This window comes from Lepidochelys olivacea, assembly GCF_965140295.1.
Source record: "Lepidochelys olivacea isolate rLepOli2 genome assembly, chromosome: 12".
Lineage (NCBI taxonomy): Eukaryota > Metazoa > Chordata > Testudines > Cheloniidae > Lepidochelys > Lepidochelys olivacea.
The window spans coordinates 2,918,065-3,127,607 of record NC_140422.1 but is presented as its reverse complement, the minus strand read 5'-3'; the positions used below and the strand labels follow the sequence as shown (position 1 = coordinate 3,127,607).

The window sequence follows — 209,543 nt, the reverse complement described above, 5'->3', positions numbered from 1 at the left end:
CCCACCATGGCACCATCCCTGCCTCCTGCCTGTGTCAGGGCTGCTCTGATCAGTGCCGACTGCGCCTGGAACAGCAGGACTCCGCCTCCGCCTCCGATGACCGGGACTCCAAGCACGGAGACCATGGTGCCGCCGAGCGGGACGGTGCCACGGAGAAGGCGAGCAGTGCCTCATCATCGCAGGCTTGCCTCTGGACGGATGCCGGAAGTCTATCCAGGCTGGCAATCAAGTCCCTGGTCACCTTGAATGTGTCCAGGGTAGAAGGGAGCTCCAACTCCTCCACCTGGCACTCTCGAGCAGGAGAATCCAATGACGCCGGACTTGTGAGATGGTGCCGGCTCCCGTGAGACCGGGTGCCCCTGTGTGGGATGCACACTGCTGGCACTGTTAGACCCGGCTGCTCTCACTGTGGGCAAGTGCCCCCCGTCATCTTGTGCTGCTTATGCGGCACCAGTGAGTGCGAGCGGTGCTGTTGCCTCCACAGGCTTCAGCACTGGGGAGCGACGGGGCCGAGGGTCTCTATGCCCAGAGTCCTTCCTTGGTGCCGTTTCTCTCACGGAGGCCGGAGTGCTCTGCATGGGGATGCTCAGTGCTGAGTCCTGGCCTGGGGCTGGCTGGGGACGGAGGGCTTCCTCCATATGGAGTTGTTTGAGCCTGAAGTCCCTTTCTTTTGCAGATCTTTCAGCACTGGTCTGATGTGCCTCCCCATGACACTTAAGGCAGGAGTCATGGGAGTCACCTGTTGGCATGGGCTTGTGGTAGGTCCCGCATGGCTTAAACCCTGGGGATTGAGGCATGAAGCCCAAGAGGGGAGGGAATTCGGGTTGAGGGGGGAAGCCTCCCGCTTCTATCTAACTAACTACTAAGACTAACACTAACTAATGAACCATTTACAGGATAATCAAAGTCGGATCCCTATGGGAAATGCTTGCTGAGGCAAGAGGGACATGCAGCTCCAATGACCATCACTGGTGACGAGAAGGAACTGAAGAGCCGGGGGGTCAGCAGGGACCTGATATACATCGCCATGAAGGCGTGACTCCAGCAGGCTCCACAGCTGACCCGACAGGTACCGCTAGGGGAAAAACCTTCCAGCGACTGCACGCGGCATGTGCACACCTACTTGGAATCAACATGAGCAAGCACTCGAAGAAGAAATGTGAAGTAATCCACACTGGAAAACATAATCCCCAACTATACACACAAAGTGATGGGGTCTAAAAGAGATCTTGGAGTCATTGTGGAGAGTTCTCTGAAAACGTCCACTCAATGGGCAGCGGCAGTCAAAAAAGCAAACAGAATGTTGGAATCATTAGGAAAGGGATAGATAACCAGAAAATATCTGAATGCTACTATATAAATCCATGGTATGCCCACATCTCAAATACTGCATCCAGTTCTAGTCACATCATCTCATACAAGATATATTCAAATTGGAAAAGGTACCAAGAAAAGCAACAAAAATGATTAGGGACATGGCACAGCATCTGTACAACGAGAGATTAAAAATCCTGGAAGTGCTCAGCTGAGAAAAGAGATGACTGAAGGGGATACAACAGAGTTCTGATAAAATCATGACAGGTGAAGAAAGTGAATAGGGAAGTGTTATTTACCCCTTCACGTAACACAAGAACCAGAGGTCACTCAATGCAATTAATAGGCAGCAGGTTTAAAAGAAACATTAGGAAGTATTTCTTTACACAACGCACAGTCAACTAGTGGAACTCGTTGCCAGGGGATGTTGGGAAGGCCAAAAGTATAAGTGGGTTCAAAAAAGAACTAGGTAAATTCATGGAGGACCAGTCCATCAATGGCTATTAGCCAGGATGGGCAGGGATGCAACCCCATGCTCTGGGTGTCCTTAAGCCTGCTTGCCAGAAGCTGGGAATGGGCGACACAGGATGGATCACTTGATGATTACCTGTTCTGTTCATTCCCTCAGGGGCACCTGGCATTGGCCACTGTAGGAAGACAGGACACTGGGCTAGATGAACCTTTGGTCTGACCCAGTATGGCCATTCTTATGTTCAGATATGGTAATTTCCTGCACTATCCTGGACAAGCCTTATTGAATGACATTTGCAGATCATTGTCGGTCAGGGATTGTATGTAATTCCATGGGGCAAGGGGACAGCAATCCTCCAGGAGATAAGGACAGTGGGGGTGGAGGTGATTGGGCAAATTCACTCAGGGTGTAACACCTCCAGAGATGCTGCATACACTGGTTCAGAGTGGATTCTCCAGAGACCAACAGACAAAGAAAGGCCTTTGGGATAAATAGCCTGAGTTTGAACGGACTCAGAGGTTGCTTTCAGATCTAGCAAATGGACAGGACTGTCTGTCCAAGGGGGAGCCCAATCCTAGAAGGACTGACACCAGCCAGAGTCCGAGGTGACCTCTGGGAAACGTCTCAGCATGACTGTAGGTTCTTTTATTGGTTTTCTGCACAGCTTTTACCCTAAGAAAAAGTGGTTACTCACCTTCTTGTAGCTGTTGTTCTTAGAGTTGTGTTGCTCATGTCCATTCCATGTCAGGTGTGTGCCTGACAGTCGCTGGAAAGCTTCTCCCCCAGCAGCACCCATCAGGTCGGCCGTGGAGCCTCCATGGCACTCAATATATGCCCCGGCTGACCCCGGTGACTCATCAGTTCCTTCTTGCCGGTTACTCCGACAGAGGGGAAGGCAGGTGGTTTTGGAATGGACGTGAAAACATATCTTGAAGAACAACAGTTATGAGAAGGTGAGTAACCGTTTTTTCTTTGAGTGCTTGCTCATATAAATTCCAATTAGGTGACTCCCAAGCCCTACCTAGGTGGTGGGGTCGGTGTTATGGAATCAGTGACTGGAGCACCACTCTGCTGAAGGCATCATCATCTCTGGCATGCTGGATGATGGCGTAATGAGAGGTGAATGTATGCACGGAGGACCAAGTCACTGCCCTGCAGATTTCTTGGACCAGGACCTGGGCCAGGAATGCCGCCGATGAGGCCTGTGCCCTTGTGGAGTGTGCTGTAAGTGCCAGGGCTGGTGTCTCGGCCAGTTCGTAGCATGTGCGGATGCAGGACATGATCCAGGAAGATACTCTTTGCGATGAGACCGGTAGGCCTTTCATCCGGTCCGCTACCGCAACTAATAGCTGGTTCAATTTCCTGAACGGCTTGGTGCATTCCATATAGAAGGCCAACATTTGCCGAACATCCAAGGCGTGCAGCCTCTGCTCATGGCTACTGGTATGCGGCTTTGGATAAAAAATCCGGCAGGAATGTGTCTTGGTGGTATGGAAATGAGAGACCACCTTAGGCAGAAAAGCCGGGTGAGGTCTCAGCGGCACCTTATCTTTGTGGAAAACTGTATAAGGTGGACCCGAGGTAAGGGCCTTTAACTCAGACACCCTCCTTGTTGATGTAATGGCGACCAGGAAGGCTACCTTCCATGACAGGTAGAGGAGGGAGCAAGACACCAGTGGCCCAAATGGGGGCCCCATTAATTTGGAGAGGACCAAATTAAGGTCCCATGCAGGGACAGACTGTCTAATCTGGGGATGTAGCTGGTCCAAGCCCTTGAGAAACTGGCCAACCATGGGTTTGGCGAAAATGGAGCGTCCCAAGACTCCGGGGTGGAAAGCCAAGATAACCACTACATGTACCTTTATGGACAATGCTGCCAGGCCTTGCTGTTTCAGGTGCAGAATATACTCCAGAATAAGAGGTAACGTAGCCTGAAGTGGGCTAGAAGTGGTCACACCAGCAAGTGAACGTCTTCCACTTTGCCAGATATGAAAGGCTTTCAGCTGCAGAGTAAGACCTCCCTCACCTGCTCTGAGCACAGCAGTTCCATAGAGTTCAGGCCTTGAGGTGGAGGAACTGTAGGTCTGGGTGATGAAAACGACTGTGGTCCTAAGTGATCGGGGAGGAGTGGCAACATGATTGTCGTGTCGACCGACAGATCCAGAAATGTGGTGTACCAGTGTTGTCGAGGCCACGCTAGTGCCACCAGAATTATCTCCACCTCATCCCTGCGGACCTTGAGTAGGACCCTATGCATGAGAGGGACCGGGGGAAAAAGCATAGAGCAGACAGCCTCCCCAGGGGTAGCAGGAATATGTCCGCAATTGAGCCTGGGCTGCTTTTCTGGAAGAAGCAAAACACTGGGCACTTCCTGTTGCTCCGAGTGGTGAACAGGTCGACCTGGGGAAACCCCCACCTCTGGAAGATGGAGTGAATGATGTCCAGCCGGATGGACAACTTGTGGCTGTGGAAGGACCAGCTGAGGTGGTCCGCCAGTACATTCTGGACTCCTGGCAGATGTGATTCTTCCAGGTGAATGGAGTGGGCTATACAGAATTCCCAGAGCCTGAGAACCTCCTGACAAGAGGGACGAGGACTGGGTTCCACCCTGCTTGTTGATGTAAAACATTGCAGTGGTGTTGTCTGTCATGACTGCCACGTGCTGGCCTTGCAGACGAGACTGAAAGGCCTGGCATGCGAGTCGCACCGCTCTCAGCTCCTTGATATTGATCTGGAGACAGAGCTCGTCCTGTGCCCAGAGGCCCGTCGTTTGGAGATCTCCCAGACATGCGCCCCAACCTAGAGCTGACGCATCCGTAGCTAGAGACAGGGAAAGTTGAGGGCTATTTGAGCATGGAGCCACCACTGGAATGATTCTAGCACCTGCTCTGGCACTGTGACCACTAAGTTCAGGCTGTCGTGCCCAGGGCGGTATGTCAAAGTGAGCCACGTCTGCAGAGGCCCGAGCCTCAGCCTGGCATGCCTGACCATGTATGTGCAGGCTGCCATGTGACCGAGGAGACTCGGACAACTCCTCACTGTAGTGGTCGGGTACTTCCTCAGGCCTCGAATGATGCTTGTTATGGCTTGGAATCGGGACTCCAGCAGACTTGCTCTCGCCTAGACCGAGTCCAACACTGCTCCGATAAATTCAATCCTCTGGGTCGGAGACAAGGTTGACTTGTTCACGTTGAGGAGAAGATCCAGGTCTCTCGAATGTGGACATGGCCAGACAGACCTGCGACTCCATCTGCTCTCTGGAGCACCCCCTGAGCAACCAGTCATCGAGGTAGGGGTATACCTGCACCTGCCTCCTTCAGAGGAAGGCTGCTACCACTGACATGCACTTGGTGAACACTTGTGGGGCTGCTGACAGGCTGAAGGGAAGGACTGTGAACGGATAATGTTTTTGATTGATCACGTACCTTAAAAAGCATCTGTGTACAGGGTGAATGGCTACGTGAAAATACGTGTCTTTCATGTCAAGGGTGGCGAACCAGGCTCCAGGGAAGGGATAATTGTATTGAGGGAGACCATGTGGAACTTCAACTTCACCATGAACTTGTTTAGTCCTCTCAGATCTAGAATTGGTCTGAGACCCCTCTTGGTTTTGGGGATTAGGAAATAGCAGGAATAGAATCCCCTGCCCCTGAGGAACCTCCTCCTCCACCACTCCCATGGCAAGGAGCGCCTGTACCTCCTGGATAAGGAGTTGCTCGTGAGAGGGGTCCCTGAAGAGGGATGGGGAAGGGGGGTGGGAGGGAGGGGAGGAGCAGAATTGGAGAGAATATCCCACTTCCACCTTATGGAGAACCCAGCAGTCTGATGTTATTTGGGACCAAGCACGGCAGAAGTGGGATAGATGTTTCAAAAAACACAGGGAAGGATCCGGCGTTGAGACAGGTGCTCCATAGAATCATAGAATATCAGGGTTGGAAGGGACCCCAGAAGGTCATCTAGTCCAACCCCCTGCTCGAAGCAGGACCAATTCCCAGTTAAATCATCCCAGCCAGGGCTTTGTCAAGCCTGACCTTATAAACCTCTAAGGAAGGAGATTCTACCACCTCCCCAGGTAACGCATTCCAGTGTTTCACCACCCTCTTAGTGAAAAAGTTTTTCCTAATATCCAACCTAAACCTCCCCCACTGCAACTTGAGACCATTACTCCTCGTTCTGTCATCTGCTACCATTGAGAACAGTCTAGAGCCATCCTCTTTGGAACCCCCTTTCAGGTAGTTGAAAGCAGCTATCAAATCCCCCCTCATTCTTCTCTTCTGCAGGCTAAACAATCCCAGCTCCCTCAGCCTCTCCTCATAACTCATGTGTTCCAGACTCTTAATCATTTTTGTTGCCCTTCGCTGGACTCTCTCCAATTTATCCACATCCTTCTTGAAGTGTGGGGCCCAAAACTGGACACAGTACTCCAGATGAGGCCTCACCAATGTCTAATAGAGGGGAACGATCACGTCCCTCGATCTGCTCGCTATGCCCCTACTTATACATCCCAAAATGCCATTGGCCTTCTTGGCAACAAGGGCACACTGCTGACTCATATCCAGCTTCTCGTCCACTGTCACCCCTAGGTCCTTTTCCGCAGAACTGCTGCCTAGCCATTCGGTCCCTAGTCTGTAGCTGTGCATTGGGTTCTTCCGTCCTAAGTGCAGGACCCTGCACTTATCCTTATTGAACCTCATCAGATTTCTTTTGGCCCAATCCTCCAATTTGTCTAGGTCCTTCTGTATCCTATCCCTCCCCTCCAGCGTATCTACCACTCCTCCCAGTTTAGTATCATCCGCAAATTTGCTGAGAGTGCAATCCACACCATCCTCCAGATCATTTATGAAGATATTGAACAAAACTGGCCCCAGGACTGACCCTTGGGGCACTCCACTTGATACCGGCTGCCAACTAGACATGGAGTCATTGATCACTACCCGTTGAGCCCGACAATCTAGCCAGCTTTCTACCCACCTTATAGTGCATTCATCCAGCCCATACTTCCTTAACTTGCTGACAAGAATACTGTGGGAGACCGTGTCAAAAGCTTTGCTAAAGTCAAGAAACAATACATCCACTGCTTTCCCTTCATCCACAGAACCAGTAACCTCATCATAAAAGGCGATTAGATTAGTCAGGCATGACCTTCCCTTGGTGAATCCATGCTGGCTGTTCCTGATCACTTTCCTCTCATGCAAGTGCTTCAGGATTGATTCTTTGAGGACCTGCTCCATGATTTTTCCAGGGTGAGGCTGACTGGCCTGTAGTTCCCAGGATCCTCCTTCTTCCCTTTTTTAAAGATTGGCACTACATTAGCCTTTTTCCAGTCATCCGGGACTTCCCGGTTCGCCACGAGTTTTCAAAGATAATGGCCAATGGCTCTGCAATCACAGCCGCCAATTCCTTCAGCACTCTCGGATGCAACTCGTCCGGCCCCATGGACTTGTGCACGTCCAGCTTTTCTAAATAGTCCCTAACCACCTCTATCTCCACAGAGGGCTGGCCATCTCTTCCCCATGTTGTGATGCCCAGCACAACAGTCTGGGAGCTGGCCTTGTTAGTGAAAACAGAGGCAAAAAAAGCACTGAGTACATTAGCTTTTTCCACCTCCTCTGTCACTAGGTTGCCTCCCTCATTCAGTAAGGGGCCCACACTTTCCTTGGCTTTCTTCTTGTTGCCAACATACCTGAAGAAACCCTTCTTGTTACTCTTGACATCTCTGGCTAGCTGCAGCTCCAGGTGCGATTTGGCCCTCCTGATATCATTCCTACATGCCCGAGCAATATTTTTATACTCTTCCCTGGTCATATGTCCAACCTTCCACTTCTTGTAAGCTTCTTTTTTATGTTTAAGATCCGCTAGGATTTCACCATTAAGCCAAGCTGGTCGCCTGCCATATTTACTATTCTTTCGACTCATTGGGATGGTTTGTCCCTGTAACCTCAACAGGGATTCCTTGAAATACAGCCAGCTCTCCTGGACTCCTTTCCCCTTCAAGTTAGTCCCCCAGGGGATCCTGGCCATCTGTTCCCTGAGGGAGTCGAAGTCTGCTTTCCTGAAGTCCAGGATCCGTATCCTGCTGCTTACCTTTCTTCCCTGCGTCAGGATCCTGAACTCAACCAACTCATGGTCACTGCCTCCCAGATTCCCATCCACTTTTGCTTCCCCCACTAATTCTACCTGGTTTGTGAGCAGCAGGTCAAGAAAAGCGCCCCCCCTAGTTGGCTCCTCTAGCACATCCATCCTCGGGTGCACCTTCAAAATGTCTGTTTTGAGCCTGACAAAGGTTTAGTTGGGCCCTGGCCCTGTCCGGACAGGGGATGGGAAGGCTTATGGCTGCGATTCTTACCCCTACGCCTGTAGAATTCCTGCCTTGGCCGAGGAGGATACGGGCACTGTTGCAGTGGTTGGGGCTTAAATGGCTTTTGTTGGGTTGCTGGGATATGTGCATAGCCAAAGATTTTATTGTCGCCCTGGAATCTTTCAGGCTATGCAGCATGGAGTCAGTGTGTTCAGCAAACAGGCCCATCCCGTCAAAGGGTAGGTCTTGTATAGTTTGCTGAACCTCGGGCGGGAGCCCCGAGGCCTGCAGCCATAAGCTACACCGCATAGCTATCCCTGAGGACAAGGTGCGCGCTACCGAGTCCACAGCATCCAGTGAGGCCTGTAAAGAGGTCCGTGCCACCGCCTTGCCCTCTCTTGACAATAGCCCTAAACACCTCCCTGGACTCTGCTGGTACCAGCTCCCTAAACTTCAGCACTGAGTTCCAGGAGTTAAAGATACTTGCTCAGGATTGACTGCTGGTTGGCAATCCTGAGTTGCAAGCTCCCCATGGTGTAAACTTTGCGTCCGAATAAATCCAGGTGCTTGGCGACCTTCGACTTAGGCACTGGGGCTTGCTGTCCCTGCCTTTCCTTTTCATTCACTGCAGCCACTATTAACAAACAAGGCTGCAGGTGTGTGAACAGGTACTCAAACCCTTTGGAGGGTACGAAGTACTTCCTCTCCACACCTTTAGCGGTGGGAGGGATGGAGGCCTGAGTCTGCCAAATGGTCCTTGCATTGGCTTGTATAGTTTTGATGAGGGGTAGAGCGACCCTGGATGGTCCTTCTGGTGCCGGGATGTCCACCATAGGGTCCTTCGACTCTACCACCTCCTCATCTGCAGGTTCATATTCCGTGCCCTCCTGCGCAGGAGTTCCTGGTGGGCATGGCTCTCTATAGGGGGTGGCCCCATGGCGGAGGTGCCCTCCAGCGCCTCGTCCGGGGAGGATGAGGAAGAGACTAGCGGGGGACCTGGGTTCTCCTGACCCTCTTGGTCCTCAGGGACCTCCTGCCCTGCCTCTAGTTCACTGCAAGCCGCTCCAGGGTCTGGCTCAGGAACAGGGGTGTGTTCCAGAGGAGGTGGTGCGACTGCCGACTCCTCTGCACCCCTAGGGGTGGTGTGACTGGCTGCTGCCTCCAGTCATCTAGGTTCGGATGCCACCAAGTGTGAGGCCTGGGACTGGGTGCCCTGGACTCCGTGGTCTGCCCACGGGGTCCAAAATAGCCACTGCGCTGGCCAGTGCCACTGCATAGGCCATGGCCCTGCACCCACGTCCTGCACCTTGTGCCAGGGCTGCTGTGAATGTCTGGACCCCGTCCCCGAGCCTGAAGATGTGGATCAAGACCGCGATGGCCAAAGCGGTGCCGAGTGCAGCTGTGCCGGGGAGCGGTGCCATGAGGCTGGGGAGCGGTGCCGTGACCTGCATTGGTACCACGAGCGGAGTCTGTGAGCTGGATCTGTGCCGATACGAACGGTCCAGGGATCGGGACCTACTGCGCGAAGGCGATCTGCGCCATGAGCAGGAGCTCCGGCAGGACCTGGAGCGGTGCTGCGAATGGGACCGGCGCCGAGACTCCGAGCGGTGCCTCGCTTCTGCGGTCTGAGTCGAGGGGCAGAACATCGCTGGCTCCCCTTGAGACGGTGCTGCCCGTTACGGTATCGGAGGCTTAGCATGGGGGGTCGGGGACCTCAGTGCCATCACGGCAATGAGTTCTCTCGCAGCCTCGAAGGTGTCTGGGGTGGAAGGCAGTTCTCCGTCCTCCACCACCTGACACGGGGAGTCCAACTGTACTGGACTCGACGGTCCCCGTCATGGGGCCGAAGTCGACGTTGCAGGCTCCAAAATTTTGGCACAAGGGGCTCCACTGGCCAGCTCCAAGGGGGTTGGTCCCGAAATGGGGGAACCACTCCTCCCCTGCTTCCGTTGTTGCTTCTGCACTGGTGAATGGGATCTGTGCCGGGTCGTTCCCACCAGCTTCGGTTCTGGGGGGCAGCAGTGCCGTGGGTCTTGAGCAGAGTCCTTCCGTCGTGCCATCTCCACCACAGCTGCTGGGGCACTGCACACCGAGGAACGCCGTGCCGGGTCCTGCTGCGCCGATGCGGGTTGCGGTCGAAGTGCTGGCTCCATAAGGAGCTGCTTCATTCTAAAGTCCCGCTCCTTCTTGGTTCGCGGGTGAAAGACCTTACAAATCCTCCACTTTTCTGATTGATGAGCTTCCCCCAGACACTTTAAACAAGCGTCATGAGGGATGCCCGTTGGTATGGGCTTGTTGCAGGATGTGAACCCCTGGGACTTAGGCATGTAAATCCCACAGGGAGGTAAAACCCCCAGCCCAACAGTTAACTAACTAGAACTTCAATAACTAAGAACTAGCTATGAATTAATCAACTAGGGAATACAAACAGTCCGAAAGAGAAAAAACGGTTACTCACCTTTGTAACTGTTGTTCTTCGAGATGTGTTGCTCATGTCCATTCCAATTAGGTGTGCGCGCATTGCGTGCATGGCCATTGGAAAGTTTTACCCTAGCAACACCCGGCGGGTCAGCGGTGGAGCCCCTTAGAGTGGCGCCTTCATGGAGCTCGATATATACCCCAGCCGACCTGGTGCCTCCTCAGTTCCTTCTTGCCGGCTACTCCGACAGAGGGGAAGGGGGGAGGGTTTGGAACGGATACGAGCAACACATCTCGAACAACAGTTACAAAGGTGAGTGAGTAAACTTTTTTCTTCTTTGAGTGCTTGCTCATATCGATTCCAATTAGGTGACTCCCAAGCCTTACCTAGGCGGTGGGGTCGGAGTGAAGTACCCTGTACTGCAGTATCACTCTACCAAATGCCGCGTGCTCTCTGGCGTGCCGGACGATGGTCCGATAGTGCGAGGTGAAAGCATGCACTGAGGACCAAGTCGCTGCTCTGCAGATCTCCTGGATTGGAACCTGGGCCAAAAAAGCCGCAGACGAGGCCTGGGCCCTCGTGGAGTGAGCGGTGAGGGCTGGGGTCAGTACACCGGCCAGCTCATAGCAAGCGTGGATGCAAGACGTGATCCATGAAGAGATCTGTTGAGAGGAGACCGGAGTCCTTTCATCTGGTCTGCCACCGCAACGAAAAGCTGGGCCAACTTCCTGAACTGCTTTGTGCACTCGATGTAGAAGGGCAAGGGCCCTATGGATGTTGAGGGAGTGCAGCCACCGTTCCTGGGGACCAGTGTGCGGTTTTGGATAAAAAACTGGCAGGAAAATGTCCTGGTTGGTATGAAAGGCCGACATCACCTTGGGAAGAAAAGCCTGGTGAGGTCCAAGTTGCACCTTGCCCTTATGGAAGATCATGTAAGCCAGTTCCGAGGTAAGGCCCCTCAGCTCAGAGACATGCTGCACTGACGTGATAGCGACAAGGAAAGCTGTCTTCCAAGAGTGATAAAAGGGAGCATGTGGCCAGCAGCTCAAACAGGGGTCCCATGAGTCTTGAAAGGACCAGGTTAAGGTCCCACATGGGGACTGGCTGCTGGACTTGATGGTAGAGGTGGTCTAAGCCCTTGAGAAACTGACTAACCATCGGATTGACGAAGACAGAGCGGCCAGACACGCCCGGGTGAAAGGCCGAGATGGCCATGAGGTGAACCCTCATGGAGGACGCCACCAGGCCCTGCTGCTTCAGGTCTAGCAGGTACTCCAAAATGAGAGGCACTGGTGCTTGGAGAGGGGATGTGCGTTGCTGGTCGCACCAACACAAAAACCACTTCCACTTTGCCAGATGCGTGGCTCGAGTGGAGGGTTGCCTGCTGCCCATCAGTACTTGTACGGATTCTGAACACAAAAGCTCTGAAGGGTTCAGCCACACAGCATCCATGCTGTGAGGTGGAGAAACTGCAGCGTGGGATGGCAGAGGCGACCGTGATCCTGAGTGAGCAGGTCGGGATGGCAGAGGCAATAGGACTGGAGCATCCACGGACAGATCCAACAGCACAGTGTACCAATGCTGTCTGGGCCACGCCGGAGCCACCAGAATCACCTGCACCGTGTCCCTGAGAACCTTGAGCAGGACCTTGTGCACAAGGGAAAACGGAGGGAAAGCGTAAAACAGGTGACCAGTCCACAGAAGCAGGAACCCGTCTGTGAGGGAGCCAGGGCAGTGACCCTGGAGGGAGAAGAAAGCTGGGCATTTCCGATTGCTGCAGGAGGCAAACAGGTCGACCTGGGGAAACCCCCACCTTCGGAAGTTGGGGTGGATGACATCCAGTCAGAGCGACGACTCGTGGGAGCGGATGGACCTGCTCAAGCGGTCCGCCAACATGTTCTGGACCCTGGGGAGAAAGGACACCACCGGGTGAATGGAGCGGGCTATACAGAATTATCAGTCGAACGGCCTCCTGACAGAGGGGAGAGGGGCGGGGGCGGGCCGCCCCGCTTGTTGATGTAGAACAAGGCTGTGCTGTTGTCCGTGTGGACCACCACACAACAACCCTGTAGCTGTTCCTGGAAGGCCTGACAGGCAAGGTGCACTGCCATGAGCTCCCGGATGTTGATATGAAGGGAGAGCATGGATGGAGGCCACAGGCCGTGTGTCTGAAGGTCTCCGAGGTGGGCGCCCCATCCCAGGGCTGACACATCCGTGACCAGGGACAAGGAGGGCTGTGGACTGTGAAAAGGGACTCCTTTGCATACCACCTGGGGATCTAGCCACCAAGGACCCGCTCCGGGACGGTGACCACCAAGTTCAGGCTGTCTTGACCTGGGCGAAAGACTGAAGCGAGCCAGGCTTGCAACGGGCGGAGTCGGAGCGTGGCGTGCCTGGTCACATATGTGCAGGAAGCCATGTGGCCGAGAAGACTCGGCCACTTTTTGCCGACGAGGTTGGGAAGCTCTGAAGGCTCTGAACGAGACCCACAATAGCTTGAAAATGAACATCCAACAGCAGGGCTCATGCCTGAACGGAGCCCAGAACTGCCCCGGTGAATTCTGTTCTCTGGGTCGGTTCTAGGGTCGATTTTGCTATGTTGAGGAAGAGGCCCAGCCGAAGAAACGTGTCCCTGACCAGGTGGAGGTGGGACTGCACCCGTTCTCTGGTGCGACCCCGGATTAGCCAGTCGAGGTTAGGGTGTACTTGCATCCATCATCGATGGAGGAAGGCCGCCACGACCAACATACATTTGGTGAACACCTGGGGCGCTGTGGAAAGTCTGAAGGGAAGGGCAGTGAACTGGTAGTGTTTGCGGTTGACCACAAAGCGGAGGAAGCGTCTGTGCGCCAGATGAATCGCTATGTGGAAATACGTGTCCTTCATGGTCTCTGGAAAGGTGAGCTACCCTTTTCCGGCTTCTGGTGCTGCTTCTGCCCAGAATGGGAGAGGTGCTGGGACGATGTCACTGGTTGCGGTGCCGGGAATGTTGGTGCCAGGGGTCTTGGTCGGAGTCCAACTGAGGAGCAGCCCCCGCCGCTGGGGCGCTGTGCACCAAGGCACTTGGTGCTGGGTCTTGGCGCACTGCAGGAGGCTGAGGGCTAAGGGCCGTCTCCATGAGGAGCTGCTTTAAACGAAAGTCCTGCTCCTTTTTAGCCCGAGGACGAAATCCTTCACAGATCCTGCACTTCTCGGATTGATGAGCCTCCCCCAGACACTTCAAACAAAAGTCATGGGGGTTGCCTGTTGGCATGGGCTTAGAGCAGGAACTGTAGGGCTTGAATCCCGGAGCTTTGGGCATGAGCCCAAGAAGAAGAATCGGAGAGGAGGGGAAAGCCCCCCAACCCAACTAACACTAAGTAAAAACCAAATTAAACTATTAACTATAATGCTAAGGAGCATGGAGAGCAAGCGAAGCAGGACTCCACAGTTCCAACGACCATCATGGGCGGTAAGCAGGAACTGAGGCAGCGCTGGGTCGGCTGGGGTACATATCAAGTGCCATGAAGGCACCACTCTGGAATACTCCACAGCCGACCCGGCGAGTGTTGCTAGGGTAAACATTTCCGACGGCCGTGCACGCAGCGTGCGCACATCAAACTGGAATCAATATGAGCAAGCACTCGAAGAAGAATGCGCTTGCTTAGAGAGAGCTGCATGGTACCGTATACGCACAGGCAATTATGCCGTTTACAGCCTCTGAGTCTTTAGTCTGCAGAAGAGAAGAATGAGGGGGGATTTGATAGCTGCTTTCAACTACCTGAAAGGGGGTTCCAAAGAGGATGGCTCTAGACTGTTCTCAATGGTAGCAGATGACAGAACGAGGAGTAATGGTCTCAAGTTGCAGTGGGGGAGATTTTGGTTGGATATTAGGAAAAACTTTTTCACTAAGAGGGTGGTGAAACACTGGAATGCGTGACCTAGGGAGGTGGTAGAATCTGCTTCCTTAGAGGTTTTTAAGGTCAGGCTTGACAAAGCCCTGGCTGGGATGATTTAACTGGGAATTGGTCCTGCTTCGAGCAGGGGGTTGGACTAGATGACCTTCTGGGATCCCTTCCAACCCTGATATTCCATGATTCTATGAGTAGAAAGCAATGAGCAACCCTTAGCCTGCTCAGGCAGCGCGGCCTGCTGGGGATAACAGTGTAGACGGAGCTGTGCGACCTGCAAACACCCCGGTCAGAGGGGAAAGAACAGGTCTCTGCCCACAAGAGTTGAGGGCCGGGAGCCTAGAGCTGCCCTGAACTGTGACACAAGGGGCCAGCTGCTGCTCTAGCCAAAGGCTTGTGGGAAGTCACTTGAAATGCAGATCTCAAGAGGTCTAAAGCCCAGGACAGGTGGCCACAGCAATGGCCCCAAACACTCCATCTCAGAATACGCAGGACCCTGGCTCCATGCCCTGGGACAGGCTCTCGCTCCATAATCCCCAGCCTTCCTCACTGCGCCACTGAGACAGGTGGAGGGGCTCCGGCAGGCCGAACGGCCAGCCCATAGTGTATCCGGTGCCCAGTAGCGCTCGCCCATTCCTCCTGCTCAGACACACTCCCTGGGTTACAGACCTATTGGAAATGGGGCTGGGGGGATGGCAGACAGCCAACCTAGGTCCCTGTCCCCTCTCCCCCAGCCAGGCCTGTCACACAATCACGCTCATTAAAACTGCAGATGGCAAACCACACCTGACATGTGCCTGTCCCCACCACAAAGGGACACGGCTGTGCCATTGACCCTGGGAAGCTCTGCCCAGTGGCCAGCCCTTCATTACACTCATCAGCACAGCCTATGGTGGGGGCCTGGCCCTGTTGCATCCCTGTGACACGCAATGTGAAGGCCCTTGCCCGCTGCCTGCCCAGTTCCACCACTCTCGCCTCAGCCCTGCTTTTGGATAGGGCTTTATGCAGTGGTCGGCTCAAGTGGCCATGGTCAGAGCTGGAGTGGGACACACCTGGAGCTTGGGGGGGGGGGGGGGGCTGTGCAAAGCTCTGGGTTGTTCCCATGTTGGGTTTGACCCCTTCCAGGGAGGGGCAGCTCGGTTCTGGGTCTGAGCTTGGCTGATGCCCATCTGGATTTTGCAGGCAGGTTGAGAGCCTGTCCCATTCGGGGTTGGGGGCTCACTGAGCTTTCTCCAGGGTACAGGAACAGGTGGTTCTAAGGGCTGGTGTGCAAAATTGATCCCCACTCTCCAACTGGTGGACAGATCCTGACCCTCTACCCCTAGGAGAGCCATGTGTGCGAACGGAGCCCGCTCCGACACACAGGCTCTAGGCATCTGCAAAGCCCTTTGAAGCTTACGGTCTTATCTAAAGGCCACAGGATCGTTCCCACTCACTTCAACGGGCTCTGGAGTGGGTGGTTGGCCTGACTCTGCATGGTGCTGAGTTGGGCTCCCACTGGTTGCAGTGCGGGTTAAAGGAGCCCTTCCCGTCAGCAGATACTCGGCTCCTGGAGGTTTGACTCTTGACACTAGCCCACCAGGACAGGTTTTTGAAGATCTTTCCTCAGGACTGAGAGGAAAGAATTTATTTTATGCAAGCCAATCCTCAGCAAAGGGCTATTAAGATGAGCCAGCCCCACTCTAAAGAAAGCAGCAGCCATAAAAGCAGAGGGAGATGGTATTCCTCAGCCTCCCACCTACCCCAGGACAACTCCAAGTCATCCAGAGGAGGGTCATTTCTAGAGGAGCTGCCCCCTTAACGGAGTCCCCCTAACCACACCTGGCCTTGTTCCATCTCCGTGCATCAGCTCTCAGCACTGCTCTGGGAAGGGCCATCTGTAGTTAACTCCTGCTGCAGAGCAAGCACCAAAGCCCTCCCGCTTGCTTTGAGCTACAAGGTCATACCGTGCTGGGAGGCATTGATACAGGCCCTACCAAAAATAGATCCTTGGAACCCGGAACACTGTCTGCATCCTGTTCGGTCTTCTGATTTGGGCTGCCCAGAATCCTCTCCAATTCTGGAGGGCGTAGCAAGGGGGGACCCAAGACATAACCCCCAGTGGCCCTGCTGCTTCTTGCTAGCTTGTGTCACACAAGGAGGAGGGTGAGAATTCGGGAGATTAGACCACAAGCTGGATCCTGCAGAGCCCTGGATATTGCTGGGAAGGGGTGAGGAAATGCCACTCATCCAGCAACTGGCAGGAATTTAAGCCCAGCAGAGCAGCAGGCTGCCCAGGGGAAAGACGCATTTCTGCTCCACTTGTGACCAACCCAACCAAGAGGGGAGCGAGTGGGTGGGTGCAGGGTGGGGTGGGGAAGGAAGTGGGCAGCATGAGGATTAAATGTTTCTATGGGTAATGAGACCATCTGATTATACGTTCTCCTGCTTCACACCCAGGTCAAGCACTGGCAGAGAGGAACTGGAAAGAGACTTCCCTGTAACGGAATAGCCGGCCCCCAGGGGCTCCTTCCCCTTCCTCAGACACTGGCCACTATTGGAGCAGACAGACCCCTGGGCTCTTGGCTTGCCTGAGGAATAAACACACTCAGCCCTGCAGCAGTTTGCTCACACTTCACAGCTTCCTCCGAGCAACTCCGCCAGGGCTTCTCAGTGGCCGTTTGCAGCAGCTCATCACTCAGGGTACGTCGGTCCTGCAATCTCAGGATGTGACTGCAGCTCCTTCGGCCTGCTCGACACTGAACATTTAGGCTGACACAGCTACAGAGTGTGAGAAGTCCAATCCCTGGGCCCCGTAACTTTGTCAACCTCACCCGCCCTGTAGAAGCGGCTTCCAGTGACCCAGCTACTGTTGCTTGGGGAGGCGGAGTTCCTAGAGTGATGGAAAACCCACTTCTGGCCCTGCAGCCTGCATCTACATGCCAGGTGCGATAGCAGCATAGCTCAGGTGCCGAGCAGTGCCAACAGTGAAGACATGGCCTTACTCTGGCTAGCTCTGGCCCCAGAGCAGAGAAGCTGCGGCAGTGTGGGTCACGAACCCATGCCTGCCCTGCTCTGGGACCCGAGCAGGTCTACTGGACCTGCAGTTACCTCCTAGGATTTCAGCATCGCTGATGTGGATCATCCCTCCCAGACCCTGCCATGCAGAAGGGGCACTTCTTTTGCCTGGGAAACAAATGGCAGACATGGGCCAAATCTCAAACCCATGTAGGAAATTTGGGGGATGCGGAACCAGCCAGGGGAGAGGGCCCCAAAGGGCTCAGTGGGTGTGGAGGGCAGCCTCAGTCCAGGTGATGACCATCCTGGGGGCCTTCCCCCAAGGAGCAGCAGATACCAGGCAGGGACTTTGCCATAATTCTTTTATTTCAATGTGGGAAGTTTTTACATTGGTACAAATCTATTTTCAGGCTAGAACTCTGACTTGGACTGAACCCCTCCTCTATATACACACACGTGATGTTTTCAGGGGGCTATGAATTAAGGCTGCACTGCCATACGTACTAGAGGGAGGTGGGTCCAAGGGGGGTGACAAGAGGCGGCTGAGTGACGCGCACACACAGGAATGCATGTCCACAGGACCAAGAGCACTGGAGGATTAGATAGTGCTGTTGCCACAGGGAACTAAGGGCAGTGGACGGCTGAGATCCAAGAAGCCAGCTACCAGAGGCCGGCTTTCCTTTCGGGACTGCAGCACATGCCTGCCTGCCTGCCTGCCTGGTGGTGGAGGGGGGGGAGGAGAGAAACAGGGAGGTGAGGCCAGTCCAGTCACATGCCCACAGACACTAATGCTTGTTTGAGGCTGGAGGTAGCAGAAAATGCTTTTTATGTGTCTTCCCTCTGGCCTTACTGGCCCGGCTGTGCCATCAGCTGACTGTTGCCAGGGAGGGCTTAGTAAGGCAGAATGTGGGGTGGGGGGAGCGTGTAACTTCATTTGTCCCTTTAGTCCCCTCCTACAACTTCCCCACATGCTTGCTTGTGATGCTCTGGAAGTTTGTGCAGCTGGGGTGCTGGGCTCCGGCTTGGTCTCTGGAGATCCTCCCCAGTTGAGCGCTGTGGCCACCTCCACCGCCTCTCCCCTGGAACAAGCACCCCCGCTGGATCAGACACCCTGGAACCCATGGCAGCCACCAGGTCTCTCTGGCTCCCCTCCCCAGGTCACTGTCTCCATGCACGCCAGCGGTGGCTGGTGCTCAGAGGATGACCCTTCGGTCTGGGGGCTCTCCCCGGCCAACCCGCTGGTGTCTCACTTCCAGGTGCTTGTTCTGGACTCGCTCAAAGTGCTGCAGCAGCTCCAGGTAGTCGATGTTGGTGGTGGTCGCCTTCTTGAAGCCCAGGGTTGTCTTAGTGCTGTCCCTGGGGAGAGGAAGCAGAGAGAGAGAGAGATGAGAGGGCATGGTGTGTGCCAAGCACCCAGTCTGTTACCACCCCCACACAGACACCACATACTGAAGCTCCCTGCCCCAAGGGCCAGACGTTTGTGCTTTCCACTACAAAACACGTCCCCCTCAGCCTGGGTGGCAGGGAGACGCCTGGGCGTCAGGGAGACGCCTGGGCAACGACTGCGGAAGAGCCTACAGCTAGGAGCAGGCCAAGGGCTGCTAAGCAGCTGAGAAGGGGTCAGGGAGGAGGAAACTGGGTATCACGGTAGTGATGCTGCTGTCCATCCCCTACGTTTCTAGTGAACCGGCCAAGTGCACGGGGCAAGTGAAGACCCTGGTGAACCGATCTATCACCATGGATCAGAGCGCCCAGAGTGATGCTGGGCCAAGCTAACTGGCCCAAGCAGCAAGAGGCTTGGAGTAGAGGGGTGATGCGAATCTCTCCTGAAAGCTGGAGAGCACTGCCCCCACTACTGACAGCACCCCGTCCTATGAGCCACTCCCGCTCTCAGCAGAGCTAGGCTCCAGGGGGCTGGCTGGCGTTCTGGACTCCAGAAACTGCACTGCTCACCATCCAGAGACTGGGAGGAGCTGGAGCGCCCTGCGGAGTAATGCTCAGTACCTGCACCTGCTGGCGTTGCCATCCTCGGGGGGTAGAGGTGCCAGGCGCTTCCCGGGGACAGTGTGCTCCAGGCTTGTCCTCTGCTCTATGCCTGCCAGGAGGAGCCACCCCAATGACAAGCCTGGTGGGGAGTTCAGTGCCCTGGCACCTCACTGCCTGAGAGCTGGCTTCACCTGGCAACAGGAGCCTCCATGGGATACAAACCGCGGGGCCTGGCTGGGTCTGTATCAGAGGGATCCCAAACTGGAACCAGGGATGCCCCCCAGGCCAGGCAGGAGGAGTTTGGCAGAGCCCAGCTGCAGCACAGGAGGCAGCTGCAGAGGCCTGGTCTGGCCCTAGCACTGGTCTCAGATTGAAGGTGGGGCTGACACCAGCAGTGTTAGACAGAGCTGCTGCCCTGCGTGTCCGGTTACTCAGGAGCCATTCGCGGCATGTGACGTGCCCTCCCAGGGCAGGGGGCCTAGCAAGCTGTGGGCACCAGGCTGGTTTTCAATCCCAGGGTTATGCGGAGACAGTGCAAAGCCCCAGCTTCGCCACACACGGCGAGGCATTTCCCAGCGGAGCAGACAGTGCGGCAGGCAGCTGCTCAGCAGGTCAGCGCCCTGGGACAACAGCGCAGGCCAGCCCGCCTGAGTGGGAAGGTCACACCAGGTTAAGGTGCTGCAGCCAGACACTGAGGAAGCACGCAGGCTTCATTGCTGCGCAGCACCAGGGAAGTTCCTGCCCCAGTGGGACCAAGAACCAGAGCACCCAGCCGGGCTGTGGCCTCATGTCCTTTCAAAGCTAGCCCCACACCCCCACCAAGGCCACTGCCCTACAACCCTGCTGGCTGCCCCCCAAGCCCATCTGGCTCTTCACTCCTGTCCGACTGCACCCCCCCTTCCTCTCCAGCAGAGCCGGCCAAACCCTGACTTGGACGGTGAATGCACCAGCCCCCCTCTGCCACATGTGCCCATCCCCCTGGCCCCACAGAGCATGCTGCCCTCATCCGTGTGACCCACCCTGCTGATCAGCACAATGAGCCAGGCTCTCGCCCCACCCCAGCTCCCATCATTTCCCAGAAGGGGGGGAAGGGAGGGGTAGGGACGGCCCAGTCCGATGTTCTCCCACGCCCAGTGCCTGGCCCAGCTGCAGCCGACATCACAACAAAGGGGGCCAATAGTGTCAGGGTTCCTGGGGGAAGCTCAGCCCCAGCCCCTCCCTACTCCCAGCGGGGCTGGGGTAGGTCAGGGTACAAGAAGAGGAGACAAACGTACATGCAGGAACATGTGGCTTGGAGCCAGACACGCTGCCTGGGAAGGGGGATCCGGGCAGCCTGGGACTTGGGCCCTATGGCTCAGATGGACCCCAGCTGCAGCCCATGACGCAGAGCAGGAGAGGTGGGACTGTCCTGTGGGAAGAGCACGCGAGCAGCGAGAGTGTCTGGGACAGAGCCAGGAGGGTGGGACAGTCTGCCCAGGGCTGGGAGTGCTGATGGACCCGGGACCTGTCCCTGAGCAGGAGAGAACGAGTTGCTGGAGGGGAAAGTGGTCTGAGGCTCCAAGCAGCTCTGCCTGGTTGGAGCCATGGGCTGAACTCAGCGGCCACCACCCTCCCCTGCTGGGGGAGAGATCCTGGCCTAGTGCTTGGTGGGAGCACGTGAACTCTCCCCTGGGGTTCTCGCGGGCGCTGATCTAAGGGCGCACAGATCCAGGCTAGTGTGGGATGGCTCAAGGGGACTCTGGACAAAGAAGGTCAAAGCACTTTATCTCCTGCCGCCAGCGCCCACAAAAGCCACGTGTGCTCTGCTAAAACCAGTGGCAGGCTGGGTGGTTCAGCGGCAGCACTGGAAATAGAGCCTGGAGCCTTGACCGTCAGCCAGCACCTCTAACCACAGGCCAAGCTCCCTTGCTGTGAGGGCAGCCAAGCAGTGACTGCAGCAGTACATGGCGACACTCACCAGATGATCCCGGGTGGGAGACTCCAGTTCTCAGGTACGAATCCCAGGACATGCCAGGAGGAGACCAAGCCCTGTGCATTTTAACTGCCAATAAGCCGCGTGGATCACGAAGGAGCCAACTTAGCAGCATCTGCTTTGCAATTCTGAGGCCCTGGCTACACCCAAATTGCCTTGGGTTAGTGGAGCCAGTGCAAAAGGCGCTGGGCACATGCTGGTTCTGATTTAATGCGGTTTAATTTCAACCCAGTTCTAAGCAATTTATGCCAAACAGAAATAAGAGCCTCCCCCCACCCATGGGCCTGGACTGGTCTGACCGAGGGCAGGTGTCCACTGACGATGCTGCAGTGGTGCGGCTACCCCCGTCGCGCTCCAGGGAAGAAGCCACCACACCAGCAGGAGAACTCCTCCCACCTCCCTTGCAAGTGGCAGTAGCTATGTCAGTGGGGAAGCTCTCCTGCCAATACAGCGCTGTCTACACTGGGGCGCAGACTGGGTACCTGGTGGCTTTTTCACACCCCGAGCGACACTTATACTGACGTACGTTTATAGTGTCGACCAGCCCTAAAGCTTGTTTAGATTCACACCTGAAGTTAAACCAGGGCGACGCTGCAGGGAGACCAGCCCCGAGCGCTGGCTCCACGGCTGTATGTACTGCTGGACGAAGGAGGGCCAGGGATTGCCCGTTGGCAATATGGCACTGTGCGTCAAGGCTGGCAGAGTGAGCTCCCTCAGGCTTAAGCTGATTTACGGGGGTGGCGAGTGTGGTGCTTGGGAAAGGGAGGGACCCAAAAGCACAAACAGGCGCTGAGTGACCCGCCTCAGTGCAAGACACGAGAAGTGAATCTTCCCCTCTACTCTGCACTGATGAGGCCTCAGCTGGAGTATCGTGTCCAGTTCTGGGCGCCACCTTTCAGGAAAGATGGGGACAAACTGGAGAAAGTCCAGAGAAGAGCAACAAAAATGATTAAAGGTCTAGAAACCAGCTATGAGGGAAGACTGAAAAAATTAAGTTTGTTTAGTCTGGAGAAGAGAAGACTGAGAGGGGACCTGGTAACAGTTTTCAAGTACATGAAAGATTGTTACAAGAAGGAGGGAAAAGAATTGTTCTTCTTAACCTCTGAGGACAGGACAAGAAGCAATGGGCTTAAATTGTAGCAAGGGCAGACATTAGGAAAGCTTCCTAACGGTCAGGGTGGTTAAGCACTGGAATAAATTGCCTAGGGAGGTTGTGGAATCTCCATCATTCGGGATTTTTAAGAGCAGGTTAGACAAACACCTGTCAGTGATGGTCTTCTAGGAAATACTCAGTCCTGCCAGGAGTGCAGGGGACGGGACTAGATGACCTCTAGAGGTCCTTTCCAGTCCCATGATTCTACTGATGCCCCTCAATCCAGACCTGCAGCCCCCTGAGTAATTCCAACCTGAGAGCACCCCACCTACAGCTCCGCCAATACCCTAAACCCAGACCTGACCCCCGCTATGCCACTTAGTCCCCCCCGAGCTCTTCTGATGCCCCTCCATCCAGACAGGCACCCCCTGCTATTCCACTCCTAGTCCCCCATTCCCCAAGCTCTGCCAAGGTCCCTCCACACTTGTGCTACGGTAAGGCCCCACTGTGCTGGGTACGGTACAGACAGACAGTCCTGCTCTGAAGAACTTGCAATCCAAGTGTAAGAGCACAGATGAGAGGAGGATAATGCACGCGCACATGGCTTTCCAGCCCGCGTCTCCTCCCACACAGCTCCGCCAAGGCTCCTCATGCTGTGCACCAGCCCTGCTCTTCCAGGAGGGGAAAAGCACAAGGCACAAGCAAGCGTTTAATCCTTTCCCACAGCAGGACGGGAACCCCGCCTCCCGGCTCCTGCTGGCTGAGTTCTGCTTCTGGCTGCACTGCTTAGGAAGCTGTACTTGGCCAGATAATAAAGAGCGTTTGTCTCCTTGAGATTAATTGGAATTAGGAGCAAACCTGAGACACGGTCTGCGGGCCGGGTGCATGTGTGTCTGAGGTAGGGCTTCCCCCCACTCCGCCGTGCTAAGACACTGCCAGGAGGAGGGGTTTCCCCTGGCCTGGATATTTTGGGGAGGAAGGACAATCTGCAGAGCTTGACATTTGGGAAATCAACAACCCCCACCTACACACACAAGGTGATTCATGGAGGAGGGGCAGAAAGAGACAGGGCCCGTTTCTTTAGCTTTGAGGAGCTCAGAAGGGGAAGAAAAAAACCCCATGCTGAAGGATTAACCCTTCAGTCACCCACTACATGCCGCAGAGAATATCTCCGAAATGCTTAGACAGACTGAGCTGAATGGCCCAGTTTCTCCTGCTGAATCAGATGCTGCTTGAGTTCCTGTTTCCAGCTGATGGCTGGGGCATCTCCACTCAGCTTTCGGGACCTGCTCCATGGCTGGGAAGACAGAACCACTGGGCGAGGAGGTGGCAAGCAGCAAGGGGCCAGTTTGCTGGGAGGTCAGCACTGATTGGGGTCCCCCGGAAGGGGGCAGGAACAGACACTGCTATTCTGCTTAGCAAGCGGCTAATGCTCCCTTCAGAGCCAGGCATGCTGAGCCAAGTGACTGACCTAGGCTATGTTCTGCCTGCCAGTGCCATGCAGTTCTTGGGGAAGCTCCTGCCATGGCTTTCGTCTCACAGGGTCCCTAGGGCCCCGTCTGATTCTCCCTCCTGGCCTCCTTGTTCCAAGGAAGCCATGCTGGCCAGCTGAAGGTGAGCATGTCTGTCCAAGGTCCCGTCTACACTGGGCTGGGACAGTGGTGGGAAACATGTGGCCAAGCTGATCCGGCTCCTGGTGCTTGGGCCGTCAGAGCAGGCAGGGCTCATGGGCCGAAGCCATGTGATTACCTGGGTGCCTATCACATCCACAGCATACTGTTTATTTTCTCTAAAGCCATAGATCTACTTGGTTTGGCTGGCTCTGCTCCCACTCCAGTGTGGATGCGATGTAACAGAGCAGGCTGCCAAGACCACGCGCTGAGAAGTAACACTTCCTGATCCCCCAACCCCACACTGCTCCACTGAACTCAGGGGATGAGGTTCTGCTAAGCCCTTTGCTCCACTGAGATCACTAGCAAAGTGTGGGGCAACAGGCCCCTGCTACTCCCTTGGTAGGTACAGTATCCCCACAAGCCCAGTCCCACTGGCCAAGTATGGTGTCCACCTTGGGTTAGTGCCGTGGGGCAGGACCGTAAAACAAATGCTTTGAGGTTGGGGGAGTTCCTTGTCCCTGGCTTTCCACCTGCACTGCTCAGAGGCTGCGGGGAAGAGCGTGAGGCAAAGAGAGAAGTGTTCCTCCCTGGAGGACAGAGGAGCGCTGCTGGGTCACAGGCAAAGAGCCCAGCAGAGTACAGCCCCACAATGCCAGCTGACAGCCGGTCACCTCCAGCACACTGCACTGGGCTGCCATTGGCATTTACTTGGGGGCAAGCGTCCGTGAAGCTGAAGCGCAAAGAGCACTAGCCTGAGACAAGTGTCATCTGGGCAGGCACCAAGTACTGCCGGCAGGTGCCAACGGGAACGCCGCATCCCTGCAGCGCCATCACAGCTGCTCCAGTCCTGTGAAGAGATGGCCCAGGGGACTGGAGAACTCAGGGCACCTGCAATGAGCCTTTTGCCACGGGGTTTGGCCTCTGATCCTAGTGACCAAAGTGCATTACCAGCTCCTTGGAGGCTCATGTAAGAAGAATTGATGGCCTCAGTTTTGTTCATAGGGGATAGGTGGCCACTTCCATCACTGCTGGCCCCTCAGCAGACAGGCCGAGACGAGGAATGGGGCACAGAATCCCCCCAGCAGCAAGACCCTCCATGGGAGGAAGGACATGCTGGAGGCCGGGATACATTTGTTCGGGATGGCCAGTTGTGATGCAGTTTGGAGATGTAAAGCCTACAGGGAGTGACAACACCCAGCTCCCTTTCACATGGACTATGGCACTTGTGAACCTGGCCCCCCAGAGCAGGATGGCCAGCATGCTAAGCCACCAGGCTGTGGCTGTTTTAAATGCTGCAAAAAGTCTGTTTCAGGCACGGTTCTGGCTTGCTCTCTCTGGATTTGGGTGTTTCTTTGACGAAGACTGCCACATGGTAGTTGAAACCTCAGGAACCAAGAGAGTCAGCATGACCTAACAGGTAGGACACTGGATTGGCAATCCTGGGTTCTAATTTGAGATGTGCCATTGGCCTGCTGGGTGAGCTAGTGAGAGGCACACCTCGGTGCCTGAGTTTCCCCCCACCCTCACACACACTTTGTCTTGTCTATTCAGACTGTAAAGCTGTGGGGGCAGGAATGGTCTCTCACTTTGTGTCTAGTGCAATGGATGCATAACTGTAACAGACTAGAAGAACGGACGCGCAGCTCTCCTGTGTCGACCCCCACTCTTGGATTAAGAGATTAACCCAAGGCTCAGTGACGGTCAGACTGGGGAACCCAGGGAAATTCACATCCAGGGATCAATGCAACAGTCTTCTCTGCAGAGGAATGTTTAAGAAGAGATCTGATCCGTACAAGGAGTGCAGACAAAGGAGATGGGCCACCTTGATGGGGATGGAAAACCCACTAGGCATCTCTGCCCAGCCAGTGGGTCGACAACTTTCCCGCACGGCTTGCTTCTGCCCCAGCTGGCTTCCCCCAAGAAGGGGCAGCTTGGTCTGTTATGAAAGCGGGCTTCAATGTTTAATGGAATGTAGGTCACAGTTAATCAGATGCTCAGTCTGTCTGGCAGCTCTGATTGCTCCAAAAGCCCGGGTAGTCAGGGGCAAAGGGAGGAAACCCCTCCCCCTGAACATACACACAAATATAACTGCTCACACTCGAAAAAACAGAGGCTGAGAACAGAGGCCAATGCTCCTGAGTGCACAGGCTGGGGAGCGTGATGCAGCCTGCCTAGGGACTAGTTAAAAAGCAAGGATCTGCTTTCTGCACATCTTGGAACTTTGTCCCCATGGCTTTGCAGAGGAGGGATAAGCCTTTCATGTCTCCAGAAGGGATGTACTGCCACTGAGAAGCACCCCTCCCACCTCATTAGCCCGGACTTTGAAAGAGCTACTTCCCCACCAAGTGGGGCTGCCCAGCTGAACGGAGATGGGGCGGGCTGACCTGGGCCAGGGTGAAGATGTCCCTAGGAACCTTGCCCTCCACAGCCAAGAGATGCCTCATCACTGCCAAGAGAAGAGGAGAGCCACATACACTGGGAAATTTTATGCCTGGTACCGGTTTATGGTAGCAAAGGATTAACAGCACTGGCTGGAGACCCTGGCATGCCACATCTTCCCTCTCCTAGGACTTGCCACCCTCAGCCCTAGCTGCATTCTGCTCCAGAGATTTCATACCAAGATGGACAGATGTCCAGCAAGGATCAGAACCTGGCCATCCTGAGCCAGCCTGAAGAGCGAAGCAGTAAGGCAAGCCCTGATCTCTGGCTCCAAGCTGGAGGGCACCAGCCACTAGGTCACTGGGTCATCCCCCCCTTGCTGAGCCTTGTGCCCAGCTGGAGAGATACACACTCCGGTTGGAGAGCTCGCTGCCTGCAGCAGGATGCAGAGCTGGCTCGGTATACATTAGATGGGCATCCCGGGCTCGGCACTGCTAAGGTTCCTGGCCCAGTCTGCACAGCTGATGTCTAGGTCCCTGCCCCCTAAGCAGCATCCCAGCCAGTCCGTAGAGTTAAAGCCAGAAGGGGCCATTATAATCATGTAGCCCGAGCTCCTACGTAACCAGAATCAGGTGCACTGAGGGGCTGTGGTGTTGCCCAGCAGCGTAGGGGACAAGAGCAGCAGATACATCCCTGGCAGGTGACTGCTTGCGAGACAGCAAAGAAGGGGCAGAGCAGGCAAAGGTGATCAATGGCTCTCAAAGGCCAGAGTAGCCCAGGCCTAGCAGCCCATCAGACTCGCAGGGCTGCTAGCGAGGTGTGTGCACTGCAGTGGCCGGCTAGTTCAGCTGCAGGCAGGAAAAGGACTGAAGCAGCTCTCAGCATAGGAGGCTGAATGCGAGACGCGCTGGCTCCCCACGACGCCCGGTGCTGGTGCACACCAGGCAAGCCTGGGGCAGGCAGCCCCAGGGTAGGCTCCTAGGGGCTGTTCCTAACAAGCTGGGGCAGCTGATGGGAGATCCGCCAGTCTCCATTCAGTGTAAATCTTCTCCAGGGCTCTGCTTGTTTCCATGGAGACCCTGCAAGTGAAATTTTCCATCCCGGATGCCAAATGCCTGTGGATGAGGCACAGCCCTCCAAGGGTTACCAAATATAGACAAAAGCTGAGCGAGTGCTCCACAGCGCAAGGCAAGGAGCGCGCGCAGGAGGAAGCCTCAGGCCTGACACCCAGCTCCACGGGCAGGTGCCTCAGAGCAAGGCCCTGCTGCTGCTCGCACAGAGAAGGGGTCCGGCCTGGCCTGCCAAACGGCTCATAGGCCTTAATGCTCCAGAGCCCCGCACGTATATGCTCTGCAGCCCTCGACTGCTGCAGAAGGCAGAGGTGCCCTGGCACCTCAGTGATGTTACCGGAGGGTGAGAGTCGCAGCCACTGCTCTGCTATGAACCCCTGCCCCTGCCTCTCCCCAACTACCACTGCAGAGGTGGCAGCTCGAGCCCATGAGGTCCCAGCATGCATTGCTCCATCTTGATGCAAGCAGCCAAGTCTCAGGCCCTTCAATCCCACCAGGTCATGGCTTTGTATTAAATATAAGGGCAGCCACGCTAAATACAATTAGCTGTGTCCCGTGCATAGGTCACCACTCCACAACGGAGCACAGAACCCCCCCCCCCCCGATGTCACTATTCTTCCTCATCAGGATTGCCCTTCGACCTCCCCGCACCTTACACCAGGCTGCGAGGGCCCAAGCCCATGCTGCATCACTGAAGGAGTGGAGGCGGCTCAGCACCTGCAGGAATGGGCCTTCATAAGGGATGTTGCCAAGCCAGGCGCATATCGTATTGGGAGCTCTAGGGTTAGGACCAACATGGGCTGTGCCCGTTCCCTGAGGATACCGCATACATGGCTGGCAGGAACGCAAGAGGACAGCATGCGCTCCCAATGCCTCTAGTGCTACAGGAACCCTAGGTCAGGGCAGTCTCTGCAGGGGGCTGGAGTCCCAGCCTCCCTGTGCGGTTTCAAGGAGTTACTCCCCCAGCTGGTGTCACTCACGTGGTCTGCAGGAGCTCGGGGTTGGGCACGCACTGCAGACGGTGGGAGAGGAGCTGGAAGGCACTGCTCTGAGGCAGAAGCATCAGCAGCCCGTAGAGAGCCTTGATCAGGTAGGGGTTATTCTTCACATCCAGCAGCTGCAAGCGCAGATCTGTGGCCAGAATAGACAGGCAATCAATGGAGGTGAAAACAATCCGTCCATCTGGCAGCCAGATCCCCCCACCAAACCCTCTGCATAGGTTCAGAGATAGATCCGGGTCGTTCTTTACAAACCACCCCAAACTTCTCCCAGCTGGCCCAGAAAAGCACCTCCTGGGTGCCATGCACTCATCTGCTTTCAGAGGGCCTGGCAAGCACAACCCCGCAAGGTCCCATTATTCTCTACCCCAAAGATTGCTTTCATGTACCATTGCTTCCAACACCCAGGGGTGATGGGCGGGAGTCCCCGCCCAACACCTCTAATGCCACGGCAACTTCGGTCAGAGGCTTTGTGCGCTCCCCACCCTCCCCCACTGCTAAGCATGTGCTTCCAGAAGCAGTACACCTGATCTGAGTCAGGAAGACATGCTCCTTTCTAGGTCACTGGGCTGGCACAATGGCACCCCTCTAATCCACTGCTTTTGTCCCTGACCTGCAGGCCTGCCACCTTCCCCAGCTCCTGCTGCAGTGTCTCTGCATGGATGTGATGGCATTTCTCAGGCACAGCCTGAATTTGGATTCCTGCACCAACTGCAGAACGAGTCCTGCCACAGCCCTGCCAATGAACCCAGGCCAAGGATGGGGGTCTGCAGCTCACAGACCCCTCTTTCTTTTTGCTTTGGGAAGCAAAATCTACCAGAGTCAGTTGATTGGATGGTTTCCCTTTGCCATTTCCTTTCTAGGCCACCCCTTGCTGCACATCCCTTCACCACCTTGTGAACAGGTTGCTCACAAAATATCCAGTTTAAGATGTAGTTCTACATTGCAAAGCAGCTCTTTTCTATTCCACAGATTCTGTATTCAGTCAGAATCATAGAATATCAGGGTTGGAAGGGACCTCAGGAGGTCATCTAGTCCAACCCCCTCCTCAAAGCAGCACCAACCCCAACTAAATCATCCCAGCCAGGCCTTTGTCAAGCCGGGCCTTAAAAACCTCTAAGGATGGAGATTCCACCACCTCCCTAGGTAACGCATTCCTGTGCTTCACCACCCTCCTAGTGAAAAATGTTTCCTAATATCCAACCTAGACCTCCCCCACTGCAACTTGAGACCATTGCTTCTTGTTCTGTCATCTGCCACCACTGAGAACAGCCTACCTCCTTCCTCTTTGGAACCCCCCTTCAGGTAGTTGAAGGCTGCTATCAAATCCTCCCTCACTCTTCTCTTCTGCAGACTAAATAACCCCAGTTCCCTCAGCCTCTCCTCATAAGTCATGTGCTCCAGCCCCCCTAATCATTTTCATTGCTCTCTGCTGGACTCTCTAATTTGTTCACATCACTTCTGTAGTGAAGGGACCAAAACTGAATGCAATACTCCAGGTGTGGCCTCACCTGAAAGGAAGCATGCTGAGGAGAAAACTGGAGGCAGCAAAAGAGGCAGAAAAAACCCAAGAGGCTGCCCACAGGAGAGCTATGGAGGCAAGGGAAAAAGAACTGGAGGAAAAGGAAAAAGAGAGGAAGCATGCACTGGAGACGGAGAAGGCAGAATATACCAACAAACCCTAGAAATCCTTCTCCAGGTACTGCTTCACATCCCAGGAAGTTCCCCACCTACAAGGCAGGCGATGATACCGAGGCCTTCTTAGAAAACTTCGAAAGGGCCTGCCTTGGGTACAGCATCTCTACAGACCAATACATGGCAGAGCTGAGGCTGCAGCTCAGTGGACCCTTAGCTGAAGTGGCAGCTGAAATGCCTAAGGAATACATGAACCAGTATGAACTGTTTAAAACCCAGGCGAGAGTCAGAATGGGGCTAACACCCGAGCATTCCCGTCGGTGGTTCAGAGCCCTAAGGTGGAAACCAGACATGTCATTTACCCGACATGCCTACCGTATTGTGAAACATTGGGATGCCTGGATATCAGGAGCAAGAGTTAAATCTCCAGAAGAGTTGCCCTTCCTAATGCAAATGGAGCAGCTCTTAGAGGGTGTTCCTGAGGAAATAGAAAGATACATCCTAGATGGGAAGCCTACAACTGTAATCGAGGTGGGGGAGATTGGAGCCATATGGGTGGAGGTGGCAGAAAAGAAAAAACTAGTAGCAGTTGGGGCGAATATCAGAAGGGGCAAAACGGAACAAAACGGGTGGAGGGAGGAGAGAGGAACAATCCTGGTCGCAGTTGGAGCGGATACCAGAAGGGACAACCTCAGACCACACCCTACTACCGGGGGCAGCCCAAGACCCCAACTACAGCCCCAAGGAACAGTCCAGACACCTTATCGTCCAGCCACACCGTTCTCCAGCAACCCACCTCGCCCCAGTGACCCGTCAGCTGGACAATGTTTTAAATGTAATGAGCCAGGGCATGAAAAGGCCAACTGCCCCAAGAACCCCAACAGATTACAGTTCATTGCACTGGAATCACACCAGAGGTCCTCAGGCCCAAATGCCTCCCAGATACCCTCGGAGCGGAGGGAAACTGTGAGTGTGGGCAGGAAGAAGGTAACCGTGTGGCGGGACACCGGAGCACAACTGAGGGCTATCCATGCTTCCTTAGTGGACCCCAATTTAATCGACCCAGAGATCCAAGTGATGATTCAACCCTTCAAGTCAAACTCTTTTGACTTGCCTACAGCCAAGTTGCTGGTCTAGTACAAGGGCTGGTCAGGAACGTGGACTTTTGCAGTCTATGATGATTATCCCATCCCCATGCTGTTGGGGGAAGACTTGGCCAATCATGTGGGAATCGTCACCTGGAGCCAGGCTAAGCAAGCTGTCACACCTAGCTCTATTCTGGAAACTTCTACTAGGACCCGGTCAGAGGTAATGGAACCGGACCCCATGCCAACGTCAGCAACAGCAGTAGTGGATCCAGTCCCAGAGACCCAGACAGAGTCAGTCCCAGAACCAGAACCGGCGGAACAACCAGCACCAGACCCATTGCCAGCACTGAATCCAGTGCTTGCAACCCCAACACCAGAGGGCCCCACCGAACCTGCACCAGTAGATAACCCTACACAAGAGGCTCAGCAGGAGCCTGAACCCCAACATAGTGCACCAGCAGAGAGCAGTTCACAGTCAACAGAAACAGCCCTATCACCTGCATCGCTTCCAGAGGGACCAAGCATAGGTCCACAATCCAATGAGGATTGTGGAACTGATGTCTCCAGCATCAAGGGAATGGTTCCAGACCGAACAGGAAGCAGATGAAAGCCTCCAGAGAGCTTGGATAGCGGCACGGAGCAACCCACCACCTCTCAGCTCTTCTAATCGATCCAGGTTTGTTGTAGAAAGAGGACTTTTATACAAGGAAACTCTTTCTGATGGACACCAGGAAGACTGGCATCCTCGGAGACAGTTGGTAGTTCCAACTAAGTACCGGGTAAAGCTCTTGAGCTTAGCCCACGATCATCCTAGTGGCCACGCTGGGGTGAACAGGACCAAAGACCATTTGGGGAGGTCATTCCACTGGGAAGGAATGGGCAAGGATGTTTCTACCTATGTCCAACCTTGTGAGGTATGCCAAAGAGTGGGAAAACCCCAAGACCAGGTCAAAGCCCCTCTCCAGCCACTCCCCACCATTGAGGTTCCATTTTAGCGAGTAGCTGTGGATATTCTGGGTCCTTTTCCGAAAAAGACACCCACAGAAAAGCAGTACATATGAACTTTCATGGATTTTGCCATCCGATGGCCGGAAGCAGGAGCTCTAAGCAACACCAGGGCTAAAAGTGCGTGCCAGGCACTAACAGACATTTTTGCCAGGGTAGGTTGGCCCTCCAACATCCTCACAGATGCAGGAACTAATTTCCTGGCAGGAACTATGGAAAGCCTTTGGGAAGCTCATGGGGTAAATCACTTGGTTGCCACCTCTCACCACCATCAAACAAATGGCATGGTGGAGAAATTTAATGGAACTTTGGGGGCATGATACGTAAATTCGTAAATGAGCACTCCAATGATTGGGACCTAGTGTTGCAGCAGTTGCTCTTTGTCTACAGAGCTGTACCACATCCCAGTTTAGGGTTTTAACCATTTGACTTTGTATACGGCCGTGAGGTTAAGGGGCCATTACAGTTGGTGAAGCAGCAATGGGAGGGATTTACATCTTCTCCAGGAACTAACATTCTGGACTTTGTAACCAACCTACAAATCTCCCTCAGAACCTCTTTAGCCCTTGCTAAAGAAAACCTAGAGAATGCTCAAAAAGAGCAAAAAGCCTGGTATGATAAACATACCAGAGAGTGTTCCTTCAAAGTAGGGGATCAGGTCATGGTCTTAAAGGCGCTCCAGGCACATAAAATGGAAGCGTTGTGGGAAGGGCCATTCACAGTCCAAGAGCACCTGGGAGCTGTTAATTCCCCACCTCCAACCAAAAGCCTAAGGAGTACCATATTAATTCTCTAAAGCCCTTTTATTCCAGAGAATTAAAGGTTTGTCAGTTTACAGCCCAGGGAGGAGATGACACTGAGTGGCCTGAAGAGGTGTCTACTACGAAGGGAAAAGTGCTGGTGGCGTGGAAGAGGTGAACCTCTCCATGACCCTTAGGCATATGCAGTGACAGCAGATCCAGGAGCTCTGCACTAGCTACACGCAGACGTTCTTAGCCACCCCAGGACTGACTGAACGGGCATAACACTCCATTGACACAGGTAATGTAGTTAACAATTCCAACCACAGGATCAAATCCCACCTCCAGGTGCACAGGTGACAGGAAGGTAAGTTTGCAGCCATGTATGAGGCACCAGACTAAGGGCTTGTCTATCCTTCAGATATGCTGTGAATTTAAAGGTGCAATAGCTGTTCCAGAATAACTGCATGTGTAGAGAAGCTCTAAGCACTTAGCTTGACTCTCAGATTCCAGCCAAGATTGCAGCTCCAGCAATTAGGAAAAGCCATCTTTCTTATACACTGAGCATGTCTGATTTGATCCGGAGGCAGTGAGACACCACAGACATGGTACTGCATGATGCCATTTGCAGAAGTGCTTTTCTGAATAGCATGGCACCATGAATTTCCCAGAAGAGGAACAGCACACACATGTGTCGAAATCAAGCAACCCCTGCAGGGATTACAACTGCCACCACCTGCATTAGAAAAAATTGAGTGCAGAAATCCTGCAGAGGGCTAGGTGGCTTGTGCCATCAACACAGATTCTTTTGGAATGGAAGAAACGCCTCCAGGCCTACCCCAAAGCCTCGCCAGCTGTGAACATGGCACAGCCCTTCCTAGTTACTGCATAGCACAAGCTACAAGACACAGACAGAGCAGCAGCGGAGTGAAGAAGAAACCAGCACTTCGATTCTTCAACAACAAGAAGAATGTGAGCAGCATTTCTGAGTGCCACGCTGTGCCGCAGCGACTCAAGAGCCAGAGTACCAACCTCTGGGCAGAGTCCTGGGCTGTAGCCCCACCCCCGTTGGCGGGGAGCTCTAGCTTTCGATTTCACCAACCACTTGTCACGTTCATACTCCTCGGACACTATAACCGTCTCAACAGGGAGACGCAGACAGCCCCTTGGGCACTCCGATCTGTCCTGCCACCTAGGCAAGCCTGCCTTTGCCATAGATGGCCCCTTACACCAGGATCACAGCAATATTCAGATTACTCCCAAGTCCAAAGGACCAGCCACTGACCCCAGCTCAATTGCACCTTACATCTCACACAAAGACAACACTGTAGCCAGTCCTATAACAAACTCTCTAAAGATGTACTAACTAAGAAACAGAAAGAAGAGTTATTGACAAGGTTAAAGCAGGCTACCATACACACCAATGAGTTCCAATCTTAAGTTTCAAAATGAAACAGATGCTTCTATACGAAGGAAATGCTACTTGTCCTTTAGGGATGACCCAGACTAAGCACAGGGGATCTTCTGCTTATGCCTGGTAATCCTTGCGCCCCCGGAGTCCAAGCAGCATAAAGACACCTTTCCTCCTCGACAGGGGTTTTTATTCCCTTCCCCCTTTCTGCTCAGAGCTGCAAACTCAACTGATGAGTCATGCAAGCGAATTCCTCCCATCTTCACGGGGCTGGGGAAAGTAAACAGAGTCTTTTGCCCTCTTTAAGGTTCTGCACTAGTCCCCCTGGTGTCGCTGGGCAGGAGCTAACATCTTCTGCTGGAGACCAGCATGCCACACTCGTTCGTGGCTCTCCCCCGTCTGGTGAGCTAAAGTCACAGACGCTTACAATGCACACGCACACACATTACCTTGCAGTGTGGGATACGGATGCTAGAAGTGAGATTAACGCAGGCAGCAATTTGCAATCATTCCATAAACACTAAAACATACTTAGAATTCCAGCACCTATTTCAACAACACTAACACACAAGCGAGCCAGACCGGTCACAGCTCTGTATTTGTCATTGTTCAGTTGAGACATGGGGACCTGGGCATGAGCCAGCACCTGCCCTGCCAGCATCACAATGAGCACCACCCATGGCCAATTCTGATTGGTTTTCCTGTCACTAACTTTTTTTTGACCTACAGATCTAGCTACCGGCAGGAAGAGAGTTGGATCTGAAGAGCAATCCTTACTCATGAGTGTGAATGCGAGTTGGAGACCTGCTGCCCACTGTATTTCTTGCACGTCACTCCCTGCAGTATATCTATGCTAGTCGTAGTCCTGGCTCCCCTGCTGAACTGGCCATATCACTGCCCTTCCAGGCCCCTGCTTCCCCATTGGTAAAATGATGAGGACACAGACCCACCTTTGTAAAGTGCTTTGAGATCTCTGCATGGGAAGCCCTTCCAATCCTCTCTCCCCACCCACCTACTCTGTTAATGAGCCTCCCTCCCGAAAGGGGTCAGAGCTATGGCACTAACATTTCTGTGTCTGCCTCATGGAAATGGACTCTCCCTGTCCAGCCCTGCCAGTTCCCCGCAGTGCTCATGTGCAGGCTCTCAGAGCTCTTGGAAAACTGCTCTTGGAGAGAGACCCACGGGAGGGAGGGCTGGAGAGTCCCTCCCCTCCCAGCCCAGGGCCAGGCATTTCCCACCTGATGTTAGCTGGTTCCCCAGCAGTACATCTGAGCTGACATCTCAGGGGCAGGCAGCCACCTGGTGACCCCAGAGCTCAGGCAACATCAGCAAGGCTCACTGTAGGGGGAGGGCGTACAGAAGTGCATGTACTTTCCACCTTTAATTTAACCCATTCCCATCTCAATTACTCTGCCCAGTTACCAGAGAACCAACCAAGACCACCTCTTCCCCCTCCTCACTCTACGCCAGCCCTGCAGTCCTGGGCTTGTAGCATTACAGGAATTTCCATGGTAACAGGCTGGGATGCAGCAAGACTTCAGAACAAAGACCGTGAGAGACAGGGATAAAGGAGGAGATGGACCCAGAGGCTCCGGCAGGAGATCATCTTGAAGGCCACCCAACACTGGGACAGGTATATTGGCAATAAGAAGAAAGCCAAGGAAAGTGTCGGCCCTTTTCTGAATGAGGGAGGCAACCTAGTGACAGAGGATGTGGAAAAAGCTAACGTACTCAATGCTTTCTTGGCCTCTGTCTTCACGAACAAGGTCAGCTCCCAGACAACTGCACTGGGCAGCACAGCATGGGGAGGAGGTGGCCAGCCCTCTGTGAAGGAAGAAGTGGTTCGGGACTATTTAGAAAAGCTGGACAGGCACAAGTCCATGGGGCCGGATGCGTTGCATCCGAGAGTGCTAAAGGAATTGGCAGATGTGATTGCAGAGCCATTGGCCATTATCTTTGAAAACTCATGGCGATCGGGGGAAGTCCCGGAAGACTGGAAAAAGGCTAATGTAGTGCCAATCTTTAAAAAAGGGAAGGAGGAGGATCCTGGGAACTACAGGCCGGTCAGCCTCACCTCAGTCCCCGGAAAAATCATGGAGCATGTCCTCAAGGAATCAATTCTGAAGCACTTAGACGAGAGGAAAGGGATCAGGAACAGTCAGCATGGATTCACCAAGGGAAAGTCATGCCTGACTAATCTAATTGCCTTCTATGATGAGATAACTGGCTCTGTGGATGAAGGGAAAGCAGTGGACGTGTTATTCCTTGACTTTAGCAAAGCTTTTGACACTGTCTCGCACAGTATTCTTGTCAGCAAGTTAAAGAAATATGGGCTGGATGGATGCACTACAGGGTGGGTAGAAAGTTGGCTAGATTGTCGGGCTCAACGGGTAGTGATCAGTGGCTCCATGTCTAGTTGGCAGCCGGTATCTAGCGGAGTGCCCCAAGGGTCGGTCCTGGGGCCGGTTTTGTTCAATATCTTCATTAATGATCTGGAGGATAGTGTGGATTGCACTCTCAGCAAGTTTGCGGATGACACTAAACTGGGAGGAGTGGTAGATACGCTGGAGGGTAGGGATAGGATACAGAGGGACCTAGACAAATTGGAGGACTGAGCCAAAAGAAATCTGATGAGGTTCAACAAGGACAAGTGCAGAGTCCTGCACTTAGGACGGAAGAATCCAATGCACCGCTACAGACTAGGGACCAAATGGCTAGGCAGCAGTTCTGCAGAGAAGGACCTAGGGGTGACAGTGGACGAGAAGCTGGATATGAGTCAACAGTGTGCCCTTGTTGCCAAGAAGGCCAATGGCATTTTGCGATGTATAAGTAGGGGCATTGCCAGCAGATCGAGGGACGTGATTGTTCCCCCTTTATTCGACACTGGTGAGGCCTCATCTGGAGTACTGTGTCCAGTTTTGGGCCCCACACTACAAGAAGGATGTGGATAAATTGGAGAGAGTCCAGCGAAGGGCAACAAAAATGATTAGGGGTCTGGAACACATGATTTATGAGGAGAGGCTGAGCGAACTGGGATTGTTTAATCTACGGAAGAGAAGAATGAGGGGGGATTTGATAGCTGCTTTTAACTACCTGAAAGGTGGATCCAAAGAGGATGGATCTAGACTATTCTCAGTGATAGCAGATGACAGGACAAGGAGTAATGGTCTCAAGTTGCAGTGGGGGAGATTTAGGTTGGATATTAGGAAAAACTTCCACTCGGAGGGTGGTGAAACACTGGAATGCGTTCCCTAGGGAAGTGGTGGAATCCCCTTCCTTAGAAGTTTTTAAGGTCAGGCTTGACAAAGCCCTGCCTGGGATGATTTAGTTGGGATTGGTCCTGCTCTGGGCAGGGGGTTGGACTAGATGGTCTCCAGAGGTCCCTTCCAACTCTGTTTTTCTATGATTCTATGATAGGTATTCCCAGATTAGGGAGTGCTAGATAGTTTAGGGTTTTAGCGTGGATGGGGGAGGTGAAGCTGCACAGAAATCTGTATTTCACTTCCTGGGCCTGTGGCTGGGTGCAGCAATGGTGTGCGTGTGGCCTGCTGAACTCCCAGGGGCCTGAAGGGAGGTGTATTCAGCTGTGACGCCTGACCCTGGCTGTTCAATGGAGCTGGTAAAGAGCATCCATGTCCCAAGAACACCAAACTCTGCTGTGGAGAGCCAGCAACTTCGCCTCATTTGCACCCTCTCATGTAGCACCACGAGCCAGTAGTTGCACTAGGGACGAGAAATGGAGCTTAAAGTTTGACTCCATTCGCTGCTCAAGGAGAGAAGTGGACAGGAGAACAAGCTCAAAGCAATCACTACCCACAGAACAGGGCACCCAACCTGGTGCCAGCTGTGATGAGGTGGTTGGGGGGACCTCAGCCCAGCTCATTTTAAGGCACTCTCCTGGTGCACGACAGCTCCGTGCAATGAATCTGCACGCACTGCTTGAGAGAGAAGCAGATGCACTGTGCTACCAACCCTTGTAAGGTGTAGCCCGAGATGCTAGGGACTGGGTCAAGCTAGGCCCTTTGGGACATGTTTCCTTCTCTCCCATCTCACACCACAAGCATAGCTACATCAGGCAGTCCTGCCTCTCGGCTCTGAGCACCTAAGGAAAGTGCCTGTCACAAATCACATGTTCCTCACTCTGCAGATCCTGCTGGCCTGTCCCACTGATCTAGGCGGAACTGGACCAATGGCACAGGCAGCTGAAATCAGAGGGCCACTCATGCTGCTGCACGACTTGAGCGATGGAGCAGAGCAGCGGGGTACGAGTCGGCCGGGGTAAGCATTCCAAGCGAGTGCTCCAAAAGCAGGGAAGGCCTATGGCTGGGGGCTCCCACTCACCCCGGATGGATGAGCATGCCCTGGTCAAGTTTCCATCTGCAGTTACTGTGTGAAGTGTCACAAGATTTAACATGGTCAAGAGCCTGTCTCCTACATGGCACTGGGATTGTGTGATAGCACCACCCAGAATCGGGACAGGGATCCTCCAAACCGACAGCCACTGCTGCTTGAGACACATGAACACCAGGACATGGAGAGGGCACCGACAGCTCAACTCCTGTGCCCCACAGGGCGTCGGTAACTGCAGCTTGGCACAGGCCCCTTGCCCATCACCCAATTCACTGTCCTCTCCCCCCAAACTTACCACCACTGAAGTTTGCCACACAGGCTCTCTGGTCCCTTTACGCTGCCCGCCACCCTTCCTGAGCAGCTGCTGCTGGGTGTGTCAGGAGCGTGGTCACAGCTCCAGCATTGCAGTGTTGCCAATTCAGGTGGCATCCAAGGTTCCACTCGGAGTCCCATCTCCTGGAGTCATGATTATGCAAGACTCAGTTTTCAATTAAAAGAAAAGTTTCTAGCCTCATGGTTGCAGAGAAAAGCTTGACCATGAGTCTCATGTGCACCTGACCAGCTCGGACCACAAAAGGAAGGACCACGCCCAAATTACCTGCTTTTACATGTCATGATTTTAAGCCAATCTCATGATCTTTGGGGGCCTGACTCCTGATCTGTGTATGTTGGGGGTTGGCGATACCATATGTGCTCATGCTCTGGGACATGGTCATCATATCTGGAGCAGGGCTGGACTAAAGCCCATCATGCCACCGCTACAGCCCCACCCCTCACTCAGCAGCAGCTGCATGGGGTCTCCTTACCGACTACTGGAGCAGCAGAAGCTGCTGGGCATCCTTCCCATTAGGAGCAGTACCGAGCACCCCCCCACTCTCACCTGAGCAGCCAAGTGTATCTGATGAGGGGGGACAAGGGCAGGTCTGCTGCACTCTTCTCCTGCCACATATGGAGTCCTCTTCTGGGGTGGGGTTAGTGGGACTGCTCTCAGAGCAGTAGGCCTTGGAGTTGGCACCCCACTGAGAAGTATGGAACAGTTCATCCTTCTCTGAGCAGTTCTTTCAGGCTCTCTGCAGACGCACGCAGACGTTGCTGCATTGGTTACACTCAGGCCACATTTTCAAGCTTTTCTTCCCACTCATGAGGGCTAGAAACTGTCTTGTTTTTAAATGAAAGCGGAGATTCCAGTGTACCCACATGACTCCAGCAGCTGAGGTCCCAAGCAGGAATGTGTAATACTGTGCCTTGGTCCTGCTTGAATTTCAGATAGGTACTCTGCGAAGCTGAGCCCTCGCTCTGCATCCACTGTGACAGCTGTTTTCTGCAGTGAGTAACTTTGTCCATCACTTCAGGGGCATCCCATCCTAGTGAGGCTGTTACATGTTGTGCCTTGCAGCCACATCCCCTTGTGCTGAGATCACAACACAACTTGGAAGTTAAGCAGTGTCAGGTTGGTCCAAGGGCTGCAGAAAGCAGTTGGGGTAACTCAGCAGCCTTCTGCTCTCTGGGTCTCTTAGACAGGAGGGGCAAAAGAAATCTGCTGGCTAAACCAGTCCATCTGACTGGAAAAGACAGTTACCTGTTTCCGTAACTGGTGTTCTTTGGGATGTGTTGCTCATGTCCATTCCATGACCTCCTTCCCCAATGTCTGAGTTTCTGGCAAGAATGAACGGGGGGAGGGAGGGAAGAGAGCTGGCAGTGCCCCTTATTCCATGGCATTCGTGTGCCGCTCCAGAGGGCACCAGAGCTGGTCCCCTACGGATACCACTGAGGGAAAAACTTCTGCACCGGTGCACGTGGTGAGCACACACACCTACAATGGAATGGACATGAGCAGCACCTCTCGAAGAACGCCAGCTATTTGCTTTCCTCTGATCACACTCGGCCCCATTGATCAGGATGACTACACAATTCCTAGAGTCGTATCTTTCCTTTATTCTATTAGTGCTCGTTTCCTTGACAACACTTGTCAATCAGAGTCTGCGTGTGGATTTTAGAGCCCTTTAAAATATTGCTCAAACCAGAAATTTTGGTCTCTGAGCAAAACTTCTCCTAGGAGCAGGCGGACAGCAAGAGACACGCATAACTTACATTCTGTGGAAGCTGCTAAAGGTAGGGCTCGAACCCACAGTACACGGGCACAGATGAGGTTCAAGGACCACAGCATGTCTTCTTGAGCCACACAGTTCTCATGACAATATACTACCTGGAAATCCTTTGGCTCTGAACCGAGCCCTAGGCTTGCTGTACATGAACATTTCATTGTCTTTGGCTCAAGCTACTAACATGCCAACCTGGAGTCCATTAACATAACCCTGAATACCTTCACTATAAATCTGCCACCCTCCCCCAAGGAGCAGTGGGGACCATGCACTAGCCAAACTCAATCCTGCGTGGCTGAGATCAGTTTGGAGATAATCAGAGTCATAGCCTGAGCCCCAGGTGTGCACAAAACACAAAAACAAGGTGATTTCAGTAACATGATTTTTTTTGGGAGGGGAGTGGGGGGGGTGGATCCCAGGAACCCCTTGCTTAGATGACTCCAAATTTGGACCATTAACCGTACCCCACGTTCCCACAAGGCACAGCAAAGTTTGAGACTGCCTGCGTCAGCAAGTGGATTTGGAGCACTTAGAGACAAGCACAACAGCAGAGCTGCCATTGCACTATAATGTTCTCAATCCCTCCATCCATGTACCTTCGCGCAGAGACAGGTAGCAGCTTTCCCATGCCACTGCCCTGAGCAGCATCACCTATACACAGTCTACGTGCAGAAGCCACGCACGTGAATCTAAGAGGCCCCTTTGAAATGGGTCCCCTCTGTTCTTTCCATCCCTTTGTTCAGTGCCAATGCGCTTAGTACTGTTAGCCTGCATTCGGAGCGCCCTCCCTCTGCGCTGCAGCGATCCAGCGTGTCCCTGATGGACTGTTCTACTGGAGGTCTCACACCGCTCACAGCAAAAAGTCTCATAACTTCTGCTCTATTTATTTGTGTAGAGCTGCCACTTGTGATGAAGGAGCAGGGAGGGGACATGCCCAGGGAGCCTGAGCAAGCAAACACTACATGCACCAGGCGCTCCTTCCCCCACACATGTACACATGCTCTGCCACTAGGAAGCAAATTATGGAAGGGCTCCATATGATCCTTACATGTGAAAATTGGACACTCGATGAGCTGCACCAGCTTGTCTACCTCAGTTAGGAAATCCACTGTGACCTCCAGGTCCCCGCTGGACATGTCTGTTAAGGAAATTCCACTGAAAAAGAGGAGCATCCTTGGTCACCGCTGACCACAGTTTAAGTAGCCAGCAGATGAGATGCAGTGCAGATTACCCCCTGCTTCTCTCCTCCATGCGACCAATTACTGCATATCATAGAATCATAGAATATCAGGGTTGGAAGGGACCCCAGAAGGTCATCTAGTCCAACCCCCTGCTCAAAGCAGGACCAATTCCCAGTTAAATCATCCCAGCCAGGGCTTTGTCAAGCCTGACCTTAAAAACCTCTAAGGAAGGAGATTCTACCACCTCCCTAGGTAACGCATTCCAGTGTTTCACCACCCTCTTAGTGAAAAAGTTTTTCCTAATATCCAACCTAAACCTCCCCCACTGCAACTTGAGACCATTACTCCTCGTTCTGTCATCCGCTACCACTGAGAACAGTCTAGAGCCATCCTCTTTGGAACCCCCTTTCAGGTAGTTGAAAGCAGCTATCAAATCCCCCCTCATTCTTCTCTTTTGCAGGCTAAACAATCCCAGCTCCCTCAGCCTCTCCTCATAAGTCATGTGTTCTAGACCCCTAATCATTTTTGTTGCCCTTCGCTGGACTCTCTCCAATTTATCCACATCCTTCTTGTAGTGTGGGGCCCAAAACTGGACACAGTACTCCAGATGAGGCTTCACCATCTCACATATCTGCTGGGGTGGCACTGCACATCAGAGTCAGGTTTCCAAAACGACGTGCAGCTGTGCCCATCACACATGCATCTGCAGAGGCAGATGGGAAATCACTACCCAGCAACCAGTATGTGCATAGAATTACCAGGCTGGGTGCATGTCAGTGCTGATCTGGAAATCTGACCGAGTCTTTTCCACATATGGGCAGTAAAATATTACTACGTTGTGTGTGTGTGTGTGTGTGTGTCACACACACTCTCTGTGGCTTATTTGGGTTTCTGCTCTAACAAACCTTCCCTGAGCTCCTACTTCAATGTAACTGCTCCATTCACCACCTATCCACCCATACCAGCAAGCGGCAAACAGTTGGTTCCTTCAGGAAGCTGCACAACAAATGAGAAATGTATCCTGGGGGAGGGGAAGGTGCATGATTAGGCAGTGGCTCAAAGTAGGAGGTTGAAGGAAGCTGTAAGGAGGTGGCCTAGAGTTTAAGAGTCTCAGCTCTTTAAACCAAGAGTCTTTCCAAGACCTGAGAGAGTCAGGCTGCCCTTCAAGCCAGCAGTGGGTTTATCAAATGTGGGCCACAGAGGTAGCTGCGAGGCGCTCTCCATAAGGAGAGCGAACGTTACCATTAGCACTGTGACACAGCCTCCCCTTGCAGTCGGCGCAGGGCTCTCGCGGCACCAATCCAAAGCATTCCCATCTCCTAAGATGAATTCTAGTGCACAGCAGAGGGGATCACGTAGATCACTATCAAGCCAGTGCTTAGGGAAATGTACTTTGGGAGTTTCATGTTTTGCTGGCACATGGAAATAATCATTATGCTCAACATAAACAATGATGTCAATGGAACTACTGGAGAACCACAGAAAACTGGTCTGGGTCCCGCCAGCAGAGCCCTCAGCTGCTGTCTCTGCCCTGGGCTTGCTAAACAAGGAAGCATTTCTGAGGCTCTGGACGAGCCGGCCAAATAAACCAAGGAATCAAGCGCAGAAACACTCAGCTTAACTAACAGAGGCCAAGGCGAGCAGAGAATCTCAGAGGAAGGGTGACAGCTGGATCACACTTGTGCTGAAAACTGAAATAAAGCAGCAGACAGAGCATGAGCCCATAGGCCCCACCTCTACTGCAGGAATGGCCGTGATTAACCCTGGTTCAGATCCAACCAGGACAATGCTTGTTTTCTGCCCGCATGGAGGGAGACGACCCCTCCCCCATGTTGTAACACAACTGGGCCAACCCCCAAGCTGCCACAGGGTGTTTCTGTGGCACAGCCAACGCTTTAAGGACAGATAGGCTGCCCTGGGGATGTGTTGGGGTCTCCACTGCTTAGCGTAAAAACTCGTTAGGGCAGTGACTCTTTATACAACACCTAGCAATAGGTGCTACTGTAATATTAATAGCACATTAGTAGCATTGCAAGCATCAGCACTAGAAACGCAGCGCGCGAGCCACAAGCCATCTGTCATAGCAGCAGCTGGGGGGTGGGGTGGGGTGGGGTGGGGGCACATGGCTCCCAGGGTGCATGTGGGATCAGGAGCAGGGGAGAGGAGGGTCAGTGACATCAGCCAGCTGGCACAATGCCATCAGCTGCTCACTGTGTGGGGCTCCTCCAAGCGAAGGGCCTGGGACCGGAGACTCCTGCCTTTGCCCTCGCCCTCCCTAGGTGGTCCCCAGGACTGAGCTTCATACCCCGGTATAGAAAAAGAAACAGTGGGGAATTGCATGGTGGAGCTTTAAGGTCACAAGGGTGACCCCTCTGAGAGCTGCATGAGGCAGCAGCCTCAGCTGCAGAAACGGACCCAACAGAGTGGGTGCATGGAAGTGTAAATGATACAGGAGTAGGGACCCTTCTCTTCCCCAGCCACTGCGCTCCTTGCTGGGGAGATAAAGGTCGGTACTCAGCCCTGAGGCACTTTCCTCTCTGCACCCACAAAAACAGACCAAAGGGAGAAACTATCCAGCCCCAGTCAAGGAAACGCTTCCAAGGCCTTTACTCTCACTCCCTCAGCAAGGGATGCCTCCTGTGTAATGAGGGTCGAGCTGGTGGGGGGCCGACCGGCGCAGCGAGGCTAAGGCGGGCTCCCTGCCCTGGCTCTGCACAAGCTCCCCGGAAGCGGCCGCAGGGGCCATCAGGGAAGCTGTGCATGCTGCCCCCTCCCACAGCGCCGGCTTTGCAGCTCCCGCAGGCTGGGAACTGCGGCCAATGGGAAATGCGGGGGCGGCACCTGCGGGTGCAGACAGTGCACCTCTGCCTAGGGGCTGGACATGCAGGCCACTGCCAGGAGCGGCGCTGAGCCAGGGCAGGGAGCCTGCCTTAGCCCCACTGCGCCGCTGACGGGGAGCTGCCTGAGGTAAGAGATCTCCCTGCCCCAGGTCGGAACCCCCTCACACACCGTAATTCCCTCCCAGACCCTGAACCCCTAACCATACTCCAACCCTGAGCCCCCTCCCGTACCCCACACCCCAACCCCCTGCCCCAGGTCGGAACCCTCTCCTGCACCCTAACTCCCTCCCAGAGCCCGCACCCCACACCCCTGCTCCAGCCCTGAGACCCCTCCCGGAGCCCACACCCCAATCCCAGCAGAGCTCCCTCCCACACTCCAAACCCCTTGGTCCCAGACCAGAGTCCCCTCCTGCACCCCAAACGCCTCATCCCTGGCTCCGCCCTAGAGCCCACACCCCCAGCTGGAGCCCTCACCCCTCCTGCACCCCAACTCCCTGCCCCAGCCCAAAGCCCCCTCTTGCACCCTGAACCCCTCATTTCTGGCCCCACCCCAGAGCCCACACCCCCAGCTGGAGCCTCCACCCCCTCCCGCACCTGAACCCCCTGCCCAGTGAAAATGAGTGAGGGCACGGGAGAGCGAGCCCAGAGGGAGGGGGCTGGAGTGAGTGGGTGGCGGGGGCTCAGAGAAAAGGTGGGGCAAGGGTGTTCGGTTTTGTGCAATTAGAAAGTTAGCAACCCTACGTTCCCACCCTGTGCAGGGTTTGAGCGCTCACCATTGTGCTCCCAGCTCCTGCTGGCTAGAGGAGCTTGGGCTTGTGCTTCCTGCTGCATTCAGAGCAAGAAGTGAAGTACTGTGTGCTGCCATACCCTCAGAGCGGGTGCTCACCCCTCGGGATGATCCCTGACCCACAGCTCCACTCACTGTCCCATGTAAGCCAGAAAGACTAGGGTCACTGGGAACTGTGGAAGACTGGCTTCCTGTTCACGGTGAGGTTACGGGGGCATCATAGCCACTGTCCCAGAAGCAACATCTTTGCTGCAGTCTGTCACCAATCAGGTCATTCACTGTGGAGCAGGAAGAAAAATGCAGTTCATAGCCACATCATACAACTCCCCGCTCAAAACCATTATGGAACAGGGCAAGAATGCTGTTTGCTAGAGCTCCCAGCTCATCTGAAGGGAGGGGAAAATAATGGCAGCCAGAAAAGGTGAAACGGTGGATGACTTCAAAGGAGATGCCAAGTGTATGCACGTGTGAACAACTCTCGTGAGCCATGTCCTTCACAGCAACCTGTCCTGGCAAACAGAGGCCCCTGGCTGGAAGCGTCTAGTCAAATAGCTGACGTTCTCTGCACCCGGCTTACATGGAAATGGTGCTGCTGAACCAACCCTGACTGCCACCTTCTTAGAGGCTGCTCTTAAAGCACATCCTGTTTCCTGGGGAGAGCCATGCAAAGACGTCTGATGGATGAAGGAGAGAGTGGCTGTCGTGATGTGTGCACATCATGCCCACGAAACTACTTGTCACGACACTGGCCATCTCCAACAGATTCTGAAAGATGCTGGTCCAGCTCAGAACTCCAAAGTCCCATGCTAGTCCCCTAGCCACAGGCCCATCCTTCCTCTCCAAAGGGGAGGGCCTGGGGTGTTGGTTCACTGCTTTCTCTGTGCTCTGTTGAACAGAGAATTGGTTTCACAAGCAGGCAACAGCAGGAAGACTAAGGAGAAAATTATCTGCTGTCCTAGTCATGAGCACAGAGCAATTTTGAACCAATTCATTGCACTGGCCGCTCTCTCAACTTGCAGATGCCCCTTTATTTGTCTGAAAAGCCCCAGTGGCAGGTACCACACCAGAGGGGAGAGTTTCAGACTTTTTCAGAATTATTTGGGCTTCTTGCAAGAGTGGGTGCAGGCAATGAACTCAGGCCCTTGAGGCAGTTCCCTTACACAATGAAGCATACAATATACCGAGGTTTCCTCCTGGCCCAGGGGATAGCAAATGGCCTGGTTAGGGACCATCCTTAATCAGCTGTTTAACTCTACCACTGTTTGTTATGAAAACAGAGGCAAGGCTGGCTCCTCAGCTCTGACCTTGTGAGCCAGGGAGAGTCAGCTTGGCAGGTCTGCTGCCCTGTTTAGACTACATAACGTTACCACTGCTGCCCTCCTGCTCTTCCCCTGCCCACTCCCTCAGAGACCCCCGGCAGCACTGAAAAGGATACAACTTCTGGATGAGGTCGTAAGCATGTTTGTAGTTCTGGGTGAGGAAGCAGAGGGACACGGTCGTCACAGGGTTGTGGCACCAGGAGCGGTAGAGACAGCAGAATAGATTACGACTCTCCTGGGGGAAGAGAAAGCAATCAGGAGTCAGACCCATGGGTGGAGGGGTGGCATAGTGTGCAGGGCCTCAGGTTCCAAACACAGAGTACCTGCAGTCAGAAGGTCACTGCTCAGCAAGGCCAACTCAACCCTGCATCCATCCAAATCTGGATTCTGTGGCTCCACTGGAACAATAGTAAGGGCTAGATTTCCAGACTTCTGAACATACCAATGAACTCCTAAGTTGTGCAATAGTGCATGAAGCTGTGGTATTTATAAATGCAAATGACAATCTCCAGCTCCCTGGCTATTTGCATGTGCAATTACCATAACTGTGCACAGCTGTGGTCAATGCCAGTGAAACTCATGCACAACTGTTCATACATTTTCATGCAAGCATTTGTGGAGCACACTGGAAATCAGGCCTCATACAGCTGTTATAAGAACACAGGGCCTGCTCTGGATGGCTGGCAGACTGTTGTGCATTGTGGCACTAGGTTGCTGCCCTCCACACCAGCACTGGCTGTATTTCAGTTGTTATATGAAAACTCTTTGGGGTAAGGGGAGCTCTATGACTGTAAAAATATCTGTGCAAAAGTTACCTAGTATTATCCAAAATTGTGGTGGAGTGGAAGAAATCTCCCCTGGGCTGGGATCTTCTCTGCCAGGTTTCAAGCCAGAGAGAATTTGTACAGCTGACTAATAAGAGGTTGTGAAGGAAACTGACAGACCCTTAACTCTGGTATCATCATGTGGATGCTATTGTGTGCGGAACCGGAGAGCTCTGTGAGGTGGGGACCACAGGCACAGCAAGGGGTAGAAAGGAGGGGCAGACATCTGTTTGGGTGTTTCCCCCTGCAGAAATAGCCAATAGTCCTCCTTAGCAGTTAGTGGTTTGGGAAGGCTGCCTATTGCAGCAGACAAGTTGAGGCATGTCGGCTCCTTCTCTGCCCTGGCCCACAGAGGAGTCGTCTGAACCCCTTGGAGCAGCAGAGCGCATGGCAGAAGCCTGCACCATCTTGACACAGACTGAAAGACATGAAAGGCAGGAGCACAGTGGCTGCTGACAGAGCCTCCTGTGCTCCTGCGTGTGGGTGGCGAGCTGCAAGACGCACCCAAGGACTGGATCTGAAGGCTGTCTACCAACACAGGCCTGATTACAAAGGAGAACTCTGAACTGAGTGCCAGGGAGACAAGACACAGACCCCACCCCAGACTGGCAGCGACACGGAAAGAGGGATGCCAGCGCTGTATGCAGGATGCCCTCGGAATGGGAAGGGGCAACATCGAGGTCCCCAGAACTGATGCCCCCTGCAGGAGGTGCTGGTTATTTATCTAGCTCTCGGAGGTGCATTCACCTGACCAATGGCAAACAAGAAGGTGGGGGGAGGGCTCTGAATGGAGAGCTGCCAGCCCCTTCAGACACCAAGAAAACAGGAGTGCTGAAGAAATCAGGGCAGTCTTGGGAAAACAGATGATGTCTAGAAAAGAATTCAACTGATGTCAGCTTCCCAGGCAGCCCACCCCCAGGGAGCCACAGGGCAACTGTCTCCTTTCAGAGCAACATTACGGCTGTGTTAGAGCATTAACGCTTCCTCCACAAAGGGCAGAGGCTCAGCGCGCTCACAGGCAGGCCTTGCTATTGCTCAGACCCCACCACACAGCAGCGCCCACTCCCACCGCCTCTGGAGCCAAGTCTGAGGCTAGGGGCGCTGTCCTGGACACAGGGACAGTGCAGGGTCGAGTCTCCAGCTGGCACCGGGGGAGGCTCTCCACCTTTCAGTCCCCAGAACTGCTTCCGGAGAGATCATCTCTGCACCCTGCCTCACAGGGCCTTCGTTTCCCCAGGCAGCAGCAGCTGCTTTGGGACCCAGGGAGCACTGCAAACTTCTCAGGGATGAACAGCTGAAGCAGAGGGCTTTGAGGGGAATGTGATGAGGTGATGCTACCACCATCACCTGTCCCCTTCCTAGCGTGCCTGGTTTGGGAGCTGGGGGGCAGACGTCAGCTGCTAAGGAGTGCCAATGGCTGTGGGGGACCCATGAGAGAGAGGCTCGTGTGCCATGGGATCAGCTTACACAACAAAGGCTGCTCTCTGCTCAGCAGAGTGCACCAGAAACCCCCTCAGAAGAGGGGGCTGCAAACCTTGGAACTGCCTCCAGGCCCCCCCAGGCACACTACTGGCGTTTGCCTCCAGCGATTAAAAACATTCACACTCCAGCTTGGCAGAGAGGGCCCTGGCACCAGTTTCCATTGGGGAAACTTTAATACCCAGCCTAGGGAGGGAGGGGGTCCCACAGCCAGGCACCGGTCTGGAGCTTGGGAGATCTAGATTCGATTGAGCTCTGCAATTCTTTCTATGGGACCTCAGCTGGTCTCAGTGCACCTCCATTTCTCCCCACCATTGTCATCTATTTAGATCCTAAGCTCTTTGGGACAGGTACTGTACGTGTCTGCACAGCACAGCACAACGGGGCCCTGATCTCGTTTCAGGCCTCTAGGCAGTACCCGAATACAGAACAAGTTGTGTGCAAGGGGAAACGGATCGAATTCCAAAAGAAAAACCACTCCTCTGCGGAGAGACTGAATACAGAGATTCCAGTCACAGGAGACTGGGGCAGGTCCAAAACTGGACTTCAGTGAACTTGCAATGTTCAATTTGGATTCACTGCTTCCTTGACATAGTAACCTGCTTTTCTCTTCCGGCGTCACTGATGCAGTGTACAAAGACAGGTACACACTACCCCTAACTGCTCAGTCCCAAACGAAGTGACCATTTTTTCCCTGAGATATCAGCATCTTTCTTGGCAACAGTTTGTCACATTACTGAGGATTATGGCTTCCAATGAGAAAGGAAATGTGTATACGGACCCTACATTAATCAGGTCTAGTCACACGCAATTCTTGGACCCATCTTTCTTTCAAGCAATAACAAAGAACAATGGTTACATTTTGCACATAGATAGCTTTTCTGTCCTTGGTTGGAAGGGGTTAACAGCCTGTTAGGAACCATTAAGAAAGGGATAGATAAGACGACAGAAAATATCATAATGCCACTATATAAATCTGTAGTACACCCACACCTTGAACACTGAGTGCAGTTTTGGTCCCCATCTCAGAAAAAGATACATTACAACTGGAAATGGTACAGAGCGGGGCAACAAAAATCATTAGGGTATGGAACAGCTTCCACGTGAAGAGAGATTAAGAAGACTGGGACCGTTCACCTTAGAAAACAGACGACTAAGGGGGGATACGATAGAGGTCTATAAAATCATGACTGGTGTGGAGAAAGTAAATAAGAGTTATGTAAAGGGGTAAACAACACAAGAACCAGAGGTCACCCAATGAAATCAATAGGCAGAAGGTTTAATACAAACATAAGAAAGCACTTCTTCACACAACACACAGTCAACCTGCGGAACTCATTACCAAGAGAGGTTGTGAAGGACCAAAGCATGAATGAGTTCAAAAAAGAACTAGACAAGTTCATGGAGGTTAGGTCCATCAGTGGCTATTAGCTAAGATGGTCATAGATGCAACCCCATGCTCTGGGCGTCCCCAAGCCTCTGACTGCCAGAAGTTGGGAGTGGACAACAGGGGCTAGATCGCTTGATGATTGCCTGTTCTGTTCATTGCCTCTGGGGCATCTGGCATTGGCCACTGTTGGAAGACAGGAAACTGGGCTAAATGGACCATTGGTCTGACCCATTATCGCTGTTCTTATGACCTCAAAGCACCATACAACTGTTAAGCCTCAATTTCTACCACGGAAATCTCAAGCCAAGAGTAAATCAACTGAGTCAGGAGCAGATTAGAGCAGCGCTATTCCAAGTGGTGGTCCACGGACTGGTGCCGGTCTGCGAGCCATCGGCTGCTGGTCTGCACGCACATTGGGGAAAAAAATTGCCGGTCCCCCCCCCATCAGATAGCTTGAGAAGCACTGGGCTAGAGGACTCCCAAGGCCACACTGTCAATGGTAAAAAGAAGAATCGGACCCAAATCCTAACCCTTGTATGACGCTCTCTTCCTCCTTGAATACTAGCCCTGCGACTGTACCTTGTGGGGAACATGAGTGTAAGGTAGACACCAGACAAAATACTGAGCAGCTCCTTACCAGCAAGTCTTAAGATGGGGCTTCTGTTTAGGGCACCAAGAAGCAAGCAAGCGAGACACACGGGAGAAGCGAAGGGGCTCGGAGGTTACGTACTGGCCAGAGAAAAAGGCTCAGTATATCCTTCCCCTCAGCCAAAGTTAGTCTTGCCCCTTAATTCATTCCACGAGAAACCTGTCCGAAGCCAGCCTACATCCTGAGGGGACAACTCTGCCCAAAGGTCGCTAGGGGCCCTGGGTACATGACAGCCTCAGTCACGTGCACACAAACAGAGGGTAATAGGTGGGGAGAGCCTGTTTAATGAGGAAGTGTTCCTGTTCAACATACCGGGGTCTTCAGGTCCTTCAGCTGGTTTCTCAGCTGGAAGAGCTCGGAGGAAGTCAGCAATATTGTGTTGAGAGTGTGGACCATAGTTGAGGCAAACTTGAGGTCCTCTTCCCGCAGCAGGATGTCTGCCATGGAGTGGAAGATGTTTTCTGCATTGAGAAGCAGACAAAGCTGCCTGTATGTCAAAGAGAGAAACAAAGGGAGAAAGAAGGTTATTTACTCCAGTCTGTGACCACAATAGCAGACCCATACACCACACCCCTCTCGGAAGGTGCCCGTGTGGTGTAGAGACATAGGAGATGGAAAAGACCTATTTGGTCACATCCAAGTGCTCCCCAAGGGGCCATTACAGCACTTCCCCCTCCAGTACTGTGTTCAGAACCAGCCCAGTGTTCCAACCAATGGAGTTTCCACCACTCCCTTGGGAGAACAGTCCCAAGTCCTGCAGACAGACCTCACCATGCGGAAAGGTGCTGGGACCCTCAGATACTTGCAGAGACAGTGATGCCCACAATCCTTAGGGGCCGTTTGCCCAAGTTACTCGTATCAAGCACTTCACCCTTCCCCAGACAGTAAGTCACCCTCTCTAGCGCACTCATTTTTGTTGCCTTTTCCTGACTCTCCTCTGTTTTGCCATACTCCTGTGGAGCAAAGATGCTCAGAATGGAACACAGTATTCTAGATGTGCGGAACAGCGTTCTCTGCCCTCCCCCTCAAGCAACTCAAATATCACATGGGTTTTCCACTGCTCCCTCTAGATCGCTTTTGGCTTTGTGTGACCTGGAGGAAGCATTTCTTGACAGCTGTTCAAGGTGCGGGCGTGCAGACCTAGGTTAGTGCTCCAACTGAGGACTAGTTCCGCTACCTTGATTCCCATGGAGCAGTGCCTCCCACCCAGCTCCCAGAACACTTCACAGAGGCAGGTAAGAACTGTCTCCATGTTACAGACAGGGAAACTGAGGCACAAACAGGTTGTGAGAGTTCTGCAAGGACACCCAACAAATATGTGGCAGAGTCAAGAGTCAAACCCAGGTCTCCTGACTCCCAGTCCACTTGAACACAGTGATCTGGGGGTTATGATGGACATGCTCCTACAAATACACTTTCTGCCACTATTTCTTTTATAACAGCCCAGCTCTGCACAATTCTGCTGATACAGGGTGCTTCATAAGCTGTATCACGGGGGCTCAGCTGGTCACAGCCGGAATGTTCTGCTTAGCAAACTGCAGCATTCTCCAGGTTTTTAACATTTTTCACTAAAAACCAAACCCCAGATTTTCCTCAGTGTTTGTTTGGATTTTAGGATTTTCTGTTTGGTCTGCGAAGCCTCCATGTGTCTCTAGCTCGCTACGGTTCTGGACAGTTTGTTCAAGGACACCTGAAATGCTGCCCAACGCTGGCTTTGCTATTCTGTACTAGCAGAAGCCCTGATCCAACAGCCTTCAGTACCTGGAGAAGGACTTGATCCATTCCCTTTTTGTCACTGGGCAAAACACAGGCTTAAAAACTTCAAATCTCATTTTATTTTCAATGTAGAATAATCCATACAATGCACTTTCTCCTGGAGCCCACTCCGTGCCATGCAGAGACTTTCGGGTTGTGTGTGTGTGGGGGGGGGGGGGGAAGGGGCCGGGACTTCCCCCAACGTGCATGACATTAAGAATTTCTTGCCCAAGTTCATTAAAATTAAAGGGAGACATTTCAGTGCAGAAATGTCCCCAATGTCTGAGGACCACACTAGCAGAGGTCAGCTAGTTGAGCCAGCAAAGTGATGCTTTCCCCTCGTCTACACTAGCGTTTTTCACCAACATTTCTCACTGGATCATGGGCTCAACTTGACCAGTACAGAAAATACCCTACTGTAGACACAGCCACTAGCAACCTGCTGGCTGGGTTGATTCTTAACAGACCCAATCCTGCCTGGTGCTGGGTTCTCTACCTTGACTTACTTCACTAGATCCGGCTCTCACCAGAATCCTATTCAGGGAAGAGCTCTGGGTGCTAAGTGGGCTTGGGTACCAAGGATACTACTTATCGCCTGTTTATATAGCATGCTCCAAGGTAGCACTGAGTGCTGGAAATGTGTCTCCTTTCTTATCCTTAGGTTGACAGGACCCAAGGACATGGGGAGGGAGGGGAAGGACACAGTCTGAGAGGGCTTCCAAGGCTACCTATAAACAACATCCCCTAGTGCACCACTGGGATTCTTCCAAGCACTCATGCCATAACCGGGCACTTGGCACTTAACAGTGGGGTGCTCTGCGATACAGGGGTGGTCTCGGTTGCATTCATAAAACCCCTTTCTTTCCCATTAAAGTAGGGGGCAAATTCCTCATGAAGATTTAATTGGATGGAGAAAGATTGACACGTTGTCCAGCTGATTGTAGGACAGTGTTCAGCACACTGGCCATCTCCGTGTTTGCACCCCAGTACCCAGGAAGTGACACTCACCATCAGGTAAACCAAACCAGCAACCGGAAAGATCCCCTGGAGGCATCCGATGGACATTTATGAAGGCAAAAGCAGCAGCATGAGCCTTCCTGAAGGGGCTGGGGGCGTTAGCAAGCTGTTTGGCGAAGCTTTGCTGTGACTGGCTGGGGGGTCGGTATGCTGATGGAACACTCCCAGCATGCACCGATTAAACATGCCAGACAGGCGCTGCTGCAGGAGCTCGGAGGAAGATCACAAGGCTCGTTCTCCTTCTTGCCAGTGCTGTGCCTGTGCTCTCCGAGGCAGCAGTGGCAGCATATGGTGACTTCTGATAGCACATGCTGGATGCGTGGCTGAAGGCTCTGCCTTAGAGAACAATAAGCATCCTCCGTTGCACATGGCTTCAAGCTGTGATCTCGTTACATCCCATAAACGAAACACAGTCAAACTAGAGCAGTGATTTCATTGGAAAACTCCTGGGCAGTAGGAAGTGGTGCTGGTGACTAAATAGGTGGCAATTCTTCTCTCTAGTGTCCCTGGAGAACCAGTGCCCCCGCTTGGTTGTGGTGGGGGGCTGTGCTGCTGGAGCGCTCATCTTTTGAATGAGATTTTAAACCATCTTATGGCACTTTTTGCACGAGCTAAGGATGACAGTCCTAGTGTCTTGGCCAAATATGCTCTGCCTAGATTCCCTTCCTGTAGTTTCGGTTGAACGCCATCCTTCACTTCTTGTCCTAATGTTGTGCAGTCATTCATCCCCTTCTGGAGAGCGGTCCCATTCCACTCCAGGGAGGCTGCACTTCTGTACTGGGCAAAGGGATTTCAGTTCGTGATGCCAGGCAAAAAGTGCTTCAGGATCTCTCCTGGCTGAAAGGCAACCCAGAGATGCAGGATTGCTACCACTGCTCGGTTGGGCTGTCTGCTCCTTCACTAAACCTCCAGCACACCTATGTTGACACAAGTTACTTGATCTAGGGCATGGTTATGTGTTGCTACACTAACGTGACTGTTTCAACTACAATCCTGGCTGTGGTTAGAAGTTCCCTGGATAAAAAACAGCTTATGGTACTGCTGTACTCCTAGCTACAGGATATAACTATGACTTGCTTTGGTCCTTCCTTGTGATACTGCTTATTTTAGACAATCCATATTAGATTTGATCAGGCCCTTCTGGCCTGAAAAATCCATGAAGATAGTTCATTGTAGAAAGGTCCTACTGAAGTTACACCTCTTGGCAGGTGAAAAGCAGATTTGTTAATACAGTTTTAAAACAAATTCTTTAAGCAGAAGGCTGAGTTGCTACTGCCATAGGACCAAGAAAACTGTTGACAAGTCAGACTGAGGACATAGTAAGGCAAGACTTGGGATGAGTACACAATGAAGTCAAAGCAGTACCGCTTTTAGGAGGGTAAACCCTGCCTTTCTAATCTGCTCTGGAGTCTCTGAAAGAGTCAGTAAAGCTTTGGATGAAGGAGACCCTGTTGAACATAATTTGCTTGGATTTTTAAAATGCTTTTGACAAGATCTCTCACAAGAGGCTATTAAAGACAATAAATAGCCAAGGGGCGATGCGGAAGTGCCCCAAGGTGGATCAAAACACACAAGAAACACTGTTAATGAACAGCTGCTACTGAGAGTCCAGGGAGGCTAATAACAGGGTACTGCAGGGAGCAGCATTTAATAGATTACTGATCTAGAGGAGTAAGTGGGCAGTAGGTGAGAACATCTCTGATGACAGAGGTATTTACAGCAGGGTTGTGAGAGCTCAGGGCTGGAGGAACCCCGGAAGGGTGGAAGATGGGATAGTGAAGTGTAATTCTTCAAGTTTTGTTTAGCAATTAGGCAGCTGAACCCCCAGACAATTTTACTTTTGTCCCTCTACTGCATACCAGCATCTTACTTAAAAAAACAAAACAAAACTTTCATTTCTGCTATGAATGATTTAGATTATTTGGATGATTTAGTTGGGGTTGGTCCTGCTTTGAGCAGGGGGTTGGACTAGATGACCTCCTGAGGTCCCTTCCAACCCCGATAGTCTATGATTCTATGAATTCAGAGGGAGGAAGAGAAGGCTCAGTCCAGTTTGTGAAGGATGGGCTCCCACATCACTGAAGTATCCTCACAAGTGCCCACCTTGCTGGCAGGATTCAAAGGGCTGAAAGCTCTCTGCAGGGAGGAGTGGAGAAACACCAGTGGGGGTGAAGTGGAGACGTCAGCCCCGCCACTCTCCATCTGCAGGGCAGTCAGCCCAGCAGCTTTCACCAGCACACAATTCCCTGCACTATTTTTGAAAACCAGTGCCACAGCATCCTCCGCACCCTCCTAAACAGGAGAGGGACAGCGGTACCTTCATGGCAACTTTCTACCCTGGGTCCTGCTAAGCTCAGCATGCACAGCAGAATCCCTCTACCCACGTGGATTTTCCATGCTAGGAGCAGGGTGGCTGGGACTCAAAGGCAGCAGGAGCAGCTCAAGGCGCCGCTGGTGCGATTAGCGACACAGTACTGGCCGACAATTGGATTCCCTGTGCAGAGCTTTACGTAACCTAATCTAACATTCTTTATGGACTGTGTTCAAATGGAACGGGCAGCAATAAATAAGCCCATTTATATCAATTATTCTTACATAACTGGCTGCAGACATGTGCTTTTGGAATTAAACACTTCCCCCCTCAGTGGAGCGGAGGCAAAGATCAGCACCACAACAAACAGGCCAGGAAGCAGGGGACATAAGATACAGGAGGCCGCTTGGGTCAGGATGCTGCCCCTGATGGCACATCATGGCAAGTGGCAGCCTCAAACAGGAGCTAGCGGAGGTTGCGGAGAAGGAAGGGAGACAACCATGGGAATGAGTCACTTGCTTATTTCAAGTCAAACCTGATGCAGTGCAGCAGAAAACAAACCTTAGTGCCACAGAGAACGACCAGGGAGGAAACACGGCACTGCAGGGAGCCAGAATCACCCCAACCACCTTTGGGAGAGGGCTGGGACCTCTCCTTAGAGTTATAAAGGTAGCACAGAGCTTTTCCTACAAAACACATTTATTCTCAAGGTGAAAGCATTACAGAGAAAACATATTAACTGATCTGAGAACCCACATGCCCGCTAATAAGCTTCCCAGAGATCACTCCAGCTAGGACTCCGGTAGGAGTCAGTCCTTCAAACCCTACACAGGTTTTTCTGTGGGCACATGTTCATAAAATCTTTGGCTCAGAACAAGCACCACCCTAGATCTGAGAGTCACCCCTTTATTCAGTTTGGGTCTTTGATCTTGGGACCCTGGAAGCAGGTGATCAGCAGGCCATGGGTTTCTTCTCAAGGCAGTTTCAAAAGGAAGGGTCAGGCGATGGTCATCTGTATTGCCCACCTCTGAAGCATTTTCCAGGAAATTCACTCAACTTCAAGTTCCTTCTTGTCCTGCACACCTGCTGGTTCCTTGAAGCTCATGACTCTTCCCAGAGTTTACAATGTCCTAGAGCCGTTATAGACGATCCCACAGTAATACAAATATTGGCATTTTTAATACGATGCGCTAAGATACTTAAACTTAATTCACTCAGGTTTGTCCAGAACGTTGCAGGAAATGGCCATGGCTGACACAGGTACCAGTTCACAACCAGGCGCCTAGGATATCCAGGGACAAAGTATGCAAGGAGGCTCTTCCTCTGGCAGAGAAACATCAGTGCCAAGAACATTCCTTCCTGGGTCTGGGCCCACCCTCTAGGCACCTTGAAAATACACAAACTTCAGCTAGATCAGCATCCACTGAGCATCTGTCCCCACACCCCATTCCAGGCCATAAGGGACCACACTGGGGATCCAGTCTGACCTGCATGAGCGCTCACACCCACTCTCCCCCTCTGGGAAAGCCAGGAGCACAGATGGGCTCTGACCATGTCTCAAAGGCAGAGAGACCAGGTTCTCCTGTACCTATTACTTCTGCAAGTGCAGGGGAGCATGTTTTCCAGGCTATACAAGCCCTCCCTGGCTACAATTCCTCAAGGAGAAACGCTGAATGGGGCAGGGGAGAACAGCCTCCAAAAGGGCCCTACAGTGTCAACCAGGAGAGAAAGGACACCCCATCCTTCAGCCTTCCTGATGGTCCATCCCACCCCTGCCATGAACTCCCAGCCGGCACGCCGAAGGGATCCCCCCGGCTCCCCACCCCCCAAACTCCCAGCCGGCACGCCGAAGGGATCCCCCCGGCTCCCCACCCCCCAAACTCCCAGCCGGCACGCCGAAGGGATCCCCCCGGCTCCCCACCCCCCAAACTCCCAGCCGGCACGCCGAAGGGATCCCCCCGGCTCCCCACCCCCCAAACTCCCAGCCCATGGTGACCCCATGCCCATCACCGCTCACAATGGAGTTGCCTCTGGGCACAGATCCCCACCTGAACCACGCGAGAGAGAGAGATATCAGCCTTGGGGATGGGGGCGGAGGGGAGGCTGCCTCCCTGGCTTGAGTGCCTCTGGGGGCAATTACAGCCAGTCAGGGCCCAAATGCCATGATCCTGTCAGTCCTGGGGGAAGAAGAGACGAGCCCTTCATTACCCTCTAACCAGAAGGTCTGTTTTGTGCTGTGCCGCTCAGCACTGCCTTGGCCCTTAGACAAAAGCCTCCCTCCCCGCCCCAAAAGAACCCGGCAAGGTTGGGTCAGTTGAGCAAAGCTCTCGGGGCAGCGAGGAGCCAGTTTCCCTGGCTGCAGGCTAGGATACACATCAAGTAGCCAGTGCTGCAGAAGCAAGAACTGCCCTGGAAAGCTTCCTGGGAAACCCTGTGTAGGGAGCCAGAAAGGCAGCTGTGACGAGCCTGGTGACCTCTGACACGCCCCTCACAAGCCTACGCGCTGGAGCAGGCATTTTAAGGCCAGTATAATTCTGGTTCTCGCTCCCTCCCCTGACCCTCGATCAAAACCAAGAGCTCATTTTCCATAAATAGAAGCTCTGACATTTTGCTGGCCAACGCCTTGTTCCCTCGAGCAGGAGTCTGAAGCAAACTGCTGGCCAATTGCAAGCCTGGTTTTGATTAGCAAGGATGGGATTTTGTTGTTGTTTTTGTGTGTGCTAGCACTGGGAAATCTGGAAACATTTTGCATTAAAGGAACAACACACACATCACCCCTCTGTGTGAGGCAAACGGGTACTCCATTGCTTTCCACCTCAATTGGTGGAGGGATTGCTTTGCATTCCAGTCCATTTATAGGTTTGAGAGTAACAGCCGTGTTAGTCTGTATTCGCAAAAAGAAAAGGAGGACTTGTGGCACCTTAGAGACTAACCAATTTATTTGAGCATGAGCTTTCCTGAGCTACAGCTCACTTCATTGGATGCATACCGTGGAAACTACAGCAGACTTTATATACACACAGAGAATATGAAACAATATCTCCTCCCACCCCACTGTCCTGCTGGTAATAGCTTATCTAAAGTGATCATCAGGTTGGGCCATTTCCAGCACAAATCCAGGTTTTCTCACCCTCCACCCCCCCACACAAATTCACTCTCCTGCTGGTGATAGCCCATCCAAAGTGACAACTCTTTACACAATGTGCATGATAATCAAGTTGGGCCATTTCCTGCACAAATCCAGGTTCTCTCACCCCCTCACCCCCCTCCCAAAAACCACACACACAAACTCACTCTCCTGCTGGTAATAGCTCATCCAAACTGACCACTCTCCAAGTTTAAATCCAAGTTAAACCTGAACATCTGGGGGGGGGGGGGGGGAGGAAAAAACAAGGCACTAATATACTGTTTACAGACAAAGCCTGGGTCCTCTTCACCTTAAATACCCATGTCTAATCTCTGCATGGGGAGGCCGGGGGGAGACACGACAGGGACACACTGCCTGCTGCAGAACTCAGGGGAGAGCTTCAGGGAGCACAAGCCGCAGAGAAGCAGCAGCAGTGTTCCGCCCTCCCTTTTCACCAGGATCGCAGCCCGTGCTTCAGGCACAGCAGTTTCGGCCCTGCTCCAGTTCTTGAAAGCTTCTGAAGACAATACTGTGGGAGGGGCAGGGAAGAGGAGAGAACAACCGGCCAAAGCACATCAACCAACCACGTGCAGCTGCTAGCCTCCATAACAACAGCCAACAGCTGAAGCCATCAGCACAATGACTCGCAGATCACATGCCAGGGACATGGGAAACCCAGAGCAGATCTCCGCTGTTGAAGGGTTTCCACTGAGTGAAGGACAGCATAGAACAGGAGTCTGTCACATGGTAGATGGGGAAGTGGGAGGGGAAGGAGCCTGGGAAAACAGGTGGCTTTAACTAACCAAGCAATACTGGAGATTCCAGAGAGCTTCTGGGAGCGGGTCTAGAGAAACCCTTGGCAGGAGGGCAGGAAAAAGGAGAGCATGACCATCCTTCCATGCACGTTCTCTTTCCGGTACGTCACCGGCTCTGCCATTCCCTCTCCTCACCTTGGCACCGCAGGCCAGTGCACAGCATTTTGGATTTGCTGCTACTACAGCTTACAATGAAGCAGGCTTGATGCAATCAGCCATGGAGCATCTGCATAGCTAGGGGTGAGGTGGCACAGCAGGCCTTGCATTTCTGCAGACTGGGTGAAGCTCCTGCACGTTGGTCTTCAAGTGGAAATGAGATGGAGACTGTAATCTGGTCTATTTATCCCTATCACAGCCTCCTAAATGGCCTGGCACAGCAGTGCAGTGAGCTGCCTTGTGAGCACAGAAGCCTTGTAGAAGTCTTGTGAGCATAGAAGCCCAAGTCAAGTAGGATGGTTACAGAGAAGGCTTTAGGTCCAGGCAGCAGAGCTTGGGGGTGGGAGGAGATTGCACTGGTTCCATCTGCACTACATCTGGTTCTAGGGTGACCAGACATCCCAATAAAATCGGGACTCTCCCGATGTTTCAGTTTGGGACTGGCTGGGGACATGGAGTGAAGTGCAGACGTGGTTGTCTGGCTCACTGCCCCCCAGAATGCACCCGGCTGAGGGGTCCTGTTCTCTGTACCTAGCTGTGTGTTAGACCATGTTCCTGTCGTCTAATAAACCTCTGTTTTACTGGCTGGCTGAGAGTCCCATCTGACTGCGAAGTTGGGGTGCAGGACCCTCTGGCTTCCCCAGGACCCCATCTGGGCAGACTCGCTGTGGGAAGTGCACAGAGGGGCAGAGGATACTGAATGCTCCGAGGACAGACCCAGGAAGGTAGAAGCTGTGTGTCCTGCAGACAGTCTGCTTACAGAGAGGAGACCTCACCAGAGTCCTGACTGGCTTCGTAGGGAGAAGTTCCAGAGCATTGCCCGGGGACTCTGTGACAGGGTTGGGAATTTTCCTCCAGGGCAGATTGGCAGAGGCCCTGGGGTTTTTTCGCCTTCCTCTGCAGTGTGGGGCATGGGTCACTTGCTGGAGGATTCTCTGCACCTCAAAGTCTTTAAACCACGATTTGAGGACTTCAATAGCTCCCTCATAAGTTAGGGGTTCGTTACGGGAGTTGGTGGGTGGGATTCTGTGGCCTGCGTTGTGCAGGAGGTCAGACTAGACGATCATAATGGTCCCTTCCGACCTTAAAGTCTATGATTCTAGGATTTAGTAGTTTGTCCCGCGTCCCGACCGTACACTTGTCCCGATATTTTGCTTTGAAGGCACTTCACCTTTTATTTATTTATTTATTTTTGCTTGGGGTGGCAAAAAACCTAGAGCCCGCCGGGGGGGGGGGGGGTGTTGAGCCTGTGGCTGCCCCCCATGTGTCCTGATATTTTGTTCTTGTCATCTGGTCACCCTGTCTGGTTCCAGCTGATACTCTCTGCTTCTTGTTTTCCATCAACATTGGAATCCATTCAGGGCCTTGTCTGAGAATTTGAGAGTTCAATGGCGCAGTCACACACCCGAAGTGAGAGGGGTGGGGGTCTTCCAGCCACCTCACCTTGCCCCCAAACTGCCTTGGTGCGGGAGCAGTGCCACAGAAAGAGGAGCCAGGTACATCTCCCGGGGGGGGGGGTAGGGCATGTCATGCAGGAAGATGGATGGAAATCTCAATGGCTTCCAGGTCCCCAAGTGCTGAGGGACGGAGAGCAGAAGCAGAAGGGCACTGTAAGATCGTGCAATATAGGATCCATAGCAGAAGCAGCTGCACTTGTTGGCACTGGGAAGGTCTAGGAGTAGATTCCAGCAGACGCCCTAATCCCTCCCTTCCCTGCAGTCAGGGCCCGGATTCTGCTAACATTGATTTCCAGGTGTCAATCCCACCACCACAACTAGATGCAGTGACTACAACTGGACTGACAAGGCATGGTAGTAAGTGCCCCATTTGGTAGTTTTTGCAAGATCCTTCGGGTGCACCTACACGGCAGCTGGGGCTGTGAAGGGCAGCTCGTGTGGCTTTGGAGCAGGCTGCACAAGCAAGTACATACACAAGGGGGACAGGTGGGCTTGTACTGCATCCTCACTTCTAATCTTAGCAAGCTAGCTAGACTACAGCTAGTGCAGGCATGTTTCCAGGAGCTGCCGTTCACAACCCTGGCTGCAATGGACATGCACCCTTACGGCTGCAGCTCTTCAGGTTACGGACTGAGTCTTGCTGATTGTCTCCTTCGGGACTGGCACACTTTAGAACTGTACTAGGCACTAAATAACCAATGATAAGCCAGGAACTTGCTGGCTTCTGCCTCAAGCTTTAGAAGGTCTTTTTGGGTTGAAGCTGTTCGTGCAGAGGAAGCCGGTCTTTTTCAAAAGGAGCATCAACTTATAAAAAAGCCCAGATGTGATTTCAAATTTACTGTTGTGACAAGGAGCACCAAGATCCAACAGTTTGGTTCTCTCTCCTTTGTTATAAGCTGTTTAGTTGCTTGTGGGTTCTACAGCACTCTGCATTGACCCAGTGTCAGTCACTCTGTTGGTTTGTCTGGGTCTTTCATCCAGCAATGGCGGAGAGAAAAGCCATTAGAAAAATAGAGGACAATGTGTTGGTAAAGACATAAGAAGTGGCAGGGCCACTGAGGGGCAGATGTAGCAGTGAACTGTTTTGGGAGTGTGGAAATGACTAGATTTCAAGTCTGTGAGCCCTTACGACAAGTTTTCAGAAAGTAAATCTATTTAGCAGGTTTGGCTGTAGAGCTGCAGCTGCTCGTCATCTTGTAGCTTTGTCGGGCAGAGGCTGTTCCTGGAGGAGGGAACTTTTTGCCTCCAAAGCTAGTTCAGCAAACCTGTTCCTGTTCGGAGGAAGGGGCAGAGAAGGGCTCGACAGAAGCAGCACAAGGTGAGATGATGTGAAATTGCTGACTGGGGCATGCCGTGACAGCCAGAGGCTGGCCGGGGACAGGATGCAGCAGAGTGCATTGAGGCAGAGCTTTGTAGCTAGCAAGAGGCAGGACCGCTCAATACAAGCATTAAAAGAAATTGTAAGGTGAACCAAAGTAAGTGAGGGGCATCCCTGTGCACAGGGCCCCATTGCCAGCGTCACTGGTAGAGCCAGCACTGTGTCTCCTCGTCCTTGGGCTGCCACCTTGACACGGTGGAGAAGCTTGCGCATACTTAAGACCTTAAGAGCGATGCCGTCTGGAACCTGTACTCCTGGTAGGGTCACCTGACTGGTAAGGTTGAAGGTGAGGTACCAGACAAAGTGCAGCCCAGCACAACACAACCCAGTACAAGACCTCAACAGCAGAACAGGTGGATGAAGCAGGATCAGCTCTCAACAGCTGCAAAGGAGGAGAAACCCCCGGTCGTCTTGGACCTCCTTGCCACCAGACACAGGTGCCTCGTCCGCCAAGATTTGCATGGCTGCCAGTGCGCATCAGCTCCCTCTACATTAAACTGCTCATGAGCAGGCTTCTTTCACAGGAAGAACTTTTCCCCCCATCCCTACCCATAAAAGTCCTGCGGTGATGGGCGAGTGGCGATGGGGATAAGTGAAGTGATCGCCAGGAGTCTTTAATCACAGACCCATACGCAGGCATTGTCTGCAAGATGGTCGTCACATGTCCCTGGACTGGGATAGGGGGGCATTTTCGGCAGCAGAGGTCATGACGGAGCAAGCCTTTTTAGGAACCTCTCTGCTCACCCCATATGAGGAAGGGGCTAGAAAAGGTGCCCCAAACTTAGGCTGTCCCACCATACCTGACTGGAGAACCGTGCCCAGAGGGATCACTCCCAATGCAGTTGAAAAACAAAAATGTTTGTTGCAACTTGGAACGTCCGTACTCTACTAGATGAATTAAAAAGTGAAAGACCCAAACGCAGACCAGCAATTGTTGACCGAGAACTCTCGAGGTACAACTTCAACATCACTGCTCTCTGTGAAACAAGACGTGTAGATGAAGGCCACTTGAGGGAAGAGGGCGGTGGTTACACTTCCTTCTGGAAAGGAAAACCAGCAAGCGACAGGCGAATACACTGTGTTGGTTTTGCAATCAAAACCTTCTAGTTAACCACTTGACAGCTTCCCGTCGGCATCAACAAGTGCCTTATGATCCTCCGCATCCAATTGGTCAATAAGTCATTTGCCACTATCATCAGTGCATATGCACCAACTCTTGACTCTGAAGAACAGAAAGAATCCTTCTACACTGACCTTGATAAAATGTTGTCATCCACTCCAAAAACTGATAAGATAATCCTCTTAGGAAACTTCAACGCAACAGTTGGACAAGATTCTAACATATGGAGTAGCACCACTGGGAAGAAAGGAGTGGGCAAGACCAATTCCAATGGCTCTTCCAATTCCTTCTACTCAGCAAATGTGCAGAGCACGACCTTGTAATCACAAATACAATCTACAGACAAAGCAACAAGTACAAAACAACTTGGCAACATCCCCGCTCAAAATAGTGGCACCTCCTAGACTATGTCATTGTAAGAACACAGGATCTAAGAGATGTCCAAATCACTCGTGTCATGAGAGGAGCTGACCATTGCTGGACTGACCTCTGCCTGGTGAGGTCAGTCATGTCCATCAGGATTGCACCGAAACATAGAAAGCAATCCAAATCACACAGACAGCAATACAACATCCACAGACTTCAATCCTCAGTGCACCAAGAGAACTTCCAAACACTCCTCAGTGAAAAACTGGTCATATGAACACCAGGAAATGACAACACAAGTGTCGAAGAAGAGTGGGAAGCCCTAAAACAGACCATCTACGAGGCTTGCAAGCAATCCATTGGCCTTGCTACCTGCCGCCATCAGGACTGGTTTGACAACAACATTATTGAGATTACAGCCCTTTTGGACCAGAAGAGGAAAGCTTTCTATGACTGGCAAAATCAACCACTACCCAGGCAGAAGCAGAGCTCTTTCCATCAAGTTCAAATCTGAAGTTTAAAGGAGGACCCAAGAAATCAAAAACAAATGGTGAGAGGACAAAGCAAAAGAAATCCAAACATTCGCTGACAGACATGATATGCAGAGCTTTTTTGGTGAGTCAAAGATCTTGTACGGACCAAGCTCACGTAGCCTCACACCTCTGAGCTCCAAAGATGGTAGTGCCCTTCTTAAAGATAATGAATCCATCAAAGAACACTGGAAGGAACACCACCAAAAGCTTCTAAATCAAGCAATCAACTGTGACGGACGACACCATCAACTCCATCCCTCAGCACCCAACCTGGGAAACTCTCACCAGCCCACCAACCCCTGGGGAGGTCTGCAAAGCAATTAAACAAAAGACGAACAATAAAGCACCAGGACCTGATGGCATACCAGCTGAAGTACGGAAAGTGGAGGGAGAAAAACTGACTAACAAGGTTCACTTGCTGCTCCTCAAAATCTGGGGCACCGGAGAAATCCCTGCTGACTTACGTAACGCTAATACCATCACCATTTTCAAAAAGGGAGACAGGGCCGACTGTGGCAACTATCGGGGCACTGCCCTCTTCTCCATCGCGGGGAAGATTCTTGCTAGAATCTCACTGAATCGCCTGCTCCCTCTTGCAGAGGAAGTACTTCCAGAGTCCCAGTGTGGCTTCAGACCATCAAAAGGCACAATGGACGTGATTTCCACAGCCAGGCAGATCCAGGAAAAATGTGAAGAACACCAGGAACTGTATATGGCCTTTATTGATCTGACCAAAGCCTCTGACTGTCAGCTGTGTGGCTCTGTGGAAAATCATGCCAAAGTTTGGCTGCCCAGGCAAATTTATCACCATTGTAAGACTCCTCCACGACCAGATGACTGTCTCCATCCTGTGCAGTGGCTCTGCCTCTGAACCCTTTGTCATCCGAATTGGTGTAAAACAAGGCTGTGTACCAGCACCCACCCTTTTCTCCATTTTCTTAGCAGCTACGAAAACACTAACCCAAGACTGTCTACCACAGGGCATTGGCATCCAACATCAGACTGACGGCAACCTCTTCAACCTCTCTCGTCTCCGTGCCAGAACTAAAGTAATATCAGCAACAGTAACCGAACTCCAGTACGAAGATGATTGAGCTGTAGTTGCACACTCAAAGGAGGATCTACAAACAGCCCTTAATTGTGTCTCTGAAGCTTACAAAAGCCTAGGGCTGACTGAACATCGGCACAACAAAAGTTCTCCATTAGCCAGTCCCCGGTCAATCATCAGACCCAGCAAGAAAGATCTAGTTCTTCTTTGTCAATGTATTTGTAGAAAATGTAGAATTCTTTACCTATCTTGGCAGCCATCTCTCAAAGAGGGCAGACACAGGTGTCAAGATTCAGCACAGAATTCGCTGTGCCGGCCTTGCTCAGCAATCACGGGTTCAACATCAGAACGCATACTCAACTTTTAGTTCATAAAGCGGTGGTAATCCCAACTCTCCTCTATGGCTGAGAGACTTGGGTGACTTATAGAAAACACCTGAAAAACCTGGAATGCCAACCCCAGCACTTTCTTTGGAAGATCAACAACAAAGTGGGAGGATCATCACACTAAAGTCAGTGCCCTCAGAGACCAACATCTTCAGCATTGAGGCCCCTATTATCCAGCACCAGCTGAGTGGGAGCGGGCACTGTGTGCGCATGCCTGATGTGCACTTACCAGCACAACTGCTGTATGCCCAACTCACCAAAGGAAACGGGGAGGCCAAAAGAAACGCTTTAAAGACACCCTCAAGCTAAACATCAAGAGATGTGGCATTGACACCATGCACTGGGAGACAGCAGCCCAGGAGAGGGGTAACCGGCGAAGACTTGTCAGAGAGGGAACGTCCACTTTGGAGGAAAACTGCCTTGCCCTGGTTGCAGAAAAACACCAGAAAAGTAAGGAAAGACAACTGTCATGCAGCAATTGTGGCCCAACCCCGTCTTCCCACACCACCTGCAATGTCTGCCAGCGAGCCTGTGGACTCAAGGATCAGACTCCTCAGTCACCAAAGGACCCGTGAAAAATAAAACCTGTGAAAGATCAACCTTGAGGGATTGTCGATGACCCTGTGCCACTGGCAGAGCTAGCATTGTGTCATGAGAAGAAGAGGGGGTAGCTAGGGAAATAGCCCTGGGTGGGGAATGGCCACTGCCATGCTCCCTGCTTGGCCGTCTCCCATCTCACCAAGAGACCAAGCCCTCCCATTTACACAGCCTACCTCAAAGTGCTATTGCAATTCATCTTTGGCCCCAGGCAGCCAGCCAATTTTAAGCCAGGTGAAACAGAGGAAATCTATCTGGCCCAATGGATAGGGCTTGCATGGAGTTGGCCTGTAATATACTGGCTGCATGTATGAGCAAGTGATATCTCCCTGTAGTGGCTGGCTGCCCCCAAAAAGGATTAGGCACCACCAGCTAGCACAGGTCTCCTTTAGCTGAAGTAGTTGAGGCTCGGACTCAATGGTCCAAGGTTCTAGTCCCGGTTCCCCAGGGATATGTGATTTATACAACTGTGCCCACTGTCTACAGAACCCAAATTAGCAACATCAGCTGAGTGTCTCCTCTCTCTGGCCAAGCTGGTAGATGCTACCAGGCCTGCTGGCGGGGGGGCGGCGGCAAAGGGGTGCAACTGCCCCGGGGCCTGGGCCCTTTTAAATTGCCCTGGAGGCCTGCAGGGCTCCTAGGTATGCGAGACCGCTCTGGGACCCACACTTTGGGGGGCCCCACAGGCCGGCGTGATTGGCCAGCACGGGCAGTCCCAGAAGTAACAGATTCATCACTTCTGCCTCAGGTCCCGCCCACCCCAGGGATGGCCCTGGCCCCCGGAATTTCGGTCGGTGGGCCTGGATGCTGCGCTAAGCTTTACTCAGCCAAAAGTCAACGCTACAGCGCTTACCGTACACCAGCTCAACAAGCAATCCAGCAGGGCCGGTCTCAGAGATTCCTAGCTATGCATATGTACTAGTCTCTATCATGCCAATTCCCCGGGAAGGTTCAGTTTGCATGTGCATTCTACCAACGTTACAAGAAAAGCCGCAAGTGCTGGCAGGAGCAAAATGGGCCTGCACAGGTTTTATTTCAACCCTTTATTAAAATTCTCTGGCTGCTGATCAACCCTCTTTGTTCAGCACTGATTGCTTCACCGGTATTGGAATGAGAAACTGCAGGCCCTTTGATGAGAAGATTGAAGGTCTGTTGCGTTTCCCTGCAGCCTCTTCACCCCTTTCCTGGAGTGCTACTTTAACTTCTGACAACGCTTTTGGTGAATCACAACAGATAGCTCCCCCGATGTATTCTTGCCCTCCGGGACACCGCAAGCCTCACCCTACTTCTCCGGCACTGGGAGATCACTACTATCAAAGCCATGCTGAGATCCAGCCAGAACCCTTCTGTCATAAATATAAAGGGAAGGGTAAACCCATTTAAAATCCCTCCTGGCCAGAGGAAAAATCCTCTCATCTGTAAAGGGTTAAGAAACTAAAGGTAACCTCGCTGGCACCTGACCAAAATGACCAATGAGGAGACAAGATACTTTCAAAAGCTGGGAGGAGGGAGAAAAACAAAGGATCTGTGTCTGTCTGTGTGATGCTTTTGCCAGAGACAGAACAGGAATGGAGTCTTAGAACTTTAGTAAGTAATCTAGCTAGGTATGTGTTAGATTATGATTTCTTTAAATGGCTGAGAAAATAGCTGTGCTGAACAGAATGAATATTCCTGTCTGTGTGTCTTTTTTGTAACTTAAGGTTTTGCCGAGAGGGATTATCTATGTTTTGAATCTAATTACCCTGTAAGGTATTCACCATCCTGATTTTACAGAGGTGATTCTTTTTTTTTTTTTTTTTACTTCTATTCAAAGTCTTCTTGTAAGGAAACTGAATGCTTTTTCATTGTTCTAAGATCCAAGGGTTTGGGTCTGTGGTCACCTATGCAAATTGGTGAGGATTTTACCAAACCTTCCCCAGGAAGTGGGGTGCAAGGGTTGGGAGGATTTTGGGGGAAAGACGTGTCCAAACTCCGTTTTTTCAGGAACCCAGATAAAGTTTGGTGGTGGCAGTGGAAATCCAAGGGCAAAGGGTAAAATAATTTGTACCTTGGGGAAGTTTTAACCTAAGCTGGTAAAAGTAAGCTGAGGAGGTTTTCATGCAGGTCCCCACATCTGTACCCTAGAGTTCAGAGTGGGGAAGGAACCTTGACACCTTCCCACATCAATACCAGCAGGCCTCTGTACTTCAACTGCAGAGCTACAATCTACTGCTGTCAAACAGTGCATTTGGGCCCAGGAAACTGGAAATTCCAGACATGCACCATGCCTTACGACTCAGCTCTCTGAACGCAGTTACACAATGCTCACCACCCCATCATGCCAATACCTGGCTGAGAGGATGTGTCAGAGACACTGCAGCTCCTGCCGAGTTGTAGTGGGGTTGGTCCTGGGAACGCTGGGAAAGGGAGTGCTCACTCTGAACTGTTATACCTATTTTATGACGGTAGCGAGGAGAAAGCCAGACAAGCAGCAGGTAGATCTCAAGGAAACAACATGCAGCCTGCACGGAGGGGAAAGGGATACTGCAGCCTACAGGAGACACTTGGAGCTCAAGAACTCCCCCTGAAGAGCGAGATGGGGAAGGTCTCTCCACACGGAGAAGGGCCAGCCAGTCTCACACCAGGTTCTTGGAAGAGAGGGGAAGAGGAAAGTTGCTCCATTTCCAGTGTGCAGCCAGCACATAAAAGGCTCCTCATGCTGCATCCCCCCGTTACGAAGAAGCCGCGTGTGCTAGCCGCCAGCAGCTATGCAGAGCTCACAGGCACACAGCAGCAGCAGCAAAAGACAGGCCTTAGGTCATTAAGAATTACCTCTCTCAATTCAGAGGGTTAGTCCTCCTTTTACACAGAGCAGGGAAGAGGGAGTGGCAGCAGCACTTCTGGCTGAGTAATGGTGAAAGCACCTGCCTGCTGGGAGCTCAGCACCTTTTGCCTGTGTGTGTCGGAGGAGGGCGGGGGCAAATGCTGAGGTGCATCTCACACAGCAGGCCAGGGCTGAACAGGGCAGCCAGCCCTCCATGGGAAGGCCAGCCTGCAGTAGGACACCTATCTCTTGCCTCCCACAAAGGGACCCTGAAACCCAGATGGGAGCTCCCTCCAGCACAGAGGATTCTGCGGCCGCCTGCAGAGCCCAGGGCAAGGGTGGGCTGTCCTCCCAGCCAGCTGTTGGCTGATTACCATGAATCAATTCCCAGTGGGGCAGGAGGGGCTGTAAGTCACTCACAGGAGGGTTGTTTCCTTCGCTTTGCAAGCGGAATCCACCTGGAAATGCCACCCCAACCTTCCCAATAATTAGGCGGTAGGGGATTGTCTGTGTTGGAGGTGGCAGGTGGAATTCAATAGGATGCAGACCCCCTGCAGGAAACCCCTTCAGCAAGGGGGCAGGTGTGGGGCGGGACTGGTTGAAAGAACAGCACGCAGGGTTGACTCTAGGCTTTGCAGCCTGGCCAGGAAGCAAGCGTAGGGATGAGCACATCTCCATGCTAGCCTGAAGCACCATCTGCCTTCCTACTGCATGCAGTGGCCCAGCAGCCCCGAGTCCAGGGGAGCAGCAGGAGAGCCAGGCGCAGCGCTGGCAAGAGTTAGGTGCCCCAGCAGAGCACAGGGCAGTGGCCAGGAAGTTGGAGCCCAACAGGTGAGTTGTTTCTGCTGACTGGCATCGTCTAGCTCCCCACTGCTGTTCTGGACGCAGTGCTCAAGAGAGGGCAAATGGTTTCTTCTTCCCTCCCCTGGCCCAGCCCTGCGAGGATGCTGGAACCGCTCCGCAGCTGCAGTGGTTACGTTTTTACAGGGCAAACGTGCTGGCAGCCAGCCAAGGCGGATAACAACTCAGCAGCTGGCTATCACGCAGAACCAATCAGAAGGGCCAGCACTGCGGCAGCTGTGTGCAATGCACCCTCCTTCCCTCACTGCAAGGCTCCTGTCTTGCATTCTCTGACATGCACCTCCCAAGTTCATGCCACCCCCTCTCCCGTCACAGCGTGACCCCCGCTAGCAGTGAGGTGCATGCACACACCACCAACCGAGACAGGGCAAAGGTTCAACGGACGCGGCCAGCACAGAAGCCATTTCCTCCAGCGGGAGCTGGCCTGAAAGTGAGCTGTGCAGGGTAGTCAGGGCAGACAGAGGGAGTGGAGCAGGGAGAGGTTAGGGGATAAGTCTATTTGGGGCTAATTAAACTATCTGGCTGCAACAGCAGCTCTACTGGGGTGATGCACTGCCCCTACAGGACCAGCAGCTCAGAACACTCTTCTCTTGGCTGCTCTCACCTGACCCTCCTCTGACGGATGCACCTAGGAGTCAAATCTGAAACTCATATTCAGCGTCCTTCCTCAGGACTCCCTGCTACAGCGGCAAGCCACGGCCATCAGACTGGGAGTTCCTGGCCTGTCCTCTCGGCGTGGGGGAGGAGCGCACCACCGAAGCTTGGGGTTTGTGCACATACCGTCCTGCAGACCTCGGGGAGATGCACTGCACTGAGGTACAGCAAGTTCTGGGGATCAATCAGCAGAGTGGTGCATCTATGGGCCTGTCTCCATTGCACAGTTATCCCAGGCTCCTCACTGGGCTTTAGCCTAACCCCCCTAGGTTTACACAGAAAAGCATGACACCGTTTTGGAGTCTCTTCAAAGCCTAGGCTAGCTGACCTGGCTGGGGTGTGGTTAAACCCAGGCTCCACTTCAACTTGGGCTGGAACCCATTCACTTTGCAGTGAGGACGCAGGCTAAATCACTCGAAAGCTGACAGCCTCCAAGACGGTACCTTCCCACAATCCCCCTGAGGACTGATGAGTTCTCCCTGCATGGACTGGGAAAGAACCATGAGAGCCTCAGCCCAAAGAGCCGTGGGATATGGTCCACGACAGGGCACTAGGGGGCCCGGCTCAAGTTGGTCTCAAGTTGGCCAAAGACAGGTGTAGGGGGAAGAGGTCCTGGCCAGACTCATTTCCCGTGGGAGGGGTGGGGGAAAAGAGGCTCCGGTCTCTCTGGTGGGAGAGGTGGGGAAATAGATCCAAGCTGGTCCCAGTTTCTACAGTGGGAGGGAGAGAGGTCACAGCAGTGTGAGAGGCGGAGGGGGATTAGGGTTGCCAGCCATCCAGGATTGCCCTGGAGTCTCCAGGAATTAAAGATGAAAACTCCAGGACTAAGTCCAACCAAAATTGCCAACCCTAGGGGACCCCATGCACATGCATGCCTCTTGGGCTCCCTCCTTACATAACTTCTGCTTGTGCTGGGCACAGTAACAGCGCAGCTGTTTGCACACGAGCTAGGCTAACCCAGGTTAACAGTGCAGCACAGACAACTTCTCTCACAAGTTTACGGCAGTGCAGCCTGACTAATGTCTCTGCTCCAGTGTAATACCCAGATATACTATGACCACAGGACGGTGATTCAGAACCAGGAACAGCTTCATTCCCCTTACTCTAAGGCTCCTCCATCCAGAGTCAGGCCAGAATTTCACAGCACCCCATCTTTCACTGCTCTCTGTGGCAGCGGGGGGGAGCTGCACTTTTGAAGTCTTGCCCTAGTATGGATAAAAATCCCAAACATTTTGGCCAAGACAGCTAACGACACAGCTCTGAGTTCCCCCCCAACTTCCTGCCAGTGAAGCCCAGTAAAACATTCTCCACCACTGTCCAGGTGAGCTGGGATTTATATGGCACAGTAGGGTCTCGTGAAGTCTGAGGCATGGGTGGGTGGAGGGAGGCAGAGACAGAACAGAGATTAGAATGGAAGAATTAGAGGCAGAGAAAGCCAGGGAAGAGCCAGAGAATTCAGCGCAGGGACAGGAGAACAGTATGGTGTAGGTGGCGGGACAGAACTCGGGCTGACGACAGTTCAGGAAAAGCTCTATAGGAAAGGAAAAGGGATAGAAGACAAGAGGCTCAGAGCCAGGAAGCTGCACTCAGAGATGGAGTAGAGAGATAATTTGACACTGTGTTGCCATTAAATACAGCAGCCAGGGGCTGAGTTCCTTTACACAGGAGGGACTGAGCTCATACACCCACTTCCAGCCCTAGCTAGCAGGCTTAGCCCTGGGGCAATGTGTCAAGGCCTAGCCATTAAGCCTCAGGGCCATGGGAGACTGTGTGTAAGGGGAAGACTCCCTGCACCTTTATGCATTGTGCTTCATTCCACTGCTGAGCAGCTGCACAACCAAGAATCCCCCTCCCCCACACCACAAGCCAGGCCGACACACAGCTATAGTTCCTTCAGGCTGGCCTGGCCCCTTGGAAGGGCGGTGGGTTTTCTGCAGGGATTCCCTGGGAGTAGCTTGTTTGGATCTTTCCCAGCTCTCCACCAAGACAGACAGACAGACACCAAGTAAGGCCAGAACCGGTCTTTCCTCCCAGCTGCCTTGGCTGCTGCAGCTCTGTGAAGGTCTCTCTTGGAAATGGGGCTAATCTAAATATTGCTACTGCGATTGGTCAGAGCTCCCTTTGCCTCCCGCTTTCACTGCTCCGTCCCTAGGCCTCCCCAATGGCTGGTCGAAGGACCATGGCCGAGGGGATGTGTTTAACAGTGCAAAACTGCCCCAGCCCTCCAGCTTCTGAAAGCAGAAGGCACAGTGGCATATTGGTATGACTGGCAAAGCCTTGGGAAAAATGGAGGGTCTTGGTGGCAGCTCTCAAGTCCAAAGCAAGACACAGGACCAGTTGCCACAGAAGGAGACGGCTTAGAAAACCTTTGTACATTTGCAAGATAGGAAGAGAACAGGTGGCCAGTGGCAAATGGGATCCAAAACAATCCCCAAAACTACTGCCTCCCCACTACCCTTCTCTTCCTGTACGGGAAGTCTGCGCTGGATTTCGTCTCAGTAAATCTGGAGCAACTCCAGCAGGGTTAATCTAAATTCACACCATTTTAACATTAAAATCTGTCCCTTTCCCTGATCCAGAGGGAATTTCTGCCTCTCTCACTCAAAAATCAGCTCTCCCTGGCAGATCCAGCATGTGCACGGTGGCGAGATTTCCGAGACACATGGGCAAGCCCTGTTATCAGTGCACAGCTGTTGGATGGGAACTAGGATTTAGACACACACCAAATCCATTTCAGCTGCAGGCAGAAATGCCTCTTGGTGATGGAGTGGAATCTGCTGACCTCTCCAAGTACTGTGAATAGGAATGGCTGCCCCCACAACCATCACTCTTAATAACATTCCTTTGCATTATTTAATAAAGGCGATTTTCACTTTTAAGTAAGAGTCGCTCCTGCATTTTATTGATAATGCACCATGACTAATATACAGCAACAATAAATCATCATCATACTGGCAGCAAATTCCACTTAAGCATCTTCCCCTGCCATAGCCACCTGTTAAATAAATCAATCAACTCTTTACTAGGTACCAGTTAGCTCTCCAAGAATTTAGTCGATTGGTGCTGGATACACACTTAGGCAATGGTGCAGACAGCATTATTTCTGCTCCCTCTTTAAACAACTGAAACAGAACTGTAGGACCAGGATGTAATAATTGCCCCAAGACTCACTAATGAAACACACTTTGTGGGTGATGCTCACCCTCCCGGACATGCTCTAGATGGGCTAACTAAGGCACAAAGGGGAAGAGACAGTTATCTTTCCGTAGCTGGCGTTCTTCGAGAGGTGCTGCTCATGTCCATTCCATTGTAGGTGTGTGTGCTCACCACGTGCACCGGTGCAGAAGTTTTTCCCTCAGTGGTATCTGTAGGGGACCGGCTCTAGCACCCTCTGGAGTGGTGCGCACATGCCATGGAATAAGGGGCCGTGCCGGCTCCCCCCACCCTCAGTTCTTTCTTGCCAGAAACTCTGACAAAGTGGGGAAGGACGGGATGTGGAATGGACATAAGCAACACATCCCGAAGGAAAAGGTAACTTTTCTTTGAGTGCTTGCTCATGTCCATTCCATTGCAAGTGACTCCCAAGCAGTACCACCGGAGGCTGGTAGGGGTTCACGGGCGTGTCGATTGCAACACAGCTCTGCCAAATCCAGCATCATCTCTGGCTTGCTGGGTGATGGCGTAGTGCGCCGTGAATGTGTGTACTGAAGACCACGTTGCAGCCCTGCAGATGTCCTGGATAGGGATGGGCACTAGGAAGGCAGCTGAAGACGCCTGAGCCCTGGCCGAGTGAGCTTTCACTATCGGTGGAGACACAACCTGCTCCAACTCTTAACAAGTACGGATGCAGGTGATGATCAGATTCAAAATCCTCCGCGAGGACACCGGAAGGCCTTTCATCTTGTCAGCTGTCACGATAAAGAGCAGGGTCGATCTGTGGAAGGGCTTGGTGCACTCCAGGCAGAATGCCAGAGCGCGCCGGACATCCAGAGTGTGCAGCCACCTCTCCTCATCGGTCGAGTGAGGCGTGGGCAGAGCACCAGGAGGAAGAGGTCCTGGTTGACATAGAAGTGCGACACCACTGTAAGCAGGAAAGCTAGATGGGGCTGCAGCGGGACCTTGTCTTTGTAGAATGCCGTGTAAGAAGGCTCGAAAGTGACGGCTGAGTCTTGCCTGGCGGACAACATACGTACATGCTGCCATGTGACCCAATAATCCGAAACAGACCTGGGCCATGGCGAGTGGTAAAGCTGGCAATGAGATCTGACTTTGCCCTGAACCTGGCCTCTGGCAGAAATGCTCTGGCTCAGGTAGAGTTGAGTACCTCTCCGATAATCCCGGTCCAACGGACAGAGTTTAACGTTGATTTTTGTTCGTTTATCAGCAGACCAAGAGCTTGACAAGTGGCTTGTAGCATCTCGATGCTGCGCTGGACCTGGACCCTGGAGCGGCCCTTGATGAGCCAGTCGTCAAGGTACGGTAAATCTGGATACCCCGACACCTGAGGTAAGCCGCCACCACTGACACGCATTATAAACACTCTTGGAGCTATTGCTAGGCCAAAGCGGAGCAAATTGGTAGTGAGTGGTCCCAACTATGAAACATAGGAACTGTCTGTGAATATCAATATGTGAAAGTAAGTGTCTTTCAGATTGAGGGCAGCATACCAGTCTCCGGGATCCAGGGAAGGCATGACGGAGACCAGGGAGACCATGCGGAACTTCGACTTCTTGAGGTACTTTTTGAGGTTCCGCAGGTCAAGGATGGGGCATAGGCCCTCCTTGGCATTTGGGATTAAAAACAGTTGGAGTAAAGCCCTCTCCTCCTTAAATGCAGTGGAACCTCCTTCACAGCTTCCACCTGCAGAAGGTCTTGTACCTCCTGAGAGGGCAGATGCTCATGAGAGAAGGGTCCCTGAAGAGGGGCAGAGGTAGGAGTGGGGGGGGATAGAAGTAAACTAGAGGATACATCCTCCTGCTACTGTACTGAGGACCCACCAGTCTGATGTTATAGTGGCCCAGGCAGGGAGGAAGGGGGATAGGCGGTTGGAAAACAACAGGGAAGCAGAATCCAGGACAGAGGCTGGAAGGTCGTCCTCGAGCACACCCTCAAAATGCCTGCTTACTACCCAATTGGTTACGGGTGGAGCTCGAGTGAGCAGAGAATGCCGGCTGATGGCCTTGCTGGCGCTTAGAGCCCACACCCCAACCCTCTGCCCGAGCCCTGAACCCCCTTCCGCACCCCAAACCCCATCCCAGAGCCTTCACCCCTTGCCAGAGCCCTTACCCCCTGCACCGAACCTTCTCTCCCAGCCCTGAGCCCCCTCCTGCACCCCAAACCCCGGCCCCACCCCAGAATCTGCACCTCCAGCCACAGCCCTCACCCCCGTGCATCCCAACCCTCTGCCCTAGCCCTGCACCCCCTCCCGCACCCCAAACCCCATATCCCCGGCCCCAGCCCAGAGCCCACATCCCCAGCCAGTGCCCTCATCCCCCCACACCCCAACCCTCTGCCCTAGCCCTGAGCCCCCTCCCTAGGCTAAGTCCTGTTTGGGACTAAAACCATCACTAACTCTTACACTAAGGGAACTAGCAAAGTTTTTAACAACTATATACAAAAAGTTCACAACTAGACACAGTTGAGAGGAGCAAGCTTGCCGAAGCAAGGAGACATTCCGGCACCGACACGGACGGTAAGAAGGAACTGAGGGTGGGTGGCAGCACCCCTTATACTGAGGCATATGCGCACCACTCCAGAAGGCGCTAGACCCAGTCCTCTACGGATACCACTGAGGGAAAAACTTCCGGCACCGGTGCATCTTGCAAGCACAGACACCTACAACGGAATGGACATGAGCAAGCACTCGAAGCAGCACCACCTTGTCCAAGGTTACAAGTAGCCGAGCCAAACCCGGGACACAGAACGGGGTTTGATCTGCTGAACTGCACGGCTCCCCGTTTACACACAGCACTTTGTCCCATGCACCCCAGCACAGTAAGAACCCAGTGTTTGTTGCTGCCGTTCTTGCCACCATCCAACCTCCACTTTTCTCTTCTCAATAACCACCTTCTGCAACAGCTGGAAGCTGTGACCTGAGCACAATCGGCCTGTTCTCAGAGCAGACGCCCCCCGCTCTCTTATCCCACAGCATATCTGCAGGAGTCTCCATAGCTGGGTTCTTCATGCCACACTTCAAGGAGGGCTGCTCCCCTCCCTGCTTCCTCCCCACCCTGTGCTTCCTGCACTAATTCCATTTGGCTGGACCTTGCTTGGCAAATTCCTTCCTGTGGCCTTCACACCTTGCCTCCAGCAGCCTTTCACCATCCTTCCCACCAGCTCTGCACAGCATTAGAGAAAGGGGGAGCCCTGCACCATTTCCTCCTTTTAACTGGTCTGTGCGAGGTGGGTGTTCTAATGCTACGAAGCCCACACTGCATTAGCGATTGCTAAGGGGGATACCTGTTGCTGCGCACTTTGTGACAAATGGATGAGCGACCCTGTCTCTGCAGCCCGCCCGCCAGGACACGCTGCATCCATACCTTAGAATCGTAGAATATCAGGGTTGGAAGGGACCTCAGGAGGTCATCTAGTCCAACCCCCTGCTCAAAGCAGGACCAATCCCCAATTTTTGCCCCAGATCCCTAAATGGCCCCCTCAAGGATTGAACTCACAACCCTGGGTTTAGCAGGCCAATGCTCAAACCACAGCTGTGGTCCTTTAGGAATTTGAAGAGGAAGCAGCTCTGTGAGCAAGGATAAAACTAGGACACTGAGGGGAGGAGACAGAGAGAAGTCAGAAGTCAAGAGAGCTCTGAAGCTGGAGAGAGGATTTCTCCCACCCCACTAAAGTAGGAAAATTGTAATTCTCCATTTTATTTTATTTATTTCCATCAATCCTCAGAAGTGCACCCCTTGGGGCAAAGGAAACCATGGCAACCCTGCCAGCTCCCACTTTAAAAATTCATCGTGCTCAATACAGTAGATTTCCAGGTGCACTTTTAAAGTTCCAGGAAAAGAGAACGGGATATCGTTTTAGTGCTTTTACCACAAACTGGGTTGGGGGAAGCTTTCTATTTCCCACCCTCATCTTGGGGAACATGCAGTGATCTGCATTTTAAAGAGAGTCTCCCATTAGATACTTCCCCATATGAGCACAGATGCCGAGTTCAAGCTGGGTGCCACGTGCTGAGCAGACCATGCTCAGGTTCCTAGTGGCCAGATCCTCCGACGTTGTTGCACTGTTACCCCCTTACAGACAGGTAGATAAACAGAAGAATTAGACAGTGAGCAGGAATGGACAGGAGGTGAATGGGCAGCAGGAAGAGAGGCAAGGACAGGACCCCAGCGAGTGGGCAGGACAAGAACCACCAGCTCCCACAGCACAGTATCCAGAAGAGAGGTGCTACACGCATTGGGGCATGGGAAGATTAACAGTGTGAGCCACCCAAGAGGAGCAATGTGCTCTGGATGAATGGGCCCTTGCTAAGGAGGCACTGGGGGGGCCCAGGAGCATGAAGTAATTGTGGACTTCCCAGAATGGACAGAAATCAAACTAGATGCCAGGCAGTGACCAAATCCAGGACCATGGCAGTGCTTCTGTTCTTTAATGCAGCTCTTGGACAGCATTTTGATGCCTTGATATTTAAGCCCTTGGGCTTCTTACACCTTACGCCTCACTCTTTGCAGTGTCAGGTTAACTAAGAATAAAAGCGTTCGATCAAAGGCAGATGCTCAGTGGAAACAGTGAGTAGCTCCTTTGGAGACCTAGTTCAGAGGTGGGTAGTTGAACTCAGGAAGGAAAGATTAACTTTCCTCTCCACAATATTTCCAAGCTTTAACACGCGCTCACTGTCCATAACCCACTCGCCATCAGAGAACTGGGGCCTGTAGCGAAACTCCTTCCCTTCCAGCATACACAGCACCTCCTTTCCTTGAGGCCCTGGAACCTTGACACACCCCAGCACGTGGCCAATGTCCTTACAGAAATGGCCATTTATCACATGGCTGCTGAAGTTTATGCACCTTGGATGAGCCTCACCAATACCCTGCTCAGGATCACGTCCAACAGGAGTGCTGCCGGTGGGCCAGGTCCGAGCCACCCATGACAGCTGCCACCGACAGCAGAAAGACACATGCAGAAGTGCACTTCCTCCTGCCTTCCCCTGCCTGAAAGAGAATGAACCGCGCTGGTCAGAGATGCACCCAGGGCAATATTCATGGCTGGAGCAGTGATAAGTCGATGGTTTAGAGGAAGCTGGTTTTCCAATACAGAGCAGAAAGGAAAAGAAACCAGCTGAGTCTCTCCAGACTCCACCCCCTCCCCAGCCCTCAGGACAGTCTCCTTGTCTCTCCCTGATTTGGGGGAAGGGGCTGGCAGGGAGCAGAGAGGCTCCCCAGTGGCTCTACATGGCAGCTGAGCAGGCCAGTGAGACTCCATGCTGGGCTAGCCACTCCTAGCTCAGGGTCTCACATGGCCACAAAAGTTTTGCCCCAGCCTAGCTGTGGGCATCTGTCCTGGCTCCTGACCAGGCTGGAGGAGGGCAAGAAGCAAGCTGTGGCTTGTCCTCCCTGTCTGTTGGGCGGGGATCTTAGGGCTGGTGCTTTGCGAAGCAGCTGCCCATCTTCTTCAGCAGCAACTATTGCCTGCCTGCTGCTGAGGTGGTCTAGATCCTTAGCAGAGAGGGGACTTGTCCAGCCAGCTGCCCCTTAATGGCAGGCCCATACATCAGCCCTCGCTTGCATGTAAAGAGCTTTGCCTCTCCATGGGCCCCGTTCAGTTCTGTAATATTTATGCCATCAGTGTCAAATGGAAGGGGGAGGGATGGGCCTGGAAGCAATCCACAGCTAAATCTGTGGGAGTCTTTCCACTGTGGGCTCAGGCCAGGAGCTGCCAGGCTGATGTGGAGAGGAGTGGGACTCCCTGATGGGGGGCAGAGACCCTGTAAGCACTGAAGAGCCCTACTTGCACCCACGAGAGACAGAGCCCCAACGGCTTGGGGAAGAGATGTTCTCCTAGGTGGCTCAACTCATTCCACACGGGGTGGGGGCGGGTTTGCTACACATGAAAGAACCCTCCTACACCATGTCTGCTTGTGAGGAAGAATTAACTTAAGAACTGCTGAACAAGTCGCCCTACCCGGGATCCCCAGGACCAAAAGAGAACAATGAGGAGGAGAGAATCACCACCGAGGAGGGCTGCTGCTCTCCCCTCAAAGCACTTTCACAGAGACTCTAGTGACTCGGGGAGCTGAGTTTATATAGGGACAGTGCCTGGGTGCTCCCTCTTCAGGAACATCTCCTCTTCCTGGCCAGAATAACACTTTGGCAATTGCTTCAAGGTAAATGACTCTAGGAAAAGGTTAATGATTTCATGACATAGTGCACTAAGTGGTTACATCACCTCCTTTTGCTGCGTCTCCTCTTTGTTCCCCTGCAGCTCCCAGTCCTTGCATTCAGACCTCCTCCTTTCCACTGCACATGCTGCTCCTTCTCCCCTAGACATTCCTCTTCTGCTGGCAACTTCGGTCTCCTGCTCCCATGGATGCTCCAGATGGCAGCGCCAGTCCCCGAAAGAACCTTCTGTTTCTTTAGAGCACCAGCCTCTAGTCAGTGGATGGAGGCAGCTAATTTGGTTCCTCCTTATTTCTAGCTGCTTTTACAGGCATCCAAGCTCCTCTTTGCTATCAACCAAATGTTCTGCAGAGCCCAATTGAGAACCTCTGGTATGCAGAGCTGACTACCTCATATCATTTATGAGAGATACTCAATGTCAAGTTTGCTTGCAGTGATTAAAGTTTAAGACCAGAGGGGGATAGATTAGAGATCCTAGTACTATGTAACATTTGAAATACCCAGATCAGAGAACTACAAGTTCAAATCCTGACAGATCCAGTTAGCTCTTAATTCTTCCATGTCGGAAACTGAATTTCATATATGGTCTTTTGGGCATCTTCTTTAAAAACCAAGGTCCTGTCTGCTAGATGCAGATACTAGATGGCACTTGACAGGAGTATGTTTATCCCAGAGTTTTTAATCCAACAACCTTCGCACACTGCTAAGCAACATGTTCTGAAGCAGCTTGTTAGCCCGGCCAGCTGGGTTGGGGCTGCAAGTCAGTGGTGCTGCACATTGCTTGTAAAACACTTTGGGAGCTACAGAAATGCAACACACACACTTTAAAGGATTCATGACAATACCTGCTTGTGTTTGATAGCTTGTAAAGGAGGCAGTGTGGGCCTAGTGGACAGAGCACTGGCCTGGACTCAAGAAACATGGATTCTATTCCCGACTCCACCACTAGCCTGCTGAGTGACCTTGGACAACCCTTCTCTGCTCCCCATGCCTCAGTTTCCCCAACTGTAAAATGGGGATAATGATACTGACCTTTTTTTTAAGTGCTTTGAGATCTACTGATAAAAAGTGCTACACCAGAGTTAGGGATTCAGAGAGAACACCTATCTGCAGCAGACAGACGGACAGGCTTGGCAGAACTCAATGTTTATTTTTCTCAAATTTTGATGGATAATATCCATGTTTATTTTTAAGCTTTTTTAGATCAATTTAAATTTTCCACAATTGCGTGAAATTACGAGGGGGGAGGGTCAGACCATTATTTAATGACAGCCAACGTTGAGATTCAAAAAATTAAAGCTTTATAACTATTAAAACAAATTGTCCACATCACATGTCAAAATACACAAAGTAAATATTCCTAAACTGCAATAAGAAAAATGTATCTTAAGAACTTACTTTGCCTCTGTAAATTTGATCATTGTCCATGGAAATATTTTTTCACAGGTTTGCTTGTGTACAGTGAAACCAACATTTTCGGATGTTTGCCAATAAAAATCTGACCCTTCCAAGCCTATACACAGCCACGGAGTTGAGCTAAGGTGGAAGGCAGAGGTATGCACTACGTACTGGGGAGGGGAACAGCGGGAGTAGGACTACAATTGCAAAATACCTTTGTTTGGATGTTTGTTATTTTGCAATTTATCCTTGCTGAGTCTGCTTAAAAGTGCACTGCTCCCAAGCTCACCACTTGCTGTGTCAATGCAAAAAGCAAAGCACTGAAGAGAGCTGGAGTTCAGGGACCCTACACATTGAGTGCTAGGAGATGGGAGCGTTGCAGAGGCAGGGAGTTCGATGCTCCAGGACATACTTGCTGGCTGCAGAATGAAGGATAGCTTCATTGGGGGAGGGATAGCTCAGTGGTTTGAGCATTGGCCTGCTAAACTCAGGGTTGAGAGTTCAATCCTTGAGGGGACCATTTAGGGATCTAGGTCAAAAACTGGGGATTGGTGGGGTTGGACAAGATTATCTCCTGAGGTCCCTTCCAACCCCGATATTCTACGATACCACAAAGCATGGCAGATTCCCAAGTGCTACTGGACTGGGGGAGGGAAGGCCAGAACACAGCCCTGGCCGGACCAGCCCCGGCAGCTGGGGGAGGGGCGCCTATCCTGTGGCCCCAGCCCCGGAGCTGCACGGCGGGAGAGGTGCTTCTCCCCACCAGTCCAGGTGCTGCTGTGGGGAGAGAGCTGAGGTGAGTCCTCTCTCCCCGCTGTAGCCCCAGAGCATCCTCTGAACTTTTCAGCCCCACCCCCACCACATGAATTTTATGTGCACCAATGTGAAAGTGACGTGTCACACACCACCTCCATTTTGGTGCACATAACAAAATTGATTCCACACACGGGTGGGGAAAATGAGAGGGAACCTGCTGCACACACTTCGTAACACGGCACCTCCTACACAGCATAGTTTTTACCGCATCCCAGTGCTCAGTTCGATTGCTGCCTGCATCAGCATGTGGTTCCTAGTTATGGGGCACTCTTCACTCTTACCATCTTCACCCAGGGAGCCAGCCGATGGGCCCATTTTAATGTTTTGGGGCTGGAGGGCATTGTAGCTGTTTCCGACCTGTCTGGCAACCCCATGACTGTGCATCTAGATTTTTAACCTGCAGGATGATCTCTTGGAAAACTGCTTTGAGACTTTGTAAAATGCCAGATAAATTAAAACTGTGACCACCTGACAGCAATCACCTATGGAACGGATGTGATTCTGCGTGCATCAGAATGAACTACGTGGCATAGCTGGGGCTCAAAGCACAGCTTTTCCGCCTTTGCAAATTGATTGCCCAGGACCAGGCTCCAATGAGAGTCAAAGCTCAAAGGAGGCAGCAGCTTGTTTTAGTAAGTATTTGAGAAAGAAGAATTAGGCATTCCTTCATGGAAGATCTTGCTGAACATGTGCTTTACAGTGTCAGTCCAACACCTCAGGGATAATTCCTAGCAGCGTATGCACACCAGCTAAGTGGAGTTCAGGCAAGTCGCTGTGTTCCTCTTGGCAAAAAGAGCCAGGGATCAGAGAAGATGCTGTATCAGGCTGCTAACAAGTGTTGGCTTGAAAGTTCTCTGGAAGCTGGCTAGCCTGCTGAGCCATCCCAAGTCCTTGTGGAAGACCTTCCTGTGTTTGAGTGTTTGCCATTCCTTACGGACACCCAAGTAGGCACTTTGTTAGTCTCTAACACACAGCAGTGCTCTCCCAAGAAGTTACCACGAAACAAGGTTTTGGATATTCAACACCTCTAGATAATTACAAGACCAGCAAAACAACCACAGCTAAGTACTCCCCAGAAAAGGGAGCGAGCACGTTGTATTAAGGAGAGGGAAAGGGAGAGGGAAATGAGAAGAAAGTCTGCCACTGATGCACTCAGGGATTAGTGGAGGGAAGCCAAGAAAAGCTAAAATACAATGAGGGGCCATCAGGCCCAATGCCCTGATGAGCTGCTACAGCAGCCTTGCACAGTCTCAGTGCCTTGAGATTTAAGTACATTGAAAATGTGTTCAAAATCTGCCTCCTGCCGCCCAGGAGTGCTGTGCCCCAGATCTCCCCCACCATCCAAAAATAAGGATAAACTAGAAATGGTACATGACCAAAGTTACCCAAGGCAGAAGTGCATCATGACCAACAATTAGGGATCATGCAAGCAGCAGTAGGAATGGCTACGTTTCTACAGGAAAAAGAACGAGGAGGACTTGTGGCACCTTAGAGACTAACAAAGTTATTTGAGCATGAGCTTTCGTGGGCTAAAACCCACTGTTTTAGCCCACGAAAGCTTATGCTCAAATAAATTTGTTAGCCTCTAAGGTGCCACAAATACTCCTCGTTCTTTTTGCTGGTACAGACTAACATGGCTACCACTCTGAAACCTGTTTCTACAGGAGACTCATCTGAAAGAGAACAACAACTAAACAATTGTTACCTCCAAGCCCTGTTGGGAGCTTGTGTCAACCACCCTGCTTTTTAACCAGATGTCTTCACGCAGCAAGCCAGAGGTCTTAACTCAGCAATATCTGTCCCTGACCCAGGGGACAGGATTTCAGACTTTATGTTACTGAGAACCCCTCTGTGTTCTTACAAGGTCACGGTGAAGGGTTAAAAGGTGAAAGGTCTGCAGGTGTCATGGCACAACACACAGCTAGGGAAAGCCAGTCCATGCCAATCTTATCACTGAAAAAGGAGAGGCACTTTTCAGCTTGCGCTGTAATTCAGAGGGGCTGCAGGTTCCACAGAGCAGGACATGCCACCCTGTGCTTTTCAGCAGTCTAGCCTCGAGAGGGAAGAACAGACGCACAACGTTACAGCACGTGCCTTTGAGGGTGAATGCTAGGCACAGAACATGCCCAGAGGCCCCTGACTCACGTGCAATTCAGCTCCCTGAGTGCTCATAACATCCCGAACGGCTTGGGCCATCCCTGCTAACAGGGATGGCTTCAATGAAGCATCACCCTCCATATACCTTTTAACTCAAGTTAGTGCTGCAATCACTGTGCAAGCTCTTCCCTCGCTCCACATTCCTTTTTCCGCTCCAAGGCGCGAGGTTGTTACCGATACTTCAGAGGGTTAGGCAGCAGCAGCTCTTGGTAGATTTCTCCTTTGAGATGGATGCTCTCCTTTCAGGCTGATAGCTATGGCCTAATTTTCAAGTAAACTGACAAGCTCCTTATTTCCACTCATACAATTTCTTTCATTACAAATAAAATCAGTTAGGAACTGGCTGCAAGCCAGTGTAACAACAGCTCATACTCAGATGTTTATCCAGTTTTAGGGGTGTGTCTGAAAGGGGGTTGCTGGATGCAGCATGAGAAGGGCCAATGACTTAAGAATTTCACAAAAGGAAGGGGCCACAGTCTAGCTATTAAAGGCTTTAAGTGAGCTGTCATCACCAAACAGCTCCAATGTACTCAGCAAAATCTTGGAGCTGTCCTGGTTTTTAAGAGAACGCCCCACTGCCGTTGCTGAGCGAGGAGCAGATTGCTGTCCTAGGGCAGCGTGGGCCAAGAAACAGTGTATTCACACAGCTGTGAAAGAGTTCCAGTTTCTCATCTTGAGCCCAGCAGGGAAATAGTGGGGGCTCCCCCACATCTGCAAAGGGGCTAACATGAAGACCATCTCCTTCATTTTCAGTAACACTCCCTAAGGCCTGCTCCTGTAGTAACCTTGTGTCTGGGCTGGCTTTTAAGCCAGTTAACTCCAGTTCAAGGGGAATTGCACATGTTCTCCTTAGCCCAGCAGTATTAAAGTTCAAGCGGCCAGAGGCACTGATCAGCGTGAAGGAACTGAAATGCCCTTGACGTTAAAGTTCAGGAGAGGTGCATGGTGGCGCCATGCTGGCTACTCGCTGGAGAAGGGCCGTAGGGACAGCATGGGAGCCCAGCGCTGGAAGAGGTCAGACTGGAAGCAGATCATGCTGGGGAGGGGAGATGTGTTGGAAGGTGAAGCCAGGGGAGAGTGTTTTAAGGAGGGATTTGAGGAGAGAGGCCACCTGGTACCCTAAGGGGGTGGCTACCCTGCCCCGGCAGTGAGCCTTGTGCCCAGGCCTTGCGCTCCAACATTGGTTGTGCAGATGCTGTGGCTAGGCCTGGAGCTCCGGCTCTGAAGCCTAGGGATGAGGGTGGGCATCAGAGCCTTGACCGCCATTGAAAAGTGCGGTCTGCACAGCTATTTTTAGCGACCCGGGCCCAGAGGCTGGCTGCCGCAGGCCGTGCAGATGTACTCTAGAGTGACGACCTCAGAAGGCAAAGAGAAAGGCATGAATGACACAAAGAAGAGGGCAGGAGATAGACAAAGGAACCACTATGACAGGGTTGGACAGAGCTAAGGACTTGACGCACAGGAGAGGAATGAAAGCAGATTTGGAAGCAGGGGTGGGACAGAGCAGCCTCAGGCCTGAGATGTACAGCTTCCCCTAAGTTTGGGGGATGTGGGGTTCTGGCTCAAGTCCATCTCTTACGCCAGCTTGAAGGGAGGAGGCGAATTTAATGTTGATGAGGAAAGAGGAAGCCAGCGAAGGAAATTATGGGAGGGGAGAGAGAGATTCAGAGTGGCAGGAAGAAATCTGACACAAAGCATTCAGGGAATTGGAAAATGAAGAAAACTGTCAAGAGAATCAGTTATCAGTTCTAACCGAGGCTGTGGACTTTGGCAATAGGAACAGTGCAATGCATTCAATGGCTAGTGCTGGTGTTAGCCAGGAAGACGACGAAGTGAATCATCCTCGTGGGTTGCAGAGATCTTACAGCAGGATCGAGGGGGAACTAATAAACCCTCAAATATCAGTGGCTGTGAGGGTCACTGCCAGTGCCATTCTGATTGCGAGAGCAGGGCCCACCATCCGCGTGAGCTGCAGGGGAGCATGTCAGATACAGCAGAGAATAGCATGACAGAGGACAGCAACCAAGGGAAGGGAGTGCAGAGAGCTGATGAATGAGAGGCAGTTTCCAGGAAATCCACGGAAGATGAGCTGGTAAACAAGGGGAGCCCAGCAAAGGATGGTGAAGTACTTTGATGGGAGAAGAGAATACTGTTTAGTGGTGCACTCAGCTATACACTAAGTCTGCCCAACTCCCTTGTGGTGGCTAGCAGCAGCAATTGGCCTTCCAAGGACTGGACAGATAGAATATCAGGGTTGGAAGGGACCTCAGGAGGGGAGAGTTAGTCAGGAGATTGGACATCAGCCACTGTGTAGACCTGGATAGGGGATGAGGCTGTACTTGAAAGAAAAAGGAGGTGTAAAGTTGGTACATTTTAGTCCCTTACCAAGCAATGGCAGAAGTGAGCAGGACCCAAGTGGGATATGTGAGGAAACAGTTGGCACTGGCCAAAAATTGGGGGATTTTTATTGAGCAACCAGGATTTGTGGAGTAGAGCGAGGCTATGTCTGCATTTATGGCATCTAGAGCACATACACTGCATGCCCCCAGCACAGGTATAAAGAGCAGTGTAGCCAGTGAGGCACGGCTCAGACGTGGCAGAACATTCAGGTAGATGGGGCTCTACATGCCCAACCAGCGTCTCTCACATCTACACGACTATCTTTAGCAGTGGTGCGTGCCGCTGCCTCTCTCCAGCGCAGGGAAAGGTTCCAGCACAGCTCCTGCTGCTTAAGTCTTTTCCCACAGCCTCCCCCACCAGAGCCTTTCACAGCTGTGCATAGCTACACATCGCAGCGTGGTCACAGCCTACGGGGTACCCCACTAGTGTAGACAAGGCCTTAGTGTCATAGAATGATAGAGTATCAGGGTTGGAAGGGACCTCAGGAGGTCATCTAGTTCAACCCCCTGCTCAAAGCAGGACCAATCCCCAATTTTTGCCCCAGATCCCTAAATGGCCCCCTCAAGGATTGAACTCACAACCCTGGGTTTAGCAGGCCAATGCTCAAAGCACTGAGCTATCCCTCCCTCCGGTCGCAAGAGAGATTCTCCAACTCTCCCACTGGGGAGCCAAAGGCTAGCTATCATAAGCTCGTTTGGGCCTTATTACCATAATATGTGAGCACATCACAATCTTTCAATATTTATCTCTGTAGCACCCCTGTGAAATACATAAGAACAGCCATACTGGATCAGACCAAAGGACCATCTAGCCCAGTATCCTGGCAAATGCCAGGTGCCCCAGAAGGAATGAACAGAACAGGTATCATCAAGTGATCCATCCTCGGTTGCCCATTCCCAGCTTCTGGCAAACAGAGGCTAGGGACACCATCCCTGCCCATCCTGGCTAATAGCCATTGATGGACCTATCCTCCATGAACTTAGCTAGTTCTTTTTTGAACCCTGTTAGTATCGTGGCCTTCACGATACTCTGGCAAAGAGTTCCACAGGTTGACTGCACTGTGTGACGAAATACTGCCTTTTGTTGGTTTTAAACCAGCTACCTATCAATTTCCTTTGGTGACCCTTAGTTCTTGTGTTCACTCCTTCTCATAACAACACTTCCTTATTTGCTTTCTCCATAGGGAAATATCCCCATTATACAGGTGGGGATCTGAGGCCCAGTAAGACTAAGTGACTTGCCCAGGGTGACCCAGGAAATCTGAGAGCGCGCAGGGAATTGAATCCAGGTCTCTCAAGACCCAGACTTCCCCTTCTCTCAGAGCTCGGCTGATAACGTGGACAGTTAGCCTGGTCAGATTTTCAAGTCTGAGGAGCGAACAGCAGTTTAGAAGGAAGCAAGCCTAGTTTTTAAGGTAATGGCTGCACTGAAGCAGAGAACGAGGGGATCAGGAAACTGAAGAGCCAAGGAAACTCTTCCATGCAAATGCCAGTGACGTACAGAAGGCAGCTGGTGGAGATGGGGGAGAAGGGCATTACATGCTTTCAAGGGCTAAGAGACACATTACTGGACAACGCATAGATGGACCAGGAAAATGGCATGGGATACAAAACCAGAGGGGATAGATTCCTAAAGGGATAGACTAAGCTGAGTCAGAACCAGCTGACTGGAGACTGGACTGAGCTGACAAAGCTGCGTCTTGGATACCAGCCAGGGGAGAAGGCTCAGAAACCCCCAGCTTGCAGCTTGCTGCAGCCCAATGTCTTCAAGAAGAGCTAGCACTGGGGGCAGACTGCTTTCTGGCTTCCCAGCCCTAGAGCCCAGCCAAGAAGAGGCCAGCTGGGCTTTAAGTTTCCCCAAGTCCAAAGTGCAGTGATGAGCACGCTGGCTGACCGGCTCTGAAAGGGGATGCACTTGACTACAGCATATCCCATTCCAAAGCCAGCTGGCCCGCTGATCAGGCTGGCTCCCTGCAGAACCCAAGCAGTCAGCTGGTGCAACAGGTGTTTACAGGGGAGGTGGAACAGGATCAGGGAAGGAAGTGGAGTTTACTCAGCTCCCATCCTGCCGCTCAAAAGCCTTAAGGTTTCAATGCGTTAAAACCCTTCTGATTCAATGCTGGCGCCTCAAATCCCTGTGCTTAGCCACAGCAGCCTCCGCTGCCCTTTCCCCAGCTCAGACTGAAGAGGGGTAAAATCTTGCACCCAGCTTACTGAGGTCACTCTCATTGGTGTGCCAGGCACGTCCCGAGCCTCACAGCCCTCGCGCAGCGGTCTGGGGAACGTAGCTTCCCTTCAGAAATCCGCCTTCCGAGCATCAAAGCAAGATGGGGTGTGGCTTCCTCTTGCCTTTAGTCTTCCAATTATTCAAACACACGGGCCTGCTCGTGAGATTCAACAGGCTTCTGTTATTTGGCTTGTGCTCAGCCACTAGGCCCACCGCTACTGCTGACCTGACTAGAAAACAACCCTGCCCTGCGGCTAGAAATAAGCGCCTGTTTCTGCGGAATCCTCTCCAGCCGCAACAGCCATTACCAGGCTTCTGGCCTCGCTAACCTGCCAATGAAGTAGGGAAGCTGGAGTACAGTCAAGCCATAAGGGACAGGGCTGGAGTGGTTAACTAGGGTTTCACTGCACTTGGGGCTTTACTTGTGGGGTGACCATATGTCCTGGAAGGCAGCACATTGAATCTCCTGGGCCCTGGCCTTGGGGACAAACATCAGTGTTGCGTGGTGACTTTTACAAAGCCCTGTCAACTGGGCACCTAAGCCAGCAAGATGGAGAGCAGGCTGGCTGTGCCCTGTGCATCTCAGTCTCACTCCTCCTCCCTGTCCGTTCCTCAGCTCAGACAGAGTGAACACGGGAGGGACACTGCTTGGGTGACGAAAGGACCAGCCTCAGCCTTCCCACCCCTGCCAACGCAGCTTGTAAGTACTCCTCTGCCCTGAGCCTCTCACACTGCCTGCGAGCAGGGCAGTGCTGCTCTCCCTATTGTGCAGACGGGAAGTTGAGGCCCAGAGACCCCAAGTGATGTGCCCAAGGTGTTCCTGGGGCGTTCCACCAGTCTATGCTGCAGCACCCCGATGGCTTTCCCCTTCGGTTCCACGAGCAGAGCCGAATCTGTCACCTAGCGTGGCACCTGCAGAACCAGGCAGCTTTGCGCCTTAGCCGCTGGGACCGCTTTGGGCACTGAAGGCCCCATCGCTGGCTGGGAACCCCTGCTGCTGCCTGCGGCTGGGGGCAGGTCCCTGGCTGGGCTGGGGGGCGGTCTGACCTCCGTGGTACCCCCTTGAAGCCCTGTAGTAGGAGCATAGCCTGACACAGGTCCTTTGCCTGAGGTCCCTCTGTCCTTCAGTGCTGAGGGGCTTCTTTTCTTTTGCTGCCTCTTTGGCGTAGGCGAGACGGAATGATGCCGGGCCAAGTCCGGCTCCGGCGGTGTGCTGCACGCCAAGGCCAAAGTGCTGGGCATGGGTGCCGCGGTGGAGGGTTCCAATGCCGGACGAAGAGCGGCCTCAAGCGGATATCCCACTCCTTCCGAGTCCACCGGCGAAAGTTTCTACAGATGTGGCACCAGTTTTTCCTATGGCTTTCTCCCAGACACTTAAGACAGCTGTCGTGCGGATCGCTGATCGGCATTAGCCTGCTGCATGACACACATGGCTTGAAGCTAGGGGAGTGGGGCATGCCCTGCTCGGGGCAAAGTCCCAACTGGGACGCCCCTGACTATCAGCTAACTACCTATGAAACTATGAACAACAACAACTAAACAAGTCAATGGATAAACCGCTGCTGCTCTTGCGAGGCAAGACAAGGTGCTCCCCAGCAACCGTCACAGGTGGTGAGAAGGAACAGAGGGCGCAGTGGGCAGAATCGACATGAGCAAGCACTTTAAGAAGAACCGAGGCTTGTTCCTCATGACACTAGGGAGTTTGGGTTCTTGTCTCCCCAGCTTGAGGACCCACATGTCGCTTAGAATGACAGGGTGGGCAGGTTTGAGTTTCCCTGAATGACAGATCCTTGTTACCACGCCTTGCAAATATGAATTTCTCATGTTCTATAATATTAGTTGAATTATCAAAATTGCTCCCACGCTCATGGAAAGGAGTGTGTCATTTTTTAAAAAGAAAAGGAGGACTTGTGGCACCTTAGAGACTAACAAATTTATTGGTCTCTAAGGTGCCACAAGTCCTCCTTTTCTTTTTGCGGATACAGACTAACACGGCTGCTACTCTGAAACCTGTCATTTTTTAAAGAACTTTATTTACCCAGGCTAACAACTCCAGTGCAGCCATTATGCTCTTTGCTGGAAAGAGGTACTTGGCCCGCGCACATTTTACCCGTAGACCACACCAGCTGCTTTGTGAGTGGTTATGAGCTGCCCTGTAAATCTACAGCAAGGGGTTTTTCAACCCAACAGCCTGGTTAAGATCTAATCATGTCAACGACTATTCAGAGACCCCTTAATAGCAGATTATTATTTTTGAGAGACTGCTATGCATGCACACATACCTTTTATGTTATAAATCTGTACACACTTTTGCAGGGCTGGGGTGGGAAGAAGAAAACTGAGCCAAGGATTAGAACAGCTTCTCTAAAAGATCAGAAAACAAGACTTAAGAGATTTTTCTAGGAGACCCCAGACCACATTTCAGACTCCAGCCACAGGTTCAGCTGAAGAAAAGTATTGAGGTTTAGAAGCAACAAACATTATTGCAAGCACAATACTGCTGAGCTCATCTGTAGCTTATCACACAGTGCAGCTTTATGCATGAAGCCTGATGATTACATTATACAGTTGAAGTGTGTGAAATCCACCTAGGACCAGCCTGCAGCCCAGCCATCCTTCCTCAGCCAACCCAGCCCTCTCCCAGCACCACTGTTCTCATTGAGCTGAGCCCTTCTGCCCTCAATATCACCCTCCCTGCGAGCCTGTTCAGGGCAACATGGACCCCTCAGACAGTGCAGTCGATGCACCCGCCCTGCCCAAGCATGGCTGCTCTACCCACAAACCCTGCTTCAATGGCCTGAAGGCTCCGTTTGATTTGCCCCAGGCTGTCTCATACAACCACACGAACACATCAGAATTCAACAGGAAACTGCACTGGGGCAGAGATGCTGTTCCAGCTGGGAGACAGTCAGTGCGGCACAGCCATGCAGGCTACACGAGACAGGAGCAGCAGAGGGACAGCTCTTGTACCAACAAGCCAACCTACTGAGAAGAGGGACAGAAAGGAGGTCCCTGCTGGACGAGTGGGAGGAGCAGGAGGGGAGCAAAACAAGATCAGGGAGTCGGGGCAGAACGATCTGCACCAAGGTTTGAAGTCTGCGGTCGCAGTGAGACTTTCCCGCGCTGTGTTCTGGCCCAAAGCAAAGCTCCAGAGTCTAGCCCTAACCCGCAGAAAATACGACTAATGGGGATGCTGCTGCACTCTCACTACAGCAGCCTCTTTCCTGTGCGCTGCTGGCTCGCTCCACGCAATGCCAAGAGCGAGCGTGCACTTGGCAGCCTCCCGAGCTGAAGAGGCACAGAGTGAAAAACCAGATGCCCCCAAGGCGTCAGCGTATCAAGTCGTCAGCGAGGATTCCAGAGGTACCAAGATGCACAGCCTCGCCCTAGAGGCCTGGAACAGAGCGTGGTCAGTGAGTCAGGAGCCCCATGCAAGGGCAAGGCAAGACAAACTCATTCCCAAACTGATTTCCCCTCCCCTCCCCTCCCCAATACACTCTGCTGCCCCATAACTAGACGTTCCACTGACGGCAGTAGACAGCCAGGAGATTTGCAGCAACTCAGAGGATGACATGACTGGCATAGTCAGGACTGACGCAGGTTATACTAGTCTCTGGTACTTTAATAGTTAATGCCTCACTTCTACGGCCCCACCTATCCTGACTTTTCAGCACTGCTGCAATCCTCAACTGCCATGCACATTTTCCAAGCTAACCAAAGCCAAATAGGTCCCCCACACTTAACACAAGGGAGGATCAAAGAAGCCTTTTCTTGTTCAATCATTTTACTTGCCCTGGGTGAGCAGAATTTTGCAAGGTAGCTTTAAATCATACTTGGGAGCTATGAGTAGACACTGCAGCCAGCAATCCTACTGTTTTACAATAGACCCAGTTCTCTCCCTGCACTGGTATAAACTGCAGTGACTCCACTGAACTCAACGGAGTTACACTGGTGTGAACAAGAGGTGAATCAAACACAGTTTATCCAGACAGGATGCATGGGGCCAAAGAACCATGTTAGAACAGTTGTTCAGAAACTGTGTTCTAGCCACAGTCCCTAGGGACAAGTCAAATTCGCTCTCTCCCCCCTCAATTCCCCAGGCTAAGAATCCCAATTCCCCAACCTGCTCCTGCAGTCCATGCAGCGTTCCCTGGGGGCTAGGAAAACTAGTGGGAAGAACTGCTCCTCCACCCCCGCACCAAAACCATGCAAATAGGAATGCTGCCCTGCACAGAACTTCTTGCATAGTTTGAAAGGTTTTGTTGTTTTTCCCCCTAGCCAGCACTTCCTCTTCCTCTCCTCCACACACTCACCAAATTGAATTAATCCCAGCCCATTCCAATGATGTTGATCACATGTGTTTTCCATTTTTCTCAAGGAAAAGATATCCAGTTCTTACAGGCAGCTTGGAGTAATCTGGGTCACAGAGCAACTTGAGCATATAGGACAGTTAGCTTATTCCAACAGCACTCTGGAGGTATTTTTAAAAGGACATAGTCACAATTCCCTGGGCACTGTTGAGAGAGGGGGAGTTGGAGGAATCCTCAGACAGCTCGGCTTTCGTTCCCTACTTACACTCCTCTCGGAGTCTGCCAGTGGTGGCACCTGTCCCAAAGCTCCAGAGGTTGGGCATGGAGGTCTCCAAGTTTCATGCATTGCCATGGGCTGGGGGAGCCCTACAACTAAGGGTCTGCTCTGCAGTGATGCTGGGCTCCTGGGGCAGGAAGGTTCGAGAGTCACTGCTTGTTTCCAGCTTCCTAAATACAGGCCCCTGGTGCAAGCTCTAACCCCTGCAGAAATCTCTCTTCTCACCCGCGGCTTGCAGGTCTGGTTCATTTACACAGTAAATTTCTTATGCTATGGTCAAGCCCTGCTGAGCTGCCCCCCTATGCTCATGAGGCTTTTGCTGTGTATAAGCAACCATACTCAGCTGCAGTCAGGTCCTGAGTAACAATGCACTCTGAGTTCCATGTGGCCACGTAGGATATTGCAGAGATGAGAACACAATGGCACTTTGGGGTTCCCAGTGACCCGACAGAAGCCAAAGCCTTCTCAGGGTTCTCCAGAAATAATCTGGCAACATCCATGCCACATATTAACCCCCCCCCCCCATAGTAAGCACCACTGCCCCTACATGCAAAGGATTTGATACATAAAACTGCCAAGACACCAGGTCACCTGTGCCTTCAGCTGCTGAGCCCATTGCATCATAGGAAGCGGGATCATTCTTATAGAAATTAATTCCGGCCACAAATTAACATAACCCATCAGTCTGAGAGGCTCCATCAAAGACACCTCCTTGCAGCACGTGCACCGGCAGGAATAGCCCAATCCTTACAGCGCCACTTAATAAACATTGCTCTTTATCTTCGGTTACCGGTGTTAGAATTCAGTGGATGCAAAGGTAAGAGCTAGAGATGGGGAGCTGGGCTGGGGGCCACTGGAGGAGAGAAGTATGGCAGGATAATTTGTGGAGATGGGGGGCAAGGGGGATGGAAAGATATCAGCCAACTGACTCCTGACCAGCTACCATAATAAATTGGACATGACGATTAACAGGAACATCCATTCATCACTAGAACTGACTAGTTTAGCAAAGCTGTAGTCCCCCAATTATTGCATGAAAAGGCAGGTTTTTTTCATGTCATCTTGCAGAGCAATTAAAAATGAATCCAACTTTCAACTACATCAGTGCAACGCACGGATTACCACCAATTCCCCCGCCAAGTCAACAGAAACTGAGCAGGCCACCGAGTGCACTAATGACTATTACATAAACTGCACTCATGAAAATTAGTGTCATGCTGACCATCAAAGGAGGAGAAGAATGTGGAGGAAAGGCAACTGACTTGGCAGTTGAATTTACCACCATGCAGGTCTAAACTAGAGGTGGGCCTGGACCAAGACTCTGCATCCAAACCCCCCAGGACCTATGGGAACATTCAGGTCTGAACTTGGTGGCTTGGCCCTTTAAGTTGACTCTATTGCCTCTGCCCCAATGCACTCACAATTTTCAACTGCTCTGAATTCAGATCACACATTCCTAGCTCAGACTTTGTCCATCGCGCTGCCCCCTGTCCTGTCCTGTCGGGAAGTCAGAGCTCCAAGTACATTTCTGGCTGCACATTGCACCATTCGGAGCCCCACAGTTCACTGAACTAAATTACACTGAAGTTGGTGATTTTTTTTTAAAAGGAAAAAAGATATAAGTAAAATGCTCCAGTTACTCCTTTCTGCAAGGCAACGGGGGCGGTGGGGGAGAATGCACAGTTCATTAAAGCAAAAAGGGCAGTCGGCCAGAGAGCCATCTTGGCAGGCAGCGCAGGGCATTTTCACAGACTTTCCTGCTTCCCAGCACAGAAGCATCCCTTGTAAAGATCACAGCTGTTTGGATTATGCCTGAGTTCATAACACAGTTTATCAAAGAGGCCAGGGTTTTTTTCCCCTCTCGCTTTGCCCAGTACAAGTGGAACAGTTCACATGAAAACAAACCAGGGTTTTGTTCTGCATGCATTACCATGGAGGGTGGGAAATAGGAGGAAGAAACACACACCAGCCTCATTGGAGGGGATTTTCAGTGAAAGGGTTCCTGGGGTCTCTGGAAAGTGAGTTGCTATGCACAGGGCTGGAAGGGGTGGGTTGACATAGCCTAACTCAGAAGACTAGGTTACAGCAGGTCTCATCTCTGGAAATCTATAGCATGTCATGAGTTTGATGTTCTCAACCTAAAATCCCAGTGGGATTTGGAGTGCATCCCAAAATGGCCAAACAAATCAACAAGTGGCAGAGCATTCAGAAGGGGCCCAGAGTTGCAAAGGCAGGGAGCACTGGTGGGACAGAGCAGATATGCCTGGGGAGAGCTGCGCAGGCCCATGGCTGCTGCAAGCGTGAGGTGAGCTGGGAAAGCTGCATGAGGGCGCGAGGACCGGAACAGCAGGTGGGGCTGCAGGTCTGAAGGGCACTGGCAGAGCTGGGGATGAGGACCTAGGACTGGAACAGCAGAGGATGTTTCAGGTCAGGAGGCAGTATACCTGCAGAGCTGGGTAGGTGCCAGAGCTGGAAAAGCAGATGGCGTGACAGGGTAAGTGTAGATGCACCGGGCAAAGCAACAGGGGAAATCTGCACAGCTCCTTCCAGAATTGCCCTGGGCTCTCGCCATTCCCTTGTCACTCGTTCTGCATGAATTCAGTGCTAGAGAGAGGCTGCCTAGCCCACCCACGAGGAAGCACTGGCGGTAATATTCATCCCTAGACCCCCATTCATTCCAGTGCATGAGGATTCTGCATTCTTTCCAGTATCATAGAAGGGCCCCAACCTCAACTGTCCAATGCAGATCTGTTTCCTCAGAAGGCTGAGGAGCTTGGATCTGGGCCCCGGTTCTACGCGTGGGGCATGCTAAGATTCTGAGCTTGCTACATACCGAGTTATACTGTGACACCATTGCCTGCCCTTCCCTGAGCTGTGGGGGTAATGACAGCTCGAGTTCCTTAAAAACAAGGGGATGCAGTCTGTTACAACTGGCACAAGAAAATCCCGGGGGAATTCTCCCTTTATCCAGCCTGAAGAGTCAGCAAGAGCCTCTTAACTCAAACAAAAGCTCCTTCCTTTGCCAGCAGGTTTTCAGGGGCTCGTGTCCTGGCCATGCTCACCAGAGCGCAGCCGTGGGGAAGCTCTGCAGACAGAGTGAAACCAATGTAACATGCGACTTAGAGGGAAAAGCGCCTCTGCTCCATCCTGCCTCCGCCCAGCAAGCACCAGATGGTTTTCTACCGTGGAAGCCAGTTGCTTTTGAACACGCCTGCCCCCCCGCCACCCCACTTTCTAAACACAGCATCTTGGTTAACAGGTTTGGTCAACTTGTCAGTCTAAAGCCTGGTCTACACGGAAGCTGGGTGTCCCACATCGCAGGCAAGTGCCCACCACACCTCTTCCTCTGGCTTGTGTGGGGCTCAACCCAAGGGACAGCTTCTGAGCACACCTACTGGCTCATGCCCCTGGGTGCACCAGGCAAGGCAACACCTAGTTTGAGGACCCTGCTGGTGTTCAGGTGTGAGCTAAGTGCCCAGGTGTCCACACCCAGCAGCACATTTTGGTACTAAGAGGGTTCTACCAGCAGAAACCTAAGGACATTAGGTGTCTACAGCCAACATTTTGATCCCCCAAACCCCAGCACACGTGCGGCTTAAACCCCTTTGTGCATCTAGCCTTAAGTGACTTGCCCAAGGTTACACAGCAAGTGTGACAGAGCAAGAAATTGAACCCAGGTCTCCCAGGCTAGCCCAGAGCCACTGGACTCTCCTTATCTGCTGTAGGGTCCATCTTCTAGCTCAGACAAAGCTGAAGGTCCTAACCACTGGGGATACCAAGGTGCTTGTGACAGACCTGGCAATTTCCTGCAATATGCTGGACAAACCTGAATTCAATAAGGTTTAACTTAATGAATACATTTAAGTATCGTAGGAGTTCATTGTATTAAAAAGGCAAATATTTATGTACTATTGGGGGTTGTCTCTAGGACAGAGACATGACTAATGTGGATTCTGGGAAGCGTTATGAGCTTCAAAGGACTGAGACAATGGGTAGGGTTGGCAGTTTTGGTAGGATGTATTGCTGGAGATTTCATCACATGACAACCTTTAATTAAATATAAATCTTTAAGTCCTGGAGACTCCAGGCCAATCCTGGAGGCTTGGCAACCCTGACAACAGGCCAGACAAGAATGAACTTTTAAAGTGAGGTAGTTTTCCCAGGAAGTCTCTGGGGGAACTGCATACAAATGTGACCCCTCCGCCCCTCACTATGCAAGAACGCAGTCTTCTGATGCTTTGCCCTTAGGAGGGGACCTTTGTCTGCTGATTGTGTGTTTCCAGAGGCCCAAACTGGATAGAAGAATGACTTACAGCTGTTAGGAACAAACTTGCGGCCACAGAAAAAACCTCAGTGAGGACTGAAGGACTGATCACCTGCCAGAGCCCTTACTGGAGTTGGGGTGATCTCTGGCAAGCTTATTAGCATGCATGTAGGTTATTTTATTGTTGTAATTTGTTTTCTCTGTACTGCTTTCACATTAAGAATAAGTGTGCTTGCTTAGGAAAAGCTGTGTGCTACCTTATATCTATAGGCAATTACACCGTTTATAGCCTCGGAGGGAGGGGTCTAAGCAGTCTGACTTGCTGGGGAACTTGCAGTATAGACAGGGAGCTTTGCAGCCTAGAAAAACCTCCATCAGGATGGAGAGAGATGTATGTCTCTACCCAAGAGGTGTTGGCTGGGATTTGAGGCCTGGTCTACATGGGGGGGGGGGGGTTGCCGCCGCGAAAACCGATCTAAGTTACACAACTTCAGCTAGGTGAATAAAGTAGCTGAAGTCGACGTACTTAGACCTACTCACCGCGGTGTCTTCACTGAGGTTAGTCAACTGCTGCCACTCCCCCGTCGACACTGCCTGCGCTTCTCGCAGCGGTGGAGTACTTGAGTCGATGGGAGAGCACTCGGGGCTCAATTTATCACGCTTCGACTAGACGCAATAAATTGACCCCTGCTGGATTGACCGCTGCCCCCCGATCCAGCGGGTAGTACAGACATACCCTGAATTACTGTTGGTATCTTCACGTCCTGTCCTCAGCTGCTGCCTGGCACTGCTGTCACAGCTGCTGCAGCCCAGGCTGGAGGAAGGCAGTCATCCCCCAGGAGAGTGCATCGAGCTGAAGCTTGGAAAGTGCTTTGGGCTCCTTTGGGAGCAGAGGTGCGTTGCAGAGGGGAATTTTACCGAACCTGCAAAACTGGCATCTGTGAAGAGCTCCAACAATGTGGGTAAATGGGCCCTTTCCCCACAGGCAGGCAAAATGCTAAATCAGGAGCCATCTCTTGGCCTAGGGGGTTACTGTGGATAAAGTACATAGGACCTACTAGAGTGTCTAGATTTAACACACTAACAAACCTGGTTAACATCAAGCATGCCAAACAGAACAGGACGAGCACATGGATTCTTACGCTTACTCCAAAACCCCCTGAAGTGTAGAAAAAGTGTAGTGTTCACTTCTCCACACAGCCCCCAGATGGGCTCAGAAAAAGAACCACTGTGTATGTGGGGTAAGACATGCCCCTGAGGTTTTTACTGGAGCAGATGACTGAAGCCCTGAGAACACGGTGCCCTAAGGGCTGCCCATTAGAGCAACCTCCTACTTATGATGCTTTAGTGAAAGCACAGATGAACTTCCAGGGGCCATTTGCTGCCCAGAAGCCCACCTGACTCCTGGTCTGATGAGCTTTAGTGGCAAGGGATTTCATCTGGTTTTCAATGCTTCAAGGACAGCTGGATGGATCCAGGGGGAAATGCGATGCTTTGGAAGCTGCTTTGCATATTTGTGCTGCTACAAACCATTTCAGCAAGCCAGTAGTTGAATATTAATATTTTGTTCTTGCTTAATGGTACAGCCCACAGCTAGTGAGTACAGGACTCTTTCCTTGCCACATGTCAGGCTAGGGCAGAGGGAGGCAGGGTCTATCTTTCCTGGTTAGCGTGAAGGTTGGTATTTCTCACGGCCACTGACACAGTGGAAAGCAATGAGCAATAGTGAGCAAAAGGCTGCTGTGATTCCTACCCCTCTGTCTGGGCCAACAAAAGCAGCCCCTTTGAATGCAAGAACATCTGGGAGAAGAGCGTCTGTGGGTTCAAAGGGAGAGAGGCAGTGTCTTGAGCACTAGACTGCGTTTCTGAGGTGCAGTCACCTCACAGGGTTTGGGCTTAGGGTGTTCAAGTGCCAGCAGAAAACATCTGGATGAGGGACGAGATCCCACAAGGAAGTCATCCACCTGCTGAGACAGACGCTTGTCCAGGTGAAAAGGTGCCCCACCAAAGACTCGAAGTTTGGTGTGCGCCCTTTTGCTTCTTTAGGGTTATAAAGGCTGCCTGAAAGGGCTCGTCTTCCCCAAAGATGGGGCTGTATAAAGAAATATCAGGAATTTCAGTTCAGGTATTCCCTGGAGGAAGATGAGTGGTTACTGGGAGCAGCCAGTCCTTCAGGGAAGCAGTGGGGGTGCTGAGTCTTTAATAAAGATGGCTGCTCTCCTACGTGTTCTTTTGACCTTGGAGACGAGTATGTGCTAACACTGATTACAGCCCCCTTGCCTCTCCCAAATGCTTGGCTTTCATTCCCTTCTCTGGTTTCAGAGTAACAGCCATGTTAGTCTGTATTCGCAAAAAGAAAAAGGAGTACTTGTGGCACCTTAGAGACTAACCAATTTATTTGAGCATGAGCTTTCGTGAGCTACAGCTCACTTCATCGGATGCATACCGTGGAAACTGCAGCAGACGACTTCTTCTCTGCTAGCGTCAATTTCACTAACTCTACAGTCAGCGCAGGCAGGGCCTACACTAGACTTCTTCCCACTAGCGAGTTCCCTCCTTTGCTGTGACTGGCCCAGCCCCAGAACTGGTAATGACCGGTATGGCTAGTGTCGACAGGGCACCGCGTAACGACCTACATTTTAATCACACATCTACTAAGGGGACTATGTGCTTGGGATTTCCTCCCTGGTGGAGCCAGCCGTGAGTTCTCATTCACGAACATTTGGATGAAAACTGGCCTTCCCCCTGCCTCTTTTCCCTTTGGTCACTGGAGGGAGGGAGAGGAAGGCAAGGGGGAAATATTTGGGTTTTAGTTAAAAAAAAAAAAAAAAAAAAAAGTACAGACAATTTTGGAACAAACTGTTCTGAAGTGTCCTGTGGGCCAGTTCTCATTTTCAGCCAGCTCCGCCTCCAGGTTGTCTCTGGCCCCTCAGGATAGGCACATCTCTCATGGTGGCTAGCACAAGCCTGGGCGAGACCCGCCTGGCAGCGTTTAACTGGGGTGTTAGCCTCTGGGGTTGGGCTGAGCAGCAGTGGGAGGCTTGGGATTCCTTGAAGGCCTTGTGGCAGCTGGCCTGCCTTGGACTTGAGGCGGCACAGGGCAAAGCAGGGTGTACTCAGGTGGCAGAAGAGGGGATGTCTGAACCCACCAGCACTCGGCGTAGTGGGAAGTGTCCAACAGGGAAGGTATTTCTGTGGCTCCTGCCAGAAGTGAGCAGGGAACCTCCTGTTGTAAGGCAAGAGGCTTTACTAAACTGCAGCCTGCTGATCTGACCTCATGCCTTTCAGGCACACAGGGGCCCCGGAAGACAAGGAGCAGGAGCTGAAGTTCCTCTTACTGAACTTTATTTTCCCAGGCACCTTCTGAAGAAAGCAGGCCCCTAAGGAGAGCTGTGCATCAACAGCTGCACTGAGGGGAGTGGAAACTGGACTCTATATATCCCCGCAGCAATGCCCCCTTCGGTCAGGAGGTGGATTTAGCTATGGGCCTGTAAGTTACCCATAGAGGGAAAGCCATTAGCAGAAGGATGGGGGAGTGGAGCTACGCACTGCGGAAATGAAAAGGTCAGCAATGTTACTATTCTGTGTCCGTGGTGACTGTTCAATTCTCCAGGGCTGATTTCCTCAGTCTCCCAAGGTTACGGGAAGCCAGGGCATAATGTGACTGAGCACTACCCATTCTGTTTTGGTGCTAGGACTATGACCCAGGCATCATACCTGTCCTCTGGCCAGAAAAAAGGAAAGACCCTCCGTCAGGAGTAGATGCCAACATCACTCCAGAGACTGTCCTACAGAAGATGCTTTGCACATGTGACTTGCCAGAAATTCATTTGCCTCTAGGATCACTGAAGAACTACCCACCTGAGTCATATTCCCTGAACTTCATACACAGAACATACCTTCAGCCTCCAGGGTCAAATGAAGACTTAGTAGAAAAGAGGTGAAAGTCTTTCATAATCACCAACTACAAGGGGCCATTGCTGAGCACCAGAGGGGGTTAGGAAATAAACCATGATTATTTCAGACATTGCCTGGCAGCCTCCATCTGACCCTCTGGACCTCCCTCTTTGCCAAGATCAGACAACACTGGCAACACTAGAGAAAGAGTCACTACTTTGTTTTTTGGAGCTTTCTATCGCACAATTCCTTTTCATCTCATGTTATTCCTTCACCCCAAAATAGTCTTCTAAATTTAACCATTTTGTTCTCATTCTCTGCTCCCAAGTCAGGTTCCAAGGGTGTACAACAAGTGACTGAAATGCAGCTTGTTCCCAGTTTTCCTTAGTTTTAGCTGTCCTTGGGGCTGCAGGCAATCAAAACAGACAGAATCTGTGCCACATGTGGGGGATAAGGAATTAAAAGAAAGGAGAAAGGCTGTAGCCTTTCAATTAATTTGGGGTGCAACATGCACTTGTCACTAATAATGTGTTTGTGCTTTGGTGGCTACTTGGAGATTAATTAAGAAGAGGATTGGTGAGACACACTACATTTTATTAATACTACAATCAATATAAACAAAATCTTAGAACTAGAAGATAGCAGCAGAATCTGCATGATGTATACTCTCCAATCCATGGGCTGAGGGCTCCCCTGAAAGGGGGAGTAAGCATTAAGGTTGCCACCATCCTATCCCGAGGTCTCGCCACGGGTTGGGATTGAGTCCCCATTTATGCACTTATTCCCTTACAGCGACCTGTTTCTGAGACCACACTCTTAAGTCTTGGCCTCTTGTTCATACTTGCCGTTCCTGCTACCCATGGTTGGGTTCTGACAATTGCTGTAAGCATTTGTGCAGACAGAAGGTTCTCTATACAATGCAGTTCGGGAACTCAGGCAAAATAAAGGCTTTACAGTCTTGCAGTGTATCACAAGATAGATATTGCTAAATCTTCTGACCCCAGGTTACTTGCTAATGCTAAACTTTCATTAAGCCTAATGTGGCCTTCTGCTAACCATTGCTACCACTGGGCCTCAAGCTGAATACTACGCTTCAAGCTCACAGCTAAGCTCACTTTAAAATAATCTAAGTTTCTTTGCTTATTCCTACCTGCATCAGAGCATTAGTTACATTTTCACTGGTTTAGAAAGCATCTTAACTTCAAGATATGATTATTTTGCCAATCACCTGAATTCATGCCATGGGTTAGAGGTCAACAAGCTACTAATGGGGAAACCTGTGTTCTTCTATTAAGGATTCACTTGTGGGAACTACTTTGTTTATCCTTATAACTCAGTGCCCACTAGCAAGGAAGAGAAACTGTTAGGACATTAGTGATTGTCCAACACCTGCACATCACGTGCTCTGGTACCAACTTACCACCCTGCCTTCACCCCAGAATCAGCCTGGCATCTGCAGGACATCAGCACGTTATGCAGTAGCAGGCAGACTCACTCAGGGAGAGTGCACAACTGGACTGTGGTACTAGCCAACACATATGTATTGCACAGCACATTAACACGTATGGCCCACACCAGCTTACCATGCATTGTGCATCCGATATTAATCTTGGTATACATTCCATGCAAGTGCTGGGACGTTATGCTGACGGAATTGTATTATGCTCTTCCCACAATTCTGTTCGCCCATGCTAAGCATCCCACAACACTTTGCAAAACCGAACTCAGCTTTGGCACTAGTAAATATGAAACCAGTCAGGACAAGATCCACTAATTCTATGTCCCAGGACAGGCTGGGATGTTCCTCTACAGCACAACTAGTACTTGGAACGTGGAATCCAAAACAGGGAGATAAGGAAGGAATAGGTGGATAAAGGAAAACAAGACAAAGAGCTGATTGGTGGATTTCAGTCTTAGGTGACAAACAGAGAGCTCTCCACTACAGATATTGCTAGTTTGAACGCTTAGTTCGGAGCACACCTTCTGTACAGGATGAACTGAACACGGCAAGAGAACAGCTTCCTATAAGGATTGGAAAAGTATTAACTTGTTGCTTTATGTATTGTAAAGATTGGTCGCTGGACAATAAAATTGGCTAAGGCAGTGATTTTCGACCTGTGGTCCACGGACCCCTGCAAGTCCGCAGACTACATTGAAGATTTCCAAAGGGTCCTCACCTCCATTTGAAATTTTGTAGGGGTCTGCAAATGAAAAAAAGATTGAAAACCACTGGGCAAAGGCTTGGTTATTTGGGTTCTTGAACATTTTTAATATAAAACCACAATTATAGTCAAGCAACTGGCTCTACTTAGGAAAAAAGTAAGAACAAATACACTGAAGACAATCTGAAAAGACTGCACTGAAGATAGCGCAAGTGGCTCCCATGATCAGTGGGTCTTGGTGACAACAGATCAAATTCAAATACTGACAGTACAGCAAACTCTCTCCCCTCCGCCTTTCTCACTTGCTTTAAATCAGTGAAAGTTAAAACTGGCATTGAAACTGCATATATTAAGCTCAAGAATTAACACCTCCGGAGATCAATGGGGCAGTTCATACCTCTCCAAGATATCGCATCATGCTGTGTGCAGACTCAGGGAGTCGTCATTGTATCAGTTACAAGAGTCTCTTCACAGCCATAAGGGCTGGAGCCTTAATTTCTCTGTTAATTGGAAGGTTGGATTCTGGAGCACAAGTCACCAAGAAAAGCACTGGCATATTAAGCTGCCACGACCTGGCCCAATTTCATTTCTGCCACGCATTGGGAAATGGCACAGCAAGCCCAGATGCAGGAACCTTTGGTCCCCGTGCCATTTTCCCCACGTAAAAGAGTCCAGCAGACTATAGTTCAGAGGAATGTCTGACAGGAAACTGTACAGTCTCCAAACCAGAATGAGACCCTGGTATAGTTCTCAATGTGCAGTGCGGGCCTTGGCCCTCTAATCAGAAACAGGACCATTCTACCACTCCCTCTCAAGCACAGTGCATGCAGACCATGGCCATGTGTTCCCTTTTGCAGAAGGCAGGGAAGAGAGAAAGCACTTGCTGTTATAAAAATCCCACATAGCATAAACTTTGACAGGAGAAGGCCATTAGCACATGCCAATCTAGGCTTTGGGAAATTAGTTTCTCCCGTGATTCTTGAGATCCGACATCTAGTGGAACTGAGGTGTAATATAAGCATGGAGTGGGGGATATCCTGGGAGAGGTGAAAAAAAACACCTTGCAGACCTTCCCCCTGCTGGGGAAAGAGCGGTGGCACTCATGCCCCATACACAATCTTAGTGTACACAGATGTTTCACTGCTAATTGTTTTAGCACGAATAATTAACACCGAGATCTAATGGCAGCTTCAAACCTTAACTTCCCCTTGAAATGAATGGGGCAACTCTCTCTGCAGACGACCTGAAACAACAGAGGAGAGGACTCAGGCAGACATCACTGCCGTTAGACACACCTTGAAGGTTTTCTCTGCAAACATAAGGGTTAGGCATGCATGAGCAGCATGCTAACCAGGACTGCAACCTCTGATCACTACACTCCTTGTAAGCGATACGGTTAATACTTAACCGTGTACCTTTCGCAATTATTCCATCCATCCAGTCTGCCTCTGACCGCCTCCTGCCCTGGAAGAGGGAGTTCCATGGAATTCAAATCTCCATGCTCATTTGGTTCTGAGTTCGAGCATACTTCAATGATGCCTTCTGATATAGGCAAGGAAGGAAAGAGACACAATTGGGCTCTGCTCCCACTCAATACTCCCTTTGCCTCGCCTGTGACCTTCAAGTTGATTTCTGAGAAAGCACAGCAGAATTTGCTGCCCTTGCCCCAGATCTGGTGTGTTAAGGATTACACACTGCCAGCTGTCTGTCGCAATGCACGTTTTCCCAGTATCCACCACCTAATTACAGGTCCCTGGAAACAGAAATCAAACCACACAAGAGACCACGACACTGATTCCACAGTTCCGTTCGCCTTCCCATTTAAAAGCGCTCTCTTAAAGTGATGAGTTTTACCAGGCAGTGCCAACTGTTGGGTGTATACATCTCACAATGACAATGCTCTGAAGAGATTGTCAATGCACACAAGTACTACACCACACTGTACCTTGCACCAGCTAAAGAAAGAGCGTCCACACACCCACAGAATAGCCTGTTTCACACTCCCACTGTTTTGTTAGTGTCTCAGCAAGATAGGATCTGAAAACAGTGTTTAATTAGGAAATATTTAACCTCAGGGGATAGAAGTGAAAAATATGGTGTCTTAACATGTGAAAAATTAATTCATTTGCTCTAAAAATATCAACTGCAATGACTGGCAAACAAAGATGGCTTGCAGAGAGGTCTTTGGCCACAAAGAACCAGGCAAGCATTAGGCTAAAATGCCACACACCACCTAGAAGGAAGATGTTCTTATCACAAGTTGTGGTATAAGAAAGAGATGGAGAAAGATGGTGTTCTGACCTGATGATGAATGCTCCTCTGGTCTCCAGCAGCTTCCGCTCACTGCTGAATCTCTTGAGTAGGTTAATCATGAATTTGTAGAAGTAGGAGTTCATGGTGGGGGTTGAGGGGGAGCACTCCATGCCTTTCATACCTGGACGGGGAAGGAGAGCAAGTTACAGAACACAGTCACAAGTGCAGCTGTCTTGGAATTGGAATTCTCTCCATGTGACATGCGTTTACTCTTATGGCATGAACCTGTCAGGGTGGGGGAAGGCAGTGAGAGTCAGGTAGAGGATTTAAAGCATGATCCAATGGCCTTTCCTTTGAGGTAGTTATTTCCATAAATATGTCTGGCACCTTTATACCAAGATAACCACATTCACATGGGAGGTTACACAGATTTATTCGTGTCAGTTTCTAAATAGAGATAGTTAATTCAATGCAAAAACTATTCACAGACCAGCTCTCCATGTAGTCTAAGCTCTATTTTTACTGTGATTCTACACACACCCCTCTGCCACCCGCCCACACGACTGCCACTTTGAATAGATAGTTCATTCAAGTAGCTGAGCCAGAGCTTAGTGCATGAACTGAATTAATGAAGGTATTCCTTGTGTTGCTGATTTCATTTCTTTATGTTCCCCTTCAGGAAGTTTCACGCAGCTACTGAACAGCCTGGTGTCTGGCAGTAGCAAACACAACTCAAATTGCAGCATTTGGTGATCACAAAGTGCAATCCTAAGAACTACTAACTGGACAGCCCAAATTGAACACTGACTTACAAGTGCCTTTCCCTCTTTACAGGGAATTTGTTGGGAGACAAGGTAGGTGTGTGGGGAAACATGCATCAGAAAGATACTTTCATTTGGTGATCAAAAACAGAGGTCAGTAGTGAGCACAGAGGCAGTGCGGCCTAGTGGATAGGGCACCTCACGTCAGGCTCTGTCTCTAACCTGCTGAGACACTTTAGGCAAGTCATTTAATCTCTGTTTTCCTCTCCCACCCTTTGAGACTGCAGGCTCTCCAGGGCAAGTAGCGTCTTTTACTGTGTGTTTGTACAGCACTTAACACATTGGGTCCCGATCTCTATTTGGGGCTTTAGGTGTTACTAGTATAATTTATTAGTATTATAGTTATTACCATGGGCACTATCACTTTACAACCCTATGGATCTGAGAGTTATTTTACACACTTAAGAGAATTAGAAGTCTTAATTCACATAGCCAATTCACTGAGAGACAAGTGATAACTTGATAAGATACTATTTGCATGTTAATTGAACTGTGTAAGGGTGTTGGCAGGCCAGTTAGCTGGAGAGGCATGAAAAATGCACTTCTTAGTTCAGGATACCCAGACAATTTCACCCCAAAAACTTCAACCTTTGAAGTTCAGAGAAGTTGTCCAATAATGATTGCTTTCAAGTGATGGAACTATGGTATTTACTTAATTTATTCAGTTACTGGAACACGCCATCAAAGCCAATGGTTTAAATGGACATTTTAAAATAAGTTAATGAAGGAGCTGCTTAAAAAACAGAACACCCCTAATGCTCCAGCAAGAGGACTGCTCTGTGTGTGTGTGTGTACGTGCCCGAGTGTGTGCGAGTGCAACGGCCATAATGATACAGCTAGGGCACTACCAAAGAGCCCAGCCAGAGAGGAGCAAAGTCTTTGGTACTTCTCAACAGATCAAATGATAACTTAGAATATGATTTTTTTAATCCATTTGTATTGAGCTGGGTACACAATTAAAAGCACAATTAAAAGCATAGTGAAAAGTAAGACTGCAAATTTACGGAATGGTTTCTTGTAGGGCCAGCATGGTCTCCATGTCAGTGATCCAGATTTTGGCACAAGTTGGGTAATGCTCAGTCTCCCAGCCGGCAAGAGCTAAACACGTACAAATCCCAGGGGGAAATGAAATGAGACACCAACATGGCTGGGATGTGCAGAGGAAACTAGGGGAATCAGGCATCTGTTCCCATTGAATTTCACCCATTCCCTTAGGGGCCTTTGAGATCCCAGTCTATGCTCTTGAATAACCTTTAATGGCCAGCTCCCAGAAAGCAAGTGTTAACAACAGTAGTGTATTCCCTCTCAGCTGCAGGCAAGATGACCCAGATTTTAAAAATAAATAAATAAAAAATACTAGACTGCCAAAACAAAATATTCCAATACAAAGGTGCACGTGCTCAAGTGAATACATTAACCAGAGCTGAAATATATCCATACCCTCCATATAGCCAGCACAGTTGTTCCTCATTGTTCACAGGAGATTCAAAATAGAAACACTGCAGATGACACCATATGCACCAGCCCATCTTTAAACACAGCGTGTCACCCTAGTGCTCTGCAGACCGCACTGAGTAGCTGTTCATTACCGGATCCAAATTAGAGTCCTAGCAGAAGTCGCCAAAGCTGTGACAGGCATGGCAATTCCCTGCACTATCCTGGACAAGCCTTACTGAATGATGTTTGCATATCGTTATGGGCTAGGGATTGTATGTAATTTCATGGGGCAGGGGGACTGCAATCCTCCAGGAGCTAAGGACAGTGGGGTTGAGGTGGCTGGGCAAATTCACTCAGGATGCAACACCTCTGGAGAGACTACATATACTGGTTAAGAGTGGATTCTCAGAGACCAGCAAAGAAAGGACTTTTGGATAAATAGCATGAGTTTTAACTGATTCAGGGCCAGCTTTAAGATCCAGCAAACAGACCAGACCTTCTGTCCAAAGGGGGCCCCAATCTTTCCTGGGAGGGGATGGAAGGACTTGACCTATTCATCGGGGTGCTTGTTCTGAATTAAGAGCGGTCATGAACTTGCGGCCACAGAAAACGCCTTGGTGGGGTTTGAAGGACTGATCACCTGCGAGAGCCCTTGCTGGACTTGGGGTGATTTCTGGTAAGCTAATTAACATGTATGTAAATTCTTTTATTGTTGTAATATCTTTTGTCTAACGCTTTCACCTTAAAATAAATGTGCTTGCTTAAGAAATGTGTGGTACCTTATACCTATGGGAAATTATGCTGTTTATAGCCTCCAAAGAGAAGGCAAAGCAGGCCTACTGAGACAGGTTCACCTGCTGGAAAACCACAGAGGCGCAGGGAGCTGTGCAGTCTGGAAAAGCCCCAGTTAGGATGGAGACAGACACATGTTTCAGCACCAGAGAGGTTGACAGCTGGGGATCCGGAAGCTTGAAAGTGGATGCCCTTGGTGGACACTGAGGGGGATATGATGTCACCCAGAGCTGATGCACCACATCAGCTGATTTTTAATTTATCTGCTGGAATAATGTACTGCTCACAGTCTACACAATACAACAAAAACAAACCAGCAACATAACCCTAGGAGAAACCCCAGCTGAACGCCATCGCCAGCTCCACCCCTCAAGGCAGGACTTTCCCCAACCACAGTCGATCCCCATCAGGCACTCATCTCTTCAATCGCACAGGCAGAAATTTGGACCTAAAAGTCAGACCCTTCTTAAAGGAGGCCGCTCTCTCTCCTCATGACCATGTCTGCTGCGTTCCTCCCGCACTCTGGAACTGACAGCGTCAAGGACACAACGAGCCTGTGCTGGGAATTGGTCTAGCTATAGGACTCCCTTCCACAAGAAAGGAACAAATTACGATCTGATCTTTGACCCTCAATGCAAGGCCCACCTATATATGAGTGTTGTGTGTCACCAGGCTGATCTATTTAACGCAGCCTTCTTGAGATTATCCCGTTTTATGCACCAACAGGTGTGCTGTTCTTCATGCTGTCCTTGTAGTGCTTTCTGGGGCGGCCTGATTCCGATGTCCAATTCTTCACAGAAAATTTTTCTGGGGAGTCCATGTTCAGGCATCCAAATGATGTGTCCAACCCAGCGTAGTTGGGCTTTTATCAGCATGGTCTTGATGCTTGTGGTATTTGAATTTTGGAGAACCTCCAGGTTGGTAACTTTGTCTTGCCAGAGGCTCCCCATAATGGCGCAGAGACGGCATATGGAAGGGCTCTAGCGGTTTCATATGCCATTTGTATGGTGTCCAGATCTCACAGCTGTGAGCACAGAAGCATTGTAATGTTTTATTTTGTTGAGAGGGTTCTGTTGTGGGATTTCAGGACTTGGTTTCATAGCTTTCCTAGTGACCGAGAAACTCCCTCTCCATGTCTCAGCAAAATTTGAGGTCAAGGAGGAATGGTTCTCTCATGGCATACTGACAATCAGCTCAGCCTTATGCATGCAATCACCACCGTCAAGCATTTGCCCTCAATCTGTGTTCTGCAGAGCCACGGCGATCCAAATATTGGTCCAGTTTTTCCCCTTGAAATCCAAGTGACGTCGGGTCTACCAGTGCCTCCAGGGGAAGAGCATCTGAAATGCTGATCAGGAGGGAGAAGGGAAGAAGCACCTATGTGCAGTTAGGCTAAACATATCACTTTAAAGAGCAATCTGTTGCTGTAGGAAGTCCACGACAACATGGAGAAAAAGCGGAAGTCATCTCCCATTTTGGGGGTGGGAAAGCAGAGGTACCTTGGTACCTTGCCAGCTATCAAGGTCTTTCAGTGTTTAATTATGTGTTTATCCAAAACTGCACTGGATTTTTCTCAGCAACAAATCTATGCAAAAAAATTTCAATAGATCTAGAATATATCAACCAAAATTTTGAACAAAAAGAGCTGTCCCAGCTTCACCTTCTTTCTTGAAGAGGGAGAAAGATGAAGATGCCAGGTTGGGAACAAAGGCAAACTTTGAAAAATGTAGTATTACGGCTGTACATGATCAAACAGCTGAGAAGACCTCACATTCGTTTCGTGGAGCTTTTCAATGAAAAAGGTCCATATTTCAATAAATAGCAAGAGTCCACTTGTGTCTAGGAGTACTGTGCCTAAAACAGAAAGGGAAGAGCACTCTCACTTTACACACTGGTGGAACAGATGGGTTCTGAACAACAGCACATTCCCATCAGAGTATATCCTAAGCTTACTGGGGTAGAGCACTGTTGGATCAATGCCTTCCCCCCATGCTCCCTTTAATTCTTGGTAGCCCTCTCTGGAGGGCTTCGTTTGGAAAGTTCCCAATGGTTAGGTTTCTCTTTCTTTGTCGACGCCTGGCCAAGGTAGCTGAATGTTACAGTCATGGAGGCATTGCAGGGCTTTTGACAGGCATTGTCTAAGCTCTGTACATGAAGGTCATTTTCACAATTAAATTTCAGAGACGTACAGATTCAGCTGGCTCTTCCACCTCCTTTGCGGTGGAGCTTCATTGCATCCTAAGCATTCCCAGCCAAAAATCAGCCACACGCCTCTCTGGGATGTCTTCAAATACTACCATAAAGTTAACTATTTGAGCTCATCTTGCCAGCTACTTATTTCATTAGCTGCCCTGCCTCCGTAATTTTTAGTCCCCTCCCCAGGTCACCTTACTGAGCTCTACATCAAACCCCAAACATGGAGCAGCCTATATATATTATTTGAATTTCCAGAGCACCCTAGTCACGGATCAGGCCCCACTGTGCTAGGCGCTGCACAAAAATAAGAGGACAGTCCCTGCCCCAAGGGCCTTACAATCTAAGTGGACTACAAGATGGCCAAAGCTCCACAGCCAGAGAAGACATCCCATAGAACTGAAAACAACCTACTTGAGATTTCATTTACTTTCAGGTACATTCCTTCATCCTGCAGATCGAAGATCGAACACTTTCCAGCCTGGAATTACACATCAGTTTAGAAGCGCTGCAATTAAAGCAGATTGTATAGTGTTTTCACAGAGGTACGTCTGGAGGAAGATGACACTTCTCTTGAATGGTTCCCAAACCCTCTGAACATCTGTTTTGCATGACACCCCACCATGACAGAGTTCACATATTTTGTATATGGAGAGCTTCATGGATCTATAAGCTAAATGGAAAGAAGATGTGAGCTAACAAGGTTAGAGAAGGCAAAGCCATATCTCCACTCAGAACTACCCACCCACCGCCCAAGATCTCATTCATATTATGATTTCAATGCTATTCTAACTCCATGGCCTTCCCACTCTCCTTCTGTCACTGCAAGGTGCTTGCACATTCTAGAGCAATAAAATTTTAGGATCAGCACTCCAGTATTTATATGAAGATGTGTAAGACACAGGTGGGAAGAGGCGTTAAGAAAACTGTGGATTAATTAAAAAGAAGTGTAAACTTCAATTAAGCTTAGACTTTGCAGATTTGTAACCTGCCAGATCGGCTGCTAACTTACTAAGCATGATGCTGAAAACAAAGAACACGAGCGCTTCGCTGCTCTTTGGTTGGAGTGTGGGTAGCTGTGCGAAGAACCATCTCCGCTCATACGTGCTACAAACACCAATCCTAGAGCTTGGCTTCAGTGGCATTAATTAGAGCAAACGGGAACATCCAATGTTCTTGTGGACCAAAATGAACAGTGTAGGCATTTAACCTGGGTGCAGACCCTGTACTCTTCACCTCCTCTCTCCCAAAGCTTGGCAGAGAAGTCTCCCTGGGACACAGTACAATCTTAAGTCTTCTTTCAACAGCTCCTGAATGGGATCCAAGAAAAATGCCAGACCTTTCACCAGAGAGCTGAAGCATCTGCACACTCAACACAGGATGGAGTAGTGTAAGCTGGAAAAGGAAGTTGCAGCTCTGAAGAGTTCATGACCAGATGTGGTCCTTATAACCACTGTTCAGATAAGTGCTGATGGTTAGACCACGTCGCTGTCCTGCAGATGTCTTGAATGGGGACTTGTGCCAGTAATGCAGCCATGATAAATGAGAGGGGGGACAGCTCCCTTTTGTGGGCACCCAGCCAGTCAGCTACGGAATCCCTTTTGGTGGTTGCTCTCTACTTGCTTTACCTGTAAAGGGTTAACAAGCCCACAGGTAAAAGGAAGGGAGTGGGCACCTGACCAAAAGAGCCAATGGGAGGGCTAGAACTTTTTAAAATTGGGAAAAAAGCTTTCCCTTTGTGTTCTGTGGTTGTTGTCCAGAGAGAGGGAACAGGGAAAAGTCAGGGCTATTACTATGCTGTAAAAAGCTTTTTGACAGGTATGGAAATCAGATTATACCTAGAACTACCCAAATATGTAAATAGATCAGGAAATGTCTAGCAAGACACGATTAGGTTTATTTCTTTATGGCTTGTGGACTCCTCTGTGCTAACCTCAGATGCCTTTGTTTTGCTTGTAACCTTTAAAGCTGGACCTCAAAAAGGTTATTCTTGATGTTTAAATTTTGTAAGTGGGTTTTTTAAATCTGGCAAATGCCTAAATTCCAGACGCATTTTTATGGGTTTTGGTTTTAATGAAATTTACCTTTTTCAAGAACAGGACTGGGTTTGTGCATCCTAGAGGTTTGTGCATGTTGTTTAGTTAGCTGGAGGCAACAGCTGATTTCCTTTTTTTCCCCTTCCTCCTCAGCTCTTTCCACAAAGGCGGGGGGCGGAGGGGGGGGTGAAAGGGCTTGAGGGTACCCCACAGGAAGGAATTCTCAAGTGTTCCTTCCTGGGTTCTCAAAAGGAGTGCGTGTGTTTGCACTTGGGTGGTGGCAGCATCTATCCATCCGAAGTCAGAGAGAAGCTGTAACCTTGGGAGTTTAATACAAGCCTGGAGTGGCCAGTATTAATTTTTAAAATCCTTGCAGGCCCCCACCTTCTGCACTCGAAGTGCCAGAGTGGGGAATCAGCCTTGACAGCTGCTGAGGATGCCTGCACCCTTGTGCAGTGTGCTGTCAGCGCAGGAACAGGTATCTTTGCTAAATCATTGCACGCCCAGATACAGGATGTGTTCCAAGAAGAGATCCTTTGAGACAAAACTGGAAGCCCCTTCAGCGCAGCTCTTCATTGCAATTGTGGAGTGGATGATTTCTGAAATGGCTTTGATCTTTCAATGTAGAAGGTTAATGCTGGTCTGGCATCCTGGGAGGGGAGCATTTGTTTCCTGTTGCTAGCATGCAGCTTAAGGGAAAACACACACACAGGAAGACAAATGTCCTGGTTCATGTGGAATTGCGAAACTACCTTTGGGAGAAAGGCTGGCTGCAGTCGCAACTGCACCTTGTCCTTATAGAAGACCATGTCTGGGGGCTCCAAGTTTGAGGCCTTAAGCTCAGACACCCTCCTGGCTGAAGTTATAGCCACCAAGAACGTTTCTTTCCTGGAAAAGTAGAGAACAGAACATGTTGCTAAGGGCTCGAAAGGAGGTCCCATTAGCCTAGAAAGCACCAGGTTGAGAACCCATGGGGGAATTGGCTGTCTTACTTCAGGGTACAGCCTATCTAATCCTTTGAGGAAGCGGCCCACCATGGGGTTTGCAAAAACAGAGTGACTAGCCGAACCGGGGTGGAAAGCTGAGACGGCGGCCAGGTACTCCTTTACTGATGATACTGACAGACCTTGCTGTTTCAGATGCAGCAAATAGTCCAGGATAAAGGGAATCAATGACTGTAAGGGTGGAGTGTCTTTTTGTAATGCCCAAATGGGGAATCTTTTCCACTTGGCCAGACAGGTGGCCCTAGTGGATAGTTTCCTGCTGCTAAGGAGGACCTCTCTAACAGGGTCTGAGCATGTGAGCCCTGAGGGGTTTAGCCATGGAGTTTCCATGCTGAGAGATGGAAAGACTACAGATTGGGATGCTGGAGGTGGCCGTGGTCCTGGGTGACCAAGTGGGCAGGGTTATCGACGTGTCCACCGACAGGTCTAGAAGTGTGGTGAACCAATACTGGCGGGCCACACTGCTATTAAGATCATTGATGCTCACTCCCTTCTCACCTTCAGCAGGACCTTGTGTATAAGTGGGAAGGGCAGGAATGCATAAAGCAAATGGTCCTTCCAGGGGAGGAGAAAGGCGTCTGCGAGTGAGCCCAGGCTGTGATTCAGGAAGGAGCAAAGCTGGTGACACTTCCTGTTGTATTTTGTTGCAAACAAATCTATTTGGGGAAACCCCCATCGTTGGAGGTGGAGGGACCACTCGTGATTGTGAAATGATCTGCCGAGATGACTGGCCAGTTTGTTCTGTGAACTTGGAAGGTACGATGCCTCTAGATGTATCAAATGGGCAATGCAGAAGTCCTACAGTTTGAGGGCTTCCTGGCACAGGGGAGAGGAGCGAGCACCACCCTGTCTGTTTATACAGAATATCACTGTCATGTTGTCGGTCAATACCAATACACATCTGCCCTCCAGATGGGCTTGGAATGTCTGTCAAGAAAGGTGGACTGCTCTTAGCTCCCTGACATTGATGTGAAGTGGAAGTTCTGCCTGAGATCAGAGGCAGAGTCCTGCGTCTTCCTAAGTGCGCCATCACCGACACATCCATGACTAGAGACATTGAGGGTTGGGGCCTAGAGAAGGGCACTCCCGCGCACACTGCTTGAGGATTGAGCCACCACAGGAGGTAACCGGAGGAGGAAGTGTAACTGAACTGGTCTAGGTGGTCTCAGGTGGGCCTGTACACTGAGGCCAGCCAGGTGTGAAGATGTCAGAGCCAAAGTCTTTGTGTAAGCAACCATATGACCGAGCAGCTTCAGGCAACTTCGCGCTGTAGTAGTGGGGTATCACCTTAGGTGCTATATGATGGCACCCATAGTCAGAAAATGGGATTCTCAATAATTGATGAGGAGGTGTTAATACCAAGAGAGGGAAAATTGCTTTTGTAGTGAGCCAGCCACGCCCAGTCCCTATTCAAGCCCAACTTAATGGTGTGCAAATTAAGTTTGCAAATGAATTGTAGCTCTGCAGTTTCTCTATTATCGGGAGTGGACCCGACTGAACTGGCCTTGTCAGCACTGGTTCTCTACTTGTAAGGTAACTCCCTTCTCTTCATGTGCCAGTATATTTATGGCTGTATCTGTAATTTTCACTCCATGCATCTGAAGTGGGTTTTTTTTTTTACCCACAAAAGCTTATGCCCAAATAAATCGGTTAGTCTTTAAGGTGCCACCAGATTCCTCGTTGTTTTTGTGGATACAGACTAACACGGCAACCCCTCTGATACTTAAGGCCACGCTGAGTTGGAGGTAGAGCCAGGAACATAACAGAGTGCTTCTGAATCCTCTGCAACCAGACCAAACCTCCGCTATCGTATTCAGCTACAGTACAGCATATCTTGTGTTTCAGCGCTTGGTCAGCTGCTTGTCTCTTTCTGGAATTATAAAAATGCCTCCTGCTGCCTGGGCAATTCAAAACACCTGTGGAGCATATCGGTGCTATGAGCCAATCACTCATGAGGGCGTATTATAAATCAAAAGAGACAAGCAATTAGGAATCTATATTAAAGTCCTTATAAATATATATTATATAGCAACCCCGAATGTGCAGGTAATCAGATCACTTGATGGACTGAGCACTCTCCATAGCTCTGGCTGGGAAGGAAATGCCCTCAAATTACTTGAGACTTTTCAAACAGTTAAAAGGATATGGACTTTGAAAGGTTTCAGAGTAGCAGCTGTGTTAGTCTGTATCCGTAAAAAGAAAAGGAGGACTTGTGGCACCTTAGAGACTAACAAATTTATTAGAGCATAAGCTTTCATGAGCTACAGCTCACTTCATCGGATGCATACAGTGGAAAATATAGTGGGGGAGATCTGAAAGGAGTGTCTTGTGTTTTTGAAAGCCTGCCATTGTCTCAAACACCCCTGGAAGCTCAGTCTACACATGAAGTTGCACTAGTTTAACCAAAATCAGTTTAAAACCAGTTTAGTTAAACTGGCATGGACCCTTTAAAATTGGTTTAAACCAGGGTTATTTCAATTTAGCTTCAGTTGATTCCTTACTGAATATCAATAAATATTTAAATCAACATAAGCCAGGTTTAAAATCAGCTTAAGAATGTCCACACAGGCATTTGCAGTGAGGTTTAACAAAAACAGTGTAAACACGCCTTAGTTGAACTGGTGCAGCTGAATGCATGCACCAGGCCTGACAGACCAGAGGAATGATTCTGTTTTCCAATTTACTTTATGCATTTGTCTAGTCTGTCACACTCCTTCCCTTGAGCAGTCAGCCCCTTTCCTCATTTTGTGTGGGCCATTCACAGCAGACAGAAAGTGAGGGAGACATTTACAAATCAAGGTGATTCTAAAACCATGGCAGCCACCGGTAGGAGGGGGCAGTTCCTGAAACTACGTTACCTCTTTAAAATTGGCGAGATTTGAAGTTGACTACACCTGCCAGTTTGTTAAAAGTGGAGTAGGCATGCAGAGACTGGGATGCTTTATAATGCCAAAACTGAGAGCCTGCTCTCAGATGGAGAAGAGGAGACTAGCAGGATAAGATCAGGGAGTTCCTGAGAACTCTTCCTGTTACTGGAAAAAAGGAAGAGCTGTGAACATACAAGTCTGCTTATTTATGACTGATAGAGGAACAGGGATGCAATGGTGATGGGCACAGGATAAACGGGCACAGGATAAACAGACACAGGTCAGTTATTTAGGTGCTTATGGCGCCCATTACCTTTGTATCAGACAAGATCTCTCAGGTACTTATCTGGCTCCTATGACTGCAGTATCTGAGCCCCTCCTAACCTTTAATTCATATATCCTCCCAATAGCCCAGGAGGCACTATTATCCCCATTTTACTGATGGGGAAACTGAGGCACTGACAGGGACTGGCCCAAGGTCCCAGGAAGCCTGCAGCAGAACAGAGAACTGAATAGCTGAGCACTCTCCTTGGCTTGTCTGATCTCGATCAAGCTGAAAACATGAATCTCCTTTTGGTCACACCTGGACAACTAGTGCAACAGCTCAAGCGGAGGGAAACTTCGTCAGGAGCACTTCACATGCACAAGGCCCAGGTCAAGCACTGTTGAAGGCATAGGAGCCAGCATCAAGATGTTGTTAAGCGAAACCTGATGTGGCGGCATGAGAATCTGCAAAATGTCTCTCCAGAGAGCTTCGCTAGGATGTTTTGGGTTTTAGCTTTGTAAATATGACACGGAGGAGCCTCATGTGGCAGGATAAAAATAGATCCATTAAAAAACAAACGCAACTTGCAGTTCAGCAAAACAGATGCTAAGATGTCAGCCACTCAGCTGTGCCAGGCGGCTCCTCTCCCTTCTGCGGGGGACAGGATATTAGTGAGGGAAGCTAGTGCCTATGCAAACATCTGAGCTATAGCTGTACCCTTTCGTTGTCACAAGGGCACACACATTGTTGTTGCTTAACGAGCTTCCCATACAGAAAGGAGTCATGGGGAGCCCTATCCCCCTGCTCTGCCCCTCTAAAGCGATCAAGTATCCTCAGTGTACCTAATTGGCCTCAAGAACTGAAGAGTGGTTTCTGCGGTGTGTTTGAAAACCTAACGAAACTATGTTGAGACCAAACTAATTTCATTTGTGATTCCTTAGACTCAGAATACACCACTGGGTTCCCAGAGACAAAATGGCTCAGGGGACTGGCCATAGGCTGGAGTGTCTACATCAAATCCTAGCCTAGATCACTGGTGACTGCAAATTCTCACAGCACTATTTGGTAGCCTACAGGTGGTCTCAGCCTGGGTCCTCCCATCACAAAAGCCACTGCCTCTCTTGGAAGCCACAACAGACACACCAAGGAGCACGGGTGCTAACTTACCTCCTCACCCCAGACTAAGTACCTCCCCGGTCAAGGTTGAGGCATGCTGGCAGGGGGTGTTGTCAAAGCCTCTACCGGCATAGCCCTAACAGTGTAGATCCAGCCTACACTGCTGAAAGCAGTTTATCCATTGGCATAGGAACACCAGCTCCCCTAATGACATTAGCTATGTTCACAGAAGCCCAGTGTAGACACATCCAGGTTGGCCCAGCTACGTTGTTTGGGGTGTGGTTTTTCAGGTCCCCTCCCACCACGAATGAGACAACTATGTAGATCCAGCTTTTCAGCACAAACCAGGCCTCAGGTTCCACAGCTGTCCATCCAGAACCATATGGATATATAAGAAAACCAACACTGGGTAGCTGTCCCCTTAAGCACTGGTCTTTATATACACTACTACGCTTTTGCAAACAAGCACTGGCAAGGCAGCTACTGAATCCGTGCAATAACCAGTATCCCCCTCAGCTTTCTCCTCTGCATTTCCTTCCGCAAATGCTATGATCATCAAGACTTTAACATGTCTAACTAGTTACTCTACAGCCTCCCCGCAATATCATCAGGCCAAGCTCAGGATATTGGAGAGCCCAGCCATGGACCCGATGGGGATGCTGCAGCATCAGAAGATGAGTCTGACAGGATGAAGCAGGGTGCACGGGAGGTTTTTTTGGCTTGGACACATCTTGGAAAAGAGCAGGAGGGCATTTTCTACAGGCTCATCTAGAGGGGTTTAGTAGTATTTTAATTCAGTGTTAAAGATCACTAATGCAGCAGTGGCCCTTTCAAAGGCAAGCCATGCAGTGAGGGTTGGGGCAGGGAATAATTGCCCAAGGCTCTGATTAAAAGTAGGTAGAGGGCTGTATCCCTGACCTGCAGAAAGGAGGCCCATGAGGATAATGCCCATCTAATCTGGGAAAGCCTTGTGAATCCACCATAGAGATTTACTCTGTTTTGGAAGATAAATCAATAAGCAACAATAGGAACACAGCAGGAATACATAGCAGATAATTTGCACGAGAAGAAAACATCTGGCACAGCTGTGGGAGGGCCAGCAGCCAAATTTGAGAAAGAGCTTCTAGCAGGGCAGTGGCTAATATTGCCTCCCCCCTATGCTTTTAGGAATAAATGGGAATGGGTTTCAGAGAAGCAGAGGGATGCAGCGTAGTACAGAAGGATAATTCATAGGATATATAATGAACCCACAGAAGGATCGAAAACAGACAAGTGAGACTTTATCAGGACATTTCAGATCTATACCTACTTTGCATCAAAACACAGTTCTATTGAAAGAAAAGAAACAGTCAAGAAATAAATATGGTGTAGCATTTACACCAACAGTCCCCAAACTTTTGAGGGTCACCCACCCTTACCCATGTCCGCAGCTCCCTGCTCACGCCCATGAGCCAGGCTGTGACTCAGGCCAGGGGGGTGGGGAACGGGACATACATGGATAGGAGTAAGGGAGCCAAGGCTAGGGGCGCAGCTGGGGATGGGTCTGCGAGTGGGGCCGCGGCCAGGGGCAGAAGCAGAGTCGTGGCTGGGGCCAAGGTAGCTGGGCCACCGTGGGGGCCGGTAGCTAGGCCTGCGGCCAGATGCAGCCTTGCTCCTGGCCTTGCCCCCAGCCTTGGCCCCAGGCCGGGACCTTCCCCCAGAGGAAGCTTCATCAGTAGATCTCAAAGCATTTCACAATCTTTAATATCTCTACCCTCACAACACTCCTGTGAGGCAAGGCAGTGCTACTTCCCCATTGTACAGATGGGGAACTGAGACAGAGTCTAAGGCCTTGTCTACACTACCAAATTTTGTCGACAAAAACTGCCTTTTGTTGACAAAACAGCGAACGCGTACACACTGCAATGCGACTTCTGTTGGGAAAAATGCCGTTTTGGTGACAAAGTACAACCACCCCAATGAGAGACATACGTCTTTTTCCTCTAAATTTGTGTCAAAGTGCCAGCATAGACACCACGCTTGACTTCATCAATTTAACTGGCCTCCAGGAAGAGTCCCACAATGCCCATTGTCACCGTTCTGGTCAGAGGTTTGAACTCCACCGCCCTGCAGCCAGGTAAACAACCATCCACCCCTCCCCTGCAGAAGCCCTGGGAATTTTTGAAATTCCATTTCCTGCTGGCTCAGCAAGGAGAAGTCTCATCACATCTTCCCGGTGACCATGGCAGGTTATCGCATCAAATACTCTCCCGCTTGTACCACTCCTGAGCTGTTGGATGGGCAGCACGTTTAAAACAAATAAAAAGAAGTTCTTCTCACTCAGCGCACAGTCAACTGTGGAACTCCTTGCCTGAGGAGATTGTGAAGGCTAGGACTATAACAGGGTTTAAAAGAGAACTGGATAAATTCATGGAGGTTAAGTCAATTAATGCCTATTAGCCAGGATGGGTAAGGAATGGTGTCCTAGCCTCTGTTTGTCAGAGGGTGGAGATGGATGGCAGGGGAGAGATCACTGATCATTACCTGATAGGTTCACTCCCTGTGGGGCACCTGGTGTTGGCCACTGTTGATAGACAGGATACTGGGCTGGATGGACCTTTGGTCTGACCCAGTCTGGCTGTTCTTATGTTGGATCTGATCAGTATATGGGGAGCTGTGCTTGAGCTCTAAGAATTGGGATACCTACGGGCACATTTCTTGAGGCTTGTGCGAAAAAGGCTGGGATCGGGACATGCTGCAGAGCAGAGCGAGGATAAAAGAACTGAGGCAGGCCTACCATAAAGGCGAGGGAGGCAAACTGTGGGCCTGGTGCTGCACCTAAGACCTGTTGGTTCTAAAAGGAGCTAGACACTATCCTCCATGGTGACCCCACCTCCATGAGCCCCATGGATACCTCGGCAGACCTGGAGGCAGTGGAAAGAGGACCTAACCTGGAGGATGAAGTTATTGATGAAGAGGTGGAGTTAGATGATGATGTGGAGCTCCCGGTAGGACAGGCAGCCAGGAACTGTTCTCCACTCCAGAAGCGTCTAGCCAACATCAGCAGTTGCTCTCCAGCGAGCAAGAAGCAGAAGATGAAACTCCTGGTAAGCGGTTGTAGTTTGTGTAGTGCGGAGAGGAGTTCAGGTATAGAAATGTAGAAGGCTGGCTGTGTTTCTGTGAGCTGGACATTTCCCTGTGTAGCTAATCGGTATGGCAGAACAGGGTGTTGATGCATGCTGAGATCTCACAGGAATCCTCCAGAGAGATCTCCAGGAAAGTTTCCTGGAGGTCCCCTGTAATCCTCTGCTAAAGGTTCCTTGACAAAGCAGCTTTGTTCCCTCCCCCAATGTAGGAAACTTTCCTGCGCCACTTGGCAATCATTTGTGCAGGGACCAAAGCGGCACATAGGTGAGCAGCATAGCGAGCTGGGCGGAAGCCACAAGCATGGAGTAGACATACTCTCGTTTCCCTCCTAACCCTTCGCAGTGAGAGGTCTGCTAGAATGACCCCCGCCTGTGGAAAAGCACGGGAGAATTTTAGAATTTTCCCTAGTAGCTGCACCACGACCCTTGCAGAGGGTGTTCTTTTCCCCATGTGGAGCGTGTTTCCCCCACACACACACACCAACATTCACCATGCTGTGGGTGTTTGCGGAGATGTGTGCTTGCCAAGAGAGAAAGTGATTATTATGTTGCAAAAGATGTATTTAACTGAAATGTTTCTATGCTGTGCATGAATTTAACAATCCTACTTCTGTGCATTGTCCCTTGTGCTTCGGCCAATGTGGCCTTCAGGAACACCCCACACACCCTGGCTGAGCGTCTCTGCCAGATAAGAAAGCGCCCAAGACGCAGCAAAGACGTCATGTTCCAAGGAGGTATTGCAGTGCAGAGAAAAGGGAACGCAAGGAGTGCTGGGAAGCCAAATGGCAGGACAGAAAAGAGAATCAGGAGTTTGTTAAGGATGCTACTGATCGGAAGATTAAAGTAGATGCTGAAGTCCTTAATGCTGTAGACTAAGCAGATCCATGCTCGCCCTCCCCTGCAGCAGATTCAGAATTCTCTTCCACACCCCCCTCAAATTCCACCTGCACAGTCCTTTCCACTTTCCAGGACTTCTCGGTTTCCCCTTCACTCCACCCCCTCAGACAGCTTTCACAATGATAGCTGGACCCACACACAGCTGTGAAAGTCTGCCCTTCCCTGGTTCCTCCTTTCCCACCAAGCATCTCTGTGTGTTTGTGTGTGTGCTGTTTCTTGTGCAGTAAAAGCAAAGTTTTTGAATGGTAACTCATCTTTATTTGTTTTCTACAAATTGAGATAGCAAGCACTTCCAATACCTACACTGGCAGTTTATTCATGTGCTTGCTGGAATATTAGGCCCCAGATGTAACCATTACTTCCTAGAAAAACTACATGTAATGCAATATTGCAGCACCAATCACAGAGCTATCCATTACTGGTTCTCGTTTTCAAAGTGTTGCCTCAAAGCCTTCCTGCTTTGAATTGCACCCCTCTGGGCCTCTCTGATAGCCCTGGTACCTAGCGGCTCAAAATCAACTGCCACGTGGTCTGCCTTAACACTCCACCTCTGAGCAAACCTTTCACCCTTTGCATAATCTCTGTGAAGCTATGTACAGCACGCGGCTATGACCAAGGGAATATTATCCTCATTAAGGTCTAAGCTGCCATAAAGGCATCGCCAGCGTGCCTTTAATCTGCCAAAGATACATTCAGCTGTCATCCGGCACCTACTCAACCTGTTGTTGAACCGCTCCTTACTGCTGTCCAGGTTTCCCATGTAAGGTTTCATGAACCATGGCTGTAAGGGGTACACCGGGTCCCCCAGGATCACTTCTCTACAGAGAGGGCAGCTCTTATTCTGGTGTCCTTCAGACAATTTATTCCCTTCTCATCTTTGCTATGCCAATGAGAGCTGGCCTTCCTGCATACAAAGCAAGCGACAAATGGGACGTCATGTGCCCCACGCAGCGCAGGTCCTTAAAACACAGCTCCAAATTCATTACATTTTGAGACGCTGAAAGAGCACAGCTAGCCTTATGTCATGGGAGAACAAAGCATCTAAATAAAAGTCAATCTGGGAATGAACTCAGGAAAAGGGATGCTGCTTTCCTGATTGCAACCAATGAATGGTTGGAGGAAGCCAATCTCAATGGCAGGGAAACAACTGCATAAACACATCCTGGGAAAACATGAGAAAGAGGAAGTAAGGGCATGAATGTGGAACAGCCCAGGCCCCTTCCCTTCCCCCACACCACTTTCTTAGGAATGGGTGACAAGCTTGGATCAAAAATAGCCACACTGCATGAACAATGGAAATGTGCTATGACTTTCTGGACTTGCAAGAATGGCTGACTCAGTGACTTACACCCACACATCACAACCACAAACAGGTATCCTAGCACTCAGGGACACTGGAGTCCTTGGCTTCCTTACCCTGGGCAGGCAGCTCCTGTTCTCCTATCCCCACAACTCTCTAATGGCTTTTCAGTCTACCCTGTCCTGATCCAAGCGAATCACATAGGGAGAACATCAGCTAGCATTCTACTGGCCCCCACCGCCAATGCTGGAGTTGCTTTGCAGGTAGGACACTGCTGCTTCAGTAGTCTGAGCAGATGGCTGCAGTACATGCATCTGCTTCATGCCTCCAGGCATCTACTTCATGTCTAGGGGAAGTGGTTCTCTTCTCTTGGTTTGGGGGCTAGGTTGATTTTCCAGCACTCCACATTTGCATCTGTTCTGACCAGCTTGTGCAGACAAGTAGCAGGGAACCAGCACACCTTGCAGACAGAGGCTTTGTCATAGTGCTCTATCCCAGCGGAGTGCTAGGGAAATTTGAGCAGAAGCAACACAAGCCCAGCAGTGAGATAGGACCCATACAGCCATTAAGGAGCATATGCACATAGACCAAAGATTTTCTATTAATCACGCTCCAAAAGGCCTTTTCAAAAGGCCATAATGTTACGAATTCAAACCCCAGAGCATCCTAGCCTAGAAGCAACCCCTCACCTCACTAAGGACTAATCCTGTGCTAAATCATAGTCATTGGACCTATGTGTGAAACATGCGGGCAGTCATACTAAGGAGAAGGTGGTATGGCCACCCTTACAGAACTCCGGGGAAACACTCCTTTCCAAAAAGTTTACTTTTGGTAAAAAGCCAAATCATGAGAATTTCAGCCCCCCAAAGAGTAATCTGCCAGAAAGTTATAAGCAAGTGAGAACAGGTTTACAAAAGGAGAGCGTTTTGCAACCCGAACTATAGCACCCACCATTAGCAACCATTATACATGCATCCTGCGTGCCCTACACACACTTGACACGGTCGTGACTGGCAGTCTAAATACAGAGGACAGCTAGACACGGATGTAGCCAGATTCTTCCAAACCCTTGATTTTTTTTTTTGTACTATACTTGAATAATTGAAGCCTAGTTTCTGTTCCAGTTAAAGGGGCCGTGCAGTCTTCAGGATACATGCCATACTGCAGGCTATTTTTAGATAATCCACAAGGAAGGAAACCTTGGCCAGCCAGCCATCAGCATGATTTAAAATGCAGCTTTGCAGCTGTTTGGCCAATGCTGCATAAGTAACTCCACCCACACAGTGTCAATCTTGGACATGGAGAGGATCAACAGCACTCGCAAAGCACTGCATTAGGTTTCAAAAGTTACAAAAGCCTCTGACGAGGCAGCGTTGGCTCTCACCAGACTAGCTCATTAGGCACGTCAGTCCTTCTAAGGCTACAGGCCTGCACACAGGAAGCAGGGAGGGTTGTGTTAGCTGAAATAGTGCAACAATTCTAGAGGGTCTGAGTAGGCCTTTGGGCCAGTACTTTCCCAGCAGTGAGGCAGTCTGTGGGCATCAAGGAAGAGGAGGCAGGAGGGCAAGTAGGTGGCTACACCACTTTTTATTAGCATTCGTGCAAAGTGCCACTGATGTGAACGGCTATTTACAGAGAGACCAGACAGCCCTTACCCTGAGATGCTAACAATCTAACTCCAGCAGGAAAAGGATCCGTTTGCCCAGGAGGATATGCCTGGTTTTGAGGATTGAGGAATGTGCTCATGCAGGCTATGTCTACACTATGAGCTAGGGGTGTGATTCCACTGCTCACACATGCTCACGCTAGCCCAGATATAAATAGTGTAGCCACAGTAGCTTGGAGGGAGGCACGGCTGACTCACCAGTTTCAGGCAGACTTGTACACTGCTACTTAGACTCGCTCTAGTGCCATAAGAGCTAATGCGAGGATGGGTACAGGCGCAGGGGAACCACGCCCCTAGCCCGTAGTACTGAGACAGCTACAGAGACCTGCAGCACGAGAGGGGAGTGAGAGGTGAAGGTCTGGAAGAGCGGGATTGCCAGCTGCAATGGCTGAACTGCTGTTCGGGGAAGTGGGTGGATTCCAATTGTAAATGACTTTTTCTATAAAACCCCAAAGTATGAAGATTCCCCTCCTCCAGTTTTAACATTTCACCTGTCCTGGCACTTGGGACAACGTAGAACTTCATTTTACAGAGATGAAGCCAAGGACACTTGGAACATATCTCTGTGTAACACTATGGACACAGACCAAAACATTTTCAATTGGGGCCTTTACATTTTGGGTGCCTCAGTTTTTGGAAAAACAAAAGGAGGACGTGTGGCACCTTAGAGACTAACCAATTTATTTGAGCATAAGCTTTCACGAGCTACAGCTCACTTCATCGGATGTTGTAGCTCATGAAAGCTTATGCTCAAATAAATTGGTTAGTCTCTAAGGTGCCACAAGTCCTCCTTTTCTTTTTGCGAATACAGACTAACACGGCTGCTACTCTGAAACCTGTCAGTTTTTGGAAGCCTCCAGCTTAACATCCTGGACCTTGCCCATCTAGTGCATTTTCTGTGAGGCTCAGAAACTGGGGGTGGGGAAGGAATCAAGGTGGCTTAAACTGGGCACCCAAAAAGCACAGATACTTTTTAAAATTTGTGGCCGCCATATAAATATGGCATCTGATTGATGAATGGCTCAGCTCACAGCTCCTCCTTCCCCAGGTCTCCTTTCTATGATCAGGAGAGTTTAATTTGTTCTATTTTGGGCACTTACTATTAATTGTTCTGAAAAAAGTCAGTCCCATTTAAGTGTGGCAATAATGTGACCAGTGTATCAGATATAAAAATATTGCAGGAACCGTGGATTGCTTTCGTGGCTGAATCCACAGATGGGTAGATAGGAGCAGCTGGAGAACACTCTTCTGCATCCCAAAATATCCAAGCGATGTGGGGGCTGGAACTGGTATATTGATTCATTACTCCAAGAGAGTCCCTCTTTGCCAGACCAAATCTGACAAGTGCCACTTTGCCTCAAGAGAAATGAAGCAGCTAGAAAGGGAGAGGATGCTTAACAATTTAGATCACTGTCAGGAAGGTATGGACGGAGGGCACTTACCAGAGGAGCTCAGCTGGCTGGCTTTGACGGGAATGTGTAACTCCGATTGGCTGAATCGCGTATCAGAGCCATCACATGGCCCCTGATCTTCTGTTTGACCTGCAGGAGAGGAGGCGATCTCAGCCAAAACTTCTAGGTCCTTCAGGATAACCTGGTAAGAGGCATGGACAGCACACAGGTGAGTAATGACAATGCAGCCTGGCGAACCTGTAGAAGTGGCAGGAGACTAGAGACTTTGAGCCCTTTCTTTTTGAAGTGATTGAAAGGAAATGGGATCCAAAAAGCTAACCCTACTGACATGGATGAGGTAGAAGTGGGGAGGCCAGGACTCCTTACAGTGAAGTTCCTGGCATACACCTCCCATGGAGAAGGGCGGGGCAGAGAAATGGAAGATCTATTGTGTGACTGCAAAAGGGCAGGTGACCATTAAACTTGGGCCAAACTTATACAGTCAGCACCCCAACTAGACCAGGACTTGCTGCCCTCCACCCAGAGTATATCTGGTAAAAGCCAGTGGTTTTACTTCAGCTTCACTTCAGAAGAGAAGTGAAAAGTTCAGGTAAAGGAGGTAATTGGACGAGACATTTTCCCACCATGCAACGAATGTTGCAAACCAGCCTGGACAGCCAGCAACGTTACTGGAGGGAGGCATGGGAAACCTGTGCTGGGGATTTCCAGGCACTCTGCAGCCACAGAGTTCTGCAATTCTTGAATGTAGTTTTCATTTAAACAGGAGCTAGCAGCCATTTTGTTTGCAAGGAAAGTCTTTCAGGCACCAGCCAATGCAGTGCCATCTCATTGAGTGGAATGACAGCTTAGAGAGCTATGAATTATGTCGATTAATCTCAATGGATCGACTCCGAAGACTGTTTAAAATGACAACATTAATCCAGTGCTGATCAACTCAAAAGAAACTTCTAGCTAATGGGCTTATCTAGCATTGGACACCTCACTCATGTGAAAAGGAGTTTACGTTGGATTGAGGCTGAACGCTTTAACAATGAATGTAACAGCTTTATCCAACACTGGTCATTCTCTGCACAGGACTTCGCCATCACCCGCTCTTCTCTCTACACCTCCGCAGTGGTCATTTACAAGATTATGAGGATAATTATGGTTTTCTACAATTGTCCTGATGTCCCAATCAGTAATAATGGATCTTTTTCTATCCCTAGCTGTTTTACTGGTCACCACCATCTCTCTCATCATCCTCCTACTTACTGGAGATTTGTAAAGCATGGGAACAACTAGACACACAGGCTGATACCTTTGGGGAGCCCTGCTGCACCAACCAGCGCACAGGTACTGGGCAGAGTGGGTCTCCCACACACCCTCCAGAGTGTTGCCACCTCTTGCTATTCTATTGCAAGTCTCGGACTATTTGGCATTCTACTTGTATATTTACAGCTCACTGAGTCATGTAATTATTTGGGAATTTCAGCTTTTATTATTAATTATTATTATTATTAAAAGAAAAGTAACCTTCTCATCCTTATGGCTGCAGAGAAGAACCATTTTTTTTAAAGCCATGAATTTTAAGCCACTTGTGATTTTTGAAGTCTTGGGGTGGCAATCCTGTGTCTCAGGGCACTCAGGCAGTGGGCATTATCCTCATTTCACAGATGGGGAAAGTTAGGTGCCAAGACTCAGGTTTTAAGGCCAGAAGGGACCATCATGATCATCTAGTCTGATCTCCTGCACATTGCAGGCCACAGAACCTCACCCACCCACTCCTGTAACAGACCCAGAACCTCTGGCTGAGTTTCCAACATCCTCAAATCATGAGTTAAAGGCTTCAAGTTATGGAGAATCTACCATTCACTCTAGTTCAGACCGGCAATCAAGACAAACACCCCCTTGGTTCTCTGCCAATCTGACCCAGGGGAAAATTCCTTCCCAACCCCAATTCTGGCAAATCAGTTAGACCCTGACCATGTGGGCAAGACCCTCCAGCCAGACACCTAGGAAAGAATTCTCTGTAGTAACTCAGAGCCCTCCCCATCTAGTGCCCTATCTCCAGCCGATGGAGATATCTGCTAAGAGAAGTACTGGATGGGCCATATGCCCTTGTAGGCAATCTCAGGTTAAGCGACTTGCATGAAGAGTCAGGAAGAGAATCTAGCTCTTCTGATTTTCAGTCCCAGGCTTTGTCCTCTTCTAGGCCATCCATCTCCCTTAGCGTCCAGGCCAATTTCCTGCATAACACAGCATTTCTCAGACAGGTTCTCAGGGCTTGTCTATACGGTAAGTTAGTGTGTGGAAAGCCAGTGGGTGAATCTCCAGCTCATCAGCTGGCTGCACAGTAATGTTCCATGCAGACAAGCCCTCCAAGTCTCAGCCAGAGTTGCTCCGAGCAGATGTAGGAGACAAAACAAGCTGATTTGGGGAATGCAAATAGCAGCTCTCTCCTGATTACAGCTTCTCTTTCCTTTACAAAAGCCTAAGAAAAGTACGTAGATGAACAGGCACAGCCCTCCTCTCACCCACTTATCATTGTCGAATGCTACCAGAAGCGGCTCTGCTCACCAGCACTCTTGCACACTGAAGTAGACAGCAGTCTACAAAACAAACCCTGGCTGAAACCATTCCCACTTAGCGCTTGCCAGGGGCCGTGAAGGAGTAGGGGCCAGAAAATAGAGCACCCTCTGGGCTCACATCTCACTGAACAGATGCTGCCCCTCCAACCAACTCCCATCCCTGCTGGACCATGTGGATTTCTAGCTCATCAGGAAGGATGTTCAGGTGGCTCTGAGGGAGGGGAGAACCATCTACATTTGGTTTAGCCTTCGCTGCTGTGAAGCATGGCCACATGAAGCAAAGCTACAGAGTGTATTAACCTACAGAGACCGGAGCTTAGGAAACTGTGAAAAACAAAAAGCTCCAATACACATGGGAGGTCCCTGCATGCACAAACATTGTTAAGTAACCCCATGCAACTCCCTCCGGGGGAAATAAAGGACAACAACAATCTTAGAGACAACAACCGTGCACGGAAGGAGAGAAAAAGCAAGGCCTGACAGATGTGTGGTCAATACTACTTTGAATATAGGACAAAACCATGGTAATGATCGAGCCAAGGCTGGAACAGCACAGCCATTTCGATCCCATTTTAAAACAATGTCCTCTTGGGGCTGAGATTTCTCATGTGTCGGCCCAACTCCGGAACAATTTGTTTGGGGTTGGCTGCAGGGCTCAAAGCTAATCAGTCCTTTTGGAGTCATCCACACACAGGAACAGCCTCTCCACATTTGGGGCTCAAAATCACTCCAGGCTTGCCTACCCGACCGCCTATGCCGGTATAACTTCTGTCACCAAGCAACGCAAGCTACTCCGACCTAAGAGCCTCTTGCGGAGGTGGTTTTAGGAGGTGGACGGGAAAGCGCTCTCCTGTCGGCACAGAGCGTCTTCACCAGACATGCTACAGCTGCACCGATGTAGTGCTTCTAGTGTAGACTAGCCCTCAGATACGGCTTTGTTTAAAAACAGGAAAGTAACTCGGCATGGGTTCCCCCCCGGAATGAGGAGCTTGTGAGCAAGAGCTGCCCTCTAGCTAGCAAAGGAATGGCATCTGGAAACGGAAGTTAAGTTTGAGAACGGTGCTCCAGAGTCATCCCAGGTCTGTTGGAAGCCAATGGAAGGTCTCCCATTGACTTAAGGGGCTGGTCCCAAAGCCTACAGTGCATGCCCAGAAAGACCACCACCTTCCATGGGGAGTTAAGCACAAAAGGTTCCAATGACCCATGGCAGCCAGGAGCTGCAGGGTTCCCTGCTTCCTGTGGCAGCCGGGAGCTGTGGGGTATCCCCACCACCTGCAGCAGCTTGGAGCTCCAGGGGCCGCCAGAGGCAGCGGGGGTACCCCGCAGCTCCCTACCGGGGGGCGGCCAGGGACGCTGCAGCTCCCGACCGCCACAGACTGAAGTCACAGTGGTCGCTGGATGTCATGGATTCCGCGACTTCTATAACCTCTGTGACTACATCATAGCCTTATGCATTGGCTAATGAAAAGGAGCTACAGTGATGCAGTGCTCCTGCATCTCAGTGACCATGGCCTGCGTTTGCTCTTGGAGCCTGCTCTTCCTGCATTGGCTCAGCATGCACTTTCTGTACAGTACTGATGTTCTCCACTGTCGCTCACCCTGAGAGGAATCCAGCTGGGGAGGGCAGGCGGGCGGAGTGTTTTGTATGCAGAGCACATCTTCCCGCAAAGCGCCGCTGAAGCACTTGCTTTCTTTGTGTGAGCAAGAGAAAGAAACAGGGAGGTTACAGGAAAGCAATATCCTGCAGGAGCACAAATGCCTGCCATTGCCATGGCAACAGGCTGGGTGCCAGAGAGGCACATCAGCTGGGTCCCATCATTCCGGAGCTCGGCTGCCATTAAAACCTCCAGCACTTGCAGTGAACAGGGCTGGAGCCATCAGCCTCCCAGGTGGGGGGCGAAGACTCTGGGGTCTTACATGGGGGCGTGGGAGAGATAGATCCAATGGCATTTCAGATGATGGAGGAGTAATCACTCGGGATCCACTCCTGATGGATGGAGCAGCACAGCTAGGATAACCTTGCCCCCTGCCTTTACCCACAGAGCCCAGAAAGCACTGGGGGCTGCCACGCAAGCTCTCTTCAGCGCGACGTGGGGAACGAACAGGGATTAGTGGCTTTAGTCTACAAGGCCAGATGTTGGAGATCCGGGCTCTGTTCTTAGGTCTGCACTGACTGGTTGGGGGACTTTGGGCAAGTCACCGTGCCGCAGTTTCCCCATCTGTAAATTGGATGATGGATGCTTAGCCACATTTAAGACAGAGTTATAACCCAGGCTCAAAACTAGCAGAGGCCAGCTATACCTCCCAGTCAATAATTGAGCTCATTCTGGTAACAAGAAAAGCGATGAACGTAGCAAAAATCTGTGTCCTACAATTCCTGCAAAGAAATTCTGCCCCTGCACAGCTCTTTGGCTACAGCTGCTGGCACCACTGGCTTTGACGGTCGCTCACTTAGACCTAGAGTCCCTACGAGCAGAAGGGCTGAAACTATTTGACAACATGAAGATCTGATGCATTTCACCGCCATTCAGCATGAAGTGCCCCTCTCCCCCACCACACACGCATCTACAATGGTTGCTGAAGCAGAGATTTCCTTTGCCTCCCCTCCACTACGTGTGTTTCTCCCCACCACTATCGAAACTGAGCAGCTCACAAGCTTGAATGTACTCTACCCCCTCCCCATGCAGAAGGCAGGGACAGCTCTTTTACAGAGGATGGGACGTGGGCACAGAAAGGAACAGAAACCCAATCTCCCGGTTATCAGTACACTGCCCTTAACCCAAGACCATCCTGCCTCTATTCCTCCCCGCCGTGTGCTAGACTTTTCTCCATATAGCCGAACCAAGGGGCAACCAGTGCCACTTACACAATCTCCCCAGCCAAGAGAGTTTTCCTCAGCTGGGTCTCCTAGATTCCAGGAGGCGAGGCTATTTGGGTGGTGCTCTCTGCAGTAGGAACAAGTGGCGCTTATTAGTGTTAATTGGAACAAGCCTCAAAAAGGAGAACATGTCTCTTAGGAAACATGAATAGTAACCAGGTCAAAACATTCGGCGGGCATCTTCTCACTGATAGTTACTGGTATCCCCATTTAGCCAGAGCAAGCAATGGCAGGGCTGGAGAGTACTGGAGAGGAAAGTTACCCCTCCGCATGGCTGCAGATAGGCCTGGGGGGACAGACAGAGAGGGAATTATAAAAAGACAGGAAGGTTGTAACAAACTAGCTGGTTTCCTTCCTTGTTGGGAGTACAGATTTCTCTCTACATTGCTCCCAAGCAATGGTTTTAAAGGCATAGAAACCAGAGATTTGTAGGTTTCAGAATAGCAGCCGTGTTAGTCTGTATTCGCAAAAAGAAAAGAAGGAATTGTGGCACCTTAGAGACTAACCAATTTGAGCATAAGCTTTCGTGAGCTACAGCTCACTTCATCGGATGCATGCAGTGGATTTGTAGGTCTCTTCTGTTATCCAGATCTAGGTCAAGTTAATTTGCCTCTTGTTCTGGCTGAACTGATCTGATACTTAGCATCACTGGCTTCTGAGGAGGCTTTCAGGCAGGGCAAGGCGGAGAAAGCAGCCCCCACCCTTCATTTTCCTCTGCAAAGGCATCACCCGTCTCTTAGAAGTAATGTACCATGACACGTGAGCCATTCCCTAGCAACTCAGCAGTGCATCCTGCTGCCACCCAGTAACCCTGCTCATGGGGGGAGCGTACACTCTGGGGGGCAGCCCTGCTGCTCACACGCAGATTCGGGAAGGAGAACAGGAGGAGAGGAGAGAGTCAGCAGGACCACAGGTGTTGAAAGCTGAAACACTTGACGGGTGCTGCCCCACTGCTAGTTGAGCATGTCTCCCTTTGGCACCTGGCAAAGGTCCCCAGCTGCTGACGGGATGGCAGGGGGCAGACAAAAAGCCTCAGTTCTTGTGACCCAGGCACCTTCCCACACTGAAAGCGCTGAGCAGATTCCCCCAAAGCCTTCAGCAGGCAGGTGCCTTTGGGGAGCGCAGCCTCTTATTAAGGAGTTCTGCAGGCTTTGCCCTGGTGGCAAAGAGTTCGTCTCCTTCTATAAGCAGCATGTGAACATCAGAGAGGAGCGTGTCTCTTCTATCAACGCTGGAAGTGCTTTCATCACCTTGGAACGAGAAGAGCCCCATGTCCCTCATTAAGGGGATTCAGAAGAGAGATCCCATTCCCATCTAGTTGTCGACAGCTCCACTCTCCTCCCACTCACACAGTAACAAGCTCATTCTAGCACTGGTATTCGCTCCGGTGATGGACTACACTGAGATCAGAAGTAGAAGTGTTATTAAATGAACGATATAAAGAAGCCTAAAAAGGGTAAGAGGAGAGATAAAGATAGTTTTGCCAGCACGTTTTGTATCTGCCTAAGTAACACACATAGATACACCTTGCGCCACACAATGTAAGTCCTATGGAATGGCCTGGGTTAGCCAGACCTCCATATTATCCAGAAAGCATTACAGCCCCACATATTAGCATAGAGTCACAGGGTCCACCGGATCTAGTCTGACCTCCTGCATGTCAGAGGCCACTACACTCCAGCCAGTTACCCCTGCACTGAGCCCAATAACTTGGATTAGACCAAAATTATTATAGCCCTCCGGAGTCTAAACTACAGTATGCCACAGGCAGAGAATAGGAGGGACCAAGGTGCACCAATGCCCCTGCAATGGCAGGGAACTGATTTGGTGAGATACGACCCAGATGAATTTATATTCCAGTGGCACCTAGACACCAGAAGAGATGAGGGCCCCAATGTGCACACACAGTGAGAGTCCCTGCCCCAAGGAGCAGAGGCCTGGGTGACAGTTTTTGTACCAGTATAACTGTGCCTGTTCGCAGGTGACATGTATTTACCAGCATTGTTACACTGGTACCGCCCGTAATGTGGGCATAGCTCCACACAGCCTTAGAGTGCCGTATGCTGGTATAGGTCATTTGTGTAAAAGAGGGGGAATATACTAGACCAGTAAGGCATCTTCAGACTGGGGTAGTTTATTCCCCTCCTCACATAGGAATAAAGCACCTTTATACAGGTATAATGCATCCAGATTAGGGGGCTGTGCGGCTTTAACTATACAGCTAGAAGGCGGTACAACTTCTGTCCAGAGAAGCCTTACAGTCTAAACAGACAAGAGACCAAGGCTAGAAGAAAGGAAAGATCATCATGCCCATTTTACAGATGGGGAACTGAGGTACAGAGAGACTAAGGGAATATCTGCACAGTGATTAAATGACCATGGCTGGCCCAGGTCAGCTGACTTGGGCTCGTGGGGCTGTAAAATTGCTAAGTAGATGGAAGTGGGGAGGGTCCCAGAGCCTGGGCTCCAGCCTGAGCCCAAACTTTCACACGGCAATTTTTAAGCCCATAGAGCCCAAATCAGCAGACCTGGGCTATGGTGGCCATGTTGCGGGTTTTTTATTCCAGTGCAGACATACATGGCAGTAGGCAGGCCACTGAGGGTAAGAAATCTATGCCAGAGGCAGGAGCTGAAGTCCCAGTCCAATGCCTTAACCATGAGGCCTCGCTTCCTCACTGAAATTCACTCAGCCAGCCAGCTTCCTCAACATCTGCAGGACGTTCGAGGAACAGACCTTCATTACATGCATGACACATGCATGGCACAGATAACCTGCACTGAAGGTAAGACAACAGGGCCAGTGGATAGGGCTCTAGACAGCCAAGTTTTACTGTTGGCCCTGCCCCGAACTCATACTTTGCCTACACAAAGTTACAGCAGTTTAGTTAAACTGATTTAACTCAACCAGTACAAACCCAGGCATCACCACTCTTATTTCTGTTTAAGTTTATTAGGAACAGGTTTAAGATGAACTGAAATAAGCTGCTCTTAAGCCAAATACCATCCGTGGAAGAGTTTGCAGTTTAACTAGAGCAGTTTAAATTCACATCTGTAGGTGAACAAGTGCAGCTCTCTGTGCAGACAAGCCCACAGCGTGACCTTTAGCTTTGGTCTCAGTTTCTTCAGCTGTGAATCAGGATTAAGGCCCATCTTTGTAGAGTGCTTTGAGATCCAAGGAGGAGAAGTATTTTTGATGCATTATGTACCATAACATTTACTGTGCACAGGATGCTACACAGGCAACTGAGCTAAGTTCACTCACACGCATCCCCACCCCAGGGGTTCCAACAACATGGCAACCACAAGAGCAAAGCTCCAGTGGGTTGTGATGTTATCAGGACTAACAGCAACTGTCAGAACTGCCCCGTGTTTTATGCCTTTGAAAATCTGTAATAAAAGCACATTTTATCTGATGAGATGCCCCTCATCCCTCCTGCACATTTAAGTTTTTTTAAAAAACTTCAGCTATGAAGAACTGTCACTACTGGCTGATGGTCTGGGACATTGGAGGTCACCTCACCAGTCACCCCTTGAATGTAGATCATCAGAATAGTGCAATTACCATTCAAACACTTAGACTGCTGCTAGGGAGTGAACTCTGCATTCACCGGAGTGAACAAGCCTTCATTTGCAGTGTTGGTCCCAAGATCGGAGACATAATGTGGGTGAGGTAATAACTTTCACTGCACCTGGGGGAAGTAACAAGCTTTCGAGCTGCCAGAGCTCCTCCTCAGGTTATCCATTCCTGGTGCCTCTCAGCACATGCTCAGGAAATCCAACAGCATCCCACTGAGTCAGGACCCCATTGTGGCAGGCCCTGCACAAACCCCCCCTCAGATCAGGGCTCCCCATGCCAGATACCACTCAAACCACATCCTGCCCAGTGGGAGCCATGCCCAGAGCTGGGGATTGAGCAGAGCACACAGCGAGTGGCACCAAGAATGGGTAACCTGAAGAAGAGCTGTGTGTAGCTCAAAAACTGGTGCCTTCCACCAACAGAAGCTGGTCCAATAAAAGATATTCCCTCACCTGAATAATCCTTGACAACACACCCAGGGAACCCCCTTTCCACCATACCCGGGGCTGGTACCTGTGGGAAGATTAAGGTTTCAGGAAGAGCTGGCGGAAAGGAGCAGTTCACAGTTGTTTCAGCTTTCAAATACCAGCACAGGTGCTCCAGGCCTCTGGTACTGTTCCCAGCGTGTAGGGTACCCCAGAGCAAAGAGATCTGCTCTCTCATTCTTAAAGGGATTGGCGGGGGAGGGGGAGCAGATGCCCCAGAGCCAGCTCCAGTCAACACTGCTCAAAGAGGGCCCCCAAGCCACTGACTAGGCTGTTTAAAGATTACGCAAGGTTATTCAGTGATGAGCAATCCCTGCTCTGCGAAAGCGGCCACCCAGAAGGAAAGGGGTCAGGGTCCCTGTAATGCCGCAGATCGCTGGGAAGTGGACTCTGCCACTGGGCGCCATGTGAAATTGCTGCTGCAGCACAGCACTGCATTTTGTTACACCCTTAAAACTAGCACAAGGATGCCAAAGCATTTCACAAGCTACCGCGGCAGCCACCTGATGAGCACAAGGGTTGGGAAAAGAGACGCCCAAAGACACTCTGTCCTTGCACAGTTAACTATGAAGGGCCCTAAAGCCAGAAGCGAGGAGATGAAAATCCTTGCCTCAGCATGTAGGCTACTTAAGAAACCCTAAGTGTGCCTGCAGGTGCATTCCCTGAGGGCTAATGGAGCCAACCACATGGTTGAGGAGGTTATTCAAGCCCTGCAAATATCCTCCAGAAAACAGAAGGGATCAGAACTACAAAGGTAAGAGAGTCAGGAGGGCGAAGAGGGAATTTGAAGAACAATTAGCCAGCCATGTAAAGGCCGATACGTTATTTAATCCATCGGAAGTAGGAAGGCAGTGAAAGAATCTTTAGACCCACAAGATCACCAGGGAGTAAATGGAGCAACTAAGGAGGATAAGGACAACATGGTGAAGCCTGAAGCCAAGCAGAGGGCATCAGGACAGCACCAGTCTTTCATCTGCTCTGGTCAGGCAATAAGGAGGACATGTGAATTTGACAGCATCCTGAGAGGAGATAAGAGAGCAAATGAAAAAATAAAGACAAGGGGTGTCCACTAGTTAGGATGATAGTCTAGAACTCTGGACACCTGGGTTCAATTCCCTGCTCTGTCACAGACTCCATGTGTGACCTTGGGTGGGTCACTTAGCCTCTGTGCCTCAGTTTCCCCATCTGTAAGATGGGGATAGCAGCCCTGCCTTGGCTCACATGGGGGTTGGGAAGATAAATACATTAAAGACTGAAGTACTCAGATGCTACAGTAAGGACCTCAACTACCAGAGAGAGAGAGACCGCGCGCACGCAAATGCAACAAGTAACCAGGCTTCTCCTGGACAGATTAAAACGCTGCAAAGCCACTCAGAAAAGATGTCCTCAAAATTCAGCTGTTTTCCCCAAGCTCCAGGAAGAGAAGCTGGCAGTGCATTGCTGAGACAGTCCTCAGAAGGCCTGTTCTACACTAGCAGCGATACTGGGTGCAGCTTATATTGGCAAAACCGTGTATTCCAGAACACATCCCATCCCCCTGCAGCAAAAGAAATTCTAAGAACAGCCGCAGCTTTCCTAGTGTAATTCCCTCTCCACTTGGGGCTTTTGCCAGCACAACTGTGTCACTCCACGATCGCTCTTCATGCTCCTGCCCAACACAGCTAGGTGGGCAACAGCACCTTGTGCAGGCCTAAGCACCATGCTTTCCTGCTTGCAGCCTGTAACTATGTCCCGGGCTGCAATTTCCCCTGGAGCCCCTGGGAAGCCGGCCTCAGTGCCAAGGGCAAGCCCTGTCCTTAGAGAGGCAACTGCAGCATGTTAAGAGATGGTTCAGAAACCTTCCGTTCCCCTTTGACATCCCACGCCAGACCCATCTTATTCTCTTTTCAGCCTGCAGCGAATGAAGGGCTGCCAGAGCCTCATTCCACAGAGCAAAGCCCTCCAAGGACCCCTAGTGGTGAGATGCCGGTCAGCGCTCCATTGCACTCGGCACAGGGTGGTTAGGAATCAGGGCACATACTGGTTGAGGGCAGTGGGCTATTCATCCCACACGAAGGCTGGCTACGCTGTGACTTGAATGCAGCCTCATTCTATAGAAGTGGACAACTAGGTTTCTTCCCAACACATTCGGAAGTTTGGGGGATTTTTAATTTATTTTTCTTCTAAATGCACGCTGGAGGGGTGGGAGGTGAGAAGAAACCAAGGGAAGGCAGCACAAGAGCCAAGAATGAGAGCCCCGTTGCTGGCAAGGCCCCAAAACCAAGGCAGTGTGAAAAGTAAACTTGCATTCCTTCCTCATCAGTGTTAAAAGAGAAACCCCCATCAATCTTCCCACGACAATTTAACTGTACCTCTTTTCAGGCCCCCATCACCAGGGAAGAAAGGGGACGGCGACCTTTGCCTTCTGACAGACAATTTCACAGCTACCAAATTTCTGCTTCAGTTCAACCCTGATCCAAATTTCTTTTATAATGAAGAGGATGGGAGAGGGGAGGATGGGGGGGGGGGAGAAGGCAAAGAGTATAGGAGTGGGAAGTTTCTCCCCATCCCTGAAAATCTGTACACTTAAGCTGCCCCCCCCAAAAGCTGCACACAAAAGTGTGGCATGGATTACTTAACTGATCCTGTGTGCACAAATACTTGACTACACAACTGTGGTTGCTGTATGTGAAAAGTCTGATGCAGAAATGCACACAAGTTTGCTCCCCTCAAAACTCTCTGAAACTGAAGCCTGCTATACAGTGGGACAGCGAATGTGCAAGGAAGTCAAATGCATAAAGCAGTGAGGCTATATCCGGGCAATACATTCACTTAACATCAAGCAGCAACAGCCTTTAGCCCTTCAGGAGGGTGATGATGGTAGCTGGCTGAGAGCAAACTGATCAGGACTGAAGCCATTTTGTAACACTGACAGACCTGTCATCTCTCAGGATGGGTGCCCAGATCACTTGAGGCAGATTTTCAGAAACGTGTGTAATTAGTGCACAGAGTTTCACACCTCATCTGATGCCAGATGGTGCACAGAGCATCACAGAAGCTAGGTATGAATGCACTGCAACCACCAGCACTAGGGATGAAGCACCAGAGGCCCATTGAGGTCTGGGTTCTAAAACAGTAGAGAGATCTGAACTGTAGGGCGGCCTGGAGGGGTCAGACCTTGCCCGCCCTGCACTGCTCTGCAGGAGACACAGCAGGATGCATGATGCCTGTCTGCAGTGTCACATGAATAAGCAACATGTCAATCAGCATGAGTAACCTCTGGGGAGCAGAGGGACAAGAGAGCAAGACTTGCTAAAAGTCACTTGGACTTTGCATCTGCAAACACCTGTCTTTTTCCCAGGTCCCTCCTCCTGATACAGGGGGAGCAAGTGACCAGTCACAAGAGGGAGCCTGCCACAGACCACAGTACAACTAGGACTGAGCAAAGGCTACTTCCATCTTAGGACGGGCCAGTGAAATCGTGTGCTGGGGTAGGCAGCAGGCACCATAAAACCCAGCGGCACAAGGATGGGACAGCAAGAAGCTGGAAGGCGGGAGCACCAGCTACTGAGAGTACTTCACCCTTCTACATCGTCGTCGTCCCCCAGCCTAGGATCTCAGGGCTGTTTAGACAAGCCAGTGAATTCATACTTGTTATAGGCAAGTCACATCCTCATTGTACACGTGGAGAAACTGCCTCACCTTTCTGCGCCTCAAAGCACAGAGCCAGTGGTAGACGAACAGAAAAAGGGTTGCCAGAGTCCCAATGCCACGCTTTAACCAGCGGCCCCTGCCTGGTCTCCAAAACACAGGGACACCATGACTAGGTAAGTGCCAGCAAAGGGCAACACTTGCAACCCCCCAGGCTGCAGCAGCCACTCATTTTAAGACATGCAATGATCGGCACCTGCTGAAACCTCCCAAGTCACAGGCAGAGGTAACATCCCCAGAATTTGATACGGAAAGCATAGGGTGCTTCTGGGTAGCGTGGGGGAAGGGTGCCTGCCTTACTGTTCAAATAACTGCAGCCCTACTGGCACAGAGGACTTGGGCCAACTGGCAGCTTCCTGCTCCCGTCTTCCCCCGGGCCACTCCTCTGATCATTAGAGGTGCATGCACAGGTTTCTTGCAAGTGCCCTTGCTTTGCCCTTCAGTCTCAGCGAGCAGGGGGTCTCGGGAAAGGGCCACCACCACAACCGCATCCATCAGGAATCCCATACGGAAGTGCTGCTTGCAGGCGTGTCAAATTGGATTGCAAACATCTTCCAGGATCCAACTTCTATTTGATTGAATTTCTTTGCATTTATCCTCCCCTGGCCTCCCTGCCTCCTTGAAAGCAAATATCCTCCCAAATTCAGTTCCTAATGAGCTCAATACTCCCAGGAAAGTTTTGCCACTAAATACAATTAAAACAAAATTCACACACACAAGTGTCCCTTCCTCGCCTTGCTGGTAACCACCACACAGTTCAGTTTAGAATGCCAAGCGGTCAGCATTCAGCCCCAGGCCTGGAGGAAGCTACTGTACAGAGCTGACTGGAGCCAAGAGCAGATCACAGACCTGTATCAGCTGTGCCATCTCGCTCCGGCAGTATTTATGTTGATCTCCCTCTCACACAGACTGAGCGTTATCACACTTAAAAAGCCAGGGATTTACATACAGGCTGTCTATACAAATGAGAAATTAACATGCCCCACATGCTAGCTTCACTGATCAGTCACTTGCTATTGGGGCCCACTGACACCCCAAACCCACCCCACAGATTTAAGTGCCTTAGGGCAGGCATTCTGTTTGGCAGACTTGCTTGTGAAGTTCCTATTGCCCTTTGGGTGCTCTAAGAAATAAAGCTGAATCCAAGGCCTGAGGCGAGAACAAAGGAGTAAGGAAGTGAATCTCAGGTCATGTTAAGTTCCCTGTACTCTCTTTTTGATGCACCCTATATTTTATCCTCTTTGCTTCGCATGGGGTCCCGTATTTTGGCCATGGCAAGTTGAAAGCTTAAAGCTGCAGTACAATGGGTCTAAAACCAACAGAGCAAAACTAAAAAGCAACCTGAACAAAGAGCTATTCACTTTGGTGAAAGTTTTTGTTTAGCATCATTGTGCTTGCAATCCATGCCGCACTGAGGAAAGTTCTCTGGGCTTTACTGCCCAAGCTCATCCCAGAGGCCAGGCAGTGCATCAAGGTTTGTACCCCTGCAGGGAGGGTGGCTGGTGGTGGGGAGGTTAGCAGCACAGGGGAGCAGGGTCACGGTTAGGGTGAGTGTGGCCAGGGGAAACTGATGTGACAAACTTTAGCAAAATCCGGAATTCTCTATCAATCATCCTGGATTCCACTCCCCTCAGGTTTAAACACTAACATAATGAGTGACACAAAATATTTAATACAAAGCCACCACCCTTTTCACAGCTGGCTGAAAGTTTTATGAGAAGTCCTCTGGTTTATTTTTTCCTCCCCAGATGTGAATGTTGGAAATTGGGAGCAATGTTAATCAACCACACCACCCATGCAAATAACTGACTACCAACTGGCTCGTCAGAAGTAACTCTGTTCTCCCCCTTGAGCTTCCAATGCCCTCCCTCCTTTAGAATCGTTGGTTTCTTCATGAGAAAGAATGGATATTTTTTGTAAACTCATGCCCACACGGGGGGGGGGGGGGATATTGCTGAGGGAGCCATTCAGAATGGCTGTAACAATTCATTTACTGACTTGGCACTTCAGTTAACAGCAGACTTCATTGACCCAAAAGGTAGGTACTGCCTGAGACACCTGTATCTTCTCCTTGCTCCTCACTGGAAGAGAACTGGAGCAAGTTAGTCCTCATGCCACAATGGGATCATTTCACTTTGTGATTTCTCCTCAATTCTGATGCCCACTCAATTGGCTTGCATTAGGTTGATGAATTTTAAAAGAACCATTTAGCACAAAGTAATTCTCATGTTCCAAGTGATCTAAGCACTAGTCCTAAAAGCAGCCTAGGAAGGAGGTGGGCACCACCCCTATTTTATGGCTGGGGAATCTGTAGTGATCGGTGTAAAAGTGTGCCTTTGTTCACACAAAGATTGGCTATGGCTCTGAATACACAGAGAGAAGATCTGAATGAGAGGTGCGGTCTTTACAAAGTCATCTTTGAAGTTTGCCTGGGATCTGTGCTGGTGAGTATCTGGGTGTGTTTGGTGAGAGGATCGGAGTGTTTGTAGTGAGGGCAGCTTGAAAGTTTGAGTGAGTGCTTGACTGGTTGGCTGAAAAGGGCGGGAGTTGGAAGTGTTTTGTTTCAGGTGAGCCTGGCTCTTTAAACAAGCCAGCGCTCCGCGAACCAGATGAGCGGCGGGGAACCAGCTGAGCAGTGGGGGACAGCAGAGCAGCAAAACAGCAGGAGTTTGCCTGGGAGTTCGCCTGGAATGAGCCCACTGAGGCTTACACCCTAACGACTTCTCTGAGTAATTACTGCATCTCCTGAGGAAGCTCATAGTAGGAAGGTAATATGGATGGGGAGTGTTCAAGTGTTGTGATCTGCACCGGATGTGCCTTGTTTGTCTTTCCTCCAGAGGTCAGAAGTGACTTTGTGTGTACAAAGTGCAAGCTGGTCTCCATATTGGAAGAGAAGGTTCAAGGTCTGGAGCAACAGGTATCGACCCTGCGATGCATCAGAGAAACTGAAGATTTCCTGGACGGACGTCAGGATATGCTTCTACGGGCACAAGGTTCTGAAGATTCAGAGCAGGCTGCACAGCGCAGACAGGAGGACGGTGAAGAAATCTGGCAACATGTGACCTCCAGAAAAAAAAGGGGGAATGTCCATGTACCAGCCACGCGGATACAGGTAAGTAACCGTTTTCATGTTCTCTCCACAGGTACCATTGTGGGGAGTGGCCCAGATGATACGTCTGGGGGAAGGGAGCAGAAGGAGACTCCACCAGTTGAAAGGCATGAGATGCCCTGTCCTAGGGTTGGGGGTTCCACGACCACCACTCCCAAGAGAAGGAGGCAGGTGGTGGTGGTCGGGACTCTCTCCTCAGGGGGACTGTGTCATCTATCTGCCGCCCTGACCGGGAAAACAGAGAAGTCTGCTGCTTGCCAGGGGCTAAGATTCGCGATGTGACGGAGAGTCTGCCGAGACTCATCAAGCCCTCGGACCGCTACCCCTTCCTGCTTTTCCACGTGGGCACCAATGATACTGCCAAGAATGACCTTGACCGGATCACTGCAGACTACGTGGCTCTGGGAAGAAGGATAAAGGAGTATGAGGCGCAAGTGGTTCTCTCATCCATCCTCCCCGTGGAAGGAAAAGGCCTGGGTAGGGACCGTCGAATCGTGGAAGTCAATGAATGGCTACACAGGTGGTGTCGGAGAGAAGGCTTTGGATTCTTCGACCATGCAATGGTGTTCCAAGAAGGAGGAGTGCTAGGCAGAGACGGGCTCCACTTAACGAAGAGGGAAGAGCATCTTCACGAGCAGGCTGGCTAACCTAGTGAGGAGGACTTTAAACTAGGTTCACCGGGGGAAGGAGACCAAAGCCCTGAGGTAAGTGGGGAAGCGGGATACCGGGAGGAAGCACGAGCAGGAGCGTGTGAGAGGGGAGGGCTCCTGCCTCATACTGAGAACAAGGGGCGATCAGCGAGTTATCTCAAGTGCCTATATTCAAATGCACAAAGCCTGGGAAACAAGCAGGGAGAACTGGAGGTCCTGGCAAAGTCAGGGAATTATGATGTGATTGGAATAACGGAGACTTGGTGGGATAACTCGCATGACTGGAGTACTGTCATGGATGGGTATAAACTGTTCAGGAAGGACAGGCAGGGCAGAGAAGGTGGGGGAGTTGCACTGTATGTAAGGGAGCAGTATGACTGCTCAGAGCTCATGTATGAAACTGCAGAAAAACCTGAGAGTCTCTGGATTAAGTTTAGAAGCCTGAGCAACAAGGGTGATGTTGTGGTGGGAGTCTGCTACTGTCCACCTCATCCCCCTGGTCCAGTGGTCTAGGCTTTCTTCCGGCACGTCGCAGAAGCTACTAGATCGCAGGTCCTGGTTCTCATGGGAGACTTCAATCATCCTGATATCCGCTGGGAGAACAATACAGCGGTGCACAGACAATCCAAGAAGTTTTTGGAAACGGTAGGGGACAATTTCCTGGTGCAAGTGCTGGAGGAACCAACTAGGGGCGGAGCTCTTCTTGGCCTGCTGCTCACAAACCGGGAAGAATTAGTAGGGGAAGCAAAAGTGGATGGGAACCTGGGAGGCAGTGACCATGAGATGGTCGAGTTCAGGATCCTGACACAGGGAAGAAAGGAAAGCAGCAGAATACGGAGCCTGGACTTCAGAAAAAGCAGACTGACTCCCTCAGGGAAATGATGGGCAAGATCCCTTGGGAGAATAACATGAGGGGGAAAGGAGTCCAGGAGAGCTGGCTGTATTTTAAAGAATCCTTATTGAGGTTACAGGGACAAACCATCCCGAATGTGTCGAAAGAACAGTAAATATGGCAGGCGACCAGCTTGGCTTAACAGTGAAATCCTTGCTGATCTTCAACACAAAAGAGAGGCTTACAAGAAGTGGAAGATTGGACAAATGACCAGGGATGAGTATATAAATATTGCTTGGGCATGTAGGAATGGAATCAGGAAGGCTAAATCACACCTGGAGTTGCAGCTAGCGAGGGATGTTAAGAGTAACAAGAAGGGTTTCTTCAGGTATGTTGGCAATAAGAAGAAAGCCAAGGAAAGTGTGGGTCCCTTACTAAATGAGGGAGGTAACCTAGTGACAGAGGATGTGGAAAAAGCTAATGTACTCAATACTTTCTTGGCCCCTGTCTTCACGAACAAGGTCAGCTCCCAGACTACTGCACTGGGCAGCACAGCATGGGGAGAAGGTGACCAGCCCTCTGTGAAGAAAGAAGTGGTTCGGGACTATTTAGAAAAACTGGACGTGCACAAGTCTATGGGGCTGGATGCGTTGCATCTGAGAGCGCTAAAGGAATTGGCGGATGTGATTGCACAGCCATTGGCCATTATCTTTGAAAACTCTTGGCGATCGGGGGAAGTCCCGGAAGATCGGAAAAAGGCTAATGTAGTGCCCATCTTTAAAAAAGGGAAAAAGGATGATCCTGGGAACTACAAGGAGGTCAGCCTCACCTCAGTCCCCGGAAAAATCATGGAGCATGTCCTCAAGGAATCAATTCTGAAGCACTTAGACAAGAGCAAAGGGATCAGGAACAGTCAGCATGGATTCACCAAGGGAAAGTCATGCCTGACTAATCTAATTGCCTTCTATGATGAGATAACTGGTTCTGTGGATGAAGGGAAAGCAGTGGGCGTGTTATTCCTCGACTTTAGCAAAGCTTTTGACACGGTCTCCCACAGTATTCTTGTCAGCAAGTTCAAGAAGTATGGGCTGGATGGATGCACAAGGTGGGTAGAAAGTTGGCTAGATTGTTGGGCTCAATGGTTAGTGATCAATGGCTCCATATCTAGTTGGCAGCCAGTATCTAGCGGAGTGCCCCAAGGGTCGGTCCTGGGGCCGGTTTTGTTCAATATCTTCATTAATGATTTGGAGGATGGTGTGGATTGCACCCTCAGGAAGTTTGCGGAGGACACTAAACTGGGAGGAGCGGTAGATATGCTGTAGGGGAGGGATAGGATACAGAGGGACCTAGACAAATTGGAGGATTGGGCCAAAAGAAATCTGATGAGGTTCAATAAGGACAAGTGCAGAGTCCTGCACTTAAGACGGAAGAATCCAATGCACCGCTACAGACTAGGGACCGAATGGCTAGGCAGCAGTCCTGCAGAGAAGGACCTAGGGGTGACAGTGGACAAGAAGCTGGATAGGAGTCAACAGTGTGCCCTTGTTGCCAAGAAGGCCAATGGCATTTTGGGATGTATACGTAGTGGCATTGCCAGCAGATCGAGGGACGTGATCGTTCTCCTCTATTCAACATTGGTGAGGCCTCATCTGGAGTACTGTGTCCAGTTTTGGGCCCCACACTACAAGAAGGATGTGGAGAAATTGGAAAGAGTCCAGCGAAGGGCAACAAAAATTATTAGGGGACTGGAACACATGACTTATGAGGAGAGGCTGAGGGAACTGGGATTGTTTAGTCTACGGAAGAGAAGAATGAGGGGGGATTTGATAGCTGCTTTCAACTACCTGAAAGGTGGATCCAAAGAGGATAGATCTAGACTATTCTCAGTGATAGCAGATGACAGGACAAGGAGTAATGGTCTCAAGTTGCAGTGGGGGAGGTTTAGGTTGGATATTAGGAAAAACCTTTTCACTAGGAGGGTGGTGAAACACTGGAATGCGTTACCTAGGGAGATGGTGGAATCCTCTTCCTTAGAAGTTTTTAAGGTCAGGCTTGCAAAGCCCTAGCTGGGATGATTTAGTTGGGATTGCTCCTGCTCTGGGCAGGGTGTTGGACTAGATGGCCTCCAGAGGTCCCTTCCAACTCTGTTATTCTATGATTCTATGATCTTAACCACGTTATACAGCTTCCTTTTGAAGTCTCTTTGCTCCTAACAGCAGTAAAACAAAGTAGAAGTAGGAAATATTCTGTGTTAGAAGGTGGGCATCTGAGACTGGGTGGGAATCAAAATTCTTGTTCCATCACATTCCTTCTGTGGCCTTGGGTGACTCAATGTGACATCTGATTCTATCCAGACTCACACCTCAAACATACTAATTCATCCAGGTTCCAGATTTCAGAACCTTTGTTGCTAGTGATGATGCACTAACTAGGCAGAAAGAACATGTCCCAGCCAGACTCCCACCCCACAGTGATGGTGCAATGTTTTTAGTTATGTGGGAAGAAAAAAATAGATATAATTTACTTGTAAAGTGAGCAAATTTGATCTGGAGTCACTGAGAAAAACAAGACTCAGCAATGCCATTTTCACAGAATTTGTTTTTCAGACTATCCCTGAACTTTAAGTCTGCCACGTTCACCTGAACAGGTCATTTAAGACCCAGGGAGGGGGGGGGAGAATATTTAGACTCTTGAGCCAGGAATAAACATTACCTACTTCACGTAGCTGTTGTTAGAGATGTGTTGCTCATGTCCATTCCATGTCATGGGTGCACACTGCATGCACAGTCATTGGAAAGTTTTACCTTAGTGGTATCTGTAGGGCTGGCTCTGGTGCCCCCTAGAGCCCTGTGCTCATGCACCGGTATACTGGGCAGCGCTGGCCTTATGCCTGCTCAGTTCCTTCTTGCCATCAACTCTGACAGCAGGGAAGCAGGGTGGGTGATGAAATGGACATGAGCAACACATCTCAAAGAACAGTTACAAGAGGTAGGTAACTGTTTTTTCTTTATGTCTATTTCATGTTAGGTAACTCACAAGCAGTATCCCCGGAGGTGGGCTCAGAGTTAATTATCGTGTGGCATATAATACTGCTCTGCCGAAGCCAGCATCGTCCCGAGCCTGCTGGGTAACGGGATGCGAAGGTGTGGACAGAAGACCAGGTAGCGCCTCTACAGATGCCTTGAATCGGGACCTGTGCCAGGAAGGCTGCTGATGAGGCTTGTGTTCGGGGTGGTCACAATCGCCGACGGTGGCACTTTTGCCTGTTGATTACAAAACTTGATGTGGGCAGTTATCCACAAGGAGATTCTCTGAGAGGAGACCGGGTGACCTTTCATCCGGTCTGCCACTGCAACGAAGAGCTGTGTCGACTTACAGAAGAGTCTGGTTCTCTCAATGTAGAAGGCTAAGGCCCGCCTAACATCCAGGATATGTAACCTACATTCTTCGTCAGATTTATGAGGCTTTGGAAAGAACACCGGAAGGAATATGTCCTGATTATTGTGAAACTGCACCACCACCTTTGGTAAGAAAGCTGGGTGGGGCTGCAACTGGACCTTATCATTGTAGAACCCGGGTGGGGTGGTTCCTCTATGAGCACTCAAATTTCAGAGACTCTGCAAACCGAAGTGATTGCAACCAGGAAGGAGACCTTCCACAAGAGAAGCAGCAGAGAACATGAAGCTAATGGCTCAAAGGTGGGCCCGTGAGCCTTGACCGTACCAGGTTCTTGTCCCAAGGTGGGATAGGGTCAAGAACTTGAGAATAAAGTTGCTCCAGACCTTTCAAAAATCTAAAAGGTCATATCACAGGAAAAGACAGATCTACCCTGCACTGGAGGATGGAAGGCTGAGATGGCCACCAAGTGAACTTTGATTGACGAGAGTGCCAGACCTTGGTGCTTGAGATGCAGCAGGTAGTCTAGGAAACAGATTCTGGTCTGATGCCCAATACATAAAGTGCTTCCATTTGGCCAGGTAGATCACCCTAGCAGAGGGCTTTCTGCTACCCATCAGGACCTGCTGGACTTGTGCTGAGCATGCCTGCTCCTCTGCATTCAGCCATGCAGCAGCCGTGCTGTCAGGTGTGGGGATCCTAGGTTCGGGTGCAGCGGACGGCCATGGTTCTGGGACAGCAAGTCCAGCCAGACTGGGAGTTCCAACAGCGCTGCCTTGAGAGCTCTAACAGCGTGCTGAACCACTGCTGTGCAGCCATGCCAGAGCTATCGGGATCACCTTCGCCCTGTCCCACTTGATCTTCAAGAGGGTCCTGTGCACTAGAGGTAGTGGTAGGAAAGCGTACATCAGTGCCCCGAACAAGGCAGTGGCAGACAGGAAACATCTGTCAAGCCTGCAGATCGAGGAGAATCGATGACACTTCCTGTTCTGCCTGGACACAAACAGATCCATCTGGGAGCACCCCCCACCTCTGGGTGGAATAACCACCTGTGGTAAGATGAGAAGGACCTGCTGAGAAAATCTGCTAAGACATGCCTGGCCCCGGGAGGTGCGAAGCCACAAGATGAATGGTATGCTGTATGCAGAAGTCTCACAACCTGAGAGCCTCTTGACACAGGGCTGATGAGCAAGCCCCGCCCTGCTTGTTGATGTAGAACATCGCTGCAGTATTGTCCATTAGAATTTGGACCACCCCGCCCCTCATGTAGGGAAAGAATGTCTTGCAGGCCAGGCGTATCACCCTGAGTTCTCTGATATTTGTGTGTAGGGAACGTTCTTCCCACAACCAGAGACCTTGTGTGCTGAGGTTGTTGAGGTGAGCTCCCCACTCTCAGTCCAAAGCATCGGAGACCAGTGTAACTGTCGAGCAAAGGGCTACAAAGGGGATCCCCTCCAACACCACACGTGGGGGTCTCCACCACACCAGGGATGACAATGTGCAGTGGAACTGTGACCACGAGATCCAGGTAGCGTCTGCCAGAAGCATAAACCGAAGCCCGCCACGTCTGCAGGTGTCTAAGATGTGGTGAGCATGTCGGACCACGTAAGTATGTGCTGCCATGTGGCCCAGCAACCTGAGGCAGATCCAGGCAGTTGTGAGCAGGTGGGTTCTCACATGGGTGATAAGGTCCGACATGGCCTTGAACCGTGACTCTGGCAAAAAGGCCCTGGCCTGGGTAGAATCAAACACTGCCCCTATAAATTCTATCCACTGAACCAGAATAAGGGTTAATTTTTGCTCATTTATGGATAGGCCCAGATCCTAACAAGTGGCCCACAGACTGAGGCTGTGCTAAACCTGTGCCTGTGACCTGCTTCTGATGCGCCAGTCGTTGAGGTATGGGTAAATCTGTAGGTCTCAGGTAAGCAGCTATTACCATCATACATTTCATGAAGACCCTTGGGGAGGAAGAGAGGCCAAAGGGCAGTGCTGTAAACTGGTAATGATGTTGGCCCACTATGAAACAGAGGAATCTCCTGTGTCCATGGAAAATAGATATGTGAAAATAGGCTTCCTTTAAATCGAGGGCGGCGTACCAGTCTCCTGGATTCAGAGAGGGGATGGAGGAGGCCAGGAAGACCATGCAGAACTTCAACTTCTTGAGATATTTGTTGAGGTGATGCAAGTCTAGGATGGGTCTGAAGCCTCCTTTGGCCTTTAGGGTTAGGAAGTATCAAGAACAAAATCCCTTCCCCCTCATATCTTGAGGAATTTTTTTTTTTTTTTTTTACGGCCCCTATCCATAGGAGGGTCTCCACCTTCTTGATGAGAAGTCACTCGTGAGAAGGGTCCCTGAAGAGGGACAGGGAAGGGGGTAGAAGGGGGAGGAAAACTATAGGGTGTCCCCAGATGCTGTGGTGTGGAGCACCCAGTGGTCTGAAGTAATTTGGGCCCATGCAGCAAGGAACGGGGATAACTGGTTCAAAAATAAAAGTAGGGCTGGATCCAGGTGCAAGTCCAGTGCGTTGCCCTCAGGCGCACCATCAACTTGACTGCTGCAGACCACCTTGGTGGCGAAGGGGGCCCGGCTGAGGGGCCGAGGAAGATGTGGCAGAGTGATGGTGTTTATAACCCATCTCTTCTCCCGGAGGTGCTCTGCCGAGACAGGACTGAGCATCCAGGCGATAGCAGAGAGGCCGGAACTGCCTCCTAGAGGCCTGAGGTGCGTACAACCTGAGGAAGAGCAAGGTGGCCCTCGAGCCCTTCAGCCTAGTATCTCTCTCTGCTGCTAAAAAAGGGTGTTGCCCTTGAAGGGGAGCTCCTGGATCAAGAGTTGGACCTCGTTCAATAGCCTACAGGACTGTAGCCACGAACTGCATCTCATAGCAATGGCAGACACCACCGGCTGTGCTGCAGAGTCAGCTGCGTCCAGCGCCGCTTGGAGAGAGGCCCTGGCCACCGCTCTGCTCTCTTCCAAGATTGCTGAGAATTTGTGCCTTGCCTCCTGGGTTAGAGAGTCTGAACTTGGCCATTGAGTCCCAGTGTTGTAACTGTACCATCCCAGCAGTGCCTGCTGATACGTAACTGTGGACTGGCTGTAGAAAACTTTTCTTCCAAAAAGTTTTTTAGCATCCTTGTTTTTAGAGGTTGTGCTAGATTGCCTATCTGTCCCATTCATTGGCAACTGATTTAGTTGGGGATTGGTCCTGCTTTGAGCAGAAGGTTGGACTAGACCTCCTGAAGTCCCTTCCAACCCTGATATTCTATGAACCAAGACCACCGGTGACCTGGGGGAGGGTGGGAATACATGTACTTGAACCCTTGGGCTGGGACACGGTACTTTTTCTCTGCCCTCTTTGATGGTGTTTGCCACAGTGCTCTGACAAGTTTCAGCACCCAGTCATACACTGGTAGGGCCACGTTTGATGGGGCCACCGCAGCCAAAATATCAGACAGGCTGCCAGATGGCTCCTTGAGCTCCTCGATCTCCAGACCCAGGTTGGAGGCCACCCTCTCCAGGAGCTCCTGGTGGACACAGAAATCATCAGGCAGCAAAATGTTAGCTGGTCCAGCCACCGCCTGGCTGGGGGAAGAGGACAAGGAGGCAGCCACAGGCAGTGCAGCTGATTCTTCCTCGACCGCTGGTGCTGACTGCACAGATGCTGCTGGAATCTCGGTGCCGGGATCTGGTTCTGAGTCAGTTCCCGGTGCCGGTGGTGCCAGAGGCAAGGCTTGGGCCTTGGAAACTACCAAGGCGCCTGGATAGAATATGAGCCCAGCATGCGAGGGCACCCACAAGAAGTCCAATACACCCACTGATGTGGCCACTGGGCTAGGGACCGGAAGTCGGGCCTGCCACAGGCTCCAGCCCATAAGACCAGTGCCAGCGATGCCTCAGAGGTGTGGAAGGCTCACTCTCAGACCCCTAGGAGGACTCCTCCCTAGGAGACCAAAGTGGAGCTGAAGCGGGTGCATGCTGATAGCTGTGGCTGGCTAGAGAGCGGCACCACAGGGTCAGTGACTGGTGTCTCGGTGCCAGAGATGTACTTCATGGTACCAGGAGGGCAGAGACTGTGAGCGACAACATGGTGATGTGGAGTTCTGGGCTGGGAAAATGGGTGCCATGTCAGAGGTGCAGCTAGTGATCTCATTGCAGGTTTCTCTTTCAAGGGAACCACCTTTGAGGAGTCTGCCGAGGATGGGCCTGGGTATCAAGGCGTGGGTGGCACAGGGAGAGACATCAAGTCTCTTGTAGCCTGAAAGGCCTCCGGCTTTCAGGGAGCCAGGAAATGTTGCAGGCCCCGACCATGTCTGGGAGTTGGCGGTGGTTCCCAATTTCAGGGAAGGGACTGGAATGGGGGCAGGGAAGGGGGGGGTGGTACAATGATAAAACTGCAAGCTTTTAGATCAGTGGTTTCCCCAGCTTGCTACTGTATCTGCTGCTCTGGAGTTCCAGAAAGGAAATCACCTGCTCCAAATTCATTCCAGGTTATTCTTCTGTGTTACAGTGCCACTAACTCTGGGCTGCTCTGTCTCTGAATATCACCTGGCTGGCTCTGTTCTATGACTGCTTTCAGCAGGATTCTGAGAGCTGGGTCAGGGTTGGGAGAGGGAAAGAAGAGTTGACACACAAAGATGATTCACAGAAAACTGAAGTGCGTTCTCAGGTACTGGGCTCTGCCCTGAGGGGAACACCTGGTCTGGCAAATCCGGTTCATAAGTCAAACTTGTGGGGGGTGAACAACATATAACATGATCAACTCCTACCTCACTGTCTCATCAAGTGCATTTCTTCCCTTCCTCTGGGACAGCTCATTTGGGAACAGTGCAGGGAGCGATTCAGGAGGACTGGGCTGCTGCAGTAAGGCATTAAATACTGTATAGACACCTTGCTCTACTATAGGTAGTGTTTAAGGCTGGCATCGAGACACACTAGCATGATCTTGCTGATCCTCGGAAGCCAGACGTCCCTTCAGCTCCAGCCCAGCATAGGACGATCACTCCAAATCAGCTTGAGGTTATGCTAGTAGGTCAACCTCTAATCACCTGGAGGATCAGCGGCTAGCACTGCTGCTCCCTCTTCGAGGGGGCAAGTACCCCCAGGGGAGGAAACACTGCACTCCAGTGTGTCACACTGCAGGACAACAGGCCACCTTCCCCAGGGACTTGTGAGGCACAGGAAGAATTATCACGCTTCTAGCCAGTACAAGGCTGGACTGTGCATTTGATGTTGCACTGCACGGTGTGTGGAGCCTTATGAACAAAAGGTGCCAGATTCCTGCCCCCATGGCCTTAGAACACACTGGAGAGGTGAAAGTGAATGTTACGATACGGGCGTACTTAGAAACCCCCAAGAATATCCTGGTAAGGCTCTGTGCGTCTGCTCCAGATCACCCATACCCTACAGACAAGTCATAGCTTACAAATGGCTGCTGTGAAATTGTCTAGAGCAGGGAGTAAACCTGAAGCAGCAGTTCTCAAACTGTGGGTCGGGACCCCAAAGTGGGTTGCGACCCCATTTTAATGGGGTCACCTGGGGTGGCTTAGACTTGCTGGGGCACAGGGCCAGGGCCAAAGCCTGAGGGCTTCAGTCCTGGGTGGTGGGGCGAAGGTTACAGGCGCCCTTGCCTGGGGCTGAAGTCCTTAAGCTTTGGCCCTACAGCCTGGGGCAGTGGGGCTTGGGGTCGTGTAGTAATTTTTGTTGTCAGAAGGGGGTTGCGGTGCAATGAAGTTTGAGACCCCCTGACCTAAAGAAAAAGCTACCCCGAGCCGCTATAGTGCTACCTGTGGCAGTGTCAGAAACTGAATCCTAATCCCTTACCTCCAGTCCTCACTGCAGTCACGTTCACAATCTCCTCCCTCTTCCCACCCCTCCAAAAAAGCTATTTCAGGCATTCCCATTTCCACTTTAGCAGGAAGCGAACAAAGCAGGTTAGGAGCCAGCTGAGCAGTGTTATTTAATGGACTGAATCTTCTACGGATTTCCTAAGTTAAAAACATTTACATAAATCGGCAGGATTAAATAAATCTTCAAATTACTTTTGAGCTGATCCCAGTTACGTCACATGAAGGAAATGCATCACCGGGGTCCTTTCTGCATTGCTTATTTTTAAATACTAAAAAGAAACATAATTGTAACATGACTCATTGCAATTTCCTGCCAAACCAGAGTCTATCTGCAAGATATGGGCTTTCTAGAGCATTGCAAATGCAGATGGGATGCTTTGAAAACGCTTGCATCGTAAGCAGCAGGGTATGGAATGTGGCCATGCAGTCACTTGGATTTGCAAGTACAAATCATTCCCTTGATATTACTTATTTTCCCCATCTCTCAACAATCCCCTTAACCAAGGATTTATTCCAGGCTTGGCGACTTTGCCTTCCTAGTCATGCAGTCCAAAGCCGATATTTCATTATTTTCAATCCGCTGAGAAAGTCTAGCCTATGAGTCTACCAAAGACCACTAGTAGGGCTATGTGCATTAGGCATTTAACACTGGCTGCATTCCTGGCTTCTAACACAGCTAACATTAGCATCAGAAGTTAGGAACGCTATCGGCCTCTGATGGTAACTGCCAGATCTGCTAATGTCTAATGCAGGAAGGGCTTTATGAGTCACCTGATGAAGTAGTAAGGGGGAAGAGGTGAATGTTAGGGGCTGTGAGAATGGACCAGGGAAGGGTGATGCGGAGAAAAGAGAAGGAAGAGGAAATGGAGACGAGACAAGGAAAAGCCTACGTGCTCTCAGGAATGGGAGCATCTTGTTAGACAGGAAGCAAAGTGCCTCCAGAATGCCATGCCAAGCACCAGGAAGTATCATAGAATATCAGGGTTGGAAGAGACCTCAGGAGGTCACCTAGTCCAATCCCCTGCTCAAAGCAGGACCAACACCAACTAAATCATCCCAGCCAGGGCTTTGTCAAGCCAGGCCTTAAAAACCTCTAAGGATGGAAGGTTTTGATGGGCAGCACCCAATTGCTGGGCCCAACGCAGGGAGCAAAGACTCGAGCATGCATGTTCCTTTTAGAATACTGACACCTACTTTGCTCATGGCAGAGACACTCTTGCTGATCAGTGAGAGGCTAATCCTGTCTTTCCCCAGCAATCAGAGAGACCCAGCAAATGCCAGGCAGAAGAGACCTCACACACTCCTGTTACAAGGTGCAGAGTCATCAATTCTGCAGCAGGAACAGCTCAAGAAGAATCGCTGGCAGACAAGAACAAAATATTCATCTGAAGATGTCAAAAGCGCATCACTCACCCAGGTTAAAATCCAAGCCCCCCCTGCCTTGAGGTAAATATTTCAATTTTACAGGCAAGAGCGAAGTGAAGCAAAGCATCTTTCCCAATGTCCCAGGGCATCAGCTTCAGAGTCAGAAATAGAACCCAGGAGTCCAACACCTAAGCCCCAGTTCTTACCACTGCAGGCAGTACTGCCAGCTGTTGTATTCCCTTGGCAGTAGCACGTTACCCTGGTATTTTGGTGTAGTTCTCTGCATTGCATGGCTCTAAGCCTAGAGCCTTATCCATTAAGCAACAACACGTAAGTGGAGACACCTGCCAAGGCAGGGCAAGGCCCTCCTTAGCTCTCCTAACTCTTGTTGCTAGTCAAAATCTCAGCACACCAGGCCAACACAACCCCAACACTGGCTGCAGCACACCAGCCAGGCCTAATCGCCCCACTCCCATGATCCCCCTCAGGCACAAATAACGAGGTAGTGTCTGATTTCTGAGCGAAAGGATATTGAAAGCAGCTTAATGTAACACTGAGTCTGACACAGATTGGTGAAATACTGGCTGCACCAGCTGAGAGCCAGGTACTGCATGTAGCCTATACCTGCACTGCCATGAAAGGTGTGTTTAACCACAGCACAACACACGAGCCACCCTGGTGGAGAGAAGGGACTGCAAGGCAGCCAGGCCAGGCCAACCATGGGCAAGAGAGTATAGGGTTGATTTCACCTAGCTACCTTGTGGTAAAAGCTGCAGGGCCTGGTCTCCACTAGGATATTGTGGTGGGCTAGCTACTGCACAAGAATTATCCTTCTGTAACACTTTATTTGGTTTCCACACTGCCCAGTAGAGTCAAGAAAGTAACCAACTGCAAATCAGGTGGAGCCCCTCCACCAAGGTTGGCCTTGTGCTGGGTGACTTGGGTCCTCTCCCCCAAACACAGGTCAGTAAAGGAGACAGCAGGGGTGCTCAAGCCCCCACCCACAATGGCCAGTCAGTAACAGATCAAGCTGGCCTTAACATCACCAGGCTTTGGCTCAGCAGCCCACTGAGGGGAGTAGGGAAGTTCACACACTAGAGTCACGGGGTTCATCCCAGGCTTGACTGTGGGAGTCTGAAATTACAGCTAGAGATGGGTTTGTCAGTAGACCCAGTGAGACAGCACTGGATTGGGTCACGTGCAGGGAACTCTCTGCAGCCACAAGGGCTAGACAATCCTGCAGAGCCAGAGAAGAGCTAATACAGCGAACTGGTGTGTTCCAACCTAGCTGCGCTGATCCAGGTTAGCCCAAAGGCTAAGATGAGAGCATGAGAGCTGGCAAGCACAGCCAAGGGGGTTTCTATATGAGGTGTAATACTCACCTCGTCTGACTCATCCGACAAGGTCCGCAGCAAAATGGGAAAGAGGCTGTCTGTATGCCGGAACATCTGAAACCAGAAAGACACATGGCCTCAGAGTCACACAGAGTCTGAAATATCCCCTCCCACACACCAGGAGCCATCCTCATCAGGGCAAAAGGCTAGTGCAGCTTTGCACGCATTTTTCAATTGTACTTGGAAAATCCCCCTCCCAGCTAGCTGGCAAGCTCTTCGAAGTAGGGAACAAAACAGTAGCTCTGCTGAAAGTATCAGTAGCAAACTTATTAGGCCAACAAGTACAATCCCAGGAGGACACACAGTTACTTGTTTGCTGAGCTGATTCCATACCTATCTAATGAGCAGGCAAATTTCTAGTGTGGGACACTGTCACTTTCCTACCCTTCCCAAGAGAGGAAAGGCCAGAAGAGACTTACAAGTGAAGAATTTCTTATTTAAACCATGGGTAGTTTTGGGGTGAATTTTTGGGCTCCTCTTTATGTGGAGCTGCAGCCACCATGGCATCAATTCAAATTCCACCTCCTGTCTGATTACACACATGGTTAATGAGACCTGATGTGCAAGAGGCAGTGTGAATGATGGCAGCTGCTCCCCCTAGAAAACTTATGACATGTCCTACAAGAACTGATCTGTTTTGGGAATGGTAGACAGCACCCCAGGGGAAGGAAGAGGGAGTTGCTTCCCCTCTACCTTCTCTTGGAAGAACCTCGCAATCTATAAAGGCCAAGTTCATTCCCTTCTCCTCCTCCAGAGGATTCTTGAAAACCTTGCCAAGACCTGATGTACACTAATACCCATGCATGGATCATACCCCAGATGTGCTTTAACTGCTGGCCAAGCTGTTCAGGATAGGGACTGTATCTGGTGACTTGGACACCTACCACCACAGAAGCCCTAATTCATCTATAGCACCACTTCCCAAGCACTCTCTCCCCTTGCAATGAGTCCACTGATAAAAGCTCAGCTACAGCAAGTCAGGAGCGACTGATCTAAAAGGTCCTTCCCAGGTGCTTCTCCAAATCTACTGACATTTCGCTCTTCCCCCTGACAGCTCGTCTAACAGGAAGAACCCCTGTGCCAAGTACTATGCCCGTTAGGCTGGCCTGCCTGCAGAGTCCTAGACAGTGTCCAATGGGAATAATGACCTGCAAAGGCAGTCGGAAGTTTCAGCTCTGATGGAAGAGCCCCAGAAACCACACACAGCTTTAAGGGAGAAACCAGCCCGGGTCTACCCCAGAGACGCTGTGCAGAGCAGAGTTTTCAGAGGCCTCTCGCTAGCAGTCCAGGCCCCACAACGGATCTACAGGGGTACCTATGGGAGGTCTACGGCAGCCTTCTCCTGAGAGGGAAGGCGGTGGCAAAGGACACGAGTCTGAAGGGCTAGGAGGGTGTGACAACTGTCAGCAGAACAGGTAACTTCTGAATGAACCCAAAGCTTGGTGTTTGATTCAGAAGCAGGGCAGAGGTTCAGCTTGGTTTTTATCCCTCAACCAGGAGCAGTGGTTTGCCTACCCACGCTATTAAGGGCCCTAATGTCAGAAGGGCTCATTTTGATGAAAGCCAGGGTATTGCTCATGTTTGTACGGACCATTTTCTGCAGTTAGATCCGCCTTCAATGCACTGCAGGCCAGCTAGGCTAGTGGCACCTTTAGAAAGAGCGCAGAAAGGCCCCCAACTGATTGTAAGCCTCAGGTTAATGGGCGCTGAGAACAAAGACTGTAGCTAGAGCCAAGTATGCAGCACTCTGCCAGAGTTACAACACCCCACTAGCTCCAGCCCCGCAGCTCATCCCCATGTCTGCCACTGCTAAACTGCAGCACCCCCATTATTCCAGCTCTGCAGCAGTTCCTTGCAATTGCAGCCAAGGGCTCCACCATACAGCTCTGCCAATGTACCTCCCCCCTACGTGCAGTGCCCCCTGCTGGTCATAGAACATCGCTGAGGCACTGAGCCAGGACCACACACTGGCTTTGCAACAGACACAAGTGGTCAATGATAACCAGGCTGAGACCAAGGAGCTCCAACCCAGCTCCACAAAGGCAGCAGGCTATTGCACCAATTGTTTCACAAGCCAGACTTACCTTCCGTGGAGTCTTGATGTACAAGTGATAGAGCCATTTTAGGACTGCAATTCTGGTCATCATCCCGGTGGCTGTGTCGTGAAGGTGGCAGTCCAATACCTGCACTATCCCATCGAGGTTGAGGGTCACGGGGACCCGGTCAGTGCTGCACAGAAAACCAGGGGCGCAAAGACAGCAGTTGGTGGGCGCACGTGTCCCTGCGCTGCTCCAGCCCAGAAGCTTGGCCCCAGCACCCCCTCTTCCACAAATCAACTGGCAAGTGACCCCAGCTGCCTAGGCTTGCTGTCTTTCAGAGCTACACAAGAGCGAAGGAGCAATTTTACACAGTCCACAACTGACGAAAGCTGCTAAATTAATGGATTGGCTAACCAGGAACCCACTGCATGGAGGGGTGGCGGGGAAGAGAGAGGGATGGATGGATAGAACAAGCAGAGCCTGTGTATACCACTCAAATCAGATGGCCAGAGAACCTTTAGTATTGGGTTTATCATTCTGCTCCCCAAAGTCCTCTCCTCCCTAGGGCTGTTGTGTCAGTGTTTGCAGCTCCTCTCTCGTTACATGTATTTCTACTCTGGGCATAAAGTGAAAGACTGAACAGTGCAATTCCATAGGCTAGAGGAGCACACACTTGCCCAGCCCCGCAGCAACATGCTACCCCTCCTACTTACTGTGACCCCAGGGATCAGGTGTGCCCGACAGCCTAGCTCCCAGCCCCTCACTCATCACTAGAAAAGCCTGGTTTGGCAGCTCTGCAGCCTGATGGGTTAAGCACTGGCTGAGGAGCTAAGAAACACAGGTTCAAGTCTTAGGTCTGTCTTATTGGAAGTAATATAAACCCCCAACCTGTATCTCCTGGGGGTTAGGAGGAAGCTTTCCTGGGGGTGGGTTGTCCCACAACTGCCTCTGTTACAGTTTCTTGAACCTTCCTGTAAAGCATCTGACAGGACACTGTACTTGAGGGAAAGCTGCTATTCTCTGAGCAGTTAGCGTGGCCCATTAATCTAGGTACATAAGGCCTTGATGACACAGGAGAATCTTGGAGGAACACGTCTGCAGAAACCCAAAGCTTTTCCTCCTCCCCACCCTTTTCTTTTAAAGCCATAGCACCACAACCCTACTAAAGTCCTATTAGTGAGGGATTTCACACTAGGAAGCGGATGTGCTGGGAAGTGCTCTTCACTTCCCTGTCATACACTAACTGTTCCATCCCCATCTGAAAAGGGCATGGAAATACTCCTGTTGCCATGACCTAGAGGCCCAGCTATCTAAACACTAGAATGAGGATTCCTAGATATCATGATAGGTACATTAGGATAGGGGTGGGCAAACTTTTTGGCCCGAGGGCCACATTGGTGTTGCAAAACTGTACGGAAGGCCGGGTAAGGAAGGCTGTGCCTCCCAAACAGCCTTGCCCCCGCCCCCTATCCACCCCCTCCCACTTCCTGCCCCTGACTGCCCCCCTCAGAAGTACCGACCCATCTAACCCCCCTGCTCCTTGTCCCCTGACTGCCCCCCCCAGGACCCCACCCCCTATCCAACCTCCTCTGCTCCCTGTCCCCTGACTGCCCCATCCCCTATCCACACACCACACCCCCCCAAGGACTCCCATGCCTATCCAACCCCCCTGTTCCCTGTCCCCCCCACACAGAACCTCTGCCCATCCAACTGCCCCCGACTGCCCCTCCCAGAACCCCAACTCATCCAACCCCTCCCACCCCCCCCGCTCCCTGTCCCCTGACCGCCCCAACCCCTATCCAAACTCCTCCCCCCGGGACCCCATCTCCTATCCAACCGCCCCCTACTGCCTGTCCTCTGACCACCAGACCCCCGGAACCTCTGCCACATCCAACCGCCCCCTGTCCCCAACTGCCCCCGGGACTCCCTGCCCCTCATCCAACCCCCCTGCTCCCCACCCCTTACCATGCCTCTCAGAGCGGCAGGAGCTTGCAGCTCCGCTGCCCAGCTGGATCCAGCCATGCAGCCGCACTGCCTGGAAGGAGTGGCGGGTCAGAGCGCTGACGGCGCGGCGCACTGAGGCTCTCGGGGAGGGGATGGGGGCTAGCCTGCTCAGCCAGGATGGTCCCGTGGGCCAAATGTGGCCTGCGGGCCATAGTTCGCCCACCTCTGTATTAGGAGAACCTAGCAGACAGCCTACTACTACGTTCCTTCAGCACTCTCCTCTGTTCCATAAAGCCTGCTCCTCCTACCCCCTGGATAACTTCTCCTACAGCCTGTCCCCACCTCACACTCCCCCAAAGGCCCTTTCAAGGGTTTTCTTGGTCGTCTTCACCAGCTTCTGCACTCATTCCCTCCAACCGCGTGAAGGCGGTTCCAAGCAAGCTGTTCTCGTCATCTCAGCCCCTTATTCCAAAAGCACCTCCCCTTCATGATCTAGGCTCAGCTTATGACCTTTGGAATCAATTCTGTTGTTAAGTTATGGCAGATTCCACAGTGTCTCTGAAACGTGGTTCTAGTTCTATTCGATCAAGCCAGATTTCCACCAAGACTGAAGGTAGGGTCCCAGTCTGGTACTGACTCTACAAAATCCCTCTCAAATGTCCTTTGACCAGCCTACAGATGGTGTGGCTTAGTAGATTCTAAGGTTGTGGAAGACACGTTCTGTTTGCATTAGAGTACTCCAGGTATTCAGTGCACATTTCTACATGCTTAAGTAGCTGAACGTATCGATAGTCCTCCTGGGATTCTACCAAGGCCCACAGTCCTTTTTCAGTCAACAGTGAGACTGGTGATTGTTGTGGAAGAGTTTTTGAATGTTCACAATGCACTTTAGGGTGGTACCACTTTCTGTCCCAACAAGGCAACACACCCAGTGCCCACAGGTCAAATGTGCAGACCTCCTTTTCTCTGCATTCTTGAATAACATCTTCAGCAACTTAGACACAATACTGTGCAGTTTCTCAGACACAGAACCGGCGGCGGGAAGCAGGAACACCTTCCCCCCTGCCTGAATGCTTGTAGCCATTGGAGGGCCATCTCTCACATTCTGCTCACCATATTCCATTAATGCCAACACTGGTTTTTCAGTTGCTACTTTGATTTTGCTTCTCCATTTGCAGCCTGGGAACCTGCAAGTTAAGTGTCTAGAGAAGTATAGCCAGGGCAAAGCGCTTAATGGCTCATTCTAGGGTATGTTAAGAAAAGAAGAAGGGTATGCTAAGACAAAGAAAAAGGCAGCCAAAACTTCCTGAACAAGCTGTTCTAAAGTGCATTTCTCTCTCTTGCTCGCACGTGTGCGGATTTACCATCCTGATACAGACACCCACAATGGGGGAGAAGGAATCTTTCTAACATGCTCCCCCCACTTCTAAAAAGTTATGGACTTTCAGCATCTGCACCTGGCGGCGGGGGAGGGCGGGCAACATTGAAGCCAAGGTCAGACAGTAAAGAACGGAGCTGCTTGCAACACCAGTATTGAATCAGGAGTCTGTTTTCTTCCTCTCACTTTGTTTTCTTGGGAGGGGGGCCTATACCCAGCAGAAGGCAGTAAGAACTGAGCCTCATTACTTTCAGCTGAGCTTCACTTCCCTGTATAAAGCCAAGCGGCTACTGACTTCAGGAGTAGTAAAGCCTGTAAATCATTAGGACATTTTAGTAAATCATTCAGTTCCCCCCCACCACACTCCTCACCAGAGCAGAAGTTGAAACGGCCTTCCACGAACGCAGAGAAGACGCAAACCGAGTAGGGCTTACGGAAACAGCTTTCACGGATTCATTCCATCCCAGGCCATTCTGAAAGCAGCTTTTCTAAGAGCAGCCTCACCACTATCTGCTCCTCACAGATGGCTTGAAGAGCCTCTGCCTTTGCAGCTCAGAGTGCTCCAATAAGCACCGTCAAAGTCTTTGTGCTCTGGCGGGTGCAGGCCGTATTCGCCGGCACAGGGCAATACCGAGTCTCTCAACATTCTACTGCAATGGGTCTCCTGAGCTGGAACTCGGGGTGACAGACAGGAACACGCGCACTGTGCTCTGTTCAACAGCGTATGCACCTTGCTGGGTTTCCTTTGATTAGTCTTACAATAGTTTTTTCATTTCAATCACCTTTTCCCCTTCCTTTCTTGCCTTGAGCGGAGTCCTTCATGTTTTTCACTCTCCCTTCTCTGTACACATCTCTCAAACCCTAGCCCCCGCTCTCTCCCCAACCATTCCGTTTCTAACCCCACCTCCATGGAACTCTGTAGCAAGATTAGACAAGACCCCATCCACCCCTGGAAGGAGATCACCCCAGTCCCTGTTTAGGGGATGGGAATTTTTTTTTTTTTATTTTTTTTTTTAAATCTTCCTTCCACAGAGGCCATGGACAGCGAATACTGGGGCCAGTGGACACCTGCCCCAAGAAGTGGGGTGTATTGAGGGCTTCACTCGCTGTTTGTCTCTGGGTTCCTGGATTCCTTCCTCTGCCTAACAGATAGGAGGGGAAGGGAGAGCCTGGAGTGCAGCAGCAATGATTGGAGGCGTATTTCAGCCCAGCACCAGTTTGAGGGTCACTGAGCCTCTGGCACAGCGAGCAGGTGCGCTGGGCAACACGGCCTCGAACGCGGATAGCTACACTGCTGCCTTGCATTCTGCTGAGCTAGAGTCACTGCTCACAAGCAGAGCTGGCATGAGGAGTGAGCAGAGTCCAACTCAGTGCTCTGTGGCAGATGGCAGGGGTCCTGTCTCGCAGTCCAAGCTAGGGACTAGGCAAGAGCCAGGCTGCCTGACAGCCCAGTCTGCGTACACCTGTGCAAACAAGACGGCTGGGTGCTGTGCTGCCAATCACTCCCTTTCACAATCTAGGCATTCAAGTTGAGATTCCCGGCAAAGCGAATGCCGCAAGCAATCTCATGTTGTTGCTCCTCACTGCTAGGAGGCCTCAAAATCCGGAGCTGCACAGCAGCTTGATGGCTATGCACTAGGAGGGAGGGGCAGCTTTGGATGAACAGAGGAGATCTGGCAGCTGTAGTGATTGATGCTCTGTGACTGTCCAAGACTGAACCCTCCTGTAACAGCACGTGGCTGAGTTACGTCTGTATGAACACCCATAGCCACCTGGAACTGGCATCCCTGGAAGCTAAATGAATCCCTTGGAATTTCCTGCTGTGGGGCAGAGCCACGCTCATGCGGAATGGGGTAAGCTTGTCCAATGACCGTCAAACCCACTGCTAATTCCTGCCCGGCGTCTCCTGTTTCAAAAGGTTTAGGATAGCTCTGAAACAAGGCTCCCTGCAAATCCTGCTCTCTAACCTCCACTCAGCTGAGACACATCCACCGCCTCATTACTTCCGCTCTCTGAAGTAACCCTAGCCCCAATGGCGGATGTTATCTGCTTGGTACAGAAGGTTAATTATTTGGGATACTGTAGTGCCTAGGAGCCACAGTTGTGGACCAGGGCCCCACTGTGTTAGGTTCTGTGCACACACAATAGCGGATGGTCCCTGCCACAAGGAGCTAGACACACCCAGAGTGGGGGAAAGGGCAAAACAGAATAAGCTCAGTGCTGTTGTGTGTCACCAACAAGGGAGTTTTGCTTCTTCCATGCCAGTAATGGCTAAAAAACCAAAACAGCCTGATTAGTACTTCTACCAGACAGCAGCAGCACAGAGCTCAGCATGCAAGAGAAGAAAATGCCCATGGGAAGCCATTGTACTAGGGTTATAACAACGATTACCTTTGAGTTGGCTTTGCCTCAGTTTCCCCAGCTAGTCATTAAATGCCAGGAAGGGCCTCCTTACCCACTGTTAATATGTCCTTCCTTGATTTTTTGTGCATCTGTAGCACCCAGTGCACCCCAGCTTCAGGTCCTTGAAAACATCTAACAGGGGAAAATACAAGTAACTCTGCCCCTTTTAACCTCAAGAAGTGGGCTTTTACATAGGAATTGCTATTGTGGATCGGCCCATTAAATATGGGATAGTATTTCCTTCTCCAGAAGAAATACTTGACGCTCCCAAGGAGGGCAGTGGTGTACTGGGGGATGGGACACTCCAGGATTGGCTCACTGGTGAGTAGTTAACACTCTGCAGTGTAAATTAGTTTGTGTCAAAGCTGCCCAGTACTTCCTACATACCTGGGCCTGAAGCCATCCGCCTTCTGGAAACACTGCAGGATCTCTCCTCAGCAACACATCACCCCTGTCCTACACTCTATGGGAAGCCAGTGGAGAGTCCCCTTCAAGGTTTGTCTTCAAGGTGCTCAATACCTAGGGCCCAGGGTGTTCAAAGCTCCAGGATAAAGAATGGTCAATATCTCCACTCCCCTGGTACAACAGAATTTCCTAGCACGTGGGTTGAACTCGTCCGCAGAGGACAGAGCACATTCTAGGGGGCCAGTCCCAGACTATGGATCAGACTCCCCCAGGAATTAAGTACCATGAGAAACCTTCCCACCTTGTACTCCAATGCAACCTGCCTTCTCAACAAACAAAGAGCAGCATGGACATCCGAAAACAAACAAAACCCTATCAAAACAAAACGTGCCACTGCGCACACACATCTCCCCGGGGAGAGGACGAGAGCAAGGGCAAGCCCCATGTGACGGTCACGTCACTTAATGCATGGATTGCACGGTGCTCAGATACGAGGAGGCTGCAGGTGGGATAAGAACCTAGGCAGCATTTTAAAAAGACATCCAGCTACACTATTCTAGAAGTCAGGAATGGGGGAGCCCTGTTAGATCACCCCATCCATCTGCCTGAGCTGATCTGCATCCCTTTGCAAGGCACTTCAGAGTAGGGGGCTAAGGCTCCAGATCCATCAGCATCAATGCTTCACTGGAACATGCATGACTGGATGGCTCACGAGATTGAAGGAGCCTTCTCTCTCTCTCAGCCATCAGCTTGTCTCCAACCCAGATGGAGAGTGACCAACAACAGTTCACATCCAGCCGCTGACTCAGTCCGTTTCCTAAAGGACAAAGGTCGACAGTGCGAGAGCAGCCATCACATTGACGCTCACTTTGGAGAGCCACAGAGGCCTTTGGCACAGAAACTGACCAACGCTCGCATCCATCTCTTCAGAATGTGGATGGGGTGCAATGGCAGGGTGTGGGGAAACTTGCCCCAGCACCGCCTGTGCTGTACTGGCCCTGTGGGTGGAGGCTGCTCATTTCCAGTATCACCGCACACTTCACCCGCACGATTTAAAGAAAAAAAAAAGCTCCTGAGAAATCAGCTTGGCAGACCGTCCGCATCAGCAGTGAATGCTCTGCGCGAGTGGGCTCTGAAGCGACAGGCCATTAAACGAATTCTATTTAACATCTTACATGTAAAGTCCACTGATGAAACTTGCATCAGCGACAGCTTGGGTATAAAAAATTCAATGCACTATTAAAGGGACACAGTTCGGTGGCCTAGTACAGGGGTGGGGAAACTTTTTGGCCCGAGGGCCACATCTGGGTATGGAAATTGGATGGCAGGCCATGAATGCTCACGAAATTGGGGTTGGGGTGCAGGAGGGGGTGAGGGCTCTGGCTGGGGGTGCAGGCTCTGGGGCCAGAAATGAGGAGTTCAGGGTGCAGGAGGAGACTCCAGGCTAGGGCAGCGGGTTGGAGGGGGGCAGGAGGGGTGAGAGCTCTGGCTGGGGGTGTAGGCTGTGGGGTGGGGCTGGGGATGAGGTATTTGGGGTGCAGGAGGGTGCTCCGGGCTGGAACCAAGAGGTTCGGAGAGCGGGAGGGGGATCAGGGCTGGGGCAGGGGGTTGGGGCACGGGAGAGGGTCGGGGGTGCAGGCTGTAGGCAGCACTTACCTCAAGCAGCTCCTGGAAGCAGCAGCATGTTCCTCCTCTGACTCCTACGTGGAGGCGCGGCCACGCCACAGCCAATGGGAGCTGCGGGGGCGGCACTTGGGAGGGGGGCAGCGCACGGAGCCACCTGGCTGCCCTTAAACGTAGGAGTAGGAGTGGGGGGACATGAAGCTGCTTCCGGGAGCCGCAGCATGCATGCGTGAAGCGTTCCCTGACCCCGCTTGAGCAGGAGCTTGAAGGTCAGATTAAATTGGTTAGTGGGCCGGATGCGGACGTAGTTTCCCCACCCCTGGTCTAGTGGCTTGAGATCATGAGGAAACCCAGAGACGTGGGTTCTAATCCTAGCTCTGCTACTAATCTGTAGGGGGACCTTGGAAAAAAAAAGTCATGTAACCTCGCTACACTTCTTTTCCCCCCCTCCCGCCCACCCTCTGTGTCGACTTTGGTTGTAAACGCTTCAGAGCAGGGACTGTCTCTTACCACGTTTGTACAGCACCTAGCACAAGGGGTTCTGATATCAGGTGAGGTCTTTGGGTCTCCCATTATGCCAGTAATGATGGTGGACCCACTGCAGATCAGCCCATCAAATCTGGGATGGTATTCCCCTCTCCAGGAAAGATACCTGACACTCCAAAGGAAGGCAGTGATGCGCTGGGGGACAGGACACTCCAGGACTGGCCCACTGGTGAGTAGTTAACACTCTGCAGTATAAGGCTTTTATCATTAACTTGGTGCATTTGACAGCCCATTGGCTAGTCAGTTTCCAGGCTGTGTTACACACAGGGGAGAGATAAGGCTCAAAACTGCACACTGATAAGTACTTCACTTTAAGCAGGTGACAAGTCGCCAGTGACTTCTATGGCCACTGTTGTTGCACGTACGGTTAAGCACGTGTGTCTACTGACTCAGGGCCTAGGACTGTAAAGGCACAAAAACTAACAGGGGGACTCCAGCAGGTACAGTAACCCATGAGATGGGACTGTAGTTTGATTGTGTGCCTTTAAACTAGTGCAAAGGCATATTAACACCTGAGTTACAGTGACACTCTCTGGTGAGCTGGTGGTATTGAAGTCTATTCAGGTTTTACCCAAGCTTAGAACAAAGCCTTTCATTAAGCTGTGCACGCGCAAGGAATGTGGGACTGGATGTATTAACCGTCAGCTCCATACTAAGGGGCACCCCACGGAGAAACAACAAGCAGTCCTTGTGCCACCTGAGAAATTAACAAATTTATTTGGGCATAAGCTTTCATGGGCTTTTCATAGCTCACGAAAGCCTATGCCCAAATAAATTTGTTAGTCTCTAAGGTCCCACAAGGACTGCTCGTTGTTTTTGCTGATACAGACTAACACGGCTGCCCCTCTGAAACCTGACCCCACGCAGAGTTTCTGCAACTTCACCCCAGCTGTGCAGGACAGAAACGTACAGCAGCTATTCCCACTCTCTCTCTAGGTTCCTAGAGCAGCATCCATTGCTGAGGGGACCTCCTGGACGGAGCTGAGCTAACAAGACTCGCAATAGGCCAGTGATCTCCTTGGCTTCCCAAGCAGGCAGGGATACAGCTGAATTTACTTCGCCTTCTCCCCTCCTCTGGGAGGTCTCTGCGAATTGGGCTGGGAGCCTCCCCTTTTCAGTCATCAGGGTCTCATGCTGGGTGGAGTGAAGGGGGTGAGCAGGGAAGGCTGGGACAGGTGGGGTCGTGGTTCTGTCCATGGCGCGTTTGAAGCGCTGATTCCTTCACCCCCTGCAGAGAGCTCCTGCCTCACAAACGCCCACCCCTCCCTTGGGCATGCCAGCTCCCAGAAGGCCAAGTGTCTTGTTTTAGGGGCCCTCAAAAAGGAGTTTGGAGTCTCTAAGAGCACAGGAGTGGCACTGGTTAGAGCCAGAGCCTGCATGGCCAGGCCTCCCTCTGACAGCCTTGTCAGCGCACATGTATTGGTCTGCTGCCCTTATTGCAGCCCTGACAACGCCCCTCCATCCTCACCCCGGCCAAGTCTCTCCCCGCCTCAACAAAAGGGAAAGGAGGTCTCACTGACCTGTATCCCACGCATGCCATTCTCAAGCAATAACCATTACTTTACCTGCTTGCATTGAAGACACTGGTGCTGCTGAGGCTGGAATTGCTGGAGGCTTCCAGGCAGCCTAGAGGAAGATCAAAGGAGCACTAGTTAGCTGCTTTGATGGGGCAGATTGAGACAGCGACTCCTACTCATCCCCCTGGCTGGAGAACACCGCAGTACCCTGTAGATCTGTGCAATGAAGACAGTCATTCAGGCCTCTGGAAGAGCTCACCCCCAGGTCCAACACCACACTGCAGCAGGCACTTTACATTAACATGGGTCCATACACAGACACTCTCTCCTGGTGCCCTCTAGTGAAGGAAGGTGGCCATGAGGATATTTTCACTAGGACAAGCTCAAGCTATAGCTCTCCAAGTCTACCTAGCATTCAGATGTTACTCATCCACCTCAGCCCAGCCTTCCTCCCCCTTTAGCCCTGTGATACAGGAGGGCCAGGGAGCAGTGGGAGAGTGCTAGAGGGGAAATATACAAGCTCAAGGCTAATTAAGGCGTGGTTCCCTGTAGACTAGGGAAGGTGGCTGTAGGTTAATTGGAGCACCTGCAGTCAATTAAGGCCTTGTTAGGGTAGGCATCCCTAAGGAGATCCTGACAGACCAAGGGACTCCCTTCATGTTGAGAGTAAAGAAAGACTTATGTACCCTGCTCCACATCCAAACCTTGCGAACCTCAGTCTGTCATCCCCAAACAGATGGTCTGGTTGAGCGATTTAACCGAACTCTCAAGAGCATGATCCGAAAGGTGGTGGCCAAAGACTGGGATACCCTCCTCATATTGCAAACTTCAGGTATGGGAGAAGTTTCCCCAAGCATCTACTGGATTCTCTCCCTTCGAGTTACTGTATGGACGCCACCCATGCGGCATATTAGACATCGCAAAGGAAGAATGGGAGGAACAACCCAACCTGGGGAAGAACATCATTACACATGTAGCCCAAATGAGAGAACGAATAGCCCAAGTGACCCCCATAGTACGAGAGCATTTGGAAAAAGCACGAGAGTCCCAACGAACCTACTACAATCGTCGGGCAAGAACACAAGAACTTCAACCAGGAGAACGGGTGCTGGTACCAACAACAGAAAGTAAGCTCCTGGCCAGCTGGCATGGACCCTATGAGATCGTGGAAGCTGTTGGGGAGGTGAATTATAAGGTGAAGCAGCCAGATCGCCAAAGGCCAGAGCAGATATACCATATCAACTTACTGAAACCCTAGCATGATCGGGAGACGTTCCTGGCTGTCCTGCCGGTTCAATCCCAGGCAGATGGCCCACAAGGGCAGGTAAAGATATCCCCAAATTAGCCCCAGAACAACATACAGAGGTTGTTGAAATGATCCAGAGGAACCAAGACGTGTTCTCCACACAACTAGGCCATACGATGCTGATCCAACACCACATAGTCACCTGTCCTGGAGCAAGGGTGACAATAAAACCCTATTGCATACCAGAGGCAAAAAAGAGAAGAAATTAGGGCAGAAGTAAAGAAGATGCTGGAACTTGGGGGGGATTGAGGAATCTCACAGCCAGTGGTCCAGCCCTATTGTCTTGGTCCCCAAGCCTGACGGCAGCCTGAGGTTTTGTAACGACTTCCGGAAGTTAAATGAGGTATCCTAATTCGATGCCTACCCAATACCATGTATTGATGAGCTGGTGGATCAGTTAGGTTAAGGCCCGATACTTAACCACCTTGGATTTGACAAAAGGCTACTGGCAGATCCCCCTGGCTGAGGACGCCAAGGAAAAAACCACTGTCTCTACACCTGATGGCCTTTCCCAATATACCATCCTCCCTTTGGGGCTCCATGGGCAGATGGACAGATTACTTATGGACAGATTGCTTCGACCCCATGCCAAGTATGCTGCTGCCTATTTAGATGATGTGGTAATACATAGCCTTGACTGGGAGACGCACCTGGGGAAAGCGGAAGCAGTACTAGATGCTCTTAGACAGGCTGGCCTCACTGCTAACCTGTCCAAATGTGCAATAGGGTTAGCTGAGGCCAGAAACCTCGGGTATGTAGTCGGAAGGGGTCTGGTGAAGCCCCAATGGAACAAAGGGGAGGCAATACAGGAATAGCCTCGCCCAAGCCGCAAGAAGCAAGTCAGAGCATTCTTAGGGATAGTAGGGTACTATCGCCGGTTCATCCCTCACTTTGCCACAAGGGCGGCACCTCTGACAGACCTGATAACAGCTCGGGGCCTGGAGATAGTTAAGTGGACCGAAACGGCAGAAGAAGCTTTCACAGACCTAAGGATGGCCCTTTGCAGCCACCCGGTGCTCATAGCCCCAGATTTCAAAAAGGAATTCATCCTACAAACAGACGCCTCAGAGGTAGGACTTGGGGCTGTCCTTTCACAGACGGTGGGGGATGAGGAGCACCCAATCCTTTACCTTAGCCAAAGGCTCCAGCCCAGGGAACAACAGTACGCCGTAGTAGAAAAGGAATGCCTATCGGTTAAATGGACCATGGAGATTCTACAGTACTACCTGATGGGGCGGCGGTTCACCCTTGTGACAGACCATGCCCCACTCCAATGGATGCACACAAACAAGGAGAAGAATGCACGAGTGACTAGATGGTTTCTATCCCTACAACCTTTCCACTTCTGGATACAGCATAGTACCGGAAGCCAACAGGGCAACGCGGACAACCTGTCACGACAACACTGTCTCTCGTCCCAAGTAACCCAACCCCGCGGTGCTGAGCGGGGGGGAGAAGAGATGTGTGATACAGGAGGGCCAGGGAGCAGTGGGAGAGTGCTAGAGGAGAAATATACAAGCTCAAGGCTAATTAAGGCGTGGTTCCCTGTAGACTAGGGAAGGTAGCTGCAGGTTAATCGGAGCACCTGCAGTCAATTAAGGCCCTGTTAGGAACCTAATAAATCCCCCCTGCATCAGGCAGACATAGGAGGAGAAGGAAGGAAAAAGGACTGGAGCTTGGAGGTGTGTGGAGAGATTTGGAAGACCTGAGAACTGAAGGAAGGGAGACTCCCTTCCCCCCAGCATTTAAGGACCGAGGGTAACCCCACCTAAGGGGGATGAGGGTAAGAAACCCGCAGGAGTTGAGAGGGGCTGGGACTCGGAGCAAACCCAGACCCTTTCCCCGCTTCCCTCCTCTAACACCTTCCCAGGCTAGTAGCGAGGCCCTCGGCACCCCAGAGCAGGGGCAAAGGGTGGCATCTTAGCTCCCCGCCAAGCAAAGCGCAGGACCCACCAGACTAACATTGGCCACCTTGCCACAGCTCTTACATAAAAGGAACCCAGCTAGCACCATCAAGGCTTGCAAACTGGTTTCCTAACTTCAGAGGAAGAAATTCCAACCTTGCCCCAAAATTAAGTTAATGGAACTGAACTAGTTTCAGAGTAGCAGCCGTGTTAGTCTGTATTCGCAAAAAGAAAAGGAGGACTTGTGGCACCTTAGAGACTAACCAATTTATTAGAGCATAAGCTTTCGTGAGCTATGCTCTAATAAATTGGTTAGTCTCTAAGGAACTGAACTAGACGATCTGGTCACTTCCCCATCCAGTGACTGACTGGTATATCTGAGAACGGACATCTTGGGTCCCAGTCCAATTAGTAATGGGGCAGGGTGTCCAGTCACAAACCATACCACCCCATCTGGCACTGACCAGTCCCTCCATTGACAGGCAAGGGAAGGCCTGAATGCCACACAGGCTGGCTTTCTCAGACCCAGAACTGGTCCCATTTGGGTCAGGGAACAGGCATGATAGGAAAGTTCATACTGTAGCTGGTCTGGGGGTGAACAAGGCCTCTGGCTGCAGGGCTCTTAACGCAGCACGTATCACTGGGAATTGCACTGGTTTTTAAGCCATTCAACAATAGGTGGGGAAGGGGAAATATTTTCCTCCCTACACACCTTCCAGCCCCACCCCCCGTTCCTGAACCCCTCTAGCTGCTACCTGGAATCTACTCCCGGTAATAGCCTAAGGAATTGTATGAGATACTGGTTACATCATGAAATGCAGATCCAAGTCAGAGTCTTCCCCACCCTGGCCAGATCTGCCTCTGTACAAGGAGCGGGTGATGTGAACACTGTTCATTCTGCTCCTGATCAGCTCAGAGTCACTGGAGAGCAGATTCTGCAGTGTCCAAGCCAGCACCCTGAGGGAGGGAGAGAGCAGCACCTGCTCTCCGATGGTTACAAAAGGCTGGCAGCCTGTCAACCAGCAACTGAAGCAGCAAAGCTGGTTGAAAACCTCAGCCTAGGAAGAGAAGTCTGGGGCTGTACGTTTCACACTGCAGTCCCACACCCCTCCAGATAGACTGGCTTACATTTCAAAAGGCTGCTCCTAGACTGGCCAGGAATCAAATGCCGGCGGCCTCCATGGCAAGCGAGAATTCTGCACCGAGCCACCAATATCCCGGCTGCAGGAAAGGCTGGACCAGTCGTTTAAGGACTGAGCCCTGGTCTATACAACATTTAGATCGACCCAGTCACGGCACTCAGGCTGTGAAAAATTTACACCCCAAGGGCCGTACGTAAGCCAGCCTGACCCCGCTGTAGGTGCAGCGAAGGAATTCTTCCAGTGACTTCGCTCGGGCCACTTGGAGAAGTGGGATATTGACACTGATGGAAACCCCCCACCATCGACGTTGGGGCATCGCTGGCACTCGGGTGGCAGAGCTGCAGATGTGCTTCCATAGCGCAGACAGGCCCAGAGTCCCAGGGACACCCCGGGCCAGGAACTGCTCCTCACATACACTGAAGCTGCTACGTCAGCAACTCAACACAGACCAGGCAAAGCGTGATCTAGTGAGAACACCGCAACATTGCAACACTAGAACTAGGGGCGATTCACAGGGGTTATACTTAATGTGAACGCTCCTCTCCCCATGGTGCTAGAAATGGGATTTACTCGGTTTCATATTTGTTAAGTCAGTCCCCTGGAAAGGGCTAACTAGGACAGAGGGTTAGGTTGGTGCATGGCAATCACTTTTAATTAAGAAAAAAAGCCTCGCTCTTGCATTGGCTGGGAATCGAACCCGGGCCTCCTGCGTGGCAGGTGAGAATTCTACCACTGAACCACCAATGCTACAGCTGGAAAAAACTGCTTCTCCAGCTGTTTTGTTCACGCTGCACACCTGGTGAAAGTCAGGAAGTTTCTGGTTACAGCCCTGCTTTGGAAACATCTAAAAGTGCTGGGATGTGCCTTCCCCGCTGCAGCCCTGCAACCTCCCAGCAGGGATGCAGCCAGGGAAGGAAGCCTTGGGATATGCCAAGCCTGGGCCTCCAGTGCCAGGGCAGGGTGCAGCCTCCGTGAGCCGTGCACATTTTAACTGAAAAAGAGCCACAGGCGGCTCGTGATCCACGGTTTGCCCACCCCTGCCATATACAAATGAAACTGCCAGCCCCTAAATCCCAGACGAGAGTGATCGCACTCCCATGTCTTTCATGGATTTTGCTATCTTGGCTACTAGGAGAATGATGTTGCCAGCTGTGAATGTGTGGCCTGAAAGCCCTGCATGCACTGGAAAAGTCATTTGTTTCTGACAGCAGTCATCTGCGTCAGTTTGTCCTGAGCCAATGGCAAAGAGGTAAAGTGAACTAAGTGAACCTATTTTCAACACCCCTGCAGAAAATGTGATTGAGAGTCAGTGGATGATCATGCTCGAGTGCAATCAAGACTGTTTTGGCAACAGACACCACAGGGGACCTGTTGCTGATAGCCATTGTCAGCAATACATTAGGTCATTTTCTTAATGTAGATGCTACCTTAAAAGCAACTAGTATTCAAATTGGTGGTGAGGAGCCCTAGTCATGGACCCCACTGTGCTATGCATTGCACAAACATAACAAAAAGATGGTCACTGCCCGAGACCTCTAGGTGAGGAGGAGTTAACTGCTAAACACACTTCTGTGTCAACTGTTGGCCATAAGTAGGATAGCCCCTATAAATAACTTTTTGGGTGAAGATCAAGTCACATTTAAAAAGATCCTAAGGACCTACCAGGCAGTGACTTGACAGGAGACTTGTGAAGTACTGTTGCTCTTCTTCTTAGCATTGTGATCACTTACATGGCCTCTTCCATGCTGCCCCAAAGACTCATTGACTCCTAGGATTAAGATAGAACTGGGAAATTCGCTACACAATGCCAGGTGTGATGCCATTGCCTGTGGTCACTCTGACACAACACAGTCTACTAAGGACAGTGGTCTCTCTGGAGTGGCCCCACAGGCAATGCCAGGCAGGGTCAGAGTGTGCACCCCGTCACATGCCAACGGAGATTTGAGGGCACGGTGTGCTGGGATGCTTTTGTCCATCCTGGCGACATGGCTGAGAAAGCATGCAATGCCACTTCAGGGTATGAGGAGTGACTGAAGGTAAGCTGGGTTTTTGCCAGATTGACATTTTGTGCAAAGGTCAAACCACTTTTTACTCAGGATTTGGTGCTGACAGCACACACAGAACACTGCTGGCTGCTCCAAGTCTACCTGTAGCAGGGTACAGGTTTTTGACCAGCATAGCAATATGGATAGTACACAGGTTTGATAGATCCTGAAATTTGGTAAATGTATGTAGGTTCCATCAACTTGATTGTAATTGGTTTCAACAATTCTTTAGATGCAGTTTTAATGTATTTCACCTGTGCTGTGATTCTTCAGGGCAGTTTGTTTTACAGTCTTTGTATTCTGAATGTTTCTTTCCTCTGTTTTTAAAATGTCAACAGAAACAGGAGAAACAGACTATGCAGCAGAAATAGTGACAGACTATGCATACTGCTGTCAAGTGTGCAAAGACAACAAAATGAAAAAAAGGAGGGAGGGTTATTCTCTAACCTTTCCTCACTTATCCTAGTTGTTACCAGACATGCCAAACTTGTGGGGAGACCACAGAAATTGGGCTTGGTTTTGGCTTAATTGGTTTGCGAGTTGCTTGTTGGCTAGTTTTTCGCTTGCAACTTGTTAGGCTTGTACATTGTTTGGCTTAAACCTTGTTTTTTTGATCAGCTCCCAGCAAGCAGGGGTGCACAGTGGGCCCCATCACAGTCCCAGACTGCACACTGGGGGGAATCTACTCAGAGTGTTGGCTTTTTCTTATCTTCAAAGAGGATTTATTTTCCAGGGTTGCTCTGCAAGAGAAACTCACAAACTGTACAGGGGGAGCCATGAAACTGACTAGACTACAAGCTTTCTGAGGCAGAAACTGTCTTTTTTCCTCTTTTTGTACAGCGCCTAGCACAATGCAGTCCTGGTCTCTGACAGGGGCTCCTGCGCATTACCACCTAACAAATACACATGGTACTGTCAAGTGCATAAAGTAAACTGGAGAAAGAAGTCTGTCAATTACAGTGACCTTGGGTTTTACATTATAGTAGAAGGCAAAATAATTCAGACAGAAATGTGATTTTTCAGGTGACAAAGTCCCTTTAAATACTTTGGTTACTGGCAAGTGGCAAAAAAAGTTTAGGGACGCACATGCACTCTACTTGGGTTGTACTGGTACTTGAGTGAGGTCATTACAATTCTCCTCAATACCAAATAATGAAGCTTACAAGGACCTATGCAAAAGGCAAGAGCCATGTCCCTAGATTCCATGTTAATTATGTACTGACATAACCTACAACCAGGAATAAGGAAAAATCATTTCACTACCATGATGTAAATGCTCAAACAATAGCTTCCACAGACAACCCCTGCATTTCAGCCATTTGACTTTAGACTGAGCAAGGGCTATATTGAGGCTAGACTGCGCATTGTAAAGGGGCATGCCAAGTTACAATGCTCAATGGTTTCTAGGATTTAATATTACGGAAGCACTCAGACATAGCAGCATCGCTGAGGAGTGTGAAAAATCCACACCACTGAGTGTTGTAGCTATGCTGACCTAGCCCCCAGTGTTGAGGCGGTGTTCCTACACCAGATGGAAAACTCCTTCTGCTGGCATAGGCTGTGTCTACACTAGGTGATTATGCCGACATAGCTATGGTGCTGTAGCTGTGTCAGTAGAGTCCCTGCGGTGTAGATGCAGCCTCAGGCTCTAATCAGGAGGAGCAGATCCACTGTGCTGCGTGCTGTACAAACAAAAGACAGATCAGAAGGTCTCTCTTGACTGAGGACACAGTTGTGAAATAGGATTTGAAGTGCCAGGAAATGCAACATTTTATATGCATTTAGCAGACTGGACTGCAGCAAAAGAACGGAAGCCAATGGGGAAAGCGTCAGCTTCGTTGATTCTGATGGACCGATCTGCCCAATCACACATCTAATAAATGGGTCCCATGTTGCGCTTCACAGGTGCTCTGTCCATCAGCTCCCCAAGGCCTTGACTGGAATATGTCTGAACAGGCAACCCTGGGACATGCAGGTGAAGCACCAAAATGCTAACTATTTGGGTGCCATCCTGACAAAGCCACAATGAAAAGGGACTCACCGCTGGAGGTCACCTGCTGCTGGGAGAGGGATTCCTCCTTGGGTTCCATCTGGAGGCTCAGGGATTGCTTGCCCTCATCCGTTTCGTCATCTTCTGGGATGACCAGCTTCATCAGGCTCTGGTTACACACATTAGCTACCTCTTTGATGCCTGAGCAGAGAGGATGTAAGGAACAATCTAATCCAAGATGCTTTACACCTTAGACAAGCCATGCAGCAGGGACCCAGAAGAATACATCAGAGCTATTCCCATTCCCTAACCCACATAGTTCACACCCCCTGTCCAGCCATGACAGCATCCCTGTAAGCTATACATTCTGACAGCTGCCCTCTCACATTGCTGCCCACCACCCTTTTTTGGGCAAGGGTGGAGGGAACTATATATTTGTGGCAGGAGGGTTGGCTAATTCCTTGTGTCCCACCTCAGCAACCCCCGAATCCAAGTAGCGATCCTCTGCTCTCACATCACACCAGAGTACACAGCTGGAAGGGTCTGCTAAGGTGACCAGATATGTCCTGTTAAGTGATCAGACATCAGCGCTCACACTCCACAGAGATGGGGCAGTTCATCCTGCTCGGAGGCAGTGCTTCAAGGAGACTCAAGCATCATTATAGGAAGGGGCCATTCCTGAGTTCACACCCTCGTGCCCCAGAGAAGGTGATTTTCCCAGGCTAACCACTGACTGACACCAAGGGCCAGCAGTGGCCCCATTACACATGCAGCATGCGATTTCCCTCCTCCCCAGAGATCTTACCTATTTGGGTTCCCCTTCTTCACAGGCCTGGTCAGGTCATTTAAACCCACCTAGGGGCCTAAGGAGGGGTAAGATTGTAACATTTTTGTTTCTTTCCCCCCCTTCCACCAAACCCTCTCTGGCCAGGAGAGCTGGGATTAGCTCCCTGAGGAGCTTTAACAATGCCCCCAGAATACCCATTCGTAGCTGCGTACGCTTGGTGATGACTACATGACCGAGAGGAAGCAGAGACACTGGAGCCTGGCAGCAGTGCCTGCTTCCCCTGATCTGGGTAACAAGGATACTCTTCTTCCGGTCATCATAGGATAGGCATGGCAGAACAGCGGTCAGGATCCCTGAGGAGTAGGGCAGCATCACCCGACCAGCCAGCTGGATGAATTCCCTCATCCAGCACATGGCTGTCAGCTGAATCAGATCATCTGGAAAACAGGGACCAAGGAGAGCTGAGGAAGAGGCAGGTGGCACAAATGGATCAAACTCAACAAACTACCCAACATGCACAACGAGAGGACACTTGGCTTCTGGTTTTGGTTTCATCAGCAGGGTCATAGGGAGGGGTGCTCTCCCAAAGATCCATCCCCAAAAGCCAAGCGTAGCTGGATGTTAAAAATGCTTAGTGAAAGTGCTAAATGTAAACGTGCTGGTAATCATTAGGCTTCAGTGTTATGAATGTCAGTGGGAGTTAAGGGCACTACATGCATCAATGTTAAGTATTTATAACATGCTCCTCACCACAGGAATTGTACACCTAAGTCACCACCACAACCTAGAGGCCCAAGTATGCTCTACATGTCTCCCTCCTTCCCCTGAGGCTGCTAGGGGATTTACTGCTTAACTCTCCAGGTTCTACCGCAGAGTAGCCGTTGAAGAGGCCTGTCTGCAAACACAGGCAGACAGCATTGCACTGGCTCCCACTCAGGGGGTCTCTTTCAGAACCACAAGGGGTAGGACGATTGCTTTAAAGAAAATTCTGAAGAAACTAATGGGGCCAGCAGAAGGGTGAGTGCTGGTATGAGGTACCAGCCTGGCCGCACACCCAGCTGCCCCCTTCTTCCCACTTGGCCTCCAGCCCCCTCCACACTGGGGGTTTGTCCTGATCCAGCGACCCACTCACCAACAGTGTGAACACCCAGTCTAGGCAGGAACAGCCTCTATTTGCGCAGATTATGCAAACCCCTGCTTGAGACCTGAGTAAGCTGCACAAATGCAGATCACAGCTTATAGCAGGTTTCAGAGTAACAGCCGTGTTAGTCTGAATTCGCAAAAAGAAAAGGAGGACTTGTGGCACCTTAGAGACTAACCAATTTATTTGAGCATGAGCTTTCGTGAGCTACAGCTCACTTCATCGGATGCAACGAAAGCTCACGAAAGCTCATGCTCAAATAAATTGGTTCGTCTCTAAGGTGCCACAAGTCCTCCTTTTCTTTTAGCTTATAGCAGTTTACCCCGTCTCCACCCAAAGCTTGCAGCATTAGTGCAGTTAAGGCAGGGGGAACTGCCGATGGCTGAAGTTGGGGTAAACCCCAGAGAAGAGGCCACAGACATAGCAGGATGCACGGAATCAAATAAAACCCTTTAAAACTGTTCCATCAATAACCTGATTTACCCCGATTCAGTTGCTCAGGCCTGGGTGTCACAAAGTCACACCAGTTTTGCTAGAAGTGTTATTTTATAATCAATACCAGTTTAGACAGAGATGAAACTTGGCACTCCAAAACTGAGGCAGACCTAGTTTACAGGCTTACCTGGCATGGGTAAATTCAGAGAATTTAAATAGATACAATTGCTTTAAAATCAAAATAAGTATTTTTGGTGGTTTTTGCATGGGGTGTATTATCCATGTTTATCAGGTAAAACCAAAAATGAGAAACCTTAAACATATTAATTATCTATGCCACAGAAAGCCTGAGGCACTTGGGCCTAATTTTTCAGTCCTTGGGACACCTAAAATCCAGTGGTGTGCCATGACACTTTTAGCAAGGCATGCAATTCTACAATGGCGTGCGAGGTCACACTGTGTGGAGGATACCATTTTGTTTTACAAAGTGATAACTCCATGCATGTTTGGGGTCTGGCAGAAGTGTCCCATGGCCACACAGTCATATTCAGGGCTTTCGTGTTCTGGAATGGAATTCTGGAGCGATGTAATGCAAGCAGTAGTAATTCACAGGGGTGACAGCATTAAAGGCTATGGAGCACAGCAGCATGCCCAGAGACCCAGACTTGCTGGCCACGCTTGCAATGCTTCTAGCCCTCAGGCCATTGCCTGAGCCCACCTTCCAGCAGGGGCAGCTCCAAGGTCTTTTATCTAATAAAGTCAGGAGGAATCTGTTTAAACCAAGGCATCTTTCCAAGCACATTCTGCTGAGAGTGAGAAAAAGCATTTCTGAGCATGGGACAAACCAGGGCCTGGATCTGCGGCGAGGTCTCCGGTCACTCTAATATCACTGGTACAGCACTGGTGGAAACTGTCCGGCTGAGCAGTGACATTTGGGACATCAATATGAGGGATCCCAGTGTCAGGGGCAAAGCCCCTGCTACTGTTGCTATACAACACTTGACACTCAGGCAGAAGGGTCGATAGAAACCCGGAATCCTGCTCCATTTTATTGGCGGAGAAACTGACAACCAGTAGACTACGGTGGTGAATCAACCTGAAGGGTGATTGGCAAATGCACTCACTGACAGCTTCACACTGTGCCCACTGAAGGCACTGGTAAAACTCACCCACTTCCATGGGAGAGGAGTGGGGGTAGTGGTGAGCGCTTGTGAACCCCACCCCTCAGCATTTTTAATTCCAGACTATGCTGGTAGGTGAACGGATACTAACTGTGCATGGTGCCTGGCTTCCTGAACTCTAACACTGGGATCCCATGCTTGGGCCAGGAACGCAATTCTCCGTCAACTTTAATCAAAGAGCTTTCCAAGTATATTCCATGGTGGGAAGTTCCCCAAGACAGGATTTTCAGAGCCCCATGCAAAGCAGCTCATCCTCCCTTTGAAAACACAACCCTGTCCAAGGCCTGGTGCTGGTTCACCCATGAGCGAACCGTGATCCAACACAAGTACTGTGTTGGTGCTGGGATTGTAGCCTGTTTTCTCGGAGGGGCAGGGGAGCTGTAGAGGAGAACTGTGCCGTCTACACCAACAACAGACTTCAATCCTGAATCAAAGGTTTTGGTCACAGTCACAGGGACCGTGGCTGCCACTCAGGCTCCATCCAGTACACTGGGCTTTGCACACTCACCAGAAGCCTGACAGTGAATCACTAGAATATTGGCCATTTCTGCAAACTTGACGCTGGAAGGATTCTTCTTGATCTCTTTAAGGAACTCCCCGAGGGCCACCTCACACCTGCAGGGCGGAAGGACAACCAGTTAAGAGACTCATTCTCAGCCTACAGAACACAGGGACCATACACCAACCTTCCTGTGTACATATGAACTGACATCAAGAGCCAAGGCATCACCAGTTAGCTGCAGTGAATCTGAGCACGTATCTTCTCCCACCAGCTGTGGTGGTCAGCACTCATCCGAACAGGGGGCTTGAGCGTTTCCAACATCAAGCACATGCCTGTGAGTTATCCACACTCAAGTTAACTCCCCTTGAGTTAGCCCAGCTTGAGAGAGAGCAGCCACACTACAAAATAACACTGGCTGCACACAGCAACTGTGAGCGCTGCACAGACCAGCTGCGTCCCCACCGCATTACTGAGCTTGAGCATCAGCAGCATTTAACCGTCAACCCACATCCCCTGCCAGGCCAGCTAGCTTGAGTTTACAGCACCCCTGAGCTCGAGATGTGTGTGAGAACAGGAGTCGGGTTAGGGGCTACACTCGAGTTACACTTCAAGCTAACTGCCAGGAAGACAAACCCATGGTGAGCTGCTGCCTCACTGACCCAGTAGTCAGCATCTTGCCTCTCAGATACCATCTCTGCCTAGATCAGAGCAGCAGGAGAACCATGCTCTACATCAGGGGTTCTCAAACTGGGGTCGTGAAATCTGTGCCTCTCTCACCAGCGCCCCATGCGCCGCTCCTCCTCCCCCCCCGCCCAGAGCGTTTACCCAGTGCTCCGCACCCCCCCACCACACTCACATCTTCCGGATCTCTTTGCTGTTATCTCCCAGGATCTGGAAGAGTCCATCCAGGATCTCCGGCAGGTAACCCAGGAGATTAATGTCAGGCACCGACTCTAGCACCAGGATCTAACTCAGGGAAGGAGCAAGACAGACAAGAAAGAGTCCTAGTGAGTTTCAGAGAAGACCAGAAGTAAAAAACAAACCAACCACCCCAGAAGGATGCTTTGGTGCAGGAATAGTGAAAAAATGGAGGGGCACGTAAACTTGGTAATAGTAGGTGGTACTGTAAAGAGCACGGTTGTCTGAGCTGGGGGTACTGGACTAGATGACCTAATGGGCTCTCCATCGCAAGGGGCAGTGCGGGCCAATGGACTAAGGGCTTGGCGACACTTACATTTTATAGCACTAACTTGCTGACTCAGGGGGGTGAAAAATCACCCCCCTGAGCGCAGCAAGTCTGAGCACTTTAAAGCACGAGTGGAAACAGGCTCCCAGTGCTCGGAGCCGCGCTCCCAGTGCTCGGAGCCGCGCTCCCAGTGCTCGGAGCCGCGCTCCCAGTGCTCGGAGCCGCGCTCCCAGTGCTCGGAGCCGCGCTCCCAGTGCTCGGAGCCGCGCTCCCAGTGCTCGGAGCCGCGCTCCCAGTGCTCGGAGCCGCGCTCCCAGTGCTCGGAGCCGCGCTCCCAGTGCTCGGAGCCAATCCCCTCATGGAGCTAATCCCATGACAAAGCTTTGAAGTTTTCAGTGTAGCCATGCCCTAAGTACCAGGGAACATGGAAGTTCTCATCCCAGCTCTGTCACCACATCCTGCGCACTAGTCAATCCATGACACCTGCCCCATCTGCAAAAGAGAGGGTACTTATCTACCCTCCAGGCAGTGGAAGGGTTGTTTGCGCTCTTACTTTGAGAGTACAAAGTGCTATGCAAGTTAGGCATGTGCTACGTGTTTTCATTATCTTCTGGGACTCTACAAGTCCATGGCAACAGAACTGCGGAGAGCTACTCAGCCAACAGCTACGGCCAACTGCAGGAAATAAGTTAGGAGTGACTCAATCTTTTAAGGAATGAGTGAGTCTGAGGACAAGACAAAGTGAACATCATGCATCTGCATCCACTAAGTTAGAGCAGGACATGTGCCTAGACACCATGATGATGGGCACACTGAACCCCAGCTGCAGCGCAGCCACAGCTGTTTGATAGCTTTTGTTAGACCTTTTTGGAGGACAAGAGCTCGACAGCCCTGGGCTACAGCCATATCACCCCTTGATAGAGCCTCAGCAGTGGAGCAGACGTCACAAGTGGTATGTCATACACACTTACCCAGGATATGATGAACTGCCGGGCGTACTGGTTGTTGGAATAAATCCTCTCCCGCAGGAGTGGGATGAAACCCACAAGGTCAAACTTGTTACTCTCAGTCACGATGTCCTATGAAACAACCATCATTGGTAGGTTAGGGCAGCGATGAGGCTTGGCCCCCCCAGCGCTCAGACCCTACGCACCAGCGCAGACACCAGCTGGCCACTTCCTATTTTTAGCGAGTCAGGGGCTGAACATATTTTAGAAAGTGAAAAGTCACCCACAGTGGATGGGGCTCAAATCAGCCAATTCTAGGCATGGGCAATGACTCTCAACTATTGGTCCTCGAGCCAAAGGACCACAGGGTGTGTCCTAACTGGTCAGCGAATCAGGCATCCTCCTTTGGCAGTGGTCAGTACTGAGGTTTCAGAAACAGGTGAAGTCTCACTCCCCACAATGCACCAGCCCAACTGCACAACCCTGAACATGGAAGTGGGGGGGAAGTTTCCTTGACTCACGCACTAATCAACTCATGCCCCACAGCATGTGACTGAACCACCCTGATATGTAATAAGAAGTGTCCTTAGTCCTTTTTAGGGCTCACCTACACTATATGACAGATCTCCTGCAACAGTGAATCCCTTTGCTCCAGTCTTATGGGACAGTGGACAGGAGAGTGTAAGGAGGGCTGGACTCTCCCACAGTGACCCTCTGCTACCTCCCCAACATGGATCTCTGCACCATGCCAAGCGCTGGGCTGGTATTTGGGAGCAGGGAAGGGAGCGGTCAAGGGGCCTGTTAGTCCTACGAGTTAGGAGGAGGAAATATGGAGGTTTGGGCAGGTAAGAACCACACTGTACATAGATCAGGAACTGGAATTAAAGGCTCCTACAAGAGACAGCAGCTTCTACTCTACAGACAGAGCACTCCAGCTCACCTGCTGGAACAAGGAACCCTGATGAGAGACAAAAAATGGTAGAGTCCCCACTCTGTAGCCTGGTGAGGGAGATGCAACCTACTGATCACAGTGCAGCCTTCCCCCGGAGCAGCATGGTGGAGACAGGTACTCCAATAAGCTTTTCATTAATGTTCACCCGTTGCTGTGTTAAAGGCAACTCCTCCCTCCCCCCAGTAATACTTCAGGTGTATGAAGCCTTAGCATGGAGATGGCCAGTGAAGCAACATCTCATTCCATCAGAGCAGCCGCCTACAGGAAAGGGAGCGATTTCCACAGCCACAGGATGAAGTTGTGATTGTATTGGCTGGTACAGCCTCCTGGAAATGTAACAAATGTATAACTCTGTCCCCCGTCCCCCACCAAGGGCCTTCTGACATGGGTCCCTAGGATAGTCAGCTAAAAGAAGGGAAATGGGAATTACCTTGAGAAGTCGGTCCAGTAGTTCAGAGCCGCTTTTCACATTTGGGTCTGGATCAGCGGCAAGCTGCAAGTTACAAAAACAAAAATGCCATCACAGGTTCCAGGGTTCCAGAGAAAGACACAGACAAGTGTATTTGTGCTGGGTTCCTAGCAGTGCCCAAGGTTGTTCGCCATGAGAAGACATCCCTGACACTTGTACAGGTTAAATCAACTTCATTTCTTGCCAGCAGTTTCCTTTCAGACTAGAAGTTGAATGAGTTTCCAGGAAGGGCCTGGGGAGATGGTTGCATGGGGCAGAGCTGGGTTCACAACTCTGAATGGAAGGTGTGACCCAGGCAAGAGAAGGTGAACACACACTAAGCCTGATCTGAAATGCCTGAACACCACTTCCCGGCTGCTACCTTCAGCTCAGCTCTCTTCTTGCAACCACAGTGAGCAAGGGACAGACACAGCGACGGTAGCGGCCTAAGCCTTCTACAGACATTCCTACAAGAGCAGGGCCGAACAGCCCCAAAGCCAAGCGTGCCTACACCCTGTCTTGCAGCAGGAGGGATCTGCACCGGTGGCCCCTTTAGTAGGGTGACAGGTGAGGGCTCCCACTCTGCACCTTCATGGGGGAGGGAAGGCAGACACAGGGGAAAGCTACTTACCTTACTCAGGCCATCAAACAGCACGTTGAAGTGTGGGAGGACAGAGCCCCTGGCCACTTTGACGATGTTATACAGGGCCTCGCAAGCATAGTACCGCAGTCGGCTGTCAGCATCGTTGAAGCAAGTCAGCACCGGCTCAATCAGCTCTTTCAGGTACAGCCCAGAATCCTGATGGAAGAACAAGACTGGGGGTTAGGGCCAGTCCTCACTTGGGGTGGGAACAGACTGACCTCTGGCAGCGTATGTCATACAACGGAGCACTAGGACATGGCCACAGGTGGCAGTGCCACGAGGCATCGCCACCTTCACGAGCATTGGCTCGTACAACCAGATCATACCAAGCGAGCCTGTACCATCTCACCCTGGCTCCAGATTCACAGGGAGCTATCAGACTAGCATTGTGAATGCCACTGGAGGATTGCAGGCCTTGTGCTGCAAGCTCCAGCACAGGAACGGAGATCACTGCATTCTGGCTCCCTGATAATGCCAGGATCACCATTTGGACGTAACCATAGAGAGACAACAAGTCATTAAGACTTCTTTGGAACAGCGATAGTCCCATTCCTGAAACCAGAGACTTCAAAACACATTCATCCCATCACAGGAGATCACATGTCCCAAACACTGTCGCTATCAGGTTTGAGCCTAGACTGAGCCCAGGCTCGTAGCCAAAACTAGGTCTCTGAGGGAAATATGACCAGATGGGTTACTACCCCCTAGCTCTCGGACCCTCATGCATTAGCTATGGTGTGACGTTATCCGATTAAAATAGGACTGTATGAATCCTTGTTGCAACCAGTGTTATATATTTGCAGCAAATTTTGTATAAAGGTTGTCGAGTGACGTCTATGAAAAGGTTATATTTTGCTGGTTATGATTATGCTATCTGTATGCATGTATCATTTTAGTATGTGAAGTTATAAGTATTGGAATATCCATCAGCTTTATGGGGATTGTCTGCCCCATTCTTTGTGGTTTACCCTAATTAAATGACCATAGCTATCCCCCACTGAGACACTGGTCACAACCAGTTATGCCACATAATATATCTGCAAAAATATCATCATTTGCCAGATATGATCATCTTGTTTATATGTTTGGATCACCTTTGTATTAGGAGTTATAGATATGTATGTGTCTGTATTTCAAACTTGTGCTATGCTTCTGGATGATACCCCTACACAGTTTGGCATCAGCACTGCCTAGCCTGCTTGATGGCCCATTTGTGACATTGCATGCCATGTGTTTTATGGAAATATGCTTATGAATACGACATAACTGGAATATGCTTTATGCTAAATACCCCTTGTAGGGTGTCATTAGAAATCTTGTAATCTACTAAGTGCATTCATCCTATTTGTTTGCATGTATGATTTCTATATCTGGAGTTAGGAGAATAAGGTATAAACTTGTATCACTGATGCAAACGTATTAAGTGGAGGCCATTGGGGGTGCTCCAGAAACAGTTACTTGAAAGTCTTCCTGTGTACTTGTGGGCCAGCCCATGGGGAATGGAGACTAGGGGTCTTACAGTGACATGTGGCTATGCCACCTGATAATGAAATTCATCTGAAATCTGGTACTTTTCCATTTAGGAGGAGGGGTGGAGACCCAGAGACAAAAAATTCCCTGCCTTGTGCCAAAGCTATAAAAGGGGATGGAGCAGGACAAAAGGGGCGGCCAGTCATGAGAAAACCCCTGCTTACCACCTGAGATGTCTGCTGGATCCAACAAAAACTGTACCGGGGAAAGGATTGGGCCCAGACTAGGAAGGAGTCTAGTCTATGAAAGAAGTTTATTGGAACATCTCTGAGGGTGAGATATTGCCTGTAATCAGTTTCTTAATGTATTAGGCTTAGACTTGCGCGTTTTGTTTTATTCTGCTTTGTGACTTACTTTGTTCTGTCTGTTATTACTTGAAACCACTTAATTCCTACTTTTTATACTTAATAAAAATCACTTGTTTATTAATAAGCCCAGACTAAGTGATTAATACCTGGGGGAGCAAACAGCTATGCATCTCTCTATCAAGGTTATAGAGGGTGGACAATTTATGATTTACCTTGTATAAGCTTTATACAGAGTAAAACTGATTTATTTGGGGTTTGGATCCCATTGGGAGTTTGGCTGCTGGAGACAGGTTACCTGCTGAGCTGTTTTTAGTTAACGTCTGCAGGTTTGGGGGGCATGGCCCAGATCCTGGGCCTGTGTTGTTGAGCCAGACACGCTAGCCTGCTGCAAGGCAGGGTTCTGGAGTCCCAAGCTATCACGGAAAATGGACTCAGAGGTAATTTCAGCACATCAGGTGACAGTCCCAAGGGGGTCTCTGTGACCGAACCCGTCACACCATTAAGGACCATCAGCTATACAACTGACCCATTGAGAGACGGCAGATCCACTTTATGACTCAGCAAGGCATGCAGGGATATGCCTATGGTGAGAACTCTGTGGCTTCCAAGCCATGTGCTGGGCAGCTTGTGTTTAAAATAAAGGAAGCACAGGCCGCAGGGCAAGAGACTATAAAAGGCAGCTCCATCTTCTCCATTTTGTCTTCAATCCTACTTATAGCCTCTGGAGGAACCTTGCTACTAACTGAAGCTCTGAACAATGGACTGAATGACCCATCCAAGCTGTGAATGTACTCCAGAGACTTAAGACAGCAGGTTTATTCCATCACTGCTACAAGCCTGAACCAAGAACTTTGCAATTACTGTATGTAATTGATTCCTTTAACCAATTTTAACTCTTACCTTTCTCCTTCTTTCCTTTCTTTCTATAAATAAACCTTTAGAGTTTAGATACTAAGGGATTGGCATCAGCATGATTTTTGGGTAAGATCTAAGTTATATATTGACCTGGGTGTGTGGCTGGTCCTTTGGGATTAGAAGAACCTATTATTTAATGAGACTGGTTGCAGAGAACCACTCATCTCTGAATCCAGTGGTTTTGGTGGTGATATAAGAACTGGAATGCCTAAGGAAACTGCCTTTATGTTTTCTTGTTAGCCAGTGTAGTGAAACAGAAGTTTACTTTTGTGGCTGGTTTGGTAAATCTTTTAAGAGAACCACCACCATTTTTGGGTTCTGTTTGCCCTATTTCTCAGTAGTTCGGCCTGAATTTGGCACTCTCAGTTGTGACCCATTAATGCACAGTTACAGTACAGCACACTGGTTTCTAGGGCCTTGTCCCTGCAGAGATTTGACCCATTATTCCCAGATGGGATGACATACATTGGAATGAGCAGAGATGGTCATAAGCGAAGAGTCTATTGCAGGAGCGAGTTAAATACTCAAATTGCACTTGACTGGTCCAGTGCTATTAGATTTACAAGAAGTTTTTGAAGACAGTTTTTTGTTTTCACCCAATTGGCCAAGCACCTCCCCAAAAGCTCTAAGGGCCTTTCAACAGGAAAACACAAAGCATAATGACTTCCACCCAAAGACTTCCTCTCATCACAAATACCCATCCCCTCACACCATTCTGCTTCTCCAAGATGCTGTCACCCACCAGAGATAGGAACTCCCCACCCGCCCCCCCATTTCAAAGGGCTCATCTTACCCTCTGAGGCAGCGCCTGGGAATAGACTGTAGTATGCCTTGAAGGGCAACAAATTTGGGCTCTGCTGGGGCAAAGGAGAAGCAAGTTTCCATGGAGATGGCCTTTTACCAACACACTCAAGCTACTAACCTCCTGTTTAAGCCAGGAACCAGGGACAATAGTCCTACTGAAGCCAACAGTGACTGCCAAGTCTCCTGCCAGGTCTTCTTGCAATTGTTCGGCAGAAGGTTTCAATCCACTCATCTTTAAGCCATTTGATTTCTATGGAAATTCATCAAGTTTAGGGCTAGAATTCAAGCCATCCAATGGAGAAAAAAAGTCTTCCCCTATACCAAAATACTGATGGGGGGAGTTGAATGTTACCTCAGTTGTGCATGTGAGATGCTCACAACCAGAGAGAGCTTCTGGCGTCTTGAGGTACAATCTGGCCTTGGGTCATCCTAAATATTCAAGGATTTTTTAAGTTTTCTTATACAAACTAAAAGCACCCTGGTGTTCTTATTCTGCTGGCTCAGCATTAGCAAGTCAACCAAAACCTCCTTCTTAGGACTGAACAGTCATGAGACACAACGCGTCCAGGTTGGTATACCAGCTTTAAAAAAAAAAAAAAGGAGTTAAGTTGATAGTGTCCTTTTAAATGAAGTGGAAATTAACACGGGACTTGTTTAGCATCTAGTCAACTTCAGCAGATGAATTAGAAGTACTTTCATGAACTATACCTGCCTCAGAGTTCACCTGAGAATTTGTGTGACTTTAAAGTCACATTTCCATTTTTATTTTTTCATCTTGTGTTGCTATATGAAATATCCACACAAACAGAAATTTGTCTGACTAGCCTCAGATGTGATTTTCTTTCTAATCTAATCAGCTCCAACGATCCAAAATGTTACTTTTAATTATTGTAGGTGAAAAAATCACAGTTGTCTGGAATTCTAAGTTGATGTCACCCCTTTAGAGTAAGGAAGAATGTCTCAGTGTTCACTAAATGGATAGTGAAAAAAACCCAGTACAGAAAAAGTTATTTCCAGGCTAAACAAATAAACTGAAAGTTTGTATTAATGTTTTTATATACCTAAGAAGTTTCTGAACTGCATCCGACAACAGATTTCCATAACACTTGAGAACATTATAATTTGTTTAAGTTACTTTCCCATCCAGCATTGATGCCACTTATCCCAGAAGAGAACAGAAAACAAGATTTGTAGTTAAATCTGTGTCCTCTATGGGGGTGGGGGGGAGGGGAGAATCAAGATATTGTGGTGTTGTGGATAAGCATTTTTTAAAAAGACAGCAGCAAAAGTGATAGGCATTTTAATAAAAGGATTAAGAATCTGGAGTATCACCCAGCAGCAGAAACTGATGATTTTAGAGGCAATTTAACATTAACTCTGAGCCCTGGCCTTCTTTACAGTGTATCATTTTAGCTGGTTAGTGACTCACAGTCTCATTAAAGGGGAATTAAAATCCTACCACATGTGATTTTATACAGGGATAGCTTGTCTCTAGAGTAGTGCGCTGGGCTGAAATGCAGAATGAAATGCTGTAAAAAGATCACCTTACTTTTTCCTTCCTCCATCAAGACATTTCTGATAACTAAATGTGTATCTGATCCAAAGCCCATTGTGACTTCAGCCTGTGGATCAGGTTGTTCATGCACAAACCTCCCTGTTTTACTGAGCACAAAGCTGGATCCTGTAGCCATTACTCAGTGCTCTCATTGAGGAGAATGGCATAAAGGACCTAAGGAAAGAGGAACAAGCCCTTAATTTGAACAGAAGCCAGTTACGTTTCCCCTTGCACATAAATGTTACAATAAGATGTCAGTGCAATAGCACCACACTGGGATGCATGTCTATTTTAGTGACTACTAGAAGTAGTCTAAAGTCTTATTCTAAAGTCCAATGGAAAGATAAAGTGTAAATTTATGTAATGGCTTACCGTTGTCTGTGCAGCCCAGCGTGGTTTGGGTAAGTCTCTGACTGGGGCTAGCCTGTATTCTAGCTATGCTTTAGCCTAGTTAAGGTTCTGTGTATGATACAATAAACTACCATGTTGTGGGACTGAGTGGTGCAGGGCTATGTTTCATCATAAGTACATGGCATTAATATAATTGAGACACAAAGATGGTTTTCCTTCGGTATCTTCCAAAGCCCAGGCAATGCTGAAATGTCTACTAAGCTCCCAGACCTGATCCCACACCTCCAGTGTTCGGTGGGGTTCATGGCTTTTGCCTTGAGCATCTCATAAGGAGCAGAGTAACTTCTGCTGCCTCTTCTGAGGTGGACAGAACACAGTCTCCTTAGACATGCCTTGTAACATTCCTGTTCACATCCTTCCCCAGCGCAGCACCAGTGTTAATTTTTCATTCTCTCCCCAGCATCCGGAGTTTGCTAATTACAATTAAATGTTTCCATAGAGCAGCCTGGGCCTAACACAGGGCTAGGATGCATACCCTCTCCTGGGTGCGCTGGTGAGCACTAACTCATGGAGCAGGCTGTTGACATCAAGGAGACTGCTAGGGGAACACTTTCCAGCAGCCTGTAGACCATAGGGAACAGATGCTCACTTGTGACAGTGACAGGCGGAAACAAACAACTGGGAACCCTACCTTCCCGAGAGCAATGGAGCAGGCTGCCAGGCCGATGAGCCCCCCTTTCCTGCTGTGAGGGTGCTGTGAGAGTGCGAACTCTTGCGACAGGATCTGGATCACATGCTTGATCTGCGCTGCGTTGTTCTGAGCCACAAATTCTCGCACCAACCTAGCGGAGAACAGAGGGTATGACAGAATATCTTGGCCTGGCTTCAACAATACATGGTTTAGAGTCTTGTGCACTGGCTACCAGACTCCTCCGGAAACATGGACAGGATAGGAATATTCATTACAGAGACCCTCAACTCAAGCCCTCCAGTGAAAGCCAGCAACTAAAAAACAAGGCAGATGAACGGGCTGCTCCTCACCCCTACCCCGTCATTTACCCATGCCTCGCCTTGAACTGGTCCAATCACTTCATGAGACAGTGTGGACTCACTTCCTCAGGGGTAACCTCTTTATCTGTGACTTATCTAAGGACAGGTGGCTCATCCCCTCTTCTGGTCCTTCAACTACCCCAAAAATCCCCTGTGCACTGGGCTGGGGCAGGCTCCCTAAAGATCCCCAATGTCTATGCAGCCTTAAACCGGCAAGGCTCAGCACAAGCATTAATTGCTTTCTACAGTTATCACCCCCCAACCCCAGCCCTCCCAAGAGCAAAAGGCACCCTCCTCCTCCCAACCAACAGAGGAGCACATGTGGCACTTACAAAACAGAGACTGGGAGTTATGACCCAGAAAGATTAGGAAGAGCATTCAAATGCATCTCACTGTGAGCATCCTCCTATCTCCCAAACTCCTTGATGGCTTTGCATTAAACTTTCAAGGGAGATGCTAAACTGAAGCAAGATCTCATGTGGGATTTCAGGCAACTTAGTTTTGGCAAAATTGGGGTCCGGGGGGTGGGAGGGGAATGGGCCACAGGTGAAGCTTCCCCATCATAAACCCAGAGAGAAACCAACAGCTCTCCAGAGTTTTACTAGCTGTGGTACACAGATCTCTGTATGAGGTTTCACCTCAACATTTTACTGCCATTGCTTAGTGGTCCAGCATTCATTGCTATGATTCAGAAATGGACAGGGGCGAACATGGATGGCCCCTGTCTAATCTGCCCTCCCTGCATAGATCAAAGCAGATCAAGAGAGGCATACAGTACCTTAAATGTATGCTCCCCAGAGTAAGTGAACTCCACTTTACATGCCAGGCAGCAGTACTTTGCTCACACTACCTGGAGATACTCCCCAATCCCCTTCCAGACTGGTACCTCCATGCCTGCAGTCTACTGCATGGATACAAAACCCATTTCTACAGAACGGATCTTGGTTGGTTGGCTGGCTGAGAAGGAAACTCCCCTAACCAAGGTCTGGTCTACATTATGAGGTTAGGTCGAATTTAGACACATTAGGTTGCTTTTATAAGCGATGCAGCTACACAACCAACTCCAAGGACGTAAAGAGCTCTTAAAATCGACTGCTGTTCTCCTCCCCGGCGAGGGGAGCAGTGCTAAAACCGAACTTCCTGGTTCCAATTTGGGGTAGTGCAGACACAGCGCTGTGCAATTGGATGGTATTGGCCTCCGGGAGCTATCCCAGAGTGCTCCAAGGTGACCGCTCTGGACAGTACTTTCAACTCTGATGCACTAGCCAGGTACACAGGAAAAGCCCCGAGAATTTTTGAAATTCAATTCCTGTTTGGTCAGCATGGCGCGCTCAGCGGAACAGGTGACCTTGCAGTCCCAGAGTCACAAACAAGCGCCAGCATGGAGCAAACGGGACACACTGGATCCGATTGCTGTATGGGGAGAAGAATCTGTGCAGGCAGAACTCTGACCCAGCAGAGGAAATGCGGATATATATGCCAAAAATCACACAGGGCATGGTGGAAAGAGGCTACATCAGGGACACACAGCAGTCCCACGTGAAAGGTAAGAAGCTCAGGAAAGCCTACCAAAAGAGGCAAACGGTCGCTCCAGGTCAGAGCCCCATACATGCCGCTTCTATGATCAGCGGCATTCCGTTCTGGGGGGGACCCTACCACTACCCCAACATTGTCCATGGACACCTGCAAGGGGGGAGTCTCACGAAACGGAGGAGGAAGCGGAGGAGGAGGAGAATGTGCAGCAGGCAAGTGGTGAATCTGTTCTCCCCGGCAGCCAGGACCTTTTCATCACCCTGGAGCCAATACCCTCTCAGGGCCTATTGTTCCCAGACCCTGAAGGTGGAGAAGGCACCTCTGGTGAGAGCACATTTGTAACTACAGGGGTTAAAAGCAATTTTGTTTAATGTTTGATTTGCCCTGAAGAATTGGGATGCATTTGCGGCCAGTACAGCTACTGGAAAAGTCTGTTAACGTGTCTTGGGATGGAGCAGGAATCCTCCAGGGACATCTGCATGAAGCTCTCCTGGAGGTACTCTGAAAGCCTCTGCAGAAGGTTTCTGGGGAGGGCTGTCTTATTTCGTCCTCCACGGTAGGACACTTTACCATGCCAAGCCAGTAGCAAGGAGTCTGGAATCATTGCAGCACAAAGCATGGCAGCAAATGGTCCTGGGTTTTGGTCGCATTCAAGCAACATTTGATCTTTATCTTTCTGTGTCAGCCTCAGGAGAGTGATATCATTCATGGTCACCTGGTTGAAATAGGGGGATTTTTGTAAGGGAACAGTAAAAGGACCCTGTTCATGCTGGGCTGTTTGTGCTTGGCTAAAAGAGGATGGCCACGCGGTGGGGGTAGGGGTGTGCTGCACATCCAACCCCAAACCGCAGCCCCTGCTTTTAAATGGCAAACCCAACCGGCATTGCTTGCTCTGGGAAAAGAGGGCGCTGCAGTTTGAAACCATTCCCACATGTTACGAAGGCGGAAGAAGCCAACCCCGTGTACTCTTTGGCTTACCATGGCTGCCTGGAAACAGAATTCTGCTGCCCAGCCATGTGTGATGTGCCACCATACCGGCAGGCACTCAATTTAAAAGGCAAAATGCGACCTTGTACCTAAAGCGCATGTGCTGTCTGCTGTGACTTGCTTGATTCACTGTGAAAGAGTCCCTCTTTTGTTCTCAGAAATGTAGCTTCTTAAATTGTACTCTCCCTTTTTATCTCCCCTGCAAGTGCAAATGTTTCTATTCACCCCCTATCAACTCCATCCCTGAGGTTATTGCAGATTCGAAGGTGGGGGGAAAACAAAAACAAAACAAAAAACAAAAACACCCCACACTCGCAATGACATGTTTTCAGAGCTCATTCAGTCCTCCCAAACTGATGAGGTACAGCTGAATCCATGGAGGCATTCGGTGGCAGAGGCCAGGAAAGCATACAGTGAACATGATCAGAACATGTGAGAGGAAATGCAGAGGCTAATGGGAGAGCAAACAGACATGATGAGGCATCTGGTGGAGCTGCTGGAATGGCAACAAGAGCACAGACCCCCGCTGCATCCATTGTATAGCCACCTGCCCTCCTTGCCAAATTCCATATCCTCCTCACCCAGACACCCAAGAACACGGGGGGAGGCTCCGGGCACCCAGCCACTCCAGAGGATGGCCCAAGCAACAGAAGGCTGTCATTCAAACAGCTTTGATTTTTAATGTGGCTACAATAAGCAATGTGGTCTGGTCTTTCCCTCCTCCCCAACCCCTCCTGCGCTACCTTGTCAGTGATTTTTTTTTTTTTTAAAATAAAGACTGAATGGCTTCAAGACAAAAGGGACTTTATTTCCTTTGCCAGCTGTGGTCGAAGGGGGACTGGCTTACAGAGAAGTACATTCACCAAAGGGGGCGGTTTTGCATCAAGGACAAACACACACAACTGGCACATGTAGCCTGGTCAATCATGAAACTGTTTTTCAAAGCCTCTTTGATGTGCAGCGCACCTCGCTGTGCTCTTCTGATTGCCCTGGTGTCTGGCTGTTCAAAATTGGCTGCCAGGCGATTTGCCTCAATCTCCCCCTTACTCTCACAGAGATTGTGGCGCACACAGCAAGCAGCAATAACAATGGGAATGTTGGTTGCGCTGAGGTCTGAGCGAGTCAGTAAACTGCACCAGTGACCCTTTAAACATCCAAAGGCGCAGTCTACCACCATTCTGCACTTGCTCAGCCTGTAGCTGAACTGCTCCTGACTACTGTCCAGGCTGTCTGTGTACGGCTTCATGAGCCATGGGAGCAAGGGGTAGGCTGGGTCCCCAAGGATAACTACAGGCATTTCAACATCCAACAGTAGTTTTCTGGTCTGGGAAGAAAGTCCCTTCTTGCAGATTTTCTAACAGCCCAGAGTTCCAAGCGTCATGCACCTTTCCCGACCATCCTACGCTGATGTCAGTGAAACATCCCTTGTGATCCACCAGCGCTTGCAACACCATTGAGAAGTACTCCTTGCAGTTTACATACTGTTTGGCAAGGTGGTCCGGTGCCAAGATAGGGACGTGTGTTCCGTCTATCGCCCCACCAGTTAGGGAACCCCATTGCAGCAAAGCCAACCTCTATGTCCTGCACATTTCCCAGAGTCACTACCCTTGTTAGCAGAAGGTTATTGATTGCCTTGGATCACAGCAGCCCCCCCAGTAGATTTGCCCACTCCAAATTGATTCCCGACTGACTGGTAGCAGTTAGCTGTTGCAAACTTCCACAGGGCTATCGCCACTTGCGTCTCAACTGTCAGGGCAGGTCTCATTTGGTACTCCTGCGCTTCAGTGTGGGGGAAAGCGACTCACAAAGTTCCATGAAAGTGGCCTTACGCATGTGAAAGTTTCGCAGCCACTGGGAATCATCAGATACCTGCAACGCTATGCAGTCCCACCAGTCTGTGCTTGTTTGCCGGGTCCAGAATTGGCGTTCAACTGTATCAACCTGCCCCAGTGCCACCATAATATCCCAATTGCCACATCCCGTGCTTTCAGGAACATCTGTGTCCATGTCCTCCTCACAATGTTCCTTGTGCTGGCAGCTCCTAGCTACGCTCTGCACATACTGTATGATAACGCGCGAGGCGTTTACAATGTTCACAAAAGCAGTGCGCAGCTGAGGGGGCTCCATGCTTGGCGTGCTATAGCGTCTGCATTGATAACCCAGGGGAAAAAAAAAAGAGGCAAAATGATTGTTTGCCGTTGCTTTCAAGGAGGGAGGGAGGGGAGTCTGAGGACATGTACCTAAAATCACCCGCGACAATGTTTCTGCCCCATCAGGCATTGGGAGCTTAACCCAGAATTCCAATGGGAAACAGGGACTGTGGGATAACTACCCACAGTGCACCACTCCACGAGTCATTGCTAGTCACAGTATTGAGGCCACACCTTGCTGACCTACTGCGCTTAGTGGGGACACACGATCGACTGTGTAAGGTCGCTTTCTAAAGATCGACTTCTGTCAAATCGACCTTATTCCGTAGTGTAGCCATGCGTGGAGTATCGTAGTGCAAAAGCACCACGGCTTTGTCTACACTAGCACTTTAGTTGGTCAGGGTGTGAAACAAAACACCCCCACCCCACCCTGACAAAAATGCTAGTGTAAACATAGCTTAAGTGTGCCTTTATGGATTTTAGGTTAATCCACAGCTGAAGTGAATTCTGCACTGGCTATTCCAGGCTTCTCCACCACCACCACCTATATCAGGTGTAGGCAAACTTTTTGGCCCGAGGGCCACATTGGCGTTGCAAAACTGTATGGAGGGCCGGGTAGGGAAGGCCGTGCCTCCCTTAACAGCCTGGCCCCTGCCCCCTATCCACCCCCTCCCACTTCCCGCCCCCTGACTGCCCCCCTCAGAACCCCTGCCCCATATCCAACCCCCCTGCTCCCCGCCCCCTTACCATGCTCTCAGAGCAGCGGGAGCTTGCATCCGGCTGGAGCCAGCCACACCACTGCACTGCCCGGCAGGAGTGGCAGGTCAGAGCGCTGACGGCGCCGCGTGCGGAGGCTGCGGGGGGGAGGGAACAGCGGGGGAGGGGCCGGGGGCTAGCCTTCCCAGCCAGGAGCTCAAGAGCCGGGCAGGACGGCCCTGTGGGCTGGATGTGGCCTACGGGCTGTAGTTTGCCCACCTCTGACCTATATGCAGTGAAGCCTCCAGTTTGACGCCAAGCTGAAGGGGTTAGATCCCATTTCAGAGCATGACACCTACCCTTCTTTTGTAAGAGTCAAGTGTAAATTCAGTCAACTCCACTTATAATTCCTATTATACCAAAAGTACTGCTGGCATGGCAGTAACGGTGATGCAGTGGAGATCGTGGACAGAAAAATACACTTTTGTCACTCACGTTACTGCACATGTTGTCTTTGCCATAGGAAAGAGGACATGGAAGGGTTTATGCAAGGACAGTTAGACACAAGGCCACACTGGTGGCTCAGTAGAATTCTTGCCTGCCATGCAGGAGGCCAGGGTTCAATTCCCAGTCAATGCATACATAAAAACAGCCATCTTAGAGTCTAGCCCAGTGGTTTTCAAACCTGGTTCTGGGTCGCAGTGTTGCTGATGGATACAAGTGTGATATCAACACATAAAAACCTCCACCCTGCTGGAATACCCACCAGACAGGTGTCTCCCAACCATGCTTGAGGGTTCCAGATTAGGGACCAGCTTCTAACTAGCATATTTTGGATGAATTTAAAGCTTCACAATTAATTGCATTGTTAAACAATAATAGAAGCCTTTTATTTAAATATTTTGGGTCTTCTACATTACAAACAGAATATAAAAAGAAAAGGAGTACTTGTGGCACCTTAGAGACTAACAAATTTATTTGAGCATAAGCTTTAAGTGAGCTACAGCTCACTTTAAAGCTTATGCTCAAAATAAATTTGTTAGTCTCTAAGGTGCCACAAGTACTCCTTTTCTTTTTGCAGATACAGACTAACACGGCTGCTACTCTGAAACCTAACCGAATACAAAGTGTACAGTGCTTGCTTTATATTATTTTAATTAAAAATATTTGCACTGTAAAAACAAAAAAGAGTGTTTTTCAATTCACCTCATACAAGTACCATAATGCAATCTTTTTCGTGAAAAAAAAATAATCTACATTCATAAATTGCACTTTGTTATGTAACTGCACCCCAAAAAACAAAATGTCAAATTCTTGAGCCTACAAGTCCACCTCAGTACAACTTCTTGTTCAGCCAATCACTAAGACAAATCAGTTTGTTTGCATTTATGGGTGATAATGCTGCCGGCTTCTTATGTATGAAAGTGAGAACAGGCATGGCACTTTTGTAGCCAGCACTGCAAGGTATTTACACGCCAGATATGCTAAACATTCATATGCTCCTTCGTGCTTTGGCCACCGATTCCAGAGGACATGCTTCCATGCTTGTTAAAAAAAGTGTGTTAATTAAATTTGTGACAGAACTCCTTGGGGGAGATTAGTATGTCTCCTGCTCTGTTTTACCTGCATTCTGCCATATATTTCATGTTAGAGCAGTCTTGGATGATGACCCAGCACGTTTGTTTTAAGAACACTTTCACAGCAGATTTGACAAAATGCAAAGAGGGCACCAACAAGAGATTTCTAAAGAGAGCCACACCTCTCTTTAGAGCTCGACCCAAGGTTTAAGAATCTGAAGGGCCTTCTAAAATCTGGGAGGGACGAGGTGTGGAGCATGCTGTCAGAACTCTTGAAATGTAACACTCCAATGCGGAAATTACAGAACCCAAACCACCAAAAAAGAAAATCAGCCTTCTGTTGGTGGCATCTGACTCAGATGATGAAAGGGAACATGCATCTGTCCGCACTGCTTTGGATCATTATTGAGCAGAACCCCTCATTAGCATGGACGCACGTCCTCTGCAATGGTGGTTGAAGCATGAAGGGACATATGAATCTTTAACGCATCTGGCATGTAAATATCTTATGACGCTGGCTACAACAGTGCCACGTGAATACCTGTTCTCACTTTCAGGTGACATTGTAAACAAGAAGCCAGCAGCATTATCTCCCAGAAATGTAAACAAACTTGTCATAGATTACCTTTAATAAGCAATTCTTGTAGGGGATATTCAGTAGACAGCAGAAAAGCAGAATTATAGGAAAGGTCTGGAGTTCAGCCACAGCCACAGAGCTACCATAAGCAATGAGGACTTTAATGGAGACTAAACATGCAGTCCATCTTCTCAAAAGATGGAACCATAAAGATTTCTCAGACACTCAGACACAGCCTTGGGGAAAAGACTGCTTTCATGTTCATAGCCTACACCCAGCATGAAGTCTGCATTTCATATTTGAGAAACTGGGGGAGTTGCTTTCACTAGCCAAGTCAGCTGCTGAGAAAGATCAGTGTCATGTTGATTTAAACAAGCAGGGGGAGTGTTGGCATTACCAAGCATCATTTTCCCTGGCCTGCATTCCCTATACCCACTTTTTCATGCTTCTCTCACAGAACATTAGACCCTTGATCCCAGAGCTTGTTCGTATCCAGGCTTGGAAGCATTTGATTTTTATAGGTAAATGTCGATAAACATTGATTTCATGGTACATGCACAAACCAACAAAAAATATTTCCAACAACAATCAAATTTACAGATGGGCAAAAGAAAAATATTGCTTGAGAACTTCTTGGAGTTTGATTTAAGGTCAAAATTTTGACATGACTTTGAAAGAGCTGAAAACAATTATGAAACAAATAACCAGGGAGGAAGTATTTAATCAGAAAAAATGTAAACGATGATTGGGGATCTTTTAAGAACACCTTACTGCATGGAAGAAGAAGGCTGTGCTGGTTAAAAACCAACTGGGTTCTGAGTGCAAGTGAAGACAGTAGTATATATAAAAGAATAATATATATCAGATGTAAGAAAGGGAAGTTTATAGTAATGAATATAAATCAGAATTTAGGAACTGTAGAAAATTGATAAGGGACGCAAAGGGACATAAGGAGAAGTCACTGGTGAGCAAACTTAAAGAGAATAAAAGGAGTTTTTAAAATATATTAGGAAGACAAAGAATCCTGACAATGGTATTGGTCCATTACTAGACAGAAATGGTGGATCAATCAATAATAATGCAAAAAAGAGAAGTGTTCAGTATTTCTGTTCTATATTTGGGGAAAAAAGATAACCGATACATTGATGGCAACACTGTTTCCATTCCACTAGTATCTCTGGAGAATGTTAAACAGAAGCTATTAAAGTCAGATTGCTTCTTGGAGCAGCTTGTCCTGGAACCCACAAGGACTGAGGCGATTGGGGGGGGGGAGGGATAGCTCAGTGGTTTGAGCACTGACCTGCTAAACCCAGGGTTGTGAGTTCAGTCCTTGAGGAGGCCATTTAGGGATCTGGGGCAAAAATTGGGGATTGGTCCTGCTTTGAGCAGAGGGTTGGACTAGATGACCTCCTAAGGTCCCTTCCAACCCTGATATTCTAGGATTCTCAATTTAGTCCTAAGAGTAACACAGGATCTGAGCTAAGAGGTGAATATAGCTGACCCACTCAGTAATAGAGACCATAAAGTAAACTTCACACACTTGGGGTGGGGAAGAGGAGCGAAATGCCAAATAAACCCATGGTAGTAGCATTTAACGTCTAAAAGGGGAACTACACAAAAATGAAGAAGCCAGTTACAGAGAAGCTAAAAGGAACAGTCAATGGTAAAATGTCTGCAAGCTGCACGGAGACTATTTAAAACCACCATAATAAAAGGTTCAAACTAAATGTATACCCCTTCTCCCACCAAAACAAAAAACCACAAGGACCAAAAAAATGCCGCTCTGGCTAAACAAAGTAAAAGATATGGTTAGAGGAAAAAAGACAATCTGTAAAAATTGGAAGTCATTGTGACACTGCACCCCATATTCTTCAGTGATATTATTAGGAGTAAAATACATCATAATTATGATGTATTTTATGCAAGATAAGTCATGTGATGCATCATTGGAAAAGTTATGAATTGCCTAATATGATTATCAGATTTGTATGCATGTATCATTTTTGTGCCTGAAGTTATGAATGTTGACTGTGTAACTGTCTTTCAAATGTAGTTACACCTGGCTAACACCCACTAGACAAGATGCTTTCAGGCTAGATAGTGAGTGGGGAAGGACCTATTAAGGGCAATGGGCCATAAGGAAAACACAATAGGCCTTAGGAGAAGCTTATCTCCCACCTGGTGAGCCTTCCTGTGAAGGCTACAGACAGCCTCCAAGTAACGGCTGCTATGACTCTTCAAGGACACATGATGAGACCACATGTCTCGAGGCCCCATCTTTGGATGTCAGTATTTTGACACAGACTAGTCTGGGAACCAAGCTTTGAAACAAAGTGTTCCCACCACATGCTATATAAGGCAAGGAATGACATCATTTGTCACTCAAGAAGACTCCTAGAAACACCTGAGGAACAAAGATGAACTGGGGGAAGTGCTGGACCCAGGCTAAGAGATTTCTAGCCTGTGAAACGAAACACCTGGGGATTCTAAACTTAAAGCAAGTGCAGTCTTGCCCCTTAAGAATCTGCAGCCTGCCCGCATCACCTCTTAGGGTGAGAATCTGCTATTCATATCCAATCTATTTATTAAGCTAAGTTTGCATTTTGTTTATTTGCTAGGTAATCACTTAAAATCTATCTTTAGGTAATAAACTTGTTAACAAGTTAATAAACTTGTTTTTGCTTTATCTAAACCAGTGAGTTGGAACGAAGCGTACAAGAGGCTGTAGCATATTCCTCTCCACATTGAGGGAGGGGGCAAATTTTATGAGCTTACGATGTACAGTTCCCTGTGCAGCAAAAGATGGTATAATTTGGGGTTTACCCTCCAGAGGGGGTGCGCACCTAGGGAGCTGGGAGTTGCCTTGGCTGTAGCCTTCATATGCAGGGGTTGGTCAGAGAGCCTGCATGTAACTGCAGCTGGGTGTGTCCCTACCGATATGTATGGTGGTGAGAGTGCAGGCTGGAGGGCTTTGCAGCTGGTGACAGTAGTGAAGTGTGAGAGGGAGCCCAGGCTGGTACGTCAGGGGGCTCAGTGGACCCCAGTCCCAGACTGAATCCCAGGGGTGATAACCCATCACACTCATATCATACTGAGGAAAATAGAAAGGAACATTTACCACTTGACTTGCCAGAGTTTAAGTATAATTAGGCAGGCCAAAAATAATTTGAAGAGCAACTACCTAAGGATAAAAAAATTTAGCTGTTAGTTTTTGTAAGTAGATAGAAGAAGGAAGGCTGCCAAACAGTGAGTGGAGCCACTGGAAAATCAAGGTGGTAAAGGAGCACTCAGGGAAAATGAGGCTGTTACAGAGACGCTAAATGAATTATTTGCATTGGTCTTCACCGAGCCAAGGACATAGGAGAGATCCCCACACTTGAGCCGTTCTTTTTTTATGACAAATCTGAGGAACTGTCCCCGACAATCAGTAGAGGAGGGAAAATATCATAATGCCATTAAATAAATCCATGATCCACCCACATGTTAAATACTGCATGCAGTTCTGCTGTCCTCACCTGAGAGATATTAGAATTGGAAAAGGTGCAGAGAAGGGCTATGAAATTCATTAGGGGTGTGGAACAGCTTCCATATGAAGGGAGATTAAAAAGACTGGGACTGTTCAGTTTAGAAAAGAGACGACTAATGGGGAAATAGGACAGAGGTCTATGAAATCATGACTGTGTGGAGAAAGTGAATAGGGAAGTGTTATTTACCTCTTTACATAACACATGAATTAGGGGTCACCCAATGAAATTAATAGGCAGCAGGTTTAAAAACAAACCAAAGTACGTACTTCCTCACACAATGCACAGTCAACCTGTGGAACTCATCCAAAGTACAACTGGGTTCAAAAAAGAACTACATAAGTTCATGGATCCATCAATGGCTATTAGCCAATATGATCAGTAAGCTTACGTTTTTTCATGGTTATTTTTAGTAAAAGTCACAGACAGGTCATGGGCAATAAACAAAAATTCACAGGAGACCATGGACTTTGTGACTTAACCAGGGGGCAGGGCTGGAGAGTGGGTGGAGGAATGACAATTGGAGCCCCTCTCCCAGGGGGACGGGGGACTGAAAGCCTGAACCCCACTGCCATGGGGGAGAGGGGGCACAGCTGCAGTCTCTGCTGCTAACAGCTGAAGCCAAAGCAGTCACAGGGGTCCGGAGAAGTCACAGAATCCCTGACTAAATCATATTTTAAATGATCAAGGATGCAACTCCACACACTCAGTGTCCCTAAACCTCCAGAAGCTGGGAGTGGATGACAGGGCAATTTCGAGTGATCCATTCCCTGTTTTCTTCATTCCCTCTGAAGCATCTGGTACTAGCTACTGTTAGAAGACAGGGTAGTGGGCTAGACAGATCACTGGTCTGACCCAGTATAGTCAATCTTATGATTCATAAACGGGAATTTCAACTGCAAGTAGAGAGGTTATATTAATCTCTATTTGGCACTGGTACGAACGCTACTAGACTACTGTGTCCAGTTCTGGTGTCCACAGCTCAAAAAGGATGTTGACAAATTGGACAGGGTTCAGTGAAGAGCCACAAGAATGATTAAGGGATTAGAAAACAACTTTTATAGAGACAAACTCAAGGAGTTTAATCTATTTAGCTTAGCAAACAGAAAGTTCGTGGGTGATTTGATTACAGCCTAAAAGTACCTAAATGAGGAACAAATATTCAATAATGAGCTCTGCAATCTAGCAGGGAAAGATCTAACATGATCCAATGGCTGGAAGTTGAAGCTAGACAAATTCAGACTGGAAACAAGGCACAAATGTTTAATCCTGAGAGTAATTAACCATTGAAACAATGTAGCAAGGGTCATGGTGGATTCTCTATTACTGACAATTTTTAAACCAAGATTGGATGTTTTTCTAAAAGATAATGGCTAGGGCATATTTTGGAGAAATTTACTGGCCTGTGCTATACAGGTCAGACTAGGTGATCAGACTAGGTGACCCTTCTGACCTAAGAATCTATGAAAGTTTGTGATTTATTGGTTATAAAGCTTTAACTTTTGGAATCTCAATGTCTCCGCTCATTTAATAATTATTGTCTGCCCCTCCCCACTTTCTGATCCCCCATAATTTCCCACAACTATAAATTCCCACATTTAAATAAACTAAAATGGAAAAAGCTGCCTAAAAATAAACAGATCTGTCAAAATTATTTAAAAATTGATTTCTGCCGAGCCTGTTGATAGCCATTAGCTGGGCTGTCCCTGCTGTGCTAATGGAATTTCTTTGGGTCCCCCTGCCAGATTTATTGAGACCTTTTATTTGAAGGGGGCAGAGCTGTTCAATCTTTAGTAGAGTCTTAAAGGTTTCCTGTCGATTAAGTATTCCTGATAAAATAGTTTGAAGTAAGCAATCTGTCTAGAAATCCCATCCTCTCAGTTCAACTTTTACTCGACACTTGAGATGCCAGTTTCACTACTTTTCAGGATAGAGCCTTGTGGCAGAAAAAACATGAATTTCTAATGCAAAAAAAAAAAGGGGGGGGGGGGAATATTTGGCGGTGGGGAAAGAGGAGGATTGCAAACCTTGCAGGGCCTTCTCTATTCATAAAAAGGAGTCCAGTGGCACCTTAAAGGCTAACAGATTTATTTGGGCATAAGCTTTCGTGGGTAAAAAGCCACTTCTTCAGATGCATGGAAGTGGGTTACCACCCATGAAAGCTTATGCGCAAATAAATCTGTCAGTCTTTAAGGTGCCACCGGACTCCTTGTTGTTTTTGTGGATACAGACTAACACGGCAACCCCCTGATTCTTTATTCATAATACAGCAGCACAAAGAAAAGAAACCACCTTACACTTAAGTATGGCTACACTAGAGCTTACAACTTGCACAGATGCAACTGCACCACTGTTAGCTCTCTGGTGTAGCCACTCTAAGCTGAGCTCTGTCAACATAATTAATGCACCCCCAACGAGCAGGAGCAACAGTAGCTGGGTCGGCTGGAGCTCTCCCATTGATATTTAGTGTTGTCCACACCGACACTTAAGTCCGTCACTGGGAGGAAGGGGTGTGGCTTATTCACACCTCTGAGCGACATAAGTTACACTGATGTAAATGACAGTGTAGACAAAGCCCCAGCTCCAGTTCATGACAACTCCAATTCAACATGTGCCAGAGATGACCAGTGCAGAGTTAAGATACTCAGAGCAGTGCTAGTAGCAACTATTATCAAAAGGGATAAAGAGGTGAGTCAGACACAATTTTATACATTAAAAACATCCTGTGAAGTACAAATGCTATCGCAGGGAGGACTGATCTAGATTTTACCCCTGGGGGAATTTTGCATCAAAAAATTAAAAATCCTGTAAAATTCTGAAAATGTTATTGGTCAATAACACTATATAATCACACCAGTTTCAATTATTGTGGTAATTTATTTCAAAACACCTCTCAGCAAGTATGTCTGTAACAGGAGTAGAAAATTAAAGAAATCCCCGTGAAAACCCAGTTCCTGTTTCTCTGCCCTTCCCCCTCCCCCAAGCCCAACCGGTGGGCCAGCCACTCTCACCCCTTCCCAGAGCTCAGCCATGGGGCCTTCCCCTGAGCCCAGCCACTCATATCCCCCCCCCCCCAGCCCAGCTGAAGCCCCGCAGGAACAGAAACTCATACCCCCTCACCCCCAGAGGCCAGCCACAGCCCAGCCTAGCCCAGACACTCACACCCTCTACCTACCCCCCCCCCCCCCCCGACATCCAGAGTTTCCTGCATGCCACCACCACCTTCCTTCAGGCCATACTAGGAACTGCAGCTGCTGGGAATCCTCCTGTTTCCCTCCCCCTCGCCTTGTCTTCTATTGTGAGTTGGGCTCTGTTGGGTCCAGCAGCTCCTAGTGGCAGCCAACAGCTCTGCAGCCTATTTCTGGGGCGGAGGAAATTCTGCACACACAACATTAATTTCTGCATTGTACAGTTGAGCAGCATTCCCCCAGCGGCAAGACATAGCTTTTGAGGCTTCCTTCTGACCTTAAACATGCTAGATTCTGACAACCCACTTAAAGTGGTTTCTGAGCTCTCTTCAGCGTTGCTGCTAGACACTTGACATTGACAATGCTCAGCCCTGCCAGCATTGGCTACCTCTGTAGTACACAGGCTTCAGAGCCGCACTTCACCACTGGTGGAAATTGTGGTGGTCCTGAATTACAAAGCATGCTACTGTAATCAAGTCTTTGGAAGATTACCACCTAGGCCTGGGATATCAAATCCCACACACTGCAACTGCTTGGAAGGGTCGAGAAAGTGAGCGAAAAGGGTATGATGCTGCCTTAGGGGTGGGGAGTGAAGGCATATGTGAGAGCACAAAGAAAGCTTATACTGGAATAAGTAGAGTGGGCAGAGAAGTAAAGACGACTGCACAAAATTAGAACCAAAGTAACCATCTGCACTTAACATGTTACCATCCTATAAGATCTCAGCCAAAAAACAATAAGAAATGTCTATAACACGCCCCCCCAGCACCCTAAAGATTAAGACAGTTTAATTTCCTGTCAAATGTGCACTATGGAAAAGGAACACATCAATACTTAGAGAGCTAGACAAATTTCCATTTCCGTGCAAGAAGCAAAAGTGTCCTTACGCTGTACCTTACGCTGATGACAAGCAGAGCAATAAATTCTTTATTGCATCACTAGAGGTTTTATGGTTTTGAATCTCCAGTTATGTAATGTAACTGATTTTTCACCCATGATGCTCTGATTTGAGCACTCCACCCATGTTCCGACAGTGAAACTTGAGCATTACTGTTTGGTTAGTTTCAAGCTCCCGAAAATGCTTTTGTGTTTAGAGCAGGGGTAGGCAACCTATGGCACGCATGGCAAAGGCAGCGCACAAGCTGATTTCAGTGGCAGTCACCCTGCCCGGGTCCTGGCCACCGGTCTGGGGGGCTCTGCATTTTAATTTAATTTTAAACGAAGCTTCTTAAACATTTTAAAAACCTTATTTACTTTACATACAATAGTTTAGTTATATATTATATAGACTTATAGAAAGAGACCTTCTAAAAATGCTAAAATGTATCACTGGCACGCGAAACCTTAAATTAGAGAGAATAAATGAAGACTCAGCACCCCACTTCTGAAGGGTTGCCAACCCCCGCTTTAGAGTCACTGAATTTCAGGAGGATGCTGAACATACAGTTAAGAAAGGAGTTTCCGGGTCAGGTTTTACACAGCTCTGTCCTTTAACTTGGTGGTTCTCAACCGCAAAGTGGGTCACAACACCGTTTTAATGGTTTTGCCAGGGCTGGTGTCAGACTTGCTCGGGCCCGGGGCTTTGCCCTCAGCCCCGGGGGGCAGGGCTCACGTTACTCCCCCCCCGGGACTGAAGCCCTCGGCCCCTCCATGCCAAGCACCGGGGCTTGGGCGTCCTCCCCCGGGGACACGAAAGGGGACATTGCTGTTGTCAGAAGGGGGTTGAGCTACAATGACGTTTGAGCGCCCGGCTCTAACAAAAGCTCCAGGCGGTCCGAAATCCTCACTCCCGCCGCCACTTGGCGCCCTGAAGGTTAGCCGCACAGACCCCCCTGCGGGCCGGCTCCCGAGGGCCCGGCTGCCCCGGAGCCCCGCGCAGGCTGGCGGTCCGGGCCAGCCGGCCCCAGGCCCCGCTCACGCCCGGCTCTCACTTCTCGATCTCCAGCGCCGCCACCTTCCGCTTCTCGTAGAGCTTGTCGTTCAGGGCCCGCACCACGCTGGGCGCCAGGGGCGAGAAATCCTTCTCCGGGTTCATGCTCCCGCCGCCGCCAGCGGGCTCAGCCCCGGCCCGGCCGCCGCTCCACACCGGGGACGGGGCTCTCGGGGCCCGACAGGCGCCGCCGGCTCGCGGCCGGGAGCGGGAGGAGCCCCAGGAGCCCGCGCGGGCCGGGCGCGAGCGCGGCGCTACAGGGCGGCAGCCACCTTAGCTCGGGCACGTGACTCCGCGCGGTTCCGGTTCCGGTCGCGCTCCCAAACCGGCCCCCGCCCCTCTCAAGCCAGCCCCTGCCCCGCCTCTTCCGGTCGAGGCCGCGCTCTCAGCCCCTCCCCCCCGTCGCCCCGGCCTGGGAGCGTGGCCCCTCCCACCCAGAGCCGCGGCCGCGCTTGCGCGCTGTGGGAGGGCTCGCTCCGTCTCCT

General features: G+C 50.4%; 1 protein-coding gene across 4 annotated transcripts; it reads right to left on the bottom strand.

Annotated features, from left to right (window-relative positions):
* Nucleotides 1-17,735: 17,735 nt before the first annotated feature.
* Nucleotides 17,736-209,340, bottom strand: VAC14 (VAC14 component of PIKFYVE complex). Of its 4 annotated transcripts, XM_084644951.1 has the most exons (20): nucleotides 209,060-209,339; nucleotides 192,538-192,688; nucleotides 190,059-190,190; nucleotides 186,372-186,539; nucleotides 185,723-185,785; nucleotides 184,365-184,472; nucleotides 183,064-183,173; nucleotides 182,214-182,320; nucleotides 179,251-179,385; nucleotides 178,213-178,362; nucleotides 169,823-169,883; nucleotides 160,004-160,148; nucleotides 157,908-157,973; nucleotides 128,157-128,307; nucleotides 107,244-107,376; nucleotides 51,614-51,788; nucleotides 47,076-47,194; nucleotides 41,881-41,960; nucleotides 28,484-28,634; nucleotides 17,736-18,746 (listed from the first exon to the last, which is right to left on the bottom strand). In XM_084644951.1, exons 1-20 carry the CDS (start codon nucleotides 209,161-209,163, stop codon nucleotides 18,584-18,586), a joined length of 2,472 nt encoding a protein of 823 aa, XP_084501077.1. In that variant the 5' UTR covers nucleotides 209,164-209,339; the 3' UTR covers nucleotides 17,736-18,583. The 4 variants fall into 4 exon arrangements, with proteins under 4 accessions (XP_084501077.1, XP_084501074.1, XP_084501075.1 ...); XM_084644948.1 differs by lacking the exon at nucleotides 190,059-190,190 and having other exon boundaries at nucleotides 209,060-209,337; XM_084644949.1 differs by lacking the exons at nucleotides 192,538-192,688; nucleotides 209,060-209,339 and adding an exon at nucleotides 190,293-190,416.
* Nucleotides 209,341-209,543: the final 203 nt, after the last annotated feature.

Bases quoted from the DNA above. Each gene is read 5' to 3' on its own strand.
- VAC14 (XM_084644951.1), bottom strand. From the start codon at position 209,163: ATGAACCCGGAGAAGGATTTCTCGCCCCTGGCGCCCAGCGTGGTGCGG. The intron at 51,789-107,243 runs GTCAGAACACCA...TTTGACATACAG, and splicing joins AGAGGAGCATTCATCATCAG to GCAGCTTTGTCTGCTTCTCA. The intron at 28,635-41,880 runs GTAAGGATCATA...TTCTGGCCACAG, and splicing joins CGAGTGTCCAATTTTCACAT to ATCTGCGCTTGCAGCTGCTG.